Here is a 270,000-nt window from a genome sequence, read left to right on the forward strand (position 1 = left end):
GACAGGTGCTTTTGTGTCTAAATCTCCTATCCTACCCTCCCTCATTTGATTTCAACTTCAGACTCACTTTTTTTGTTGTTGTTAAGAGGATGTAATTTTTAATACAGTGTATACAGTTGCCAATCCCATGGATTGATTTCTGTGTAACCAAAGAAGTCTAATAAAAGAAATAATTGACTCTTAAGGACTCATATTCATCAGAAACTTTGTGGGTAAGACGCGGAGATGATTCAGTCAGTAGAACGTTTGTGCCGCAATGTGAAGACCAGTTTTAGATGTCCACACTCATATGAAAAACTGGGCCTAGTGACGTGTCTGTGTAATCCTGACGCTGAGGAAGTGGAGAAGGGGGGGGCATCTCTGAAGCCTGATGGCCGTCAGTCAAGCAGAATTAGTGAGCTATAGGCTCAATGAGAAACCCTATCTCAAAAAATAAGGCGGACCCAGTAGAGGTGTGCGTGCCTTTAATCCCAATACTCTGGAGGCAGAGGGAGGAAGATCTTTGAGTTTGAGGTCAGCCTGAGGTATAAGGCGAGTTCTAGGCCAGCCAGAGCTGCATATCCCAAACAAAACAAAACAAAAGGGCTGGAGAGACGGCTCTGCCATTAGGAACCCTTGCTCTTGCCGAGGACCCACATTGGATCGCTGACTCACAGTGTAGCTCACTGGCATCCATGGCTTCAGTTCTAGGGGATCCAGCACCCTCTTCTGATCTCCTCAGGCACCAGGCAAACGTGGGGTACATAGACAGCACGTGAGCAGGAAGCTCATACACAGAAAATAAACCAACAAAAGTAAGTTGGAAAGCCATTACAGAAGATTCCCAGTGTTGACCTCTGGCCTTCACGTACACATACGTGCATATACAAACACACATGTGCCAGCATAACACACACACACACACACACACACACACACACACACACACTCCAAAAGACAAAGATGTAAAGCAATTAATATGCTGAGTCGTTTTAGATCAATCCATCAATTTAAATTAATAGAAGATTTATATTTTATTTATTCTGGCTGATATTTAATTATCTAAGGAAAATACCTTTCCCAAGTTGGATGAGATTCGGCAATAGTCACGTTTATTTGGTGCAGAGTCCAGCTCTTTGATGATTCTAATTTGAAGGCTGATCCCAGAAAATGTAGATACCAAGGTTCTGTAGAATTGGGGGAAAGGTGCAGGGAAAACGTTCATGTATTTCCTCTACCCCTCACTGCTCAGCTGTTGGCTACTGAGGAATTCTGGGAGAAGTCATTGAGTTCAGTTGTTCCTCAAGAACGTACCAGGTTCCAATGAGCATCCCAAATAGATGACCCTGGGTACCCTCGGTGGTCACAAAACCAAACGCAAAGTCATGAATGTTAGACCTTGGGAGGGGGTTGCTAGGAATGAGAAGGAGTTAAGGACGTGGGGGTGGGTTGGAGATGAGTAGTCAGAATGTATTATATATTCATGAATGAAGTTGTCACAGAAGAAACAATGTAAAAGTTTGCTTGTGGAACTAGGGCTCTAATAAAACATTGCTTCACACTACAGATTTGTCATAGTGAGTACTTTGAATAGACATTAAATACTCATCGTTAGTGGGTGTAACGTTATCAACACGGCAAGGAAGGAGGTGGGCAGGCTTCTGACATGCTTTTGTAGACCAGCTGATTAAAAGGAGAATCACGCTATTCGTTTAGTGGACGTGAGAAACAGTGAGGTTTTGCGTAACGGTTTTGCGTAAGGTGTTTGTAAAGGAGTCTGTGAGGAAGGGGAGTCTTTACGGCAAGCATAAGAATTCCAGTTTCTTTTAGGCTTGATCCATTTGGTTGCTGCGGGTTGGGGAGAGAACGCACACAGCATGGTAGAGCCTTACAAAGTTTACCTGCCTAGTCCGTTCACCTGCTGCTCTCCTTTCTAAAGATAGCATTTACTTAGAAATCACGGTTTCCTCCGGATGAGTCCTAAGCCTACATCAAAACCCTATTTTAATTATTTAATTTCCTTGTAATTTGGAATCCTATATAGTGTCAACATTTCACTATCAGTAAAATGCCAGCTCCGTGTGGGAAAAGATTTGCATATGTTAGCTTGGGAGTCAATGCCGTGATGCGTGTTTTGAACACAAGCCTTGTTGAAACACAACTGACACGTATTAAGGAAAAACTGGAGCATATGCAATCCTCCCACTTCCTTCTGTGTGATTTATTACACAAGAAAGTGGTGGTGAACGCATTAGGCTGTAACCGGGTGCCCTAAGCTATGGAGGAACACACGAACACACACACACACACACACACACACACACACACACACACACACACTCACACCTCTCATTAGGAACCAGCTACCCCGCCTGCACCACACATTGCCCTCTGACTTCAGGTTCTACTGTCCTTTCACATGCGTGACCTTTCCTATAAGAAAGCATGTTTCTTAACGTGTCCAAACAGTTCAGTTCAAAAGTGCCAACTACCGTTTGCTGAGTCTTCATATTGAAGAGAAGCAATGGGAACCTTTTGGAAGACTCTGGGTGTGTGCAGGGAATGGGAGGAGAGTGTGGCATTGCCTGAGAGGTGCAACATTGGGAGAGCAGTGCACTCTGCCAGTCGTCAGAGCTGTTGAGAGAAAAGGCTGTGTTTGCAATCACACAAGAAAGAGGCTTAAACACAGCTGGAAGGATTGTGGAGGCCTGTGGGTGAGGAGACAATGTATCTATTTACAAACACCTTGAAAGGAGATTGTTGCTTGCTGTAGGGGGAGCTCTTTAAAAGAGCCTTAGCCAACTCGTGGGGCTGCTAAATGCTGTTGGGCTAAACCAAAAAAGTTCCTGGCCAGGATCTAGAAGTCGGTTGAGGGAAAACGGCATGTTGGATCAAAAATGAGTTTCTGATAAGATGGGTGCCTAAGTGTTTAATCTAAATGCATGCTTCCTTGGTCTACATTTTAAAGCCAAAAAAGATGTTCCCAGGACTTGAGAGAGATGGAAGTTTTGCGTTCCTCCCACCTATCCACCTGCTGCAGCCCTCCCCATGCACGCTGTGTGTGTGTGTGTGTGTGTGTGTGTGTGTGTGTGTGTGTGTGTGTGAAGTGTTCTTACTGCTGGGCAGGTTGCAGGCCATTTTAAAGGTCAAAGACATATTGTGTATTTTTGACCACTTTACAATATATAAAATAGTGCTATTATTTTTGTTAAATTCCTATCCCTTTACAAAGGTGAAGGTTTGGGATGTTACATCTCTAATCCACTTTCCTCCCTGTGGGTCAGGTTGCAGTTTTGCACAGCACAATGATGTTTTAGGATCACATATGATGTGCACTGTAGCAGAATTGCCTCTTGATGGCTAAGAGTAGACAAGCAGAGTCCCGCCATTGAATAAGGGTGCCAAGCGTTTCCTGTACTGAAAGAGTCCAGTTTTGGTCAAGACCAAGAATGACATCCTTGACCCAGTTGTGTGATATGCCTTGCTTTCAAGATGCTTTAACAAAGTGATTAATCATATTCCTGACTTAAAGGAGTGCCCCGTGCTTCATAGACATGCATTTTAGATGTCATAAATAATAGTATTACTTTAGTGGAAGGCCTCGTGTAGAGTGACAGTTCTAAAGTCTGCGTGGCTAGCTTTCTGTTGGTGTGTGTGTGTGTGTGTGTGTGTGTGTGTGTGTGTGTGTGTACAAAACCAGAACCTCACAGTCTTAAATCCACACTCATCACGGTTTCTGTGAGTCAGGCGTTCAGGACGCTCAGCTCATGGCCTCACAGATCTTCAGTCAAGCAGTCAAACACATTTCATTTCTCATTTGGAGTTTGCAGTTTTCCAAACTCTCAAGTAACTGGAGGATTTTGGTGACTACAGGACCAAGGTCTTCATCACCTTACAAGCTGTTTTTCTGGCTCAGGTCTTCTTTGATCTCAGAGAGATCACTTGTAGTTCCTTCCCTTAGAGACTCCACAGGCAAACCACAACCTGGATGTTTGCCTTCCTCAGGGTCTATAGGAGCACAGTTCTGACTCACCCTCCCGCCCAGTCCTCTGAGCCCCACATAACCTAACATAATCACAGGAGTAACTGTTTCACCACCATTCCCCATAGACTGCTGTCTAATTAGGGGAACATCTTCTCAACCCACTCAGAGCTTCTTCCGGGAATTAGATAGAGGGATTTGTGTAGTGGGAGCTGTATAGAACATACACACAGAGATGGAGAGAGTGAAATCTGAGGAACGCGTTTGAAGTGTGTGTGAAAGTGTGAGCAAATTCATGGTTCAGATAATCAGAGGTGATTCCAATTAAGACATAGGGATTGGGGGGAATGCAATATTTTCTAAAGGTCTCCATGATTCTCCACACTCTTTAGTAAGTAAGGATGATCAAAGCCACAGACCAGCCTGCAGAATGACAAGACACAAAGAGTCACCTCTGTGCCCTGATATAGCATATAATTAAAAAACAAAACAAAACAAAAAAACAAACAAACAAAACATGCTAAATCCAGCTAGGCACCGGCATTGGCAGTCTCTGTTCCTAGCCCATTGCAACAGCCTGAGACCATAACCTTGTGTTTCTCCTAGCCAACACCTCTCCCCAAATGCCACCTCTGCCTCTCCAGAGCTCTCAGATTGCTCTCCCGCTAGCCCGTGCTCCACTCTGGTTACCTCTTCCCTGGAGCCCAATCCTTTGCCCAATCTTCCCATTCCAAAGCCTGGTTGAAGTCCTAGCTATGTTCTTTCCCTCCTGCCTATCTGAGTCACCAAAAATGGAAAACACCAGACAATCTTAGTTTAAAATCAACAGATGACACAACTGCTGGGCAGAGAATCTATCATCCTAAACTCATCAATTATTCTCTGTTGGAAATCTTCCAGTGGTGGAGGTCACCACTGGCTCTAACAATTCCTGGCCTACATCCTGCCCCTCTCACCCTCTCCACCTTGCAGTTGAAAATGGGCTGTTATTTTCTCCCATGTCCCCTCTTCCTCTCTCAGACCCGGAAAGCCTGCCTCCTCTTCGCCTAGCAATTGGCTTCCTCTTGTCTTTATTAGTCAATCAAATAGTTAGGGGAAAATCCCCTACACCCTGAGATCCATAGCTGCTGTGAACCCTCTGGAACTCAGAAAATGGAATGGAAGGATTAATTCAAGTAATATAATTACTTGGGCAAGCAAAACTCTCCCAGTGTAAAAGAAAAAAAAAATACGTTTCCCTTGGTAAGACAAAGGGATGCCGGGTTGGCTATGTCTGTAGGCAGAAACCAGAAGGTGACATCAATGCCTTAGGTAGCAATTGACTGCCTGTGGTGCATGAATATTGTAGCCAATGTCATTTACGTTTGTGTTAACTCTCTGTTCATGATCTAGGATACTTCTTGCATAATTGTATGTTAGTGCATTATATGCACCATTTGCTTTTGCCTGCATGTATGTCTGTGCACCGTGTGTGTGCAGTGCCCACAGGGGCCAGACGAGGGCATCAGATCACCAGGGACTGCAGGTATAGATGGTTGTGAGCCACCATGTGGTTCTCCAGAAGTGCCCCAGTGCATTTAACAGCTAAGCCATCCCTTCACGCGCGCGCGCGCCACACACACACACACACACACACACACACACACACACACACACACAAACACACACCAAGATTTTTAACTTTCCCAGTGGTGATAGTTTTAAAGTAAGGACAGATGAAAATAGCTTTAATTATCATTTTTTGTTTAACCTACTATCTCCAGAGCACTACCATTTCAAAATGTAACCAGTAAGACTCATGAGCAGCATGCGTTCAGTTCTCTAAGCCTTCAGAACTCCTTGTGATCAGTGCATCTCCCCACATCTGCCACCCTTTGGGGCTCTACTGTGTGTGGCTCATAGATGCTGTTTGCACAGCACAGCTCCTAAACTCCCGATTCTGGTCAAGAACATTCAGAGAACCGAGGTTCAGTACTCAGCACCCACATGGAGACTCACACAGTTCCAGGGGATCTGATGCCCTCTTCTGACCTCCATGGACTTTAGGCATGCCCACAGGGCAAAAAATGTACATGTAGGCCATTCAGTCACACAGATAAGATGAAAAAAATCGAAGACCATAAGAAAAAAAGAAACCTAGTAGCCTAGAAAGTGTCCTCAGTTTACTTACCACACAGATGCACAAGTCTCCAGCCCTTTTAGAATGACTGATGTGGGAGAAAATACCTTGTTTCCTAAGCAAAGGAGAGACATGGAGGCACTTGTGACACTGTTACTTGTGCATGGTGATACTGTGGCATATATCTTATAAAGAGGGAAGGTTTAGTTACAATGTTGGAGGGTGACTGTATAGTCAGGTCAGGTCTAGGTCAGCCAGGACTACAAAATAAAACCCTGTTTTAAAGAAGGAAGAAAAGAAATATCATCTTGTTTTTGTCTGTGATCACATGTCTGTGAGTATGTATTTCTGAGTGTATGAATAAACACATACATATTTGAAAAGGGTCCTGGTGAAAAGTTTTCAAAAAGATCTATTGATCTGGAAATATAGACATTTGCATGCAGCCCAGTAAGGGGTCCAGGATCCAAACTTTAGTCCTGTGGTGGTTTGGATGAGTGACGCCTTAGGCTTTTACATTTGAAACTATGTCTTCAATTGATGGAACTGTTTGGGAAGGATTAGGAGGTGCGGCTTTGTTCAAGGAGATGTAGCATTCCAGGGTAGGCTTTAAGGTTTCCAAAGCTTCCCCAGTTAGCAGTCTCTGCCTCCTGATGTAAGCTCTCACCTACTGCTCCAGCACCATACCTGGCTTCCTGCTGCCATGCTCTCCACCACATTGAGCATGGGCTCTAACCTCTGGACCCCCAAATTAAACATTTTCTTTCATGAGTTGCCTTGACTGTGATGTGTTAACATAGCAATAGAAAAGTGACGTATACAGTCTTAATGATTGAGTAACAAGCACTCTAACTTGGCAGGCATTTTTGGCTGCCAAGGTGATGCTGATAAGATTGGGGAGGACTTTAAGAAGCGCTGGACTAAGGGAGGAAACTGTTGCTGGCTTCCAGAGAGGGGAAAGCAGAGGGGTGGCTAGTTACGGTCCTGTCGGGTGAATGGGAGGTCAGAACACAGATAATAATAATAGCGAAGAATCACCTTGGCAGGACTGCACCAGCTTAGCATTAATAATTAAAGATGGAGAGCAGCCAATGTAACCGTGTGCATCCCTGTCTCCAGTCGTAATCCTCTAGGGAAAGGCGGTGTCTAAAACTTCTCTAATCTCATGGCTTATGTAGTAAAATACAAGCAACAAGTATAATGGTGCTATTTCTATATCATTTTAAGTCATAACATGAGGGGAAACATTTCTTCACTTGAGACACGTGCTGCTATTTATTTGCCATTTAAAACAGTGCATTGACATGTATGTAATGGGTTCTGACGATAATTGCCCCCTCCACCCATTCTTATGCTCCCATTGTGATCCCCCCTTCTTCCCAACAAGCTCCCCTCTTTCTTTATGTGTGCACGCATTGTGGATGTGTGTGTGTCTGTGCGTATGCATGTGTGTCTGTGTGTATGCATGTGCATGTGTGTGCCTGTGTCTCTATAGATGTGTTTTTGTGTGTGTGTCTGTATATGTGTCTGTGTGTATATATATGTGCATGTGTGTGTATGTGTGCATGTGCCTCTGTGTGTATGCGTTTGTACGTGTCTCTGTGTATGTGTATATATATGTGTGTCTCTGTGTCTGTCTGTCTGTGTGTGCTTCTGTGCATCTGTCAGTGTGTGTGCATCTGTCTGTATGGGTGCATGTATATGTTGCTGTGTGTTTCTGTATGTGTGTATGCATGTATATGTTGTGTGTGTGTGTGTGTGTAGGTATTAATTTAAGGGTGGAATCCTTAACCGTTTCTGTTCTAGCCCCAAATAATTGACAAGCTTACTTAAGTTTACTAACAAGCTTTAAGCACTATGGTTGGGCACACATTTATCTATTCTAACCCTCTGAGCTATCTCTTCCCACCCACATAGTCCTTGCCCTCAGTCTGAGCCTCACCCTGACTTGTTCTGCTCCATCTGTGCCCTCACGGCGAATCCCTTGGTGACCTGCTCATTGTGACTCCTCCTGAAGCCTCTCCACAGGGTCTCCTGCCTCACGGCTACTTCTTCCTTGCAGCCCTTCTCTCCCAGCTCTGTCCCTAGGACCCCTGGCTAGGATCAGACGTCTAGCCTTCCTATCTCCTCTGCCCAGTCATAGGCTGGTGAGCTCTTTATTAACCAATCAGAGATAGCTCGGAGCATCCTTTACACAACATTGATCCAGGAGATGGTTCAGTACTCATGACAGTGCTAGTGTCCAGACTGGACCAGATCTCTGGGCTCAGAAATCAGCAACTGAATACACAGCACAGAAGGCCGACCCCTAACATGTCTCTGTGTTTGCTTGTGTGTTTATGTGTATTTCTGTGTGTGTGTGTGTGTGTGTGTGTGTGTGTGTGTGTGATTCTGTGTGTGTGTGTGTGTGTGTGTGTGTGTGCAGGCCTGCATGTGTATGTGAGTGTGTGTGTGTCTGTATGTTCCTGTATGTGTATGTGTATGTCTCTCTGTATGCATGTGTGTCTGTGTGTGCCTCTGTGTGTTGGTGTATGTGTATCTCTGTTTAGGGTTGGTTGTATACGGGTGAAGGGTTGTTTACGGGAGCCTAGGCAACACACTAGCAGCCACGTCACTGACCAAAACGATCAGCTGCCAGTAGCTTCTCAGCTAGGAGTGAGGACTCGAGTCCCCCTCCGTCCATCATGGGACATTAAGGGCCCAATCTTGTGCAGCTGCCCACACATGCGGCCCAAAGATCATTCCAAGCCCAGGAGATGGCATTTTTCCGCACCTCGCCCCCAAGTCCCGCCTTCTCCAGCTCTTCCATTTTCAACTGCCCCCTCTCACATGTTCCACGAGCCTCGGAGGGTACGATGTAGATGTCCCACTTAGGGTGGAGGACCTAACAGTCACTGGTTCTCAGCACTCGGACCAGTTTTAAGCATACACTAACCACCGCCCACTGTGACACAGGCTTCTCTGACCAGGGCTGAGAGCCGCACCGACCTAGGGATATAAACATAGATGTTTAGAAGGCAGCTCGATCATGGGTCTGTTTAGAAAAGCAGCAGTGGCAGGCGCTCTTCTTGGTGTGTGTTTGCGGAAGCTGGAAGAGGGTGGAGCTCGGCTTGGGGGATGGCAGAGCACATGGCAATGGTGGACATAGGGGAGAGGGAGGTGAGGACATGTGTGGACACACATAGTCACACACGCACACAGTTTGAACAACCTACCCTGAATGGGTGGATAATGCTGTTCCTGAAACTGTAGGTGTTTTTTGTTTTTTGTTTTTTGTTTTTTAAGGAATATCATAGAGCTAGGTGTGACAAACCTTTCAAATTGTTGGCCATGGAGACCCTAGAAGCTCCCAAAACAATACGGGCTATTATCACTGCTCTTGGCAATGCACCAGACCTAGATACTAAGACCCTGCTGCTGAAGGTGCATTACTCTGGCTTCAGGACATAGAAAAATTAGGTTGAAATTGAGCTAGCAACTTCCTCCCTGCTGGCTGGCTTTTATGGTGCTGGAAGGGATTATGCAGGATGCTGGGGTAGAGGAGTCGGTCATCAGTTGTCTTACTTAGTTGTGGACCCTTCAAGGTCCAATACTGACCTGCCAAGCAGAATGCCCACAGGCGAAAAAGTGGCCTGATTAGGTCTGAGATCTGTTTAACAGGACAGAGTTCACACCTAATGCTACAAACCTAGTCAAAAGCCCATGGATGAGGGGGCCATAAGAGACCCTGAGTGGGGAACTCATTACTGGTTATTTGTTTGTTAATTGCTTTTTTAAGATAAGGTCCCGCTATGCAGCCCAGACTGGCCTCCAATTCAAGATCATCCTACCTCAGCCACCTGGGATTTCCAGAGTCGCCACCTTACCTGGTCTGGTATCACGTAAAGTAGATAGAATAGGTGGCGTTTCCCTTGCTTTTGTTGGTGAGCAGACTTTTCTAGGCTCACGTAGAGAACAGAAGGCAGAGTTGAGAGCTGTGGTATCAAAGTCCCGGTTACTGTAATGGAAGCAGATTAGTGCAGTAGAGAATTTGTGTCACACCTAAACGGTTTGTCCCTGGACAACATTTTTTACCCTCTCTGAGTTTCAGAATTCTCCTTAGTAAGATTACCTGCCTCGCGGGCCTGTTCGGCGAGATAGTTTTTAAAATCCGCCTAGCACGGAAGTGTTGAATAAATGGACCGTCTCATAGGAAAGCAGGGAAAAAAGAGAACGCAGCATATGGAACACATACTGAACCTGGGATCTGATTCCAATTAATGAGTAGGATATTGGTATTCTGAGCTTGCGGGTTGCTTGGCAACCCACACTAACTCAATAGCGCCCGCCACCATACTAGTTGTCTTTCATTAGAGCAGTAATTAAATGTTCTTAAGAAGCTCCAGGGTTGTGGGAAAAGGATTCACCTTGAATTTGGAGTTGGTTCAGATGTTTTTTGGGGGAAAAGATTCCCCATCTCCCCAGTGTATTTGTGCTGACGTATCTCAGAGCTTGGGCTCTTCCTCTGTACGCTTAGGGCACCGGGAAGGTGTTTCACATCCCACGTTAGGGAGGGATATCTGAGTATACTCAACTAACGTTCATTGAACGCAAAGGGTCAGTCATACAAGACATGCTTCTGACCCTGCTGCCCCTTAGAGTCTCGGAGTCTAGAGGACGAGTCGGTCAACGTTAAATAATACGCCACATGGTTTCACAAGTGGCTCTCCGTGTCTCCAGAAACAGAGCGCTGTGAACAGAGCAGTCCCTTTAGAGCTGCATTGAATTTCCTGGCAAACCCGTACCCCAGCACTTTCATAGTACCTGATTCAAAGGTTGGCCTCCTGGGCCTTGGGAGGCTGGGCCTACAGGCACTTGCACTCCATGCTGCAGGGTGTGACTAACTACCCTTTTACCTGAAGCCAGGGACTTCCCCGGGCTGTGCCCAGCTCCCTCGGGGACTTCCCCAGGCTGTCCTGGCTCCCCTGTCCTTGGCATGATGGTTTCGATTCCACCTCCCTCGGGCAGTGAGATAATAAATGTATTGCTAGGCAGATAAGCACAGCTCTGGGCTAATCTTCACCAGTGCGTGCCTCCAGGGTTATGCCACCTGCCCTTGAGAACCCTTTTATCATCTTATTACTTTATAATTCACATTCTTACAGACGTAAGAGAAAAACCAAATAAGCTGGAAAGAAACGGGCGACTGCGTTAGTTTGCTAGATTGTGTCCCCTCCATTGGTAACTCGGTGGGCAAGGAATCCATTGTGTAGCTCCGGCATTTCAGGGGTTATTCACACACAGAAAGGACGAGGCCTGAGGGTCTGTGGGGCGGGCAGCTGGTGGATGAGTCATTTCGGTCACCAGAACGATGGTGGCGCATGGCAGAGGCCCTTTCCTGCCCATCACCTGCTCCCGTCAGTCCCCTCCTTATTAAGTAGTACATCTGTTGTGGCGACTGGATAAAAACACACCAAGCGGGGCGTGCAGTAATTCAATCAGGGCGAGTCAGCATTCTGCAACGGTACCATGCCCAGGGAGGACAGACAGCCTGGTAGCTGCTTAGGACAACCGAAGTGGGCCAGAAGCACAGTTGCCCCTAGAACCCTCAGGGTCACAATTCTAGAATGTAGAGGCCCCAGCATGCCCCCCAAATCAAGCATTTTAAGGAGCTGGGTCTCTCCCCGCCCCCCATGCTCCTTTCGGAACTGCCAGGAACGTTGTACGTGGCCCTTCTCTTATTAGCACCGTCTTAAAGTTTCGTCGAGAATTATAAATTTTTAAGGAAGTTCAACCCAAAGTTCAGAGACCTACTAGCCGGTCTTTTCATATTGGTTTCCGCGGTTGTGTTGAGTACTCTGAAGAATTGATTGGGCTAAAATGCCCCAGTTTTAAAAGTAAAACCGCAGGGGAGTGACATTTTGCAGGCTGGTATTTACAGTTCCCGCTCCTCCTTGCATTTCTGAGGACGGCTCGTTGCCGTGAGAGTCCGGCAGTGTAGAATTTTGTGCATTGTTTTTCCAAGAGGGGAGACTGGGTATGTTCACAGTGCTGGTCTGCTTGAATCCTGTGTGTCACAGATTGCCTGTAATCAGGGATCTGCACGATGCTCGTAAAAATAACAATGCAGCTCTAGGTTATATATCGAAGCCATTTGTCCCTATGCCCCTGTCCCCTTTCCTCTTTCTCCTCTGCCTTCTCCTCTCTGATTCTCCTCATTCCTTGTGACTTGAGAAAAGGTTCACGAATGAAAGGTGCCAGCAGCTGCAGCACCTTTGTGTCTAGTTCTGTCAGTGATGGCCGGTTCCCTGCCACTCGTAAGACACGTGCACTTCTGCGTGTGGACTTTTATTTTTTTCCTTACGAGACATGGGCTGTGCTACACGATGCCTTAACGGGTGTCCTGGGAGGCAGTAAATACAGCATCCACATTCCTGGCCCTTGCATGGTAGTTGGTGTTCCTTACGACTCAGGCCAAGGGGAGCGTCCCAGTGAAGCCATTAGTGCTGAGGGCAAATGTGGTGAGCGATGCATTGATTCAGAACCTTGTCAGCATGCCTGCTCTCTTCAGACCCAGGTCCCATGTTAGCGTCTTTACATGGTTGGGAGAGTAGAGAATATATGAACAGAGGGACAGAGTCAATGAATAGTATTATTATTGACCAGCTGGCAAATGTTTAAGTAACAGGAATTAAGGAATTAACGTGTTCCTTTATATGGATGCAATATCAGCCTGAACCACAAGTACAGAAAATCATTCTGTACTGTTGTTTTAGGTAGGGTTTTACTGCTGTGAGCAGACACCACGACCAAGGCAAGTCTTATAAAGGACAACACTTAATTGGGGCTGGCTTACAGGTTCAGAGGTTCAGTCCATCCTCATCAAGGTGGGAGCATGGCAGCGTCACAGCATCCAGGCAGGCATGGTGCAGGAGGAGCTGAGAGTTCTACATCTTCATCTGAAGGAAGCTAGGAGAAGACTGGCTTCCAGGCAGCTAGGATGAGGGTTTTAAAGCCCACGTCCAAAGTGACACACCCACTCCAACAAGGCCACACCCACTCCAACAAGGCCACACCTCCAAATAGTGCCACTCCCTGGGCCAAGCCTATACACACCATCACAACTTTACGCATTTTGTTAAAGTCTAACGTATTAAACCTAACGTATTAAACGTTTTCACAGGCCATTATGTATTCTTAAAGATCTTCCTCTGGTCGTGTGTTTCCTATGTTTACTGAGTTATTTGAGCTCCTTATAGTGTCATGTTTAAACCATCTTTCACGGGAGGCCATTTGATTGGAACCAGCACGTGGGCAGTGCCACTGATGTCCTGCCCTGCGCTGATGGCTGTGTAACTTGAAGACATTCATCCCTGGTTCCTCCGAGTCTCAAACACGTTTAAAGACTAACATTTACTACTGTAGCATCCGACAAAATCTGTCGAGAGGGTGGATTTTGGAGGGTCCATGGATTCATCACCGTTACGTAGAGAGCTTGTTCAAAATACACATCCCTGGGAATTACCTTGATTGAATATATGTGGGGGAAGCACGGCTCTCCATTTTGGGTCAAGCGATTCTGACTTACGCTGGGCCACTGCTGTAGATCTGCTGACCCAAGGATCTAGTTATCTGTGTTTTAGTTTTTTGTCTGTTCCGGTGATACAACACTGACTAAAACCAACTTGGGGAGGAAAGGGTTTCTTGCCCCTTACAGATTAGAGTCCATCATTGTAGGGTGTCAGAGCAAGGGGCTCAAAGCGGGAACCCGGTGACTTCCTGAATTTGCTCTCTCATACACCTTAGGACTGCCCGCCTAGGATTGCCACCACCCACAGTGGGCGGGGCCTTTTCACATCAATCATTAACCAAGAAAATACCCCACCATCTTGCCTCGAAAGGCCTGATGGAGGTATTTCCTCAATTGAGGTTCCTTCTCAGGTGACGCCAGCTCCTCAAACGGATAAAAAAACTAACCTGCACATGCCGAGAAATCAATAGCTAGCCAGTTTCTAGTAAATATGTTTCTATTAAACATTTAATTAATGTTTGTGCTCAAAACATCCCGGTTTCACGACAACGGGAAGACACTTTGCATAACTGATGTCGCGGATTCATTAAGAAAAATACCATTCCATTCTTTTTTTTTTTTTTTTCCCGGAGCTGAGGACCCCGAACCCAGGGCCTTTGCGCTTCGAGGCAAGCGCTCTACCGCTGAGCTAAATCCCTAACCCCTACCATTCCATTCTTTTTGCCTAATTAGGGCCTCTGTCCCTTTTCTTTCTTTCACACAGGAAATAGCAAAATCTTTATGGACTTGGTCTGAATCAGGAGTCCAGATGAGCTTAAAGAAACCGGGGCTGAACCCTTAGTTTTTCGTCTCCACGCCCACTGAACCCCTCCATGCCGGCTCCCGGCCTGTGGAGCGATTGCCCCGTTCTGTGATGGGAAAGCGAAGGACTCCGTCGTCGCTGGCCTCAGGGTCATCTAAAGAGAACTGACAGGGAAGCAGTGCAGCCATGGAGAAGAATTCAAGCTTGTGGAAGAGCCTGGTGACGGAGCACCCACTCTGCACCACCTGGAAGCAAGAGGCGGAAGGGGCCATTTTCCACCTCGCCAGTATCTTGTTTGTGGTGGGCTTTATGGGCGGCAGTGGATTCTTTGGGCTCCTTTATGTCTTCAGTTTGCTGGGGCTGGGCTTCCTGTGTTCTGCGGTCTGGGCGTGGGTGGACGTCTGCGCTGCTGACATATTTTCCTGGAACTTTGTGCTGTTTGTCATCTGCTTCATGCAGTTCGTTCACATCGCGTACCAGGTTCACAGCATCACCTTCGCCCGAGAATTCCACGTGCTGTATAGCTCCCTCTTCAAGCCCCTCGGCATCCCTTTGCCCGTCTTCAGAACAATTGCCCTGAGCTCCGAAGTGGTTACTCTGGAAAAGGAGCACTGTTACGCCATGCAGGGGAAGACCTCCATTGATAGACTCTCCGTGCTGGTCTCAGGAAGGTTCGTACCCTCCGTGCAGCACGTCTTACCTCTACGGTGGTTCTGTGTTTCCTTGCTCTGTATTCGATGCTGGTGCAGCATAGTATTGGGTGGGATTTAGCGCCCTGGGACTCGGGGAAATCTTTGAGACATAACGCAGAAGTGGGTATTTAGGGGACATGCTATTGTTTATTTGAATCAGGAAATAATCTCGAGTCTGACTTTCATCTTACCAATAAAATTCACAAGTCCTAGAAGCAAAGCATGAATTCAGTTCTGTGGATATAGTACTTGTAGTGAAAGTCAAGGAGGTTGAGGCAGTTTGAGCTGGTAAATCCATCATCGGCATGCTAAGTAATTTAGGTGGACTCTCCTGGTATTCATATCCATAATGGGGAATCTTTAACTTTGTATTATCAAATTTATTCAGTAAATCCTAGCGTTTGCCCCATTGTGAGAGGTGGGAGCCAAGACTTCGGGAATATATATGTATAGAATCTAGACTTGGAAAAATTTGGGGGGCAAAAAAAAATTGTGTTTTTCATATCATTGAAACTATTAATGGCTGGAGAGATGGCTCTGAGGTCAAGAGCACTGGTTCCTGTTCCAGAGGACCAGGGTTCAATTCCCAGCACCTGCATGTAACTGCCTGTAACTCCAGTTTCATGGGACCCAACACCTTCACACAAACATACATGCAGGCAAAACGCCAATGCACATGAAATAAAATAAATCAACTAATTACGTAGCAGAAAGAAAAGACTAAACCTTTAACTCAAAGAGGAGGTGCCTGCAGAAGATTTCCACTGTGCTCTTAAACTCCCCCCACCCCCATGGAATCAAAAAATCTGAGTGTGCTCCAGTCTTGTGCCGAGGCACAGTACACACGTGGAATGGACTCATCTCGTGCATATACACCTTGATGAGCTGTTGGTGAATTTCAGTCACTGTTTCAGACTCCGAGGTGATGAATAGCATACACAAATATTATAGGGTATTGTGGGAATAGACGTATTTAATATTTAGTTCTTCAAAATATTAAATGCAAAGAAGTAGCGAAAGGCTGGAAGTATACGCCCCCAAGAAATGTCCCCCAGATGTGCACACACGTTCTTCCTACCTCATAACAGATTCTCTTGTGTCCTGCTAGGATCAGAGTGACCGTCGATGGCGAATTTCTGCACTATATTTCCCCCTTTCAGTTCCTGGATTCTCCCGAGTGGGATTCACTAAGACCCACAGAGGAAGGCATTTTTCAGGTAAGAACCAATTATGCCCCAAGGTTCAGGCTCCAACCTTCTGAACAGATGAATATTTGTTGTAAAGTAAGCAAGCACACAAAGAAAACAACATACAACACCACCTTGGTTTAAATTTAACTTTGAATAAGGTTTGCTTCATGCATGATACCTAACTGTGAGTGCTGCTGACAGACGTGAGTCAAGGGGAATGGGAATCCCGGAGACAGGAAGGGTCTGTGGTGAGCGCTCTCTCGGTTTCCCATGTTGAACCTCATGTATGGGAGTTTTTGAAAGTGGAAGGTGAGGATGGACTTCACCTGTTCTATACTTGCTGTCACCTCTACGCCTTCGTGTACTGGTAGTTCTGAAAGACAACCGTTTCAGTCAGTTCCATTTATTATGCTATACTCTTTCCTATAAACCGCCTACACACATGTGCATGCAAATTCAAATTACTGTAAATAGGCAAGAATGGCATTTGTAAATTCCATAGTGAACTAGAGAAACCATGTTGGGGTTAAAAGCCCTCAATCTTCATAGTTGCATATTCCTCTCCTGTTAGCCAGCCTTGCTCCCTCCTTTTTATGTTATGTAGGTCTACAAATTGCAAAACACAGTCAAGAGGGGCACATGTGTACAGCATAGTGATTTGATAAAAAGAAATAAATGATGTATTTAATATTTAATAATTTAATCTTAACAGCATTTTGTGTATCGGTTGAGGCGTTTTTTAACCTAGAAGGACAGTAAGAAATTCATTTACAATTTGGGGCAGAAAAAATGTAATCGAAAGGATTGGAGACATGGTTCAGTGGTTAAGAGCACTGGCTGCTCTTGCAAAGGACATGGGTTCAGTTCCCAGCATCCACATGGGGGCTCACAACAGCCTGTAACTCCAGTTCCAGGGGATCTGATGCCCTCTTCTGGCCTCTGTGGGCACTGCACACATGTGGAGTACATACACACATAGAGGCCAAACACTCATCCACATAAAAATAAACCTTTAATAACCGTGTTTTAATCTGTTGCTTTCTGGTTATGTTTGACATGGGTCTTTGTGTTTTCCAGGTCACCCTCACAGCAGACACTGACTGTCGATACGTGTCCTGGAGGAGAAAAAAATTGTATCTGCTCTTTGCTCAGCATCGATACATCTCCCGCCTGTTTTCTGTTTTAATCGGCAGTGACATTGCAGATAAACTCTATGCCTTGAACGACAGGGTATACATAGGGAAGAAACATCACTATGATATCCGATTACCCAACTACTATCAGCTGTCAAGTCCAGACTTGTCCAGATCACCCCTAACAGAGCAGTTTCGGAATTCCAGACAACATTGTAACAAATGACATCAAAACCTGAAGTTGTTTTGATGGCTGCAAAAAAAAAAAGAAAAGAAAAAGAAAAAGACTTCGTCATTCCCCAGACAAGATAGCACACTATTATTCTATTTTACAACTGAAACTCAGAGTCAAGATGCCATCGCCAGGTGTTTATTAATTCATTTTAACTTCCATGCTGCAAATAAACTTTACAAACGTTCATGTATTCCTTGCTGTTGTAATGGAGGATGAATAATGACGTGACGGGCACTCTGCCCCTTCTCTGCATCAGAACTGAGAGAATAATTTCGTATTCTCTGATATTTCCTCCAACATGCCGTCTGATACTGTTGGCACAGGAGAAGCCCTTAGCAAATGTCAGCAGGAGAGCAGGTTGCTATGGTCCACAGACCCATTTCTAGAATCTGCCTTTTCCTGACAATCTCTGATGAATGTAAGTTACACTGTTGCTGTGGGAAGCAGTTCCTTTTATATGTGAAGTTCTCTGACATGACTTAGAAAGAAGAATAAATGTAAGAAACAGTAACATGCCAATTTGAAGACTACTTTCTTGCTACAGACAAGCTGTGAGCTTACACTTTGCAATTACTATTAAAAGCAGCAGCTCCTAGAAAGCGAGATTGCATACTAACTACTGAGTAAATAGCATTGCCCATAAACAGATAGTCTAAGTGCACACGGCCTTGTGTGTTGCATGCTCAGATACAGGGGCAAGGCTTTGACAGAAGAGGGACAGCTTCGCAGTGAGTTCTCAGTCCAGTAAAGAGAACTTAGGAAAGAGATACTCACATGTGGATCTGGTCCCTGTCTTAGGAAAACGGTTTTTCTGGAACTCATATGCAGTGGACCTCTGTAGACCCATTTGACAAATGGACCAATGCCTTGTCTGTGACTCTGGGTTATAAACTGGGCCCTGATGATAGATAGATAGATCCAGTGACAGACATGATTCATTCTCTCATGGAACTTACATCCTGGGGGCAAGTGAGAAGATAGAAAAGCTTACAGATACAAAGTGATGGGGTCAAGGAGAGAAGGAAATTAAAGGATGTGGAGGGGGATGCTCAAGGGAGCTCTCAGCAAGGTGATGACTTAGAGGAGGAAAAGTGAGTCTGTGCAGGTACTGGGCAAGGGCAGGCTGGGCTAAGGGTTGCACATGCAGGCTCCTGGGCAGAGCGTGGCTGGTCAGGTCAAGGCCAGTGGGAAAGCGAGCATGGATTGGGACAGCCTTGGAGTGGGTGGGGGACTGGGCCTTGGATTCAGCAGCCACTGTGGAATTTTTTTTTTTTTTTTTTTTTTTTTTTGGAGCTGGGGACCCATCCCAGGGCCTTGTGCTTCCTAGGCAAGCACTCTACCACTGAGCTAAATCCCCAGCCCCGCCACTGTGGAATTTAAGATAGAATAGTCATGTGTTCTGCCTGTGATTACTTGACAACCTGCTGAGGATGAGGTGTTGGGGTGGGGGCAATAGTGGATGAGGAAGATCGGGGACAGTTGCCCCTGAAGGCTGAGTACAAGTCTAGACTCTAGAGAAAGATCCAGGCTAGAGATATAGCTGTGAGACACTTAGCGGTCAATGGTGTCTGAACTCATTGGCCTAGAGGAGGTGCCAAGTGAGTGAGGGTAGAACAGAACAAAAACGGCCCCGGACCTTATCTGTGAGGATGTCCTAGTGGCCACGGGATATGGTGGAGTCAGCAAAGGATATGAAGGAGCAGCCAGTGAGGCAGCAAGGACACCCAGGGAGTGTGGTGTTCGAAACCAAGTGAAGAGATTTGTCCACAGACCCATGTCTAGAGTCTGCGTGTGTGTGTGTGTGTGTGAGAGTGTGTGAGTGTGTATGGAGAGAGTGTATGTGTGTGAGTGTGGAGTGTGTGTGTGACGTGTGTGTGTGTGTATGTGTGTGGTGTGTGGTGTGTGTATGTGTGTGAGTGTGTGTGTGAGAGTGTGTGTGTGTGTGAGTGTGTGTGTGTGTGTGTGTGAATGTGTGTGTGAGTGTGTAGTGAGTGGGTGTGTGTGTGTGAGTGTGTGTGTGTGAGAGAGTGTGTGTGTGTGACCCAGTGTGAGTATGTGTGTGTGTGTGTGTGTGTGTGTGTGTGTGTGTGTGTGTGTGTGTGTGTGTGTGACTGTATGTGTGTGTGTGTGTGTGTGTGTGTGAGTGTGTGTGTGTGTGAATGTGTGAGTGTGTGTGTGTGTGTGAGTGTGTGTGTGTGAGTGTGTGTGTGTGTGAGGGAGTGTGTGTATGTGTGTGTGTGTGTGTTTGTGTGAGTGTGTGTGTGTATGTGTGTGAGTGTGTGTGAGTGTGTGTATGTGTGTGAGTATGTGTGAGTGTGTGTGTGTGTGTGTATGTGTGTGAGTGTGTGTGTGAGTGTGTGTGTGTGTATGTGTGTGTGTGTGTGTGTGATGTGTGTGTGTGTATGAGTGTGTGTGTATGTGTGTGAGTGTGTGTGAGTGTGTGTGTGAGTGTATGTGAGTGTATGTGTGGTATGTGTGTGAGTGTGTGTATGTGTGTGAATGTGTGTGAAAAATGTAAGTCCTATTGTTGGTGTAGGAAACAATTCTTTCTTTAAATGTTCTTTGTTCTTTGACATGCCTAAAAGGTAGAATGAATGTAAGAAATGATAACATGCCAATTTGAAGACTACTTTCTTGCTACAAACAAGTTCTGATCTTATGCTTTACGGATCCCATTAAAAGAATCACCTTATAGAAAGCAAAATTGCAGTCCTGCTAACTTCTCACGATGTTAAGTCATCACCTAGTATTAACACATTAAAGATATAAAGACCCAAATTTCTCCAGGAGCCACTGAGAAAGGGACAGTGAAGTGTCTTCAGTATGGCTGAGGGGCCTGGAAGTAACCACTGGGCTGACAGCCATGACAGGGTGACGTGAAAACAGACCAAAGCGGGGATGGGAGGCAAGATACAGTGACAGCGAAGCCAGGTGATTTTTAAACCCTTCTGGTCTGAAGAGAAATGGAAACAGTCAATAGCCTGTATGCGAAGTGGGACTGGGAAAGAAACGGTTATTGCTAATGAAGACCAGAAAAATGGCCCCTAAGAGTGGCACATGGCAAATGGGCATATGCTCCAAGTGGGGGTGGGCTGCCCGAGTGCTGACCTCGAGCATGTTGGGATCCCGTGTCCTTAAACAGGACTGTGGTCATCACAGACAGACAGGAGGCAGAGTAGACCTCCAAAGTAGAGTCAGGAAGGGGCTGGGGAGACGTGTGGGGCTATTATGGCAAGGTCTGTGTCACCATGAGTGAGCTGTTGTATAATTCAAGTCTAGCATGGACTAAGTACCCTAGGGGATGCTTTCCTTTCTGGCCACACATGGCCATCACGGTTCTTAAGGAAACAGATAGACACAATGGTGGCCATCCTCTCGTATAATCAGACCTTTGGGAAGTGCCACAAGCTTTGTGGTGGGCTTCACCATGGCTCTGGGAGAAACTCTGGTCTCTGTCTTTAAGACTTTGTTGCAGTTTAAGCAAGAAATTCCCACCTTCCATTAACACCAGGTGACCAGGTGACACCTTAGATTCCACCAGGTAATTTAGCGGGGATTAATTGGCAGCTAGCTTTCTAACTAGGAAGGGGACTGAGAGCAAAGCCACAGTGAGATATGCTCGGGCCACACCGCAGGAAGGAAATGAGAAAAGCTGGTAGGTGCATTTTCAAGGAGTCTGCTTTTTTAAGATAGGACACACACGCAGGGGGATGACGGTTACTGAGAGGTAAAGAAAGAGGAATACGGGACACGCCCCATCTCCGCTGTCATGAAGGGTTGGCACCAACCCTGCACTACCAGATGGACTGTGTCCCACACATCGGTTTGTTGACAGGTTTTCTAACCTGGTTTAAAAAAAAAAGTAAAATCAGATGACCCTACAGCGACCTCCTTGTAAGGCTGCTGAGTGTCTAGTGGGAAATGTCTAGAAAACTATACTCTATCATCTCAAAATATTCTAATCAGCCCAAACAGACCGCCCGAGTGGGTATTCAAGAAACTAGAGATGCGCCCATGAATTGCCCTCCTGCGGCCCACTCGGAGTTGAATTTCTATTAAAGCTGGGCGTATTTTTATTTGAGTCTAATCACTGTCACTCACTCCTAAATTCTGTGGGTCCCCTCACTGCCAAGAGCACAGTAAGATGAGAAGTACGGGGTATGTCCTTGTGGTAAAAATGCTTTGTAGCCAAAGCTGCGTGTACCTTGCATATTTGCAGATAAGTAAAACATTTCTTCAAAAAAGCACTTAAAAAAATCACAAAAAATTTTTTTCAAAAAAAAAACAAAAAAAACAAAAAAAACAGGTTCAGGGCACTTGCAAGCCAGACACCCCTTGTAATCACCCACGTCACATGCCCAGAGAGCTGGTGCTTGCCAAGTGCCCCGACTTTAAAGACTTAGTGGGAGTGCCTTATGGTTTTTCTGTCCTTACTCGTGTGTTCATCGACTCTGAGGAGAGAAGAGGAGAGATGGAGACACACAGTGAACCCATCATCCCACCTCACTCGCCAGCAGAGTTCCCGAGGCCGCAGAGCCATCTTTCAGGCCTTTACTTCGCCCCAGTTGTGAAGCCTCCCATTCCCTCAAAGTGATTCCCTGGAACTGAGTTGACCGTTTGTGTGGGACTCCACATTCTTAGGAGCTTGTGCTGAAGAATCACTCCACTGTGACGACCAGCAGGAGCTCCTCTGAGTGCTTGTGCATTGGAGCAAGAGCCAAGAGAGAGGTGCTCAAGGGAAGGTCAGGGTTGTGCAGGCTGCCTGACTTTCACTGCAAACAGCCAGAAGGGCAAACCGATTGGACAGAGTACTCAAAAGAAAGCACCCCCCCCAATCTGACCCTCCCTTCCTTTTTATTCATGTCAAATCTTTTCTTGACAGGTGTGGTAACTCATGCACATAATCCCAGCACTTGAGAGGGGACGATGCCTGCATCACGTTGTCCGGACACTGAGAACCGGGCATAGGCCTGCCAGATTTAAGAAGAAACACATACACGGGTCACCCATTTTCAGAGAGTGCCCCCAAGGCTTTACTGAGATCTCCTTATACACCTGAGGCAAAAGCTGTGGAAAAACAACAAGGCAGGTGAAAATCCCCAACCAGGAAAACAGGAGAACAGGAAAAGTCTGTGTGGTAGAAAGTCCCGGGCCCAATCAGGGGAGTAAACAATTTCTTAACAACAACAAGCTGAAAGGCTCGGGCGAGGGAGAAGGGTGCCACGGAAAGTCCTGGGCCCAAATCAGGGCCTAGAGCAGCTGCCAAGGGTGTAAACAACTTCTTGCTATACCAGGCTAAACGTCTCAGTGAGGGGGAAGGGAATCACCCCAAAAATAGGGCCCAACAGAGAGGCTGAGGCAGGAGAAGCCCAAGCTTGAGGCCAGCCTGGGCTACATAGTGAGTTTCATTTTTTTTTTATTCTACTAAAATATAAGCACAAATAAATACAGATTTAACGTGATAGGCCAAAACCATACAGTTATGAAAAGATGCGGCAAGACTGAAACGTTTCGCCATCCTACCATACCACCAGCAGTTTAATGATGGACTGTATATTCGTATATATGTCATCATGGTTTGAGCATGATCCGAAGTTTTATCATTACGCTAACTTTGGCTACCTGTAAAACACACTGTCTACAGTAAAGGTTGACAGAGAATGCCGTCGAAAGCACATGTAATTCCATTGGCTTGGTCCTTGGAAGAGTCCCATCTTATGTGTAGAGGTCAGAGTCTGGGTCACAGCAAATGGAAATACTCAAGCCTAATTCTTCCAGACTCTAGTCCTTGCACATCCCACGGGACTGTTTTCCTGACTTAGAGATCATGAAAGTGCCCCCAATCTGAATTGAAGGAAAAGCCGATGCCAACATGCTAATGACAGAATTGAATTCATTAGTATTGCCAAGGAGCATGGCCAAGGAGGAGCCTTTCCTCTCAGAGGCAACAGCTATCTCCACTTCCAAGTGCCCCGGGAGGAAAACTGTCGTCATGAAGAATGCTATTAAATTGGCTATTAGTTTGCAGCATGAAAGAGCATGGCAAAGTTCTATAGATTTGGGTGGTCGTTTTTGAAGAAACCGCCCTCCTCCCACCCCATCCGCCGTGGGTTCCACCCACCACACTCTTCCCGGAGAGGAATTAACTCAGTGTTTCGTGTGGTTCTCATGATCTCGCCCCTCTCCGAAGCAACCCTTCATGCTCAATAAAACTGTGTAAACTGAAGCTTTTTTCAAAGAGAAGCTGGTGAAGGCTCCGAGATGTGACGGATCCTTTCAGAGTGGTACAAGAGGTCTCCGAGGAACCGGGCGTAGCACGGGATGTCAGCCGATTCCCCTGAGGTATAAATTCCGCCAATGCTCAGACATCACATCTATGCTCCCGAGAAAGGAATTCCCCATAAACTCTTCCCTGAGCCTCTGCGGAGTGCGTCCTGACACAGGACAGCAGCTAAGCCAACGATCCGTCTCCCAGAAGAAACACGACCGTACCTGCTGCTGCGTCAGACCCTTGCCCGATCTGATTGTACGTCCACAGTACGGCTGACGGTTTTATCGCAGGGTTAGATGGAAGGCCGGTGACAGCACCATTTACCCCTCTTGCTCCCGTTGGGAGTGTGAACACTATTCATTCTGGAGGCAGAGCCCGGAAGCGGTTCTTGGGTTCCAAGAGGACCCTGAGTTGAGCACCTGAGTCCTGATTTGTTTAAGAGATGATTTGTGTTGGAAATACTGAAAAAATAAACTCAGGCACATTAAAAGTGGGAAGAGTATTCGAGCGGACAGTATTTCGTGAATGGAGAGAGTGACTAGAGACTCTGGCCAGTCTGAGCATAACAAACACGGCCTTGGCAGGCCGTGCCCCAAACCCCGTTCCCGCTGCCTTTCTATAAACCATTACATTCCTAAAGCTAGGCTAGCACCCGAGGTCTGTTCCCTTACCTATGTCCTCCCCCGTGAGACTGACTGCCAAGGTCCAGCTATCAAAGTATTACCCTTTGTCCTCCGGGGCAAATACTGAGAACTTGGTCTTGGGGTGCCTTCTGCCGGCCACAAGCAGTTCAGTGCTGTCTTCGGGGTGGGGCTGAGAGAGGTAGGGGGGACAAATGGAAAAGATTCAGGCTTTCAGTGGAAAGTCCCTATCAGCAATTAGCTGGCGGCTTCTGGCTGATCACCCTTAGACTCCATCGAATTCATTGGCCTTTAATTTGCCACTAAAGATGCTCGGGACACGGCACACTCTCTGTCTAATGACCTCCCAATTAATGTTTCCAAACAGAGGCAGGCAGTGCATTATTATGCAAATTATCCCATTTTAATGATAATTAAATGGTGTGATTGCTTGTTTTTTTTTTTCTCTAAAAGATGAATAGTTTGGGGGATACGCCTCTAACTTCATAATAAACTAGTTTCTACGTAAGTAAATTTTTCTGACAAAAGCTTACCAGTAATTTAGTTTCTGATAAATGCTCATCAAATTCTTATTTTAAAAACTGAAATGAGAAGACATTAATTCAGCACACGAGGGCAGCCCTTGGAAGGCAGAGGCAGGAAGAATTCTGAGTTCGAGGCCAGCTTGGTCTACAGAATGAGTTTCAGGAAAGTCGGGGCCATGCAGAGAAGCCTTGTCTCTGGGGGGAAAAAGTTTACATTCTAACAACTTGTAATGAATTTGCAGTGAATCCCCGTTTTGTCTCTCCCTTGGTCAAGATTATCTGTCCCTCATCCCCTTTGGATCAGGTCTTTGGTCGCCATGGCTGGAGACCCTGGAGTGTGGAGTGTGGCCCTGCCATTGGCTCAGACAGACACTGGCCTTGGGCGTTTCCGTCCAGATGACCCTCAGGGGGAGTGAATGAATGAATGTATGAATACATGAATGAACTCTGAAGGACGCTCAGGTTAAACGCCCTTATCCCTTCATCGTTCCTTCCACCTTCCACACCTTTCTTTGTTACATTGTTCCTGCTGTGCCATTAATCGCCGAGGACCGGTGGATGGTGAGAGGTAGGAAGAACATTCGGTGGGCAGACGAGCTGTCACTGAGGGTGGGAAAGCGCCATGATTCCTAATGTCATGGAAGGACATTAGGGGCCATTAGTTGTTTACTCCTTGTATTAGAAATGAGTCAAATGGACAAGCATAGAGTGGGAAGTCCACTATCATAAACCATTTCTTTCTTTTTTTTATTGGATATATTTCTTTATTTACATTTCAAATGTTATTCCCTTTCCTGGTTTCCTGTTTATAAGCCCCGTCCCCCCCCCTCCCTTTTCCCCTCCCCATCCACCCCCTTTACCACCACCACTCCCCAACATTCCCCTGCACTGGGGGTCCAACCTTGGCAGGACCAAGGGTTTCTCCTTCCATTGGTACCCAATAAAGCCATCCTCTGCTACATATGCAGCTGGAGCCATGGGTCTGTCCATGTGTACTCTTTGGGTAGTGGTTTAGTCCCTGGAAGCTCCATAAGCCATTTCTACTGACACGTTTTTTTTTCCTATTTGTCTCATTCATAATAATTTAAGTTGTAAAACACAATTTTAAAAACATGTACTATTTCCTCATTGGAAAACTACATACCATTTCTTCTATTGCAAATACACTTATTTTTTTTTTCAACACCCTGACACTGTCCCAATTGTGTATGACTCACAAACTGGGTACACTAGACATGAAAGGCAAGTTAGAGTCCCTGGCCTCCAGTCACTTACAGGACAGAGGAAGGGACCTAAATATGATTCAGTGATGGAGGCCAAGAGAGACCAAGTGTTCTGGGGGAACAAAGCATCTGCAATGCCCCCTTAAAACAGGAGAAAACACATCAGGATGTAGGCATAGGCAAGAACTTTCTGAAAGACTCCAATTGTTTAATAATGCCAAGGACTGACTAATGAGACTTCTTGGATTAAAAGGTTTCTGCTCAGCAGAGTGGAAAGAGAATATGGAATGGGGCAGCAGTGTATGTGTGTGTGTGTGTGTGTGTGTGTGTGTGTGTTTGACATCTACATATCTGATGGGATTCATATCTAGAATCATAAAGAAATCCAAATATTAAACATTAAAAAATACATCAAAAAATGGGAAAGTGAACAGTTCTGAAAGGACCAGACCAAGGGCCAATAAACACTTGGAAAACGTTCAGTTTCCTTAGCCACAAAGGAAGGCACATGAGGACAATGTTGAGGTGTCATGTCACCATTGTCAAATGGCTATGGTCAAGAAAACAATGACGACACGTGCCGATGAAAATGGGGCTCGGAAACAGAACCCTGATACATTGCCGCAGGGGATGTGAACTGTGTGCCCACGGTGGCATCTGCCTTATGATCCTCCTATACCACTCCTGGGATCTGGATGATCATATCACAGAAATACACACACACACACACACACACACACACACACACACACACACACACACACACTGTATATGTTTGATCTGAGATTAAAGAAATAGCTCATTGTAGTGGCCATATATACATGTATGTGTGTGTGTGTGTGTGTGTGTGTGTTCTTTTATACCATCACAAATAACAAGGAAATTATGTCATTTGCAGAGAAATGTGTAGAACTGGAGATTGTTGTTGTTAAGTGGATTAAGCCAGACCCAGAAAGGCAAATATCACATAGTCTCACATATATGGATTTAGATTCAAATACATGCTTATATGAGATGCAGAAGTAGGAAGGAGACATAGAGGGTGTTTCCCTACTGTTGTTATTGCTGTGCAGAGGCACACAAGGCAACACAAGGTTTCAAAGGGTTAGTACATTACCACTCTCATCACGGCAAGGGGGCACGGCCATAGGTGGGCGGGCATGGTGCTGAAGCAGTAGCAGAGTCCTCACATCTGATCTACAAGCAGAGGCAGAAATAGGGGGAGAGAGAGAGAGAGAGAGAGAGAGAGAGAGAGAGAGAGAGAGACAAAGAGAGAGACAGAGAGAGAGACAGAGACACAGAGAGACAGAGACACAGAGTCAGAGAGACAGAGACAGAGACAGAGAGACAGAGAGACAGAGAGAGACTGACTGAGCCTAGCATGGGCTTTTGAAACCTCAAAGCCCAGCCCAGTGACACACTTTTTTTCTGATCCTAATCCTTCCTAAACAATTCCACCAACTGGGAACAAAACATCAAATATACAAACTTATGGAGCTCGTATGATAATTGTCATCCAAGTAACTAAGGAGAGGAAGGGGTATAATCTGAGGACAGGGGAAGGAGAAAATATGACATGGTTTCTCTTATTCATAAATTATATCCAGACACACACACACACACACACACACACACGTAACATGAAAGCAGAAATGAGTCTACTGGGGGGAGGGGATCACCAAGAATGGGGTGGGAAGGCAAAGGAAACTATCGAGAGTAGGAATATTAGCAAGGTACAAATACATGTGTACACACAAACACACACATATATATGGTACATATATACACGAGGTATATATCTATATATGCATACATGTACATTTGTAGTTGTACACATATACACGCATGTGCACAAGGCATATATATACATGATATGCATATATGTATGCCTATATGCATGTGTCTATATAATTAAAATGTCATGATGAAACCCATTTTGTATGCTAACTGAACATTCTAAAAAGTAAGAATATTAAAAAGAAGGAACAGGTGGAAAACGCACACCAACATGCTAAGTCATTAGTAACACAAGAGCTGATGTCGAATGATTAACAGCCATGCTTTCTACTGGGTTTTGCCTCCCGCTCTCCATTTTCTAGGCATCGGAAGTGCTATTTAATCATTAAACCAAGTCATTTGAGAACTTCAAAACATCTGTGGGATTTCCTGGCATATTTAAATGCTCTGTTGATTTCAGATGGCAATTTCTCAGCTCATAATATATTCATACACTTCTTGTGAGATAAAATTGTGTACTCGATATAAAATAAGATAGCTTTTAAAAATTACAGTAGCAGTCAAGGTGCCTGAGGATACTCTGGGAGTGGGTCAGAAACTTTCCCTAGAGCTGTCTTCCCACACTCTAGACAGACCTGGCTGCTCTCAAATCTCCCCTCCGGAGTGCGAACATTTTTATTCTTTTGTGGAAAGCACATGAGGTTCTCCACAGTTTTCAGACGGAATATCATTGGAGCAGCTCTAAATTGGGCCAAATATGTTTGATCTGAGATTAAAGAAATGGTTCATTGTGGCTGCCATTTTTACTGCTAAATGACAAAACTGCTGGCGTGCGGCTCATGCATATTTTATTAGGCCTTATGTGTGCAGTAAGCTTGAGAGGTGTCTTATTTTCATGAATTTATTACAGCAATTTAAGTAGTCATAATAATAAAAATTTGCATTTAAATAATTCATTTCCCCCGGGAATTCCAGCGCTCTGGCACACCGGTCGGTGCCGGATGGCAGCGACATTTCTTCCAGCATCGTTCCAACCTTCCAGTGTGTTGCTTCAGTCGGTTATTATCGGGCTCCCCATTTGCCCCCCAAATCATCTTTTGAGACGATTAATTTGTCAGACGGGAAGACACTGTACCATAGAAGTCACATGTTTGAAAGTCCTGCCTTCAGCAGACTCAGATTAAAGGCAGATGCGGCTTCACTTCCAATTAAATACGGAGCAAACCCATCAAATCAAGAATTGTCACAAAGAATTTCAAAGAACTGTTTTTCTACAATAAGCCACACCCAGCCCTTCCTCTTTCTGCTTGTTTGCTTTTCGAGACAGGCTTTCTCTGGATGGCCCTGGGTGTCCTGATATTGTCTCGTAGACCAGGCTGGCCTCTGCCTCCTGAGTGTTAGGATTAAAGGTGTGTGACAGCACTGCCCGTTCCAACAGCCAAATCCTTCATGTTCCCCATGAACAAGTTGTTATTATGTTGGGAAAGAACAATACCCTTAAAAGTGTCCTTTTTCAGGGATGCAAATCAGGTACTTGGAATTCATCAGATGGCTTAAGGGGTGGGGGTGGGGTGTTTGCGATTCTCTAGGACCCAAAGGGAAAGAAGGCACAGAGGTTGTCACAGGGTTGTCTACGCTTTTGCACCTTTCCTTCTGGGAGGGCGTATAGCCTGAGACTCATGGTAACTTTGTATGACCCATCTCAGTGCCTGGAGTCTTCTCTGGGGATCAGAACAATCCACAGCCGCTTCTCTGATCTTCCTTTTAACACTTAACCTTTAGAAACAGAGGGATTATTGAGTGCCTGATTACTTATAATGAATTCTTTCCTTCTAAAATCACTTGCAGAGGGTTAAGAAGGCCTATTCAGTTGACTTTGCTATTACTAATATTTTAATGGAATAACTTGCAGCTATCACTTCTGTTTTAGCAGGAAGCTATGTGAGGATAGCTGGAGGGAGGAGCTTGACATTTTAGTCACTGTTCTGCCACACACCCACAAGATGGTGATTTGCTGTAACTGCTCTGCCATTGCCCAGGTTCTAAAATCTGTACTTTTGTATATTTTATGAGTTTGTCTTTGAAACCAATGTCTGATCCTTGGCTGATCCAGGGAAATCCCAAACCACTGGGAATTTTAGAATGCACTGAAGTCTTGCAGCTTACAAGAAATCTTGTTTGCTTTTGACCACCAAACTATGTCTCCAGCCTTTATGTCTATTTTTTTATTTTTATTGTGTGCTCATGCATGAGTGTGTGCACACTGGTTTCTGCATACATGTACATGTGTGTGCCAGAGAGGCACCTCATGTGTCATTTCTCAGGAGATATATGTGATTTCTTTCTAGACAAGGTCTCTCCTTGGCCTGGGACTCAAGACCTAGGCTAGGCTGGCGTTCCTCCTCTCTGCTTCCTAGCATTGAAATTTCAATCTATTATGATATTACATAGTAATAGACTGCTATATTACATAGTATCTATTTTGATATTACATAGTATCTATTATATTACATAGTATCTATTATGATATTACATAGTAATATATTACTATATTACATAGTATCTATTACGATATACATAGTAATAGATCACTGTATTACATAGTATCTATTACGATATACATAGTAATAGATTACTGTGTTACATAGTATCTATTACGATATTACAGAGTAATAGATTACTATATTACATAGTATCTATAATAACATGGTATTATGAAAGTACTTTCTTAATCTAGAGTTTTGAAAATAAGTAATGGACAAAATATAACCCAATTAATGTAGCCTCTCTTGTTAAAAATAAAATATTTATATTAAATATGCATAGGTGTATATGTTCTAGATAAGGACTAAGGCCAATATGTAAAAAGTTTGCATGTCTTTATGAGAGATTGAATTTTCTTACTTTTGCTTTTCTGAATTTTCTAAATTCTTCCTCAGACATATCTAACTTATATGATCAAAATAAATTAAAGTTTATGAATATGAAAGCAGTGATTGCTCCCAGGTGCTTAGGACCATGTTTTTCCCTTACTTTCTATAACGAGCAAGTATTGCTTCTATAATTTAAAATACAAATTGTATTTTTTTAAAATAGCAGAGTTAGAATGTACAATGAGAAAGAATATTTGATTCCAGGAGGGGCTTTATCAAGATGATAAAATACATAGCTATTGAAGCACTCTGCAGTCAAAACATTATACCGTAGAAGCAACTTTCACTTCCCCCCAAATAATACAACATCAGCGTTTTTATGGTATTTCCAATAATGGCTGGCCTTGATGGTCTTGTTATCTACATAGACATTTCTTCTTTGGATATGCAAAAGTAACACATAAACTTTGTCAGAGTATACTCACCATCTCTGCCATTGCTGCCAGGAATTGTCGTGTATTATTATTATGGATAAATCTTTCATTATAAAAAGCCAAAAGTTGGGTGTTAATTCAAATACTGTCAATATATCTACCTATATTATACTGTTAATCATACTGATAGAGAATAGATTTTCTACATAGCAAAAGGGAATCTCAAAGCGCTCACTTAATGAGCAAGAGAAATATTTCTAATGGTCATAAAAGTAGAACTCTCAGCTCCTCCTGCCCCATGCCTGCCTGGATGCTGCCGTGCTCCTGCCTTGATGATAATGGACTGAACCTCTGAACCTGTAAGCCAGCCCCAATTAAATGTTGTCCTTATAAGAGTTGCCTTGATCACAGCAATGAAGCCCTAAGACAGGCATAAAGACTAACGAACACAGTACAAAGCTTAGAAGTAAACTCACGTATATAAGGCCAACGATATCTGGTAAGAGCATTGAAAGCAGCCGGAGAGATGGCTCAGTGGTTAAGAGCTCTTAACCACTCTCTTCCAGAGACGCCTGCTCTTCCAGAGGACTCAGGTTTAATACCCGGCACTCACACGGTAGCCCACAACTGCCTGTAACTCCAGTTCCAGGAGATCTGACACCTTCTGTCAGCCTCCATGGGTACCAGGCACGTATGTGGCGCACTGACATACATGTGCGCGCGCGCGCGCGCGCGCGCGCGACACACACACACACACACACACACACACACACAGTAATAATAACGATAAATAACAAAGATGAAAATTACTTTTTAAAAGATATGATGATGACAGACCGTGGTCGAGTACACGTACCTATAGGCCTAGCACTGAGGGGCAGAGGCAGGAGGAGCAGATGTTCCAGGTCATCCTCTGCTGCCTAACGACTCCAAGGCCAACATGGGCTACAAGGGATCGTGTTTAAAAACATAAAAAAAGAGATGTGGGAGCCAAAAATATTACCACGGCCAAGGTTTTATATCTCATGTTCTTACTTTGAATTTTATAGTCAGCATTCATGGATCTTTGGTAAGAAATTGAAATGCAGTAAGATATGATAAATCGTGATTTAAATCCTTAGGTGAGTTATACTGAGGTTTTGTTTTAACCATCTCTCTCTTAAAGCAGAGATTCCTGGAATTCGGGTCAAGCCATCATAGCTCAGAACTCTTCTTCATAAAATATGCAGTCTACATATCAATCGGAACACTGTACGACTCCTATCCGATGGTGGAAGCAAGTGTCTGCTGGCAGGTGGTTCCCCTAGAACTACGAAAGCATTGCGTGTATCTTTAAATCATTTGTAGTTGTGGGGAATTTTGGCAGAAGCAAATGCAGAGTGAGGAGCAGTCAGGAAAAGAGGAGGGTCAAAGGGAGCAGGGAAAAGGAGGGAAGGAGAAAGAAAACTCCCCCTCAGCTCCTGCTCAGAGAAAGGGAAATGTTATCTCCTGGGTGGCCAGACATGAGTCCTGACCGCTGTTGCCCCCTACCTTTCTCTACTCCATATTTTGCATCTTTCTTCAGGAGACAGTGTAGCTGGAAGGAGGGAGTGGTAGAAGTTTGTCCAATTGTACTGGTTCTGGAACCAGACTGCCTGGTTCACGTCCTGGCTCAGCTACTCGCTAAACTATGTGACCCCAAGTAGTTCATTCAGCCTGTTATCGAAATTTCCCAATAGAAAATCATTTACTATAGTGACTGGCCCAACAATCTCTATTGGGAGTCAGTAAACTTGATCTGTGTGTGCCAGTGTCCTGTAGATCCGGGAGGCGTGATTGTGATGTCTGAAATACCTTTCTGTGCATTTTCACGTTTGTGTAGCTATGTGTGCACTTGTGTGGCCTTCTCGGAACAAATGTGGCTCTGCTGGAGGAAGTGTCGGTGCGTGGGTGGGCTTTGACAGCTCTGGTGCTCAGGTTCTGCCCAGTGCAAACTCCTGTTGCTGCCTGTGGATGTAGAACTCTCAGCTCCTCCAGCACCATGGCTGCCTGCACATTGCTATGCTTCCCTCCATGATGATAATGGACTGAACCTCTGAACCTCTGAGCCATCCCCAATTAAATGTTTGCCTTTGTAAGAGTTGCCTTGGTCATGGGGTCTCTTCACAGCAATGGAAACCCTAACTAAGGCACTAGGGGATCTGACGCCCATTAGTCTCTGAGGGCACCTGTATGTGATTTGTATAGACTCAAGCAAACATGTACACATACACAATAAAAATAATAAGTACATCTTTTAAAATCAGAGGGTAAAACCCAGAGGTTCTCCATATGGCTAGTCCCACTGGATCACTTGCTCTGGGGACACCCATCTTTGCCTCCTGACAGTGGAATTAGAGGGGCATCCTCCCAGCCTTTGTCTGGGTTCAGGAGGGATCCGAACTTTGTTCTTCTGGCTTGTACAGCTCTCAGGCATTTTAATGCCAAACCTGCATCACCCCTGTCCTACGAATTAGTTTAATAGCCATCTAGAATAAGAGTCTTCTAAAATGTACTCACTGTTCTGTGGTTACAATATAGGCTGATTCCAGTTCTCATATAATGAGCCATCCTCCAATGGACACACAGACACACAGGGAAATCTTTTGTTTACGGTGACCGACACCCGTACCTCAAATGTATTTAATTGTGGGAACCAAAATGGCAGACGGAACATCTAGAAACTAGCAGACTGAAGAGTTAGCGGTGAAAACCGATTTCAGACAACGTAAAGAAAATTAAACGATACATAGTCATGCACCCAGAATTTGCATTAATACCACTCTAAAACCTTTGCAGGTATGGTGAAATTCAGCCCTCAACACAACCCTAGGGGGCTGGAGACAAGTAAAGTCCTTGCCTCATAGGCATGAAGATAGGAGTTTGACGGGAGTGTGATCCCCCAAATCCATGTTTAAAAGTCGGGTGTGGAGGTTCACTTTGTAATCCCAGCTCTGGCGAGGCTGTGACAGACAGGTTCCTTGAGGCTCGCTGGTCAGCCAGACTAGCCTAGTAGGGGACTTTCAGGCTAATGGAAGCCTGAAAAGACAAGGCTGATGGTTCCTCCACATGCCCTAGACATATACTCGTGAAGAGATGAAGAGGGGGAGAGAGGAGAGCACCACCGGGAGAAAGGAGGGGATGGGCGTGAAGGTGAGATGGGTAGAGGCAGAGATTTGAGAGCAAGCTCAGGTGAAGTGGAGGAAAGAAAGAGGAAAACCTCTCCTGTAGTCTCGCCTTCCACCTTCTTTGAGATGTAGTTTTTCTGCCCTGCCAGGGAAGCTTCCAGGGATTCTCCCCATCCCAGGAGACGCTGGGATAACAGGCTTTAGGCTGCTGCATCCTGCTTTGTGGAACTGAAAACTCAGGCTTCGCGCTGGCAAACACTTTACTACTGAGGCAACTCCTCTTTGAAGGTTCAATAATGCTGGGGCCGAGCCAAGCCATGAACACGGGGGAGGTGGAGGTGGGGGGAGCTCTGGGGAATGCTCCAGAGCCAACCGGAGCAGACGGATTGAAACTTAGTTTGTACTACTTGACTCTGGAACAGCAGGCGTGCTCTCACGAGGGAGAGTGGACCAACGTGCACCTCGGGGTACTCTATGTGCCTCCATACAGCGGGGATCTGTTTTGTTCTTTGAACCCACAGGACTGCGCTCTCTGTCACACAGTGGACACATGGTGGCTAACGGATGCTCATTTAACAGATTCCTATCTGTCCTATATCCTCCATCCCACCGACTTTTCATTACTGTGATCTTTCTTGCATTTCTTACCTAGTCCAGTATACCTTGTCCAGTATAAATACTGATTGGAGCATATGTCCATATTCTCCCCCCCCCCTTTTTTTCCAACTTCTGGTCCCAAATGTAAGCACTTAAGGTCGCTTCTTTGAAATCCAGCCGGGCCGCTTGTAGGTGGGGTCTCTGGGGACCTCGAGTCAGGCTGGGCTGCGTGGTGTCCCGTCGCCGTAGCGCCCTCAGGGCCTCAGGTAGCTCTCCCCGGTCTGTCCCCACTCCCTGCCCTTTCCAGCGGGGGGGGGGGGGCGAGCCGCGTGCGCGCGCCCCCACTCATGCCCAAATAAGGAAGCGCGGGAGCAGGGCGCGCTCACGCGGCGATCCGGGCCGCGGGTCTGCGGGGCGCGGGGCTCCGCCCCCGCGGGGGACGACCTCGGGCGGCGCGTGCGCCGTGCGCCCCAGCCGGCCGCGGCGATGCCTATTTTAGTCAAAGCATCTGCGAGCGGGGAGCTGGCCCGGGCCGCGCCGCCTGGGGACCCGCCGCGAGCCGGTCCAGCCGCCGCCGCTGCTCCCCGCCGCCGCCTTCGCAAACTTTGCGCGCGCCGCCGCCGCCGCTCGGCCCCCGGGACGCGCAAGGTAAGGAAGGAGCCGGAGCGCCCGGCCGCGCGGGAAAGTTGGGCACCGAGCAGCCGAGCAACTTGCGGCGCTCTGTCCTTGCAGCCGCCCTTCGCCCGCCGCGCCCGGGTCCCTCGGCCGGACGGCGCCGGGCCACGGAGCTGTGGGCGCTGACACTGTTTTGAGAGCAGGGCGAGCCGGTCCGCCGGAGGTTCGCGGAGAGTCCGGGGAAATACCAGTGAATTGTGTCTCCTCGAAAGGTTTTTGCTCATCGCTGTTGTTCATCTTCATTTTTTGTTAATTTGGTCAAGGTTTAATGCTAGCTTGCTTCCTCGGTCAGGTATGTAGACCTGCAGACGCCTGTTTGAAAACCAAGAGATGGGCGCGATTTTACTACAGTGAGCAATTTGGGGAGTTAGACGTGGAGGGTCTGATGAGAAAGATGACGTTTTGATTTTGACAGTTTACAGATTCACACAGTAACCTTCTTCGTTAAATCCACCATTCATTCTCCGTATAAGGGCAGTTCAGTGTAGGCCACTTAAACCCATTAAGTGGCGGTGAAGCAGGCCGTTAGATTAAATCATTGAATATCGAAAAGATTTTTTAACTGATATATGACAGGTAAGAAGCATTTCACAGGAATCTATGTATCTATACACCCACAGCTGCATATAAAATTTGCGCATTTTTAATAAGCGTAGCGCATCAAAGTGTGTTTTACAATAACCATGCATTTAAAAGTGGCCATTAGGGCTGGTGAGAACGCTCAGCTAGTAAAGGTTATTAGCCCGCAAGCAACCGGGCTCGCGAAGTGGAAGGGGAGAGCCTCCGGCAAGCTGTCCTCTGACTTGTGCACCCCTGTAGAAATAAGTATACGTAATACATTTTAATGGCCATTAATATTTTCTGGTTTTGAGGCAGCTTACAGTTTTCTTGCCAGTTTCCTTTGACCAGAAATGTAAGCTTTCAATGCCACTTCTGAAAACCTAAAAGTGAACTCTAGAGATTAGAAGGTCACATAGGTGAAATGTGAGGGCGTGTTCGTGTTGATTAATTTAGTACAAAATTCTGCTTTAGAGCATCACAACCAAGACCGAGTAGCTTGGCTGTCTGTAGTCCAAGGGGCGGGGGTGGGGTTGGGGTTGGGGCGCAGATTGAGGATGGAGGCAACATTATCTGGCTTATGTGGCTTCCTGGCGGCTTGTGTTATAGAAGCTGACCCAATGCAGGGAAGTATGAGTGAAAAATGCTTTTTCCATACGTGTTATGTCTCAGTCTTATCTGCTTAGACTCTTTCTCAGGGACATTATCTATAGGGCCTTGGAAGTGTACCGTTCAGTACGGATTATCCCTGCCTCCTACAGGACATTGGGAGGCTATGACAATAGCAGGCAGGCATGACATTCATACCCACTTTTGGGTTCTTGCAACCAGCCCATTGTGATAAGCGTACATTTTTAGTACGATGTTTAGAAAGTAGTTGAATTCTCATTTTTTTCTTTTTGCAGAAAATCAATATTTAAGTCAACTGATTTATTTGTGAACTATTTAGGGTGGATATATGTCTCTGTTTAAAGCCCTGTGTGTGATCAGCACCACAGAACAAATGTCACAAAAGTAAACTTTGCCTCAACTCACTTCATAACTCACTTACGAATGTTTGTCACCCTAAGATATACAGAATTCACCCACATATACTTGTCTAATGTCCTTCCAAGATGTTTGTCCCTTTTGTTATACCACTTAAAGTCTTTATTATGTTAAAATGTGGCTTTCTTTATTTCAAAGATGTATATATTTCTAAATTAAATTTAAAGGTATTTTGGGTCTTCACTTGTCAGTAAAAAATGAAGTAGATTAACTCATGTCTTCTGTAAGCCTATGTCCTTTTGCCCAGGACCAGATTTGTATAATTAATAATGGAGGTTTTTGTGCCTGAAGAGCAGAGACCAAGGATGGAGAATAACAGACAGGGTGGAGTGTTACTTTGTGTTTGGTTTTATATAAATGTGTAACATGTATATCGTTTGAAATGTATTTGCTAAGGAGATGAATATTAAGTAGCCAAGTGTGTATTCATGAACCTTCTGTCCGACATATAAATTGCACATTTGCCACTTTTTAATTTGCCAAGTGCTACCAACTAGAATTATTTGAGGAATAAAAACAGAGGCCTAAGTTGGAGAATAAAAGAAAAGTTAAATGCTATTTAAGTTCTCCACATGCGTGTATACATTGGTGTTGTATATGGTTATGTGCACTAATTATGGTAGGTATGTGGTAAGGATTTAACACTGGCACAAAGCAGAACCCTCTACATGTTTTAACCTTTTTTTTTTTTCTTTTTTTTTGGAGCTGGGGACCGAACCCAGGGCCTTGCGTTTGCTAGGCAAGCGCTCTACCACTGAGCTAAATCCCCAACTCACCCCCCCTTTTTTTTTTACAATATTCTCTTGTAGGCTTAGATTTTTTTTTAAAAGATTTATTCATTTATTATATATAAGTACACCGTAGCTGTCTTCAGATACAGCACACCAGAAGAGGGCATCAGATCCCATTACAGATGGTTATGAGCCACCATGTGGTTGCTGGGATTTGAACTCAGGACCTCTGGAAGAGCAGTCAGTGCTCTTAACCACTGTGCCATCTCTCCAGCCCACGTTTTGACCTTTTAAGTAACGACTATGAGGGTGTTCCTCTCTAAAGGACTCGGGAAACCAGTTTTTTACAGTTTTCCCCCTGTGCTTGGATTGGGTCTTCAGTGTGAATGGTTCGAAGACTCCATTAAACCATGGTGAATGCTGTGACCCACGAGTGTTGGTGATTCTCACTCTCTCCCCACTGGTGTTTCTTTGCTAAATGTGTGTGCATCTGCCGGAATCATCGTGTACTGTCTGAGATGATTCATTTCATCACGAGGCAAATGGGGGACCATATGACAGATAGGGAAAAGGCAGGCTTACTTTGTGACAGGACTGGAATGAACCTATGTACCTGATATGTACCAGAAAACTCTTGTCTACCGAGATGTGATTCATAAAAGTAATTCTGGCATCTTACCTGTCACAGTCGTGAAAGACGAAGTTCCCACTCATGACGGTGTGTGCATTTTGTCTTTATAGGACTTTTCAACATGAATTTTACGGAGCCCAGCCCACTGGCGCAATCAACCGTAGTGGGTTTTCCGCCTGAGTTAGAAAGTCTCACACCCGTGCCTTCCAATGAGACCACTTGTGAAAACTGGCGGGAGGTTCACCATCTGGTGTTTCACGTGGCCAACGTTTGCTTCGCAGTTGGTTTGCTAATTCCCACCACTCTCCACCTCCATATGATACTGCTCAGAGTGATGCTGTCTATAGGTGAGGCATCCCTAGCTTTGGAATAACGCGCGTGCAGTTGGCACCAGATGGGTTTCGAGCATGCAGGAAATGCTAGTCTCTGGGATCTGGTCAGCAGTCTGTCCACTGACTTAGAACGTAGGTGTCCACACAGTCGGCGCCTCCCTTCCGTAGCGTGTGTGGTTTCCTATACTCTTAATACTCAGGTTCCACATGTCAGGAAATCCATTCCTGTGCAAGCATGTAGATGTTGGAGCCAGGGCGTGCGATCCCCGCCCTAATCCTCTGCTTGCCAACTGTGCGACTTGAGCTGATGGCTTTAACTTTCTGTCACTCCGGGTTCCCCTCGCATCAAAGAAGGGTGAACCTAAAATCCACCTTCTCGGGCTGTTGTGAGAATTAAGCAGATGTATATGTTGGGATAGTACCTGGCACAGAGAAAACAGTGTCGCCTCAACCATTGTGATTTGAAAAGACCGCTTGGCAATAAAATCAGTTCCCGTGTGCAGTGATTCAAGTGGGACATTTGTATAAAATGTAAATGATATGAATATTTTGGCTCTATCACATGATTGGAAGCCTTGCTTATTCACGCTAAAATGCTAAACAATAAATCTACTGTTTTATCTAGTGATTATTAACAGTTCTTCATAGGATTTCTCTCCCCAGTTCTCCATTCATTTAGGTGCATTTTTTTTATACTTGTAAAATATCCGGCAAAGACTGAGGAAGCCGGTCTCCTTCCTTGTAAAACCAGACGGCCTGCCACAGTGTAGGGGGTCAGGCGTGCACGGCAGGTCTATACCTAGTAGTGCCCAGAGCAAACAGGGGTGGCAGGCTCCATGGGAATGGAAGGCAAGGTCCTCTGTGGCAGTGCCGCTGGCTTTGGAGAGATGACCAGGGTTTCTCTTAAGTGTGAGCAGCGGGTAAACTGGAGAAGGGCACAGAAGAGATGAGACTTTAGTGCAGTGCCAAGGGAGACTAGGTTTTTATGCTTGAAGTGTATAAAAACTGGCAAGGGACGGAGAGGGCAGCTATGCATCAGCTGTCGGGACTTCTGGCTTCCACGTGTTTAACCATTGCAGGGGGACGTAGTTGACTGGCGGAGAACCCTTAGTCCAAGCTTTAAGTATTAAGACAAGAGTTCTGGAGGCAAAGTGTGCCAGAAAGCGTCTATGTAGCCTGATAACTTTCACCCATAAATAAAGAAACTGAGGCCCAGGAAGTAAAGAGACCAGATTTGTTCAGATCTTCCACTGGTATGAAGTCCAGCTTTGCACATAGCTGACCTTTAATGTGAAAAATTTGCTTCCATGTGAATATGAATCTGTGCGTCTGTGCCTTAGTGGTCACTTTCAACTAGAAGTATAGAGATTAGAAAATAAAGACACTCATACAAAGCAAGAGAACTGATGAGAAAATACAGGAAGAGGCCAGTCGGCGAATGGATCACCAAGTGAAAATCCAGGCCACTTAAAAGTTTAGTGAAACGCCTCCTGCCCTTGGCCTGGGGCTGCCGCTCGTTGGCATAGAACTTACCTATGTTACGTGAACCCCTAGGCATAGTCAGCACCCAAGAGACAGGACCAGAAGTTCAATTATCCCCTCAGCCGCACTGAGGGCTCAAGGTTAGCCTGAGACTCAAGGCGAGCCACATGAGACCTTGTCTCCAAACACCAAAGTAAACGGGATATTTTAGTTCACTAATCATGGAAATACAAAATGAAATATAGTACGTAGCTCCTTATCGAATAATGAGGTTTAAAAAATTAAGAGTGGGATTGAGCCTCACTTTATAGACTGGGCTGGCCTCAAACTCGCAAAAAGACCCCCTGCCTCTGCTTTCCAAGTGCTGGGGTTCAAGGTGTGTGCCACTGTGCCTGGACAGGAGTTTCGAACTTTATAATGCTGACGATGCAATCCTGGTGTTCCCCCCATGAGTTCGGTAAGTTTGTGGAAACCTTGTGGGAAACATTTCATCGGTGTTGCCTGAAGCTGTGATAGTCTTTCCCTTGTTTGCCTTAAGCTTCAGTTAGGTAAGCAATCATAAGTGGAGAAATATTTTTATACAATGCTGCCTTTTTACTTACCCCAAGGTATACTCTCATATAGGTGTAAACCACCATATAGGTGTACAACATCATATAGGTCTACACCATCATATAGGCAGTGCACCAGCATGGCTGTAATCCCATTGAATAAAGAGGCAGAAGCAGAAAGGTTTGGAGTAAGGATAGCCCAGGCTACAAAGGGAGACGCTGTCTCAGAAAACTACAAATTAGAGAGCTAGGAGTGGAACAGGCTGATAGGGTACTGTCTGCAGTCCCTGCACTCCAGGTGAGATCCTGCAGATAAAATACAATGAAATAACAAGAACCAAAGAAACCATGTGTGTGTGCTGTGTGTTGATGCTGAGCTGTGTGTATTTGTGGTATGTGTATGTGTGTATGTATGCTGTGTTTTATATGTATGTTGTATGTGTGATGTATATGTGGGGGACGTATTGCTGCGTTGTATATGTGGTTTGGTGTGCTGTGTTATATATATGTATGCTATGTTGTGTGTATGTACTGTATCTGTATGTGTATGTAGTGTATCTGTATGTGTGTGTGTATGTGGGGTGTTGGGTATGGGATGTATATCTGGGGGATGTGTATATATGTCTGTGCTGCATTTTGTATGTGTGTCTGCTGTGTTGTGTTGTATGTGTGTGTATATGATGTGTTGTGTGTATGTGGTATGTGTGTGTATGTTGGTGTATGTGTGTGTATATGTATGTGTATGTGTGTATGTGTGTGTATGTTGGTGTATGTGTGTGTATATGTATGTGTGTGTATGTGTGTGTGTGTGTGTGTATGGTGTATGTGTGTATGTGTGTATATGTATGTGTGTGGTGTGTGTGTATTTGTGTGTGTGTGTGTGTGCTTGTGTGTATGTATGTGTGTGTGGTGTGTATGTGTGTGTGTATGTGTGTGTGTGTGTGTGTGTGTGTGTGTGTGTGTGTGTGTGTGTGTGTGTGTGTGTGTGTGTGTGTGTGTGTGTGTATGTGTGTGTATGTGTATGTGTGTGTATATGTGTATGTGTATGTATGTGTGTATGTGTGTGTATATGTGTATGTGTGTGCATGTGTGCGTGTATATGTATATGTGTATGTGTGTGTGTATGTGTGTATATGAATATGTGTGTGTGTGTGTGTGTGTGCGTGTGTGTGTTCCAAATCCCAGAGTATTGCCTATCAGGGGGCAGATGGTTGAATGAGTTACATTTATGCCTATCATAGTGATTACAACCCCCTTACAAAGGACTTTGATAAGATGGGAAACTCATTGCCTTCAGTATAAGTTCTAAGTTTGTACCCGTAGTAGGCTTATTTCAGGTGAAGCCATGTGAAAACCTTAAGGCAGTATTAAATCTCAACTGTGGTTTTCTTTAGCTGGTGAATTATGGTGGGTTTTTTTCCACTTTAAAAAAAAATTCTTATCCACATTCCTTTAGTCCCAGCCCTCAGGAGGCTGAGGCAGGTGAATTTCTGTGAGCTCAAAGTCAGCCTGGTCTACAGAGTTGAGTTTCAGGACAGCCAGAAATACATAATGAGACCCTGTCTTAGAAATCAACCAACCAAAAACATTGTTTCTATAGAAATAGCAAAACTTGTAGTTTGGGTCGAGGTGTGTTTCCAGTAATGAACTCAAATGGAGATGTGGTATTCAGCTTAAGTGTTTCTAGAATGTGCTTGATTTCTAGACAGAGGAGGGTTACATTCGTTAAGTTATTTGCAGAGTCTGTTTTGAGTATCTAATACGTTGACTGTTCCTCAACAGGATGTACCCTCTACGTGGTCTGGGCCACTCTCTACCGCTGTGCCTTGGATATGATGATCTGGAACTCGGTGTTCTTGGGTATCAATATTTTGCATCTTTCATATCTTTTGTACAAGAAAAGACCGGTAATTACTAAAAATTTTTAAATAAGAGAGTGACTTTAAATATGAAAGCTTTTTAATAGCACTTCATTCAGACTTGCGTGTGTGCACCTGACAGCCTTGGTCCCCCTCAGATATTCAGAATATTGAGCTTTCTGGGTAAATGCCTGAGAGAAAAACATTTGAAATCTGTGAAATTCATCTAACAAATGAATTTTTCAAAACTTTGACTCGCTGGAGCATGAAAAACATGACTAATTCTGTCTTTTTTTAAAGGCCTATTATGTGACTATTTCCTGGTCTGGTGATACTCAGATATCACTTGGGAATATCTTTGCTTAATTATAAAATTACTGATGGGCATCTTCCATTTCACACTAACGATTAGCAGATGGCCCGTTCTGTTTTCTTAATATAATGCTTATCTTTCTTGAGCCTAAACTACTCACGTGAAGAAATCAGTACCTTTGGTGGCCTTTTACCAGAATATCCATACTTAACTTTTTATGTGGGACCCTGGCTTCTCTTACGGTGTTTTCTCAGTAACAGAGCGCATCTGAGTACAGCGACACACCCAGCATTCCCTGGGGCAGGTGGAGGTCAGCAATCCCAGCATTCCCTTGGGCAGGTGGAAGTCAGTGATCCCAGCATTCCCTGGGGCAGGTGGAGGTCAAGGCCAGCCTAGTGAGTTTGGAGTCAGCTTGGAGCTGTGAGTGACAGGGTCCCGCTTTCAATTTTTTTTAAAAAAAAAAAAAGGAAAGAAAGAAAGACAATGAAAAAAAAAAAAAACCCCAAAAAACTACAACATAACCTCCCCAAAGCATAAACCTAGACACAAAATAGAAAGCAGCTGGGTTTCTAGAAATCGAGACATCCGTGCTCGCGCCGACTGCCCTAAGCACAAGCATTCAGTGACCTAAGACGGTAATGCTCATCCTAGCTCTCTGTTTAGTGTAGCAAACTATTAGAAACACAGATGCTATGTTTCCCCCACTATCCTGTAACCTGTCACACAGCAGCTCAGTTTGGAATGCTTTCCCGAATTGTTCAGTTTTTTGTTTTTTGTTTTCTCTGTGTTAGGCTGTGTAACATGATCTAAAGGTATCCACGATGCAAGGGCTTCTCTCCTCGCCCACCTTATCCGTTGGCTGGCGTCACGGGTTCAATCCCATCATCTTACTCATTTCAGGGTCTCTGCTGAAGCAGCAGACTCTCTGGACTCTGCCTTCTCGTGGCAGAGGGGGAGTGGCAGGTCAAAAAACACCCGCCGTCTCTTAAAACATCTGCTCAAGGAACTAGAAGGTGACTCGGTGGTTAAGAGCACTAGATCTAGGGTTAGTTCCCAGCACCACGTGCGAGCGCCCATTCATCTGTAACTCCGGGTCCAGGAGATGCAGTGCCCTCTTTTGGCCTCTATAGGCACTGCATGTACGTAATGCAGACCAAATACTCATGCATAACATTTAAAAACGAAAGTCCAAAAAGAAAATCTGCTCAGAAGAAATGTATCACTTCTGCTCATATTTCATTGGCCAAAGCCGGTGGCATGCCCAAGCCTGCTAGTGTTGGAGGTAAGGCAGGCTAATTCTCTTTAGGACAGCAAACAATTGAGGGCAATAATGTAGTCTCCCACATAAGCTGTTGTAGCCTCGTGTGCACTGGAGGTGCCCAGAGAAACTTTTGACAAACAAATGCTTCCAAAGAAGAGAACCTGGTCAACCTCAAGAAGAAACTGGGTCTTGATCTGAGGCGTAAGAAGAGCAGGACAACGTATGTTACTAGCCTGTGACAGGCCCTGTGTTCATCACTGGGCCTCAGTCTACCGACATGATTGGAGCACCAGAAACCATGCAGCAGCTGGGTTCTTGGTTTCTTTCCCTCATACTATCACTTCAGTCAATCAACTAATCAATCAACTAACCCACCATCCAATCAGTAGATAAATAAAAGATTCTTCACAGAAATGAAGCAGTGGAACAGAGACCTCAGGTAGAAGCGGCTCCCGTAAGAGAATTTTGTACTCTGCGTCTGTAGGTTTCACCATGTGTCTGTCAGGCCCTTCGCTGGGTCAGAGTTCATCCACAGTGCAGGATGGTTTCCCATGCACCCAATTACTGTGACTTCCAGACACCGCTGTATGCAGACCCGTGGCAGGCCCTGGCCTGAGAGAATTGGCAGAAGATAATTAACACAGTACTGCTGTCTGGAAGCCAGCCTCACTCTTCAGTGGGATCTCGGCTCCGTGTAGTTTAGGCTAGGGTGAACCATAAGCTCTTCACCCTGCCCTTTACTTTGCTTATGCAAGTGTGGAGCCCTGAGTGGTGGCTTTCCTGCCTCGAGGCATTAAATAATGACACAGAGATTTTTAAAAAAAGAATGTTCAATGCATCATTTTGTAAATTTGTTTTTATATCAGTTCTTCCTTCCTCACTCTCATAAGTTAAGGTTATTTTGTCCTTTGAAACAGACATTGTTCTGCTGCTAAGGCAGGAAGGTGTGACCCAACAAGCCCCCAAACCTCCAGCAGTCGCTCCGGAGTCCGTATAAAGAGGTGCGCCTGATCTTAGCCCCCCACCCAACCTCCAGGCACTTCAAATAGACTCTGAGCTTTGAGGTTCCCTTTTAAAGACCCCACTGACACATACATCTAGCCACTGCTGTGTATCATAGCTTCGTTTACGTTTTAAATCCATATTGTGCCTCCAAGAGTCAGTGTCTGGGGGCTGCTTCAGTGCAGGGCCTTGGCTTTGCTGTCTTTCAGGTCAAGATTGAAAAGGACCTGGGTGGTGTCTACCACCGACTGTTCGAACCCCTCCGAGTCCCTCCGGATTTGTTTAGAAGGCTAACTGGACAGTTTTGTGTGATCCAGACCTTGAAAAGGGGCCAGGTTTATGCCACGGAGGACAAAACCTCAGTTGATGACCGTCTTAGCATTCTCCTAAAGGGAAGGTAAGTGTATGTAGAAAAGGGCATTCCTGGGTTTCCTTCGATCGATCTTTCGTGGCCTCTGGGAAGGAAACGTTGCCACTAAAGGAAGAAGCGATGACTTCTGGCGAAGGTCAAATTTGCGACTTAAATTTGGGCCGCTGTGGAGCAGTGTGCCTATAACAATGGGCAGACACCAGGGCCTCAAATCTTACTGATACCAAATTTTTCTACAGGGAATATTTTTTTAACCACATTGACTTTTTGCTTGAAGTTAATGAGTCAAACTTTAAATGTGTTTAAACTGAATTTCGGAAGCTTGCACATGTCGCAGAGGTGACGTGTTTAGTTTTTGAATGCCAAAGTATATATGGATCATCTGAGTGGAGAGTCACCAGTGTTACTGGGCAGAATTATTTCTGTGTTCCTTTGATGGTGGTTTTAGATTGTTGTTGTAAAAATTATTAAAAAAAAAATGCTGTCTTTTACCCCGCGCTAGATCGAGCACCGCAGTGCCCCAAGACATCTGGTAGATATCTTCCTCTCAGTCAGCAAAGCGTCTCACCCGCTCTGCTCTATCCCATATCACACTGCCGATGGCTTCTCTCTGAGCCTGGCAACAATCTCTCTACCCATCTTCAAGCCAGGTTGCCACCATGCCAGAAATATACATCCCAATTCCATGGCAGCCTAGTGTCCTAATGTCTCCATACATTCTCTTGAATTCAATGAAATCGCCACAGGAAAGAACACAAAACACAATAACCTCTGATCTAATTGATACGATATAATTTGCTCACCTAGACACACAAAGCCCTGTATACATCCATCCCTTAAGAATATTCATAACCACCTGTAAGGGTGCAGAGAGGAATCTTAACATCCACCTCCATGTTCTTCTCCTCGCTGCTTCTCTTCCTCCTGTTCCAGTCTCCTCCTCTTCCCTCAGACTTTTCTCCCGCCCATCCTTCCTTCTCGTCCAGTGACAGGCCTCGTTCTATCTTGTACCTGCCCTCCCCTGTATGACATCATCCCACATTAGATGATGTCTCAAACTCCCGGGCTTCAGCCTCCTGAGTGTCTGTATCTATGACTGCATGTTACCAGGCCTGCCTTGAAACATAGTTACTAATAGTATCCCTCTTCCTCTCGAATGTCTGTGGTACACAAATTACATAGTCACTTCAACTATAAGAGAGGCAACAATGTAAACCGTGGTCTGGATTAATAATGGATGCTGGTTCTTTTTTTTTTATGACATTTTAAAAAGTATTTTTGTCTCTGGAAGTGCGTTAAATTGTGTCCATCACCTGTGGAACCTTTAAAACCAGGACAACTCCATTATGACTATAATGTTGTGGGGATGAAAACAATTAGTTTGGTTATTTTTGTGTGAAATTCTATGTGTTACCATTTGACTTCTGTTGCCAGAATGAAGGTCTCCTATCGAGGACATTTTCTGCATAACATTTACCCGTGTGCCTTTATAGATTCTCCCGAATTCAGATCAACGCAGATGCACAAGGGTGAGAAATTCCAGGTATGATTTTGGCTTTGAAGAAGGTTGAAATCATTCAAATCAAGCAAACTTAGGAAAGTGACTATAATTTCTTCTTAGAAGGGATGTAGACGCATTGGTCTATAGTATAACGCCATGAAGGACAATGCTTCTCAACAGTGTTTGTGTGCACTCAGCTGGAGGTGGAGGTCTGAAAAGCAGTGCTCTAACCTAATGGCCATCCTGCTAACACTGTTATTTCTGGGGTGGGAGTTTGCCTACTATTTTGTTTTTCAAAACATTTTAATCATTCTATAATACTTCCATTAAAAAAAAAACATTGTTTTGGGGGTCTGGCTGTGCCGCGCTCCCAGAGGACCTCAGTTCCTTTCCCAGCACCCACCGGGCAGCTCACAACTGGCTGTGACTCTGAGGACTCGATGCCCTCTTCTGGCTTCTGCACTTGAAACACAAACATGCATTCAGGCAAATGAGTTCACATAAAAATACAATCTTTCTTTAAAAAAAAAATCAATTTTTTTATGAGAAAAATTCTATCACTTGTAGATAGTCCATGTTCCTAAACATATTATTGATGGCCTTTCTTAGGGAGAACAGGACACGGGCTTTACTATAGGGAACAAAATAAAACCTCTAATTGCTTCACTTTTTTTTTTAAATAGTTAGTGTTTAAAGGCAAAGAGGAACTTCCTCATAGAATCAGCAGTTCAAATGCTATTCCGTTTAGTCTTCTTTTATTTTTGAAGAATTGCTCTATTGTATCGCAGCTTGTTCCGATTATTTCCAAATGTCCCTGGGCCTCCTGTTTTATTTGTTATTCTCAGGAAAATAGCCAAGAACACAAGTCTCTGGATAAATAGCAGGAAGGAAATATTCTGGTCACAGTGTTGCTTTAGCAGGACATAGAATTGAGGAGAATATCAACAACCTGAGAATCAGGACCCATTCCTGTCCCTTGCTAGGGAAATCTTGTAGGCTCAGTTTGGGATGCCATTCAACTTGTGATGCCGTAGACTGGACAGGAAGGGAAAGTGCAGTTTCATTTGTTTCATTAGAGTTTCAGCCCTGTCTTGGGGCCACTCTGCTTGCATAAATGGCCTGGGCACTTTTGGAATTTGTTACAGATGGGCATATTTACTAGAAGTACTACTTTTAACTCCCTGACTGTGGGGGTTTGAATGAGAATGGCCCCCATAGGCTCATGTGCTTGAATGCTTGGTCCCAGTTAGTGGAACTGTTTGGGAAGGATTAGGAGGCGTGGCCCTGTTGGAAGAGGTATGCCCTTGTTGGAGAAAGTATGTTACTATGAGCAGGCTTTGAGGTTCCTAAAGGCCAGGCCCTATTTGTGTGTGTGTGTGTGTGTGTGTGTGTGTGTGTGTGTCTGTCTGTCTGTCTGTCTGTCTGTCTGTCTGTCTGTCTGCCTATGTCTCTGCTCCCTGTGGATCAGGGTGCAAAGCTCTCAGCTACTGCTCCAGTGCCATGCCTACTCCCCACCACATAATGGACTAAGCCTCTAAAACTGTAAGCAAGCCCCAATTAAATGATTTCCAGTGTAAGAACGGCCTTGGGCATAGTGTCTCCTCACACCAACAGAACAATAACTAAGACTCTGACAAATGCAGTGTTGTTCCCATGCTGGCTGCGCTTGACACATAGGAAGAGAAGGCTGGTGCGGTGTCCTCGCTGCACTGACTTCTCACTGGGGAAGCCATCTGTGTCCTGGGATGCATGCTCCTGTTTGAGCAGTGAGTTTAAGCACCGCCACTAAAGAACCAGGAGAGAGCCAGTTCTCTTACTTCTGACTTCCTGACAGGTGGCCTCGTATAATAACTTAGTCTCTCATTATCCCAAAGAGACCAGGATTCAGTTTGGGATAAAAACTAAACCTTTGATTGAGAAGCAAGGGATTCTGGAAAAGCCGGGTATAGAAATGTGTGGCCCCTTCCCACTGGACACCAAGTTATGTTTATGAGTAAGCTAACAAAAAGTTACTGCCTATAACAACAGTTTTCTTTGTTTGGGGGAACTGGGCTTTAGTAGTTGAGAATTATTCCCAATTAGTGTGAGGATTACAAGAACATGATAAAATCGTGGATTCATCCTCGCTAATCTCCGCCAGCTTCCCTTGGCACCGGGTGTGGCATTTTGTCATTTTGTGGTATTTTGTGATTGCCAGTAGCCGAAAGTGCACTGCCATCAAATCTGTGCCTGGAACAGTTAGAGCCAACTTCATCAGAATGAACCCAGGGAGAGGCCGTTCTCTGACTGTTGACAGAACATTTCTGCAGTCAGATATTCAGTGGGAAATTGCTGTTCCACAGTATTTTATAGTATTGCACACCAGGGCACTGTCGTGCATGTGTATCTTCCTGAGCATGGTCCTGTCCTTCCTGGGAGCACTCTGCTAAGGTCTTATGTCCCCTGGAAGACACGAGACGAGATTTCACATATCTCAGACTGGCCTTGAACTCTGTGTGACCAAGGATCTCCACGAGCTTTGAATCTTCCTGCTTCTGCCTCTTGGGTACTCACTCAGATTGTAGGATGTGCCATTACACTCTCTGTGCAGTAGTGGGCATCAAATCCATGGCTTCGTGCGTGCTAGGCTGAGCTACACCCTCAACTATTGATTGATTGATTGATTGATTGACTGATTGATTGACATGTATTCTCACTGTGTAGCCCAAGCTGGCTTTGAGCTCACTGTATAGTCCAGGTTGTCCTCGAACCAGTGATAGTTCTCTTGCCTCAGCATTCTGAGTGCTAGTACTATAGGCAGGTACCACCACTCTAGGCTGTTTCTGTCAGCTCATTCTGTGGTCAGGTGAACTGTACAATGGGCGAAAGGGAGGAACTGTAAGGCAGCATAGAACGTCCATCCCTTGGTGTATATCTTAGTAATTCTGATGCTGCAGGCAGACTGACCAGGCTAAGAAAATGGGTCCCAAGGTTCATTGTCTTTAGTGCCTGCTGTTGGGGAACTTTCAGACCAGACTCCCATGTACAGAGGTTGACAGGGTCTTTGGTATCAGTATTACAAGATATAGAAGTGGTGTGTGGTGTTTATGTTTTTCTTCTACAGTTGAGTATCGAGTAAGCATTCCTGATAAACATGTTTCTTTTGATTCCATCAGCTGATGTGGCGGTGGTGGCTTGCCCGTGGTCAGTCACATGCCCTGTTGCTGCAAAACCTGAGGATCAGTTAGTTCCGTTGACATTGAGGGAGAGGCCTTAGAAAAGCATTGTGAAATAAATGAACATGAGATTTTAACTGGATTTAAAGAATAGAGCACCTTTGGGCTGGAGAGATGGTGCCGGTGTTAAAAGCACTCTTCTTCTAAAGGACGTCAGTTCGATTCCCAGTTCCCACATGGTAGCGCTCAAGGTCTATAACGCAACTTCCAGAGATCTGATGCGCTCTTTGGCTTCCATGGAACCAGGCACTGTAGCACACAGGTATACATTTAGGCAGAACAGCCATACTCTTAAAACAAGGATCTTGTCTTCTGAAAAAATTTTAACTTATTTTGTTGTGTGTACATGTGTGCAGGTGTGCATCCCTGTGCATTTGCACAGAGGCTCCATGTGGCCTTCTCTGTCACTCTGACTTGTGTCTTTAGGACAGACTCTCTCCTAGGCTAGTGGCCAGCAAAGCCCAGTGATCTCCTGTTTCTGCCCTCTATGGCGCTAGGGGTACCTACCAGTCTGGGGCTACACCCAGATTTTTATGTGGGCACCAGGATTAGAACTCATGCTTACATGGAATACCCACTGAGCCAACCTTCCAGCTCCCTCAGCTCCCTCTTTCAGACACTGCCTTACTATGGGGCTCAGCCTGGCCTGGCACTCACCGTATGGTATACATACAGTTACAGGACTATATGGTATACATACAGTACTGTATGAGCCAGGCTGGCTCCAACCTCCTCATTCTTCTGCATTAGCCTCATGAATGCTAGGATTCCAGGCATAGGATACCATACCTGGTCCTCTTGGATCCTATCCTTTAAAAAGTGCACGTGTGTGCGTGTACACATATACATGTGAGTGCCCATGGAAACCAAAAGAGGACATCAGACATCCCAGAACTGAACTCAGGTCCTTTGGAAGAGCAACAGTTTCCTTCTTTCCTTCCTTCCTTCCTTCCTTCCTTCCTTCCTTCCTTCCTTCCTCCTTCCCTCCCTCCCTCCCTCCTTCCCTCCCTACTTCCCTTCCTGCCCCCCTTCCTCTCTTCCTTCCCTTTTTACTTATTCTGGCATATAATACATCCCTGCTGCAGTTACCCCCATCCACTCCTCTCAGTCCCCCGGTTCCTCTCTTCTTCTCCCTCAGATCCACTCTTCCTCTCTTTCCCCTATGAAAAGAGCAGGCCTCCCAGATATCAGCCAAACCCAGCATAACAAGTTACAAAACAAAACTAGGCACAAACCTTCATATCAAGGCTGGGCTGGACAACCCAGGAGGAAGAAAAGGGTCCCAAGAGCAGGCAAAGAGTCAGAGACATCCACCATCCTACTCCACTGTTAAGAGTCCCACAGAACACCCAGCTACATAACCAGACCTAACTCAGATCCACATAGGATCTGCGATTTTGGCACGGTCTCTGTGAGCCTCTGTGAGTGCTGCTTAGTTGATTCTGTGCGCCATGTTCTTGTGGTATCCTCTACCCTCTGGTTCCTATAATCTGTTCTTCCTGCCTTCTTCTGTGGGTTCCCCAGCCTCTGCCTAATTTTTGGCAGTGAGTCTCTGCATCTGCTCCCATCTGTCGTTGGGTGACACCTCTCTGATGACAAATAGGCCAGACTCTAACCTATGAATATAGCAGAATATCATTAGGTGTCATTTGATTGACTTTTTCTTCTCCAGTCAGGTTTGGTTCTATCCTAGGTCTCTGAGGTATCCAGCCTCTGGTTTCTGGCCATCCAGGCAGAACATGAAGTGTTTTTAACCACTAAGCTTAGCATTTCTTCAGCCCTGGGTCTTGTCTTTTTTATTAACCATTGTAACTGCAGTCCCGAGTGGCCTTTGTCATAATGTACATTGATGAAGTGCGTCACTGGGTGCTTTGTGGAATCTCAAAAGTTACTGATGCGTTTCTTAAATCCAGGTGTGCTTGGTTTTCCTGAAACCCTCTTCTGACATAATAAATGCAGACTATTTTTTTCTGCAAACATTGGCCTGCTAAGCTCCAATTTCAGCCTGTTGATTAACGATCCTGGGAAGCTGGGGTTTTTTCATCTTTATTCTTGGTAGATTTAAATCCTCCTGAAACCCTTAAATCACCCACAAAGAAAGCTCTTTTGGAAATATATGTTCTGAGTCCCAGGTAAGACTTCATGTCAATTTAATAAGCTTTTACCAGTCTCCAGCTGGGACCGACACTGGTTTCGTGCTGAGGATGTGAAATGGATTTCGTTGTCAACAGTGCCTGTGTTCACTCATCTGTCAGCTCTTTTGTGTAAGTGGAGGTAGACCAGTACTCTGCTGAAGCCAGGCATTCAGCCCTGAAGGCACATGAGCATTGGCATACTCAGGAGTCCACACATGTAAGTCAGCAGATGGGTTGGTGGTTAGGGTTTGAATGTCATCATGAGGGGACGGATGGCATACAGAGTGTTGAGGAGCATTTGCATGGTAGGAGAGGCTTCTGGATCCTGAGTCCTGGTAGTATGAAGGAGGAGTTTGTTGGATGATTCTCGGGCTCTCTAGTGCCATGACAGTGCCCACCCCTGCTTTTCCATGTTGTGCTACTTACACGGGAGGGTGTGGTGTCTCAGTTCTGTGCTAGTTTGAGGACCTAATTCTGTAGGCTACCTTGGAGCTAGCCTTGAAACCTGTGGCAGAGGTCACTCACCGTTGTTCTCATCAATAGCTTACCGGGGCCTTTGACTCTTTCTCACTGTGTGTTCATGAGTCATCTGGGTGAAAGGTTTTTTCATACACAATTTACAAGTCTACTCTCAGGTGCTGGTGGTAATGGTAGAGCATTTACTTGACCCTGGGTTTGATTCACAGAGCCAGACACACATGTACACATACACACGTATACACACATACATACACAGACACCTATATACACATATAGACACACACACGTATACACACATACATACACAGACACCTATATACACATATAGACACACACGTGTATACACACATATATACACAGACACCTGTATACACATATAGACACACACACACACACACACACACATACAGACACAGACACCTATATATACACATAGACACACACACGTATACACACATACATACATACAGACACCTATATACACATATAGACACACACACACACACATACATACAGACACAGACACCTATATACACATATAGACACACACACACACATATATACACACACACCTATACACATATAGACACACACATGTATACACACATACATACACAGACACCTATATACACATATAGACACACACACATACACACACACATACAGACACAGACACCTATATACACACATAGACACACACATGTATACACACATACATATACAGACACCTATATACACATATAGACACACACGTATACACACATACAGACACCTATGTACACATATAGACACACATATACACACATACATACACAGACACCTATATACACATATAGACACACACGTACACACATATATACACAGACACCTATACACATATAGACACACACACGTATACACACATACATACACAGACACCTATATACACATATAGACACACACACGTATACACACATACATACACAGACACCTATATATACATATAGACACACACGTATACACACATATATACACAGACACCTGTATACACATATAGACACACACACACATACATACACAGACACCTATATACACATATAGACACACACACGTATACACACATACATATACAGACACCTATATACACATATAGACACAGACACACACACACACGCACCAACTCTCTCCCTCTGTTCCCCCTTTCTCCCTCTCCCCCATCTCTGTGTTCATTAAAGGCCTGTGTCTTAGTTAGGGTTTCCATTGCTGTGAACAGACACCACGACCAAGGCAACATTTAACTGGGGCTGGCTTACAGTTTCAAAGATTCAGTCCATAGTCACCATGGCGGGAAGCATGGCGGTGTCCGGGCAGACCTGGTGCTGGAGGAGCCGAGAGTTCTACGTCTTGTTCTGAAGGCAGCCAGGAGGGTCTCTTTTGCGCTGGGTGGAGTTTAAGCATAGGACCTCACAGCCTACGCCCACAGTGACACACTTCTGCCGACAAGGCCACACCTCCTAATAGTGACACTTCCCATGGACCAAGCATATTCAAACCACCACTGCCTGTCTTTAAACCTCATTGTAAGCAGCAGGTAAAGAAATACTTTCTCATAAAGACCCTATTGCAACAACCACAGCAGTGTATGCCCGATGGCTGTCCTTCTGTCCTGAGACCACGCAAACCAAGCAGTAAAACAGAGAAGTTGCCTGGATTTAGCCTACAGGTTGTTTGTTTTTAAACACAATTTTATGGAGTATAGAAGGTTATAACTAATTTGACAGATGTTTCTTTCTCTTTTCTTTCTTGGATTTTTTTGTATACTGTCCTGAAACTCATTCTGTAGACCAGGCTGGCCTCAAACTCCTGAGGGCTGGGATTAAAGGTGTGCACCGCCACTGCCCAGCTTGACAGACGTTTCCTATGGTAGCGTCTGTTAGCGTCTTTTCTTCCATCAGCTTAACAAACTCATAGCTTATGTATGTAGATGTATGTTGATCTATGTATATATGATAGGTACACGTTTGCTAGTGTGTTTGTTCCCTCAACAGGTCACCATTGTTGCGGACGATAACTGCAGGTTTTTATGCTGGTCGAGAGAAAGACTGACGTACTTTCTGGAGTCAGAGCCTTTTCTGTATGAAATTTTTAGGTACCTTATAGGGAAAGACATCACAAATAAGCTGTACTCACTGAATGACCCCACCTTAAATGATAAAGTAAGTGCTTTTCTGATTCTTTGGGGGGGGGGTTGATAAATGTGTGTATTTTCCTGAATTTTCACTGAGTTTATGACGTATTCACAGGCTTCAGAGGGGGTAGTTGTAATGGAGAGACTCTTTAGCAAGCCCTTTCTTGAAGGCAAGGGATAGTTGGTAATTCCTATCATTGTCAGAGCTTGGCCCAACTGTCATGGACTAACATGTAGGGGATGGGGTACTGTCCTTTCCAAAAGTCTTCAAGCAGTCTCAGGGGAGGCGTGGAGAAGGTGTGGAAAGGCAGTATCCCAGGAAGTAAGACTGATGGTTGACATTTTAGCCTTGGTGTTTTCTGCATGTGTTGAGAAGGAAATGAAAGCAATTACGGATGAGAACTTTTAAAACGTTTTTCCTTTGATATGTGCTACCTACTGGGAGCAATGAATGGGATGGGCCGAGTAGGTTCCCGGGTCCAGGTGCTTCTCGCCTTAAGGCTGGGGTTGTAGCTCAGCAGGAGAGGGCTTGCCTGTTATGTGTGAGGCCTTGAGTTCAGATCCCTAACACCACACGAAAGAAGGGCTTGCTTACTATTTCAGATTAACACATGGAATATTCATATTTATCAGTTTTAGAGTGATGTGTTTAAAGTGATAGCTCGTAGAAAAAGATACAGCATACATTTTAGAACACTCGATCACTCTTTTTTTTGCGGGGGGAGGGGCACTAATACCTGCTGCTTATAGGGAATATAGGACCCAACCGCTGTACCTCTCAGGCATCTCGAAACCTCGCTTTGCAGAAAGTGAAGAAGTTGGAGCCCCAGATGAGCCTCAGCACACAGATCTCCATGCTGGAGATGAGGAACAGCATCACTAGCTCCAGCGACATCGAGGACGGCCTCCACCACTTCCTGCGGGGCTCCTCCAGCACGGCTTCTCTCCGTGAGTTCCCACAGCACTGGCTCTCCCCACCTCTCCGGTAGATGTCACTAGAACAGGCACTGGGAGCATTTTGGTCAGACAGATCACTGTTCAAGTGACTGTTTGGTGGCCTAGAGGACCTACCGGCCCCGTGTTTGACACAGACCAAAGTCCAACTTGGGAGCTGTTTCTGCTTCTGAAACTGGTCACTTCTTTTTCATTCTGGCCACTTGGAATGGTGTGCACGGGTCCTTGCGGTTGGGTGACTGCTTGCCATTGTGGTTCGAGTAGCTCTAGTGAACGATTGTGGCGGTGTGTGAGAGTTTATGGGCAGCTGATGGCTGGCTGCTCATCCCAGTGTGCACGCAAGAGTTAAAAGTGAGCAGGTTTCAGGGTGTTCCCGAAGGTGCTTGCACAGCACCCATGTGAGTAACACCCATACACTCCCAAGAAGCTACCACAGCTCTCCCGTATGCTTCGTACCGTCATAGGTGGCCCAAGCCACACCGACGTTCAGGACTAGTAAAAGGAAAGAAAACGAACTATCTTAAGAATTGATCACTTGAAACTTAAGAATGATTTTGAACGCAGGAGCGCTTCGGCTCGCAATGGGACCCTGCAGAAAAGCAGGCACATTCTTCCCTTGCATAAACCCTCCGTGTGTCCAGGTGTGATCCCAAGCAAAAGAAACCGAAAAATGGGAACCCTCGCTCGGCGCTGTCAGTGTGAACGGTCACGTGTCTGAATGGCCTACATGAGGTGGATAACGTTCTAAGTTTGCACACTGAGAAGGGGCTGGAATTTACAAGGACATATTACTAGCATGTGGGAGAGACAACTTCACCCCTTCCTTTCTAGGGTTTGCTTCTGGCTTTTCTTGAGAATTACCCAAGATAAATTAACAAGACGACTGGAACAAAACCCGCGTACATTAATCATAGAAATTTCAGATGACGTGGAAAAAACTGAAGCAGCAGCTAGGCTCAGATGCTTACCTGCGTCCCTCTAAACAAGACAGGGAGAGCAAGGAAGCAACGGAGTTAGGCCGGAAGAATTGAGGTTTACACAGAATCCTGTCTTCCACAATGTAGGAAGGGTGTCTTTTACCTAAGGCCTCGTCTGCTGGTCAGAATCAAGGGAAAGGACTGAGTGGGCTTTTTCATATACCACGCAGAGTTCCGACTCCTTCAGATACAAACTCCAAACCGAAGTAGAGATAGAAACACACTGCGGACAGAAAGGGGATGACCTCAAGGCCAACACGCTTAGGAACTAGAGAGGGCTGTGCTTTATTCTAGTGCGGCTTAATTTAGGGCGCTACTCGAGGCTTCTGCGAGGCTCTCCAGAACCCGGCCAGAGGGAGCACTTGTAGGGTAGCTACTATGCCTGTGGCAGAGGAAAGACAGTCTAAAGCTCTACCCCAGAGCGGCAGGTGCATGTTCCTGGGGTACCATTGACAGTGGGTAACCATTTAGCCAGCACCACCTCAGTGGGCTGGTGAGAGTGGAGAGTCGGTACCTTGGCAGTGCCCTGTGCTAGCCCAGAGACTATTAACTTTTCAGGTGAGGCTGTTGGTAGCACTTAGTGTTGTCTGAGTACTCAGTAGTCAAAGCTCACCTCAGTCCCTGCTGGGGTACAGATTTAGGGATCTGGTCTGAATGTAAGTTCACTGCTTTCGAGACCGAATTAGTCCTCAGCAAAAGCCGTACTACCCCATGGGCATAGAAGCTAATGTGACAACACGAGCTTTCCGAAAAGATAAAAGGGCTGGGATTTGTCAATGGTCAAGGACACAGGATGCAATCCCAGCTAGCTGAGGGATTTAAGCAACTGGGCTAAGGCAAGATGGAGAGTTCATGATTGTCCCCGTGAGTCTTGGAGGGCTGGATAGTTGGCCCATGGAGGCTGGGCCAGGTAAACCTGTGAATAATGTATAACTTTGAGCAGTTGTTGAATGTGATTCAGGTCCTTGAAGCCTTTTCCTGTCCTCTGGCTCTGCTTCTCACAGGTTGCCATTGTCCTTTTAGATCCGTCCCGACGTCCTGATAAATAGTTTGAATAGTTTTCAGAAACAGGGAAGTTGCCGTTTTCAAACAGGCTCGGTTTCAAAATTATTTGTTTTAAAAGGGGGAAAAGAGGCACGTACCATCTAACTGGTGCTTTGTGATTGGTTGATCTGAACCAGCCAGAGCAGTTACTATGTCAACAGGTAGGAGTGTGTCTTAGTCAGGGTTCTCTAGAGTCACAGAGCTAATGGGTAGTCTCTGTATAGTAAGGGAATTGGTTGATGACTTACAATCTGTAGTCCAACTCCCCAACAATGGTCAGCAGCAGCTGTGAATGCAAGTCCAAGGATCTAGCAGTGGCTCAGTCCCACAAGGCAGGCAGGTGAAGAAGAGAGGATCTTCCTTCTTCCAATGTCCTTATGTAGGTCCCCAGCAGAAAGTGAGTCCCAGATTAAAGGTGTGAACCACCATGCCTACATCTGGCACTTGCTTTGTTCCGGGTGACCTTGAACTCAGAAATCTGCTTGCCTTAGTCTCCTGGGGTTCATAGCCACTTTGCCTCAAGATCTCCATGCCAAGATCCTGGTCAGAAACTTGTATCTTCCAGCCTCAAGATCAGAATCACAGATGAGCCTTCCAATCCTGGATTGTAGCCAAGCTGACAACCAGGAACAGCCACTACAATCCACCTACCCCTTGTCAACTTGACACAAATGAAACTATAACAAGGTCATGAGTATGTCTAACATGATATAACTATTCCTTATACAATCTCAAAAGGCATTTGTAAATTTACAGTGGGGCAGTGTCCCTTGGGAACATTCTTTACTATCTCAACTTAAATATGGATTGATGTTAAAGAAATTGGAAGAAAGCACAAATAACTATACAAATGTGTTCTTGACAAAATAAAACAGAAACGCTCATACTACTTTATAATCCTCGTTTCTGCAACTGGTCACGTGGCCTTAGCTGGTATTTACAACTCCCTTCCTCTACTAGCCATTCTGTGTTTCCTCCACCCACTGCAAGCCCCTCAGCAGGTCTTGGCTCTTTTCCTGGAGGGGTGACCCATACCTTCATTCCTGCTGGGTCTGAGCCCTTTGTCATCCTGCTTGGATTAGGCTGTTGCAGTTTCCCATTGACTTTAATCACAGGACATGGTAGTACCAAGAGACACCCTAAGGGATCTCCTGCACTGCAGACATAATCCTTTTACCTCCATTATGGAGAGGCAATCCAATTTCCCCATGGTAATCTGGATCTATCACCCCTCCTAACACTGCTAGTCCTTTCTTAGCCTGTTGGTATAAGGGCATTAGAAGCCCAAAATGGGGCTGGAGAGATGGCTCAGTGGTTAAGAGCACTGAGTGCTCTTGCAGAGGTCCTGAATTCAATTCCCAGCAACTGCATGGTGGCTCACAACCATCTGTAGTGGAATCTGATATGTGTGTCTGAAGACAGCTGTAGTGTACTCATATAAATAAAAATAAATCTTAAAAAAAAGAAGCAGCGGCTTTCAGTTCAATGGAATGTTTGTTGTGGCACCTGACATTTCCTGATCTTGAGGCTGGAAGATACAAATTTCTGAGCTGGATCTTGGCATAGAGATCTTGAGGCACAGTGGCTATGAATCCCAGGAGACCAAGACAAGGAGATCTCTGCGTTCAAGGTCATCTAGGGCAGAGGTTGTGTGTGTGTGTGTGGTGTGTCTCCGTGTGTCCATCTGTGTCCAGTCTCGTAGTTTAGGGGCTTTCCTGCTTCTTCTCCTTTAAAAATTCTTTGACCTATAAAGCTGGTTTCTTTTTTAATTCTTTCGGGTTATTTGTCTGTCTGGTTAGTTGGTTTTTGTTTTTGATTTTTTGAGACAGGGTCATGGGTAACCCAGACTGGCCTTGAATTCTTTCTCCTGCCTCCACCTTCCAAATTCTGGATTTATAGGTGAGTGCTACCAAACCTGATTTCACGCAGTGCTAGGGATTAAACTCAGGGCTTCGTGAATGTCAGGTGAACCCTTTACCACCTACTTTGCAGTCCAAGAACATTGATTCTTACGCATTCCTGAATTGTGCGATCGCTCCTGATGCAGCCGTCCTGCTTGAGGGTTCACGGTTTAACACACTTCAGGTGATGCCTGTGTGGTTATTCTACCAGCTTCTTTGATGGGGTGGGTGTGGGGGCTCCAGAACTCCCTGTATTCTGGGATTCTGCTAATCAGGTCGTGCAGGGGTGGTAGCAATGGTCTTGTGCATCCACCCAGCAGTAGCTCAAGCCTTGGGACTTGCATGGACCGGCACGGGGACGTTATTTTTAAAGATCTTGGCCAGGATGTGGTATATAGCACAACAAGCATACTTGACAGCATTACACGGCAGAAGTGTGGTGAGGCAGAAATGCAGTTCACAGGGAGGTGAAGAGAGAGTTGAAATGAACCATTTCAATGAAATTACCACCACTCCCACTGCCTAGATTGTGCTGTTTTTCTACACATCCCAAAGCCAGAGTCACAGCAAGATCTGTACCCTATCATACGGATTCCGTGTCCCGCTCCCAACTGTCACTTACTCAAGGGTGCTGGAGGAAAATTCAGTCCTGTTGTTAGTCAGCAGCTCAGAATCCGGTTAACTCTTTCAACTCTCCTTATTGCTTTGTTTGATGTGCTTCAAGTTTGCATGTGTAATTGTGAGGTGGAAGAGAAGGGTCAGACTAGCCAAAGTGTGTAAGTGGACGTAATGCCGTCCTGTGCGTGAGTGTGAACTGGTTCTTCTCCACTGGCTTGGTCAGTGTGCCTCGTTGTAAGGGAAACTCGCCATCTTGCCCTCCCAACTTCAGCTCCCTCCCGTAGTATCTGAGAGTCTCCGTCTTCCTCTTTGTCTCTCACACAGATGAAACATATTGGCAATTACGTTACTAGTAAGTGTGCGCATGCGCAGGCGTTGTCATAGCAACAGGGAGCTTGCTGAATTTCCTGGAAAGTTGCAGAATTCGTTTTAACAAGTTAAATAACAGTTGTTTAGTTTCTGTTATTCAAATCCAGATATTTTGGATAATATCAGTTGGGACTCTTCTTCGAATGAGTTTGTTATTTTAAACCGTTTTTCCCCCCCTGAAATTGAATTTTTATGATGCTGTTAAAGATATTGTGAAATAAGAGATTTCTCACTGAGGAAAGGCCTTTGCTTTGCGTCCGGGAAGTACACCAGGAAGTCTAGCCCAGGAGCGAGCGGTGCAGCCGTGCTTGGTTCTCCTCACGTGGTATTCCAGGCTGCAGACGGTAGAGCTTCTCACGGAGAGCTCATCAATCTATTGCCTAGAATAGATTCCAGAGAAGCCTTCTCAGCTTCAAGGCTGGCTTCGTGAAATCACCTGTTCAACTCAAGCTCATTGCCATGCCCACTCGGAACAACAGCAGACTTATAAACAGGGGCTTTGCAAATTATACAGAGAAACGGCAGGTGCGACAGACAGGAGGCACCTGCAGGAGGAGCTGAAGGGTGGGTGAGCAGCACCCCGTGTTGCTGGTGAGGAAGGAGCAGCTCGGGGAAGTTAAGTCACCTGGCCGTGATCAGGAGACCGAATACGGTATAGGGTCTAGTGCTGCTCCTCATCCTGCGGGCCGTGTTATCAGTTTGAGCCTAAACTTCCCCGAGGGCCTCTAATCTGCTGCATCAGCTGGCGGCGTATCCTGACTTTTTATTTAGTTGAGTCCTCACAGCACGTTTTGAAAAAGTGTTCGTTGTCCCTTTAGGATGGAGACTCGTGATGTTCACCTCTCCTGCTTGATCCCCAGCCGGCAGGGCATGTGGTGTGTCACCATGGCCCCTGTCTCCTCCATCCAGTGGGTGGCCACCATTCCCACATAGTACCTTCTCAATCTGTAGGGCGGCAATAGGAGGACTTCATGTAGCGAGACATGGGTTAATCCTCTTAATGAGAAGGTCCAGAGGCGCGATGGAGAGATGCTTCAGTCGGTGGTGTACGCTGTGCAGGAATGCGGACCTGAGTCTGGACCTCAACCCGCATACCCGTCAGTAACCCCGGAGCTGCGGGGGCGCTAACAGCCAGGTCCTGAGAGTCAGCTTAGCCAACTGGTTCAGTGAGAGAGTCTGTCTCAAAAGACAAGGTGGGTAGACATCAGAACTCCGTAGTGTGTCGGTCTAGAAACCAAAAGCTCCAAAAACACTGCCTCAAAGAAATAGAGTGAAGAGTAGTAGAAGAGGTGCCTGGGGCCTTTTCCTTGGCTCCATGAATTGCGCATGCGCGCACGCGTGCACGTGCGCACGTTGGAAAAGCAGTTTCAAAAAACTAAAAATAATATAACGTGATGGAAAAAGACAGCCAATGGGTTTTTTTTGGGGGGGGGATTTTAAATTTTATTTTATTTTGTGTGTATGGGTATTCTACCTGCAGCTACGTCTGTATACTATGTGTGTGCAGCGCCCTCAGGAGCTAGAAGAGGGTATCTGAGCCCTTGATACTGGGCTTACAGGCAGTTTTTCGGTGCCTGGGTTCTAGGAATTAAACCCAGGTCTGCTGGAAGAGCAGCCATAAGCCGCTTTTAACCAGTAAGCCATATCTCCAGCCCCTTTATTAAGTATCTATTGTTTAAGACTTCGTTTTTAAAGATTTATTTATTTTATTTATATGAGCACACTGTAGCTTTTTTCAAGCACACCTGAAAAAGGCATCGGATCCCGTTACGGATGGGTGTGAGCCACCATGTGGTTGCTGGGAATTGAACTCAGGACCTCTGGAAGAGCAGTCAGTGCTCTTAACCGCTGAGCCGTCTCTCCAGCCCCATAAATATCTATTGTTGTTTTCAATTATAATTGCATCTTTCTCCTCCACTTTCCTCCCTCCAACTTCTGTGCCCAGCCCACTTCCTCGTGAATTCATGTTCTCTTTATATTTAATTATCATTGATATATAAGTATATCACTATACATATCCATTGATATTTACTAATGAGTTATAGATACACCTTCTGAGTTCCTTTGGTGTTGCTTGTACATATATGATTTCAGCACTGACCACTGGGCTTTGGATAACCAATTAGAGGGCTCATTCCTGTGGAAGATTCATTCTTCCTCTCCCGGCATTCTTCATCTCTCTGTCATTCCTTGTCTAGTTGTTGCGTCTGTGAGATTCCCCTCTTCCACATTAGTATATTTATTGATGTCTCCATTCAGGGAGGACACCCAGAGTTTAATCGCTCACCTTCACACGTATGTATTAATGTGCACACACACAAACATGTCTATACACCTAGCAAACAGTACATGCACACAAACGCATACATTTTAAAAGCCTCCTCTCTGACTCCATTTAATTAAATAAAAACATTTAGGGCTGGAGAGATGGCTCAGGGGTTAAGAGCACTGTCTGCTCATCCAGAGGTCCTGATTTCAATTCCCAGCAACTACATGGTGGCTCACAACCATCTGTAAGGAGATACGATGCCCTCTTCTGGTTACATAAAATAAAAAAAATAATTAAAAGAAAAGAAAAGAAAAACATTTAAAGCAACCAGATGTGCGTGCCTGTAACCCCAGAACTCGAGGTAGAGACAGGATAGCAAGGTGGAGGCTAGCCTGAGCTAAGAAAAGGAAATTGGGTTATCATTCAGACATAGATATTATATAGCAGACGAGAGAATCTTAGAATAAAAAGTCCACCTCTCCCAGTCTTACTTTAGCTCTTCTCCCTGGAAACCATTGTTCACCGCGCTCAATAATCTGCTGTTGTCTGTTGGTTTAGTCATTCGCAGCCTCTTCCGACCTAACCTGGCTCACTTCTAACCCCTTGCCCTTGCTGCTCAGCTCGTTAATGCCAATGGATTTTCTTGTTCAGAGTCCACGGTTCTATTGTTTGCAGCATCAAGTAACGCATTTAGACTTCCCTCCCCTTTTCTCTCATATGTCGAGTAACTTGCCGACACTGGCAACCCTATCCCTTGTGGTTCCATACGGAACCCTCTTCCGGAGGTTCCAGGGTCTGAGCATGCGCTTCCCAGCTCTGGCTTGGAAGGTTGTAGAACCCGGGAGAGCCAGAGCCTCACCCGTGAAAGCGCGTCCTTGAGTCTCTGTGGTTTAGCCCCATTTTCCGTCTTCCCTCGGCTTCCTGACTTTGGAAGCGGCCTCTCACTCCGGCCACTGCGCCTTCTGCAGCGCCGTGGACTGTCTCTCCCCAACCAGGAGGCAAAGTCAGCTCTTCTCGCCATAACTTGCCGTTGTGTATTTTTACCAGAACTGTGAAGAAAGTGACTGGCACGGCAAACCTTTCCAGTCCCTCCTTTCAGACGGTTGTGCTGCCCGGCTTTATTCCGAAATTCTCATGGTTGCTGTGTGGTCTCTTTCATAACTACAGCTAAATCTACCCTGCTTGGAAACACTGACATTGTAGTTTGTGCAGAACCAGGCAGTAGGTGATTACCTTTTGAGATCTGTACCTGTACTATCAAGTGTATTATGTTCCTTTTTGTACATAATATAAAATCATCCCATAAACTGTAAAGCATTTGGGTAGTTTGTAGGAGCTTGGGGGTAGTTTGTTTGTTTGTTGAGGCAGGGTCACGTACCCATTCCTGGCCTCAAACCCTCTGTGTAGATAAAGTTCACCTCTTGATCTCTTGCCTCCACCTACTTAGTTCTGGCGTTACAGCTGTGTGTTACCTAAGATTTATTTTTCATTAACATGTCACATCTATCTAGTTTTGTTTTAGATTTATTTATTTATTATATATAAGACACACCAGAAAAGGGCATCAGATCTCCTTACAGATGGATGTGAGCCACCATGTGGTTGCTGGGATTTGAACTCAGGACCTCTGGAAGAGCAGTCATTGCTCTTAAGCACTGAGCCATCTCTCCAGCCCCACATCTGTCTAGTTTTATGGGCAGTGTGCATGCGTACAATGGGATTGGCTTTCACCTTAAGTCAACTGTTTTCAAACCGTGCGTTGTGACCCCCTGAGGGGTCACATACCAGATACCTTGCATATCAGATATTTACATTACGATTCACGACAGTAGCAAACTTAATAGTTACTGAGTATCGACAAAGTAATTTCAGGGTTGGGGGTCGGCACAGCATGAGGGACTGTGTTAGAGGGTCACAGCGTGAGGAAGGGTGAGAGCCACCGATGAGTATTTATCCTGTGTCTGGGTTAAGAGCTTCTGAGTCCTCTCTTCTGGCCACTTCACAGGTTTTGGTACACGGTTAGCTGTAGCTTCTCTACTGTGCAGGGGCACCAGAGGCTCCCCATCCTGCCTCACTTGCCTCACTGCCCCTGCGTGCTACAGCACACTCGGTGTTTTCACTCTCAAGCCGTTGTGCTGCCTTGATTTCCCTTGAGACCATTAACGGGGAGGGGAGAAAGGGGTGGGGTTGCGGGGTGCAGAGGGTGTCAGGGTCAGGGTCTGGGTCCTGGATTCCTGACAAGCTGTGCCCGCTTGGGTCCCTGCCCTCGGTTCACACTGAAAAGCCTAGGCGGGAGGGTTCCTCAGTGCTGTCACATTGGGAAGAGTAGGGAGCAGTCAGTGACACCTCTTAGGTCTCCTTTGCGCCCTGGCCTAGGAGGTTTAGGTTTAAGGAGAGAGCGGGAGGCACGCACAGCCCAGGTCAGAGTGTGGAATGAGCATCTTTGTCTCCTTGGCCCCGGTGTCTCTGTAGGATGGCCTGACAAATTGTCAAATGCATGAACTCCCTTTCCTCTGGCTGGTGGGGCCGCCTCTGGGGAAATTCCAGTGTCTCAGGGTTCGTTGTCTCCGTGGTCTGTTAGCCAAAATGAAGGACACAGGTGTCTCTTGTGAACCACTTCCTCCTGCCAGGAAGGTTATAAGAGAACACATTGTACACCGTCTAGTGTGTCTGCCAGCTTCCCAGTCAGTCTGTCCCTTCAGTTCTTACTGTTTCTTGTGGTCCCTGGGTGGGAGCCGTGCTGTTTTGTGGCAATTTCTGTTGCCATTTTTCCTTATCCCCACCTCTCCCGTTCTGTTATCCCCACTCTCCTCAGCCAAATCCACATCCTTTTTCTCGAGACCTTATCCCAGAGCCAGCCTCCAGCCTCCTCTGGTACAGTCGCTCTCAGAGGTGTGGCAGGGCTGTTGCCCTGGAACCTGGAACCAGTCCTTCCTCAGCCTCACAGGCCAAAGGGGCTATGGGATTCCTGCTGCTCACCCTGGTGCCACGTGGCTGGGGATCTGACCACCCAGCCATCTGGTCAGGGAGTGCCCTGAGAAGGATCGTTTGGACCAGAGGAAGCTTTTCCTGACAGCCACTAGCCTCTTCTGTCCTGGCTGCTCTCCCTAGTCCTTGCCCTGAGTTCCCTGATGTCACGGCTGAATCCTTCAGGGGAAAAATGGGTGTAAAGACCACAGCCACCTTTCAATAGTACTGTGCAGAAAGGCTCAATTCAGACCCCTCAATCAGCAACAACTATGTAGGGCTGAGGCTGTACCTCGTAGAGGACTTGGCTAGCGTCAGACCCTGGGTTTGATCCCCAAGCCAAGGAGGGAGGGAGCAAAGGAAGGGGGAGCAGAAGAGGTAGGAGAAACGTGGAGAGGGGGAAAGAAAGGGATCCGGTGTCTATAAATAAATAGAGGCAGAAAATAAATGATAATTCTTCCCGGGGGGTGGGGGAAAGCCTTAAGTCCTTCCTCATCACCAGTCATCAAAAATCACATAATCTAATTAAAGTCCTAACCCTTGTAAAGTTTTTTAATTGGCTTTCCTCGCTAGAGCAGTTGGCCAGATGGTTAAGCATAATAACACTTGGAAAACAACTAAGAGGATGTCGTGAGAGTTAACAGGGGAAGAGGAACCACCAAGAGCGTCACGTCTGACAGATGACAAGAGCGTCATGCCTTTAGAAAACTGCCTCTCAACCCGAGAGGAGTCTCTAGACAGACTACCTACGGCAGAGTATGACCCCTTTGCAGCTCAGACTTGTGGCCTCTTCCTCATCCCGGGTGGCAGGCGTGACCTTCACTCTGGATCTGAGAACAGCTAATCGTGTTTACTCTCATCCCGGGAAAGGCCCTTGGGCCCTGGTGTAATTATAAGCGCACTGAAATAGAAATGAACTTTAATAGGCACAGAGTTCTGACACATGGAATTTCCCTCGCTGACTTCTCCCTGGCTTTGACTGCCCCAGCTGATCCCTCTGGTCCACGCATTAAAAGTCCTGAGGCTCTACCCAAGGATTTTAGGAAGACAGAAGAGGGTGTGCGGAGGACGGCGCCTGTGTCCACAGCACGGCTCCATTGGCACAGACCCTGTAAGGACACATTGGGACCTCACGGTGTGCTCTGGTCCCCACTGGGAGGCAGCAGCCGCAGTCAGAACAGGTTTGCTGAGAGATGCTGCCCTCGCTCTCTGGTGTCTGGCACAAGTGGAAGTGTCTGCTGTTGGGGTCAGGATGTGTCTGAGCCTCAGGTCCTCCACGTGTGCCATGGTTTTCTTCTGTGCTTAGGACTACAACCCAGATCGACAGTTCTCTCTTCTCACCAAGTCTCTGCAAACCCAGGTCCAGTCACAATCACGGTGCCCCTCTGCCCGTACCTTCTCTGTGAATTGGGTGTTTATAGGAAAGGGTGTGGAATTCTGCTGACAGGGATCTGTTACCACGTGAAGGTAACCTTTCATGTAACTATATGGTTTGATGCCGTCTGGGGCGCATGCAGTCCAGCTGGAGTCTATTTCACATGCTTTTATACTAAACTGCTACCTAGTAGCCACAGTGCAACAGATTAGACGGTAATCGTTACAATTAGACACTAATAGTAAAAAAAATAATTACAATGATCTCTTCCTGGCCATAATTTATAGCTAAGATCCCTTCTCTCCCAACTATGAGTGTAGTTTAAACAAGAAAGTGCAAGAATTTGTTTTCTAGAACTTTTATGCCTGTAGAAGAATCATTCCCCATCCCCCAATTTGGAATAGAAAAGCGTCATAGAGATTGGTATGAACCCCGAGGAATGTCTTTGAAGGATGCAGGTAACAAGAAAAGGCACTTGAGAAAAGATATGTCCCACTGGACCCCTCAGCCTCCATAGCTTTCTCACACATGTAAGGCGGGGGTGGGCCTTCTGGGCAGACGCCTGGGAAGCCTCAGTGCAGACAATTAATGCAGAGCCTGTCAAGCTGGTAGGAAGAATGTATTGAGGCTCAACTTTTAAAATGTAATATAGCTTCCTTGGAGTGTGATAACCCCTCATGGGTTTCTTTTTCCTGATACTCTCAAGTGGTTTTAGATTTAAGGGGCAAGAAAGTAACTTACAACAGTGTGGCATTGGCCAGTGAGTGTTCCCCTAACCTGGAGGTCTCCCTGTGGGTCTGAGAGCCCCTCTAGGCACCAGGTGACCTCCTCCCTCTTCAAAGCTAGCCTTCTTGATTCATAGGCCAGGCCAGGTGACCCTGTCAATGATGACTGTGACAGCCTGGTGAGCCTCAGCGTCAGCCCGGCCGCCGGAAGCCGGGCTGAGGTGGTTGGCAAGAGAGAGCGCGTTCTGTGGCTTTCATTCCTAGCCAGGAGCGGGCAGCTGAGAGGACCTGGGGCAGTAATCAGCTTGTCTCTCTTCAGTGTTTGTCAGCCATGGCAGAGACACAAGGAAGGGGCATTGCCGGAGGACTGAGCCGTGTGACACTCCCAAACTCAGCCACCAAAGTTGGAGGATAAACAAACTATGTAGTCTCAGAGTTCTGTGCGCATGTTGAGCCCTGTCAGGCTGTCAGGGCACCCGGTTTGTCCTTCTAGAATGTCTGTCCAAAGGCTCCCTCCCTGGGGGAGGAACGGAGCCCTTACCCATTCAGATAATCTCAGGTCGTCTTCATTTGTCTGTGAAGATGGTGGAGAGACGCTAGTGTGGTGCTGTCTGTGGGGATGTCACACTGCTCTGAAGACTGGTTTGAGTCCTGAGGATTACATAAATCAGACTGGATCTCCACGTTTAGTTCTCCGTGTGTGTGTGTGTGTGTGTGTGTGTGTGTGTGTGTTTGTGTTTGTGTGTGTGTGTGTGTGTGTGTGTGTGTGTGTGTGTGTGTGTGTGTGTGTGTGTGTGTGTGTGTGTGTGTGTGTGTGTGTGTGTGTGTGTGTGTGTGTGTGTGTGTGTGTGTGTGTGTGTGTGTGTGTGTGTGTGTGTGTGTGTGTGTGTGTGTGTGTGTGTGTCTCTGTGTGTGTCTGTGTGTGTATGTGTCTGTGTGTGTGTCTGTGTGTGTGTATGTATGTCTATGTGTATCAGGGTAGGGAATAGGTGTGTGACTGATCTGATCCTTACCATGTATTCCAGGCTGACCTTGCACTCACAGCTGTCCTGCCTCAGCCGCCTAGGTGCTGGCACTGGGTGCACACTGCCATGCCCAGCGCCTTGTGCTCCAGGATCTAAGCCACAGCTGACACCTTCCAGTCACTCTCTTCTGGCAGAGAGGATGAGAAGGCGTTGGCATTGATGGTCCTGTGAAGCCCTACTTACTGACATTTTCTTTAGAGAGAGAGTTGTTGGTCATGTGCTAAGCAATGACACATTAGTCTTCCAGTACCAGTGAGGGCGGGTCCTAGTGCCCAGCAATGAGAGTGGGGTCCTAGTGTCCAGCAGTAAGGGCGGGGTCCTAGTGTCCAGCAGTGAGGGAAGGTCCTAGTGCCCAGTGGTGAGGGAGGGTCCTAGTGTCCAGCAGTGAGGGAGGGTCCTAGTGTCCAGCAGTGAGGGAGGGTCCTAGTGTCCAGCAGTGAGGGAGGGTCCTAGTGTCCAGCGGTGAGGGAGGGTCCTAGTGTCCAGTGGTGAGGGAGGGTCCTAGTGTCCAGCAGTGAGGGAGGGTCCTAGTGACCAGCAGTGAGGGAAGGTCCTAGTGCCCAGTGGTGAGGGAAGGTTCTAGTACCCAGTGGTGAGGGTGGGTCCTAATGTCCAGCAGTGAGGGAGGGTCCTAGTGACCAGCAGTGAGGGAGTGAGGTCCTAGTGCCCAGTGGTGAGGGAGGGTCCTAGTGTCCAGCAGTGAGGGAGGGTCCTAGTGACCAGCAGTGAGGGTGGGGTCCTAGTGTCCAGCAGTGAGGGAGAGTCCTAGTGTCCAGCCATGAGGGTGGGGTCCTAGTGCCCAGCAGTGAGGGCAGGAGAGGTCCCAAGCACCCAGCCACAAAGTCCATCCTGTTTCCTGCCACCAGCACAGCACAGACCTCATATGTAGTGCTCAAGACCAGAGACTTAAATGTTTGCAGAGCTGAGACCCATGCATGCGGATGTCCTGGCGAGATTTCGCCAGCCCTGGACCTTCCTAATTTGAAGGAAGGCTGGCGGTACCCCACCGCAGGGGTCGGGCTTGACTGGAGTGTGACAACCACAGTCTCAGACTCAGCTTCTGACAGTTCCTGTGGAGTTCTGGATGGGAAGGATTTTCTTAAATCACCTCACATGTAAATAACAATGAGGGGCTCCATCAGGGAGACAGGACATAGTGAATACAGCCTTCAAGGGGCTTGTTTTCCTGTAGGGGAACCCACAGTGTGATGCAGAATTAAGGTGCAGATGATAGAAGGAATTAGGAAGGGCCCAGAGGAACTCTACAAAGAACGGATAGAAACTGGGCAGGTAAGGGGATAGGGAGGGGCCATTCCAGAGAGAAAAGTGGGGAGAGACAGGGAAAGAAAAGCTAGGACACATTTGAAAAGCAGTGAGTTCATGGGGCTTAGGCTTCCTCTGGGCCCCTCTGAGATCCCCGAGTGCTGTCTAACGGCTGTAGACAGCCAGGCCTGACCCTTTAATGTTACCCAGAGAACACGTTACGGAACCAGAGTATAAGAAGCTCCCAGAAGAGCCGGAAGTTCTTGGAGGGTTTCCCTGACCATTTCCAGCTATACCGGAACATCGAAGGCTACATTGCTTTCTCTATGAGAAGATGCCAGAGACCGGGTTGAACGGTGGAGAGACTCATCCCATTCGGGCTGTTCCATGATGTCTCATAGACCGTCATCCCTGGCGTGATAACTGGGCCTGAGAACTACAGCTCAGTTAGCCCCACTTCTGTCAAAGCGAGCTGGGCGTGTTTGCCCGCGCTTCTGCGGCCATGGCTTCGCTGTGTGTTATCGATCGGGTTTGATGCCCCTAAGCATGCTGCCCTAGGGTTTTATGAGAGTGCGGATTTCTCAACGCGAGTTAATATTTCATGAGATTCCATCATAACTAGAGGCCGCGATGGAAGCCATGGCAAAGACACAGTCTCACGGCAGCTGATGCGCCGGAACACAGACCGCTGTGTGAGCACAAACCCCACGCACCTCTGCCGAGGCCGTGATGGATCCTGATAATTATTTCCATTTAGACCGCTGATCTCCAGGGGCTCCATTGATTTGTGTTCTCACAAACATTAACAAGGCAAGCGTTCTATTTCCCCGTACCGATCTAAGAACTTAGAGATCGCATGCGCCTCCTAAGAACATGTCAGTCAGCAGGATCCTAATACTAGCTTATTACACAAAGAAGCGAAGGGTCCTACCCATTCACACCACTAGGGGGCAGCACAGTGGGCAGCGGTTCCTGGGCTTTCCTGGAGTTGACCACAGTTCACGTGGCCTTTATCTCTTAAGGCGCTGCTCATGTGTCATGGCTAAGTACAAAGCATCTTGCGCCCCCAAAGCCCCCCACCCCCGCCAGTACTGCCTTCCTCTCAGGAGCAGCCTGAGACATACCTGGTCCCTGCCTGCTCCTCCTCGGTAGTTGGTCATCCCCGGTGCTGGGCAGGCTTGCTGTCTGTCACTCATTAGCAGCAACCGTGTATAGTTTCACTTTGGCTAGTCCTGCTTCGTCTAAGGTCCTTCTGTACCCCGTTGTTGTCCCCAAGCCTTTGAAGAGTTGAATGTCAGCCACTGTCCTTCCCCAACACAGTTCCACAGTAGCTGACTGACTACCGCCAGCCCTGCGGCTAGGCACAAAGGGGTACGCAGGTGTGGGAGGGTGAGGCAGGCGGAGACTCCTAAAGGACGCATCTTGGCCTTGAAGGCAGCGATGGAAGGAAGGGAATTCGGGCTCGTGTTGTTATGTGAACAGTTTGTCACACATCTTCAAAGTCTACGTCATAAAAACTTGCTTTTCGGGCCACCAAGATGTCTCAGCAGGTGCCCCACAACCCATGTGCTGGAGGGAAAGGACCAACTCACGTAGGTTGTCCCGACTTCCAAATGATGCCGTGGCACAAATGCACACCCACACATACACGGGAAATAGAATCGAAATTCTTACGTCTCTTTAGGTGGTACGATGTCCCCACCAAGCGTGAGTTCCTGGTAGGATGGATGAGAGAGTGAATGAATTGTCTCTTTGGTCAAATGTCATCCGCAAAGACCCTGGGGGTGCGCTTTACCCAGCGCTGTTTCTCCCGCTGGACACTTCCTCCTGATGTCAGTGAAAGTAGTGAAACGTGTGGTGGCAGGAAATGACATCCTAGGCCGTTTTCTGTTAAAGTTGGTAGTTTAGGAGAACAATTGTTCTTTAAGGAACTCTTTGTTAGAACAACTCTCCGAGGCCAATATTAATCAGATGAAGTCAGACGTAAGGTACTACCGTGGAGCAGGTGAGCTGAATCAGACCTTGGAACATTCCCCGGAAATTCTGCCTGTTTATGAGGCTCACGCTACCGAAGCACAGGCTGCAGGTTCTTCTCCGGTGGGTCCCCTCAACTCCCAATTTAGTTGCTCATTAACCACTTGATTGAGACCTGGAGGGCGATGCATTCCCAAAAGGGTCTCCCAGGTGTCGGGCAGGGCGTGACTTGAGCACTTTGCAATCTGTGTTTCTTTATAGCCATGTCCTCCCCGCAGCAGCGGGCCTCGGCCAAGATGAAGCCAATCGAGGAAGGGCTAGAAGATGACGATGAGGTCTTTGTGCCGATGTCTTCAGCTCATCAGTTGCCTTGAGCAGCATCTGGCGACCACGACAGAGGCTGACCTGAGGAGCAGAAGACCCACGCTCTGCTATGACCTTTGGTGGTTTGCTTCAGTCCTGCCAGATGGGAAGTGAGGGGCGGCCGCAGACAGGAGCTGTGTGCTGCCTGTCCCGCCAGCCAGCGCCTTGTGCTAGCCGAGCCTTCTGAGTAGACCTCACTCTATTTTCAGACATGTATTTTTGCAGTAGATATATTAATATTGTTTTAATTGACCTTGAAGCTGTCAACACATCGCCTTTTCGCTTATTTTTCTAAGTTGTGGCCCTTTTCTCACGTGTGCTTCCCCCCCTGTTGTGGGAATTTGGAACGAGTAGTTGTTTTGATCATCTTAGCGATGTAAGCCGAAGTTGAGGCTGACACGACATTAAAAAGTTTACCTTTTGTTCAGTCGACTTTTTCATGACACATTTTAGTAGGTGAACACTTGTCTTGTTTCCCTCCCCAAGAGCAGAAGTGTTTCCCTCACCGGGGCCACCCTCCTGGTTGGGTGCAGATGGCTCGACAGTGACTGCCTTGATCTGAATGTGCTGTGAATGACCTCATCCCCTGCCATTTATCAGAGACTCTGAAACCTGGACCTGGAGTGAGCGTAAGCATTTCTGAGCTCAGTGCCAACTCTCAGCTAAACTTTCTGTCTTGTCATTTGGGGCCATCTCGGCCACAAGCTCAGATACAGGAAAGGCCCCACTTTAGAAGAAACAAAGACAGGCTGGGGGGCACTGAAACAGCTTAGCCCTTCGTCCTGTTTCTGGGATGGCAGAAGCAGAAGGACCAAGCCAGACACTGCGGTCCACACCTGTAATGCTAGCACTTGGGATGCTGAGGTAGGAGCGCTAAGAGTTTGAGGTCCACCTGGGGTCACTTAGCAAGACTTTTGTCTCAGAACAACAGAATGTTTATTTAAGGGCCAGCTGGTTCCAGAACTGTGGTCAAGAGCAAACCCATGGGGCAGAGGTTTCACCTGAGGCCTGAGGCATCCAACCAGAGAACTGCCGGGAAGGCCTTGGTAAGGATCTTTCTTTCCTGCTAGCCATGTTTTTAGGGATGTACGAGGCTTTGTCCAAATCATTAGTTTCAGCTGACAGTGGCACGTAGCCACCCAGCTGAGGCCACTGATTGGCCGCGATAGTCTTGTCATTCACGTTTACTTCATCCGCTCAAACCAACACGCAACACCCACCGCACCCCCCTCCCCAAGTTCCAGAGCTAAGGAAAATTCACTCAACAGCTCTTAATCTTGAAACAATGAAGGAAAAGGGGGGCGGGTAACATAGCCTTGCCTTTAAGGTTGTAGCTGTCAACCAGGGGGACACTTTGTCCATTAACCCACATAAGATGTGATAGGGCGGGTCTCGATTTCCACGAAACTACTTAGCTGGCCCACACATAAGGCTAATTTACAGTCGCTCTGCAAACGACACCCCCTGAGAAGGCAGGAATATCGGATTCCGCTGTCACCAGTCTTCATGTGTGGCGCTTCAGGGGACTCTTCTACCCCAGATAGTAGAAAAGGTTACCTCTGCTGATCTGCCTGACTATCTACCTGAGGTATTTGTAGTGCCGGGGGAATGGAGCTGTTTTAAAGGCATGAAGTTAAAAGCAGGTAATTTAGAGTCATTTGCTCTCCTCTTGGAAACGTTGTGTGTATCAGTGTCGCCGATATCGGAGATCAGAATCTTGTGGCGGGGGATCTTCAGAGAGCCACTTAGTCTAAGTGCGAAACTTGAAACTGTTTTTAAAAGACATACCTCCAAGGAAGACGGCGACTGGAGAACAGGAGCCCAAGCCATTGAATAGCCCTGCCACACAGGCTTGACTGCAAAGGAGCAGAAAAGAGGACAGGGACAGAGCTCCGAGGGTTAGGTCTACGGACAGCTTTAGATTCATTTACACAGACAAGCAAATGTATTTTCGTTCAAAGCATAAATTAATAGATTGAAGGATGTTTGTGCCAGGCTCCTGTAAGATGCTTCCTCTGACTTTAGCATTCGGTTAGCCCCGAGATAATGTTCAGAAAATGCTCTGCAGAAATTATGCTATCTATGTCCCCGACCTTTGTTTAATGTAACATCAAGTCAGTTACAGGACTCTAGAGGATAATATTTATACCAAAATGAGACTGTCACTTAGAATAGAACCCTCAGAACATTTATATTTATAAAGCAGATAGCACAGATAATTATACAGATCCACGGTTATATTTAGCGTACGTTAGTCATAATGGGTTCTGTGTTACCTATTAGTGCTTTCTGAACTCTCTGCCCAGTCACCCCACTATACTTTAACAGGCAGGCACCATTTGTCCTCAGATGCTCGATGTGGGTCAGAGGCAGGATCTGGCTCCGAGCCTGTGTGTCTGAAGATTTTTGTGGGGGTTATTGTCGTTCTTCTTTTGGTTTTGTTTTTTGAGTTTGTTTGTCGGCTTGTTTTAGTCAAAGCCACTAGTTTCCACTGCCTGATCCCACTGAAGCCCTAAACACAGGAGCACACAGAGGCTGGAAAATCTATAGGAAAAGCTGAGGTGACCTGCGTATTTCCTTGTCCCCAGTGCACTCAAGTTGGGGCATTTCCTCCAGGAAATGTCCCAGCTAGAAAAAGGTGGCTCTCGGCTACTCAGTCCTGCCTTTAGGGCTTAGTGCACTTCTCCTACAGACCCCCAGGGCGCCAGCCACCCTTAGGGCTCACTTTTTATTGAAATCCATTTGCTTTGACCCTGCTATGCCTGTTTCCTTTCTCCTTCCCTTCCTTGCTTCCCAACTCCCTTTGCTATCGCCAACTAGAGTGGCTGGAATTCCCACCCACTCAGCTCAGTCTCCAGCGGTGACAGCTCTGTGGAAGCTGGAACACATTCGTGCTTCCGGTCTGTTCCGGTCTGCTACCCACAAGACAACACCCTCGCTGGCCGCAGCCATATTTTGTTTATCACAGCCTCTGGGAACACGCCGGGAATGATGAGACAGTGTACGTATTATCATTTAAAGAAACCTATTGTAAGTGCCATTTATAGGTTTCCTGTTAAACTTGCAGGCTAGTTTTAAGATGTCAAATTTCACAAGTGCTTTATGCAGACACGTTAGAGGAAGCTTTTCAGATGACGTTTACATGGGTAACGTTCACTTTATATCGAAGGCGTATGTCTGAGTATGATGGTTACTGTTGTTCAAATTCACCCCATACATTGTCATTTGGTTAAATAAATTTTTACTTAGAAAAAAAATGTGTGTATTTTCTGTTTCAAGTTTCTTGCACTTAGGGCTTGATTCCCAAAAGCAGGTTTGGGCCAGTTAACCGCAGAAGTTAAGGGATCAGCCCTGAGAGGTGGTGCTATTCTGTTTTGTTTAAATGACCTAGGGTCCGTTGTCTTGATGGCCTTTGGCCAGCATAAGAGGCTGCAAGGCAGTGTCAACTGCTGACCGGTCACGACTTCACAATCTTTGCAGTTTCCCTTCTGGGACAGAACATCGCACCCCAGTATCCCCTCTCATTCTAAAAGGTCCAACAATTCACGGGTGTCTTGAAAGAGTCAGGGTCCCCAACACCTTCCCTGGGACTGTGAGGACATTTTTGTTCTTAGAAACCCAGTTTATTTCAGCGTGTCTCTGAGGTTTTTAAACGTGTCTGCACGTATGTGTATGTCTGGTGCCCACAGAGGACAGAAGAGCATGTTGAACCCCCTGGAACTGACTTACAGTTTTGAGCCCCATGGATACGGGAATCAAACCTGGGTCCTCTCCAAGAACAGCGAGTGCTCTTAACCACTGAGCCATCTCTCCAGCCCCAAGCTTATTTCTAATGAAATGATACGTGCCTTAATTCTCGACTTCCAGCATTTCCTGTATCAGAACAACTCTGGGCTCACAATACACACGGAACAGCAGTGCCGCTCTCCGTGTGAGGAACAGAGCAATTACTGAGGGAAAGCGCACTGCTGGCATTCCCATGTTAAGGACCCCAATACTTCAGGTCTGTGGGAATTTGCAGCCTTTCTCCCGGTCCAAGTTCAAGTGTTTTCAAAGGATTGACCATTGTATATAGGAAATGTCAACCACACAGCTTCCTCCTGGATGACTGTAACAACAGTGTTCCTATAGACACCTCCTGCAGAGACTAAATCTGCTTCCTCCCTGTACAGTAAACCCATCCCATCTGCTCAGATGTGGGTTTCCAGCTTGCTGCTGCCGCTGCGTCTCCATCAGAACATCCAGCCCACCAAACCCCTGCTCCCCTGTACACCTGTCTCTGTGTCTGTCCTTTCTCACCATCCCAGGCAGGCCAGTTGCTGAACCTTGCAGGTCCTAGCATCAAAGTGATTGGAGGATTTGCATGCTGAGATAAAAACTGCTCTGATAGGGCCTGTTTACCTGAAGGAGATGGGGGGTAAAAAGCGAATAGTTTCTTTTTAATTATTTATTTGCGTGTGCTTGTGTGTGTTTGCCCACATGGATGTCCATGTACCATGTGCATTCCTGGTACCTGAAGAGATCAGGAAAGGACGTCAGATTCCCTGGGACTGGAATTACAGACAGTTGTGAGCTGTCATGTAGGTGTTGGGAATTGACCCTGGGACCTCTGGAAAAGAGGTCAGTGCTTTTAACCTTGAGCTATCTTTTCTAGTCACCAAAAGCTGATCTTGTTAACAGAGCCACCAAGTCTCTTCCTATATCCAGTTACTTCTACCCTGTACCTCCGCCAGGGCACATTAGCCACCTGCTGTGATGCCTGCATGGAGAGTGGGGTCCTCAGGAATCTATAGTAGGTCCAGCTGCCAGCTGCCATGTTGTATCCCCTGTGACGTCCAATGTCCTCTTGCTTGCCACCGTTTGCTGACAAGGGTTCACATACACTGTGACTGGTTATAGTTGTATGTAGTTCCATGTCTAGGAGACCAGCTGATCTTGAATCAAATATATTTGAGTCTGGCTATAATGCTATGCACCTTTTAATCCTGATAAGAGGAGGCAGAGGCAGGCGGAACTCTATGTCAGTCTGGTTTACATGGTAAGTTCCTAGACCTAACAGAGCTACATAGTGAGACCCTGTTTCAATTTCCCTAAAGTGGAGGAAACTATGTCTCTATGGAGCAGCGGAAAGCTTTTCCACATTACACCAGACCCTAAGACACAGCGTAACAGCCTTTGATACAGCATTTGCTTTGTGTTGGCCATTGTAATAAGTGCTGATTCAAGTCCGTGGGTTCCTTTGTTTTCTTGTGTTTAACATCTGCTGGGGGTACTAAAACCAAGCCTTGCCAGATGACAACTAGGAAATTTCATAGATAGGTTTATTAGTAATATGAAATACTTAGGTGTTCAAATTGTAGTCGAGGTGATATATTTAAAGAATCACTTTGGAGAGTGTGGGTAGTGCCCCCTCTGCTGGTACTGCTGCAGTACAGCATGGCCTCCAGCCATAAACAGCAACTCCAGACAGCGCTCATTCCTTCCTCCCTCTCCCTTGCCTCTCCCTTCCTCACCACTCCCCATCCCCCTGACCCCCGACTCTGAGACCAGATTTGCTAGTCATCCCAGGTGGGCTTCCAACTCATGATCCTCCTGCCTCAGCTTCCTGAGTTCTTGGATTGAAGGCACACGACACCACACATAGCCTTTTCTACAGTTCCTTAAAAGTCAATACTTTTTAATTAAAAGAAATGATTTTAAGATGTATTTTTATTTGTGCAATGTGTTACACGTACACATGGTGTGATGTTTAAATTAATCATGACTCCTCAAGCGCTCATCACTTAACTGAAACCATCAGAAGAGAGTTAGTATCTTTAATTTTTATAACTCTTTATTTTGTGTGCTAGGAGTGCAGCTGCCCACATGTGGAAGCCAGAGGACAACTTGTGTCCGCTCTTTTTCCACCATGGGAAGCCGGAGGGCATGGAACTCTGGTCATCGAGTTTGGCATCGGGCATCTTCATCTCACTGGCCTGAAACATACAGCATAAAATCGTTGCTTCTAGTCACTCTTCTGTTCGGTAGTGGGTAAAGGTGCCTGCGGCCAACCCTGGTGCCCCGAGTTTGACTCTCAGGCCCTACATGTTAGGGGAGAAAAAACTCCTGCAAGTTGTCCTGTCACACTCTCTCCCTACATAAATGCAGAAAAGATTCTCTATGAAAATCTTTGGGAGCCGCCTTCCCTTAGAAGCCTCCTTCTGACATTTTTCCTTCAAATGTGCTCATCTGGCAGCCCTGACCTCCTTTTTCCACTGTTCAGAATAGAACTCCCGGTTGGAGATTTAGCTCAGTGGTAGAGCGCTTGCCTACCAAGTGCAAGGCCCTGGGTTCGGTCCCCAGCTCCGAAAAAAAAAAAGAAAAAAAAAGAAAAAAAAAAAGATCCAAACAGAATACAACCCCCCCCTTTGGTCCTCCCTGGGGAAGCACCCTCAGGGAGTGAATGAAGGGGTGCTGGGTCAGTAGACTTCCTCAGGCCCCTGGTCACATCAGCTGCCCTCCATACAGCCATGCAGAGTGCAGTCAGTCTTCTCTTCCGCTACCCACAGGGGCACTGCTCACCTGGGTTTGGTCTTCTCATGCTAGCTCTTCTGTCTGGGATTTCCCTCCTTCACATGAGCCTGGCTGTGCTCAGCCTTCAAACTGAACGTGCACTCATGAAGTGATATTTCTGAACATTTGTTTAAACTCCAGGTCCAGGGAATCCAGGGCCCTCTCTGGTCCTCTGAGGGTGCCTGGCACAAACAATACCTACTACAAAGGAAATACTCATACACATAAAGAAAAGCATATAATGAAACACCAGATGGTTAAGAGCCTCCATACGAGTGAATGCTGGGAATCCAATCCACGTCCTGTGTTCTCCACAGTTGAGCCACCCACCCACCTCTCTAGTACCCTGAACTGTGTTTATCTACACAACAAAACACTGTATGACAAGAACAGCTCCAAACCATACCTAACAGCAAGTGAATGTCAAGTACAGCCCCAAAGTCAATCTAATGAGGGTCCCATGTGTGTATTCACACACATCTCCAGAGTCAATCTAATGTGGGTCCCATGTGTGTATTCACGCACATCTCCAGAGTCAATCTAATGTGGGTCCCATGTATACACACACATCTATCTGACGATGAGAAAATCAACAAAACCCATTATTTCTAGATCGTAAGACTACACTTTCAAGTTTTATATATCTTAAAGTATTGCCAGTTATCTGTAAGAAGTTATATTTCCTTACATATTTTCTTTAGTCTTTATCTTTATTTACATATGAGTGTCTTGCCTTAGTGTGTGTATGTGTACCTCCCTTATACCTGGCACCCACGAGGACCGAGGAAGACATTGGATCCCCTGGAACTGAAGTTCTAGATGTTTGTAAGCCACCACATGGGTGATGCGCCCTCAACCCAGTTCCTCTACAGGAGTGACCTCTTAATCGCTCCATTCCCCATGTTCTTTTGTTTTGAAAAACCATTTTTCATATTTCCTGAAGGACATCAGTACACTTCACAACACAGTCTTTATTATCTTTTGTAACAAGAAGCTCTTCATAGCCTAAGCAAAGTGAATCTACCCATTGCTTTTATGCCCACACGTGTGGCTTCAAACTGTAAAAGCAGTCACTTAAAATGGCTACGGTTCCATTTGAAAAAGCAAAACAAAGACCCCATGGGCTGGGGAGAAGGTTCGCACCATGTCAGAAGGCTCACACCCCGGGGATCTGATGCTGCCTCTGGCCTCCAAGGACCCTGGCACTCAGCACGCATATCCACAATTTAAAAAGTGTTTTCAACTCTCAAGAATTATAAATGATGTGTGGGTCACAGGACACCAAATAATAAAGCCAGCCATCCCGGACTAGAGCAGAGAGCGTTTAACTGGATGGGGCAGGTGTCACGTTTAATAGCTCATCGATCTATTTTGATAGTGCATCACTACTGTGCAGTCTGACCAAGTTATGCTAATGTTTTAAGTTTCTGGTGATGCTGTCTCCTAATTTGTTCTTTCCAAAGCCTCGTGATTACTACGGGAAACCTGTTAAAAAGGTTCCAAGATGACTTCTCCAGAGGTTTTTATAAGCTCCATGACATTGTTTCTGCTACACAAGGGGCAGGTCTCTATTGCCAAGTCTGTATGATTCCTGATGACAACACTGGACAACCCAGATGAAGACAAGCCACTCTGTCCTCTCCCCCCTGGAAACCCTTCCCGGTTTACCACCACTGCCACACCACGCTGAAACCTTTAACTCAGACTCACAATGGCGAAAATACCTCTGAAGGGCCCTTTTTCAATCACAGGAACCACACACAAAGTTTCTCCAGACCCGTCTTAAACACCAACATTGCATCTTTTATTTTCTATCATGTCATTTTAAACTTCAGAACATCAATAGCCAACAGAGTAAGACGTTTGGTACGAAAAGACAACACCAGGCCCATGTCTGCAGAGGAACAAATAGTCCACCGAGGTGACGGAATGCAGTGTGCCAGTGTAGTAACAACTCCTCTTCTGTTCTTTCCAACGCAAGTTCAAGGGTATTTTTAAAAAGTTGTCACTTGTAAACATGAATCAAAATGGAGTGAGGGAAGCTAAACACTACATAAGATAACTTTCAAACACCAGATAAAACACTGTATTAAAGACATATAGAAACCAGGTTCACTTTGGTCTTTATATGGATAGAGTCGTTACCACCACAAAAACAGCACACACTGATTAAAGCCAGTCTGGTGCTAGGTGCTGTGGGTGATAGTCAGAGTGATTAAGGAGGTAGTCAACGCCATCATTTTCAAGCAGGGACCATCAAGGGGTAAGCCACAGGGGTTGCATATCCGGATACTTTCTCACAGTACAGGACTTCACCATAATGCTGCCGTAATTCAGTTCCAAGTGTAAGATCAACAATGAGTATCGTAGGTCACCGTCTCGTTTTAAATGAACAGTAGGTCACAGATCACACAGGCACATCTTGAAGAGGTGTTGACAGTCTGTATGTAAGACAGAACTGGATGTTTTCAATAAGCTGTTCTTTTTCTAAAACAAATACGTCTCATTAAGACATCTAGAAAATTAAAGTCGGCACAACTCCACTTGCATGCACTTCCCTAGATTTTATACCAAAATGGGAAATGACATATATATTTTATGATAAACATTTCTTAGAGAAAACAGATAAATTAATTTAAATTAACTTTAAGACTTGATGAGATTCCCCACGTCCTGTATAATTCATCTTACAGTGAATGTTACAAGGTCTACTAACACTTACGGACTTCTATTCACAAACTACGTGCACCAGCGCAAGTTAGGCCCGCACTGGAGCAAAGTAAATCTCAGTCCGAATACAAAAATAACTGGTAATAAAGCACCCTCTGTTTGGGAGGCGGACTGAGGCCAACAATGTACGCCTTCAACTTTTTCTCTAGATTGCACACTAAAATTTCCAAGTTATAAGTAGATAAAAATCTCCCTAAATCTTTCATTTGTAAAAATACATCCGAAGACTAGTAATGCAAGTATAAAAACGTCTCCACTGTGACCTGTTGTGTAGAGAATGAATAGTTCACAGGCTAAAGGCTGGTAGTGAATCATTTTTAGGAATTATATTTGTGTTGATACGAGGGGGAGGTCAAAAGGTGGCTTGACCCACGGGCCATATGCCCACTATTAGGAACCCCTGCAAAGTGGTGCTCCTTTCCCCTGGCTCAAAGCAGCACTGCACTTTACGTGCCCCCTTGGCAAGCTGTGCTGGTCATGTGCCTGCGGCGTGGCCTGCTGCAGTGCGTTCACGCTCTGCACACGGTACAGTAGAGGCACGTGAAGCGGGTAGGAATCTTTTATAACACTTGTCAGCAAAATACAAACACCAAGTTTGCTTTTGTTACCTCTCCTGCCCCTCGCCTCTAGGTAACAGAGCTATTCTCAAGATTGTTTCTGTGTTCCGTTTTGCTTAGGATGAAGAGTGCCCATTCTTCCTTAAATTCAATACATGATAACTTTAAGGAAATGCTTGGAGACTTTGCTACCTAACATGGGAAGTCCATGAGAGAAACAGGCATTTTTCAGAAACACGTGGTTGCAAATGCCTCTCTGTGCTACAGATTAAAGGTGTCTGTACCAGAGGATTATCAGCGACCCGTAAGGCTGCAGCAGCATCGAGCTGTGCTATGTAGTAGCTAGGAGGTAGCTGTTTGCTGTAAACAGAGTGTCTCACTTGTGTGAATTCACATCTGCAGGGAGTGGCAGTTTGCTTTACAAGACTTTGACATGAAACAAAAAAAAGACCAATATCTGATATTCAGAATTATGACAATGTCACTCAGAGGTAGTTACTAACAAGCACATGTACCTACATAAAGACTTAAGCTATTTGGCTTGTTCTGAGAAAGCAGGATTATAGACTAATCTGTAAAAAAAAAAAAAAAAAAAAAAAAAAAAAAAACATCAAAACCCAATAAAACATTATATGGTATGTTCCCTGAGCAAAGTTCTTTGTCCTGAGCATGTAATAGTGACAATATTTTCATATAAAAATAAACCCCAACTTTTAACCGTAAGAGGTTTGGTATGTGCTTTTAGTAATTCAGTCTGGTCAGATGCTGAAAAAGAAGTCAACCACACCCATAAGTTCTATAGTTCAAGTGTTTCTGAATTTTCTACTTTCATTTTTAAAATGGCCTCAGTTCTGAGTTTTATATGTAAACAGGATGTCTAATTTTCAAGTCCACTATTTCCTAGTTTTATAGTCAAGCAACTTTGGTTTGAACGCTCAAAGTGGCCTATCATATTTTACTTGTACAACCGTTACCTTGTTCATTGTACTTGGGTGACACTCTGATTCATCTACATAACTTAAACAAGCTTGAAGTCCTCACATAAGGCAAGGCAGCACTTCTCTATGGCTACATCACATTCAATATCGTCAAAGATAAGCACTGTATTACAGCACACCGATACTTCAGTAAAACACTATGGGAATTCTCATAAATACTGTCAAGAAATTCAAGCTACTCTGGAAAGGACTGGCAAGGTAGTCACAGACAGTTTCCTCCTCTAGTGGCTTGATGGAACCTTAGCGTCACCCACCTCCCACAACAAGACACACCGGAGGAAGGGACTCCTCCGTAGAATGTGTCTCCTATGAGTCACAATGCTTTCTTGTTTGATTATCTGAGCTTATACCAACAGACCCATGGAGCTACAGCCAAAACTATGCACTGCAGTTCCTTGGTACCTTCTTGAAGATGCTTCAGAAGTTTGCTCATCACATTTAGAACCAGCTGATTCCATTAAAAAACAAAACAAAACATGATGGAAAACAGCCAATACCATGGTCAGTCCCTAGCAGTCTGGGGCCTCAGCAAACTGAGAATCTGTCAGAGAAGATTTTGGTGACTAGCCTGGGTGCTCGTCCTGAGCCTGTCACATAGGCTACCTCAGCCTCTGTACTCAACGAGCTGCACGGCATCAGTGCTAACACCTACAGGATTTCTAGCCACATAACACTGGGCCCATCACTCCGTCTGCCTGCCACCACACTATCCTTTTGGGTATCAGTCCTGGGCTCCATCTATGGGGCAACTTCATTTTCACTTTATGCCCCACCATTTTATTTCTATGCTGCGTTTGTTTGTTTCAGAAACAGGTCTGAGGACTCTCGATGGGAAATAAAAACAGCTACTAAAATATACCCAAATAATAAAGTTTTTCTCTAAGGCTTCAGTAGTAAGTAAGAGACCTTCTTGTTCTAAGTGATGGTTCAAAAGCTACGCAGTCAAAGGGAGCTTCTGTTGCCACAGTCCCTTAAAGACCTCAGAGCACTTGTAAAGACCTAGTATGGAAACACCACTGAACAGGATCACATTACTATACACATTACCCTCCCCTCCACTTTTCTTAATAGGCATGTAATTTACAATCAAAACAGAACAGAGGACACTGGAATCTCAGCACAGAGACGTCACATTCACTGTCCTATTCAGCAATTAAAGGGTATGGCAGTCAGAGGCATCTAGAGTTAAGTTACTACCTTAACAGGAGCAGACAAAACGGCACAGACACTCCGTCTGCGTCATGGGAGTTGTGAATACTCACTTGGGAGGCATCAAGTATCCCAAAAGCCGTGAGTGCCATCTAACTGGCAGCTCTGAGATCTGAAGTAAGCTTTGGTTCACATGAAAGGTAACAGTCACGTGGTTTGTTTGTTTGTTTACATAATATAAAAGAAGTAGTATTTAGGAAAAATTCCAAGGATTAACTCTGAAGCCATCTCAAATGTTTCACATGGATTTTCAATGCTTGGAGATGCCCAACTATCTGAGAAAGAGTACGTGCTTCTACACACACACACACACACACACACACACACACACACACAGATTCGGGTTTCCCCGCTCACTCATGCACATACTATATGTAGCATCTCAATTCTACAAAACATGACACCCTGCTTAAATGAGATTTGCTTAAGAGTGATTTGTCTAATTAAGAACATCAGAGTTCCTCAGCAGTAGTTAAAACCCCCGGTCGGCTGCTCTCTGTGGAACACTATTCCCCTGTGCTTGCATGAGGTAGACTCCCCAGCCGGGTGAAGAGAACACTGACAATACTAAGTCTTTTTCCGTTTCTGAATCAAAGGCCCCTTTTTGTTTTGCTCTCCTATTGCTGCAAATGCTTTTGTGGCAGAAACTTCTTGGGGTGATCTGTCTGACTGCTCCGCCATTTCTGACTTCACCTCCTGAGGAAACGGCGCTGTGCAGCCGTGCCCCCCTCCCACGTCTCTGGGGGAAGTGCATGGCTGGCACTCCGCCTCTGGCCTTCCCTGAGCCGAGGCGGGCAGCTGCGCGACAAGCTTGTGCGGGCAGTTGGCCACCATGTGCATGATGCTCTGGCAGTAATGGCACTTCTTTGGCTGAGGAGGTAGACCGCATTCTTTAGCATGATGGTCGAGACCACCGCAGTTGTAGCATCTGCAAAGAAAAGCGAAAAAGAAATCTTAAAGGTAGGTACTGTGTATCAGTAATATTTAGAAAAGTGGTAATTATTGAAATAAATTATGTAATAAAATTTTAAATTACCAAAGATCAAAAACTATCAATGAGATCGGCTTATTTTAATGTGACTTCTTAAAGTATATACTATTTATATTGTCTATACTAATTGCTTCAAGGATTCTCATCACCAAAACATTCCAGCAACTTTATAGAAATGAGTGGTGTTAAACACAACAGCCAGTGAAAACACGAAAAGGACAGCGTGATAATTAGTGCTCCCATACAGAAGCTAGGGCTCACATTTCACAGGCAATCATGAAGGAATACTTTAAACCACTAGATGGCAGCCAACAATAAACCCAGAATCACCATGAGGTGATGTGAGGAGAGGAAGGCAATCACTGGGAGTAGAGGAAGGGAGGGACCTGTGTGGGAGAGGGGATAGGGAGGGAAAAAGGGAAACATGACTAGTACAGGGGGAAGGGGGGAAGAGGAGTGAAGCCCTGAGGGCCAGCAGAAAGAATGGAAACAGGCAACCTTGAGAGGTAGGAGGTGGGGGACCCTCTAGAATGGACCAGAATCCCGGGAGGTGAGAGACTCTCAGGACTCAAAGGAAGAGGCCTTAGATGAAAGGCCCAAAGTGGGGAGAGGGAGCTTGTTCTGCTCACTTCCAGAAGAAAGACAGGACATCAAGTGAGGGATGGGATTGCCATCCCACAGTCAAAAACTCTGTCCCAGAATTGTTGCTGTCTAAAAGAACTGCAGGGACAAAAATGGAGGAGACTGAGGGAAAGGAGGTCCAGTGATAGGCCAACTTGGGATCCAGCTCAAGGGGAGGCTCCAAGGCCTGACATTGTTTCTGAGGCTATGGTGTGCTTACAGACAAGAGCTTAGCATGGCTGTCCTCCAAGTGGTCAGCCCAGACACTTACCCCCAACCAATGGACAAAAATTGGGGACCCCTGTGGTTTACTTAGGGAAAGGCTGGAAGAAGCTGAGGAGGAGGGCAACCCCAAGAAAGACCAGCAGTCTCAACTAACTGGACCCCTGAGATCTCTGACACTGAGCCACCAGCCAGGCAGCATACACTAGTTGATATAAGACCCTGACACATATACAGCAGAGGACTGCCTGGTCTGTTCCCAGTGAGAGAAGAAGAACCTAACTGTGGAGAGACCTGAGGCCCCAGGAAGTAGGAAGGTCTGTGGGGGGTGGGGACATCCTGTTAGAGAGAGGAGAAAAGGGATGAGAAACTGTCAGTACCAGGAGGGGGATAACAACTGTATTACACATACAGATTCACACACACACACACACACACACACACACACACACACACACACACACGCATACACCACACACACACGTTTGTTTGCCACACTAGGAATTAACTTACTCAGCATTCAGAAAAATTACAAACTAAGTTGAGTTTTATGAGTTAAAGACTTCAGTATCTAACAGAACTGAAATAATCTTTGCCTTTGTATAAAATTTACAAGGAAATGTGATACCTAAGCTGTCTACTTAAAAGGAGGAGGAGGAAGAGGAGGAAGAGGAGGAGAAGGTGGGGGAGGAGGAGGAGGAGCAGAATTAGCCAGTGTGAGGCAAACACTGAGTGTTTAAACCAGAGCCCTGCTGTGAAGGAGTCTCCTGAGGGCTAAGGAGTCACCCAAGGACTGAGGCTCAATCACTGTGGTCTGGTGCTACTTTGGTGACTAGAAAAGTTGACTTTCTTTCTATAGAAAGTTGGAGTAAATTTCCCTAATCTGAAGTGAGTGTGAGCATTGTTCTGATTGGTCATTTAAATCTGAAAGCACTCTGGGGACAAGGACAGGTTCTACTCTAGATGCTAGAAAATCTAACTTCTAAAAACTGAGCAAAGAAATGTATTTGCTCAGTCTCAATCATAATTGCCTTTTCATTTTTCAAAACAGTTTAAAAAATGGAGACACTAAGAAGCACTCTTGGGCCGGAGAGGTGGCTCAGTGGTTAAGAGCACTGACTGCTCTTCCAAAGGTCCTGAGTTCAATTCCCAGCAACCACATGGTGGCTCACAACCATCTGTAATGGGATCTGATGCCCTCTTCTGGTGTGTCTGCAGAGAGCTATAATGTACACATATAAATAAAATAAATAAATCTCAAAAGAAGGAGCGCTCTTATTTTGCCTTACCCTCACCCTGGCCGGAGGCCGGTGTCTATCCCAGGGTTGGTTAGGTAGGCTGTGTACCTAACCAACCCTGGGATGGAGTATGTCATGATAAAAAATATACAAAAATATAGTCTACAATGTAGTCTATAGACTACAAAAATATAATCATACTTTGTTATAAATTCCAACAGCTTGGCCTAAAAATTAAAACGTTCTGTATGCCTGGCATGCAGGCCCTGGAAGGGATCTCACCAGGGTTTTAAAACAATTAAACCAAACAAGTCACCTATGGTTCGTACGTTATAAATGGCAAGCCAATGGCACCATGTAGAGTTTCTTCCAATTTAAGCACAAAGATTACCAAAAGTGACCACTTTAATTTTAGAACATTACTAAGTTCTTAGTGGAATCATTGATACTTTAATTCCAATGAGCTGGCATATATTCTATAAGCATTATTTATTATATTTTTGAAGATTTTAAAGATGGAAGATTAAATAACAGGCAATATAGTCAACTTTTTAAGACCACAAAATTAAGATAAAATTTCTAATGGGAAGAATTGTATCAGTAGAAGAAGAGAAGACGTAAGATGGCAAAAATAAACAAAAAGACTCACAACTCTCTTAAGCCTTTACAACTACTCATGGGGCTGACGAGATGGGTCAGAGGATCCCAGGTCAGTCCCCCGGTCCATGTTGAGGGGTCACTACTTCTGGAGTCTGGCTCCAGGGAGATTTGTCTCTACTAGCAGCTGAACTCACTTGCACAGACCCATACATACACACATAACTAAACGCACATCTTCAAAAAGATGCTTTTACTTATGTGCGCATGTACCTGTATGCGCTTCTGTGTACGTGTGTGCAGGTGACCACAGGCCAGAGACGTCAGACCACTGGAGCCACAGTTGCAGGCACCGTGGACCACTTGATAACGGGTGCTGGGAACTGAACTCCAGTCATCCAGAAGGGGGGCAAGTGCTTTTAACCACTGAGCCATCTCTCCAGCCCAATAAATTGTCCTTCCAAATGATATCAGGCACAATATAATGGTTAGAACTGAGATAAAATCTGAGGGTTTACTAAATTGTTATTTTGTAACTAATACCTCAACACCTAAAAAGGCTTCATCAGTTGTGTGTTCCCCTTGTCTCCAAAAGTGACTTCTTTTTTTTTTTTTAAATCAGGGAGCAGTCATACTGTAGACAGTCAGGTGGCTGTCTAAAATACTACGGAGAAACACAAGTTAGAGTGTTTCTCAGTGTTAGGAAAAAGTAAGAACATACACAGAAACTCGAAGCCTTGTCCGTGCATGGTATCAGAGAGCTCAGGCAGAGTTCAGTCGGAAGGCAAGCTTTGGAGAGAAAGATGTGTAGGAAAGGCATAGAAAACCCCCCTAGAACAGGAAGGTGAGAAGGATCAAGACCGTTTCCAAATGAGAGACCATGAGTTCTTAAAAGAAGCAGACTGCTTCAGGTCTCTCTGTTCTGAGACCACAATGCAATTGTTTCAGTGAGTAACAGATTCATCTGTGCCTACTTGTATCATCAAAAAGGATGAGGACTAACACTCCTCACTCAACTGCTACTCCCTCCCGACCCCCAGCCCCAACTTCATGGTTACAAGTTAACACTTCCTGACCTTATTAAAAGAATTCCTTTTGGTTTATGGTTCTGGAGGGAGAGTCTACTTGGTGAGGGGAGCGTGATGGTGGGAAGCTTCCTCAGGAAACGGAAACCTGCTAGTGACATACTTCCTCTAGCAAGGCTGCGTCTCATGAGTCCATGCCTTCCCAAACAGTGCCACCAGCTGCAGGTCAATGTCTAACCTCTGAGCCTGTGGAGGTCACTGACTCTCACACTACTGTAGCTTAGAAACAGCCTTTCGAGTTTTGTTGATTTTGATTAAAGTCTACTTTCCATGCTGTCTATAAAAATGGCGTTCTCTTAACACTTAAGCTGTAAGCTCCCTACAACCATACCCTTAAGTCACAGCAGCCTACTCTTTGTCTTCTTGGGCTTCTCAGATTAGATCTCAGCTTTAATGCCCAGTAAAAGTAGGTGTTTGGATGACTCTGTCCTAGTTCTGGGTGGTAAGGACACAAAATGGAATTTGAAACTAAAATTTGTGGCAGCAGAAATGAATTCTCTATCGTTTAAGCCCAGTTTCCGACCATTTAAACGGAGGTGGGTTCAGAGGGGAGTCTCTTACACGTCACCTACTCTACTCGCCTCTTATTAGTTGGTTAATGAGGACTACCTCTACCCCTTACTGATTAGTGGGATCAAATATTTAGAAAATCCATTCAATCCTTGTCCTACAAGGAAACACGTACTCAAAATATACACTATGTGCAAAACTCTGTATCAGACTCCAATGACAGGTGTGGCGATAATTAGCTAGACGATAAAATGTACATGTTTATGTTGTCACCTTATTCGATGCCGTCTTTGTTTTTGAACTGCTTCGAGTTTATTAGCTTTTTGGCTCTGATTAATGATGTGGTCTGGCTTGTAACATCAACTAAGAATGTACCGAGGTAACCTTGGAAACCAAGTAAAACACTGAGAGCTCTTCTTGCAATCTCTAGTCATCTTATAAAAACAACAAAATGGAAAATGAGGGACATAAATGAATGAATAAATAAGAAAAACTGTAGTGTGGGTCGCTGAGAAGTGGAGATGGAAAGTGGAGAAGTGGGTTTACAAAAGAAGAGACCACAGAGGGAAGAGAAACTATCAGAGGCCTGTGGGGAAGGGGTGGTGCCAAAGGGAGCTTTTCAGGTTAGTACAATTCACTCAGGAATGTATAAACCAGGTATTTTGAGGTTTATTTAATTACATTTAAAAACACTTGGGAAATTCTGCAGCACCTGGATGAAACAATAACCATTTGTTTAAAGTGATCTACTTTAGATAACAACTCGAAGATCAAAATAATGAATTCTAGGTTTTAAGTTAAACCTTTAATTGAAATAAATATCTCTCTTTTGGGTGACAAGCAACATCCCAGCAGGTAATCTGTTCTGGCTAATGGAAGAGGCTGGTATAGCTGTTAATTTTTTTTTAGGGAAAGATGTATTCAAAAGCAGATAACTTAATGCTTTCCAATTTTTGGGGAGTAAAAGCAGCTTGTTAGAAATAGGGTCGCATCCCACCCTCGGCCAGTACCAGACAATGAAGGAGGAGTGTCAGGTCAGAAGCGACTTCTCTCTGCACTCACGTGAGCCAAAGGCCTCTCTGCAGTAGCGGCAGCACGGCTGCAGAATGGCGTCCTAGCTGAGAGCTTCTAGCTGTTCTCTTACTCTTTGGCCACACGTCTTTAGGAATAAATAGTTTACACACAGAAAGAACATATACTTAATTTACCTTAGGATGACTAAGACGGGAGGGAGCTACTTGGATGAGGAATCTGAGAGGAATGTATAATTTCTGGCAATGTTTGCTCACTTATTTATTTGGTAGCATGGCTGGAAATATAAGTCTAGATGTGTCTCTCATGGGAGCGCCAAATTCTCTAGTGTCAGAGATGTGACGAGGCATTGCTGAAAGGGACACATTTCCACCAGAACTATGTCAACTTTTACAACTGTTATTCTTGATTTCTTTTAAGCTTTAGTGTAATTACACTAAAATTTTCCCCTAAGAAATGAAATTTGTTTTAATATTAAACCCTGAACTGGATGCCAATCATGAGGGCACATAGCTGTGATCTTGGGACTTGGGGGGCAGAGGCAGGAGTTCAGGGCTACTCTGGTCCAAACAGTGAGTCCCAGGTCAGCCAGGAAACAGTGAGAACTGATTTCAAATTACACAATAAATAAATAAAATACTAGACTGGAGCACAAGAAAATTTAAAGAGTTTGATCATTACTTGATAAAGGAATAATTTATAATCTCCCAAGTAGATATAAGCATTAAATAATGTATGAAAGATCTTAAATAGCATACTACCCTAAAACCTTAGGTATATAAAACAAGGATTTCAAAAGCTCTCTCTCTCTCTCTCTCCCTCCCTCTCTCCCTACCCCTCTCTCTTACACAGGTCTCTGCTTCTCTGCAAGTCAATGTCCATAGCAGGAAAATTAAAAGGCGTTATTCTGGTTTAGCCAATAGCCTATCTGCTGTGTTAAGCAGAACTCTGGCATTAAGTGACAGTGACCTTTGATGCAAATAATGCTGCTAGGATCTGAGCTTTTATGAAGAAGACAGGTTAAAGTACTCCTTTCTGTACTGTTACATTTTATATAAGTGACATTTACAGAGGGTTCGCCTTGGAGCGCTGGCTCAATAGGATTCTCTAAACTGTGTCCTTTAAAGAAACGTGTACCAAACCATATCCTGTCTTAATAACCATATGGGAGTCAGAAAGAGCTAAAACCTTGGTCTAGCGAGATGGCTCAGAGGCTAAGATTTTTTCCAGGGTTCCTGAGTTTGGTCGTAAGCACCCAAACCTGGCAGCCCTCAACTGGCCTGTTTACTCCAGCTCTGAGGAGCCAACGTCTGACCTCTAGAAGGTCTAGAGGATCTTCTGACCTCTGCTGGCACCCACACTCACATGGGCAAACACTTGCCTCAGTACACATGAATAAGAACTAAACTCTGAAAAAGAGCAAAGACAGAATTAAGACCGTTTTGCTTAAATCACTAAGGATAGGCTTCTAATGCTCGCTGAGTTTAACCTTTCATTGCAGCCCGGTCACTGCTGAGGAAAATGACAAGACAACCAGGAGAAGGAAATGAGCCGTCCTACTTCCCTGGTCAAATTGGTTCTCTTGTGAAAGCCTACACATTACCCTTTGCCAAGAAGGAGCATTCTAAAATTGCTCACCACGTAGAAGGGTGAAAATTGAGGGTTCAATTGCTACAATGTTCAGATAACTTCTGTCAAATGAGGTATTTTTCCTTCTATGTAGGTCTCATCTTGAAAATTAAGAAATGAGGGTGAGGTCATGAACATTTTCTTTGCCCTTAGGACTTCTTGCAGGGATGCTTTATGCCAGGAAGGTACACATGGGACTAAGCTTGATGAAGCTAAACATCCCTGGATCTTTTCCCTGATCACTGATCACTTAAAGAGGTGGGTCTCAGGTTGGAACAACGGCTCAGCAGGTAAGAGCACCTGCAGAGGACCTGGGTTCAATTCTCAGTCCCTACACCAAGTGGCTCATCAATACCTGTAATTCCAGCTACAGTGACTCTGCCATCTTTTTATGGCCTCTGAGGGCCATATGATACACATACATACATGCAAGCACATATAAATAAATAAATAAATAAATAAATAAATAAATCAATCAATCCTTAAAGCATTATGCGACACTGAAATCTCTTGGGTGTGTCAGATTGTTAAGTCCAAAACCCCTTAATAATTGCTAATAATTAATAGGCTAACACACTGATTTGTATATATTCCCAAATCAAAGGAAAAATGGCTTTTAATGAGGACAATTCTCCAGGGAAAAAATAATTTCTTTTCTTCCAATCATTTTATGGATTTGGCTGATGGAAATTTACATGAAGAAATAAAGCCACTATATATATATATATATTTTTGTTAATGAAATCTTATAGTTGTAATAAAAGAAAATAAAATTCCTGATACAATAAAAGTGATATTTATTTCTGCTCCCGCCACCACGCCTGCTGCATGCTGTCATGATTCCCCACCTTTATAGACTTCATCCCTCTAGAACTGTGAGGCCCAGTAAACTCTTCCTTCTACAAACTGTCTTGGTCATGGTGTCTTATCACTCGTAATCAGGTGTTTTGATGTCCATGCACCCCAGAACTCGAGAAGTTGAGACAAGAGAATGTTAATTAAAGATTTATTTTTAATACTACTGGAAATTATTTCTAACATGCTAAAAGGAAATTATAAAAATATGATTATATTAGGATTATGTTTATAACACAATTAGCATTATGTTTATAATACTAATAAACCAAATGAGTAAAGTTCTAAAAATATAATTAAAACATTAATAATGTAAGACGATACCAGGGAAAGGAGATGGAAATAAGACAGGATGACATATCACCCAGAAAGAAGGTATCCTGGGTGCAAATCATCAAGTTTCATTTTCATTTCTTACTCACGTCTTGAGGCACTCTCTGATCTTCCTACGAATGTGTGAAAGGTGGAATGTTTAACCTTCCACTAACATACTTAAGAACCCCAAATCCTTCATGTTTTGTTCCTACAAGTAGGGTTCACTAAAGATGTTCACAATTGTTAGATGAGTAAAAGCAAAGACAAAAAAGACTGGCACGTCACAGTAGACGCAGGGTGACTACTCAGGAGAAAAACGTATACCTTTACGTAAGAAAATACCCATAAGAAATCCTCTCAGGAATCAATAAAAAACCCCACACATTTCTAGAGACAAAAGGAAAATTTACATTCTAGTTAATAATTCTAGAGAAAGTGTTATTATGCAATACATTTAGACAAAAACTTCGCAAAGGGACATGACAGTGTTTGTTCATTTCTTATATTTGTGTAAGGAAATCTGTGTGGCATAGCTCACAGGTAAACAAATGCTTGAGACAATAAAAAGAGGGCGGAGCCAGTTTCCAATGCCCGTTCATCCATGCAGTCCTGTTTAACTCATCAGTATCCTTGTGAGAAAGTGTCACCTTGACGGGGATATGAAAAGACAGAAGGTTCTGCAGACGTGGGGGGGAGAACGAAGGTGGCAGAGGCAGGAGGATCTCTGACATTCAGGATCAGCCTGGTTTACATAGCAAGTTCCAGGCCAGCCAGAGACAGAGATTCTGTTTCAGCAAAAGTAAGAAAAGAAAAAGAAGGAAAGGCTGAAAGGTAAAGCGAACAGGGAGGACAAACAAATCCATGGAACTGGTGACTCTGATGAATGTCAAAGATGCGAATGTTTTATAAAGACCAACAAAAGCAGTTACCCCACTACCGCGTCTGAGGGCATGAGAGGGTACCCAGAAGCAAGGAACAGGAGCCTCTCCTCTTAGACTGGGCCCAGTGTTTACAAGACTGCACTATGTCAGCACCGCTCCATAGCAATGTGCAATAGCAAGCTGGGTTTGCGCCATTTACATTTTTATTAATTTTCAATAATTTTTTTTTTATAATTTTCAATACGGTATCATTTTGTTTATAAGTATTTGTAATCTCACTTTGAGATATCTTTTAAGAGTCTTCTGGCTTGGCATTGTGATATATTTCTGTCATTCCTGCTATTCAGAAAGCTGAAGTGGGGGGACAAGTTTGAAGAGAACTCAAGAAGACCCTAACCCCCCAACACACACACACACACACACCACACACACCACACACACACCACACACATACAACACACACACATCACACACACAACACACACATCACACCCACTGGCTAACACCACACACATCACACACACACATCCCACCCACATCACACACACACACACACCCCAGTGGGTGGACACACACACATCACACACACACACACACACACACACACGAGGAGTAAGGGGGAGAGAAACTAAATACCTTCTTGATAATTCTATTCGTATTTTACAGATACTCTACAAGTAATTATATTTTCCATTTCTTGCACACTGTGATTTTCTTTGCCTTCTTCTTAGTTAGGGCTATTAGTGTCGTGATGAAGCACCATGATCAAAAGTGATTTAGGGAAGAAGGGTTTATTTGGCTTGCATACCCTAAATCACAGAGGAAGCTATCAAAGGGAAAACTGTGAAGAATCTTGGAGGCAGGAGGAGCTGACGCAAAGGTCCTGGAGAGGCGCTGCTTACTGGCTTCCTCCCCTTGCTTCTTTTAGTACACCCCCAAACAGAGCAGGTGTGTCCCCACAATAGGCTGGTCATTCCCTTATTGCTCCCTAATTAAGGAAAAGGCCTACAGACTAGCCAGATACACCCCGATCTCCAGGAAGCATTTCCTCAGCTGAAGGTCTTCTTCTCAGATGACTACAGCCTGAGTCAGTTGGCATAAACCAGTCAGCACCCCTAATAGGGGAGGGCGGTTACTTAGGGTGAAAACTGAGCCCCTGTATGCAATAAGCACTTACCTACCCCCATGGTATACTTCTGGTCCCTACACTTGCATTTTGATGAGATATCAGAAAATTAATCTGCTTTGTTACAGATGCAACCTGTCTTTCCACACAGTTCATTGTTCAACGTTCATTTCTTTGATATTTTTCTGATTTATACCTTGGAATAACTAAAAATCAACTGAAGGATAACACAGACCGTATGCATTCTTCCAAAGAACTGCCGAGGTGAAGAAGGATATAAAGAATAACTTGAGCCCTATTTTCGGCACACGCCCCACAATTTTAGCACCAGAGGTAGGCAGGGGGATGGCTGAAAGTTCCAGGACAGCATGGGCTTTAGTGACATAGACACAAAGACCCAGAGGAGGAGTGGCAAGATGAGGTGTCTGCTGCCAAGCCTGATGACCCGAGTCTAATCCCCAGAACCGTCATGGCGAAAAGAGAGAACAAATTCCCACAAGTTGACTTCTAATGTCCACACATGTATGTTGCAAATAAATGGTTAAATAAACGTTTTCTCTTTTTAGTGGTGGGAGGATAAAAGAAAAGGGAAGTGTCTACAGTTCAGTTTTAAAGGCGAGGGTCTGCTCCCCTGCATTGCAGAGGCAGTCTCTGCAATGTACTTTTACATTACAGTGCTTTATTGTACTGGCTTGCTCTTCATCCCACTGACAGTCTCTTTTCCCAACAGAACACTCATGGTCACGAGGATGGGCCAGTGCATAGTGATCTTTGAGCAAGCACGGAGTTTGGACCTCAGCATCCTGGTTAGAGGGAGATGCTGTGTTTATGAAAGGTAAAGAGAGAAGGAATGTGTTTGGTGGATGTGTAAGGAAGGGCGTGCACAGTACAGTATAGAGGAGAGTTTATTTAGGGCATGGAGAGGGGACTGAGAGGGTAGTAGAAAGGCAGAGGGAGGGAGGGGAGGAGTAGAGGCCAGCTCGCCATGAGCACTCGGAGGTGGGGAGGGGTGAGAGGACAGAACAAGAGCAAGGAAGTCAGAGAGGTGAGCAGCCCCTTTTACAGTGTCAGGCACACCTGGCTGTTGCCAGGTAACTGTGGGGTGGAGCTTAGACAAAATGCTAACAGAACTAAGAAATTAAAATTGAACCATACTGACAGTATAAAAATTAATCTCCAGAATTCAATAGAAAAACAGAGACTAGGGTTGAGGAGACAGCTCAGTCATTAAAGTGCTCACCATCAAGTGCAGCACCTAGGTTCAATCTCCAGAAGTTATATCAAAATGGTGGGTGAAGTGGTGCGTGCTTACAACCAACATTGGGAAGGTAGAGGCAGGTAGATCCCTAGGGTTCATGTCAGGCCAGCCAGCTCAGCCTATGAGGGAAATTCTAGGTCACTGAGAAAACCTGACTCAAACAGCAAGGTAGAAGGGCTTGAGGGAATGGCTCCTGAGGGAAGCCTCTCATTTTCACAATCGTGAAGAAACACATGCTCTCTAAACACACACACACGCACACGCACGCACGCACGCACGCACGCACGCACGCACGCACGCACTGGTGTGTAGCAATTTCCTTTGCACTGAAACATTCTGTTCTGGAGAGAGGAAGGAGGCCCTTCCCCAAAGCTACATAAGCTGTAAACAATGGGTGAAAGCTGCCTACAAGCTGAGCAGAAAACCTGGGGATACAGCTTCCCCAGGTTGTCAGCCATATTGCCGTGAGCTTTTCAGGGATGCAGCTACTTCTGAGTCAACCATGCTCCTGCAAATAACTCAACCAAGTTCCTAGGCATCAACCTAATAAGTTAAACTTGGGTGGGAAGTACCCTTGGTCTGCCACTGGGGTTCAGTCAGGGATGACTAGATATTTATCCACAAAGGATACAGACAGACATCACCTCAGGATTCCTATAGAATTCATGAACTAGGTTTCTGGGGACAAGGGCTATATGCAAAGGCATCTCCCTAAAGCACAAATACATCTGATTAAGAGCTCTGCAAAACACAGCAAGAAAGGCTTTATTATTTGAAGAGAGATAAACAGAGATACTCGAGATCAGACAATGGTAGGAAATACTGACTAGCCAGATTGTATAGAAACCACACTGGAATTTAAATACAGAAACAGAAAGTTGCTTAATCACAGTAACCCTTTGCCTTATGGAAAAAGAACCACACTTTAAAGAAAGGAAAGGCTGTTCTCCAGGACCCAGCAACAAAACCAAAATAAATTTCCTAAACCACAACAAAAGTAAAGCCAGAGTAAAACTGCAGTAGGACTACAGCATACAGAACAAAACTCAATGTCCTGTGAAGTTAAAATAACCCATGCAGTCTACAACCTATCAGTCAAACAGTTTGCCTAGAACAGCAAGTTACTAGACATAAAAAGCAGGAAAACTAACCCATATTCAAGAGGGAGAAATAATCAAGATTCTCAAATTTTCTAAACAGGAAGGAAAGGATGCAAGCAAGCTATCAAACAAACAAAACATCCCAAGACAGCTACTATATATACATTCAATGACTTAGAAGAAAATGAAAAATTATGACAGCAAAGTTACAGGTACTTTAGACTTGAAAGTTACAATGTTTAAAATGAACAAATTTACTAATAGAGTAAAAATATCTACAAAAACTGAAGAAGTAGTAACCTTGGGCTGCCAAGATGGGTCAGCCGATCAAAGTATTTGCCACTAAGCCTGACAACGTGCCTTTGATTTACAGAAGGAGAGAACTGACTTCTGAAAACAGTCCTCTGACCTCCACACATATGCCAGAGCACTCCTGTGTAAACACACAAACAAAATAAATAAATGCGGGATTTTATAAGTCAGCAAACTTAAGGACTGGTGACAAAAGCAATGATAGAAACTGGATTACAAAGAAAATTAAGATTCTAAAAAACAAATAGAGGTCAACTATGTGTGGTAGGTGGCCCCATGCCTAGGAGTATATGGACGGTACAAATTAGACTCAACTTATTATTAAAAAAACAAATAAAAAGGGTAACAACCCTTATAGGAGGGGAGGGGGGAGGAATTGGGGGGGGGAATGGACAGGAAACCGGGAAAGGGAATAACATTTGAAATGTAAATAAACAAATATCCAATAAAAGAAAAATTAAAAAAGGACATATAGTTTAGCCATGCAGGAGTCAGGTAGAGAAATGAGGAGTGAGTATGATCAAAACACAATGTATAAAATTCTCAAAGAACTAATTAAAATTAAGAATCAAGTGAAACCAAACAGGATCTCTGTAATATAGGGGACAATCATAAAATAGCCTGAATGTGTAATTAGCAACTGGGAGGTGACAGGAGAGTAGGACAGAGAGGGTGATGGGAAGCTGAGCATGATCCACACACCTGTAAGGCAAGCGGGGAGGGGAAAGCAGGAGGGACTGTAGTCTGAGGGCTAAGCAGCAAACCCTGTTTCAAAGTAACAACAAAGTAACAACAAAGTAACAACAATGCCATGAAGACATACGAGAGCACCTGAAGAAATAATGGTCAAAATCTCCCAAGTCTTTGGAAGAATCTTAGCTCAGCAAACTAACAAAACTCAATAAAATTCAAATGATGATGATGGATTCGAAGAAAGCCACAATTTGCTGTGTTCTAATTAAAATAATTAAAACCAAAATAAAGGAACAAACCGGAGAAAAAAGACCCAATTCCTTTTATGAAACAGAAAAAAAAAAAATGTGTAGGAGTCAAGACTCAATATGGTGGCAGCTGCCAGCACCAAGAAACCCAGAGACGCTTGGAGGCTCGGAGGGGAGATGCAGTAGCAGAGGTGACCCTGCAGAATGCACACTATCTCCAGAACAACTGAAAAAGGCAGGTCTTATGGAAAGATGCTTTTAAAAAGTGCTCTCACGAAACTGGAAAAAAGAAAAAGATAGTAAGAGCCCAGGTGGAACCAGAGATGGAGTGGAATAGCTGTGAGATCTTGGCTGCAGCAAAGGAGAATGGCTTTGCCCAGAAGGCCGACAGGGTGGTTCCTTTTCCAGATTAAGCCTCCTGGAAAGCCCTCCATGGTCTGTGCTGCCACTGCAGGCCATGCTGGTGTCTGTGATCGTGCTGCTTATAGAAACCATGTTGCTGTCTTTGATGACTGTGCTTCACATTGCTACTGGGGCCGCTTGATGACTATGTCAGGGCTGCTGCAGGAGACCAGATGGATGTCCACCAGCGCTCCATGCTACCGTCAGAAACCATACAGAAGTCAGTGATCTATGCTGCCAGTGGCTGTTAGGGGCAAGGAAGCTTCTTTTGCAGTTCTATCAGTGACTGCAGAGTCATAACTGAGAATGAGACACTGAAGGCTTCGGTGACAATCTCTTTCCCCTCAAAAATCAACAAAAAGAAACAGTCCAGACAGGAAACTATTGAAGAAAGTCCTTATAATTGTAACTAGAATGAATCTCTTCACAGATAATGGCTTCTGGAGTACAAGGGGTGGGGCACTTGGGAAGGACTAAGTTACCTTTAACAGGTTAGCCGCTGGGAGTATGACCAGGCTCCAAACAGTATATGGGCTACACAAGTTGGACTTGGTGTCTTTTTTTTTTATTTGGGGATAGGGCACAGGAATGGGAAGGTGGCCTCGGAGGAACGGAAGTGAGTGTGAAGAGCTGCACTGTATGAATCTCCACAGGATAAATTACTATGTGGAGGGGAAACAGAATATAAGAGCTGGAAGATGGGAAGTGTCTTGGTTAGGATGTCACTGCTGTGAGGAGACACCATGACCAAGGGAACTCTTAGAGAGGAAAACATTTAATTGGAGCTGGCCCACAGTTCCAGAGATTTAATCCATTATCATCATGACAGAAGCATGGCAGGATCCAGGCAGACCTGGTGCTGGAGAAGGAGCTGAGAGCTCTCCATCTTGATGCACAGACAGCAGGAGACACTGAGGCACAGAGTGTAGCTTGAGCACAGCAGTCTTCAGTGCCCGCCCCAACAGGGACACACATCCTCCAACAAGGCCACGCCTACGCAAACAAGGCCACAACTCCTAACCCTGTCACTCCCTATGGCCAAACACCCAAGCACATGAGCTTATGGGGACCATACCTACCATACATGTGTGTATCCCAGCACAGGAGGGAGCTGGGAAATGCTGTCACCACGGGCGTGATACGGCTGTAATCACAGCACAAGATCAAGTCAGCCAAAATTCCAGCACGGCTAGCAGAAGAGACGCTGAGGCACTGTCCCCATCTAAGAACCATTAGCGCTTGATGGCTGATGGGAGGAGAGTAGTTGCCCATGTCTCAGTAGATGGGAGCATTAGTAACTGAACTCTTTGGTTTGTTTGAAAGAGGACATGATGTTGAAGCGAGATGTGCTGTTGGTAGAGTGCAATGGGAAGTAGGAGGGAGTAGGGGGAAGGTTAACTATAAGCAAGAAATACATATGAGCCTTTCAAACAACAGAATAAGAAAAGCTATGTGTATTATTGTTCTCAGAGGCAATGGAAGCAAGACAGTAACGACTGCACGGGGTAAGTAAGTGGTAGGATCTTATAAGCTACACTAGCAGCTTTAGGTCAACATAACACCAGCTGGGTTCACCTGGGAAGATGGGACCTCGACTGGGACGGGCAAACCTGTGGTGTATCGCTTAAGTGATGATTGCTGTTAGAGGGCCAGCTCACCATGGGTGCTGCCACCCTTGGGTAAGGTCCTGGGTGCTGTAAGAAAGCAGGCTGTGGGGGCTGAAGAAGTGGCTCAGAGGTTAGAGCACTGGGTGCTCTCCTAGAGGTCCTGAGTTCAACTCACAGCAACCACATGGTGGCTCATAGCCATCTGTAATGGGATCTGATTCCCTCCTCTGGTGCATGAACACAGAGAACTCATATATATTAAACAAACAAACAAACAAACAAACAAACAAAAAAGCAGGCTGAAGAAGCCAGGGAGAAGAGACAAGTAAACAGTACTCCTTCATAGCCTCTGCTTCAGGTCCATGAAACAAAGGTGAAACTTTTTTTTGAGGGCGGGATGATGTAGGGACTTGGTTGTCTGTTATGTCACTGGAAAGAAAATCCAGGGAGAGCCTCATACATGGTAAACAAAGCAAATTCTAAATTTATTAAAATATCTTTTAAAATAAGTATAAAATATCTGAATGAATTTAGCAAAAAACAAACAAACAAACAAACAAACAAACAAAAAAAAACAAAAACCAAATGTGTATACTTACAAGGGAGGGAGATGGCTCAAGTTGTAAAGTGCCTGCCATCAAGCCAGAGCCCCTTGGATACCTGAGTCCAAGCCTCAGGCACCCACATGCTAGAAGCAAAGAACCAACTCTCATAAGCGGGCTTCTGGTCGCCTATGCATATCAACCCCCCTCAACATAAACAATAAATGAGTGAATGCAATTATTAAAAGATCTATGTGTAAAATACTGATTTAACGCATCAAGGCAAAGCTCTACAGCTGTGTGCCTCAACACAGTAAGACAGAGAAGCACAATGTAACATCTGCAGTGCCTGTGTCATAACACAGTAAGACAGAGAAGCACAATGTAACATCTGCAGTGTCTGTGTCATAACAGTAAGACAGAGAAGCACAATGTAACATCTGCAGTGTCTGTGTCATAACAGTAAGACAGAGAAGCACAATGTAACATCTGCAGTGCCTGTGTCATAACACAGTAAGACAGAGAAGCACAATGTAACATCTGCAGTGCCTGTGTCATAACACAGTAAGACAGAGAAGCACAATGTAACATCTGCAGTGTCTGTGTCATAACACAGTAAGACAGAGAAGCACAATGTAACATCTGCAGTGTCTGTGTCATAACAGAAAGACAGAGAAACACAATGTAACATCTGCAGTGCCTGTGTCATAACACAGTAAGACAGAGAAGCACAATGTAACATCTGCAGTGTCTGTGTCATAACACAGTAAGACAGAGAAGCACAATGTAACATCTGCAGTGTCTGTGTCATAACACAGTAAGACAGAGAAGCACAATGTAACATCTGCAGTGTCTGTGTCATAACACAGTAAGACAGAGAAGCACAATGTAACATCTGCAGTGTCTGTGCCTCAACACAGTAAGACAGAGAAGCACAATGTAACATCTACAGTGTCTGTGCCTTAACAGTAAGACATGGAAGCACAATATAACATGGGTGAGTAGAACTATTTTATGTACAGTTCTCAAATGGAATGATATTAACCAAAAGAAGCAGAGAAAACAAATAATAAAGAAACAAAAAGGCAGAGAAATAAAACAATCAGTAAAATGGCAGGCTGAATCTAACAGCATCAGTAACTAAATATGGATGGTCTGTCTCTGTACACATCCCACTGAAACGGCCAGGTTTGTTGAAGTAGAATTCTTGAAGCATTAGTAAAAACTAACTTTTAAATGTTGGAAAATATTAAAGAATACTTCAAAGCAAAATTAATTACCAGGGCATGGGAGAAGGAGTTTGGCTTAGAAATGTCCAAGTGATACTGGGTACATGTAAGAAAGTGTCAAAGAATACATTAAAATGTACTTAAAAGAGATTACAAGAGAAACAGAACATTTCATAAATGTAAAGACCCATCTATCAAGAAGACATAAAACTCCCAAATATGTAATGAAATTTACTTGCAGTTGATGGAAAGTCCAAACACATCTAACAGACACTCTTAACTCAAAGGAAAGCAGAGAAAACAGCTATCAGTAGAAAATTAACATCCCCTTTTCCATGTGATAAAAAAAGGAGACATTACACAGTAAGATAAAAATTTGGACTGCACTAACGAACCTTACTCTCTAACACAATAAAATAATGCACAAATATTTGCTGAATATTCTTTTCAAATATACACAGAACACTGCCCAGGGAAGAGCATATCTAGAAGGTGTCGCGTTGGTGAGGAGATGGTTAATTTTGACGTCAACCTGATGTGGTACAAGTCTGTAAATATGCCTGTGGATGTCTGGGTCTTCGATGCCACTCCATGATCAACATGGCTGCTGTAACTAACAGGCCATGTTGTTTTTATTGCCACAGCTCTACAGTAGAGCTTACGATCGGCAAAGGGTGCTGGTCAAACGGATGCCTGCCTGTGAGTGAATATAAATAGATCCTAGCACCCCACACAAAACTGAACTCCGAATAGATGAAGAACCTCAAGATGTGACCATACTCCCTGAGCAGAACAAAAGAGAACATAGTAGTAGGTGTGAACTCATCGACACAGGGAAGAGCTGTCTGAACAGCACATGACAGCACAGGCATTCAGACTGAATTAACAGATGGGACCCATGTGGCTCACAACCATCTGTAATGGGATCCGATGCCCTCTTCTGGTGGGTCTGAAGGACAGCTACAGTGCACTCATATAATAAATAAATCTAAAAAAACAAAAAACAAAAAACAAAAAAACAGATGGGATCCATGAAGCTAGACAGCTTCTTTACAGCAAAAGACACCATCATTCCCGCAACAGCTGACAGATGGGAAAAGACCTTAACAATTATACATGTGATAGAGAGTTAGTATCAAGATATATAAAGAATAAGAAACAAGAACAAAAGCAAAAACCCTGAATATCAGGAAAGCTAATAACCAGATTTGAAAATGGGGTATAAGACTAAAGATGAACACAAACAGCTAGGAAAGACTTAAAAAACATTCAAATTCCTTAGCCATCAGGAAATAGCGAATTAAAACTACTTCAGAATTTTCTTACAGTAGTCTGAATGGCCAGAGTAATAAAAAACATGACCGCACATGCTGGTGAGGACGCAAGGGAAGGGGAGTGCCTGGGGAGTGCACACAGTAGAGGCACTACAGAAGTCAGTAGGGGAGCTGCAAATTGGTGGAGCACAAGACCCTTCTACACCCCTGGTATAGATAGATATTAGATTCCAACGGAACCTATTCTTACTACAGAGATATCTGTACATACACGTTCACTGATGCTCTGCATATTATAGCCGGAAATCTAAAACAGCCTAGATGTACACCAGTCAGTACACATCAGCAGATGACAATGTACACCAGTACACATCAGCGGATGACAATGTACACCAGTACACATCAGCAGATGACAATGTACATCAGTCAGTACACATCAGCAGATGACAATGTACAGTCAGTACACATCAGCAGATGACAATGTACATCAGTACACATCAGCAGATGACAAAGTACATCAGTACACATCAGCGGATGACAATGTACAGTCAGTACACATCAGCAGATGACAATGAAAATATGGAACATTTACACAGTGGAACATTATTCAACTATTAAGAAAAGAGAAATTATGAAATTGATAGGTAAATGGATAGACACTGAAGGAATCATCCTAAGTGAGGTAACCCATATCCAAAAAGGACAAATATTATTTGGTATCTCATAGATGAATATCAGCTTTTTAAGCTTTAGATATATGGGCTTTAATCAGAATAACCACAAATGTTAGACAGCTAGTCAGGGACCCAGGGGAGCAGGGACTCTTCCAAGGAAGGGGAAGTAGAATATAGTCTTACAGAGTAGGAGAATTGAGTGGGGAGATGAGAGGCAGGGTAAAGGAGGAAATAAGGGGAGGGACAAATAACACTAACGGCCTTTTCAAGTGTGATATGGAAACCTACTATTGTAGCAGCTTCCTAAAATTCATGAAAAAATTAAGTGTAACCACCATATAATGGGGGTGACAATGCCAACGGGGTGTCTGATGCCACCTACTGAAACGTCCAGGGCCAGAAATGGGTTTGATCATGCTGAGTCATTGGCCAAAGGGATTCCACAGACAACCCAGTTCCCAAGTATCACAGGCTACTGTCAAAGCCATTGGTTACTCTCAAAAGCTGACGGTAATTTGGGGTACAACTAACTTATGCCATTAATTTGAATGCCAGCCTGCCAGACAGACAGACAGAGAAGTTGAGCTGATGTCAAACTAGAAAATTCAACCCTACGACATGGTTCTTTGCATGCTGCTGGAACAGAAAAATAATCAATTTCACCCAGCTACAGCAAAGTCTTTCACCTATAACAGAGACCGTCTGCAACATATACTGGGATACAATGGCGGCACAAATGGAAGTAACCAGTTACTTTTTGATTAACTTTAAGGCCCACTTCATGAGATGGAACTCCTAAAATTCACAGCAGGCCAACAACCTGAGACCAGATGGATATAGACCTGCTGTTACTAGTCTGCTAAAGGAATAGCAATAAAAATCACTAGAAATTATATATTGTCAAACTCAAAGAACAGAGCATTGTTCGGCCCTCAATAGAGAAGCTTTTTCTAGCAGCAGATAGTGATTAACCCAGAGATCCATAACGGGAAATAAGGAGAGAGTTTGGAACACTTATCTCTAAATGTGATGATGTGTTTATTAAACCCCCCTCTTAAAGGCTCAGGGAACTGAGGAGGAAGGGGGGGAGAAGGAGTAGTCATGGATGTACACATCATATCATGGATGTATACACCAAGTCATGAATGTATACACCAAGTCATGGATGTACACACCAAGTTATGGACATACAGTTTCCACAAACTGTGAGAAAAACAAATGTCTGATGTAAAACAAACATTATGGTTTCTATTGGTATCTGCAGTTAACTTACTGCAGAATGAGTTTAGAATAAGAAGATATCCTCTGAAGCTAAAAACATGATTTTAAGATGCCAAACTGTATGGAAAAAACAATGATAAAAGACAGTCACAGGCTGGAGAGATGGCTCAGAGGTTAAGAGCACTGTCTGCTCTTCCAGAGGTCCTGAGTTCAATTCCCAGCAACCCACATGGTGGCTCACAACCATCTGTAATGGGATCTGATGCCCTCTTCTGGTGTGTCTGAAGACAGGACAGTGTACTCACATATAAAGTAAATAAATCTTAAAAAAAAAAAAAAGAAAGACAACCACAACAGAGATCTCAGCCAATATTCATTTGCTATTCAAAAGAAATAAAGCAAAAAGCAAGAGAGATTATGGAAATACTAAGAACAGGGTCAAGAATAAGGACTCATTCAGGAGCACAAGTGACTCAGTGAGTGAAGGGGTAAAGATGAAGACTAAAGCATGGACACAGAACCACGAGGCAGTGCACTGCACACTGAAGTAAGCACAGAGCCGACCACAGGACGCAGTGGGACGAGGCAGTGCACTGCACACTGAAGTAAGCACAGAGAGCGGACGACAGGACGCAGGAGAGTGTGGGACGAGGCAGTGCACTGCACACTGAAGTAAGCACAGAGCCGACCACAGGACGCAGGAGAGTGTGGGACGAGGCAGTGCACTGCACACTGAAGTAAGCACAGAGCCGACCACAGGACACAGGAGAGTGTGGGACGAGGCAGTGGTGCGCTGACAAGCCCCAGGATGGCTCCCTGCCTGGTGCAACCTGCCGCAGGGTTCTGAGAAGGCTGCTGATGTGTGTGACGAGAAAGTCCTCTCATTAAATCCTCATCACAGAATGATGCATGCCCACTTGAGAGCCACACCCCACTTAGTCTCTGCTGCTTATGTCTGCATGAGGCTGATGTGACTCCCAGCATGAGGAAGGGCAAGTGCCTCATATTTAACAGACCAGAGGATGTCACAGTATTCCAGATCAATAGAATCAATCCTGGGCTTCAATCACAATTGCTGGGAATTAAATCCCTCTTGATACTGTGACTGAGCACTTACATCCCTTTGTGCTTAGGACCAGTTTTTATTTGACTTAAAAAGCTTCATCCTATATCCTTAAATGAAGGGGGTTCAATGTCTGTCTATCAAAATTATGTGGAAGATTTGCTGGAAAATACCACGGAACCCCGTGGAACACTAGAGCTTGACTACACAAGCACCATGTCCACAGCCCTGGATACCAACCATTTTTATGCACGCCAGCCCCATCATCGAGGGGCTTTCTCTCCTAGACGCAAGGGAGATGTCTGATTTGTTTCCTTGCTAACTCAGTTTAAAGTAACCTGCACTTCACCCGGCAGCAGTATGCATGCCTTTAACCGCAGCACTGGGGAGGTGGATCCGAGTTCCATGTCAAACCGGTCTACACATGGAGTTCCAGGACAGCCCCTGCTGCTACACAGAGAAACCCTGTCTCAACCCCCGCCCCCCAAAAGAAACAAAACCATACAAACAACACCGAATATTGACTTCCTTGACTTTTTTTCAAGATTTAATACTTGTTCTCTGCTTATTTAGCTGTACCAACAATTCACTGTATACCTGTATGCATGTGTAAGTGTGTGTGAAGATAAAAATGTGTGTTGGGGCCCGCGGACAAGCTCGGCCATCACTCTTTAGGCACCTCGCTTGTTCTCTTTGTATGCAGGTGCACGTCTACCCAGCTCTTGTGTGAGGGTCAGAGGACACACTGCAGGATTGGGTTTCCTCCTTCCATGCTGTTGAGTCAGGGTCCCTCTTGCTTCTGTGACTACGCTGTGTGCTCCAGGATAACCCGTTCTGTTGTTCTTCTACTCTGCCTCCAAAGTGCTAATATCACGGATGCACACCACGCATCTGACTTTCTATTTGAGTTCAAGAGACCAAACTCAAGTCACAAGGTCTGCATGGCAAGTGCTTTCCCCCGCTGACCCAGCTCTGCGGCCCCCTACCCTGTTCTGAGCCATCTCACTGGCCTAGAGCTCCTCGAGTAGGCAGGGCCACGGGTGGCTAGTGAGTCACAGGGATTTATCTGTCTGTCCGTAACATCATGGAATTATGAACATACAGCTATACCTGATTCTGTAGGTTGGTTCTGGGAATCAACCTCAAGTCCTCAGGTTACAAGGTAAGTATTTTACTCACTGGGCTTTCTGTCTAGCCCCAAAACCTTAAAGATCTTATATGTGAAACTGTATGTCGTTTAAAAGGACATTATATGGAAGTTTGCTGTAAATCTGACAAAACAGTGGTCTGTTTTACAGAATTACTGCTTCCAAGAAGAACATGAAATTTTGTTACATGCTATAACTCATTAATATAAAATTATCTTATTCTAATAACAAATCACATTGACAGTAGTTCATATTCTTAATTTATTGAACCAAACTGAAACTGTTAAATTCCAGTACAAATGTAGAAGAATATTTGATAGTTCTTTAGCCTCACGAGAACGGAATTAGCTTTGCCTCTCATTAAGGAAGCTTCGGCTAGTCCCCTGTGTTTCTTGAAATTGAAATATAAGACTACCATTTCAGTGGAGAGATTTAAAAGTATACATATGGAAATTTTGGTTGATTAATATTCAATTTGACCATACATTATTCTATTCTCAGAAAAAACTGAATACCACAGCTATGAGATATGATATATAAGAATCTATGATTCAATTTCAAATATTTACACAATTGTGATGATGTAAACAATGCTGTCATGCTTGTTTGAAAGCACGCCTAAGCACAGTCCAGTGGCAGCAGGCGACCCCTGTTAGTACTGGAGCTCCCTATATTCCCTCCCTTTTGTGCAGTGATGTCATAGTCTAAATCACCCACCTCTCACTGGAGCTCTGCACTGTAACAGTGCAGTGCATGCTGTTCTTGCAATGCTACTGGAGCTGCTTCCGTTTGTGTTTTCCCAGAGACATTACTACATTTATCACACTTGAACATATGATGATCAGAAAATCAACCTAAAATTCTGCTTGCTTGCCACTTGGCGTCTGGGGAGACCTCTGCAACGGCAGGAGGAAGCTCAGCCCCACACAGTGTCTGGCTGAGGGTGATGAGAACGAACGGCACATTGTCTGCCTGGTCTGAACAGAGGTCACAGCAGGGAGAGCATCTGCTAAGAGAATGTGAATGGAGGAAATGATGGTAATTGCCTCATTAAAGATCGCTGGCCAAATAGGCCCAGGAAAGGACAGGAAAACCACCTAAAAATTAGCTCTATAATACAGAAATTTGGGATTGGAATTTTAAAAAGTGCAAAAAAAAAAAAAAAAAGCAAAAAAAGAAAACAAAAAACTGAAGAGACTTGGGTATGCTATTGGTTTTATTAGCGTTCGTAGGTGCTCCATAATTTAACAAAACCATGGGAGCAACACCAGTTATCCAGGGTAGCCCTTAGCAGTTGCTCAGAGTACAGATGCAAATTCACAGCTATCCAGGGTACAAATGGGAAGGAAATGAAGGGCTGTGTGAAATTTCTAACAAAGGACCGACACAAGCATTCTGAAATGACTATATGAAAAGCATATAATTAGATAGCCTAAGAAATACTTTTTAAGAGGCAGGATGCAAAGCTTTAAACAGCACACTCAGAAGACAAAGCAGGAGAAAAGGCCCGATTGTCTCCACCTGATCAATGCTGTTCCTTCGATTTTCTACAACCAACTTAAAAAAAAAAAGAAAACAGTTGGCTTTCCTTGCAATTCAGCAGTAAATACCCAGAGCTACAGCTCAGGAACTTCAGATTCTGAGACAGTAGAAGTACATATTTATCTAACGTTATTAATAAGTATTTTAGAGCAAATATTTTAAAATGGTTTTTTCCAAACAAATATCCAAACTGGCCATAGATTAAATATACAGCCATCGAGACAGACTGTTTTGCATTCCCTGATATTTTGGAGTTAAGTTGTATGAACTCCATCTATGTCACAGCTAAAATGTATTATGATATAAAATGCCCTGAAGTTAATTGTTCTTTCTGAATCCAACAAGCATGGTAAAACCAGCTTGTTACACCCATACGCCAGGTTTAGAGTAAGCGAGCTGTTTGACGACTTTGATGGTTTGCACCCAAAATGTGCTGGCTAATTTCTCCATTCCATTTACCATTCCAGTCTTTAAAGTGCCTTAATCTCCTGCCCTCAGATGTTGATCTTGTAAGAATAGGGGTCACAGGTCACCGCAGACAGACCTCAAAGGATCTGGCCTATCAATTCATGCCTGAAAGACTTCTCTGCCACAATAGGAACCCACTAAACAGCAAATTCCTAAATCTAATCACAGAAGTATCAGGGTGAAACAGTTATTTATTGGAATTCGTTGATTTATTTATTTTTTTCAAACACCTCTAGCATCTGAATAGCATTTTACTTTTCTTTCGGTTTATTTTAATTTGAGGTTCTGGGACACAGTAAACGTGAAGAAACACCACTGAAGGACTCACTTCTTAGAGTAAACAACCGTCTAAGCATCCATCGGCTGATTATTTTCAGGAATGCTATTAAGATTTCAAAAGCCATAGCACTAGGTTTCCCACGTAAGTAACTAGAAACCTCCAAATTATCCCGTGGAGATAATGGACGGGAGCAGTTCTAACAGCCCAGAAGTGAACTGAGGGAAGAGCTAGCACCACCCAATTCATAGCTCTCCTGTTCTGAGGGAGGGAGGGAGGGAGGGGCCCTGCAAACACTTTCCACGTGAAAAGCAAAACGCACAGCTCTCCATTAGGCAGCATCTGCTGAACGCCCTGACTCCAAACCTCTTCCAAAACCTTCTTACAAATTTAAAACAATTTGAGTCCAATTGGAGTTACACAAGATTCTGTAAAATTAACTAACATACATCTCCATGTAAAAAACCAGGGCTGTGTGCATGTGTGTGTTTAACTGTTCTGAGTTAAAATTAATTATCATATACTTAGATTCTACTTATACTCAACCTGGTCTTTTTGGCCATAAAGACAGCATAACACAATGTGTCATTTCAATATTGGACTACCAAGAATGCCAAATTCTGAATTAAGCATAAATAAAAACCATCTTGAACTAAGGACTCTTAAATAGTAAGAAACAAAGGGATTTTCTGCTTTTCCACTCAAAAAACCTTAGCAATTAATAGTCTTTAGAAACAAAATACTACTTTAAGTTATATAGAAGATGGAAAAAAGTACTCATATGCTAATACAGTTTAAAAATTAAATATTACATCAAATTAATTGGAAGCACTCGAATATTCTTATTTTTAAAAAATAAATTACTTTTTAAAAAAATCTGAGTCACCACCACTGAAAAAGGCTTCCCAATGTCATCAGGGGTGGCTGGTTCAGAAGATGTGGAAGTTTAAGGAGAACAAAGACAACAGTCACTGTGGCAGGGACAGGACAGAATTACAAGAGTGAAGAAGCGAAATCGTAAGCAGACAAGTCCCAGAACCAGAGGTCCACACCCAGACACAACTTCCAAACGTGAAGTCCCTACAAGTGTTCTTAAGTCGCGTGTACCATTTGCTAATTATCAAGTCACTCCATCTGCACAGAGATTTCTAGGCCAATTTTCTCACTGCTGTACATTGGTTTAGTCATTACACGTATCTCTAAGTATAAAGTAAGATTTGATGATGAAATAGTTAATTCCACAATGTAGTTTGACAGAATAGTGCCGTGTAAATACAAAGGCCGACAAGATAATCAGTTTACTAGTCTACCCCAAATCTGTTAAAATTGACTTCTTCTTTCATAGTAAACTGTGTTCTTTAGAAAAGACCAGGCTAGTTTAAGAACACAGCATAGGGTCTCTAATTCTTCATCAGTCACCTCCAGCTTACAATGAAGAAAGCGACATGGACTTTCTTCTCCTTACTCTTCTGAGGAGGAAGAGAAAATAAACTAAGCAGTATCTGACACTGCATGAATCTTTTCTAACATGGAAGATTACATGACTAACTCTGAGTACTGGCGTTCTAGGCAGGCCACCACGGACACACAGCTTTTAGGTGGGACCAGGGGACAAGCTCTGCCTGTGAAGCCCTTTAGATACTCGGCCGTCCTCCTGTCCATACTCGGCCATCCTCCTGTCCCAAGCTCTACCTCTTGTACCATCCTCCTACCCCAAGCTCTACTCCTTGTAACATGCGCCATCCTCCTGTCCCAAGCTCTACCTCTTGTACCGATGCTGCTAAACCTGCTCTCACTCAGGGACCCCGTGCTTGCCGTGCTTGCTTATCTGAGTAGTCTGTTGGAGGCCTCCTCATAGCGTTGTTTTGACTGAGACTGAGGCAGGGTCTCACTGTGTAGCCCTGGCTGGCCTGAAACTTCGTGTGTAGCTCACACTGGCCTCAAATTCCAGTGCTTTCAGATGCTGGGGTTATAGCACCTTGTTTGGACTGTTTCTCTAATATTTTATAAAAAGTGACAAGTGGAAAACTAGAGTTGCTGAATCTGGTAACGAGGATTACGGAGCCTTGAACAGAACAGAGGAGTAGGAAGTCATCAAACATCAACTGTGTCAGTGTTAGCTAACAGATGTCAGCAGCTAGAACAGTAGCCATGAAGTGTGTGCTGGGGAGAGGACACACAATGACAGGCTAAGTTCATGTCTACTGATCTAGTGAGTCTCCAGTCCAGCCTTGAAATCTTTTTTCCCTCATAGCGTGAGTACCTTCTTTCTTGGTAAGTCTGTCTGCACCAAGCGAGCAGTACAAAATGGAGCAACAGGCCGTCTACTTCCACGTTCACGGCTACTTACCTGTGTGGAGGTCACAGCAGACTCAGAGCCAAGCCTAACATTCCGTCTTCACAACCACTCAGAAGCCCTTGGGGCCACCATCTTGCTCTTTCCTGCATGCTGGATCTTTCCTTTCTATTAAACCATTCCCCGTCAACATTTGCATGTTCTGTAATTTCTTAACGTTTAGAAGAGGCACCCCCTCCCCAGGACTGTATTTGTTGCTTCTGCTTCCTCTCCTCTCACTGTTCAACGAGACCACAGGTTGCCTTGCTCCCAGGCCGCAGAGCTGTTCTTGTCATGGACATCGGTGACCTCTGTGTTGCTAAGTGGTTGGAGGCTCAGTGACCGTCTTGATCACTGTGCCATCAGCATCTCCACACAGCCTTGATTCTCACCTCCTTGACGTCTCTTTCCCAGTATTCCAAAACAAAACCCGCTCTAGGAGACACTCCTGTTGTCACTGCTTTTTCAGTCTCTGTCACTGCTCCTTCCCAGGGCTCCAATGACCCAGGGATACTCCGCTTTCCTTGCATGATGGGTACAAACATGACTTCAGCAGCTACTGCTGAGATGTCATTTGCAGCCATACCCTGTACCTGCCCACTACATTTGCAGGCCCCATGAAGACTCATCATGCCCAAGCCCACCTGTGCACGTCTCGCTCCTGCAGTCTCCCCATCTGGGAACCACTCCCTCCATCTTTCTTGTTGCCCAGGCAAACAAACCTTGGAATCATCCTGGACTCCTCTTCTCTCACAGTCCACATCTGATCCATCAGTAAATCCTGCCGTCTCCACCTTCAAAACACACAGGAATTTCGCTCACCACTTCTATGTCTACCACCCCAATCCAAATCACCACCATAGCTTTCTGGTACACGGGGAAAGCATGCGTTACTGAGCTCTCATCTGCCAACCTTGCTTCTGCTGCTTCTGCAAACTGCACTAAAGGAACAGCGAGCAGGAGGTATGATACGTGTGCCATCAGCATCTCCACACGATACGAATCTAAGTGTTTCAGAGAAGCTCCTGCTAAAGGCTTGGTCCCAGTGCAACAGTGTTCGTAAGTAGGGACTATGGAAGGGACGTTAGTGGATTAACCCACCATAGCTTGATGCGTAATTGGAACCTTAAGGAGCTGGAGGTAGGGCCTAGTTGGCAAAAACAGATCAATGAGGATAACTTCTGGGACTCTGCCACTCTCTCCTTTCCATCAGTCATGAAGTGAGCAAAATACAACTTTTCCTCTTGTAAGTTAATTTTTATCAAGTATTTTGTCAGCAACAGAAAGCCAACTAGTATAAAGAAGTAAATTAGATTATCAGATTATGTTGCTTTTTAAAATAAGTCTAATGATTTTCCATTTTTTGTATAATCAAAACTCATATTTGCAGCAGTCAAATGTTATAAAACAAAAATAAACAGTGAGGTCCATAGTTACATAATTAAAAAAGACGAAGAGTCAGTAAGCTGTCTCGCTGTTATTAGCTGTATTTTTTGTTCTAATTGGTTTTGGACAGCAGCTTGGAACCAGGTACCAAAAGCTTCCATACATAATCTCTGGTTCAGATTTTCAGTAGTAAATACTTATTCAAAGGATGTAATCAGAAAACATTTCAAAACTGTATACATAAGAATTGCTACAGCGGTGCTGACTTCAAAGCACAGGAAATGGCCAGGACAGCACTGCGTATAAATGTTGGCAGACTCAGAGAGTGGGAAGATACGCAGGTGTTAATGGATGGCATGCAAGAGTCAGGTTAAAAAAATCTCATAAATTTCAAAACAGAATAAAATTTATGACTTCTGTCTACAGTTGGGATTTCACGTGACTTTCCCCCTAACTTCAGTTTTTTGTTTTTTTTTTTTGATGTTTGGATTTTAATGTGTGAGTTTATCACTTTAAAACTCTCTTTGGAAAAAGCAGGTGGAGACTGAAAAACTCTCCAAAGAGAGGCATTTCCTCTGTGGGAATCTGAGCTCCGCCGTCTTCCCGGTCTGGGGAACGGTGGTCAAGCACTGCCCCACACTGCACTCTAACTGTAGCTCAGTACTGTGAAGGCCGTCCGTCCAAACTGCAGGACAAGACTCTTCCTGACAGTCTGTGCTGCTACACACGGATGACATTTTCTTTCGGCTAGTCTCTATGAAATCCAAAAGCAGAAGAATAGGAAAGTTTAAATATTTCCCAGACACAATGCACTCACAAGTCAGCCAAGCACCATTACCTATCTGCCTTTGGTTTTCTCTTCTGCAGTGTCTTCCCTTTAGGTCTTCGTTCACTTCCTAAGCAGGGGCTCCCACCTGGGCCTGTTACCCGTATTGACTCAAGGCCTTTGGGGGATTTTTTAAATGTAAATTCCACTGGCTCTCCTTCTTTCAAGCTTCTAAATCCTTCCATGAATAGTTTGCTCTGTAAAGAGTAGGAAAGAGAGAGAGATCAAGATTATCACTGCTTTATAAACCATCTGTATAATTTAAGATTATCAAAGCAAGACATTGTTATCCATTACAAAAATATAGTTTTTGCTTTATTTCATTGAGGTTGATAGAACATACGATGCTGGCAGATGAAATCCTATACACTTGTAAAAACCAGTTTAGCGACACAAAAATGTAAATGTTACATTCTTTGTGCCATCGATTCTACACAGAGGTTCTAGTAAAAAGCAGGGGGATGATCGGTGGGTAAAGCACTTGACGCCACACTAACAGCCTGAGTTCAACTCTCAGGCCCGACCGACGTGGTAAACGGAGAGCTCACTTGTCCTGACTTCCACGTGTGCACACACATACATACAATATTCACATTCACACGCACAATAAGTAAAAAAGAAAAAGGAATGCCATTTGAAAAGGGAGCTTCTATGATACATAAACTAACAGAAATTCATTTTTTAAGCAACTACAGCACTGTCTGGTAAAAAAATTACCTCTGCCTTAATAACGTTTTAATCCGCTGATTAAACAAATTGTACTTGAGCTATGTAATAATTATCAAGATTATCATTATTAAGATTAGTAATTAGCTTTGGGCGGGTGGTTCCTCTGTTACTACCCTACCCACTGCTCTCTTTGTATAATAAATAACTTCTCCTTTTTGCCTTGGAAGAGAAAGATATTTAGTATTACATGTACTGATAAAGATAAATATGTGATATTGTTAAGTCTAAAATAAATAAGGAATGTATGGCTACCACAATGCCACCAACACGTTACTTTTACCTTTGAGATTATAGTTCATATTTCCCCTTCCATTTCCTCCCTGCAAACCCTCTCGCACACCCTCCTTGCTGTTTCAAATTCATCTCCTCTTTCTTCACTCACACATTAGGAGAACCAGTCGCTCGTGTGTGTGTGTGTGTTTTCAGTGATAACCACTTGGTATTGGGTCAGACATACACTTTTTAAAGACATTTAATTATTTTTGTAGAGATGGAGCATAGCGCAAGGCACTACATCAGAGTCCCTCTCTCTGCTCTGTTCTAATGCACAGAGGTCTATACGATTCCTAACTGTGTTTTGGAGCATTTTACATTGAGGCAATTGACTTTGATAATTTAGAGTTATATTATTTTAATTTTTTCTCAATTACAAAATCATAAGTTGAATTTCAAACACCCCTTCATGCTTCTAATAAATTTTTTTCATCAATGTGATTGTGCTGATCAAAAGTTCTAAAATAATTAAATTATTAGTTTTTGTATTTACCTACCTGAATTCCTTTTTATGTATTTTGAAAAATCCAATTTGGAAGACTATGCCATTTGTAAGGACTTTTCTAATCTAATGTGAAAGACTATATGCAGTTTGTAAGGACTTCTGAATTTGTTTGGCAAAAGAAAGAAGCAGTTATTGTCTCTTCTGCTGATGCATAAAATCTTAAGCAGTTTGATTTCTCCATAATGGTGGACCTGAAAAAGAGACTGTAAAGGCAGGGTTTGGGCTCCAGTGAATGTGCGAAAGGCTGTTTCTCAGTCAAACAGCCACCTTAGCATATCAGTAACAGAACTGGCCTCCCCTTCCCAACTATCTCCAGGGTAAAACTTGCAGTACTACTTAATGCGCTAACATGGTTGGTCAGAGGCCAGAGAATCGCTACTCAAGCCTACAATCCTACAGCATCTGCTTGGGCTCAGATGTGCTTTGTTCCATGCTGGCTCTCAAGAATTCATAGCCTAAAGTTGGGAAATAGTGGGAGGCTTGTGGGGGTTCCTATTCGAAGGTTCATAGGTCAGCTGGACTCCGCTTTCCAAAGAGCTTTCAGACTTCAGTCTGACTTCCTGTTTTGTAATGTAATCTCTTGCTTTCCCCCCCGCCATGATGCTATCTAGCCACTGGACCTTTTCTGCGGCAGAAACACTGCCCCAACACCTGACCTTGTACTCTGAGCCTCCAGAACTGTGAACTCCATAACCTAAGCCGTTTGTAAAGTCTGTCTCCATTACAGTGCCAATAAATGCAGTAACTGCTAGATACAGCAGTCCTCTTTACCCCGTTTACTGCTTCTCACGGTTCCATTACCTAACAGAAGTCAGAACATACTAAATGAAAACGTTCAGAAATTATTTATAAGCTTAAGATGCAAACCAATTTGAGTACCATGATGAAATTTCCGGCACCCCATGCCACCCCACCACGACTGAATCATCCATTCAGTACCTGTGTATCTACTTCCTACCTGAGCCATCATGGTTGTCAGATCAGCCTGAGGTGCTGCACTGCTTCTGTTTGAGCCACCCTAATTTAACTTAAAAATGACCCAAGGGAAAACAGCCAGTGTTGACAAGGCGGCTATGCTGGGATGAGCTATAATGCAAGTCCTCGAAGTTAAAAGGCAATGGCTTACTGAGGGAAGAAAAGAATGCTCACATGCCAAGGTTACAGAAATCAACAACAACAACAAATCTGTCTAGGAAAGGCCTGAAAGGAAAGCGAGATGCACCTTCCATCTCACACTGTAGGAGTGAGGGCCACAGCAAGTGCTTAGCAAGGACGAGAGGGCACTGAATTTGTAAACTTGCATAAGTAGAGAAACACAGTATATACAGAGTTTGGTATGGTTTTTTGCCTGAGTCCTATTCCAGCATCCAATGGAAATCTTAGAATGTGTATGCTGTATGGAATAGGAGACTATTCTAATTATAATAACCCAAGTAATTACATAGGATGCATAATGATATTACTTTAAAACTGAATGCAAAAGGAGACTATTCATTGTGAAAATAATGTAGTATAAGAAAAGGAAGGAAACCTGTTTCTGATGAAATTTTTCAGTATGAAGTCTAATCTGACAGACCTTTTCTGTTGTCTGATGGACAGCGTAGGAGGGAAAGGGCCACCGTGACTGTCACAAAACATCTCTGTGAAAGTCATTTGAACAGTTCTTTCTTTAAAGTAAGTCAATGAGCTTACTGGGCTTACAGAATTATGGGTGAGTAACTGCAGGGGTTGCAGGTGATTGACAGACAACTATATTCACTAAAATATTCGCACAGCAAAGACGAGGCCCTCTCAAGAGTTGCCTAGACAGAGCCTTCTTGTTGGCGTGGCTTTCCTTTACACACCCCACCTCCTGAGTCCACCTGAAGCTGGGGAAGGGTCAGAGCAGCTGGAAGAGAACTAGGAAGGAGGAAGCTGCTTCATCTTAGGTAAGAAGATCGATCATCTGAGAGGAAAAGGAGACGACAGCCATCTACAGGCCAGAGAGCTGAGACAGAGCTCTCCTCAGCTCACAGATAGAACCCACCCTGATGATGCTCTGATCTCAGATTTGGAGTCTATGGGGCTCAATATAGCCAATTCAACAAATACAACAAACTATATCAACAGAATGGGAGGGAAAAAACCCAGTCATCTCAATAAAATGCAGAAAAAGCAACTTCCTAAATTCAACAGGATAGAAATGCTGAAAAAGCTGCAGAAGACCAGAGTCAAACACAACAAACGCAGTTTTAAATAAGATAACAGCTAACATTACAGCAAGCTGGGAAGAGGGAAAGAAAGACCCTTGCTACGATACAGATCAAGACAAGGACGTCTACCTTCATCACTTGTACTCAATACTGAGATCCTAGGCAGAACACTAAGACAGGAGAGAAAGATCAAGGGCGGAAGAAAAAGTCAAAGCACCACTTTTTGAAAATGATGATCTTACCTAGAGAAAATTCCAAAGATTCTATGACAAAACATTGTGAGAACTACTAAATGAATCTAGCGAAATTGTAAGACATAAAGTCAACATGAAGGTCAGTGCTGCTAGATGCCAACAGCGAAGTGTTTAAAGTGGGGACAAACAAAGCTCAAACAGAAACATACAGGAATAGAGAGATGGAAGAGGAGCTTTGAGCCCGCACCCCTCCACAGCAAGCTTTTGTCTTGAGCATGTGCAGGTCTTATGAGTCAGGTCCTGAACTTTGGACAGAAATAAAGAAAAGAAAAAAACCCTAAGTGGTCAACCCGACTTAATCAAAAGCAACAGAATAGACACCATCCTACCTGACTATAATACAAAGTTCCAATAACCAAACTGACAGGAACAGGCATAAACCAAAACTGGAACTGAAAAGAGATCATAGAAAGAAACCCACACATGTATAGCTAATCCTTTTTCCCCCCCAAATATAAAGAATGTATACTGGAACAGAAGTCTTTCTTTCTCTTAGATTTATTTTATGTGTATGAATGTTTCATGTAATTGCTTGTATGTATGTGTACCATGTGCACACAGGAGTCACTACAAGGTGTTGGCTTCCCAATGGGAGTTAGGACGGCTGTGTCCCACCGTGTGGGTGCAGCAGACTGAGCTCAAGCCTTGGTCTTTTCAAGTAGCCCTATTACCTAGTAATGACGCCTCATTCAAAAGTAGAGGATGTGTCACCTCACTTATTTCAAGTTCTAAAAGCGGAAAAACCAACTTATGGTGTAAAAATGAAGAAGGTAAAAAAGCAAGCCAGGCATGGGAGTCCATGTCTCTAAAACCAAAAGCAGAGAGGTAAGTGGATCTCTGTGAGTTTGGGGCCAGCCTGATCTACACAGTAAATTCTAGAACAACCAGGGCTACATAGAGAGACTGTCTCACTACAGGGAGGGAGGGAGGCAGGCAGGGAGGGAGGGAGGGAGGGAGGAAAGAAAAACGAAGGAAAGAAGGAAGGAAAAAAGAATAGTTGAGTAAGAGAAAAAAAAATGTTTCCCATAGTTGAGTTAATCGAGTGGACAGGCTGACTTCAAGAGGAACTTGAAAATCTTTCTAGAGTGACAGTGACGTTATGTCTTCAGAAAAATGAATTCTAAAAGTAGAGGTATTTGTCAAAGTTATTGACTTTATGAATTTTATTATATATTAAGTAGCTCAGAAAAGATTCTGAAGCTGGGACAAGTATGTGTCTGCTAAGAAATTTAGGGGACAATGTATCATATTTGGAACTTCCAGGGTATTGGTTGTGGGTTGGGGGAAGCAGGGTTGGTCCTATGTTGCCATGGCTAACCGTGGACGTCTGGGCTCTAGTGATCTTCCTGACTAAACCTCCATCTTTGGCTCTGCTTTCACAACCATCGACTGGGACTCAATTCCCAGCACACACACGGTGGCTCAGGGCTCTAACTCCAATTCCAAGGGATCTGACACCCACTCTGGCCTCTTTGGACACCAGGAAGGCAGACAGCACACAGACATACACACAATGAAATACTGTACATATAAAATAATTTTTAAAAAAAGAAAGAAAAGGGTTAAACTGACCCACTGACCCACATTAAGGAAACAAGTATTGAATCTGATGACGATGACAGGAGGAGCTGGAGAGAGAGCTCAACAGGCACTTGCTGCCCTTGCCTTGGACCTGGCTTTGGTCAGCATCCATGTGGCACTTACCAAAGGGCCAGAGCTCCAGTGTCAGAGACCCTAACGCCCTCCTGTGGCTGCATGCACATGGTGCCCAGACACCCATATTGACAAAAACACATATAATATACATTATAGATATAGATAGATAGAGTTGGTATAAATTATATATACTGGAAAACATATCTGATACAAAGATAGTTTATAGGTAAAAAGTTATCTCTACATATTTTAATTTAGACTAGAAAAAGGAGTTAGGTTGAGGAGGAAACTGCTATTATCTTTTCAGAGTATTTAGTAAGAGTGAAATACAGCAAAAAACTAAAACTGTGCCCCGGTGTTTCACATAAATCATCGTTTTATAGCCAGCAGGTAGCATGGCCTTTATCTGCTGTTCAGATGTCCCAGCAAGAGCACAGAAACTACATAACCATACATGTTTGAAATGATGACAGTAAAATACAACGTTACTTCGCAGAATGAAAACAAGGGAAAGATGTTCAGAGTAACTGAACAACCCACTGGCTTGGAAAACAAGATTCCATCTTTAAAATAACCTAATACGTTGAATGTGAAGGACAAAACAGACATGGACAGAGGACAAGCGAACAGCGATGTGATCAGGCTACAAAGATGGATGCCTGCAAAACTGTGAAGAACAAAGTGAAATGAATCTGGCTGACATTACTGAGTTATCTGAAAAGCAGAATGGCTTACTATAAAATGCAATACATATATTTTCAAAAGTAAAATGAATATATTCCCAAACAGTAAAAACCATTTAAATTGGGGGCAGAATTTGATCTCTCGCATGATACCAGGCAAGACCTTTAGTCCCAGGATGTAGGAGAAAGAAGCAGCAGGTATGAGTTCACAGCCAGCTTGGTCTACTTAGTGAGGTCCTGTCTTGATGACGACGACGACGATAATAAACATTAATTTGTACAATTATTATGTGTTAGCCAAAACACTTTAAAAACATTTGTAAGAATCTTGCTATGTAACGCAGCCTGGCCATGAGATTCACACCCCTCTAACTTAGCCTCTCTAATGGTGGGGTTATAGACATGACCCACCATATTCAGCATGTTTTTTTCCTAAATAAAAATATAAAAAATAAAAAGTAAAATCTCCATATTAGGCATTTATAATTCAAAGATGTAAACGGTTGTTAAACATTGCTAGTGAGTCAACACAAAACGAAAAATGTTCTACAACTCTTTCAGCTTCTTAGCCTCTCTCAATGAGGAGTATAATTTTTAAGTGTCACTTTAAGAAGATGGCTCACATCTTTTATGGAATTTTAATGTTTGTATTGCACTTACTGAACTCATTAACTTTCAAAACATTGAAGAATTTGAAGCTAAACGGAATCTCGGGGAATTCAAGATAGAGACTCCATTCATTAGTCTCTGTCCTAAGGACTATGAGAAGGCCCTGCAGCCTAACAGACTGTTAGTGTGTAAAAAAGAAAGTTCCCACTGGGCTAGGTTTTTAAAAATGAGAGATTCAATAATCCCAAAACAAACAGCAACTGGGGACACCGTGAGGAATGCTCATACCCTCCCCCCCCCAAAAAAAACCCAAAAAACAAACAAACAAACAAACAAAAAACCAACAACAACAACAAAAAAAAAACCTAAAATTTTAGACATTATCTTAGGGTCAGTTTTCGGGAGCCAATGAAAATTATACTGGATAGAGATCCACACTGTATCTAAAAGCACTTTGCAAAATTACCACATAACAAAACGCAGACCACAGGTGAGACCTATGTGCAAGGCTAATGTGACGATGCACACCTGGTAAGGAAGAGGCCCTGGATTTAGCCCTCAGCACGAAGAGAAAAAGGAACGGCTAAGAATCTCAAAGGAGACACGTCAGGATGAGAGAAGACACAGGGATCGCCAAACACAAAGACACATCAGAAGTCAAAGGAAGACTGCACTCAACACATCTGAGATTAATAAGAGATCGTTCGAAAAACTCTGAACTGAACGAGAATATGCTAAAAAAAAGATACTGGAAGCTAGTGCTCTCAAGTGCTAAGCTGTCTCTCCAGTCTGGGTTAGGATTTCTTTTTTCTTTTTCCAAATGACCTTAGAATGGAGACCTCAACAAAAGCCACACTTCAAACTTTGAAACTCTATCTCTTCTGGAGGTCAACCGCGTCTCCCACGGCTGAGACACTATACTACTGAGAGCCACAGCTCCCAGCTAGTCACCATTCATGTGGCATGGCTGCAGAGGGGACAGTGTGACAGGGTTCCTTCCTGCCCCTGGAGCTGAGCCAGCAAGGTGTGGGTCTCTTCCAGTGCTGATGGCTGCCATAGGGGTAAGGCTTGTCTGCATATTTTGCTTTATGGTCCTCCTTCACGGTCCTCCTTCAAGGTTAATGACTCCATGATAATCAGAAACACCATGATTACAGGCAGCAAGCCTGTGCCTCTGTAATGCTGAATCTTTCAGACTGTGGGAAAGAACTCTGAAAACCTGAGTTCAAGAAATACGAAAGTCAGGATATTAGGGTGCACTGTGACTTGTATGAGGGGCTTTAAGAATCTGAAAGAACAGAGACAGTTGTACTGAGTCAGGTTTGTCAGAAAAATAATAAGGAAGCCAGGTGTGGTGGCTCATGCCTTTAATCCCAGTATACTTGGGAGGCAGAGACAGGCAGATTCAAGCCAGTCTGGTCTAAGCAACCAAGAGAGAGAGAAGTGATGGCTTATTAATAAATCCTATTTTCTTGGATTGCTTAATAATAAACCTTGGAGTTGTTGGAAAAAAGAAAAAGAAAAAATCGAAAGATTAAAAGACTATATTGAGGTAGCTAAGAATTGTAAAGATGAGTTTCAATGCAAAAAGTATTATATTTAAAGCTTACTTTCTCACATAGACCTTCTCTATGTGTAGATCTGGCAACCACAAGCAGTACGCTCAACCGTGGACCAGTCAAAAGGGAACCTGGGGTAAACAATTAAACTGATCAATTTCTAAGGAAGTAGCTTATGTAAAAAAGTCTGGGCTTTGGTCTGCTGGAGAGAGCTATCTCAGCAGATTACACAGCTGTCTGCTTGCATCCATCGCTGACCCTGAGTCACTCTTCCACCATCCCACTCACCCCTTCCTCAGGACCCTCTCTCAAGCTGAGCAGGACCTCGGCAACTATGATTATGGGTAGGGTAGGAATATTAAACATGTATCTTCCTTAAAACATTTTTAATTCACACACTTTCTGGGATAAAACCTTATCGTAAGTTGAAGGACACCCAAAATATAGAAAATTAAGGCATGGTGGTACACACACACGTACAATCCCAGTCCTCAAATGCAGCCTTTCTCCCCCCACCCCCAGAGCCAAAACGAAACTCCCCAGTAAACAAAGCACAAAGCAAGCATCACTGTATGATTCGGAAGACCCAGTTGTTTTGTTGAGGATAGAGGCTGTCTTAGGGCTTCTATTGCTGCGATAGAAGGACAGGACCAAGTGACTTGGGGAGGAAAGCGTTTATTGCACTTGCACTTCCACAGAAATGTGACAGGAATTCAAACAGGACGGAATCGAGGAGGCAGCTGATGAAGAGGCCTTGGAGGAGTGCTGACTCCTGGATTACTCCTCGTGGCTTGCTCAGCTTATAGCACTCAGGTCTAGGGTCACAGTGGGATAGGCCCTGGCACATCCACCACTAATGAACACTACACATTGCACCACGGGTTAATATTATGGACAATACAGGGGGTCAGAACCAAGGCTACAAACGTGTCAGTGTTGTAACCACGATTCATAGTCACTCCTAAATGCTATTTTAAAAGAAAATCAGCCATGGCATATTATAATTATGCTATGAAGCGTATCTGTATAGCTGCCAGAAGTAAATATGAAATGATTATTTTTAAAAGATACCCATAATTATTCACTATTTTAATTTTCTGAAGGTATCCACAGAAACCAGATGCATGAGGCACCCCTCTAACAGGTGGTTGGGAATAGCCCAATATGGATGTAAAGGACCCGAACTCAAGTCTTCTACAAGAACAGTGATACTCTCAACCACTGAGCCATCTCTCCAGTCTCTTAAATGTTTACTTAATTAAAAGTGCTGCTGTCTGTGCTTGCTTGGATGACTTTCGGGAGAGAAGGTATGAAACAGTTAGAGCCTGGACTTTTGCAGTAGGAAGCCTGCTGACCATATGGAGGATAGAGAGGAGCAGGACGAGAGCAAATTCCAAAGGCAGCACCTATATAATTTACGCTTGGGAAGGCAGCACAGCTGAGAAGCTAAGGGTAGAAAATTGCTTTTCCTTGGTGGTAGTTGGTCTGCTTCTGAGATTTTATGAGTGCTTTGCCTGCATGTATATATGCATACCTGTGCATGCTTGGAACCCAAGGAGGTCAGAGGGTATTAGATCCCTGGAGCTGGCTTAGAGGCAAGGTTTAGAGGGTTTGAACCTCCACACGGGTGCTGGAAACCAGAGGACCTCTGCAAGTGCTGCACGTGTTCCTAATCCCAGAGCCAGCCCCCAGCCCCTTTTCCTTGTTTCTGTTCACGCTCTGAGGTTTGTCCATGTTTCCATATGGCACACGTCTTTATTCTCGCACTTGGGAGGCAACTCTGTAAGGCATTTTCTTTTTCATTATTTTCAATACATTTTTAAATTAAAACGTAATTACATCATCTCCTTCTCCCATTCCTCCCTCCAATCCATCCCATGTACCTCATATTGTTCCCTCTTGAAACCATGACCTCTTTTCTTAACTTTATAAACTTTGTTATAAAATAAAGAACTCTGGAAATAAAAACATTAAACACAGCAAAATTAACCAGACTCAAAATCTATGCTACTCAATTAACTTCTATATAGTCAAAACAGGCTTGTGGGTTTTTGTTTCTCATCTTGCTTTGTTTTGTTTTGTTTTGTGTTGAGACAGATAGCGTGGCAGGCCTAGACCTCACTTGTAGAACATCTGGCTTTGTACTCCGAGCTCCACCTGCCTTGGCCTCCCAAGTGCTGGGATTACAGATGTGCCCCACTACGTCCAACCAGAATACACATATAGAGCAGAAGCTGTGAAGCTTCCCACTAAATTGTATACTTTCAGTATCAAATATATTTAATGCACTTAACCACCACCAAAACCAAAACAATCCACAGAATTAGAATAGAAAACAATTATATTCTTACATTCTCTCTCTCATAACTCATGCCCAATGCCTGCATTCAGTCTTTACCTATCTCCTTAATTAGAAAACTTCATTTTCCTACAAAATTTTAACTTCATTTTTCTTTCAGATGAGTGTTGAATTTTTATACATATCAAATTAATGTAGTGTCTATCAAAATTGCTGTTGTATTTCACAGGTTTAGGAGGAAATAGCACAAGATTTCTTGTAGAACCACGGAAACCCACGAACCACCAAAGCAAACCTGAGGAGAATGGAGAGCGCTAGACACCCAAGCTCAGCCTGTACTACAGCCCGAGCGACAGCCTCGGCCTGGCCAGCCTGGTGCAGCACAAAGGCCGACAAGAAGAGCAGTGGGACAGAAGCTAAGACCCAAAATAAAATAGCGAGGCTGTGTCCGCTTAATTTTGGAAACAAAATAGTATATTCAACAAATGGTGCAAAACTAGATTTCTATCTGCAGAAGAATGAAATTATATTCTTTTTTTTTCTTTATTAACTTGAGTATTTCTTATATTCTTACCTTTTTACCTTGTACAAAAATAAATTATTGGCTCAAAGACCTCAATTTACAAACTGAAACTTCTAGAAGAAAACACAGAGCATATCCTTCAAGATGCTGGAGTAGGCAAGAGGTTTTAAATACAACAGCCACAGCACGGAAGGCAACTCCAGTATCAACAGTCAGACCCACATGGAAGTAAGAAGTCCCTTACAGCAAAGCACACAACGAGCAGACAGACAGACAGCCCATAGACTGGGAGGAGGCTTCACTAGCTACACTCTGGCAAAGGGCTAACATTAAATTTACAAAGAAATAAAATGTGTAAGACTCCAAGGAGTAAATTCACTATAAAAATGTTTGGGGTAAAATATTTTATTAAATATCCCACCAACACTTCCGTAAACAAGTCATCTAAAGTGAGGCGGCTTTAAATGGTTAGGGACACGAGCTTCTAGGAGGAAATGAACGCGTATAGCATTATAAACACTGCTGTAACATGGCACGCCAGGCATGAAAAACAAATCAATCAATTTGCAACTGGTGATCGTCAACAAACTTTAAATTATTGTTATTTTATGTATATGTGTAGTTGTTTTGCCAGTATGTATGTCTGTATACCATGTATGTGCCTGTGCCCTTGGAGGTCAGAAGGGGGCACTGAATCCCCCTGGGACTGGCTCATACAGCCAGTTATGAGCCACCATGTGGATGTCATGAATCAAGCCCAGGTCTTCTGTAAAGAGTAGCCACTGCTGCTGAGCCATGTCCTGTCCTCAGGTCAGAAAAACTTAAAAACAAGTAATTAGGATCACTAACAAGGGACTGGAGAGATGACTCAGCGGTTAAGAGCACTGACTGCTCTTCCAGAGGTCCTGAGTTCAATTCCCAGCAACCACATGGTGGCTCACAACCATCTATAATGGGATCCGATGTCCTCTTCTGGTGTGTCTGAAGACAGCTACCGTGTACTCATATATAATAAACGAATAAATAAATCTTTTTTTAAAAAGAGCTGTCAATTGCTTTATGGGCTTGGCTCTGTTTGTTTGCTTTGCTTTCGGTTTTCTGAGGCAAGGCTGGCCTCAGATTCACAGAGCTCTGCCTGTGTCTGCCACCAAGAGCTGCGGAGAGGCTCAGCAGCTAGGAGCACTGCTGCTTTGCAGAGAACTTTTAGTTCAGCTCTAGCACCTGCCCAGGACCAGCCTCAGCCTGGAGAGGGTGTGTGTGAGAGGGGTGTGTGAGAGGGGGTGTGTGAGAGGGGTGTGTGAGAGGGGTGTGTGAGAGGGGGTGTGTGAGAGGGTGTGTGTGAGAGCAGCAAACCAGATGTCTCCATGTTAAATTGTGGCTTCGAGCCCGCGGCCTATGCTCTGCTCAAGATGGCCCCCCCCAAACATCTCTCTGTAGATGGCTCTGGGCTCTGTAGTCTGCTTGAGACAGCCTCTAGACTATTCTTTCTCTGTTTTGTTCTATTCTTGAAAACTTTTTTCTTGCTATTCTAAAAAGTTCTCTGGTTGAGACAGCTTTCTCTGCTAGAAAAATTCTAAAAGCTCTCTGGATTGCCCATGGGTTTTTTGACCAAGTCAGAAAAGCTGCTATTAAAAATTCTTGGATCTCCCAACCAAGTCAGAAATCCTGTTAGAAAAGTTCTAAGAATAATTCCTGGGTTTTTGATCAAAATCAGAAAGCTGTCTTTGCTCTTCTGAGAGCCATCTCTAAATAGGTGCTAGAAAGCATTCTAATAGAGCTGTGTCAGCTCTCTAAATCCTGTTAGAAAAAGTTCTTGAAGAGCTGTGTTTGACTTCCAGAGACCTCCAGATAAGTCAGCTCTCCCTAGAGGAAAGGTTCAGGACCCCATCCCTTTCCTCTAGTTCATCTCATGCAGACCCAAGTCCAGCTTCTTATTTACCTATCAGTTCAGTTACCCATTCCAGGTTCCACCTTGACCACCCACCAAGTGCAGTTCACGACCTTAGACGCTGACTCTTAGGAAGAGACAGCAAGCACAGGCACAGACAGTAAGAGAGCTGAGTGGGACCCCGAACCGAAATTATCCTTTCCGCCACACCAGAGTCGAAGGCCGACCTCGAACTCAGGAATCCACCTGCCTTTGTATCTTTTTGATAACCAGATATCTTTGTTCCTTTATATTCATGAAGCCCCTCATATAATTAATATTCCATCATTTTTGCATAGTTGAGAAATTATATACCTTCAAACTCATGCTTTTAGAGTTCTTTTCCATATCCTTAAGGGCTGTCCTGAAGGTCCCAATGTCTACCGTGTTGCTAATAACACAGACACACCCTCACCTCTTGGACTCCTGCTGTTTCTAATTGTCACGGTGTCATAACATTAGCAGAGAGGACATTCCTCAGAGGAATGTGAAGATATGTACACCATTACACAAACAAGCCTTAAGCCCACAGCAGCCATGGACACCTGTGGTGGCACACACCTGCTGGCCCTGTCATTCCACCCCTACCAAGGCCATGCCAGACCCAGCAGCACCCATGCTCACAAACACAAACAACTCTAGCTCCAAGAGTCTGAAAACCTCTTCTGACCAACAAATGGCACCTGCATTCATGCAGGCATAGCCACACACAGGCATAATTTACACCAAAATTAAATCCTAAACAGGAAGGAAGGAAGGAGGGAAGGAAGGAAGGAAGGAGGGAGGGAGGAAGGAAGGAAGGAAGGAAGGAGGGAGGGAGGGCGGGCGGGCGGGCGGGCGAACTGACCAAAGGCTAATGACAACTTAGCAGGTAGACTCGGTAAAGCTGATGACACAAGTTCAGCTCCTGGAACCCACACCGACCCACACCCACAGTAGAAGAGTTCAAATGACTCAGAGAGCTATTCTCTGACAGTTAAGACAAGGGCTGCTCTTCTCCAGCCTGAGGCTCGAGACTCAGCTCCACATGGAGACCCACAACCATCTGTTGCAGAGGATGTGACAACCTCATCTGGCACCACAGCACCCGCACACAAGTGATGCCCACACATAAAATAAAAACTGAAAACTACTAAGGAATGGAGTACTTCAAAATAAAGTGCTAGCTGAACAAAAACACCAATCGTTATATATTACTTAGCTATAAACATAGTTTAAAGGCATATCAACACAAGATAGAATTGAAAAGGAATAGTAAATAGATCAATTGTCTGTGGGTATTTAAACTTCTTAGTAAGGGATTGTTTTTAAGCAAACAAAAATATAGAAGGATACAAATTTGAAATGTGTGAGTGATCCAGCTTTCACCGGAACACTATACCCTTTTCAAGTACACAGACCACATCCTAAGGCATGTACCAGGGTCGACAAGTCGAAGAGATTAAAATTGATCCAAATGCAGGGGATATCGCTTCTGATCACTGCAGAATTACATGTAAATCAACTATAGAACCATTATCTAAAATATTCTTAAGTATTTGCAAATTTAGCAACATATGTCTAAAACTTCATGAGTGAAAGAAAAAAATCACAATGAAGATTAGAATGTCGCTGGAGCTGAATGGCAGTGCAACCGCGGTACAGCAAAGCCAACGGTACGTGGTCAATGGAGCTGTAGGGGAAGGCTGGATCTTTAATGCACTTCTAACAGTCCAAAACTCATTCTAAGACCATGTTTCAGTATAAAGCCGAGAAATAACAAATCTAACAATCAAAACGTAAAGGAATAAGAACAGAAATGAGTGGGTGAGCAAGAGGCCAACACACTCAAGGGTAAGAGTATAAACTTCTCAGAAGGCTTAGTAACAGGAAGGAGATGCCAGGCCCATAGCTAAGCAGTAGACGGAGGCATAGCTTGCACATGCTGTCTTGCAGTGCTGTGAAGGATGCAGTGTGTGCTGGTGTGAACAGGAATGGACCCCACAGACTCACGTGTCTGAATGCTTGCCCCAGTATTAGAAGTGTGTCCTGTGGGGGCAGGCGTTGAGGTCTACTGTACTCAAGGTCCGCCCAGTGTGGAATCTTAGAAAAGAGACAGAAAAGGAGGAGGAGGGAGAAAGGGAAGGTGTAGATTTGAACGAGAATGGCCCCCATGGGCTCATGTTTGACTACTTGGCCCCACATTGTTAGAGTTGTGTGGGAAGGATTAGAGGTGTGTCCTTGATGGACGAGATGTGTACTTGGTGTGGGCTTTGAGGCTGTGAAAGCCTCCTGAAGTTGTGCTGTTTCCTATTTTGTGGATCACAATGTTGGCTGTCAGCTGCTCCTCCACTGCCATTCCTGCTGGCTGCTGGCACTCCCCAGCATGACGGATGGACGCCTGTCCCTCTGGAGCTGTACGCTGCAAGTAAACCCTTCCTTCTATGAATTGACATGATGTGATGCTTCATCACAGAAACCAAAGTAACTGAAACCGGAGAGGACAGAGGATCAGGGAGCCCTTGGGAGGAGAAAGAAAAACAACAGCAGCAACAACAACAACCACCCCCAGGAATTCCCAATATTAAACATGAAAGCACCACATGAGACATCAGTGAGAAAATAAGTAGGCCATTATGTATTTTAGGCACTACTTACTACTGAAAATTAAATTAATAACTGAAAGTTATTAATGCCCAACAGGTAAATTCCTGAGAAATGAAACTTTGAAATAAACAGAAAATCTATATAATGCTGTTATCTAGTTTAAAAGTTGAACCACTAATTAAAATCCTTCCTACAGAGAAACCTCACTTGGGTAGTGATGGTGTACATCTTTAGTCCCAGAACTCAAGAAGCAGAGGCCAGTACATTTCTGAGTTCAAGGCCAGGCTGGGTCTATAGAGTGTCTTCTAAGGCAGTCAGTGCTACAAGGAGAAACCTTAGCTCAAAGAAAAGAGATGGGGGTGAGGGCAGGGACGGACAGTAACAGCCCATGCAGCTTGTGAGTTCTTCCAACCTAAGGATCGGGTTGGATACCCTTTCAAAGATTCCTCCAAGAAACAAAAAAGGCATCCAATGAGTTCAGGCTTTGAATTGGAAGGGACACTACAAAGAAAGAAGTAATACAGCATGTGTTACAGACCCAAGTACAAAAATTCTAAACTGAACTTGGTGAGTTAGTTGCAGTTATATGTAACCATATGCAATTAACCAGTGAAAGAAAGTTATATATCCAGAAAGCAATCCGATTTATTAGTGTACTAAGAGATATCTTGTAATCTCTGTAAATACAGAAAGGCATTTTAAAGCATTTGCTCAGAAAAAATACTGGCAACCTATGGATAAAAAGGAAATGCCATAATTTGATATCTATCAAAAACCTATAGCTAATATCTGATCAATTAGACATTTTACCCCAGAGTTGGGAACCAGATTAAAAATAAAAAGGACACAATAAAGCATTTTTACTCAGTTTGGGGGTTTGTTTGGTTTTGCGTGGTTTGGATTGCTTTTGTTTGGGAGGGGGTTGTTTTTGTTTTATTCTGTGTGGGGATCTTAGTTAGGGTTTCTATTGCTACAATGAAGCACTATGACCAAAAGCAAATCCCAGAAGGGTGGGTTTATTCGGCTTACACTTCCTGATCATAACCATCACTGAAACAAGTCAAGGAAGGAATCCAAACAGGGCTGGAACCCAGAGGCAGGAGCTGATGCAAAGTGGTGATGCTTACTGGTTTGTTCCTCATAGCTTGTTCAGCCTTCTTTTTTCTTATAGAACCCTTCTTTCCTAGCCCAGGGATGGCCCCACCCACAAGGGGCTGGGCCTTCTCAATCAATCACTAAGAAAATGTCCTACAGGTGTGTGCCTACAGTCCAATGTAACGTCGGCATTTTCTTAATTGAGGTTCCCTCCTCTCCGATGACTTTAGCAAGTTGGCATAAAACTACCCCGCACATAGGAGTTTATTTGTTTTGTTTGTGTGTTGCTTTTGTTTCTGAAACAAGATCTAACCATATGGCTTTGGCTACCCTAGAACTCACTATGGAGACTTGGCTGGCCTCAAACACACCAGACATCCACCTGCCTCTGCCCCTGCCCCTGCCCGTGCCCCTGCCCCTGCCTGCCCCTGCCCCTGCCCCTGCCCCTGCAGAGCTGGGAATAAAAGTGTGCCAGCACACTTGGCTTTTAGTTGATGTCTTAATGAGCAGCAACAACAAACCAGAGCCAAGAATATAGCTGAGTGGTCAAATGCTTACCAAACATGCACAGTGCAGTGGAGAAGTGGGGTGAGGTGGTTAGCAGGGAAAGGCAGAGCAGATAGGAGGGAAAGTCAAGGAGAGAAAAACAAGAGAAAGGCAGGGAGAGATGGGAAGGGAAAAAGGAAGGAAAATAAAGATACTCAGATGGAAAAGTAAAACCATTATTTTCTGAAGATGGCACAACCATACATGTAATTTTTAAATCTACAAATGATTAGAAAATAGTTAAGAAAATTGTCAAACTTAAGAACAATATTTTAAAATTTGTATTTTTCCATGTAGTAAATAGGATGCAAGATATTAAAGTATTACTTTACCAAAAAGGTTAAATACATAGATATTACATAAAGGTGTCTGAAAATAGTGATAACAGAAATAGTTTGCATAGGAAAAAGTGAGTTAATCTGAATGCCCTTCACCTCAGTGCAGACAGTGGATGTTGGCCAATACCCCACAGCACGTTTCATAAGCAAGGACCTCTGAGGTTATTATTAATCACGCTCTTAAAAAAGAAGCATTTCTAGTTTAATAAATGTGGGAAATTCTTGGTTGTGCAAAGATACCCACATTTCATCTCATACATAACTTCCCACACCTTATAATACATTCTGCTAATAGTCTCTAAATTATCTGCTAATAGTGTCTAAATTATCGACACAGCAGGCACTTTTCAAATTTACTGACATTAGTTTCTTGCCACTTTACAAACCATCTCATGGAACCTTATTCTCTGGGGTAAAACACTGGGTAATTTCTAGCTGACAACCAATAATTACTTATTTATCAACACCTTCACTATTTATTTAGCACATAGTTAAACCAGTAACTTAAAGACTAAGGGGATTTAAAACACTTTCTAAATATTTTTAATGATTTATTTTCCTTTATAAAACCAGAGACATATAATGTCAAGGCATCCAAAAGAGCTAGATGATTCCGGTGATGGTAGACTGGAAAGCTTCCACCAGTCTGTGAGCACCCTGGAAGGAATAAGAATAACTCAGGTTTGGTGCACTGTGTACGTGTGGTTGAGCTGAAATTTGGCCAGAGCAGGTGAGCAAACACAAACAGTGAGACACTAAGGGAAGTAATTCACTTCGTTAGTGACTTCTGGGAATGGCCTATAGGCACTGCCAGCTTGAAGGCACTTATCCCAGTTACTTATAACCAGGACGGAACTGCCTATACACACTCGCAGGGCAAATCTGTATTCTGAAGCAGTGACCCTAAGTGTCTCTCTATCCTTCCTTCCTTCCTTCTTCCCTCCTTCCAAAGTGTCTATCCTTCCTTCCTTTCTTCTCTCCTTCCTTTCTTCTTCTCTCCCTCCCTCCTTCCTTCCTTTCTTCTCTCCTTCCTTTCTTCCTTCTTCTCTCCCTCCCTCCTTCCCTTTCTCGTCTACCCACTATTACTCTGTATTATTCTCAGTTTACTGATCAGCACTGCACCAAATAATACCACAGTGCGACTGTATTGGGCTATCACTTAATCTGTTCAACTTGTAAGCAGAAAATGTCCCCAACTAATGAATTTGTTATCTACTTTTTATACTACTATTAAAGAAACTTGTGGTTTAAAATATAAACACTTGTATATGAATAAATGCCAACTTAGTTACTTGTGATTAAATTTTCAAAGGTGTGCAGAGAACAAAAGAATGCAGACTCTTCGGCTCCTAATCAGGATCTTTGCAGAAGGGTGGAAGGGCTGTAAGAACCAGAGGCAGTAGATAACTTCACAAACCTCTGATTCCCAGACATAGCAGACACAAGTAGCTATGAACTTACAGTAACTGTGACAGCACACACAAGACCTGTGCAAGCTCCAGCCAGACAAAACTCCTTGTAGAGGTTAAAGTCAGTATGTGATCCCACCATTATCTGAGGGGCTATTAGAATTTGGATAGCTGTTGGGACAAGGAGACCAGTTTTGTTTTGTTTCTTAATGATGTAATCTATTAGGCTCATGACACATGACCACTCCCCAGTACCCGCCCCCACGAGAAACAAGACACATGGAGGTCAAAAGACATTGGTGTACATACATCTTCTACCTGTGTGTGAGCTCCAGGATCAAACGAGACTACCGTGTTTGCATGGCAAGTCCCTCTTCCCACTAGGCCATCTCTCTGCCCTTTGACTTCAGGGTTTGAGACAGGGTCTCACCTCACAGCCCAAACTGGCCTTGAACACTGCACTCATGCAGCCTCACCTCCCAAGTATAGAAATTACAGACACAACCTAACATCCACCTTCCAGGAGCCATCTCGGTAAGTTTCCCATCTTCTGAGTATCCACGGGAATCTCACAACCTTCGGAGGGATTGCCTTTTCAACTTGTTAGTGGCAATGAAGGAGGGTTTAAGTTTTGAGAATGTACAATTTGTCATATTTCCCCGTTGCAGTTAGTATGATATTTGGTATCTACTGAAGATGGGTTTGTATATCCAAAGGCTCTGACATTCTCCGTTAATAGGGTAAGCTTCACATTTACGTATACAACCCATACCAATAATATTCAAATGTATTCTATTCCATTTTCTACAGTCTCATTTTATATAGTGTGATCAGTACTTATAACTTTATTTTCTGCTTAACTTGGCAGCTCAAACTTGCCCTTGAACTAAAAAAAAAAATTCTTTGTTTTAAAATTAATTGTTTTAAAACAATTTTCTAAATGAAACAACATACTCCTGTTTTTCTGGAGATCTTTGTACTATTTCTTTGTCAGCATAATTCTCTTCCGAGCACGTTGGAATTGCTTTCTCTTGGCTTTACCTGGAGAGTCAATAAGAATTAAAACAAACAAACAAAAAAACCCTATGCTCATGTTGACTGTGCTGGTGTTTATGTGAGTAGGTAAGGGCTTTATAAGCTGGATTATGCAAGTATTCAAATGAGCCAGCGTTTGAATTCAGTGAGCATGAATCACAAGGAAGCAGCGCATCCTCTACTACTCGGGATGAACTGGAAGCCAAAACTAAGCTTCTTAACACAAGGTTCAAGTACTGTAGCCAGAAGAGCAGGAGACGCAAGCCAAGCAGCACTGGAAATGACAGAAACGTCGGGTTAGAAACGTCGGGTTAGCAATCTTTTGTTAAAGGAAGCTTCTCCACAGAAGAAAAATTGATTACTCAGAGAAACGGACAAGGATCACAGGAGCCTTGTCAGTTCCTCTTAGCAGGCAGCACCAGTGTTAAAGGACTTGGAAGCAGAAAGACACCGATTATCAATTTCCTACAGAAGCCTTCTGCACCAGGAAGAGGGAAGAGCGGTAGCGGCGTGGAGTGTGGGGGTGGGGTGGGAGGGAGGGGGATGCCTAAGGAGCAAACTGAAAGGAAGAAATCTTAAAGGGCTGAGCTTCATTCAGAAGGGAATGGGAAATGGCAGCACAAAGGAGACAATGGCTGGGCGAGGCTGACAACGTGGACATCTATATCCTCCTAGCAAAGAAATAGCCCAGGGCCTGCTGTCCCTTCTAGCCAGCCTCAAATCTATCCAGCATTATGTCAGGAACGGGCCAAATCCACAGGAAAGGAAGGATACATCGTGAAACATACAGCAAAAACAGATAGATTTTGGCATGTTGTAAGAACATATTGTAAGAACAAAATTAATAACGATAGGTTATAGAAAGATTGTTCATAATGGCTGTTGAGAAAATACACATCTAAATGGACAGCATTATGAAAAGATGAATCCAGTCTGTGTGCAGACAGGGAAATATCAATGGGTAGTAGAGAAGATACACGTCCATCAAGTAATGAGTGCATGTGGATAGGCTAAACATGAACCAATCGCTCTGCTGAAAGGAACATTTAAAAACAGTATAAAGATGGTATCCTATAATACTAAGGAATCTATTCTTTCAACAGATTTTGAAATTCTAGATTGCAGGGCATAATATAAAATATACTTGCACCTTACATTCAGGCCAGCACAGAACCTTCCAGCCATGGAAAAGATTATACACATGTATGCCACTGAAATCAATTTAGGAATATGAAGTTGACAGTGGCTTCTGGAAATTCCCCCATGTCATATAATGTCTTCAAGATCAAATCTGTTTCTAGCTCACAATGCTTGCATCATTTCCCCACTTGTTCTATGCTCACATAAATCGTCTTCCTTCTTCAAATAAAACTTCTCTCAATACAAATGCCAACAGCAAGATACTTGAGTTGTCTTGGTTACATTCACTGATAGGTCAAGTCATTGAAGCCTATTAATAACTATTCACAACATTTTATAGAGCCCTAAACAACTATATTATAGAGACTGAAACATCTTCCTAGTTAAAGTAATTGCTAAACATAGCTGAGTTCAGCCAGGGAGAGGTAGTGCACACCTTTAATCCCAGCACTCAGGAGGCAGAGGCGAAAGCAGAGGCAGGAGGATGAATCTCTGAGTTCGAGGCCGGCCTGATAAACAGAGTGAGTTCCAGGACAGCCAGGACTATATAAATAGACTCTGTCTCGAAAACAAAACAAAACAAAACAAAAGGTAAAAAACATAAAAAAAATAAAAAAGATGGCAGACTTCAATTTTTATTACCTAGGAGAAAATACTAACTTGCCAGTAAAACTTACAAGCTAGCTACAGATCTAATAATGGCCTTAACACCTAAAAGAAACACACCAAAAAATATTCATGGGAAAATAAAACAAAACACCAGTGGGTGGGGATAGGTCACAAGTCTTCCTGAAGCACAGAAGGAGGGAAGGACAGAGGAGGACATTAGCATATCTGTTGCTATTCTTCTCTGCGCAGATGATTATTACCCAGGGACTTAAATTCACCAAGATAACATACCACTCATATGTTTCAGAGTAGTGAAATTGAAAAAAAAAAAGTACATTAAGAATATTTGAAGAACATGAAGTAAGAAATGATGTTAGGCTCACTCTTAAAGAAAGCATACTTCATATGCTTTAGAGTCTGAGGTGGAAACGCACAGGTTTTTCCACCTCATTTCATTTTTCAACTTCCAAATTAACTTATACACTTTTCTCCTATCGGATTGACTGATTTAACTCCTCTAATTTATAACTGACAATAATCTGACTAAGAAAATTCAAAGTTATTTTCTCCATTTGTGTTAAAAATATGTAAGCAACTGACTTGAGAAAAAGCATTTATTTTCAAAGTTATGAAGAGGAGAAAAGGAGTAAGGAAAACATGGAATGGTAAACAGGAGATATTCCTGGGTACACAAAAGACTGAGTTTTTTTTAAACTGCTTTATCAATTACAACAATATCATGTATATCTTAAAAATTAAAATATTAAAAATTAAAAATTTAAGAATTAAGTCCATGCATACTGTTACTTACATCGTTTCCTAAAAAATATTTATGTATATGTCCAAGCAAGGATATGCCATGGAGAGGAGTCAGTGCCCACAGAGGCCAGAGGAGGGTCCTAGATGCCCTGAGATGAGGTTACAGTGATTATGAGGGCGCTGGGAACTGAACTCAGGCTCTCTGCAAGCGCAAGTGCTCATGACGCTGAGCCATCGCCCCAAGCCCTATTGCTGACATCTTAAATAACTTCATGGTAATTCTTATCCTAAATGTTTAGACCGCCCAAAAACATTTTTACTATATTTATATCTAATATCTTTATAGTTAAAGATATTAACTAGAAAACCTCAAACATTTTATAAAAGATTTACCCCAAATCAACAAGTCGGAGGTTCCTCTGTGGAGGTGACTGTGTCATGCTGGAGATGTGTGCTGCCAGCATCAGGAAGTAGCTTAAAGGTACAAGACAGCCCCTCACAACACAATTATCTGGTCCAAAAGGTCTAGTAAGACCCAATGTGCCAATTCTGCTTCTGATCGTTAGCCTGGTTTTCTCTGATGAAAAGTGACACTTTATATACCTTAACTACAATGTTTAGAATGCATTAGAATTCCTATTCTTCCACAGAATTATATTCCTTTAAAACATATTCTTCACGGGCATAGTGGAAGACAGGGCATGGTAGAGCATGCTTTTGATCTCAGCACTTGGAGATGTAGGCAGAGCTCTGTGAGGTGAAGGTCAGCCTGGTCTACACAATGAGTTCCAGGGTAGCCAGGGCTTGAGAGCTTGAGAGACCCTGTCTCAAAAGAACTAACATAAATAAAATAAAATAAAATAAAATAAAATAAAATAAAATAAAAGCTTCATATTCTAATACTGCTGAGACCGGGCTATAGAATTTAAATGTTAGGTTTTCAGGCTTTGAGTTTGAGTTTTTCTTTTTAAGATGCTTTATACAATTTCCTACTTGGTCTATTTTCCTATTTCCATTAAATACCAGACACACAAGAAGTAAGAGGTGGAGGTTGCATAAAAACATATATTCCATTCATCCTGTTCTGCTCACACACGTGCACACTGCTCAGTGGTTACTTGTTGAGGAGACTGGGGAGGCTAAGTCTGAAGAAGGCCTCGCCCTTTAGAAACTCATCTACCTACCAGCTCACCTTCATACCAAGTTCTACCTATGCCCTCTTTAATACCAGTGCTTCTTTCTGAGTTGCCTAAGCCTAAGGTCCCAGTTTGCCATGTGCGGACGCTAAAGCTGACGTCACAGCTCTGCTGTTTATCACTAAGGTTTCAGGTATGCATGACGCGTTAGGAGGTATTCTGAGATTTAAAGAATATAATCTGGCTACTGATTCTCTGCAAATCATGCATGCATGGAGCTCTCGTATCTGAAAAACCAGACGTTTGGGAAAGGCTGAGACTGGAAGGGTGAGGTACAGGCAGGCCCTTCAGATCGGTAATCAATACACACACAAGAAATCATTATCAGCAGGCATGGAACAAAGCAGATACAATTAAGAATCACAAAAGTGAATGGACCACTGTTCAGTAAATTTAATTTTGTAGGTGCAGTTAAACTCTATGTATCTGCTCTTAAGTCTTGGTTCTGGCCTTCCTTTACTACACATGTCTCTGTTACATTAATTGTAGCATATACACACTTTTTTAAATTACAAGATAGGATGTCTTTTACTTCCCTTTCAAGGCATTGCCTGAAAGACGTTTGCTCTGATGACTCATAACCCTATTAATGAATATTGCTATGTAATTTCCACAGACAGAAGAGCTGTGGTAAAATCAGCAACAGTAAGCACGCAGCCCGAGTGCAAGCCCCGGACCTCACAGTCTGTGATCCCGACATTTCTACATCTCACCCACCTCAGTGCTCTCTGCACTCACAAGGAGTATTCAGAAGAGGGAAGAGGTTCAAGATAGGTTCTTGCCAGGACAGTGGCCTTTAATCCTGTAACTCAGGAGGCAGAGGCAGAGGCAGAGGCAGGCGTGAATCTGAGGCCAGCCTGGTCTACAGTGACACTGAGGGAGACCCGAGGCCAGCATGTACTTTGGGGTACTAATGTGCACCACAGACAGTCAGTTGTACCTTCTGACAGTGATAAAGAAATGACTCTTTGGATAGAGGGGAACTAGCACCAGAATGTGGAGGGAGTGGAATTCCCTTTGGACCTGACAAGCATACACAGCAAAAGACTGATCAGACCATCGACAGCTTGTATGTCTAAGTCTAGATGATGCTTTTGGAACAATGAATCCTTTAAACCCACCCACGGCAAATATTCAGTGTGAAGGACCAGAGGAAAGGTGCCTGCTCATAAGCCAGTCTTCACTGCTACAGCATCATTTCCCAGCACCCTCCACTCTCATGCCATGCCCACCTGCATAAGTTGCCCTGGACACACTGGCCCGCCCTCTTAAGAGATCTCGAATCCTTACAGCACGCACACCAACAGTGTGGAATGCTCTCCCAGGACACAGCCTTACAGCACGCACACCAACAGTATGCAATGCTCTCCCAGGACACAGCCTTACAGCACGCACACCAACAGTGTGGAATGCTCCTCCAGGACAGCCTTACAGCACGCACACCAACAGTGTGCAATGCTCCTCCAGGACACAGCCTAGCGCTTTCCTCTTCCCCACAGAACTGCCTTCACTGCTACTGGGAACACAATCATGACCACAGTGTTCCTAGCCTGATCCTCCGTCTGCTGTAGTGACCGCTACCAACTTACAGAAACCAATACAGATGTTGGATAACATTCCAACTTCCTCCTGCCATGAGCCTCTACTCACAATTCTTCCTTCCTTGTTTCCCCTTTTTCTTCATCCCTCACACAAATATTCTGCCCCCAAAACGCTTTACTGCTGAGCACGGTGTCACATCCTTTTAATCCCAGTCCTCTGGGGTGAGTCCAAGGCCAGTCTGATTTCCTCAGTGAGTTCAGGCCAGCCAGTTACCCAGTGAGACCCTTGCTAAAATAATAAACAAAATAAATAAATAAATAGTCTTCTTTAGCCGTAGACTGACTTATGTCCCTCACTATCCTAGTCTCAGATAGTGACTTGTTGTCAAACCAGGGCACTGTTGGTATTACTTTCATTGTGGTGGAGTTATCAGCCTTGGAGAGTTCTTCAGATCTGTAAGAAACCTGAGAAGGCAGGGAAGGGGGAGGAGAGCAGAGATAAAGACAGAGGCAGAGAGGAGAAGTGGGGGGGAGGAAGAAGGAGAAAGAATAGGAGGAGGAAGAAGAGGAAGAGGAGGAAGAAGAAGAGGAAGAGGAGGAAGTGGAAGAGGAAGGTAGGAGAGGAGGAGGAAGTGGAAGAGGAAGAGGAAGGTAGGAGAGGAGGAGGAGGAAGTGGAAGAGGAAAAGGTCAAGAAGCTGATGACAACAGTCGACATCAGCCATGGCGACGTTGAGTATCTTCCTCAATGGCTCTCTACACTGTATTTTGAAAGTCATTAAATGTGGAACTGAAGGCAGTTAGAATGGCGGGCTGGTGAGCTCCTGAGGTCTGCTTCTTCCCCTGTACTGACATTACCAGGGCATGCGGCTGCAGCTGACCTGTTTTGTTGTTGGTGGTAGTGATAGTGGTGGTGGTGGTGGTGGTGGTGGTGGTGGTGGTGGTGGTGGTGGTGGTGGTGGTGGTGGTGGTGGTGGTGGTGGTGGTGGTGGTGGTGGTGGTGGTGGTGGTGGTGGTGGTGGTGGTGGTGGTGGTTTTTCAAGTCAGGGTTTCTTTGTGTAACCCTGACTGTCCATGAGCAAGCAGACCAGGATGGCCTCAAACTCAGAGATGTCCCCACTCCCTGACCCTCGCACGAGCGCTGGGATGGAAGGTGTGTGCCACAGCCTCCCTCCTGGCTCCCAGGTGGCCGTGCTTTTGGATGCTAGAGATCCAAATTCAGATCCCCATGCACAGCAGACATTTTCCTTCCTGAGCCATCTTCCTCAGTCCCCTCCCTGCTTGGTGTTCACAAATATCAAAACCTGGCACAAAAGGAGCACATTAACATAAAATTAAAACTTAAATATGATGGGAATTCAGAGATGTAAGAGCTGTATTCTGAAATCCTATTACTGACCTAACTGTGTGAAATCAGGCAATTAGCAATTCTATAATTTCTTTATTGGCAAAAATGAACAATAATTACAGATATCTTTCAGTGTTGAAAAAACCTGGATAACCAGAAAAAGCATATATAAGCACTATGTAAGTCACGTGACATCATGATTGTATCGTTCATCACTGACATGACTCTAGTATGTGCTGGCTGCAGCTTGGGTGTCTAACTGGCAGGACAGACGCCACATCAGCAAGTCACACTTGGTACAGAGTAACTTGGGGTGGGCAGGTAGTCAGAAGGACTGCAGTCTGCCTTTCTGAAAATGCTTTTATTGACGATTCTATTAGAAGATTACTCACAACGAGAATCTGTGCATTACCTTACATCTGCCTGGCAGTTTGTTAATTTTATTTGCCTATAAGCTGTGCTTTTTTTTCATGTCTTAGCAGTCGTATAGACTGTTCAGGATGCAGTCCTTCCTCAGATCAGCTCAAGGTCCGCTCTCCTGCTTCCCTTTTTAGAAAAGTAAACATCAGTTTTATCACTCCTATGGTCCTGGGTGGAGACAAGGCGTTCTGATCAGCTAGGTCCAAAGATTAGACAGTAAGAGGCCTACTATGGAATCCTCCTAAACATTACTCCAGCGGGGCCTGTCGATCACCTAGTTGGAAGTCCATACCCCACAGGAAATGCGATTGACCTAAAACCTTGCCAAGGAGAGGGGAGGAATAATTATCCCCTTGATGAGATGGAGTACTTGCCCTTCCTATAAATCCCTCTTCCATGTAGCCATTTGCAAAGCTCCCCCAAGCACTCTGGAGGCTGCTCACCCCCTGACTCAGAGGAGTCCAGCTTTTTTTTCTTCTTTGCAGTCTGGCTTTCCCTGATGCCTTGGACTTTCTCACTCTTTCTCTGAAGCTTCTCCTCACCTTCCACCACGTGGCTGCTTGCCGATCTCCATTACTGAGCTTGCCTCCTTTCTAGGACTGTGAAATAGAAGGCGTAGCTTGCTTTCTCCCTGTGACCCACCTCCCTTCTCCTGCGGCTGTCAGCATTTACAGCTTACCTGCCCTGCTTTTCTCTCAATTCTAATAAAATTGTCTTCAAGTTTACAAGGCAGTTTTTAAATTCTTTTACTAACAACAAAGAAAGAAAAATTCCAATGTCCTTGCTAACAAAACCCATGTACTCACCTTATCTTTTAGATATAAATTACAACATCCAAAATCCAGTTTCAGCTAACTGTAGGATTACAAAACCATACTGTTTAAGTTCTTCAAACTGCTGTCAACAAGATTAACAGACCTAACTAAGTGCTATGGATGTGTGAGGAAGAAAGGCTTGGCTGAAATACCTGTAGCACAACAGAAGGGACTCGGACCTTTCAGAAGGTTACGACATAGTCCTCATTTGTACCTTATGCCACCGACCACAGACTTCAGAAGAGAAATAGTTTAGCTAAACCTAACAGGGAAGAAGAAGGGGCCAGATTTGAATGCGCAGGGTTTAACCATACAACAAAGGTTTTTTTTTCCTAATAGCAACTAGAATTTGTGTCAAAATAAATTGTAAGTGAGTTTTGATCAAGATCTCTTGTGTGCTGCTAACCCCTTGTCTAAGGAACAGCGGCACGTGTGCCCAGGACAGGCCTGTGCTTCTGAGTGGACCCAGTTGGACTAGGGCTTCCTTCTCAGAGTGCACTGGGAGTAGGGAGAGAAAAGAGTTAAGAACCACGTCACTCAGCTAGTGACTGGTGGCAGGTCAGATCAGAATGAGGTAGTGAGAAACAACTGGGAGTCAGCAAAGTGAATTCATAATTTAAATAATTCCTTTACCTTTACCTTAGAATTTTAAACCGAAAATATAAATTAAAATAATCAATTGTTCTGTATCAGACCTACTCTGAGCTCGAGAGGACCCAACTCCAGCTTTCAGCATCCACATCAGATAGCTCACAACCGCCTATAATTCCAGTTCTGAGACCTGAGGTCTCTGGTTTCTGACAGCTTCTTCAAGCAAGTAGGACATGTAAATCCATGCAGGTACACAGACATACGACGCACGGCTTTATTCTACAGCGCTAGGATCTACTCTGAAAGCACTATTCCATCTGGAGTTTGAGCACCTACTTAACATTGAGCATCTAAACTCTGAATTGCTTGTAGGAGCACAGTGGCATGGCAGCGACCAGAGGAAGACAGGATGGAGTGCAGTCAGCACCTAACAAACCTCCCACGCACCCTGTTCCAAGTCAGGAATTCCCCATCTTAACACCGGGTCTGACCTCGGAGCACTCTCCGCTTGGTGGAAGACAGGAAAGCAAGACACTGTTTCCCAGATTCTCCTGGATGTCTCTCTCCGCTGGACTCTGGAGTGCAGCCCTTCCCGAGGCAGCTGGTGTGATTAAGGACAGCTCTGCGGCTGTCCCCAGAAACAGTGGCCTCACACACTCTTTATATCCACGTTCATGCTCTCCCCCATACCCTTTGCTCCACTAAAACCTTTTCAGCAGCCAGCACTTAATGGAAAGCGCTAGCTTCCTTTTAAGACTGATTTCATTTTGTGTGTGCACCTCATGTGTGCAAGTACCCACAGACGCCAGAAGAGGTCACCGCACCCACAGACGGGAAGAGGTCACCGCACCCCAGAGCTGGAGTTGTTAGGTGGCGGTGAGCCACCCAACATGTGTATTAGGGCCCGAACTATGAGATTCTTAAATTTAGAATTTTTTTTTAAATATTCAATCCGGGGGCTGGGGATTTAGCTCAGCGGTAGTGTGCTTGCCTAGCAAGCGCAAGGTCCTGGGTTCGGTCCTCAGCTCCAGAAAAAAAAAAAATGCAAAAGAAAAAAAAAGATCTAAAAAAATAAATAAATATTCAATCCAAGTTGCTGAAAAGATGGCTCAGAGATTAAGAGCATTTGCTGCTTTTTAAGAGAACCGGAGCTGGGTTTCCAGCACAGTATGGAAGTTCACAGTCATCTCTAAGTCCAGTTCCAAAGGATCTGACACCCTTTCCTGTCCTCCACGGGGACTGCATGCACATGGCGCAAACACATGCAGGCAAAACACCTCTGCGCACTAAATAAACGTAAGTGAACCTAAGAACAACAACAAAAGCCCAAGCCTAGGAACATAATTACATGAAGAAATGATTCACAGAAACTAGTACACTGTTAGAGGATACAAAAATCACACCAAGCTTGTGATGTCAATGTGGATGACGTCACTGACTGACTGTGCATCAGTTGCAAACTTTATCCCAGATCCGAGTCTAAAAAAGAAACAACCAAAAAATCCGATCATCCATTTATTAACAGATGCTTATGTAACCTTTTTGCATAATGATCTACCATTTAATTTTTAAGGTGTTTTTATCTAATATCATAAAACACATTCCTAAAAATAGGATATTTTTCATTCCTATTTATCCTAATAGCAACACACACATACACACAAAATCAAATATTTAAAAATCTGGTTAATCTGGTCAACAAAATCACTCAATCAAATATCATTTATTGTCTTTTAACAACTATAAGTCTATAGAACTACTAGGAAATTTTTTATGTAACAGTCTATAATGTTTTATTGTGATAAAATACTTTAAACAAAAATGTAATTCAATTTTAAAATCTTATCATTCTTGGAAGTTTTTAAAAGGACCCACTTACATAGAAATATCAAAGAGCAATACATTTTAAAAATCAATCATAGGCACTCTTAAGAAATCACTGTTTCCTGGATGCCTTCGTGGCGGTGCCTTTAAGCTTAGCACTGGGGAGGCAGAGGCAGGTGAATCCCTAAGTTCCAGCTTGGTCTACAGAGAGTTTGAGGATAGCCAGGGCTACATAGAGAAACCCTATTTCTAACAATCAAATTATAGTTTCATTCATTATTTGGTTATATAAATACCAAAGTTTACAAGTCGGGTTGTATCTGAACTGTAAATAGAAACCAACGGCCTCAAGGTCTAAATAGTTAACGGTTCACAGTAAACTCCGTATCATGACTGAGTCGCCACCTTAGAACTGGCAGTTACTCTCTTTTAACTGATGTGGAAAAAGATAGCATTTTCTCAAACACCTGGCTACAACATATAGCTAATACATTTATTTTTACATTTGTATCAAGTTGTCATTTTTTCCCATTTATCTTCTTACATTTGAAGTTCTGAGAAATAAGCTGCAATTCAGAAACTTCAAATGATGCCAAAAGATAAATGACCAGAAAATGGATGTGCAGGCCATTGCCACACAAGCCTGGCTTCCTGAGTGTGAGCCCAGGAACCCACATGGGTGTGGGAGGAGAGCAGACTCTAGACATTTATTCTCTGACCTCCGTGCACACTGCCTCTCTTTCTCACACAAGTGCGCACGCACACACGCACACACACACACTTTAAGTGTTGTTTTAGAAATCTATTTTACTAAATAAGTATTTTGGCCTCCTAAAAATATAGTTACTCGGGGTTGGGGATTTAGCTCAGTGGTAGAGCGCTTGCCTAGCAAGCGCAAGGCCCTGGGTTCAGTCCCCAGCTCCGAAAAAAAGAAAAAAGAAAAAAAAAATATAGTTACTCAAAAGTAAACTAAGAGGCATATTTCAATAAACATTTCCTATAAACTCTGGCATCTCTCTCGTTCATTCTGAAATTCACTTCAGGGTAATCAGTGACCAACTAAAAAAAAAGTCATTAAATTTAAGTAATCAAAATGGAAGAAAAGGGTTTTTCTCTCTCTTTTTTTTTTTTTTTTTCTTTTTCTTTTCTTCGGGGAGAAACAAAAGCTTGGTAATGATTCTCGGGGCCAATGGATGAGGCGTCCAAGATAAAAGTTGTGAGGGTTGAGGTTACAGGAGGTCGCGGTAAGTCTCTGGAAGCGATGGAAAATGAACACAGCAAGCACTAACATGAAATAACAAGCACTTACTATAGATTACATTTCCCGGCAACAGAGTTGTGCAGTGTACACGCAGAGCTGACGCCTCTGCTGCCTGGGGGTGCTGCACAGACACACACCCATCCCCCACTGCGCACAGCCACCTCACACACCTCTCGACTAAATGGGAGTATCCAATATCCAGGGTAACGAACGGGTGGTCCTGAGCTGGGAGCAGAGCTGTATACTTTTAGGGGATGCTGAGATAAGAACAAAGTGTCTGTGTGTGTTTAAACCTGAGTCTAGATGGGAAGTCTTTCACTGTTCCTGGCACCAACCATAAACTCACTGATGGGGTAAAGGGAAGGCTCAGGGTGAATGCTAGAGATTAAGTACTTCACAATAAAATATTTTGGGCCTTTTTATAATCCAAATTAACTAACTTAATTTTTTTAAAAGTTGTCACTACATTTCAAGGGTGCACATATCTTACTTACGACATGCTTTATTGCCAAAAGAAGTTATTTAAATAAGACTATATACATCAAATCAACTGCAACTCGATAAAACAAGACAGTGAAATTAATTCAGTGGACTTACAACCAAGCCCCAACCACTGGATCCAATAGAAAAAGCCTGTTTTACTTTTCTTTCCTACAACAGAAGGCAGGATTTACAAGTAGCCCCAAGAAAAGATCAGCAAAGAATGGTCTTGACCCAGGCTTCCCTGACTCAATCGAGTGGCCTGTAACCTAAGCCAAAGGGCACACATTCCTGGACATTCAAAACCTCCAGTGGTGTGAGGGAGGAAACAGCTAAAAGGAGAAATGTGCAAATTCCTAGATTTAGTAACCAGGAAAATTTGTGTCAAAGATCTAAAAAGCAAGTAAGTCGCCACTAGGAATGAATTTTTGCTACAGCTTAATCTAATTCTGAAAAAGGAATCTTCTCATTTTCCAATGAAAAGGACATTTTTGATTACAGTGACCGAGCTCTGCCAGGTATGTGTCAGTTAAGATTCACTCTGAGGGAACTGTGAAAAGCATGACTCCCTCACCCGCTCTAAGCACCAGTGTCCCTAGCTGCATTGAAAGCACACTTGAGAATGCACACATAAACACTGCATTACCGACCTAGGTGTTTAAAGTGACAGGCACAACCCATGCTGGCACATGTCTGTTATTGGCTGACCTAACAAAAGTCCACTTATGTACGCTAAGAGGAAAAAATTTAGGCATAACAGCATCTATAAACATCTCAGTCATTATTGTTAATAACTGAAGGAATTCACTGCTAAGTGGGGGAAAGAAAAGGTCATGAACAAGTCTAGCCCAAGTAAAAGTAATTTGAAATTTACATGAAATTTTTATGTCCTGTAAGACAAACTACAAATATAAATACACATCTCAGTCAGGGTGATCAGCAAATTAATGATATTTCAAATACAGCTCAACTTAACAAGTCACAATTTAAGGTGAATTTGATATTTAGAAGTGAAATGTCATAACAAAAGACGCAGGGAAAAAGTATATTGGTATATACACTGGCAATAATTGGGCAAAAACAAGTTTCCCTGCGAAATCTAAAAACTATACTTTAAAAGACTACTAAAAACAGTGTATTTAACACGATTTGTGCGTGCGTGCATGCGTGCGTGCGTGCATTTGGTTTCAAGTGCCTAGAGTCTGTATCTCTGACTTCCTGAAACCACTGTTATAAGAAGTTGTGAGCTACCATGTGAATGCTGAGTCCTCTGGGATGAAAGCAACCAGTGCTTCTCGCCAGTGAGCCATCAACTCTCCAGCCCCTGTAGATACCTTTAAAAGATTTTTTTTTTTTTTAACATTTACTGTTTCGTTTTGTTTGTTTTGAGGCAGTGTTTTACTGTCTAACTACTGTTGGACTATCCTAGAACTCACATGTGTCATCTCAGAATGGCCTGAAGTTCATTGTGTATCCAAGGCAGGTCTGGAATTGGTGACCCATGGAAGATCATTATAGCCATGAACTATTATGTCTATCCTAAGATTTATTTTCTATCAGTTATTCCCAAATAAAATTAGTAGAGCCTTATAATTTGATTCTGCAAATAGCAAAATGCATAGTAAAGAGGGAAAAAGTAAACCTTTTGTCATTTATGAGTAACAATAATTTAAAAAAAATCTTTTTATTGAAAAGTGTGCCAAGTGTGTGCATGTGCATGTATGGGGGAGACTGTAGTGGCTATGTGTTGAGTATATGTGAACATGCAGAGCTCAGAAAAGAATCTGAGGTATCCTATGTCAATATCCCCCTTAAGCCTCAGCTTGATACACGTCCCACGCTCAGGTGCACACAGCCATGGCTGGCTTTAAAGTATGTGCTGGAATCAGATCTCAGGCTCGCTCATGTTTGCACAGCAAGCACCCTGTTCTACTAGCTCACCTCTCTAGTCCCAAAATGTGCCAAAATGTGAGGGAGGGGAGGGGATGCAGAAAGCAGAATCCTTCAATCTCTCACCCAACAGTGAGTGCTTTACACTTAGTGATTAGTAAAGACTACGGAATAGAAAAATTAAAGAACCACGGGTTATTTGAGTGTCCTAGTCACCGTTCTACTGCTATGAATTGACATCATGAGCACAGCAACTCTCATAAGAACAAAGCATTTAAATACAGGCTCGCTTGCTTACAGCTCAGAGATTTAGTCCATCATCACTATAGCAGGCAGCAGGCAGCACACATGGTGGTACTGGAGTGGAGGAGTAGCTAAGAAATAAGTCCTGTTCCTCAGACCAAGGGACAGACACTGGACTTGGCATGGGCTTTTGAGACCTCAGAGCCCCCCCCCCCCCGTGACACACTTCCTCCAAAAAGCCACACCGCCTAATCCTTCTAATCCTTTCATATCATACCAATCCCTGGCGACTAAGCATTCAACTATCTTATCTTAGCCTACAGGGCCATTGCTATTCAAATTACCAGAGTGCTTACTTTCTAAAAAGGAAACACATTATCTGTAACAAGGACAGAGCACTCTTCTTAATTCAGTATGAATAAGCGTAATAATATTGTTATTGAAGTTATGATGTTAATGAATTGAGCCACAAGTTTATGTTGTACAGAAAAAGACCATCAGTCAGTTAAGAGGAAGATCAGTAAAATACAACTGACTTCTCCTTTTCCAAGGACCAAAGCTTCTCATATGATGGCGCTTGGTGCGCTCGCTCTCTCTCTCTCTCTCTCTCTCTCTCTCTCTCTCTCTCTCTCTCATCCAAGTGTGTATGTGTTATTATATATAAGTATATATAATAGTGAATGTATAAATTGCAGATCAAAAACAATAATGAAACAACAAATAAAATTCATGACATGAGCTTTTGAAAAATAGTCTTCAAATAAAATCAAAACTGTCATCTGGCATTGTTCACAAGCTTTAGATTATTTTTATAGATACAATGTCAACTTCAATGGACTTAACCTGACCTCTCTAAAATAGGAGACTGCACCAACCACATTTTAATTGTGTGAATACTGATGCTACCAGAATAGCAGCAAAAGACTGAAGCCCGCCAAGTGACCCAAGACCCCAAACCCAGTGACTTTCCCTTACTACGCCACACAGAAAACAACATATGCTGGGTCCTTTTCATGTGTCAAACTATGGAGTATTTCATACGTGGAAGCATTGAGTCTGCACAATACTGCCATGCGGAGGACTACGTTGGTGTCCCTACTCATTGCAGTTACAAATAACTTCCCCCCAAAAGATTAATCCATTTACGTAACTAGAGTCTATACCATTCTATTAGTCTATGTTCTTCTCACACACAAAATTAAACAATTATTAACAGCGTTATCAAAATATATTCATTAAAACAGTGTCTTTCCTTAGTTTACACTAAAGAATAAACATTATATACACCTGAAAAACAGTTAAACCCCACACAGAGCAACAAATTATTAAAACAAAAATATCTACATGCCAAGTTATTCCCAAACCTCGGTTTATACCTTGATACTTCCGACAGTTTATATATATTTAGATAAGGTTCCATTATGTGGCCTAGGCTAGGCCTGAACTTGTAAGTCCAAGCAACCTTCCTTCCTCTGCCTCTTGAACAGCTAGGACTATAGTTATGTTATACACTAAACAATATTATTTATTATAAAACTATAATGAAAAGTTCTAGAGTTCACTGCAATAAAAATTAAGTATTATACAACATATTTTATCAAATGTTAAAAATACTCAGTTTTAAAAAGACTAACCTGGGAGCTAGAGAGATGGCTCTTCATGTCTTTGTCCCCAAGTGCAGGGCAACAGACATGAACCACAGTGCTCTGTAAAACATTTTATTTTTAGCCTACTATATTGAATACGTGTTATTAAACGTGTTAAATTTTCATGAAATCAAAAGCTCATAGGTAAGTGAAAGGTGTTTTGGACACTACTGGATGAAGTCGGTCGTCATCGACCTATTTTAAAATACTGTCTTCATTTGTTCTGAACTGTGGTTTGAAAAGGTGAATAAAACATAACCAAGAGTACACTGAGCACCAAGCCTCACTCACGCCACTTCCTCCTGTCTGCTGTGAGCCTAAAATTGCTCTTGCAGACAGGGACCCTCGAACACAGTGAGTGTGGGTCAGGGCTTGCAGACAGGGACCCTCGAACACAGTGAGTGGGTCAGGGCGTGGACTCCCACTTGGCACACACACGCTCATTAAAAAAGATGGGAGACGGGAAGTGGGAGCAGGCAGTGAACCTGGGAAGGGAAACAGGAAAACAACTAAGAAATGCAGAAGCCTGGTCTAAATAGGAACTTAATAGACTTCTAAATTTAAAATAAGAATGAAAACCAGCCTCTTTTTAAAAATGTTAAGACTATTTCAAAATCAGAAAGGAAATACTCAGTATCTTGCACATTACATGTAAAACTTGCCAAATGTTGGTTTAAATGCCTTTAAATTGATTTTATGACTATACAGCTCTAAAACAATTGGAGCTTACCCCAATTTTCTGAATTGCTAAATTAAGAAAAATCATCTTAAAATTTTGGTAAATTAGACTTTTTTTTTTTTTTTTTTTTTTTGAGACTAGCCAGGCTAGCCTCAAGCTTAAGATCACCCTGTGTCAGTCAGATCTGGGATCACAAGCCAATGAGCTGGTTTTAAAACTGGTATTTGGGGCTGGAAACTTAACTCTGTGGTAGAGTTTGCCTGGTGTGCCCAAAGGTCAGAATTTGCATATGAAAAATGTAATCATGCTAATATATGCCTGATAAAAGTTAAATTAGACTAGCAGTCTAATAGTAGGAATGTGCCCTGGAATTCAAATACACTGAAGTAAATGTCTTCACATTATTAATTTCAACTGAGACAGGGTCTTACTGTGCAGTACTGGCTAGAGGCAAATTCAGAGACCCTCCTGCTTCTGGGACAGAAAGTGTACATCATCACACCAAGCTTAAGTATTAAGTTATTCAGTTTTTTTTACGTCTTTGTGTTTTTTATTTTTATTGGTGCGCGCGCGCGCACACACACACACACACACACACACACACACACACACACACACACACACACACACACACAGGGGCCAGAAGTGCGGAAGAAACTGTCTGACTCCCTGATGCTGGATTAAAAGATGGTTGTAAGTTGCCTCTGTGCGCACACTGATAACTGAACCTGTGTCCTTCTCAAAAGCAGCAAGTTCTTTTAACACAAGCACTCTCTCCAACAATTTACTATTGAAGTATTGTAGAAACTGAGGATATATAGAAATAAAATGTTGACTAGCCTGGCACAGTACTAAAATGTTTCGTTCACTTATGTAATACTTACTAACACTTTAAATTTAGACTGTAACTTTCTGTTTGTTTCAGACAGGATATAGCTCACGCCAGCTGGTATCAAACTCCTGATGCTCCTAGAAATGGAGCTTCAGGTGTGCGTCATGTACCCGGCCATAATAACTTTCAATTTAATTTCCATTACTCTTTGAGATGGGTTCTAAGATAAGCAATAAGAAGAAACATGGACTATATAAAAGCTTTATAATTCAGACATTTGTATTCTTTGTCAAAACAAAAATACAAAGTCTAAAAGGAAAATACCAGTAACTGCAAAGGCCTCAGGACCTCTGGCACAGAGCTCTTCACTGCTGAGCCATCTGCAGCCCGGAGTTTTGCTTGTTTGGTTGGCTGGCTGGTTGGTTTTATTTTGTACATGTCTGCAAGGTATCAGATCCTTCTGGGACTAGAATCACAGGCAATTTTTGAGCTGCCAGATATAGGTGCTGGTAACAGAACCCAGGTTCTCTGAACAAACAAACAAACAAACCAGCAAGCAAACAACCCCCCAGCCATGCCCCCAGTTAACAAACAAACAAAAAGTTCATATTAAAAAGTTCATATTCTACATCATATTCAATGGCCAAGAACCCCAAACGTACAAAGACACAAAGTGAAGCACAGAGGTCAGCGAGAGCTATCATATCCAATATCTTGTTTTCTTTTTTAAAGATTTATTTATTTTATGCGAGTACACTGTAGCTGTCTTCAGGCACACCAGAAGAGAGAATTGAATCCATTACAGAGGGTTGTGAGCCACCATGTGGTTGCTGGGAATTGAACTCAGGACCTCTGGAAGAGCAGTTGGTGCTCTTAACCACTGAGCCATCCCTCCAGCCCCAAAATCTTGTTTTCTTAAGTGAGATAAAGACTCAGGAAATCAGTATCAAAATCTACACAAAAATGTACATATCCAATATCAAATTATTTAAATAGCATGCAATTTTTCTAAAAATAGTCCATTGTATTTAACTCTTATTAAAAACCTGTTATTTCAATAAAAAGAAAGCCATTGACCCTCAACTAAACACGTTTCTACCTACAATCTGATTGTAGCTGCAACTGTTCTAAGTTACTAATATAAAGAAGCTGATAGGAAAATTAGTTATTAACACGTACAAAATAATTGTATTCTATATAAATTTTTTGGCGAGATCCTTGACCAGAAATACTTGCACTTAAATTGGAACAAATCTTTGTGCATCGCATTGGATACTTGAGCAATTTCTATGAGATGCGGTCATACAGAGTTCAGTAACAAAATGCTTGCCTAGCATGCATAAGCTAAAAGAAATAAAATAAATATGACTAGGCTGGAGAGATGGTTCAGCAGTTAAGAGCACTGACTGCTCTTCCAGAGGTCCTGAGTTCAATTCCCAGCAACCACATGGTGGCTCACAACCATCTGTAATGAGATCTGATGCCCTCTTCTGGTGTGCCTGACAGCTACCGTGTACTCGAATACAGAAAATAAATAAATATTTAAAAAAAGAAATGAAATAGGACAAAATTCATAAATGTAATAGTTCTTTATAAAATGTGTATTACTGAACATCGAGTCATTATTAAGATGAGTTAGAATACATGTTGATTTTCTGACCATAAAAACATGATCACAGGGGTTGGGGATTTAGCTCAGTGGTAGAGCACTTGCCTAGGAAGCGCAAGGTCCTGGGTTCGGTCCCCAGCTCCGAAAAAAAGAACCAAAAAAAACAAAAAAACAAAAAAAAAAACCATGATCACTTAAATCACATTAACAGTAGAAATCGCATAAGGGCTCATTTTAAGCCACCAATCGTCAGTATTTCCAACAGTTGAATCTCATCTCTTTTACCTGTGTTATCTAAACACAGGAGAAGCACATGTCCAACTTGAGGATGTCACAAGAACTACAACAAACTTTACATTAATGCCAACAAATTCTAAATATACTCATACAACCAGTATGCAGAGCTATATATAAGACTTACTGCAAAGAACTGCCTATCAAAACCTCAATTGCTATGAAATAAAGAGAATATGCAGTTCTTTGTAGGAAATACCCATAAGAAAGAAAAAAATGTGTGGGTCCCTTGGTATACATTTTAAATATTAAACACCTTGAAAATAATATATTTGGGGGCTGCAGAGATGGCTCAGCAGTTAGGAGCACTGAATGCTCTTCCAGAGAACATGGATTCCCAGCCCCCACGCAGCGGCTCACAACTGTCTACACCTCCAAGATCTGACATCTTCACACAGACATACGTCCAGGCAAAAGGCATCAATGCATGTAAAATAAAAATAAATTTGTTTTAAATCATTAATTTTGATTTCTCAAATACATAACATTACAATGTGCTCGGAGGGCTGGAGAGGTGGCTCAGCGGTTAAGAGCACTGCTCTTCCAGAGGTCCTGAGTTCAAATCCCAGCAACCACATGGTGGCTCACAACCATCTGTAATGGGATGCCCTCTTCTGGTGTGTCTGAAGACAGCTACAGCGTACTTGAATTCATAAATAAATAATTCTTAGGAAAACCCATGTGCTCAGAGCGGGTGGTGGTGGAAGCATACAGCTTTAAGCCCAACACTGGGGAGGTAGAGGCACACAGGTCTCTGTGACTTCCAGGACAGCTAGTTCTACACGGAAAAACCCTCGGAAAACCCAAGCAAACCAAACAAATGAAAACCCAAATGCTTGGGATACTACGGCACATGTACTTCAGGATACAAACACGACCATCAGGGTGGTGTAACGGGGGGAAGCACTGGTCCCTGAAGCCGAGGATCGCGAGTTCAGCACCTACGAGATGGAGCTAGAACCACTCCACAGAGTGGGCCTCAGCGCACGCAACCACACGCATCACCACTGATCCGCAAAGTAGCACGTTAGGTTAAAGAGCCAGCCTGACGGTATGTACCTCACAAAGGCTCGTGCAGCTGGACATCCAAGTTCCTAACTATGACTTATACAGACCAGTATAAAATTATGATGAAGGAAATTTAAGATATAAATAATAGCTAGGTTAACCACAGCTGATTTACAGAGATGTTCACAGTCCCCTAAGTACCTCGCTCACAACCGCCTAACTTTTACTTGGACTAAAATCATCAGGAACTCTTCTCCCTTCAGTGTAATAATTCACATAATGCATAATTTATTTGTCAATCTCAAATTTAAAAGCAAAGAGTCTTCATTTTATGACCGTCCTTGTCCATGTGCAGAGATGTGGATACTATAGAAATCACAATGGTTATGACATTTACCAGCAATATAGCTTTAATTCAGTGTTCATGGGACTCCTATTAAACAGTTTAAAGTGGGTGCTTCAGAAGCCTAAATACTAACCCTGGTTGGTGAAATAGCTAGTATTTCAATATATTTCTATCTTTCTAAAATATATTTTTAAAACCCAAATACAACAAAATTATAACAAGGTGCTATCAAACAAAGAAAAGTTCTATTTTTTCATTTATCATCTATAAAACAAATTTATGACATCGTAAAGAACAATTTAACAACCTAAAAAACAACCTTCAAGGGGGAAGCAAGAGCCGGGGCAGATAGATTTCTCTTAGTCATTCAATCTAAGAAATTTTAAAAGAGAAAAAGCAATGATAACTTCGCAGGCTTTCCCCGCGTACCTGTTCACTCTACACTGTTTCACCTCGCAGATGCCTACCTTCCTAGGTGAGCTGCCAAGCACAGCAGTCAGACAGGGAGCGAGCACAGAGCACAGCAGAGGAAGGCAGAGCGTCCCGTGTCTCCTGGCTGCAGAGGTAATTTACACTGACCTTCCTTAGGGAACGGGGTGTAAGCATTACCAAGAACAAGTGGGACGCAACTGTTCAGCAGAGAAACTCCAGGCTGCAGACGTGGACCCAGGCCAACATGCAACACAAAACCCACTCAGTTGTATTTCACTTAGTAAACCAAAACAACGCCTTCCTCAGGAGCCTCTTCCTGTCTACCAACTCATGAGAAAATTTTTATTTCCTTTACTTGCAAGATTGTAAACTCTTCTGAACCCTGAAGCAATTAGTTACTAGAAAGGGATTTACGAGAAAAGGTATTTATTGTTTCCTGGGGACTTTTTTTTTTTTAATGGAAAACAATGACTGTCCATTTGGTATTTAAGAAATTTTAGATTTTAAGATATTTTAGATAGTGTAACCAACTATCAGGTTTTAAACAGCGATTATGGCTGCATTTCTTTCTTTCTTTCTTTTTTTAATTTTGGTCTCTTAAAGAGACAGTATCCCTGAGTCAATGACCTAAGAGAAATAGTTCTTAAGGGTCTGTTACTTAGCCTCCTCTCTGGCACTACTTCAAACCCACTCTCCATTCTATGTCATTTTACTATCAAACCAAGTTATTCTGACGAAAGCCTGCAAACGACTAAAGAACAGAGGATGATAAACCAGTACAGGTGGTACTGTCATCAGAAGTATCCTAAACACAGGCAGGGTGCCTCCGCTTTCTTACAACAACAAATTGCTCAACTGGGCGAAACTTTCAAGGATCCCCAGTGTTTCCTCCTGCACTTCCCATTCATTCACTGAGCACAGGCAATGTCAGCCAATGGTAAGGGGCGCTTCTAGAATGCAGTTTCATTGTCGAATGAAGGGAAGGTTTACTAAGTAACCAGTCAGTGAAGTAAGGACCGGACTCACTTTCTATTTAGAAAAATAGACGCTGGAAGGGACACATCTGAACACTGGACAATCCCGATTTTCTCGAATATTTCCTTATTTCAATACACTTACGAGCACATTTGTCTACGTCCATCAACATAACCACACAGCAGCTCCCACACACGGGACGGTAACGAGGGATTAAAGGTCTGGCTTACTTGGTGTACAAATACATCGACTGGAATATCCAAGGGGTTTCCCTCCCGACTTATCATGGAGATGAAGCCGAATCCCATGCGCACGTTGAACCATTTACAGTGGCCAGTTCCACGCAGGACCTGGGACTCGTCCTCCGCCAGCTCAGGCAGTTTCTCCGGCTCTTCACCTTTGCCTGCCCCGCCTGACATGGAAGAGGACAAAAGTCAGTTAGCCTGGTTTCTACCTCGTGCTCATCTAAACACAAATGTTTGCTTGTGAAGGGAAGCAATGAAGATTGAAAACAAAAGGCTGGCAAACGTTTTCCTTCTTAACAAAAAAGGGAAGAAACCAAAAGGGTTAAAAGCAAAGGCAGGGAGGGGAAGCCACATTGCTGCACCGCCCGCTAGCTAGCTCGCTCGCTGGCTCGCACCAGCTTCCACGTTTCTGTACATCCGCATACTTTCTCATCTGGCTCCTTTCCTCGGGAGCATTCTATAGTTACGGCTGTGACACTGCACTCACAGACTGCTGACCTAATCCTAGGCCAATTTACAAAGAGTAATTTTTTCAGCGAGACTGGTTTTCCTGGCAAGCAGAAAGAAAAAAAGAGAAACCCTAAGGATGGCTGGCTACTGGTTAATGCACATGCGGCAGACGGGAATCCCGGGTTATTTGCAATGTGCATTCCCCTCCCCCTAACTTTCAATTAAAGTTAGGATAGAATGGGGGAGGGGGCAGGTGTATAAAAGTTTTCTTGGACTCACTAACTGAAACTACGAGTAATCACACACATACACACACACACAATTCAAACAATAGCCCTCTGAAAGCTTTGCAAGTTGTGAATCAGTGTGGGCGGTACAAAACATTTTGGAGATCTGTAACAATAGGTTTTGCCGAACGGCACTCCAAGGGGGTGGGGAGATAATGCCCAGTATTAGGGTAAAGGGGGACAGGGGAGAAGGGGTGAGAAACTGCGTGGTGGGGAGAAGCAGGGGAGAAAAGAAGAGAGGAATCACAGTAAAACAATAGAAAAGAAAATTAACCTTCGGCCATGTTGCCCCACCGGCCCTCAGCTTCAAACTCCAGAGATGAAAACTTTCCCTTTGGAGCGGAGTGATCTTCAGCATCAGTCTAACATCTTGATTTTGTGTGATCACAAATTTAGTTCGCATGGTCTAATGTGCTTTCCTTCTTTTGATTTTTTTCCTCTTCTCTCTCCGGTTTCTGGCCCCTGAGCACACGTGACTCTGTCAATTACATGCTTTCTTGCTACTAATTCACCTCGGATCCTTAAGGGGCTGGCAAGAGGGAGAGATAACCAATCGCCACTTCATCTGTGCTGACATCAAAATAATTTATGAATGAGCACGGAAAACTCTTACGGACAGTGTGGGACGCTGCTTTCTGATTAACCCGAATGCTGGTTTTGTACTGTTTAAACGAAGGGCCATGGTGAATCGCTGGTTTAGAAAGGCGACAGACAGTGTGTGTGCACGCGCCTGCTCTGCACACAAGCGTCTCTAATCTCATAGGGGGAGCCATTTAAATAAAGCAACTGATGTTATGATTCCCCACATACGTCCCACAGGGATGCTGCTATTCCACAGCACCAAACCTACCTCAGGGACGGTAATATTTAATTTGTAGAGGAAAATACGCAATTCCGAAGTCCAAATTTAATTTAATTAAATAACAATTAACTTCAGATATTGGTAACATAAACCGAAAGGCAAAAACACATCTAATTTCAACCTGATTTTTTTTTATTTGAAATAAAATCCTACTGGAAAAAAAATCGCTACTAATTTCCTATCAAATAGTGTTGCTCATATCAGAGCGTTTTTGAGAGGTATAGTAAGAAATTGTGCTTCACAGGTTTCTCCGCCATCTCTTTCCGGGGGAGAAGATGTGATTAATGACTTCCTAAATTACAGCCCAGTTTTCCAGCCTAACGTAGAGTGAACCTCAATCAGTGGTGATTGTTCCCCAAGAGCAGGAGACTCAGCGCTGGGGGGAGGGGAGCGGCGCTAGGAGGTGAAGAGGGATGCAGGAGAGGCGACCGTAGAAGAAAAAAGCCTCCGCTGCTGGGGTCGGGAGAGAGGGCACGTAGGGGAAAGGTAAATCCGCGGAACATTAACTGGACCCTGACATCTTAGAAGTCTACAGCCAGCAGTAAGGTCGCTCAAATACACGAAACTGTAATATCGCAGTGGGCTCCTCCTGTCCCTTCCTGTTGGCCCTCTGCATCGAAACACTTCTGGCTTTTCAAATTGTTTTTGTTGTGTTTGTAACGGTACTAACCACCTCATCGAATATTTCAAAAAGCATTATATATTAACTAGAAGTGCTTTGTTTCTTTAAAATAAATGACCTGTTTTGAAACATTATAAGGCTTCCACCAGTCTTTCACTACCCCATCCCCCCATTTTCTTAAGCAAGCAGTTTACAGAAAAACTGTAGATACCACTTCCCTTCTTCAAAGCTACCAGCTGACCCTCCCCCACCGTGCCCGCACACCCCCACCCCATCTCTCCAGCCAGCCCACACAGTGCCTCACACAAACTAAAATGTTGGGATTACGAAAAGTCCACACAGTGCACCTATTAACACTCCTTCTCCTGCCGAAAAACCTAAAAATAATAGGCTCAGATCTGAAAATAATTGAGGCATACAGAAATAAATAATTTTCAGCTGTTTGTGATAAAGGGTGTCAATCAAAACTGATCAATTTGGAAAGATTTTTCATCTGTTTCTTTCTTTTGTTGTTCTCAGGAAGGAGGCAAGCTTTTATTTATTTTGAGAAGGATAACAATGTGCCAGCTGGTGGAGAGAAAAAAACGTTAAAATCCAAGGGTTTTCCAGTGTAACAAGTCCCACATTCTAACGCAGTTGTTTCTAACCAAGCATTCACTAAACATCTTAACAGTAGAGAAGGATTATTACCACACTTGTTACATTACATACATTATAAACAATAAGAAATTCTAAATGTTATTTTTTGTAACTCAAAAAAGATTACCTTTTAAAAATCTAAAAGGAACATGGAAAAGTATCCATGTAAACTGGGATAGTTTATGGGAATAGTTATGCAAAAGTCTCAAAAAATTGGCAGGCCTCTAAATTTGGCTTATGGTGAATTTCTTCTTATCTACAAGATTGTTTTATTTATAAAAGTTTACTAGTGAGAATCAAACACACAGTAAATGGATTCTGAGTCCTTGCCTTCTTTCTGATACACTCCAGTATGTGTAAAGTAGGAACACTACTGCTGAACCCCACTGGATGGTACAGTCATGGGACTCACAGTTGTACCTGATTAGGGGCCTCTGGTATTCAAAGTATTAAGGTAGGGTTCACCAGGCTGGTCACTGGTGTCAGAGGTTATCAATTCATTCATTTCCTGAAAGGGACATCAGCCTTTCAAGTTATACATAAGGCTTTTTCCAATTGGGAACCCTGAGAAAAATCTCTAAAACTCATTGACCAAGAATTTAAGGCACAAGCATTTACATAGCTTAGGGGTTGGGGCGGGGAAGGGGTGGGGGGAGAAGAGAGGGAAATAGAGGTAAAGGAAGGCTAGAAAGAAACAGGAAGGAAATGGGGAAGGGGGAGAGTTGGAGACACAATCTCATCAACTCAAGGATATGGTACTGTCTTTAAATAGCTTCTGCCCCCTCCCCACATCTTTTGAGCCTTTTTATAAACTGACCATAAGCTCTTAAGGCTCAGAGCGCTTCTATCACATAAAATGGCTCTTAGGAGTCTCCTACAATGCTTTCCAATTTGTCACCTTCTGAAGTCTTCTGGTTTTAATTTTTTTCTCATTTCCTACTTGGTTTTAGTGCCAGAAAGACCCGCGTTTGACTAAAATGCATGTTTTAAACCTTCAAAAGCCAAATGTTTCATAGCTTGATTTATCATAGCTCTTCCAAAACGTCTTTAAAATTAGCCCAAGTCCTACCCTGACTCAACTCAATACTGGAGCCCCAATCTATTCCTTTGGATCTGAGCCTTGGGCTTCCCAGGTTTTAAAAGGTGGTCATGTTTTCTCAACTGAATGGCTCCGCAACCCCGTTCTGCAAGAACCTCCGACCTTGCTCACCGTTGGAAGCTGTGTGTAATTCTATTAAAGCAGAAACTGTGTTTTGGTTCTTGTGAAGCCTATGAGGAGCTGTGGCACTGCTGAGACCCGACCCATCTCGTTCACTCAGCAAGTAAGCAGAGGTCAGCAGCTCCAGCTCTCTCTCGGCAGCTAGCACTCCCCGGTGCAGCTTCTGCACCAGTCCCCAAGGCTCCAGGGCCCCAAGTCCTCCAGGGTCGAATTCTGGGGTTTGCATACCTGCCCCTTCCTTTCTTTCCGGTCCGGCAAATTCCTCACCTTTCTGTCTTCTACCCCCTTACCCTTTACCCCTTATTCCACAATCTTCCCTCTAGAAATTCGGTCGTTCCACAGAAGGCTGTGTCTTACTAAGGGGCTTTTAAACATTTGTCATCTTGCTCTTCAAAACAAACAAAAGAAGCCCTATCTTCACCACTAGGACAAAACATTAGTCTGGATCTAGACCTTTCTTACTGAATCTAAGCATGTCTCCTTTATAATTTGATCTCTTTACCTCTGAGATTCCAGAAGGTTCTAAATCTAAGCAAGGAGACTCCAGAGAAAGTGACTGCCCCCGCCCCCACCCGCCATGCTTAAAATTAGCAAGCTGCGGAGCCTGCAGTCGGGAGCCTGGCAAACAGCTAACACATCAGCAGCGCCTTTCTCGGAAGGATCTAGAAAGCGGAGACTGTGGATTTGGGGACCCCGTCCGTTCCTGCGCGATCTTGGGCCACGGCTATCGACCGGCGTCGGGGAACTGATCCGATTCCAGCCACTCCCTGTGTTTCAGGAAAGTGGATGAAAACAGGGAGTCATAGGAAATGAGACCCCGACTGAGTGTGTTAGCAAAGGTACCAAGAAAATGAAGGAGTTTTTGTTTTTGTTTCCAAAACCAAAATTCCGGTCCCGTTCAATTTAAAAACAAAAAAGCAAAACAAAACAAAAAAAACAAAAAAGAAAAAACTGGGAGACAAAAAAATGCTCTGACTTCAAGCAATTTTTCTTCTTAGAGTTAGTTATTCAGTTGTCAAAAACCTCTTTAAAACATTTTTTAGATGCCTTCTGAATTCTACTGTTTGGAGACTAGTGTGGAAACGGAGGAACTTATCATAAATCTGAAGTTTTTCATTTAAATTACTTTTACATTTCAAAAACAAGCTATTTGTAACTGGCTTTTGGTCAGGTACTTTAGCAGTAAAACAAAACTTGGAAGAACAGAATTCATAAATGAGGCATACATTATTTTAAAGTCACTATTTATAAAATGTTATTTTGAAAATCTAGCAAAATTCCGCTATAATAGCATTTCTCTTGCAATAAAAAGAAATAAAAAATGAGTATTACTTTTCTCACATATTTTCTAAGCTATGTTAAACCAATGCTTTTATAAATTATTTTAGTTAAAATGGTAACTTTGTAAACAATCACCTAGTAATAAATAAGCTTTATATAACTACTCAGACTAGCACAAAAGAACTTAAACTTGAAAACTAACAGACACTATTTTCCACTTGTTACTTGCACTTGCATGCTTCATAACTCAAGGATTATTTTACAGTAAGTGGAAATGTCTGAATCTACAGAATGAAAAACTCAATGTACACATATTTATTCTCCTTCCCCTAAAATCATTTACAGATTAATTATTTAAAAGTTCATCTCATAAAAACAAATAATCAGATGGAAAGATTATTTAAGATTATTGTTATTTAGGATTATTTCAATATTTACTCTGAAGAGGTTACTGACCACAGCAGAGATAGGAAGCTGGGAAAAGGTAGGGAGTAGAAGCTGAGAGGCCTGGAAACAGTAGGAAGCAAACTCTGGAAAAAATCATCTAGCTCAAAGCTATAGGCTGGGCCTCCAGCCCCACCTCCAACCTGGCTGGAAGGCTCTAGTTCCTAACTGAGTGGCTGGGGCTTCAGTGTCCCCAACAAGGGTTCCACTGATAGAGCTTTTCTGTTTAAAGCTCAGCCTGCAGGAACAACCTCCTTTGGTAAAAATGGTACCTCTCTTCTCCAACTTCCCTTTCATCAAGGAGAAACAGAAAAGCAACTTTATTGCAGCCATTTAACACATTGGTGTTAACATCTTTTCTAAACCAAAAAAATGCCTAAAAAAATGCCAAATTTACTTGCAGAAAAGCTCCACAGTCAACAGTAAGAAGAAAGAAAGTGATAGGTAAATACTTGTAGAAACAGTGAAACTCACTAGAGCATCATCAACATGTTAAGTTTGACTCCACAAAAATAGTGCTTGCCAAAAGGCAGCATTGACTATGACTTCTCCATTAAAATATCTGACCCTTACTCTGGTTATAAAATCCTTATTAGCAAATTTAATATTAAGATGCCATTTCATCATAAACCATTATGTCTGTGGCTCGCAGCTCCTGTGGAGTGCTTTCAAAGGTCCACAAGTCTAGGACCCAGCCAGCGCCAACTGTGGAGGCTCACACTCAACCCCAGAACTCACAGCACAGCCAGGCACACTTCTGTGAGTCCCAGGTCAGCTTGGTTTACAGGCCAGGCAGGGCCGCATGAAAACAAACCAACTAACCTCAGACAGGTTTTTAACTCATTAGGGCAAATGCCAGAGAAACGTAATACTATCAGTAGGAGTACTACTGAAAAAAATCAATAATATAAATAATAAAATTCCATGTCTACAGTCTAGGTTTAACGTCAAACAGCTCTGTTCCACATTAGGATAATGAGCAGATCTCAGTCACTACAGAAGGCAATATAAATAACAAGCCTGAACTAGTGAGGTGAAACTTCCCCAAAGCCCACTCACATACAGTGAGTTACTTGAAAACACTGCTTTATCTGTAAAACAGTGTTAAAACACTGTTTTAACTCAACAGACACTTGTTAGTGCCTACTGGGAATCACAGAGATGAATGAGGAGCGGATAGTCTTAGTGAGTGTCTGAGTATGCTATCTGTCTTGGAAAAGTTATAAAGGAAAATCACAGAACCAAGCACTACCAGTCAGAAGGTTGGGATAAGCAGAACATGCCACCCACACAACTGTGGTGGGAATACCGGTTTTAAAGATGGGATACTTCTGGATGCAGTACACTAGGACGCAGTGCCAATCTTGCCCTTGTGGAAAAATCAAATGGACAAATCCTTGGGGACAGTCAAGTCCTCTCATATGGTTGAGTAAAACATTTGATTTAAAAAAACAGACTAACCTGGGGCTGATGAACCCTGGTTGAGTGACCTCATCATCTTCTGAAGAACCTAAAATCAGAGAGTTCAGGTCAGTGCTACGGCAGCCTCCTCTGTAAAGTCTGCTTCTGCAACTGAACGGCGCACTAGAAACAACACACGTCCATATGTAAACAATGTGAAGTCACCTGCAAGCTGGTCTTTAAAAAGTCACCTCCGCGAGCTGATAACCGTATGCCACAAACTTATCTGTTACTTCTATCAAGAGACATTAGCTTAAAACAATAAGACACGAGCACTCGGATGTAATAATCACCACTTTATGATGCAGCTTTAAGTATTTTGTTTGTATTGGTCCTTTGCAGACAAGGTTTCTGTGTGTATTAAATAGCCCTGACCACTCTGAACCTGTCCTTGTACAGCAGGGTGGCTTCTAACCCACAGAGACCACATGCTTGGTAGTAAAGTGTGAGCCACACCTGGCTAAATTTTAATCTTGAATATTATACTTTAATTCAAGGATCTCAATTTTTTTCACTTAAAAATCTAGCTAACCTACAACACCATGCTTCTTGATAAAATTGACTATCTAGCCAGATATATTTTAGAAGAAATTAATCATGTTCCTGAGAAACTAACTAAAACCCTATACCACTGACTAATAGATCTGTTACAGTCAAACACTCTGTTTTTTCTAATTTTTTGAGACAGAGTCTCAACTATATAGCCCAGGCTAGCCTCAAACAGAGAGCAATCCTTTTGCCTCAGTCTCTCAAGTCATAGAATTACAGGCAAATCTTGGGACTACAGGTGTGATTCACTGTGCTTGTCTTCAAATACTTTTGGGTGAGGGCAGAAAGGGCTCACTACGCAGCACTGGCTGGCCTAGAACTCACTATGTACAACAGCTGAGCTTGCACTCAGAAATCTGCCTGCCTCTGGAGTACTGGGTGCCACAAATACGCAACTTCAAATACTTTTTAAAGATAAAATTATTCAAATAGTAATATATTTAACTAATTAAAAATTAGGGATATTTAAAGACATCAAATTCCTATTAATTCAAATTTTAAAAGAAAAACTTTTCATCTTAAAAAGCTAAATATTATATCGGATGTGGTGGCACACACTTTTAATCCCAGTACTTGGAAAGCAGAGGCAGGCAGATCTGAATTTGAGGTCATCCTGGTCTACAGAACAAGTTCCAAGACAGCCAGGGCTACACAGAGAAACCCTGTCTTGAAAAAAAAGTTTGTCTTTCCTTACCTAAGTTTTAAACTCTGTATCTCCTATATAAATTCACACACACACACACACACACACACACACACACACACACACACACACACACAAATGTGGGGGAACACAAATGAACAAAAGAAAGAGAAAAGAAAAAACCCAATTAGGTGCAAATGCTTGAGTTGCAACCTAATGTCCTCTGGAAAGGAAATGGAGACTTTCCCAGGTACTCAGTTCTACTGTACTATATTGACTCCACTTTTTTTTTTTTTTTACACAATAAAAGACCATAACCAAGGTACAGGAACTTCTGCACTTTAAAGATGAGCTGTTCTGTTTGTAACAAAAGCAAACAAGATAACAACAGGTCGTAACTTTAACAAACAGTGAATATTATTCAAATTAGCTCTTTTACATAAAGTGTATCTCAGGTCTTCTTTCTCAACTGATTTATGTGTGTGTGTTATAAATTATTATCTCAGTAGCGCCTTGGCTTACAATGATAACTAGATATAATGTTCTGTCTTAACCCCAGCACTCAGGTGGTTGTGGTGGGGATAGGATAGTGAGTGTGCTCTCATGCACAGACACGAACCTTGATTTCAAGGGTAGCCTTGAACAAGACTCCATTTTATTTTCTATTTATGTGTGTCTACATGTCGGTGTGCACTCCTGCACATGGTATCTTGCAGAGTCAGGCTCCCCTGGAGGTGGAGTTGTAAACTGCCAGGCATCCTAAACCCTACCAGAGAGACAGAGACAGAGACATACAGAGAGAGCTCAAGCCTCTGTAAGCTCAAGACCGGACTGGTCTACACAGCCAGCTCCAGGCCAGTCAAGGCTACATAAGAAGACTCAGTCTCAAAAACAAACAAATAAAATTCTTAATTATGAAGAGAAGAACCAGAGTCCAAAGTAACTAAGAAGGAAAAAGAAGCCAAGCGACTTGAATAATACTTGAATTTCTCATTATGCAAACTCATATAAGAAATTTTGGATTATAAAGTTCATATATTAGTATTCTTTCAACAGGAAATGAGATTACATAAAATTTATATATTTGACAAATGCTTGGGTCTTGTTTGTTTTGCTGTACTAGACTAGAACTTTGCACAAGGCACTACCTCAAAGCTACATAGAAGGTAAGTATGACTTGGACTTTTCTTTCCTTTTGTTTTTGAAGGAACTTTCTAACTTCTTGACTCAGTCTGCCGGAATTACAAATGCATCATAAGATTCTTTCCAGATTAAGAGTTGGTAAACAGAATGAAGTTTAAAAATGAATTACAATCAATCCATATACTATTTGCTGAGGACTACAGTTGGGATTTGATAGGTAAAAGTTGCACGCAATTAATTAAAAATTAAATGTTCAAACTTTTTACATTTTCAAATTTTACTTAAATGCATAGTACAAAAGTAGTACAAAATATAGTCACTCATATTTCACATATGAGTGTTTTTATTTAATATCTGACTTTTCTAAAATACGTTAGGAAGTATTTCCTAAAATACTTGAGGGGTTTAACAGCTCTTTAACTTTTATTAAAGTTGAACTAAAGTCTTCAAATCCATTTCTCTGCCATGTCACTAGACTACTCCCCTTTAAGCTCTTCTCTGTACTTCTGAGTGTGATGCTCTACCACAGAGTGCTGGTTTGTAACTTCCTGGAGTAGCCTCATGAAAAGATGCTCTTTCTCCCGACAACCCTGGGCTCTGTGGCAGCCGAGACTAAGATGCTTAGCTCATTACGACTCATCCTGTGGTCTTTAGTGTTTTAATTTGTTTTCGTTGTTTTTGATTGGTTGGTGTTTGTTTGTTTGTTCATTTGAGATGGGGTTTCTAGCTGTTCTGGAACTTTTCCTATAGACCAGGGTAGCCTCAAGTGTCTCCCAAGTGCTAAGGTTAAAGGCATGTACCACCACTACTTGGTCTTGAGATGTAGATTGAAAAAAATGATTCCTAGAGTAGTGTCTAGGGTGGCTTTTATGACAGGAAAAAAAAAAAAAAAAGACCACCAAAAAGAAAAAAAATGTTCATAAGAAAGTGAGTTGAGTATTGAACCTATAAAATTCATATATAATTTCAACCTTAGTTTGTTTTAAATACACAGGGGCTAAGAATATAGCTTAGATGAAAGACTTTGCCTAGCATGCATGAGTTCAATACACAGCACTACATGCAGGCACAGACAAACATACAGACACATACATGTATAAACACATACATCGATTCTGCTTTAAAACTGCCTTATTTACAATCATTCTGTATTACAAACATTCCTAAACTTTGTTTCTCATTAAAATACATAAAATATTGTTATATGTTAAAATCCACTACACTAACTAACTAACTGCACAGGAAAACAATTCTTACTTTGAATTAAGTCATTTATTCAAATTCTGACAAACTGTTAAGCCTACAAAACTTGAGTAATGAATATAAAAATACAAATATAAACTAAACACATTAGTGTGGACCTTGTTTCTTGTTAACTTTTATTCCCAATCTGAAGGGAAGCTAACTTTATGTCAGCAACAAGTGACTTAGCAATCAAGAGTAATATTTACCATAGAAGGGTTATTCCACAATTCCTCAATCTTTTAAGAGATATTAGATATGTTTAATTATTGGTGCTGACTAAACTGATAGAGATATTAACAGTAAATATTCAACCTACAGATGACAGCAAAAATTAGTCTACTGTATCGAACAGATTTCTACAAAGGAAAAAAGGTAACAATGATTTTTCTTAAAACAGCTCAGAAAACATTTTTAAACAAGACTGGTAGAAATCATATAGCAAGTATGTAACACCAGAGGAAAGTCTAAAGCACAATACTTACTGACAATAACTTAAAATACAACATACACATAAAAAATATTAGGTGTAAAATTGAAGAATTTTATCAAAATGTACTCCTCTCGACTTAGGCGATACTCTTAAAAATGTTTAACAGTAGTTAAAAATCATACTTTAGTAATTTCTCACAAATTTAAGTTAACAGACTAAATTCAAGTCCTACCTAACTCAGAATAAATTACCTTGTAATTCAACTAAATACCCCCCCTCGAACGCTAGCAGTAACTGAACACATCGTTTATGCTATACTTCAATCATACGAGGGCAAAGACGTCAACATTCTAAAAATGAAGCACAAAGATATGCAGTTTCACAGTTTAAAAAAAATCTTAGGTAACTGGAATTTTAGGACAAGAAAACATTATGAAACATTTAAAAATTAAGCTGAGTAGAGAATTTTGTTACCTTTGGGGGAAAAAAAATCAGTTACATTATTTTCCATATGTGCAAAGTATCCAAGTTAACTTATGAGAGCAATACTTATAATACTGCTGAGTCAGAAAGATGAACTTAACTTTTCAGTTATTTCACAACCTGAAACTTTTCTGGCTTCATGCCTGCCACCTCTTCAAATGCTATAAATAAATCATTCGATCTAGAAGTTAAAAACTTCCGTCAGCCAGCGCACTGTCGAGCCTATGTGAAGGTAAAGACCATGTTACAAATGCTAGTGGCTAAACAACTGTAACTGAGACGTAAACAATACAGTTGCGTCAGGACACAAATGGGACAGAGCAGGATGGCTTTTCTAATGCAAATGCATGTACTTTCTAAGACATGAAATAATAGTTTTATATAACAACTCAAAAGCTGCATTAAAAGAAGAAAAGATAGCAAAATTTGTTTGAGATCAAAGAGAAATTAAAACAGTGACAAACTTTCTATCTTCGTATAACGGATCACAGGATTTTGAAGGCCCAGATTGACTTTAAAATAGCTTCTTATGGAGTAAACAAAGTGAGTCCAAGTAAAAATGAATGACTTTATGTAATTGCAATGTTAACAACATTTTATTTGACTTATTTTTAGTTTTAATACATTATTAATGCTTACGCTTTTATATTGCCAGAGGCAGATTAAATACTAGAACTTTTAGCATCTTCTAAATAGCTTGATTATGAAAAACATTTCTAGTTTAATTAAAAACATGCCTGTGGTTATATCACTGACAAAGAGCTAATGTTGTAATAATGCCATATTATATAAAAAGACATATAAAAATCAATAGCATTTTAGTTAACAGAGGTGAAACCAGGACTATTTTTTTCCTTGACAGATTTCTAAAACTTTTAGTCTGCCAAAACATTCTTAACTCTCATATGTAGTTCAGAATAACTATAATTGAAATTGTTCTTGAAAAATTTGACCACTGCTGCATGGAGAGATTATCTGAAAAACAAAAAGAGTGGCACTGTAGCTCTGACATTCGTACATATGCAAAGAAACACTGATTGGAAATATCTGAACAATTTGAAACATGCCCTTCCATCACTGCAACTAGTCATTCAACACCAGGTCTATATAATTGAGCTTTTGTTCAAACATGGAAAGAAAAGGAAAAAAAAGACCTAGAGCCGAATGCTTGAAAATGAACCACATGTCCTTTGTCCTAGTCTGTCACCTTTGACCCTTAATTGGATGATCTTCCATATCCATCCATTCTATTTTTAGAAAATAATGTCAAAGCTCTATGCTTAAAATAGCACTTTTCTTGCTGCAGTGGTGAATGTGTTCATTATGCAGTCCTCTTCAGGTAATTTTGACAGTTTCCCATCCATGCTCCTGTCTCACCAGGTACAACTCAGAGTATCAATCGCTGTGAGCACTTAAACCCCGACGTCTGTCTTGCTTCTAACGGCATAAATCCCCCCAAAAGTGAGAGGTCAGGACGATCTCGAAACTTATACTCTTTTGGAAAGTGTTCATGTTATTATTTCCAAATAGACTTTATTTCACATGTCGCTTATAACTTGGCATTTGATAACCACACATTTTTGATACTGATTTTAGTGATGTCAAAATATCAACCTCAATCAAAACGCGCAGATAAGAATTGACATACAGTCTTGCATTACCATCAATCAACCAAAAATCTCAGTTTCGGGGTTAATTCATTGGTTGACTGAACTAGTTCTAAAATCCTGTCACCAGGAAGTGACAGCTTTCAAAAAAATGAGAACATCCTTAGCACTGATCCTATTGGTTTTATACTATTATTCAAAATCAATGCAGAACAGTAAGTTAATACACTTTGCGGACAAGTTTTCTTTAGCATATCTTCTCAATGATTTACAGTACAACTGGGTAAAAATCAATTACATGAAAATATGTATGAAGCACCCCTTGAACCTCCACACAGTATCTGTGTACAGTTTTCAGGTGGATTGACTAGGGACCAATATGGCTGTCTTGGTTCAGCACTGTGGTCAGCGACTTCATAGACTGTACTGTCAGAGGCTCAGCATAATACATGCCTGGTAAGTTTTCAAACCAACATGATCCTATAAATCATATTTCTAGGTATGTATGAGTAAATCAGTTTTATGTATCTGGATATAAAGAATTCCCATTGTTCTGCTTGGCAAGCAAGAAATTCTTGCTTACCTTGTAATTCATCAAAGACAGTGGTTGTTTATGAAGAAATTACATTACCTTTAGAGGGCAAGAGAAGCATGTACTGTCTCTAAAGTGTTTAAATTCAACCTCTTCAACCGTTTGGCAATTTTAAAAACAAGAGAAAATTCTGAAATAGACCAAATAACCCTTTACCTACTGGAATGCTTTAATGTTCCCTTTGTGATAAGGAGCTTTAATTACTTCCAAGCTGACTCAGCTTCGTATCCATAATTTTTTATCTTAATTATGAACTGAGATGTATACAGATCATCTCCTGATCAGAGCTTGGGAAAATGTGGCGTTACTTCAACTATAGAATGCCCTGTATCTACCATTTATTTAGGAGTGTGCTTTCTCTTCCATTAGTGAGTTGTAATATATTATACTAATCTGTTATGGGATCAAAAAGTGACAAGACCAGATACCAGTCAATATTAAGGTTTCAAACAGATAAGACCCACCTAGCTCTTCTTTCACTAGAGCCAATACAAACCCAAAACCTTCTATGCCCTGCTTCACTCAAACTTTGGTGGGTTTGGAAAGTTACTCGTGCAACACCCTTTAAAATAGGTCATCCTGAAAGCTAAGCATGAGTGTTTCAAATCCCAGTGTGCTTTATCTACAGAGACCCCCACACCCAGTATATTTTGTATTTACCTTAGGTCTAATTTCACAACACATTTTTTTATTCTTTTTCTAAGAAGTTTGGTCACAGAACATATACAAAACTATACCCTTATTATTTGAAATGGGTAAGAGGTAATATAATCACCAGATCACTAGTCCCAAACCTATTGCAAAGTATACATAAACGGTCCATTCATCTTAGCAATCTGCACTAAATATATTAAATTCCTTAGACAGTTAAGGTATTTTATTATCAAGAAACCAATCAGCTGATCCTACTTGTAAACTAGGGAAGTCTAAAATCCCTCATTCATGGGAATCTTCCTTCTCCTGTTAAAAGCCTGAGGCAGTTTAACTCCTCAAGGTCTTTAAGAAACCATGCACATTAGACTTCAGTAATTCATACACATAAAGAGATATTAATATTTAATAAAAATAAATGTTTCTCTCAGAATTTTCAAGATGAACATATGACTAAGAACCGATTGTTACATTCTTTTGAAATGAATTAACTTACAGACTAATTCTGTTCTGTCAAATCTTCTCAAACACTCAGGAGGAAGATGTCATCTCAGGAATTTACATTTATTAAAATCACAAAGTTGACACATTTCCAAGGACTCGATTTTAATTGCTAAAGGTTTCCTTTAAAGATCTGATAAGATAGTGACATTTTATAATTTACTGTTAAGACTTTAGAATTTGTTTTAAAAGGCCAGTTTTCATTAGTGTTCAGCTAAATGTTAAACACAAAAAAAACATAATTTCCTGACAAGTGAGAAAAAATTATTTTAAGTTTTTCAGCAACACTGTGAAATGTTTTAAACCATTGTAATACTAGATAGAAGTCAATGTCACCTCACTACTACAATATTTCTGACAAAAAGTAAATCCCTACAATAATAGAAGAATGCGTTGTATTTTCTCTTGCTTTTACAATTCTAAGCATAAAAATCTTTACGGGAGAAATTACGTCTGTGAACAGTAATGGTACACGACAGCCTTAAAAACTGAATATAAAAACAAATCCATAGAAAGGACCTCAAGGAAACACTGGCACGTAAAGGTTTCATCCTGTTACGTGAAACAATCCAAAATGGCGGATTTACTATTACTTACATTTAAGGTATTTGCCAATAAGGGAACTAAATACATATTACAAGAGGTTGCTCGGAAACTCTTAATATTTAATCAACGTTCAATTTAAAAAAAAAAAAAGTTTTCGGAGCACAAATCCTCATCAAGAACCCGCATCCAATCCTCGCAGTTAACGTCGCTGCATTTCTTCCCCGGGTTTTATCTTTTCCAACACCACCGACATCTGTTTTCCCCCCGTATCTCTTCACATCCTGAATTCCGATTCACAAACTGATGCCACCCAGACAGCTCGAGTTCTGGGAAGGCTCCCCGACGCCCGCGGGTACAAAGCGGCTGGGTGTGCGGCGAGCGCGGAGGGCAGGTGCGCTCGCCCCCTGGCGGGAGCCCGCAGCCTGGGCGCTCGCACCGCGGGCGAGCCTCCCAGACCGCCCCCCCGCGCCCGCCGCCCGCCGCCCGCCGCCTGCCGCCCGCCGCCCGCCCACCCACCGAGCCTGACCGAGCCGCGCACCGCGAGCCCGGGCGGCCGCGCTGACTGCACCGCGCCCACCCGCGAGCCGAGCGGGGCGGGATGGGGAACCCTAAAGGTGTGAACCCGGAAGTACAAGCGCGGCCCGCGCGTGGGGCGAGAGCGCGGGAGGACCGGGAAGCGCTGCGGCGCTCCGTCCCGCACGGCAACTTGCCGCGGGACCTGTCACGCCCGCCGCGCCGCCCGTCCGCCCTCTTCCCTCTTTCCCTCCCTCCCTCCTTCCCCAAGCTGGCTCCTCAGCGCCCTGCTCCACTCGACGTTGCTCACGTGCGACACCCGCACCCGCGCGCACCCCGGCCCGCGCCCGCGCGGCCGGCTGCTTACCTCCGCGGCCTCATGGTCGTGCGGCCCCGAGCGCCGGCGGCGGTGAGAGAGAGGGCGGAGGCGCCCGCGAGCCTGTCACTTCCTGACGGAGCCGGGCCGCGAGGGCCGGCACATCGCGAGCCGGAGGGCCGTGCACGCGGAGTGCCAGGGGGTACCCGGGCGGCGTGGGGGGCCCGAGCGGCTCGACCCGAGCCCTGCGTCAGGCGGAGGCTCGCGCACACCACACCTGCCCGCCGCCGCTCCGAGCCGCGTCATTGGCTGCCCGCGCCGAGCGCGCGAGATTGAACCTTCCATTCATTCCTGGGGGCCGGGCGTGCGCGCGCCGCCGCCCCGGGACTCCCGCCCCGCGCGCGCCCGGGGCCGCGGTCACGCGCACTTCGCCCCCAACCCGGTCCCGCTCAGGCGCGTCCCCGAGGGCCTGGGGCGCACACGGCTCCGCAGTTCTTCCGGAGGCTCCCAGGGCCGCGGCCTTTCTCTCCCAAGTCCCGTCGCGCGCCCCGTGGGTCCCACGGAGCAAGCGCGATGGCGGCGGCACGCGCGCTCGCCTGCTCAGCCCGGCACTTGGTGCACGGGAAATAAGGATGCGCGTTGGCCGTAGCCCGGCGCCTCGGGTCGGCTGCGCAGGGGCGGCGGCGAGCATGTCTTAACTGTGCAGTTTCGGGGCAGTCAGGAGAAAAGTGCATCTGAATCCGGTGAGCTGCATCCACCGCGTCAGAATTTCGAAGAACCTGGCATCCGCTGTGCCTAGTAAAATGTATATTCGACCCCAAATTCGGTTAGACTTATTATCCCATAGCGAGCCGTGACGTCGGCAGCCAAAAAAGAGGCTGCGTGTGTAGTCCCACATTACTGCTGTCGCCTCTGTTTTTATTTCTGGTGTTTCGTAGTTCTCTCTTGTCAACAAGTCCTCATTCCGCTCTCACAATGATGGTCAGAGGGCTGCAAAAACCATACACAGATATTTAGCCTTGTTGAATTGACGATTGCTTGGAATTTAAAAAAAGGGGATTAACTATTTCACAAAGCCAGTTTGGCTCACAACTAAAATTACAGGGTATAAAAAGCAAACTAAAATTGTCAAACTTTGAAAACGACATCAAAGTCTAACTAGCTGCACGATACTCTCACTTGAGTCACCAAGCCCTTGCTATATAAAGACGACTATAGTCTTTGAGTGTCTGGATTAGGATTCAGAACTCAGTTCAACCATTTGCAGCATTTCTGGCTTAATGGGTGAGATAAATCAGAAAGCCTACTGTGATTCCTCTAAGAATTATCTAACCAGTTGGCTCCCTGAACTCATACCCAAGATGGCTGTCCACTTCTCCCTTGAGTCAGTGGGGGAGGTGATTTACGTTAAAAGAAACTTCTTCACTGGCAAATACATGAGGTATTTCTTACTTAACTTACTGAGGGAAACAGAGGGTTTTTTTTTCCTTAAACAGTGTCCGTGCGTGTGCTTATGCGCGCACAAGGGTCCGTTCTTGCCTTACACCACGTGGGTGAAGGGAATTGAACTCAGATGGTAAACGTTGACCACAGGCACTATCACCCTCAGAGCCATCTCACCTGCCTGAAAGATTCTTTTAGCTGCAATACTTAAAGTCATTGTACCAATTAATTGTAGATGCTCTGTTATAATGCTACCTATCTTGCGTTATGATTTTTAATATAGAGGAAGAAATGCAAACATTGATTGTTAAAAATGAAAAACAAAGCTATTAATTTTTGTATTTCCATATGAAATGTGGCGTGCTAACCTACCACCATTACAGTAATTTTATTTATGTGTGGTGTCTACAAATGACATACAGTAGAATGAACCTCGTTTGTAAATAACTTTTAAAGTACAACACTTTCGGTATAATTTAGGTGTGTTACATGTGTATGTGATAGCCATTTAGTCCTAAGAGGAGCCTGACATAAACCAAAAAACATTAAAATGTAACCCAGAGTTGATATTTTAAGTAACCAACAAGTGATGGGTTTGTTGATTGTTTGTGTTTTATCTCAAGGCGTGGCATTGTGCTGCTGTCACAGAAGTGAAAACTGAAATTAAAATTTTAGTGTATTATGTCATGTTGGGTATGAGGAAAAGATGATAGACTTGAGTAAAAAAAAACCTTCTAAGGAATAAATATTTCAACAAGACCAAAGCAGATTAAAAAGTCAGAAGGCAGGACTCTGGAGAATTCTTTCTAAAAATGAATATTTTGAATCGGAGTCGTAGTGATAATTTGCTTCGCTCATAGAATGACATCTAATAATTATTCCCAGAGATTATTGACAGGGTCCCTCTTGGCCTTTATATTGCCTACCTATGAGTTTATATTTATATGAGTGCAAAAGAAGTAGATATGTTTACATTGACAAATTCACTTGGATTACATTTTTAAAAAATCAGTCAGGCATTTTAAGAACTAGGAAACAGGGTCTGTTGTATCTCTCCAGCCCTTTATTTTCTGTGATTGGCAGATAGAAAAGAAAATCCCAGATACCATGTCATTTTACTAATAAATGACAAGTGTTGCTTTAATGTTGAAAAACGACTGTAAATTGGTTGTACAATGAGGCTTTACGAATAGTATTCTGTTGGCCGAGAGTGCTAGGACAACAAGAATGTGTTGTCCCACAGTCTTGCAAGCCAGCTGTCAGGATACAGATGCGCCCAGGCCAGTTCCCCACAGGGCTGTAGGGGAGACTCCTTTCCCAACCTCTCCTAGCTTACAGCAGACGTTGCTTGGCTTGCGAATAGCTTTCCCCCTGTCACCACATCACATATCGTCTTTTCTCTGTACATGTCTGTCTCTGCTCTCCGCATTTCTCCTTCAGTATGGATGCTGTCATCTTAGATTATGTCCCAATTTAATGATCCCAACTTTGGTTCTATAACCAAACGATGTAGCATACAGTTACTAGGGTTAAGACTACAACATATTTTGATGCAACAAAATACAATTTACAATAGCATCATTCTTATAACTGGCTGGTTTTGCTTCTTAGTTTAAAAGTGAGCATATTTTCTACAAAGAACTGATTATATTTGTACAGGTTTTTTTTTCCTGCTTATTACAGTAAAGGAGGAACTAAAATCACTGAAGCTTATTTTCATCCGTGTCACCATCACTACTGAAAATTACCCTTTTCTCAAACTTAAAATGTAAAAGTGACCCAAACGGTAAGGCTTTTTCAGAATATATTTTCTCATGTATATATTTCTCATATATACATTTGAAAAATACATAGTATATATATATATATATGAGTAAATATGCACATATTTTCATAGGTACATATATAACAAAAACAGTCATAAAAACTATTATAAACTTGTGTTTACCTCTGGGACTACAAAATCCTAAAGCAATTGTACATTGACTTGGTGCACATAAAACCCCCTTTGTCCTTGTCAAAAGAACTAGAGAATATTTAAGTATAAGAGGCCGAATGCCAAACACAATCCTGCTCCTTTTGTAGGAGGAGGGACAATGAGAATATGCTATGTTTACATTTTTATATAAAAACATTCCGAAGGACACATAAGAAACTGAAGGCTGTGCATTGGGGATGAGAGAGGAAGTCAGCATAGACAGCACTAGGAGCTATGTATATTTGTTATGTATTTTGGTTAATTTTAAACAATCCATTTTTTTGTAAAAATAGCAAAGTACGATCAATACTTAATGCTGTGCCTATGGAAAACAGTTTGCATATGTTTGCTAGTTGCTTTGCTATTGCAGTGATAAAAATACAGTGACCAGAGGCTTACTTGGGCTGGCCGTCTAGAGGGATGAGAGTCCACTGCAGCAGGAAGCAAGCGGTCACAAACTGAGGGCTCACATCTTAATCAGAAAGCACTAGCAGGGAGTAAAACTGGGAGTGACGCCTCCTGCGAGGACACACCTCCCGAAGCTACGGAGAGCCGCCAACCGGGGACCAAGTCTTCAAACATCTGAGCCTATAGGGAAGATTAATATTTATGCAACCACAGTATGTGTATGTGGTATGTGTGCTTGCATATATTCGTGTCCACAAGTGTATTTATGCAGCTGTATACACACGTGTGTGTTCACGAGTGTGGAGCCCTGCAGTTGAGGTTGAACGTCTTCTTCAACCCCTGACAGGAGCATCTCTTGATAAACCTGGTGCTCACTGAGGCAAGCTACTGCAGTCATCCAGCTTGCTCCAGGGATCTCATCTCTGCTTCTTGGGCTCTGGGGTTACAAACAGTCTGGTTAGCCCACTCAGCTTTTTAATGTAGGCTTTGGGGGATCCTGATTCTTGTCATCAACACATGTGTAACAAGCACATGATCCACTGAGCCATCTTCCCTGGTCATGTTTTCCATATTCTCTGAGGACATGTTTATCAAATCCGATTTTTTAAAAACTCGTTACCTGTTTTGTCGCTTTGCTTCAGTTTGTTTTGTAGACAGGGCCTCACTCTGTAGCCCAGGTTGGCCCTAAACTCACTATGTAGACCTGGATGGCCTTGATTTTGTGTCAGTCTTTCTCCCTCTATCTTCCCAGTATGGGACAAAAGCCTGGGGAAACAAGCAGATGCGAGGCTCTAGCCAGCCATATCAGTCTATATGAAGCACCCAGGCAGGTAAGACCATATCTAAATGGAGACAATGTAGACGGTGTGCCTGAGAAATGACCTGCTCTAGTTCACTTGGGGAGAAAAGAGCTCATTTGGCTAACATCATCAAGAGAAGCCAAATCAGATGCTCAAGACAGGAACCCGGAAGCAGGAACTAAAGCACAGACCCTGAAAGAATTCTGTTTATTGGCTTGATCCCTTGTTTGCCTGACTACTTCTCTACCAGGCCCACCTGCCTGTGGATGGTACCGCCCACAGTGGGCTAGGCCCTCCCGTATCAATCAGCAATCCAGGAAATGCCCCACAAGCCAATCTGAGGAGGGCGATTCTCAACCCACTTTTCCTCTTCCCAGGCATGTCTAGGTTTGTGTCCAGTTGACAAAAACCTACCAGCACAACACCCAACGTTGTCCTCTGGGTTTCACACATGGGTATATACCTGCATGCACAAATGCACTAGACACACATGAATGCCCAACATATGCACAATTCTTAAAAAATTATGTATGTCTGCCAGGTATAGTGAGTGCATGCGTGTGAACCCAGCACTCAGGAGGCTGAGGCAGGGCAATCAAGAGCTTGAGGCCAGCCCAAGGTATCGCTCAACAAAATAATCTCAAAACAAAGTCATACAAAGTGTGGCTCACAGCACTGTATGGAGATTAGCAGGAAATAGTCTCTTTTGAGCAATTAGTCTAGTCAGGTAAGCTAAACAGGAAAAAGAGAATGTTTAATAGGAAGGATATTATTGTAGCTCATAGCATTATATAGTCCTACAGCCCCAACGTAAAAATCAAGGTTCTCTGTTTTAGGAAGACTGCTTGAAGATCTCTTCTCCCTCTGTTTGCTCAGATCCAATGCCCTAGTCTCATTCCCAGCTCGGCAACAGAATACCTGCGGCAGGCAGCCTTCCCTACTCCTTGTTCCCATCTCCCATGGATCCCACAGAACATGCCTTTTAACCTCCCTCCCTGGACTTACTGCTTTATCCATGCCCCCAACCCCAGCAGGCACCCCCTGCTAACCCAAGATCCATGCCTACCAGGGCAATACGTAGACCCACACCTCTGTTCCTCCAGGTCCAAGCCTCCAGTACCAGACCCACCTCTGAAACATGCTGTGGTCTTTCTTTTCTGATACCATCCCCAACCAATCACAAAGATCTTCTCCTGCACCCTTCCTCCCCCCAATGCCAGTATCCCAGCCTCCAACACCAGCAAGCATTCCCTATGAACACACCAGCTGATCAGGCCAGGGAAACAGGTAAGCCAACTGAAGACCTTCACCACTTCCTGCGCTTCTGAATCCACATTCCCAGTCACGTCCCTACCTCTGCAACAGAACAGTTGTCCTTTCCCCCGTCCACATCTCTTGATGCCTCAAAACCCCTCCTAACCTCCCTATTCCCCCCTAGTTGCTTTATCCTAGACCCCAACTCCAACAGGCAATCTCAGCTGACCCACAGACCACTTCTGCAGGGAAGCAGGCAGGCTACCTGCAGGCCTTGCCCTCTGCTTCTGTTCCTCTGGATCAAACTCAGTGCTGTAGCACTGTGGTGACCTCTCTTCTCTGTCTCCCCTCATTCCAAAGAGTCAGAATGAGCTGATCCTGGTTGAAAACTTTCCTCTCCTCCCTCCTGTGATCCGCTTCAGACCCCTGGCATATCCTCATTCCCAGCTGTCAGCTCCCAATACCCAGACACATTTTATTTGGAACCCACAGTGACCACAACTATCAAGTGCAAAGAAAAGTTGCTTCCAGGCAGCACACAGCCATCACACTCCAAAAATTCAAAGAGGAAACATGAACCAAGACACAAAACACCCACCCAACATAGACAAATCCAGAAATGTTCACCTAGACCTATAGTCCTTCAAAACCCAGATGCCTAAATGCCAGCATAAAACCACAACCAATAGCAGCTAAGATACTGTGTCTCTACTAGAGCCTGGCTATCCTCCTACAGCAGGTCTGAAATATTCCAACACAGCTGAAGCACAAAAACCAAAGGCCTTAAACCAACTAGATGAAGATGATAGAGGTCTTTAAAGGAGAAATTAATAAAGCCCTTAAAGAAACCCAGAAAAAAACACCAACTAACCACTGAATAGATCCCTTCAAGAACACACAAGCAGCAGTGGAAGAAAACTGATCAAGACCTGAAAATGGAAATAGAAACAATAAAGAAAAGACAAAATAAGGGAATTGGGGAATGAAAAATTTACAAACTCAAACAGGAGCTACCTAGGCAGCCCTCACCAACAGGAAGGGAAGAGAGAATCTCAGGCATTGTAGGTAGGAGAGAAGACATGGATACATCGATCAAAAGAATAGTAACTCTAAAAGATTCCTGACACAAAACATCCAGGAAGTCTGGGGTGCTGTCAAAAGAACAAACCTAAGAAGAGTGGGAATCGAGATAGGAGAAGATTCCCAGCTAGAAGGCCCAGAAAATGTTTTCAAAGAAATCATAGGAGAAAATTTAAGTAGCTGGATACAAAATTAACTCACAAAAATCAGCAGCCTTCCTGTATACAAATGATAAATGGACTGAGAAAGAAATCAGGGAAACAGCACCTTTCACAGTAGCCTCAGATAGCATAAAATGTCTTGGGGTGACTCTAACCAAGCAAATGATATGACCTGTATGATAAAAACTTCGAGTCCATGAAGAGAGAAATTGAAGAAGATATCAGAAGATGGAAACTCTCCCATGCTCATGGATTGGTAGAATTCATGCAGTAAAAACGATCATTCTAGCTCTTACTCTTACTCTCTTACCCTCTTACTCTCTTACCCTCTTACCCTCTTACTCTCTTCCTTCTCTGTCCCTTCTCTCCCCATTTCCCTCCCCCATCTCTCTCCACATGTTCATGGCCAGCCTCTTCTCTTCTCTTCTCTTCTCTCCTCTCCTCTCCTCTCCTCTCTTCTCTTCTCTCTTCTCTTCCCTCCCTCCCTCCCTACCTCCCTCCCTACCTCCCTTCCTCTCTCCCTCTCTCCCCCTCTCTCTCAACTCTATTCCATACTAAAAAAAAAAAAAAAAAAAAAGGCCGTCCTACCAAAAGTTCAATGAAATTCCCATCAAAATTACAACACATTTTTTTTTCCCACTTGAGACAAGTATTTCTCTGTGAAGGCTTGGCTGTTCTGGAACTCACTCTGTAGCCCAGGCTGGCCTCAAATGGAGATCTGCCTGCCTCTGCCTCCCAAGTGCTGGCATTAAAGGCATGGGCCACCAGTGCCTAGCTCGAACATAGGTTTTTATAGACCTTGAAAGGACAATTTTCAACTGCATATAAAAAAAAATCCCAGAATAGCTAAGATAATCCTGAACAACAGAAGAAATACTGGAGTTATTTATCACTGTCTTTTATTCTAGGTAAAAGCTAGGATAATGAAAAGAATGTGGTATTGGAACACAGACACATTGATCAATGCAAGTGAATTGGAGACCCAAACACAATCCATACATACAGACAACTGATTTTTTTTTAAATAAAGAAGCTAGAAATACACACTGGGAAAAAAGGAGCATCTTCAGTGAACTGTACTTGTCAAACTGTATGTCCACTTTTGCAAAATACAGATTCCTATCTATCACCTTGCACAAAACTCAAAATGAAAACAGATGCAGTGAACCTGATAGAACAGAAAGTGGGGAATGGTCTCGAACATCCTGGCACAGGAGACAACTCCTGAACAGAATCCCAATAGCTCAGGCGCTAAGATCAATCAGCAAATGGGACCTCGTGAAACTGCAAAGCTCCTGAAAGGCTAAGGACAGCATCAACTGGACAAAGCAGCAGCCTACAGATTGAGAACATATTTTTCCAACTCCCGATGGAAGTCTAATATCCAAAATATATAAATAACTCAAGAAACCAGATACCAGAAAACAAATAATAAAAAAAGGGGGGAAGGGTTACAAATATAAACAGAATTCTCAGTAGAGGAATATCAAATGGCTGAGAAACAAGAAATGTTCAGCCAGTTGTGGTGGTGCACACTAGTAGGATTTGCTGAAGGAGGCAGAGGCAGGAGGATCATGAGTTCGAGGCCAGCCTGGGCTACACATTTGGGCCAGAGAGATGGCTCAGCAGCTAAAAGCACTGACTGCTCTTCCAGAGGTCCTGAGTTCAGTTCCCAGCAACCACATGGTGGCTCACAACCATCTGTAATGGGATCCGATGCCCTCTTCTGGTGTGTCTTAAGACAGTTACATTGTACTCATATAAATAAATAAAAATAAATCTTTTTATTAAAAAAAGAAATGTACAATAGCCTTGGCATCAGAGAAATACAAGTCAAAATTACTTTGATATTACATCTTTTTCAGTTTCCGTGAAGAACTGAGTTGGAATTTTGATGGGGATCGCATTGAATCTGTAGATTGCTTCAGGTATGATGGCCATTTTTACTATCTTAAATCTACAAATCCACAAGCATAGGAGATCTTTCCATCTTCTGTGGTCTTCTTCAATTTCTGTCTTCCGAGACTTGAAGTTCTTGTCATACAGATTTTCACTTGCTTGGTTAGCATTACACCAAGATATTTTATACTATTTGTGATTATTGTGAAGAATGTTGCTTCCCTAATTTCTTTCCCAGCCCGTTTATCTTTTGTGTAGAGGAAGGCAACTGATTTGAGTTAATTTAATATCTAGCCACTTTGTCGAAGTGGGTGTAGGAGTTATCTGATAGAATTTTTGGGGTCACTTATGTATATTATCATATCATCTTCAAATAGTGACACCTTGACTTCTTCCTATCCAATTTGGAGCTCTTTAACCTCCTTTTATTGTCTAGTTGCTCTAGCTAGAACTTTGAGGACTATATTGAATAAATAGGGAGAGAGTGGGGAGCCTTGTCTTGTCCTTGATTTTAGTGAGATTGCTTCAGGTTTCTCTATATTTAATTTGATGTGGGCTGTTAGTTTGCTGTATATTGCTTTTATTATGTTTAGGTATGGGCCTTGAATTCCGGATCTTTCCAAGACTTTAGACATGAAGGGGTGTCGTATTTTGTCAAAGGCTCTTAACAGCATTTAATGAGATAATTGTGTGATTTTTTTTCTTTTGAGTTTGTTTATATAGTGGATTATGTTGAAGGATTATTGTATATTGAACAATCCCTGCATCCCTGGGATGAAGCTTATTTAATTGTGATGAATGATGGTTTTAATGTGTTCTTGGATTCGATTTGTGAGAATTTTATTATTTTTGTATTGATAATCATAAACGAGATTGGTTTGAAGTTCTCTTCCTTTGTTGGGTCTTTGTGTAGTTTTAGGTATCAGAGTAACTGTGGCTTCATAGGATGAATTTGATAGTGTTTCTTCTGTTTCTATTTTATGGAACAGTTTGAGAAGTATTGGTGTTAGCTCTTCTTTGAATGTCTGATAGAATTCTGCACTAAAATCATCTGGCCTTGGGCTTTTTTTTTTTTTTTGTTGTTGTGATATTTTAATGACTGCTTCTATTTCTTTATGGTACTGTTTAGATAGTTTATCTGATCCTGGTTTAACTTTTGTTCCTGGTATTTGTCTAGAAAAACCTTCCATTTCATCTAGATTTTCTAGATTTGTGGAATATAGACATTTTTAGTAGGATCTGAATTTTTTGAGTTTCCTCAGTTTCTGTTGTTATGTCTCCCTTTTCATTTCTGATTTTGTTAATGTGGATACTGTCTCTGTGCCCTGTAGTTGGTTTGGCTAGGGCTTTATCTATCTTGTTGATTTGGTTTTGATGATTCTTTGAATAGTTTTCTTTTTTCTAGTTGGTTGATTACAGCTCTGAGTTTGATTATTTCCTGCTGTCTACTCCTCTTGGGTGTATTTGCTTCCTATTATTCCAGAGCTTTCAGAAGTGCTGTTAAGTTGCTAATGTAGGATCTCTCCAATTTCTTTACAATGGTACTCAGTGCTATGAATTTTCTTCTTATTGTGTCCCATAAGTTTTGGTATGTTGTGCCTTCATTTTCATTAAATTCTGGAAAGTCTTTAATTTTTTTCTTTATTTCTTCCCTGACCACATTATCATCGAGTAGAGAGTTATTCAGTTTCCATGAGTACACAGGCTTTCTGTCAGTTTTGTTGTTATTGAAGACCATCCTTAGTCCATGGTGATCTGATAAGATGCATAGGATTATTTCAATCTTCTTGTATCTTTTGAGGCTTGTTTTGTGTCCAATTACATGGTCAGTTTTGGAGAAGGTACCATGAGGTGCTGAGACGAAGGTATATTCTTTTGTTTTAAAATGAAATGTTCTACAGATATCTGTTAAATCCATTTAGTTCAGAGCTTCTGTTAGTTTCACTGTGTCTCTGTTTTGTTTCTGTTTCCATGGTCTGTTCATTTGTGAGAGTGGGGTGTTGAAGTCTCCCACTATTATTGTATGAGGATCAATGTGTGCTTTAAGCTTTAGTAATGTTTCTTTTACGAAGGTGGGTGTCCTTGCATTTGGGGCATAGATGTTTAGAATTGAGAGTTCCACTTGGTGGATTTTTCCTTTGATGAGTATGAGGTGTCCATCCCCATCTTTTTTGATAACTTTTGGTTTAAAGTCTGTTTTATTGGATATTAGGATGGCTATTCCAGCTTGTTTCTTGGGACCATTTTCTTGGAAAATTTTTTCCACACTTTTATTCTGAAGTAGTGTTTGTCACTGTTATATGTTTCTTGTATGCAACAAAATCTGGGTCCTGTTTATGTATCAAATCTGTTGGTCTATGTCTTTTTATTGGGGAATTGAGTCTACTGATGTTGGGAAATATTAAAGATCAATGATTGTTGCTTTCTGTTATTTTTGTTGTTAGTGGTGGTAGTATGTTTGTTTGTCTCTCTCCCTTTAGGATTGTCATGAGATAATTAATTTCTTGGGTGTAGTTTTGGTCCTTGTGTTGGAGTTTTCCTTCTATTTCCTCTGTACGGTTAGATTAGTAGGAAGATATTGTTTAAATTTGGTTTTGTTATGGAATATCTTGGTTTCTCCATCTATGATGATTGAGAATTTTGCTGGGTATAGTAACCTGGGCTGGCATTTGTATTCTCTTAGGGTCTTCAAGACATCTATCTAAGATCTTCTGGCTTTTAGAGTCTCTGCTGAGAAGTCAGATATAATGCTGGTACATCTGCATTTATATGTTACTTGGCCTTTTCCCCTTACTGCTTTTAGTATTCTTTCTTTGTCCTGTGTATTTAGTGTTTAGATTATTATGTGGCTGGAGGAATTTCTTTTCTGGTCCAATCTATTTGGTGTTCTGTAGGCTTCTTGTATGTTTATGACCATTTCTTTCTTTAGGTTGGGGAAGTTTTCTTCTATGATTTTGTTGAAGATGTTTCCAGGCTTTTTGCATGGGGCATCTTCTCCCTCTTCTATTCCTATTCTATTGTTTCTTTCTTTCTTTTGTAATTTATCAGTCAGATTTGTATTAGTAAATTCTCAACCCACAAAATGCCTGCACAACAAACTCGAAACTCAATTGATATAAACACAAGCTACACATCTAGATAGGACAAATGCACCCTACTTCTTATTTAATCATTTATCTAAGAAATCTCCAATACTTATGGCATGGTTCTGGCTCCTCTTCCTCTCCTTTAGGTTCCATTTTGCCTCCTCCTCTCTATCTCCTCCTCAACCTATTATTCTTAGAATAGTCTTTTCATCATGTCCTGAATTTCCTGGAGGATTTGTTTTAGGAGCTTTTTTGTACTTTGTATTTTCTTTGACTGTTGTGTCAGTACCTTCTATGGTGTCTCCCATGCCTGAGATTCTCTCTTCTCTTATATTCTGTTGGTGATGCTCCTGACTTCTTTCCTAGGTTTTCCATCTCCAGGGTTGCCTCCCTTTGTGATTTATTTATTATTTGTATCTATACTTTTAGATCCTGGATGGTTTTGTTCAGTTGCTTCAGCTGTTTGCCTGTGTTTTCCTGTATTTCTTTACGGGAGTAATTTTTGTCCTCCTTAAGGTCCTCTATCATCTTCATGAGATGGGATTTTAGGTCAGCATCTTGCTTTTCAGGTGTCTTAGGGTATCCAGGGTTGCAGTGGTGGGAGAACTGGGTTCTGATGATGCCAAGTGGCATTGGTTTCTGTTGCTTATGTTCATGGGCTTGTCTCTCGCTGTCTGTTTATCTCAGGCGTTAACGGGCCTTACTGTCTCTGGCTGGATCCTGTGAGACTGGCTATGATGGACCTCCTTGAGTCAAGCTGTCTCTGGTTGTGGATGGGGTCTGGAGCACCATCTCTGTCCCAGGCCAACTTGTGGGCCAGAAGGCAGGGCAGGGCAAGGCAGGGAAGGGCAAGGCAGGGCAGGGCAGGGCAGGGCAAGGCAGGGCAGGGCAGATTGAGCCCACCTTTAGAAAGTCTATTTTTAATAGAAGAAAAAAGTGATTAAAAACAAAGGCGTAGATGAGGAAAATGTTTTAGATTTATTTATAAATATTTTGCATGTATGTATGTATGTATGTACGTATGTGCACCACATGCATGCTTGCTGTCCACAAAGTTCAAAAGACAGTGTTTATATCTTGAGTTACAGGTGTGAACTCCCAAGTGAGTACTGGGAACTGATCTCAGGTCCTCTGCAAGAGCAACAAGCTCTTACTCACGGAGTCACCTTTTCATCCTCAAATTTCTTCATCTGCCTCCGACTCCTACAAGAATTATGGTTCACGTCTAACTTTAGTGTGTGTGTGTGTGTGTGTGTGTGTTTGAAAGAGTGAAAGTGTGTGTCTGAGAAAGAGAGAGGGGGGAGAGAGAGAGAGAGAGAGGGAGGGAGAAAGAGAGAGAGAGAGAGGAGAGAGAGAGGAGAGAGAGAGGAAATATTAGTGACTCTATGGGTTCAAACCCAGGGCTTTTGTGCCTACTAAGCATGTATTCCTACTGTGCTCATTCCAGCTCCTTTCACTGTGCTACAATTTTAAGAACCTTGGCCTAAACAAAGTTACATTGCCTAAATATCAGTAGAAACCATTTCCTTTTGATCTCTTTAGGTATATGTGTCAAGGCCCTGTAATTAGACAAGATCAATGACAAACCAACATAGAAAGGTGATACAAGGAGATGGTTCCATGGGTAATATCAATTCTGTGTTTTCTCTTCCTCCTTGGGATGGCTTCTTTGCTCATTTCAACTATGTGGGAGACTACTGTCATTGGAGATGCGTGGGCGGTGGATAGTCCCTCTATTCCTTAAGGGCACAACAAAACAGAAGTTTTGATTGACCAAAAAATTCCCCCACATCTGAAAAACTGAGATCTAAGACTTAACGGTGGTGTCATTTACATGTGTTACAATAATTTATCGCTCTGACGACAGGTGTTTTCCTTGTTGATGTAGACTTTGTATATAATAAACAATTGAATAAATGAACAATTGCACCATTTTGGTTTTTGCTTTCCTTTTCCTTTTCTTTTCTTCCTTTTCTTTTCGAGACAGGTTCTCTCTTAGTAGCTGTCCTAGAACATTCTACGTAGACAAGGTTGACTCTAACTCTAATAGAGTTCACCACTATCTCCTGAGTGCCGGGATTGAAGCATGCACTACACAGCTGGCAGCCCAATTTTAGAATCTTTTTTTTTTTCACTGTTCAAAATGTACTTGGTGTTTTCCTTGGCATGACACTTGAGTGGTTGGTTCCATCATCCATATCCAGATTTTACATTTCACGTAATATTGCAATGTACACTACAGACACATATAATACAGAAAATATCCTGTAGAACATTTATGCACAAGATATGCACGATGGACTTACACACTGGAGCCAGGTTATGACTGACTGGGAACTCACTGGCCTAGGCATGTTTGGTGAGGATGTGCAGCAGGCTCCCAGGGTAATCAAAGTCTGCACGCAGTTGGCAGTGTGTCTTGGAGAGAATGGGACTGTCACACTAACCAGATTACCACTACACCACTTAGCAGCAGGGTAGAGCTGTGGGAACTGAGACTTTCCCCCGACCACCTCAACACAACTGTACTAACCACGGCTCAGATGAGAAGTGTGTGGTCTCCATAGAAACCCTGCTGCAGCCTGGCCAGTGAAGTGCTAGGACACTGGCAAGACTTTAGAACTGCAGCTCCTTCTGGATTCCCCAGAGGGTAGCTGCACTCTTTTTCATGCCGGCCTCCTCCTCAGGAGTCAGTGTCGCTTTCACAATATCTGAGATTCCATTTTGTCTCAGGATACACGGGACGCTGAGGAAGACGTCATCATTGAGTCCGTAGAGACCCTTCATCATGGTGGAAATGGGATGCACCCGCCTAAGGTTCTTCATGTGCTCTTGGCCAAGTCTGCTACAGAGAGGCCAGTGGCTCAGGATGTGTAACCTTTCAGCTTGATCACTTCATGTGCACTGTCAACCACCTGCTTGTGAGCTTCCTTCCACTGCTCCTTGTCTGCATTGGTGCCTAGTTCCGGGTTCAGAGACTTCCGGGAGACGCCGGCAACGTTCACACCACTCCACACAGGCACACTGGGGTCGCCATGCTCTCCCAGGACCTACCCGTGACAGCTCAGCGGGTGAACTCCCAACCTTTCTCCCATGAGTTAATGGAACCAAGCTGAATCCGGATTGCAACCACTTCCAATAACTCTGCTTTTGGGAAAGCCACTGATTGTCCAAGCCACGTAGGTCAGGATATCCACTGGCTTTGAGACGATGAGCAGCTTGCACTGTGGACTGTGCTTCACAATGTTCGGAATGATGAGCTTGAAGATGTTCACGTTTCGCTAGACCAAATCGAGCCGGATCTCTCTCTCTCTCTCTTGCTGATTCCCGCCCCCCGTCCCCTGCCCCTCGTGTGATAATGACCAGCTTGGAGTTTGCATTCGCTCTACAGTCTTCGCTGGAGACAGTTTTTGGTGTCTTAGGAAAGGCTGCTATGCTGGAGATCCATCATCTCTCCTTTAACTTGTCTTCCATGACATCAACAAGGGCAAGCTCATCGGCCAAGAAGGTACTGATGGCGCAAGCCATGCCAACATCACCAACCCCAACAACTGTAATCTTGTTCTGGGGGACCCGTTCTTCCTTAAGAAGATTCACAACCAGCTGGTCCTTGAAGGTTGCCATCTTGAACTTTGAGTCTTTTGAGACCACTAGTGCAGGATGGAGGACGACGGTTGAGCAGCTGCATGGCCTGAGCTCAGTAACAGTGTCTCCACCACCCCAATTTTAAAATCTTGACGGGAGTTTGCTGATGAAACTTTCCTCTAACGACCTACCTAAATCATTTCCTCATCATTCGACACTGTTTAATAGAATTAAGTTACATCCGTCTCTTTTTAAATGCCCTTATTTTTATTTGTGTGAGCCACACGTGTGTGGGTGCCCATGGAGGCTGAAGACGGCATCAGAACTCCTGCAACTAGAATTACAGGCAGTCTGAGTCACCTTAGGTGGGTGCGAGGAACCGCATTTGATCTTCTGCAGGAGCAACAAGATCTTAAGTCTAATCGGACAGATTTTCAGATGTGGGGAAATTTTCCTGTCAATTGAAACAAGAGATGCCCAGATGACATATGGCAAGTTATAACTAGGTTATTGATGGGAATGAAAACTTTAATAGCTTAGAGGGTAGATCTCTGCCAAGCTCTCTGGTGCATTAAAGGCTTATTAGAAATATGAAAGTTGTATATCTTTTTTCTGAGAACTGAATGATCAAAGGCAAGATAAAACCCCCCGATTAAAATTATTACAACAAGGGGTATTATTATATATAAGAACATGACTGGGAAAGTATGTGTGTATGTTCGTGTGTGTGTGTGCGCGCGTGCGTATGTGCCCATACATGTGCATATGTGTGCATGTGCGTGTGTGTTTGCATGTGTGTATCGTCACTATTTCTATGAAATTAGTATCTAAATAAAATTAACTTTAGTTCTATAGGAAGGCTGCTCTAGAAAGAACAAATGTACAAGCAGTATGTATGTATCTCTGGGAACTGCTCTTAATTTCTGTCCTTTCTCCCACTACTAAGGAATAGGTATACAGATAAAGTAACATAATAACAGCTTCCTTACCCTGTCCATTTTGCTTAAGAATTCACCTTCCTGGGCTGGAGAGATGGCTCAGTGGTTAAGAGTACTGATGACTCTTCCAGAGGTCCTGAGTTCAAATCCCAGCAACCACATGGTGGCTCACAACCATCTGTAATGGGATCTGATGCCCTCTTCTGGTGTGTCTGAGGACAGCAACAGTGTACTCATATAAATAAAATAAATACATCTTTAAAAAGAAAAGAATTCACCTTCCTGAAGAGAGTCACTATATCACATAGGATCACAGTCAATTGTATGAATTAACTCTGGAGAACTAGTCGGTGGGAAATAATAATATGGTTCCAGAAGTTTACGGTGACTAGTCAGAATGCAGATGTCCAGGCTATACTGCCAATCCTCTTTGACTTTCTCCATTGGGATCTTCAAAACACAAGAGCTCAGGGATAACTTTGAAACTTCCTATTCCACTTGGCGGCCTCAGATTAAAGAACTTAGGGGTTTTCCTCGAGAGTATTGTAGCTGGGGGTTTTGTTTAGTTTTTCTCCTTTTATTGCTTGAGAATCTCATACATACACGAAATGTGTTTTGACTACATCCATCCGCATTTCCTCTGAGGCTGCACCTGCTCCCCTATCCCTTCCAACACGTTTACCTCCCAATTTCATGTGGTCTATTATTTCAAACAAAGCAAATTCATTTAGTACTCTCTGTTATGTGCACAGGTTTAGGACCTAAGTATCCCTTCCAGTATCCTCTGGAGAGCTGTCTTAGTGGTCATAAATTCCTTAAATCTGTCTTCACTGTGGAAGTTTCCTTTCTTCTGCAGTAATGGCTGGTAGTTTTGTTGAGTTTACAGTCTGTGGGTCTTTCAGAACTTGTAGGACATCTGTCACGCCCTCAGCATTGGTGCCTGAATGGTCCTAGCTCGGTTGAGGCTGGGTGCAGCTTTTGAGCCAGGGAGCAACCCTTCTGTAGAGTTAGTCACTGCCCATCCTCAGAAACCCATGGAAGGCTCACCAGGCTTTCCAGCTACTCCTTGGGTAGCACGGCGCTCAGGGCAATGCAGGCTTGGGTGGTACTACCTGGAGATGGATATATCCTACTATGTATATCCTTAGGCAGGATATATTGGTGGCAAGAGTGGAGGCATCTATCTGGAGCCCAGTGTGAGATATCACATGGTCTTCGGGTGTGTGTCAGGGGTTGGAGTTGGCTGGGGTGTGGGTGGTATGAATTGCAACTGGAGTCAAGGGTTCTCTGTCTCTGTCTCTGTCTCTGTCTCTGTCTCTGTCTCCCCCCCCCCACCTCTGTCTTGGCTCACTCTTGGCCTCTTTGCTGTCTTGGCTCTCTTTCTCCTCCTCCTCCTCCTCTTCCCTTCCTCCTCTTCCTCCCTCTCCTCCTCTTCCCCTCCTCCTCCTCCTTCCTTCCTCTTCCTCCTCCTCCCCCCCCTCTCCTCCTCCTCCTCTTCTCCCTCCTCCTCCTCCTCCCTCCCCCTCCTCCTCCCCCTCCCCCTCCCCCTTCCCTCCCTCTCCTCCTCCTCCTCCTCCTCTTCCTCTTCCTCCTCCTCCTCTCCTCCTCTTCCTATCCTCCCTCTTCCTCCTCCTTCCCTCCCCTTCTCCTCCTCCCTTCCCTCCTCCTCCTTCCCTCTTCCTCCCCTCCCTCCCTCTTCCTCCTCCTCCTCTTCCCTCCTCCTCTTCCTCCTTTCCCCTCTTCCTCCTCCTCCTCCCTCCCTCCCTCCCTCTCATGGGTCTAGTTCTGTCCACGCCCATGTTCAGTCCACCACTTTCTCTCCCTGCTCTGGACTCTTCCAGGTGCCGCTGGCTGTGCTCTCCTTCTTCGCTACAATAAAAACCTTCTCACCTGTACCTTGGGATTGCCGTGCCCTCTTTTTCTTTTTTTTCCAAGAATCTCCACAGCTATGAAACAGAACCAGCCAGCTTCAGTCCCCTAAAATGATACACAAAGGTTAACAAGATTATTCTGTCCATGCAGAATTTAATAGGTAAGAGAGATGAAAATAACCTATCTTTAAAGCATGAGTAACAGTGACAACTACCAATATTTACTGAACACCGAAGTTGCTTCTTACCATAGAATCATAATGTGGGCATTAATATAATTCTTATAAATGGAGAAATTCAGACTTAGGTGTGTGAAAGATGGGTGTTAAATAATTTGTTCATGAACACGGAGAAAATTGATATGTTCTTAAGCTAGAATTTATACTCAGAAAAACATTCAAAATGTTAGACTCAGCTGAGGATTTGATTAAATGTGGCAAGTGCTAGTTACCTTTCTTCAAGGGTTGTGCCTTGCCTAATGTTTGGTTGTGTGTGTTTGTGTGTGGCATAGTCGTGGTGAGCTCAGGAGTCCACAGGGAGGAAGTGGTAACCATGGCATTTTATGTTGCAAGGTCCCTTCTGTTATTGTCCTATCTAAAGAGAGGAGTCTTAGCAGCCAAATTACAAAACAGGGAAGCAATGTCTGCCAAGAGAGAGACCTGCCAAAAATCCAGGTCTTAGAGATTAGTGTGGATCCAGGCATAGCCGGCTAGGGCAATTAGAATATGCAAGTTAATTAGCTCAAGCTAATTAGTTAACAGCCAACTTCTAGTCTAAACACTGGAAGTCTAAAGTTACAAATCAGTTGAAGCAGCTAAGCTAAGATTTTAGGTATCAGAATCGTTCCCAGAGTACAGTGTACACATTAAAACCATAAAACGTACTTGTGAACTGGTCTAAGACAGGTGCAGGCGATTTCTACTTTTCCTACAGTTATTGTGAAGTGCTCTAATTAACTCTGACAGGAATGTGACTTGGGCTTTTAAAATGATGGTTTTTTTTTTTAAAAGATCATTACAAAAATGTTTTCCATTTTGTATGAATTTCAGTAAACTATTGTATTAAGAAATTACATACAGTAAAACTTTCCCTCAAACCTGACAGAGTATCAGAAGCTCAAAGAGTCGTCATGAATGCTGTGAGGAATCCACCGGAGAAGATTACTTGGACATAGGTTTAAACTGCCCGGAAACTATACTTGGTGTTTAGAATCCCAGTGTACCTTCAGTCTTTTCTCAAGGTGAGTGTTTAAACACAAAAACCATATCCTGGGTTGGTGTTCTTCAGTTAACAAGAGCAGGGAGCCAGAAGCAGAACTACAAAACCCCAAAAAGCAAAGTGAGTATATTTAGAGACCTTCAGAACTGTGCACTTAGATGGATTAGGTCTCTTTTCCCATTTTGGCAGGTAGTGTTGCCACACCATGAGTTTTACGGCCTGGATGGTACTTCTGTCACGGAGTCAGTTGTGGGAAAGTCTGGGGTTCTGTTACAGTGCACAGATTCCAGTTTGGAGGCTGTACTCTGGGTCCTGATAAACCAGTAACACTAGCTTATACGAGGAATCACAAGAAATACCAAGTGACCCGGTAGGCATGGGGGTACGCCTGTAATCCTACCACTGACGAAGTGGAAGTAGGAGGACTGCTGCAAATATGAGGCCAGCTTGGTCTACATTAAAAATTTCAGACAATCCAGGGCTACATGGTAAGACCCTCTCATGAAAAAACAAAACACACAAACACATACAAGCAAGAAACTAATGTGTCTGCATGTAGAGAATGGTCTTGGCTTTTTTAAAAATTTATTTTATGTATAGAAATACATAAAGGGCATCAGATCCCATTACGGATGGTTGAGAGCCACCATGTGGTTGCTGGGACTTGAACTCAGGACCTCTGGAAGAGCAGTCAGTGCTCTTAAATGCTGAGCCACCTCTCCGGTTCATGGTTGTGGTTTTTAAAATACCTAATGAAGAGCTTAAAGTGTGTGGAACCCCAATGGAGTGATAGAAACACACACACCCACAAAACTTTCAACCCAAAATTTATCCTGTCTACAAGAAATGCAGGGATGGGGGATGAAACAGAGACTGAGGGAATGGCCAACCAATAACCAACTTGAGACTCATCCCATGGGCAAGCACCAATCCCTGACACTATTAATAATAATACTCTCTTATGCTTGCAGAGAGGAGTCTAGCATGGCTGTCCTCTGAGAGGCTCCACCCCTCAGCTGACTCTGACAGTCACAGACAAAGAGTAGGTGGATGTTGGAAACTTTTCTGGAAGAATAGGAGGAAGGATTGCAGCCCTTAATGCGATAGGAACTCCACAGGAAGACCAAGAGAATCAACTAACCTGGACCCTTGAGGCTTTCAGAGACTAAGCCACCAACCAAAGAGCATACACAGGCTGGAGCTAGGCCTCTCCAATACATATAGCAGATGTACAGCTTGGTCTTCATGTGAGTCCCGAACTACTGGAGCAGGGGCTATCCCAAAAGCTGTTACCTGTCCGTGGGATGTTCTTCTAGCTGGGCGACCTTGTCTGACCTCAGTGAGAGAGAATGCACCTAGCCTCATAGGGATTTGATGTACCAGGGTGGGGGCATATGGAGTAGGGCATCCACACACTCAGAAGAGGAGAAGGGGATGGGGGATGGGGGGTGGGGGATGGGGGATGGGGGATGGGGGATGGGGGATGGGGGAAGGATTGTAGGAGGGGTGACCAGAAGAGGGGCAGTGAGGGGGATGTAAAGTGAATAAGTAAAAGTAAAAATGAGGGAGAAGGAGAGGTAAAAGGGAGAGGAGGAGGAGGAAGAGGAGGAGGAGGAGAAGGAAGAGGAAGAAGAAGAAGAAGAAGAAGAAGAAGAAGAAGAAGAAGAAGAAGAAGAAGAAGAAGAAGAAGAAGAAAGAAGAAGAAGAAAGAAGAAGAAGAAGAAGAAGAAGAAGAAGAAGAAGAAGAAGAAGAAGAAGAAGAAGAAGAAGAAGAAGAAGAAGAAACAACAACAACAACTCAGGACGAATGGCTAACTGAGGTGCCTACTAACATATCAAAGCAGGCACTGGCCTCCAGACTCTCGCAGCATTGCAATACCCACTACAGAGCCCAGGCACCTCTCAGCACCTCTCAACCCCAGCCCCTAAACTCCTGCAGCTCCTGAGCTTCCTTTCCCTCATCTAGCTTCTCTTTCCTATATAACATGGCCATGTGCTCTCCTGATTACCCCCCCCCCCGTCTCTGCCTCTCTCTGTCTCACCGTCTCTTTCTCTTTTGACTCTTCTCCTTCTCCTGGTCCCTTCTCTTGCCTTCTCTCTTGTCTACTCTTGCTCTCCCTTCTCCCCTCTCTCCTCTCCTGGCCACGTTCAGTCTACCACATTCTCCCTCTCATCTCTGGACTGTCTCAGATGCCTCTGGCTGTTTTCTCCCTCATATCTACAATCCAAACCTCCTCAGCCATACCTAGGGCTGGTCAGGCCCTCATTTTCATTTACAATGTTATATCAAATTATAACAAAGGGAAAACACCACCCGACCTCTGTAGAAGGTGGAGATGAGATTTAATGTATCAGAGAAGGAGTTTACAGTATGGTAAGAGTTCTTACTTGTCAGCAAGGAAATGGGTTATTTTCTGTAGTTGTTCAAGAGACATAACCTGTATCTTGTCTGTCTTCAACATGAATTCTTCTGCCTACTGATCTCCGCTCTGGTTGAATTAATCCAGTGAGGTATTTGCTGTGGTGTTGTTTGTTTTGGTCTTGTTTAATTTGGTCTAGGCTGGTTACTATATTTTCTGTCTTTATGTTGATTTCTTTCTCCCTTCTTCCCTCCTATTCTTCCCCTTTCCTCCCTCCCTCCCTTTCCTCTATCTATGTATCCATCCATCATCTATGTATCTATCTATGTATCTATCTATCTATCTATCTATCTATCCATCCATCTATCTATCTATCTATCTATGTATCCATCCATTATCTATCTATCTATCCATCTATCTATCTATCTATCTATCTATCCATCCATCCATCCATCCATCCATCCATCCATCCATCCATCCATCTATCTATCTATCTATCTATCTATCTATCTATCTATCTATCTATCTATCTATCAAGAGTCTCACTTTGTAGCTATTGGTGGCCACAAATCATTATGCTGATCAGGCTGGACTCTAACTCACAGAGAACTGCCTACCTGTGCCTATGCATGCTGGGATTACGCTTGTAAGCCACCATCCATTGGTTTTTAAACTTCTATTTCTTTTCTTCTCTTTTTTAAAAGATTTATTTGAATACTCTATCACTTTCTTCAGATATGCTGAAGCCATCTCTCCAGCCCTAAATGGTTCTATTTCTTTTCTTGCTTTTTTTTTAACTCAGGGCCTCTTTGAATACTCTATCTTTTTTTTTTTTTTTTTTTAAAAGATTTATTTAATGTATCAGAAGAGCTGCATCAGATTCCATTACAGATGGTTGTGAGCCACAGTGTGGTTGCTGGGAATTGAACTCAGGATCTCTGGAAGAGCAGTCAGTGCTTTTAACCACTGAGCCATCTCTCCAGCCCTCTACTTCTTTTTCTTTTCATGTCTTTTTTTTTTTTTTTTTCTTTTTTTCTTTCTTTCCCTCTTCCTCTTCCTCCTCCTCCTCCTCCTCCCTCCTCCTCCTCCTCCTCCTCCTCCTCCTCCTCCTCCTCCTCCTCCTTCTCTTCTTTTTTTTGAGTCAAGAGATTCTCTGTGTAGTTCTGGCTGTCCCGGAAGTCTTTCTGCTGACCACGCTGGCCTTGAACTCACAGAAATCTGCCTGCCTCTGCCACCAGAGGAATCAGAGATGTGCACCACTGCTGCCCAGCTGAAACTTCTATTTCTTTTGCTATTTTTTTCCTGTGTCTTTGCATTAATTTCAAGTAAATTCATAACTTCTTGTTGACATATTTTTATCATATTTATTTTAGTATTGATGTCATTTAATTGCTTGGTTTATCTAAGTTTCTGTTTTCCTGACACTTACTTTTAAATTTAAAAAAATCCTGAAAATAAATTGTGTGTGTAGATGTTTTGCTTCTGTGTGTAGATGTTTTTCTCTCTCTCTCTCTGTGTGTGTGTGTGTGTGTGTGTGTGTGTGTGTGTGTGTGTGTGTGTGTGTACCTTATGTGTACCTGGTACCTGTGGAGGACAGAGGAGGGCATCAGATCCCCTAGAGTTATAGATCATTGCTGGCTGCCCTGTCAATGTTGGGAATCGAACCTGAGACCTCAGGCGAGCAGCTAGTGCTCTGAACCACAGTCAGCTCTCCAGCTCTTTCCTGTAATTTGTGACAGGAAGCTTCCCCTCCCTTGCCTGGGCTTACCCCTTTCCTCCCCTGTCCTCTGGGTTAGACACAGGGCCTCATGTGGCGCTTCTGCTGGGTTACAGCCACAGCCTGTGGAAAGAATTATATATTCCAGCTAGCCCAAATAAATGATGTACAACCCAGGTATTTTATTCACAAGCTGTAAACCCAGATTAGACAGGTTTTGGAGCTTTGCTAACTTACATCCCAGCCATGCGTCCCTTGTTACCTGCTGTTTCTCCTGGCCACGTGCTCGTGATTCTTCTCCTCTCATGGTTGCCTTCTCCTCTCTCCCTGTCCTTTTTTCTTCTCCTTTTCTTCCATCTTGAGACCCCCACACTCAATCCTCAAGTCTTGCCTTTCTCTCTCTATTGCCCAATAAAAGACTCTAGCCTTTTATTATCCAATTAGCTTTAAATTGGGGAGCAAGATTCACACAACAAAAGCTGGTGTATGTGGGGATTCAATCCTCTCGGGGCAACCAGATCTTGGGGTACAGGATTTAGCATTTGAATACATAGCAGCACCAGACCAACCTCTAACAGCAGCCCATGAAATGTTCTGTTGTCTGCTGTACTTTTAAGCTATGGGGTCCTTTTTAATTTTCTATTTTAGCAGGCAACTGGTCTTTTTGGGTTTCACACGCAGATCCAGGTCTGCTTATAAATTCCCAAAACCAATTTAATCCCCAGGCCTTCGATGCGCCGTTTTGTGTTCTTGGTTGTTACAACCGCCTCACGTAGGTGTCTGTCAGGTACAGGCCTCTTGTGCCTGTAAGAAGGGAAAGCTACATCCAGGGCTCAGACAGAGGTGAGGCGTGGTTCTGGGCGTCCACCCGCTGTCAGAGGAGCTGTGGCCTTCCTGGTGCCTTTGTTGGCAGAACTGCATTTAGTCTGAGGAGAAACAAACCAATGCAGGGCATTTCCTAGTAGATAAAGGTTCAGGAGAGACGGGAAGCGAGCAGCCATCTTAGGATGCCTGACCACTGTGCCTCCCTTCCCTATCTCTCCATGGTTTGCCTCTCCCACTTTATCTTCAGGGTCTCGAGGGTTTACAGTCGTGCCTCGAAGAAGCAAGGGGAGATGAAACCGTGCCATTTTGTTTGGGGGAGGAACCAGACTAAACAAGTGTGGAGATTCTCTGGAAGCCCTTGAGGGATCTGAAATAACGGTCGTATATATGTTATTGAAGAAAACTCATGTAACGATAGCTGGGCGCGGGCGCTTCTCGAATTCCAGCCCTTGGAAAGCTGAGGCGGGTTGGAGGACAGCAGGACCTCATCTCAAAACAACACAAATGTCCTCAAGTGATCCACCTCATGTGTTTTTAGAAAATTATTGGAAAATTTCATACATGTATGTGTGGGATGATGTCACAGGTGAGGCAGGCACAAGATAGAAGGAGGCCTGTCATTGGACGAGAAGGAAGGATGGGCGGGAGAAAAGTTTGAAGGAAGAGGAGGAGACAGGAGGGAGAGAGAGAGAGAAGCCGTGGCAGGACAATATGGCAGGTGACGTTAAGATTCCACGCTGTACCTTTACAGGTTTTATTAATGTTCTTTTTTTTTTTTTTTTTTTTTTTTCGAGCTGGGGACCAACCCATATGTAATGAACTTAAGGGATGGCTGTACTGGGCTTTGTGTGTTTTAGGTGGGCAATTATATCTTTTTTGGGCCAAAGGTTATTGTGTTGTGTGTTCTTTCATTTGTAGATTTAAGTGTAATGGAGTGTGGGGCGGCTGGTCTGGGCTGCCACGGAGTTGGGATGTGTGTTCTAGCATTGAAACCTGCCTTGGGAACTGGATAGGTAGAGAGATTGCTGGCGGCTCAGAGAGAGGCCTTCGGCAGTGTGATAGGGGATGGAGCAGAGCGGGTGAGAGGCTTTGCTGACCGAGACTTAAGATTTCCAGCAGATATCTGGGGCACTGCAGTGTTGGGCCTAGTGGGGAATAAAAGACGACCATACTTTATCCTTTTTATATTTTTGCAACAACACATATGTAATGAACTTTGATCAGTCTCACTTATATCTTTTCCGAGAGAAGAAAATACATGAAACCTTTGAGGACCTTTTTCTTCGTCAAGGAGTCAGAAGATAGAATTGAATCCTACAGGACCAGATCAGTAGTAAGCAGTGGATGTGTTTAAGCAGCATTTAACTCTTATAAGGATGGCGAGGAAGCAGAATATAAATGTTGTAACTACTGAAGGAGAATCTTGATGCTAATGATAACCATGCAAACTGAGAGTCAAAAAAAAAAAGTCTCAGAACATTCAAACAGAAGTTGAGGGAGCTAAAAATGCAGAGGGCAAGGGAAAGAAATATTAGTGCTTCCTTGGTGCACAGATAGTACAACTCCATGGCATAATTTTACAGTTGTTTTTTTTTTTTAATTAAAAATCTGAATAAAAGTCATTTTCTTATTCTAAACCCATGTTCAGGGGTTGGGGATTTAGCTCAGTGGTAGAGCGCTTGCCTAGGAAACGAAAGGACCTGGGTACGGAACCCAGAACAGAAAAAAAAAGAACCAAAAAAAAAAAAAAAAGATGGAAACCCATGTTCAAGTATTAGAAGAAACTGAAGCTTTTTAGCCTCAGGATATTACAGCCCCTCAGATATGGACAACATGGCTGCCTATGAGAGTTACTAGTGGCTCAACGAATTACATTACGTCTTTTGACATGGCGAAGAAAATGGCGCCAGTCATCTGAGCCCAAGTGTACATTCCTCCTGCAACCCAGACAGTGTCCTAATGACTCATTAAGTAGCTAATTAGACTCACGTTCCTCTCAGCCCCGTGCTCACAATCCCACCCAGTAGAAGTACCTTCAGCGTAATTACTGCTTTCCGTAGATATTAGAGGGATATTCGTGTTTGATAAAGAAGGTTATAATTTAGGCAGGCCGTCGCTGATTTTTATTTGTTTTGCTGAGAGTGTCTCGATGTAAAGTAGTGTAGAATCTAGTAACTCCACAGCTTAAATCTGGAAGGAAAGCCTGCCTGTCTACATCCCGGGATGCCTGAGCAACCGATCAAGGGTTTGCTTGAGCCCAGCCTAGCCAGCAGAGCAAGTCTGGTCTCCAGAAATAGAAAATAACAAGAGCTGGGAAATGTAGCTGTTGGTGTCTCCCCTCTCCCCCTAGCATAGCTGTAGACATTTTACTCCAGGCCCGCCAGCTATTTCATAGTGTTCCTAGGATGTGCCAGCCGGTCACTGACACAGAAAAGTAACTTGACTCAAAGTGGTGCCCTTGTAACTGTGTGCTCTGTTACGTTCTGTATAGTATAAGCTTTGTTGATCTTAAGAGATCCCACAACCATCAAATCGAAGGGCAATGTGATCTGTTATGTCTAAAATGGCTTCAGTCGGGGCCAACCACTGGGCAGCACTTCCAGCACCCGAGTGTGAACTCGTTGTGTGTGTGTGTTTTTGTTTGTGTGTGTGTGTTTTTTTTGCAGTTTCAGCCTTTATAAACAGGCCCTGAGAAATGGACAGGGTACAGCTTTGAGCTCTCGAGCCTGAGCTGTAGTCCTGGTTGGTCAGCATTTAGGTGCGCGTTCGATAAACCGTTCCTGACTGGCTGAGACCAGCATTTACGTAGTTTGTGGGGCAACTCCTAGACCCCGACAGTAGTTAGTGGTGAAGCTCGCTTGTGTGCGGTGTGTGTAACATCCCTGATCCAATGCACAACACTGAAAAGACACTTATTTAAGGGCAGAGACTCCAACACAGTGATCTATAAGAGGACAGACATATAGAGAGCTCACACGTGGTTCTTTTGAGATTTAAAAAAAAAAAAACAAATTTTTCTTGCTAAAATGAAATCTTGATTATTCTTTGTTTCATTTTTCACATTTGTTCACTCTAGGGACTTGTGTGGATGTGTGGGTGAAGGGCCACACGTAAGGGGGTGAGGTGTCAACCTGTATGAGTTGGTTCTCTACATCATATTAGTTCCGGAAATGAGACTCAAGTGGTCAGGCTAGTGTCTCTACCTGCTAAGCCATGTTGCTAGCCCAAGACCTTTATCCGTGTTACAGAGGTTGTGGCCAAGTGTGGTGGCACATATCTTTATTTATTATTCTTATCTCTTATTTTTGTCATTATCATTATCATTTCATTTTTTTTTCCAGTACTGGATTTCTCTCTGTAACCTTGGTGGACCCTGTGTAATCAAACAAACAAAACAACAACAACAACAACAAATTGTCATTGAATTGCATTTACTCTGTTGCTGTCTAAATATTTCATCTATTTCAAGTCATATTTGCTCTCTGGTCTTTTAGAAATCATAAACCATAATCTTGATCTAAACCTTGATGAAAGATTAAAGCAACACGAGCATATGGTTGAAATTATAATTCCTAAATGCTGACATCTAGTGGCTGCTGTTAGCTGTTGATTCAGATAGTCTTCATTCGGCTGCACCACTATATGTGGATTAAAAAATTCTCAGGTAACCAAGCAAGAAGCGGAGGCACATGGCTTTAATCCCTGCAGAGGCTGGTTGATCTCAGGATCTTAAGGCAAGCTTCTACTACATAGTGAGTACCAGGCTAGCCAGGGCTACATAGTCAGACACTGTCAACAACAACAAACTTATATTAGTGTGTGTGTGTGTGTGTGTGTGTGTGTGTGTGTGTGTGTGTTCATTAACAGCCAGATAATACTTCATTTGTGCACCGCATTCTCTTTAACCTTTCTTCTATTGAGGAACATTTAGATTGTTTCTGGTCTCTAGTTTCTGGCTATTATGAATAAAGTCAATGAACATGGTTGAACAAAGTGTCCTTGTGTTAGGATGGAGTGTCCTTTAGGTCTATGCCTAAAAGTGGTGTAGCTCAGCCTTGAGGAAGTTTGGTTCGCAGCTTTGTGAGGAACTACCATATTGATTTCCATAGTGACTGTATAAGTTTACACTCCCCTCAGAGTGAAGGAGTGCTCCCCTTGCTCTACATCTTTGCCACCCTGAGCTGTCACTTATGTCATTGTTCTTAGCCATTCTGATAGGGATAAGATGTAATCTCAAAGTAGTTTTGACTTGCATTTATTTCCCTGATGACTAAGGATGTTGAACATTTCTCTGAGTGTTTCTCGGCCACTTGAGATTCTTCTATTGAGAATTCTTTGTTTAGATCTGTACCCCATTTTTAACTGGATTATTTCTTTTTTATATCTAGTTCCTTGAGTTCTTTATATATTTTGGATATTAAATCTCTATCAGGTAGGAGTTGATGAAGCTGTTTTTCACCCTGTAGGTTGCTGCTTCATCAGCTTGACAATGCCTTACAGAAGCTTTTCATTTTCTTGGAGTCTCATTTATTAACTGTTGGTCTTGCTGCCTGAGCTGTTGGTGTTCTGTTCAGAAAGTACTCTCCTGTGACAAAGCTTTTTTTCTATTACGTTTAGTGTATGTGGTTTTATGTTGAGGTGTGAGGACCTGAGTTTTGTGCAGGGTGATAAGTATGGATCCATTTGCATTCTGCTACACGCAGACGACGAGTTTGCCAGCATCATTTGTTGAGGATGCTGCCTCTTCTTGCAGTGTGCACTTCTGGCATCTTTACCCAAGACCACGTGTCTACATGTGTTGGAACTTACGTGTGCATCTTCAACTCAATTCCAATGATTGACGCATATGTTTTTATGCCAATACCATGTGTTTTTTATTACTACAGCTCTGCAGTACAGCTTGAACTCAGGGATGGTGTTAACTCTAGCAGTTCTTTCCATGTTCAGGATTATTTTTGACTGGTTTTGTGTGTTGCTTTTCCATATAAAGTCTTTCAAGGTCTGTGAAGAATTCTGCTGGAATTTTTACGATGACTGCCTTGGATCTGTAGATTGCTTTCTGTAAGATGGCCATTTTTACTATGCAATCCTCCCAATCCATGAGCATGGGAGATCTTTCCATCTTCCGATATCTTCTTCCATTTTTTTCTCCAAAGACTTGAAGGGTTTTTTGTTTTTTGTTTGTGTTTTGTTGTTGTTGACTTTTTTTTTTCTAGACAGGGTTTCCTTGTGTAGCCCTGTCTGTCCTGGAACTCGCTCTGTAGATCAGACTGGCCTCAAACTCAGAGATTCACCCGCCTCTGCCTCCAGAGTTCTAGGATTAAATTCATGTGCCACTGCGTTCAAGCCTCGCTAGACTGGAGGTTTTTAATCATAAGAATCTTTTACTTGCTTGGCTAGTGTTACCCCAAGATATTTTATATTATTCAAGGCTATTGTGACAGCTCTGTTTTTCTGATTTCTTTTTTTTTTTTAAGATTTATTTTATGTATGTGAGTACACTGTAGCTGTCTTCAGACACACCAGAAGAGGGCATCGGATCCCATTACAGATGGTTGTGAGCCACCATGTGGTTGCTGGGAATTGAACTCAGGACCTCTGGAAGAGCAGTCAGTGCTCTTGACCACTGAGCCAGCTCTCCAGCCCTTGTTATTTGTTTACAGGAGGACTGTAGGAGTTTCCTGGTGAAATGTTTTGGGTCACTTAGGTATGCTCTCATACCATCTGCAGATTATAATACTCTGACTTCTTTCTTTCCAATGTGTGACCTCTTGAGTTCCTTCAGTCATCTTATTGCTCGATTTAAAATGTCGGGTACTATGTTGAATAAGCATAAAGAAAGTGGACAACCTTGTCTTGTTCCTGATTTTAGTGAGATTGCTTGGAGGGTTTTCTCCATTTAACTAGATGTAGGCTATGGGCTTGCATGCACTATGTGGAGGTTTGCCCCTTGTATCCCTAGTCTCTCCAGGACTTTTGTCATGAAGGTGTGCTGGACTTTGTCAAAAGCCTTGTCTGCATCCAATAAGATGATCCTGCAGTTTTTCCCTTTTAGTTCATTTACATGGTGAATACCGTGAACTGATTTTTGTATATTGAAACTTCCTTGCATCTCTGGGATGAAGCCTATGTGATCGTGGTGGATGAACTTTTTGATGTGTTCTTGGATTGGTTTCCAAGCATTTTATTGAGTTTGTTTACATCTATGTCCGTAAGTGAAATTGGTCTGTAATTCTTTTTCTTTGTTGAGTCTTTATGTGGTACGGGTAAAAGGCTAACTTTAGCCTCATAAAGTGAATTGGTCAATGTTCCTTCTGTTTCTTATAGAATAATTTGAGGAGTATTGACCTTAACTCTTCTTTGAAAGTCTGGTAGAATTCTGCACTAAAACCGTCTGACCCTGGGCTCTTTTTGAGAGACTTTTAATGCTCTTATTTCTCTAGGGGTTATTTATATATCCTTTACATTTTATCTGATCTTGATTTAACTTCAGTAAGTGATACGTGTCCAGAAAGTTATCCATCCATTCCTTTTAGATTTTGCAATTTGGCAGAGTACAGGATTTTGTTTTGTTTTTTGTTTTTGCTTTTGTTTTTTCAAACGGGATCTTTCCGTGTAGCTTTGGCTGTCTGGGATCTCCCTCTGTAGAGGAGGCTGGCTTTGAACTCACAGGGATCTATGTGCCTCTGTCTCCTGAGTGCTGGGATTGAAGGATTAAAACCTGGCAGGAGCACAGGTTTTAAATTGCAACCTTATGATTCTCTGAATTTCCTTGGTGTCTGTTGTTCCCCACCACACGCAGAAATTTTCATTTCTGATTTATTAATGTGGATATTCTGTCTCCATCTTTTAGTTTGGATAAGGGTTTGTCTATGCTGTTGGTTTTCTCAAAGAACCTGCCCTTTGTTTCACTGAGTCTTTGTATTGTTCTCTGTGTTTCTATTTTATTGATTTCAGCCCTCAGTTTGATTATTTCTTGCCATCTACTTCTGTAGGGTTTCTTACTTCCTTTTGCCCTAGAGCTTTCAGGTGTTTCTCTCTCTCTCTCTCTCTCTCTCTCTCTCTCTCTCTCTCTCTCTCTCTCTCTCTCTGTGTGTGTGTATGTGTATGTGTACGTGTATGTATGTAGAGGTAAGAGGTGAGGGTGGGGGGTAACAAAGTAAAGTAGAAGAAACAAAGCAAATTAAAAGTAGATTTGCACATCTTTAAACGCATATTTGGATAGAAGCACCATTCTATTTAAACACGTAGACATTATGGTGGTTTAAATGTGCTTGGCCTAGGGAGTGGCACTAGGTTAGAGTAGGTGTGACCTTGTTGGAGGAAATGTGTCACTGTGGGGTGAGATTTGAGATACTCCTCCTAGATGCCTGGGAGTCAGTCTTCTCCTGTTTGCCTTTGGAACAAGATGTAGAACTCTAAACTTCTCCAGCACCATGACTTTCTGGAAGCTGCCATGTTTCCCACCGTGATGATAATGGGTTGAACCTCTGAACCTGTAAGCTAGCCCCAATGAAATATTGTCCTGTATCCTTTATAAGAGTTGCCTTGGTCATGGTGTCTCTTTACAGCAATGCAAACCCTAATTAAGGATGCCCTTCTAGTTTTCCTAATGTGATTGAAATGAATCTAGTTTAATCTTTCTCTGACATATTCATTATAAGATGAGATGTCTTTGGTTACCTTAGAAAATTAAAACAAGTGTTAAACCAGCCATTTCTAGGATGACCCAAAACAGTACTCTTAGCTCATTAGAGTAGCATGCCCACATGTACATGTGACCTCTGTTATGCCCAACTCCTAGAATCTTTCTATCTGGGAAAAAGAAAAACTGCTAGAGTAGGAAACACAGAGTGTGGGAAATAACTCTCAGAAATAGTCAGGACAGTAAGCTCAGCATTCAACAGACAAGGCAATAGCTGCTCCACAGGGAACTCAACCTGTCTGTCCTCTGCACCTTGTTCTCCAGAATAATAGCCCACTTCCTCTTGCTTCCCTGGGCTCTCTTTATGCTGGTATGATCCCATAATCCAATATAGATGTCCATCCAGTGATGGCAGTGATGGGCCCTTTTTCTTCCCTTGGGACCTGCTCCTGGAATGAATTTGCACATGGGAGACCATCTACGAATGATGCCTGTCCCACCAAAGGTGGAGCCTCAAACCTATCTCAGGATAATGTCCATGCTACCATAGTCTTTTATACAGTGAAGAATAGCAGAGAGATATCTTTACATATTTTGAGAAAGGCTCGTGTAGCACTTGGCTCCTGGGCAGTGGTATTGGGAGGTGGTAGGAACCACTAAGAACTGGATTATAATTAGAACCCTGGGGATACTACCTACAGAAGGGATAAATGCAGTTCCATGTGATCTGGCTTAGTTCCCTCAAGAGTGGCTTTTTCTTTCAGACAGGGTCTAGTATGCCAGCTTAACATTGAATGCCTGTTCCTTCTTGCCCCATTTCCCACATCATGGATTCTAGGCATGTGCCACCACACTTGGCTAAGAAAGGAAGTTCCTAAAACGGAATAAACTTGGTCCCTAAGTCTCCCTGGCTCATGTAGCTCAGGCTGATTGTAAACTTGCTATATAGCCCAGGTTGAGCCTCCTACCTCCACCTCCTGAGTGATAGGATTGCAGGATTGTACCACAATGGCCAGTGTTGTCTTTGTTTCATGCTCTGTCCTGACTACTTAGCCTACCCTCATGCTTTCTGACCTAGTTATGAAGTTCAATCTCTTGGTAGGTATATGGAGGAACACTATTTGTTGTTGCCAGCTAGTAATAATAACTTCAAACCATGTAATTTGAAGATTTTAATGTTGACAGGCTTTCTACAATAGTTGTTAGGGATATCATGAAAACTTTACCTTAAAGGGCAGTTTAAATAGTCTCTTGAGAAATTATAAACCTCTAGAAATGCAGTTCTCTGAGATTCATATCTCATATCTTGCAATTCTTTAGAGGCAGAAGATTTGAAAATACATGAACATTTAGAACTCTAAAAGTTTAAATATTGTTGAAATTCTTTAAAGCTTCAGAAATAATTGAATTATTTCATCTAGGCAGGGTTTTCTTTTAAATAGGGCTCAATTCTAATATTAGACAAATCAGTTCACTCATCTCTAGCTGACCTATTTGTTCATCCACCCAAGTCATTACCATAATCTCTTTGTAGCTTCTGTGTTATGTGAGATAATTGGTGTTCATGGAATCCACTTGTAGCTGGCAGTGCTCCCTGCTTGACAATAAGTTTAATTAACCTGAATGTATGCGTGTATGAAGAACCTTCTCTGAGAGGATTGAGTGATTGATTAAATGAGAATGAGTACTCTATATCTTGGTGATGGCAGTCAGGCAAATGCCGAACCCCTTCACTCCAGACTGGACCAACACTAAGACCCCTGACTATATTACTGAGTGTTCTCAGTACCTTATGGAGGTGTTTCCAGATGCCGGGTGTGACCAGACCCACTCACCCATTAGGTAATGCCACACTTTCACTTCCTTTAAAATTTAAAATTATTTACTGTCCTTTCATCTAAGTTTTCTGTAATTTCCATGCATCTTCAGCCATCAGTCTCTCTTCAGAAGTTCGCTACCCACCAGTGGAGACAAAACTGTGTCCTTGCGTTTGCCTCAGTTTCCTTCAAGCTGTCCACTTTGGTAACGTAGATGCTCTGCGTGTCCATCTTGGGCAGCCGGTTATTCACTTCCGTGCCTCCCACGTGGCCTTGGTTCCCACGTCTGTGGCAGGAGGGACAGGGATGTTGTAGTTGCCCTGGGTGGCCCGTTTGTAGAAGTTGCACGCCATCGATTTCTTCTTATCACTTACAGACTCCTTCAGCTGCTCGAGTGAAATGAGGACCACTTCCAACTCCATGCCATTCATTGCTGCCCCAGAGGTTGGGCCCCTCTATTGTGTCTTACCTGGGGCAGGGTCTCCTGATCGTAAGGTAGAGCTGCTGATACCCTCTCTCCCAGAACTCAGACTTTTCAGACTGTTTTGATTTGACCATGTGCATAACACTGGGACACAGTAGAGCCCTTCCATGTTTTCTCTAAATATGTGAAAACATTGCCCCACAAAAGTAGGACCTGAGGCTGGAGAGGTGGCTCATGAGTTAAGAACATTTCTTACTCTTGCCGAAGGGCCTGGGTTTGATTCCCAGCATTCTCTTGGTGGCCTGTAATCACATGTAAGTTCAGTTCTATAGACCCTGATATCCTTGTCTAACTGCCTAAGGTTCTGTACACACATGGCGTGCATACATACATGCAGGCAGAACACTCATTAACATAAAATAAATAAGCATATTGCAGAAGTAGAGCCTGTGGATAGAGGGACTATTGAACATATATTTAATACATGTCTTACATATTCATCTTTCTATACGAAAGCCTATTTCCTATACATAAGTGCATAAGCACATACATATTTCCCCCCACATAGTGTGGAAGGAAAGATTTAGTCTCTGGAACTGCTGCTTAACAAGTCCAACGAGTGGGGAAAGCCTCAGTTTGAGGTTTTTCTGTTCACTTCCGTGCATTCTGCACACGGAATAAACAAATCACGTGCTTTCCCAAAGGACAAACGGACTTTATTGTCCATCCAAATACATTTTGTAAGACCACACAGTTCCTTCAAGGGAAAGGTGTACTGTGCCTTTAAGAAGCCTGCTGTAGCTGCTGGATCCAGTGATAAGCTCTCATCCCAACACTTCTTTGGGTCAAACAATTCTAATTTTCATCCAAACCTTTTCCTTGCAGAAGCTGGCAAACTCGGTCTCATGGTCTAATTTTTAGCTCATGTCTCTAAACCAAGAGGCCAGGCTGGCCTTGCACGTGTGAGCCTCCTGACTTAGTTTCCCGAGTGTTAGATTTGTAGGTTTGCACCACACGTGGCTTCCTTATTTTGTCTTTATCTCCTCTGGAATAGCGCAAAACGGTTTATAGTGAATTAAGATACCTGCTTCTCTATGTCAAGACCAAAGGGATCCCGAGGGCGGAGGCCACAGGCGTTCTCAGTAGCACCTGTCCAATCCAGTTCACACGTGGAATCCCGGCAAATGTGCCAGTGTGTATTTGCTTGCAAAGAGTCACAGTCTTAGACCTCGGTCTCATTACCATGGCAATCGTTGTGTGCTTGGGGATTTAAATTAATTTACATTGAATTCAGTCGCAGGGGAGGGGAGCCTTACCGCCTGTGTGCTGTGTGAGGACCTGCTTGCCTGCTCCTTCACCTCATCCTCAGCCCTGGAGTCCCTCCCCGACCCCTCTGCATTAGCCAGACTTGGCTTATAATGTCACGTCATTATTCATTTCGTCCTCAGATTTAACTTGCCCTTTCCCTCACAGCCTGAGGGAACATTCTTCTACCCGAGTTCTGTGTGTGCCGCATTGGTCTCCACAGTTGACTTCCGAACTGTACCATGCTTTGGTTCCAGTCACTGCTACACACATCGCGGATGCCTTCACCACCACCTTACCGCCCAGTGGTTCAGGAGCTGTGCACCTGCACGCGTTCTCTCTGTCCGTGGTCCTGAAGCAGCATTGCCCTCATCCTGAGTTCTGGTAGCAGCTTTTTCTCTGAATCGTGTACATTTCTTTCCTCTTGTTCCCCAGTCCAGTTCATGGCCAAGGCCTTCCATCGCTGCCGTGCCACACATGGACCATGAACACTGTTTTAAATCTAGAACAGAAGGATCTACGTGGGGGTATTGACAGAGCAGTCAACTCAGTCTGCTGCCGCCGCCTGAGTTTAACCACAGCTTGAAAGAAAATATTGAATGCAGATATAACTTTGAGTTCATTTTCCTCAAACGTTTCTTTTTCAGTTCTTTTTGTTTATTAAAAATGTTGGATCTATTATTTACTTTCTTATGTATGGGTGGCTTACCTACACGTATGTCTGTTGGTGCACCATGTCTGTGCCTACAGAGGCCAGAAGAAGGCACAGATGGAGCTAGAGTTAGAAATAGACATGAGCTTCCCATGGATGCTGGAACTGAAACTTGAGTATTTTTATATACAAGAATTCCCTTTCCTGGTTCCGAGCAAACCCCTCCCCCTCTCCTTCTTTATAGGTGTTCCCTCCCCATCCTTTTGCCGCCCTCCCCCCAACAATCTAGTTCACTGGGGGTTCAGTCTTAGCAGGACCCAGGGCTTCCCCTACCACTGGTGCTCTTACTATGAACCTGGGTCTTTTACAAGAATAATAACCAGTTTTCTTAACCAAGGAGCCATCTTGCCAGCCCCAAGTTAGCAAAATCTACGTACTAAAAATTCCCACCGAGGTCAGAACAGGGTGTCCAGTCCTCTAGAACTGGAGTTTCAACCAAACCTTTGCCACTGTGTGGGTGTTGGAAACGGAACCCAGGTCCTTTGTTGGAGGAGTCAGTGCTCTTAACTACTGAGCCATCTTTCCAGCTTTGCAGGGAATTTTTTTAAAACGATGTAATTATTTTTAAAAGTATGTTTAGGTGTATGTATGTGCTCATGTGGGTGTGTGGGCAACAATCAGCCAGAATCGGGTTGTTAGCTGCCATGTGGGTGTTGGAAACCAAATCTGTGTCCTCTGCTACAGCAACAATTGATCTCAACCACTGAACACTCTCTCTCTTCTTGCACAGAATTTTATAGTTATTCAGACAAGGATCTTAAAGTAACAAAAGTGTATTTACTCTTTGTTCTGTCTCTGTCTCTGTCTCTGTCTCTGTCTCTCTCTCTCTCTCTCTCTCTCTTTCTCTTTTTCTCTGATAACATCCTGGCTATTTTATCCAGATACTACTCAAACTTCTATACTCAAATGATCCTCCTGCCTCAGGAAGATCCTAGGTGGGCCTGAACCACCATGCTCAGCTGTATTTTAAATAAAAAGGTTTTTGAGAATAGTAGGTAGATCTGAATCTGTGCACACAATATCTTATCCATCTAGAAGAAAATTGATAAAAAGAGAAAGTATATGAGGGGAGAAAATAGTTTTCATTTTAGGCCAACAAGTCTGTATGGTCACAGAATAAGAGAGCCAGCAGGGTGTGAGTCCCACTGAAGCATGGGTTATAGATATTTTCATGTTCCTCCTTTGAGATTCTTGTTAACATGCCAAGTCCTGAGTCTGGAGGTGAGAATAATACTTCAGCAAATGATGATGTAGAAGGAGGGATATATAATTTCAACACAAAATCCCACCCCATTAATGAGCCAGCTTTTCAGAAATATATTAAGGAAAAGAAGAGATTTGGATTCTAAAGTTAGCAGGGTGAGTCCAGGTCATGAGGACAGGATCCCAGCCAACTGGTTGGTTTACAAAGGCAGGCAGATGGGGGCTTTCTTTTGTAAATAATAATCCAAAGGAACCTGGATTGATTTTCATGTGGCTCTGCTTTGGGAATCCTCTCCTTGTTAACATTAATGACTCCATGATAATCAGAAACAGCATGAGTCTGGATACTGGAGGTGAGAATGTGTATGAGAATCTTGAGGCCAATACTGTGGCTAAAATCCTGATTCAAGGTCATCTGGGACCTTCAACCCTAGAGGTCCTGTGGGAAAGAACATTGAAAAAACATGAGTTCAAGGATATATAATTGGTCAACTACAACAAAATATAAGGATGCAAGAGAACCTAAGAATTATAATGAGGAGTTTTTCTTACATAGACATAAAAGAACAGAGACAGGTGCATTAATGAGCCAGCTTTTCAGAAATATATTAAGGAAAGAGATAAAGAGATTTAGGGAATGCCAGATTCTATCCAGCTAGAGACTTTTATTGCCTGTTCTCCTTTACAAATGGCAGGCAGATCTTCAGTTCTAAAGTCATCCTGGGACAGAAACAAACAAGTGAGTTTAGGTTCACTTTTTAGTCGTTCTTAGGTATGGTAGGAATGGTTTCAATCTTAGGACAGGATCCCACAAACGCATACCAGCTAAACTTGTTTTTGTGCTTACAAAGGCAGCCTTGCAGTCTCTCTGAGTTCATTGCTACTTGCCCTTTCCCCAAATTTTCTAAGAATCAAGGCATGCATTCAAAAATGCTCAGGCCATTTTGTGGGTATAATCCAAAGCCTGGGAAACCGTAATCATATTGGGGTAATGATTGAATTGATATGTGTGAAACAAAAGATTGGGCTTTGGTCTGTAAGAGCTTCCAAAACCATTGCTGTTCAAGCTCTTACACCCCACTTCTTCTTTTTGGGGTAGTTAGGCTGCTCTGAGGTTCATCCCATTGAGCTCTTAGTTGTCCCTGGGACCACAACACAGAGCTGTCTGCTTGTACACAAATAAAAGTTGAACTTCAACCAACTTTTTAACCATCCTGATTTTTTTACTTTTCCCAAACAATTCTGTGGTAGTTCTGAACTGGCTATTTGCTGTCTGTTGTCAACTTGACTGTATCTGAGTGAACTATCAATCCAGAATTGAAGGAACTCAACTTTGATCCTGATCCCAAGAAGGGTGAAGCTGGGAGATACAATTCTTGATAGACCTGGATCTTGGTCCCAGCTCTTGAGGCACAAAGTGGCTATGGATCCCAGGAGCCTAAAGCAAGGAGATCTCTGAGTTCAAGGTCATCTGGAACAAAGCAAATCTCAGATCCAAGCATAGTGATGCACACTTTTAATCTGGGACACACCTCCTGCCGGAGACCTACATAAGGACATTGGAAGAAGGAAAAGTCTCTTTTTCACCTGCCTGCCTTGTGGGACTGAGCCACCACTAGATCCTTGGACTTCCATTCACAGCTGCTGCTGATCATTGGTGGGGAGTTGGACTACAAACTGTAATCATCAACAAATTCTCTTACCATATAGAGACTACCCATAAGCTCTGTGACTCTAGAGAACCCTGATTAAGACACATCCCTTCCTCAGGAACCCCTCTCTAAGCTGAGGCTGGTCCTTGGCACTGTTACAGATTCCCTCTACTTTTGTGTATACGGCTCAAGGGTTAAGAGCACTGGCTGCTCTTCCAGAGGTCCTGAGTTCAATTCTCAGCAACTACATGGTGGCTCACAGCCATCTGTAATGGGATCTGATGCCCTCTCCTGGTGTGTCTGCAGACAGCTAGAGTGCACTCATATAAATAAAAATAAATCTTTAAAAAAAGTTTTAAGTCATGATGATACATGTCTATAATTCCATCACTTAGGAGACTGAGACAAGAGGACCACCCGGAATCCGAGGTCATCTTGGTCTACAAAGTGAGCTCTAGGCCAGCCAACATCATTTAGAGAGACCTTCTTTAAAAAACAAGAAGCAGCCGGTGCACTCCTTTAATTTGTCACCCAGGATGAGGAGCAAGTGGATCTCCATGTGTTTGAGGCCAGCTTGATCTACAAATCAAGTTCTAGGAGAGCCAGGGCTACACAGTGAGACCCAGTCTTGAAACAAAACAGCAAAACAAAACAGTTGGTGTGGTGTTGGGGGAGAAGGCTCAACAGTTAAAACACTTGCCGTTCTTACAAAGGACCTGGGTTTGGGTCTTAGAAACCACATGGTGGATCGAAACAATTTGTAAATCCAGTTCCAGGGGACCTAACACCATCCTCTGACCTCTGCTGGCACCAGAGGCATGCATAGTGCACAAACATACCTGCAGGCAAAATACCATACACATATAATTTAAGGTTTTTTTGTTTGCTTTTGAAACAGGGTTTTTCTCCACAGCCTTGGCTGTCCTGTAACTTTCTCTGTAGACCAGACTGGCCTTGAACTTATAGAGACCCATCAGCTTCTGCCTACAAAGTGCTGGGATTAAAGGCGTGTATCATTTTAAATTGATTAAAAAATAACAAACAAGAAAACAAAGATGTTTTGGTTTGATTTCTAATGGTATGATAAAACACTGACGGAAAACAACTTGAGGAGGGAAAGGTTTGTTTGGCTCACATGTCCTGCTCACAGTGAATCATCAAAGGCAGGCACTGAATCAGAGACTGTGGAGGGACATTGCCTAATGTTTGTTCTGTGTGCCGGCTGGTTTCATGTCAACTTGACACCAGCTAAAGTCCTCTGAGAGGAGGGAGCCTCAATTGAGAAAATGTCTCCATAGCATTGGGCAGTAGCCAAGCCTGAGAGCGTTTTCTTAATTAGTAACTGATGTGGGAGGGCCAGTCCACCGTGGGTGCGGCCATCTGTTGTGGTGTTTGAAAACCACTGTTCTGTTGCAAGGTAAAAATTTATTTCATGGTTGGGTCAAATTTGCAGTCTGCTCTGAAGGAGGAGAGAGGGGCAGACAAGACTAAAAGCACAGGAGCCTTTTTATAGTCGAGCTCAAGCTTGAGGTTCATAGCAAGTGATCACAAAGTGGAGTTCACCTAGTTATTTCTATGATCACGGGGAAAGTACATGTTGTGGGTCTGTGGTCATGGTGTCTCTTGACAGTAATAGAACACTGACAAGAACAAACAGTATGAACTTGGACATATATAACCCCAGCATCTGAACTCCCATACAGCCATACACATAGACAACCCAGAACCACGTGCACAGATGTGGCACCACCCACGGCGGGCTGGGCTTTCCCACGTCAATCATTAATCAGGAAAAAATGCCCCCACAGACTTGGCTGCAGTTAATCTGATGGAGACATTGTCTCAGCTGAGGTTTCCTTCACAAATGACTCTAGTTTGTGGCTTGTGCCAAGGTGACCAAAAAAACAACCTCTGATGGCTTTGTTCATGCTGGGTAAAATCCTCTGCCACCAAGCTACCCAGAGTCTTATATTTTCAAGATGAAGATCATTCTGTGTAGTGGGGGATCTAGAGACAGATTGTGGTGGCAGTGGCAAAACTGCGAAGGCATTCAATAGAGTTACTGTTTGGTGTTTCTTTTGAGTGCTTGAAATAATGCGACGTTTACAAGATAAGGCTCCAGCCATAAGGTAGTTCCTATGTGAGCCAAGCCTAAGGTGGCACTTTAGAGGTGACCCCAGACAGGCACCCAGGTTGGCCTAGAACTCTTGATTATCCTGAGTCAGCCTCAACGTGCTGGAGTTTCTCATTTCTGTGCTCTCTCGCTATATGCCTTAGTAGGGGTTCTTAACTGCTTCAACCTCCCTTCTAGATCACCACCCACCAGAGGTAGTGGAAAAGAAATGTGAATAAGAAACAGCCCCCCCGTGGACCTGTTCAGAAAAAGTTGGGGTGATTCCAGTCTCCATTATCAGCAGTCCAGTCCACTAGCAAAACGCCAACATGAATCAGCAGCGGCAGTCAGGTCTACCTGGCAATCACCACTCACGAGTCAACAATAGCAGTTTGGTCTGGAAGAGACCTCAAGCCTCCACCAATCAGCAAGAGTCAGCTGGAGGGGCAAGAAGCAGCCAGGACAGCACTGGAAATTTCTTGGTGTGTTTCTCTCTACAAAGTCACAACACTCGAAGATCAGCAAAGCAAGTGAGGCAAACCAATGCAAAAGCATTGCTGGTGAAGACCAGAGTCAGCAAAGCCCAAGGAAGACTGGCAAGGTGAACCAATGCCAGAGCATCATCCACTGTCTGTTGGATTATATGTACACTCTTTCCGAACATCACGTGTTCGTTCAGGTGTCTCCTCCGGCAAAACATCACATGCCCTTTCACCAGACAGCTTCCAGAAAACCACCACATATCTGTTCTCAGCAAAACATCCTCTCAGAAGACGGCTTCCAGAGAAACATCACATGACACAACTGATTTGCCAATGAAACCAGAAATCCCCACTTCACTTAACTAGTGTCTTGATAGGTTAACAGTTTTTGAGAATGCCCAGATATGTTCTACTTGGCCCATTTCTGTTTCAGTGGTTCCACCGTCTTACCCCGTTGTTCTGGGATCCTCCTTTCTTGCTCTTACCCTAGGTATTCTGATGTCTGTAAGTCCCTAAAAAGCAGCACTCTATGCAGTCCTGGACCTGTCCATTTCTGTTTTCAGTCTCGTGATGTCGTCAATCTTTGGTTGCTTGTTCTTATATGCTAGATCTTTCTGAAACACTGATTGGTATTAATTATTTTTCTATTTCTGTGACAAAACACCATGACCAAGGGAAAATCTATCTATCTATCTATCTATCTATCTATCTATCTATCTATCTGTCATCTATCTATGTACCTAGTGTGTATGTCCATCCATCCATCCATCCATCCATCCATCCATGTATCTGTGTGTGTATGTATGTATGTATCCATCCATCCATGTATCTGTGTATGTATGTATGTATGTATGTATCTATCTATCTATCTATTTATCTATCTATCTATCATCTATGTACCTAGTGTGTGTGTATCCATCCATTCATCCATCCATCCATCCATCCATCCATCCATCCATGTATCTGTGTGTGTGTGTATGTATGTATGTATCCATCCATCCATGTATCTGTGTATGTATGTATGTATCTATCTATCTATCTATTTATCTATCTATCATCTATGTACCTAGTGTATATGTATCCATCCATCCATCCATCCATCCATCCATCTGTGTATGTATGTATCCATCCATCCATCCATCCATCCATCCATCCATCCATCGATCGATTCATGTCTGTGTATATATGTATCCATCCATCCATCGATCTATGTCTGTGTATGTATGTATATATCCATCCATCCATCCATCCATCCATCCATCCATCCATCCATCCATCCATTATTCTGAGACAGGGTCTCTCTATGAAGCTTTGTCTTGCTTGGGACTCACAGAGATCCACCTTTACCTCTGTTTGCTGAAATTAAAGGCATGGGCCACTAATGTTTGGTCTTAGGGTTCCAGGGGATTAGAGTCCATGATGGTGAAGTAAAGACTAGGCAGTAGAAACAGGAAGCTGAGAGTTTGAATCTTGAACCTAAAGCAGGAAGCAGAGAGATCAAACTGGGAATGACATGTGGCTTGGAAACCTGAAAGCCTGCCTGTAGTCACGTATTTCCTCCTATGTCTCCTGAAACAGCGCCACCTACTGGGGACCAAGTATGAAAACATCTAATTCTGTGGGGGACATTCTCATTCAAACCACCACAGTGGTCAAAAAGGATTTAATTGGATTAAATCTACACCAATGTGAGTGTGGAAAAGGAGTACTCAGAAACCAGGTGTACTCATTTGACGAGTACAGAATAGTTCTCCCAGGCTATTAACTAAGGCTCTTCGAGTACATGCTTATGAGCAGTCAGACACATGGTAGCTAGCTTATACATTCACTGGTGAGTCCAGGGTTTCTAGGAATGGCAGAATCAAAGATTTGTAGCACTAAATTGGAACAACTCAGACTCGGCTCTATGAGAAAGGAATGACTCAAATTTAAAGTAAATGTCTTTCCTAATGAACATTAGTTACAAAAACTTTTTGCTGTGGCTAGAGAGCTTGGTGAGAGGACCCTCATGTAGCATGTGAGACATTCTATTCTATCATAGAAGAAAAGTGAGAGAATTAAACCTGTGTGTGTGTGTGAGAGAGAGAGAGAGAGAGAGAGAGAGAGAGAGAGAGAGAGAGAGAGAGGGGAGGGAGGGAGGAGGGAGGGAGAGAGAGAATCATATTATGTAGTTATGTAGTGCAGGTTGACTTTCAATATAAATCTTTCTGTTTCAACCTCTCACATGTTAGGTTTATAGGTGCAGACCCCTCCCCAGCTTTTAAACAATTTTGAGCTAGCTCTTCTTAAAAGGCCCATCCCACTCTCAACTTCTGACTTCCAAGCCATCATTAACACTTACCCTATTAGCCCTATCATTATCCTAGAAATCCACCCTGCCTTTCTTCCTCGCTCCCATCTGAACACACTGCCTTTTTTTCACTCAGCCGGATGATTATATGAGCCTCTCAACTCCCAGCGGTGAGCCGTACCTCTGTCACTTCCCATGATCTGTAGAATAGCTTCAACTTCTACATATGTCAGTTAAGGCTAACGGAAATCTGGCTAACATGTTAACCCCAATTCCCCAATTCCCAGTAAGCCTCCGCTAAACCTGCTGCTAATGCTCAGCCGGCATTACTTGGTAAGCCGATCATCCTGATCATTTCAGGACTCCTGTGTAAGCGTGACCTCCTTGGAGCATCTCCACGACTCCATTTCCCTCCCTATTCTCAAGCAGTGATTGCTCCCTGACACCACCCGGCTTTTGTCAAGCCTGGATGAGTTCTCTGCAGTTTATTACATATGTCCCTTGAAAGTAAGGAAAACATCTTTTTTCATTTTTACTTTACTATATTATTTATTATACTTGTATTAAGTACTCATAATAATTAATGTTTTATTCTTATTGTACTCCACTGTTCAAGTAAGTACACGAACGTATGTACCGAGTTTGGGATTAAGTTATCAGCGATGAAATGAATTCACCAGCATCTTTCATCTGACCAAAAGAATGTTAAAAGGGCATCACTGGATTGGGACACTGTCTGTTGGCTAAAGTGTGTGGTGTGTAAGTGTGAGGCCCTGAATTTTGATTCTCAGCACCCACTCAAACATCCAAGTACGATGACACGTCTGTAACCCAGTATTGGGGTGGGGGTCAGAGTACAGGTGGGAGTGTGGAGATAATCAAATCCCTGCTCTACCCAACTGGGGAGCTCCAGGCTCAGTGGAGACTCAAAAAGTGTTAAGACAGAGGAAGACACTTACTGTGGGACCTGCTTGGCACACACACACACACACACACACACACACACACACACACACACACACACACACAGAGAGAGAGAGAGAGAGAGAGAGAGAGAGAGAGAGAGAGAGAGAGACCATGGATTTGAAAGAGAGCAAGGTATAGGTTTGGAAGGAGGAAAGGGAAGGGTGGATGATGTAGTTATAATCTCAAAAAATAAGTAATTTAGGAAAGATCAGACGATGTGATTGGATGAGCAAACACAGTGTCATATGCTTGCATTCCCAGAATGTCAGAAGCAGAAGTAGAAAGTTCACTGAAGGGGTTGGGGATTTAGCTCAGTGGTAGAGCACTTGCCTAGCAAGCGCAAGGCCCTGGGTTCGGTCCCCAGCTCCGAAAAAAAGAAAAAAGAAAAAAAAGAGAGAGAAAAAAAAAGAAAGTTCACTGAAGGTTTGAGGCTAGCCTGCTCTACATAGTGGGCTCCATGTCAGTCAGAGCTTCATAGCCAGAGCCTACTTCAAACAAGCATCACCAAGATCTCCGAGTGAGCAACTTCCTCACTATGTAGATTACCACTCAGTAATTTTCCTACCTCTCTTCCTCCTGCCCTCGGCCTGCTTCAGCACCGTGCTGCCCTTGTCTCACACATCTCTGTGTTTTGTAGCAGGACCCTTCTGACCTTGATCCCTCTGACCTTAAACTCAAGGCTACCCTCCTGCCTGAGTGCAGGTATTACAAGTGTGCTTCAGTGCCTCTTGATAGCCGTGATGGCTGCCTGATGCTTTTGAGTCAATTTCTCTGAGGTGTCTCAGCGTTCTATGACGTTATTTTCTCCTCCAAACCTGGTTCTATTTAGTTGTTTTCCATAGTACATCTTAAAATATTGTTGACTTCACTACAAAATGTTTCTCAATCTATCCAGTCTTCGCTACTTTCAGAATCATCAAACTATCTAATTATCTATCTATCTATCTATCTATCTATCTATCTATCTATCTATCTATCTATCTATCTATCTATCTATCCATCCATCTCTCTATCCATCCATCCATCCATCCATCCACCCACCCACCTACCCACCTACCTACCTACCTACCTACATATCCGTTTTCTGTAGACAGACATAGACAGGATCTTTCTATGTTCCCTAGCTGGTCTCAAATCCTTGGCTCAAGAGATTCTCTAGTGTCAGCCTCTTTGAGTGGCTGGAATACAGTGCCACCATGGCCGCCTTTAAGATAATTACTTCTTATGTCAACCATGTAATAATCCTCTAACTAGTCTTTATCTACTTAACTGTCGATCCAACCATTCTTCATATGTTAGTAGGAATGAACCATTTGCTGACCAAAATTCTCAATGCCTTTTGCGCTGCTGTTACACCAGCAGACTGGCCCGGACCCTTCTGACGTCATTGAGAAGTACACTTCCTTTTATCCCTTTGCTTTTGCACTCATGACCCAGAGACGGCTACAGTTCAGGTTTCTTGACCATTCCAAGTACACCACGAGATCATTACAGTTCCATCCTTTCCACCCAAACGCCCTTCATCTTCATCCTGTTACACATTTAGACATTATCTTGGATTACTTTACTGAGTACACTGCAAGGAGGAAGAGGTGCAGGGAGTTACTAGATTAGCGCTCACCTCATCTTTTGCTGAATGTTGGGAAAGGTTTTTCCTTATATTCTCTGTCATTCACAGAATGTTTTTCTATCACTGGGCATCCATTTTTAGCTTTAATAGTATGAGTGTAATAGTTTGGAAAACGTTTAAGAAACTTTCGCTTGTTGGGGGTGTTGTTACATACATGCAACCCCATGATCCCTGTCCTGTGGAGGCAAAGACAGAGGAGTTACATAGGGAGTTCAGGTCAGCACTGACTGCAAAGCAAGGCCTGTGTCAAAAACTAAAAACATCTGAGGCTGGAGGAACGGCCAAATGGTTAAGAGTACTTCCAGAGGGCCCAGGCTCGATTCCCAGCATCCACGTGACAGCTCACTCGCAATCTCCTCTAAGTCCAGTCCTGGGGGATCTAGTACCCTCTTCTGTCCTCCGAGGGCACTGCACACATGTACAGACAGACGCGCAGAGAAAACACTCATCAGCATGAAGTAGCAATAAAGGTTAAAAAGACACTAAAAATATCTAGAGGAAAGACAGAAATAGATAGACATTGTCTTTCAGGATCTCTGAGTTGAGTGCCCAGACAGGAAATGAAAGGGATTTTCTAGTGATTTTTTAAATAGATCTGTGGACCAGGCAGGTTGCTTAGTTTGTAGAATGTTTGCCTAACATGCACAAAGCTCTGGGTTCAGCTCCTGCAACTAAATAAACTGTGCCTGGTGGCAGTAGCCTATAATCTTAGCGCTCAAGTCTCAGAGCAGGGGTATCAGAAGTTCACGGTTATTTGGAAGTCTTGGTGAGTTTGAGCCCAGCCTCCGCTATAAAGGACCCCGTCACAAACAAACAGATGAAGAATAGTGATTGGTGATTGAAACTGGACCTTGAGGAATATGGTAATGAACCGATGATACCTAAGGAAATGCTTAGGTAATTTTAATGATGATTTTGAAACTACCCATTTTGATGATTTTTTTCCCCTCTTGGTCCTCCTGTTCCAGAACTATTACTGCTACCATTGTGCTGGACGTTTAACCACCACCCCTGAGCATTTTAAGCCTGTTCCGTGCCTCTCAACTATACCTCCCCGTCTTTGTTATAGTTCTTTAACCTGACTCAAGTTCCTACACAGAGAGGGAGCCTGTTACAGCTGTACGGACAGCACAGACAGATCGCACACATCCGCTTAGTAGATGGGATACCAGCAATCTCATATTTTATCATAGTGACTTTGAGATTAAAAGCAGCACCCCAAAGTACAAGCAAAGAATCCTGAACTCTGCTGCTCAGGGAAAGCTTGACCACGGAGTTGAGTGAGAGCTCTGGCTGCCTCTCTTGTCTCAGGGTTTCTCCTGGTTGCAGTGGGCCTTGCCTTTCTTGCAGTTTACAAGCCCACAAGACGCCTCGGTTTCCCTTGATAGCTGCCTTTGTGCAGTCCACTCCTTTGGGTCTCTCCTAACCGAATCTGGCTTTGGTCACTGTCATCAACTGCGTTCTCACTGAAGAGAACTGTGATTCTGTGCATTCCTATAAACAGAAGACACATCCCCTTTGTTAGGTGAATTTGGTGTGCACACATACCCTTAGATGAGGTCCGCCGTTGACTAGTTTGAATGTTGTCTTTTACTGCTAGGTTTGTTAGTTTCAGATCCAAAAGTGTTAGAAATCCTCCCTGGTGGTGGTAACATTTCTTCCTGTGATTTGCCTAGTGAAGTTTTATTTTTCGTCTATGTTGTTAGTTACAGGTTCGTATTATCAACTTCCTAGTGGTTCTCTAATAAATTTTTATTTTTGCTTTAAAGTTTAATTTGCTCATACTGATATGGTTTGTGATAGTTAATTTTGTGTGTCAACTAGGTTTTTTGTTTTTTTGAGGGGGTGGTTTTTTTGCAAGTGATTAACATTTAAACATTTGTTCTTATATTTATTTTGTGTGTATGTGCACACGTGCATACATGGGTGGATACATTCATGCCACAACACATTTATAAAGGTCAAAGCACAATTTGTGGGAGGGAATTTCCTCTTCCACCACATGGGCCTTGGAGGTCAAATTCAGGCTTTAGGATGGGTGGGAAGTGCTCTATCTTGCTGACCCAAAGTTAGTATTTAAATTTCTGAAACTTTGGCAGAATGTTTGTGAGACACAATGTTGAACTTGTCTAGGCAGTTGAAGACCCGAGTAAAACTACAAGACCAGAGCAAGAAGATATTCTCCAGTGGCCTACTTCCAACTTGATCTGCAGCACTGGTTGTTTTGGGCACTCCAATTTTTGATTAGGAACTACACTATTCCAGTTTCCAGTTTCAAGTCATCTGGCTGGCACCGTAGACATTGGATTCATAAGCTTCCATAATCATGTGGGCCAATTTCTTTTAATAAATCTTCTAAGAAATAAACATGTACACATGTATTGTATTGGTTGTCACTCTGGATGTATTGCTATAATATGTGGCTTTCTTTGTTAAATTTCTCAGGCATGGAAAGACTCTTAGAAACAATTCATTGAGACAGGGTAGGCTGACCCCATGACAGGCTTCAAACTGGCAGCTAAATTTCTGTTGCAAAGAACTGGGCAATCCTGGCAAGTTAGTTATTCAAAAAATCCCCACGCTTTAGACAGCTGGTCAGATAGCCCTGTCTTCAGAAGCTGCCCTGCCCCCTAGCCTGAGGCAAGGGCAATGGGTCAGCAACAGTCTCTAGACTTCCTCAGCAACAGTTTTCAGACTTCCCTAGCAACAATTTCCAGCCCCCCCCCAACCCCAGTAATGGTTCTGGAATGTTCCTTGAGATAAAGCCAACAGATTAAGATGGAGGTCACCTACCCCTCACCCCTGGAATTCCCCTAATGTACCTTAAATTGGGCCTGTGAGCTCACTTGGGGGTCTCCATCTTGGTAATGGGAGACCCCAGTATGTCAGACTTGTGCAGAATAAAATACTCTGTGCTTTCGCATACTATTTGAGTTCGGGGTCTCCTTCTTCAGCAAACCATGGACCCTTACACTTAGCTGTTTTATTTTTTAAATTTTTGTACATAAAATCGAATTAACTTTTATTATTTGCAGAGTACAGTCCTGGTCCAGGAGACCTTGAGCCTTTACGCAGGGCATCTCTCGCTGAGTTACAGAAAGGTATGAAGAAATCTATCTATCTATCTATCTATCTATCTATCTATCTATCTATCTGTCTATCTGTCTGTATCATCTATCTATGTATCTATGTATCTATCTATCTATGTATCTATGCTCTATTATCTATCTATCTATCTATCTATCTATCTATCTATCTATCTATCTATCTATCTATGTATCTACCTATGTATCTATCTATGTATCTATTTATCTATCTATTATCTATCTATCTATCTATCTATCTATCTCCTTTTTTCTGTGATGGGCAGTTATTTAAGCCTATGTTTCTGTAGCCAATTGGTTTAATTTCATTCATGAGAACATAAAGCTGAAGGAAGCAGGTAGGCTCAGTGCAGATCTCCACCTTTTCCTCCTCTCTTCAAGAACTAATCCCTCAGTTTTATCCCCAGCTCTGTGGCAGCCTCCCTTCCCTCATCCTGCCCTCATCTCTAGTCAGTCACACAGATCTACCATTCTAAACTTATTTCCCTCACTCACTGTTTTACCCCAGCCACCCTGCAGACGCTCACTCTGCCCAGATTCTCACAGGACTAAGAGATCCTGGTGGAACACCCTGCTTTCCTCCCTTCTGTGTAGCCCTCACCCTCTTCTCCTAGCTCATCCCCATTCTTAGGGGTCAGACCTCGATGCCTAGAAACACATTTTTCCTGGAAACATCTACTCCCTGGCCACAGCTGCCAGGATCCCAGAGGAATTTCCTACCATTTCCTGGTGGTCAAGATCCTCTTGTGGGGTGTGTCATGGTCATGTGTTCCAGGACAGGAACCAGGCTGAGAGCAGATGAAACTCCTACCATTCTCAGATATGAGAAAGACCAGGGTTTCTGAATCCACCCAACCTTCCCGGTTTTTGTGCGGTTACACAGTTCCACTTGCCCCTCATAAGGTTAGGGCAGAAACTAACACAACCCCTTAATAAATGGGACCTCATAAAACTGAGAAGCTCCTGAGCAAAGGACTCCATTATTCAGACAGAGAGGCAGACTACAGAATAAGGGAAGATTTTTTTTTTAAGCACCCACCCATCTGAAAGAGGGCTAATATCCGAAATATATAAACAACTCAAAAAACTGGATGTCAAGAAAACAAATGATCTAATTAGAATGTGGAGTATAGATGAAAAAGGAGAATTCTCAAGGGAGGAAACTCAAGTGGCTGAGAAGACTTAGATTGCTGAAGATAACACTGATATCATAAAGAGGTTGAGCTGATAACCTACAACGAGCCTCCAACCCTGCGTTCTAGAGTCTTTGGTATAAGAAGGTGATTAGACTTGGGGATGATTCAAAGTGGGTGCTGGAAACAGGGTCTTCTGCAACAAGTGATTTCTCAACCAGTAGCCCCTCTGTGGCCCCTGTGGCCCTCGGTTTGTTTTTTCTGAGGTACGCTCTTTCTAGGTAGCTGGCTGGAACTTCGTTATATGATCCAGATGAAACTCAAATCCATAATCTTCTTGATAGAAGCCTTTGCCTCCTGGAGACTGGACATCTATGTGTGATCCGCTCCTCTAAGATAGAACCTGGGCTCAATTATTTTTATCATACAATATATTTCGATCATATTTCCCACCTCCAATTCCTCCCAGATCCTCCCCACCCACTTTTCCAAAACCCAGCTTCATGTTCTTCCTCTACAAAACAAAACAAAAACAAAGAACAAAAGACAAACAAAAAAAAACAACAACAACAACAACAACAATAACAACCCCCCACCCCCCAAAAAAGCCCACATAAAAGTCTGCCTTTTGGTGCTCCATTTTCCTTCCAGTCCACACCTCTACCTGCAATCTCGGACCTGCACTTCATACTCCAGGTCACGGCTCTACCTGCCTTTTGGGAGGCCCGCTGCAACCCTAGAAAATCAGTCCCATGGGCTTGCTACTCCCAGGGACTACCAGGCCAGCCAACACCAGAGATAACCAGATGGCTCAAGGCAAGTGCAAGAAGACCATCAACAAACATCATTGTGATATGGCACCATCGGAACCCAGCTCTCCTACTACGGCAAGCCATGGATATCCTAACACCGAAAGAGCAAGACTATGACCTTAAATCTCACCTTATGACTGTGATAGAGCCCTTTAAAGAGGCAATGGATAAATCCCTTAAAGAAATACAGGAAAATATAATCAAACATGTAAAGGAAATGAATAACAGTATTCAAGCCCTGAAAGTGGAAACAGAAGCAACAAGGAGAACGTGAACAGAGGCGACCCTGGAGGTGGAAAACCTAGGAAAGAGACAGGAAGTACAGACATGAGCATCACCAACAGAATACAACAGATGGAAGACAGAATCTCAAGTGTAGAAGACATAATAGAAGAAGTCGGTCAAAGAAGAGGCCAAATCTAAAAGGTTTCTATTGTACCACATCCAACAAACTTGGGACACCGTGAAAGGACCGAATTAAGAATAATAGCCATAGAAGAGGGTGAAGATCCACAGTTCAAGGGGTCGGAAATAGCTTCAATAAATGTACAAGGAGCTTACAGAAGCCCAAATCCCACAGTGGAAAAAAGAAAGCATCTTCAACAAATGGTGCTGGTCTAAATGGATGTCTGCATGTAGAGGACTGCAAATAAATTTGTATTTAATCATACTGCACAAAAATCAAGTCCAAGTGGACCAAGGACCTCAACATAAAACTGGACACACTGAATCTCATAAAAGAGAAAAGTGGGAAATAGTCATGAATGAATTGGTATGGGAGACAATTTCCTGAGCAAAACACCAATGGTTCAGACTCAACATTATCACTTGTGAGTGTTAATAGCAGTAAAATGCAAGATCAACAATTGATAAATGGAACCTTCTGAAACCGAAAGGCTTGTGTAAGGCAAAGAACACTATCAACAGGACAAAATTGCAGCCGGCAGATGGGAAAAGATCTTCCCCAACCCTACATCTGACAGAGGGCTAATATTCAAAATTTATAAAGAACTCAAAAAGTTAGACAAGAGCAACCCAAATAACCCAATTTAAAATGGGGTACAGAGCTAAACAAATGTCTAAAAAGCACTTAAAGACATGCTCAGTGTCTTTAGTCATTAGGGAAACGCAAATCAAAACAACTCTGAGGTTCCATCTCCTATCATCAGAGTGGTTAAGATCTAAAACTCAAAACAACAGCACATGTTGGAGAGGATGTGGAGAAAGGGGAACACCTCTCCATTGCTGGTGGGAGTGCAAACTTGTACAAACACTCTGGAAATCAATCTGGCAAGAAAACCCACCAATCCCTGAGCAGGAAAACCCACCAATCCCTGCACAAGAAAACCTACCAGTCCCTGATCAGGAAAACCCACTAATCCCTGAGCTCACCCAAGATCAGATTGGAAAGCTCCACCATCACCCCCATAAATCCTATATAAGATAAATCCTATGTAAGCCCTGTCTTCTGCTCAGTTCCCACTGCTCCTCATCAGAGGAGAGGCAGCCACTCTCTAGGGTTTTGCCCTCCCAACAAACCTCTAGTGTGAGGTTTTGTGTGTGGTGTGACTTTGTAACACTTTCACTGGAGCATCCACCCCCCCCTCCAACAGTGTTATACTTCTACTGGGAAAAACGTGCCTCTCCTTCTGTAGCTGGGAGCAGAGCTGCAACATTTCTGTAGGGGAAGCCTTTCTCTTCAGAGCTGCAATACAGATCCTAGCACTTGGGAGGGAGAGGCAAAGAACGTAGCACTTTTAGCTACACAACAAAATCAAAGCTAGCCTGGGCTACATGTAGTAGGCTCAAAGCACATACCTCTGCCATCTCAAAACAGGGCTCCATCATGTGCACTGGCTAACCTCAAAGTCAGGACCCACCTGCCTCTGCTTCTTAGTGCTGGGATTACCTGTATGAATTACCGTGCTCAACTTGGGACACTTCTGTTTTTCAATGCTTGGTATATTCACGAAGTCAAAGTCTTTGTATTGCCCATTGGGGCTCATCATGAGAACTGAGATCGTATTTTACCAGATAAACATTTTTTCCCTTTTTTGTCACTTAAATCTTCCTCAAAGTTTGGAGTTGGTGTCATGTTCTGTGGTAAGTACAGGGATAATATAACAGGGCATAGGGTAGAGTTGTGTCCGTTCTTAGAAATGTACTCAGCAAGAGAAACAAAAACAAACAAAAAACCCCAACAACAGGGGTAGGGGATTTAGCTCAGTGGTAGAGCTTGCCTAGCAAGTGCAAGGCCCTGTCAGGTCCCAGCTCCAAAAAAAAAAAAAAAAAAACCCCAACAACAAACAAACAAAAAAACAAAAAAATTGAGGCATTGTTAAGCCGCGATAAAGAAGAAAATACATATTTTGCTTTCGAACTTTGAGTTTAATTACTTTTCAAATTCTACATATGTAAGCAGGTTAGTTAAGGGATTTGTTTATAATAAGTGCCTCTATTTTAGCTTGGTGGTGATGAATTCAGGAATAACTGAAATTCTCTAATCTGTTTTACTGGGGTGTATTAGAATCGAGGGAGGATGCTCTTGTGCAACTTGGAGGGAAGAACGAGACAGCGTGTGAAAGCCCAGAAAGTATTTCCACAAATTCCTCAGCCTTACCCACAGATCACAGCTCCGAGGCCATAGAGGCGGGGCTCAGTCCCGGAGTGCGGCCCAGCCAGCTCGGAACTACAGTTCCCAGAAGGCTTCGCGAGCCCAGGAGGGAAGCGGGGCCGCGGCAGGAAAGGCGCGAGCGAGCGGAGGCGGCGGCTGGTGCCCACCCCGGCGCGGTCTGGCTGGCAGCCGTCGGTGCCGCGGATGGCTTAGCATCCTAGCGTTCCCGAGCGCCGGCCGCGGCGAGCTCGCTCCTTCGCCCGCGGGCTCGGCCTGTGCCGGGATGTAGGGCGCCGGTCGCGGAGGCCGCGGGCACGGCGGGGGCTTCGCGGAGGCCGCGCCGAGGATGGAGAGAGCGATGGAGCAGCTCAACCGTCTGACGCGCTCGCTGCGCCGCGCGCGCACCGTGGAGCTGCCCGAGGGTGAGGCGCCGGGAGAACGCGCGCTGCACTTTTCAGAGGCTGGCAGGCTTGGGGAATCCGCAGGAGGCGCGGGGGCGCGGCGGGCGCGGGCGGGGACGGGCTGCCCTTTGGGGTTCGGTCCGAGCGGAAATGCCTGCGGGGTCTGGCCCCGCACGGGGAAAGGGTGCGGTGGCTCTTCGCACGGGCGCGGGCTGGGGACGCGCAGGGTTTGCTTAAGCTGCAGAGTGGGGTAGTATTTATTTTAAATACGGGGCGCCGCTCGGTTTTGGCCATAGACAAAGGTTGTCAGCCACCAGACAGGTATTTGTGAAGCTCTGTTGGTGTAGCGAGCATTTCTTCCGGAGGCTTGCCTGCTTTCATGTCGTCCTGCAGACTTGTGTTGAGTGGGCTGGGTGAGAACTGGGGGGTGACTTCACACAGGAATAAAAGCTGTGTTCTGAACTTTTGCTTTGGAAAACTCCAAATGGAGGAGATGGGGCGGGGGTGGGGGCGTTGTTTGGTGCCTTGTGAAGTCAGACTAATTTTAGTGGCAGTGAGACATGGTAGCAAAACCCGGGTTGGCTGCAAACTTGAGAGCCTCCTGCCTCAGCCTTCCAAGAATTTGGATTCTAGGCATTAGGCTACCTTGCCCTGCTTAGTTCGCTCTATTCCACTCCCCACCCGACCCCACACTTCGTTTTAGTTAGCTAAGCAGAGGGATGAAAAGAAATGTGCAGTTTGTGAGTTTGGGGATACTTTTTTTTTTTTTCTTTTTTTGGAAAAGTTTTATTCTTTATGATTCTGAGTAGAGAAAATGTGGCAACTGTTTTCTCAAAAATATTTTTTGTTACGTTGCTAGAATGAAGCAACATACTTAGATAAAGTTAATTTAGAACAATCCTGGTTTCAGGAGGTAAACATCAGCTTCAACTTTTCCCTCTGTTTCCATCTGTGAATCTTTCACTGGGGACTGCTCTCATGTGTTTTCTGATGTCATGCTATCTGTTGATAACAGCTGATGAAGGCTGTGTGTGTAGGTTGACACTGCTAATTGTATTGCTAACGTGTATCCGGCATTTTGCATAAATATGGTATAACTGGCTTTGATAATATTTCCTGGCTTTAAATATTCTTATATTTTAATTGTAGAAAAAATTGATAATAAAAATAAAGAAAAACCTGTCATTCCATCCTCAATAGTCAACAGTGTTAGCATTTTTTAAAATTTTTTTAAATTTTTTTTTCAGTGTTAGCATTTTTACCTAACATATTTCCTACAGTGTCTTGTTTTGTGTTTAGAAAACATCACGGATGTGTATCCATAAATATATCTAATAATTTGGCAGAGCTCGGTAGGATGAATGAAACTTGCTTTTTTAAATTTTAATTTTTTTTACTGATCTTCTGAGGAGCAGCTTTGTCCTTAAGACTTAGTCTTTTGCTTCCTTTGGGTTTGTTTCTGGAAGATGAGCAGGATTTAATTATACAACCAACACCGAAAAGACTTTAATTGCCCGTTTCTTAACCTGTTCTTTGGGAAGTTCTGGTCAGCAGTCTGAGTGTTGCAGACTTGAATATTACAATCACAAATAAAGTGTTTCCTCTTGTTGCTAGGCAAAAATGGCATATGCCTACATCTCGTTGATTACAAATCCTCATTTGACTACAGTGGATTTGTTCATTTTGTTCTTTGAATTTATCTTTGTTTTGACGAATCTTTTTGAGTCATGTTCAGTCAATTGTAAAAATACAAATTATTGTGTTTGCATTTTACGGCTGAACAGGGGCTGGTGAGATGGGCCACTGTGTGAAGGGACTTGCCCCCTCCCTAGACCTGGCTACCTGGCTTTGATCCCTAGACCTCATGTAGAGACAGAAGGAGAGAACTGTCTCCACAGAGTAGTTCTCTGGCCTCCATGAGTGGTCTTTGGAACACACTGGTAATAATAAAAAAGACTGAACAGAAGCGATAAGATCTTTCTAAAATGAAGAAATCAATTTTTTTTGCTTTGTTAGAATTTAGCAGTCAATAAACATCTAATTATAATCAGAATAAATTGTTACAGTATGTTTGTAATCAGCTTTCACCCTAAAATTAACTTGGCTGTCCAGCACGAACGTGTAGGTACTTGGTATACCGACTGGGGTACTGAGAGGTGCCCTTGTATTACTACCGAGTGATGGGGAGTCTGTGGTTGAGTCATCCCATGCAGGGAGGACAAAGTGTGAAGGAAGAGGAGGGAAGGCCAAGAACTCACGTCGGAGATACGGCTTCTCTGAGCTTTGGAAGGCTCGCTTGTGTTGTGCACTATGTGGAGAAAGCTAAACTTAGATTTACATTGAGGGTAGTTTGTTTAATAGGATAGAATTTGAGTGCATTTTAGCATATATATTTGAATCATGGTCAGAATAATTGTCAGCTTTTAAAACAACAACAACAACAACAACAGCAGCAGCAGCAGCAGCAGCAACCACAACAAGAACAGCACATCTTTCCCCTTTGGTGGTCACTGCTGGAGCGGCAATTGCAGTTGAATTGAAGTTCATCCTGACTTCTGACCAAAGCAGGAACAGTAAAAGGCATCTCAGTGTCCTTTTCACACGTGGAGGAAGATAGGTCTTTCCCACTTTTCAGAGAGCCGAGACAGAAGTCTGGTGTCCTGTCTGTGCCCATTTGAAAGGATGGCGAAGGTCAGTTTGTCTGACGACGTTACAGAGGCCAGCAGATTGGTAGACGTAATCTAGGTCTACAGAAGGAAGATGTCATCTACGTGGTGCTGTGAGGAAAGGCTAATGGCTCAGCTGCCTGTGGTCACTCACCCCAGCAAGGTGGAATCACCAGGTTCAGGTTGGACAAATGCTGCTGAAAACTCCGTGCACATAAAGGCAAATCCTGTCAGGGAGTAAAAGAGAAGGACAAATACAAGGAAGGAGTGAGAGCGGAGGATTCCATTAGACGGCTTCCATTCAAGACTGCCTAAGAGAAAAATATCCTAAGTTTGAAGAGGACATAAAGGTCTAGTGAATGGAGCACTCTGGTCAGTTTTCTGTTGAGTAATTAAGTCCTAAAACCATGGTAATAAACGTGGCCAACCTATCTGATTTTCTCATCCCTTAGAAAGCGTTCTGTTCCTACTTTTCAAGGTATCCTATGGATGTGGAGAGGGAAGCATCTGAGAACAAGCATTCTTAGTCTCTTAAAAATTTTTAATTAAAAGTTGCTTTATGTACATTGGTGTTTTTGCCTAAATGTATGTATGTTCTACACTTTCCTGATGGTGGAGGGCAGAAGAGGGTGTCAGGTCCCTTGGGTCTGGAGTGAGAGACAGTGTGACCCACCATGTGGGTGCTAGGAATTGAACCTGCATACCCTGAAGGAGCAGCCCTTTATAGTCTTACTTTAACATTACAGTTGTTATTTTATTATCCTTACATTTAATGTTTGTGATCTATCATCTGTCTGTCCATCCTTCTGTCTATCCTTATCTATCTTGTTTTGAGAGACATAGGGTCACCAAATGTAGACCAGGCTGGCCTGGAGCTCAACATATCTACCTGCTTCTGCCTCCTTAGTGCTGGATAGGAGTAAAGGTGTGAGATAGATACCAGGCCTGGCTGTGATCTGTATCTTTATTGTAACTTAAAAACATAAGGTCCGTGTCACTAAAAGCTTTATAAATATAATTAATGCAAACTTTCGATGTTCACTACTGCTCACTTAAGCTGTGTGCTTTAATTTGTTTTGTTTTCTTGGGGCAGCCATCGTGTGGCCTCAGGTAGCCTGGTACTTAGGGGTTGGTCTCAAACTCATCGCAAATGTGAAGATTGTAGGTGTGTGCTGTCTGTCGAGCTAGGCTTGTACTGTCATGATTAAAACATTCAGGCTCACAGGAACAGGTATTACCTGTTTCTGACAGTTTGTTAGGAGGTTACATGACTGGGATTGTCATGGGTTAGAAGCTCCAAGTGGTAATGTGAGAGAGTGCCAGGACATCAGCAGAAACTTGGGGCAGTATTTTCAGCCCTCATGATGACTGGATGGTAGGTGGTGACAACAGTTTGCTGGGCTGCCATTAGCATTTTAAAGAAGTGGATAAAATAATTATAGTGCATATATTAAGATAATTGTATTGTAGACCTTTTGGAATTGTGCAGAGAGGACACTGGCTGTTATGTAACGTACGGTTGCGGTTCTGGAATCAGTCACTTAAGTGCCAACATTATACAGCTGGCCTTTTAGGGCAAGATAGGGATCATGGTGTCTATTTTATAAGGCAGATGTGATATAAAAGATCTCTTATATGTGGTGTTTAAGGTGATGCCTTTGGTGGAGGCAGGAGGCTAGCTTTGGTTATACAGAAAGAATTCAAGGCCAACCTGTTGCGATCCAATCTCACCCACATCTTCCAAAAGAAAGATATAGTATGTTTTGTTTATTAAATTATTATTTTTGTAGTTGAATTATATCCATGTACTGAAGTTGGGAATGTTGATTAACAATTGGTTTTCATGTTTATACTCAACAAATACTAAAATTATGAAATGGTAATAAATTTCTCTATTACCTATATGTGACTCAGCCCTCTATTTCTTAATGCATACCTTTAAACATAATGATTATGCCATTATCAGCATCAATACAGTTAGCACTCTCTCTTTTTTAATTGTTCTTGACCAGCGCGTGCTTATTTTTCTCCTTTCAAAAGTGTGTGTTAGAGCTGGGATCAAAGCCAGGGTCACAGGACTTCTCATGCTATGGGAGCAGTCCACCATGGCGAGCATCTCGGCTGTCCAGGGTCACAGGGCTTCTCGTGCTATGGAAGCAGTCCACCATGGCGAGCATCTCGGCTGTCCAGGCTGCTTTGCTGCAGTCAGTACTCATGGTCAGCATATTGTGTTTATCTGATCCATCTCTCAATTAATGTCTTATGTCTGCTGCCGTGGTGCATGCCTTTAGTCCCAGCACTGGGAGGTAGACACAGGCAGATCTCTGAATTCATAGCCAGCCTGGTCTACACAGAGAGTTCCAGGAGAGCCAGAGCTGTTAGACAGAGAAACCCTTTCACAAACAAACAAACAAACAAACAAACAAAACAAAACAAAAAACAAGCTGAAAGACTTAATATCTCTAAAAACTTCTAGAAAGTGTGAACTCCGTTGCACAACCATGTGAATATTGTTACTAGTAGTGGTTTACTCGAAAGTGTCTAATGTTGTGGTTGTTTCTCTCACAGTGAGAAAACTGTGTTTGTAAACAAGTCGTGTTAGCTGTTTAGTTAAGTCGTGTTAGCTGTTTAGTTGTAGAGACCCAGCCTTGCTTCCATCAGCTCGCACTACCGTAGCGCAGTCGTCAAATCTAAGCCACGACCTGCACAGTGCCACTGTGAGCTCCACTGCAGCCTGGATTAGAGGTCAGTCTTCCACTGCTGTCCGCTCGAGCATGTACTCCAGGACCCTCCACCACATCTGTTGGCTCTCGAGTCTCCCGGGCCCCATCATTTCCTAGTGCAGCTCCTGACCTCTGTAAGGAGGACTGCTCATGCGTTTTGCAGCACTGCCTGGCTTTGTCAGGTGTCTTCTGATAATCCGAGAGGGGGAGAGTGCCTTCTCTGTGGATTGTAGGAGTTATTCTAATGACATCATTTATTATCAGTCCATTGAAGTGCTAGGTACTGGGGTATTTACTGTAAATTTATTCTTTTTCCATTGTAACTTTTGGGAGAGACTTTGGGATAAGCCTCAGTGTTTTAAAGGCTAAGTAAAATCTCTAAAATAATATGATACTGTTAGTAATGCAAGAGAAAAAGTTCAAAACACTGGCTGAAAAGCAATATAAATGCAATGTGGCACCTCAGATGCTGTGTGTGTGTGTGTGTGTGTGTGTGTGTGTGTGTGTGTGTGTGTGTCCATCGGACCTGGAGGCTAGGCTGGATGGGTAGACTTTAAGCCTCAGCAACTGTCTGTATGTCTGGCAGGGCTGAGGTTCGGGGTGCACTTTTATATGGGTGTCGGGTTCAGAGCTCAGATCCTCATGCCTGTGCGTCAGCTGCTTTCACACAGGAGACACCTTTCCAGCCTGGTAGAGGTTGATAGCTTTCGAGGCACAGTGTTTGTCCTTTTATCTAGAAACGTATGAATGTAAGTCTTAAGAATGTAAGCAGTAAGTATATAGTTAAGGTCTCTTTCTTAGTAAAGATATTCACCTGTCTGTCTGTCTGTCTGTGCCCGTGTGGGTGTGATTGTATACCTGTTTGAGTGTCCGTGCGGGTCGGAAGAGGAGGTCAGATCACTTGGAGCTAGTGTCACTGTGAGTTACCTGACATGGATCCAGGCGCTGGTTCTTCCCTAGAGCTTCAGGCAGTCTTTACCCTGAGACGTCTTGCCATTCGTTTAGGTTTTATTTTTCCATTTTCACACATCCTTGTTTTGCCCCCATCCTTCCCCTATCTCCCTGCTGTTTATACCCGCTAAGCCTATCCTTCCCTAGTGTTCCTCCTTTCGTTTTCATATCGTATTTGTTCTTCTACTGTCTACTCCCGTCTCTTTATTTGGGGGGTGGTTGTGGGTGTGGGAAGGAGAAAAGGTGTTGCACAGGCTGGCCTGGAACAGTGTGTAGCAGGCCTTCTGCCTCCCCTCTGGAGTTCTGTGATTCTGGTAGAGCCACCAAGCCTGGCATATAGTTAAGATTTTAGAATTATTTCAGAATTATTATTTAGAATTATTATACATATCTTTTAATGCCCTGATATTTAAAATTGGCATGTTAAAATTTCCTAAGTTTCTTAAAAATTTCTCTAATTATGCTTACACAATAAAATATGTCTAAAAACCTCATCTTTTTGGAAATAAAATGTCACGTGTTAAAGTTAGAGGAGATACTAGTTCTCCAGTTTTGTCTTATACCACAAGCTAAGCTTTTCTGTGGCAGCATAGGAGGCGTAAACAGCCAAGGAGCTGAGAGACTCTGCTGTCATTTGCAGTGTGTTTGATGTTCTGCCGTGGTGGACTTCTATGTGCAGCTGGAGAAACTGTAACTGTTTACATCATCTGTTGTAAAAGCAGGAGATACTTGAATCCTCTTCCTGTTTGTTTTTTCACCCAGATAACGAGACTGCTGTTTACACATTAATGCCAATGGTGATGGCGGATCAGCACAGGTGAGGAGGCGCTGGCTTCTTACGTCTGTGCCACCATGCTGTCTTTCCTTTGTTGGCTTTCGGACAGTGTTGTATTGATGGTTGGTCTTCAGATAGAGAGCCGTTGGGATCAATAACTATTGTTAAAGAGCTCTTGCCTTGATTTACTGTTTAAAAATGTTTTCATTATTTATGTATCATCAGTTCTTTTTATTTTTTGGGGGGTATAGGTCTGTTTCTGAACTCCTATCAAATTCAAAATTTGATGTCAATTATGCATTTGGACGTGTGAAGAGAAGCTTGCTTCACATTGCAGCAAAGTAAGCCTGAAATGTTTGACATTGAACTGGTCTAGAGTAAGGGTGGAAGCTTTGGATCAGTTGCCTTACAGCAGCTGTGGGGAACGATGAGAGTTGGCAGCTGAGGGGGCTGTGTCCTCTTTAGCCCTTGATGTGCCGTGCTCTTCAGACATTGTTGGCCTTGGTATGGAATTCGTGTCTCATTTAATGAGCTTGTAGCTTGCTTTAGGTGAGGTGTAGGGATTGTCTGGATATGTGTAGAGTGTGGGATATGTGTAGAGTGTGGGATATGTGTAGAGTGTGGGATATGTGGGAGTGTGGGATATGTGTAGAGTGTGGGATATGTGTAGAGTGTGGGATGTGTGTAGAGTGTGGGATATGTGGGAGTGTGGGATATGTAAGAGTATGGGATATGTGAGAGTATGGGATATGTGTAGAGTGTGGGATATGTATAGAGTGTGGGATATGTATAGAGTGTGGGATATGTATAGAGTGTGGGATATGTGAGCATGTGGGATATGTATAGTGTGTGGGATATGTGAGAGTGTGGAATATGTATAGAGTGTGGGATATGTGAGCGTGTGGGATATGTGTAGAGTGTGGGATATGTTTAGAGCGTGGGATATGTGTAGAGTGTGGGTTATCTGTAGAGTGTGGGATATGTGTAAAGCGTGGGATATGTGTAGAGTGTGGGATATGTGTAGAGTGTGGGTTATGTGTAGAGTGTGGGATATGTGTAGAACGTGGGATATGTGTAGAGTGTGGGTTATCTGTAGAGTGTGGGATATGTGTAGAGCGTGGGATATGTGTAGAGTGTGGGATATGTGGGAGTGTGAGATATGTGTAGGGTGTGGGATATGTGAGAGTGTGGGATGTGTGTAGAGAGTGTATTCACCAGCATTTCTTTTACCTTACTACTATAATGGATAAAGGGGCATGGTGGATGCATGTGCACTCAGTGAATTATACTACTTAGCTAGGAGGGAGTATCTTCTTACCCACATCTGACACCAACTGATTGATACCAGTTTTCCTTTCAGGATTAGGTGGCAATGTTGCAACTAATTGTTCATGATTAACTAGCTCCAGGAAAGCCAGAAAGTCAAGAATATTGTTTCATTTCTTTCAGAAACAAATTGTTCATTTTACTTTATTTGAACTTGCGCTCATAATAGAATGTAATATTTAGAAGGTGGAGGGTAATTCATTTCTGTTATGAGTTAAATGGTAGGTAAATTGGGACCTTAAAAGACAGTGTTTGACGGGCTCTTTGAATGTATCTGATTGTCTTTTATATTGTTTTAGCTGTGGATCTGTGGAGTGCTTGGTTCTTCTGTTAAAGAAAGGAGCAAACCCCAACTACCAAGACATTTCAGGCTGTACGCCCCTTCATCTGGCTGCTAGGAACGGGTGAGCTCGTCTCTATAAGCACGCATGCCCAGGCAGGCCTGGGAGTTCGCAGGGTACTCAGTCTAGATTGGTTTTCGTCCCAGCATTTATCTTGAGAAAAATTACAAAGATGATGTGTGTATTTTTATAACTGTTTTTAGTCTTTTAAGGATTTTCTCCTTAAAATTAGTCTCATTTTATTGAATTTGCAAATGATGATCATACTTAATAATTTACTGAATTTTTCTGATAGTTTTCCTTTTGGAGATTTATCATTATTTGGATATAGTGACAGTCTATTTTATGTTTTCTTGTTGCCCTTGTACTCTGACAAAAACAATTTAAGGGAGAAAGGGCCTATTTTATTCATGCTGGGGTGTTCAGTTTATCATGGTGTGAAAATGAGGGTGCTGGGAGCTGGGAGAAGCTGATGACATCACATTCATGGGCAGGAAGCAGAGCAACGGGTGCTGCTGTGCCGCTCAGCTCACTGCCTCTACTCGGGATGGCCAGGATTACAATCGGGGGCTGGCGTTGGGCAGAGGCTTCTCAGGTGACTTTAGATCTCATAATCACAACTGTGTGAAAAGCTTCCTAAGTCAGTGTGTTTAACCAAACAACCAAACCCACGCAATACTAGTATTTCCAAAATGTGAAAACCTAGAGATGGCGTATTAGGTATATGTGTTTGCCTTTTCCTGATAATTCTGGTCATTGACCAATCTCACTGTTATTGTATGCTATTTTAAGCCCTTCGATGCTGCTGGCGCTGTTTCCTGTCTTTTTCTGCCATTTCCAATGTTCCATCTCTTTGTCCGTATCCTGTGCTCGTTAGATCTTTGTGACCTTGGCCCAGCTAAGTCATCTGGAGAGAGCGTCACTGGAGAAATGCTTCGGTCACGTTGGCACGTAGGCAGCTCTGCGTCACATCTTCCTGATCAGTGATTGTAATGATTGTTGTAGTAGGTCCATCCTGCTATTGGTAGTGCCACCCCCAGAGCAGACTGACATGGAAACTTACCAGTTCTTTGGGGACTCCGTTGTGTTGGGTGGCGTTTTGCTGGGGGAAACAAGTGAAGGAGTGTTTTCCTGGAGCAGACACAGGTGAACGGCTGAGGCAGAGTCGTGAAGAAACTGCTGAAGCAGACACAGGAGAGAGGATGTTCTGCTAACGCCGGCACGCGAAAGGACAAAAGGACACTGGTGAGGGACTCGTCACTAATGACGTGCATGTATCTGTCCATCTTACATCGCGTAGTTGAGCTCCATTTGCCAGGACTCCGTAGAGAGAAATGCACCAAGAGACTGCTGGAGGCAAGACCCGTGGAGGATACATGATGTTTGGAGGGAGTACAAAAAGGACTTGAAGGACAGTAATGGAGGCTGAGGCCGAGCTTGGCTTGCTGTCAGAGCTAGCTGTACACTGCTTATTGGTGTCGAGTCTTCACTGATCTTCTCTGAGAGAGCACAGCCAGAGAACCTCTCCCGGCATTCCTGTTGGCCCTGGTCGCTCCTGCTCAGTAGTGTTGAGTCTGAGGCCTGGCTGTCTCTGCTGGGCAGTGCCACTGCTGCAGACTCCTGTTTGCTATCCTGACTACCGAACAGGACTGCCGGTGTATCTGTGAGGTGTTTATGAGTGGATCGAGCTGCCGCTGATGGCCTGTGAACTGAACTCCTGATTTCTAGACAACAGATGGGATCTGCTCCAAAGAACCTTTCTAAACAGGTCCACTTCCCCCATCCCCCATCCTTTCTTTTCCACTTCCTCTGGCCGGTGGGCTAGAAGGGAAGTTAAGTGTTTAAGAACCATCATTAAAAATAAGGTTTGAAAAAAGTTAAGTTACAGCAGATGGTCCTGGGTTGTGTAAGATATGATACTAAAATAAACCATCATTTTGGTAGCATCCCCAATCCAGCAGGACTTTAATAAGCACATATCATTGCTTATTAGGAAATAAAAAAAAAATCATTTCAAATAAAATTTAAAATGATAACCAGTTTTTGATCTAGGATTTGAGGAATTTAGATTCATAAATCTTTTTCAAAGATTGTAAGTTTCCTCTTCAGTCTACTTCCTTGCTATGAGTCTTTTAATTAATCTTGCAGATGTTTTTATTTTCTGAGCAGGTACTGTGTGTGATTGAGGTGGTCGCATACATGAAATGGCTATGGAGATGAAACCGTCCATTCCGTTGGCCTGAGGCCAGTGCTTTGGCACAGGTGTGCATGCATTGAACCAAGACGCTAATGAGCCATGGTTCTGCCTTGCCGGGTAGGGAAAGCTGTAGTGTCCGTGCTGAGGTCTCTCTGACTGTCCACTTAATGAGTGAGTGAGGCAGGTTAACTGCGCACTAATTGGTAAATAACGAAGGACCAAGTAAGCAAGTATTTGAACATCAGGTATGTTGTGTGTCATATCTGAAAACAGTCGTTAGTCACTTAGTAGGTGCACGGATGATATCGGCAGGATAATGACAGGGCTGTCTTGAGTGGTTACATATCTTACTATGCTTTTGGACAGCCACAGAGGTTTGGACAGCTTGGTGCAGGGGAGGGGTTAAAAAGCTCTTTTAAACACAGTATGTGAGGACTGAGGTGTCAGACTCAAAAGACAGGATGGCCTTGTTCTTCTGGAAACACTGTTCAAGTACAGTGCTTGTGAAATAAAGGCCCTTAAGGAGAACATACAAAGCACTTTGGTCATTACTGTCGACGGTAATGGAAAAGACATTAGCATTTTTGAGATACAGAAGTAGGGCAGGTAATGCATAATTCCCTTAGATACCAGCAAGAGGAAAAGGTGCAGACAATGTATTCTCGTCTTAGATGCCTTTCTTATGTCTACCAAGAGTACTTGTGACATTCAGCTCTTAAACATTTTATCTTTTACTGCATACTGAGTGTTGCCTTGTACAATATGGAGGTCCTTACTAGGTGTTTGCTAAGTGACTCAGGATTTCAATACTTCTGGAGTGTTGACATTCTCAAAACTAGCTTTTCATGGGGCCTGCAAAGTGGCTTTCCCGGTAAAGGTGCCAATGATCAAGCCAGACCTAAGTTCCCACCCGGTGGAAAGACAGAAGGGACTCCTGCAAGTACTCCTCCTGACTTTCAGAGACAGACCGTGGACACATGCATGGTAAATAAAAAGGTAATAAAAGAAATTAGGCCTCGAAGGAGGTTTTCTCCTTTATTAGCCAGGCAGTAGTGTTGCAAACCTTTAATTCTAGCACTTGGGAGGTGGAGGGAGGCAGATCTCTGAGTTTTAGGCTAGCCTGGTCTACAAAGTGAATTTCAAGATAGCAAGGGGTATACAGAGAAGCCTCATATCCATCAAAACAAAACAAAACGAAAACTATTAAAAATTATTTTCTTTAAATGTAATTGAAGTATGAAATCAAATTTGTTTACACTGAAGTGTAAATAATGAGAATTTTGTCCTTTTGCTTGGTTTAGTTTGGTTTCTTTTGCTTTCCTCAACTGTCCCTATGAGGTGGACAGTGTGTATCTGCTGGTCTGCTCTGTCAGGTGGACAGTGTGTATCTGCTGGTCTGCTCTGTCAGGTGGACAGTGTGTATCTGCTGGCCTGCTCTGTAGGGTGGACAGTGTGTATCTGCTGGCCTGCTCTGTAGGGTGGACAGAGTGTATCTGTTTGCCTGCTCTGTCAGTTGGACAGTGTGTATCTGCTGGCCTGCTCTGTCAGGTGGACAGTGTGTGTGGCCTGCTGGCCTGCTCTGTCTGCTCAGTCAGGTGGACAGTGTGTATCTGCTGGCCTGCTCTGTCAGGGTGGACAGTGTGTATCTGCTGGCCTGCTCTGTCAGGTGGACAGTGTGTATCTGCTGGCCTGCTCTGTAGGGTGGACAGTGTGTATCTGCTGGCCTGCTGGCCTGCTCTGTAGGGTGGACAGTGTGTATCTGCTGGTCTGCTGTCAGGTGGACAGTGTGTATCTGTTGGTCTGCTCTGTCAGGTGGATAGTGTGTATCTGCTGGCCTGCTCTGTAGGGTGGACAGTGTGTATCTGCTGGTCTGCTCTGTCAGGTGGACAGTGTGTATCTGCTGGCCTGCTCTGTAGGGTGGACAGTGTGTATCTGCTGGTCCTGCTCTGTCAGGTGGACAGTGTGTATCTGCTGGCCTGCTCTGTCCTGCTCTGTCAGGTGGACAGTGTGTATCTGTTGGTCTGCTCTGTCAGGTGGACAGTGTGTATCTGTTGGTCTGCTCTGTCAGGTGGACAGTGTGTATCTGCTGGTCTGCTCTGTCAGGTGGACAGTGTGTATCTGCTGGCCTGCTCTGTCAGGTGGACAGTGTGTATCTGTCGGCCTGCTCTGTCAGGTGGACAGTGTGTATCTGTTGGTCTGCTCTGGGTGGACAGTGTGTATCTGTCAGGGTGGACAGTGTGTATCTGCTGGCCTGCTCTGTAGGGTGGACAGTGTGTATCTGCTGGTCTGCTCTGTCAGGTGGACAGTGTGTATCTGTCGGTCTGCTCAGTCAGGTGGACAGTGTGTATCTGCTGGCCTGCTCTGTAGGGTGGACAGTGTGTATCTGTTGGTCTGCTCTGTAGGGTGGACAGTGTGTATCTGTTGGCCTGCTCTGTAGGGTGGACAGTGTGTATCTGTTGGTCTGCTCTGTCAGGTGGACAGTGTGTATCTGTTGGCCTGCTCTGTAGGGTGGACAGTGTGTATCTGCTGGCCTGCTCTGTAGGGTGGACAGTGTGTATCTGCTGGCCTGCTCTGTCAGGTGGACAGTGTGTATCTGCTGGCCTGCTCTGTAGGGTGGACAGTGTGTATCTGCTGGTCTGCTCTGTCAGGTGGACAGTGTGTATCTGTTGGCCTGCTCTGTAGGGTGGACAGTGTGTATCTGTTGGCCTGCTCTGTCGGGTGGACAGTGTGTATCTGTTGGTCTGCTCAGTCAGGTGGACAGTGTGTATCTGTTGGTCTGCTCAGTCAGGTGGACAGTGGCCTGTTTTGTTTTTTTTTTCCCTAAAAAAATAAAAGACGTTCTTTCAGCTTCATGATCAGACTTTTACATTTAGCAATCAACAGCATGGGTGAAAAGGTCTACAGTAAAACCCTTCGTTGGAATGCTTTACACTCTCCACAGAACAGAAACTAAAACAACCTGTTCTATAATTAGTCACAGATACAGTCCTGGAGGTTTTGCCCACACACATGAGTACTGTCTAAAACATGTCTTCCTTGTAGCAGCTAGGCCTGCCACCACTGTGCTTGGCTGAGTTCACAAATCTGCTGTAACCTGTAGCTTCCCTGTCACTTCTCTGGCTCTCCTCTCCTGCTAAGCTTTGTTTCCTGGCTGTAATTAGAACCTCCTGTCACTGCCTTAGCTACTGCTGCTGCTGGAACCTCCATAGCCACCTTGGTTTTGTGGTTTAGCAGAGTGCTGGCCTCGGCCACCATGAGGGCCAGAGCTCCTGCCTCCGAAGTTTCCTCCTTTCATTGATCCAAAGTTTGAAGACTGGTTGTTGTAATTGCCAAAGTCATTGTAGCTTCCACCAACTCCAAAATCCTGCTGTCATTGTCAAATCCATTATAGCCATCCCCACTGCCACCATATCCACCCCCACAGCTGCCACCAAAGCCACCACGACCACTGAAGTTCCCTCCTCAACCAAAGTTGTCACTGCCACCAAACCCGCCTCCGTGACCACCACCAAGGTTTCCGGAACCACCCCGACCTCTCAGGCTGGATGAAGCACTAGCCACTAGGAAGCTCTCGTTTCCACAGAGCCTTTCTTACGTCACAGCTGTGGTCATTCACAGTGTGCGATTTCTGAATAACAATCTTATCCACAGAGTCATGGTCATCAAATGTTACAAAAGCAAAGCCCCTCTTTTCCACTGCCCCTCTCAGTCATAATTTCAATCACTTCAGTTTTCCCTTTCTGCTCAAGATAATCTCGTAGGTGACGTTCTTCAGTGCCTTCTTTAGCACCACAGCTAAGTGGGCGCCTGGGCTCTGAGAATCTTCCATGACGCAGCTCTCCTAGGTGCCACCGCTCTTCCCTCCACCTGTGTGGCCTTGCATCCATGGCAGCATCCGCTTCCTCCACAGCGTACGTGACAAGCACAAAGCCCCTGGATCTCTTGGTGTTTGGATCTCTCGTTACCACACAGTGAGTGTCCTCACTGCTCAGAAGGCTCCTCGGACTCTGTCAGTTGTTTCGAAGCTCAGCCCTCATGAAGCGCTTCCGCAGCTGTTCCAGCTCCTTGGGGGACTCTGACGTAGACATGGCGGCAGGGTGATGAGAGCCTTCAGCCATGCTTCCTCAGCAGTGTCAAAGAGCAGAAAGGAATAAGATAACAGTTGCCCAAGATTCAGGGATTTTTAAAAACTGGAGCATGTGTATTATGTGGCCGTGTCTTGCTCTCACTTGGTTATGAGACTAAACCAATGCTCACTGCTCTACCATGCTGAAGAAGCCATCTGAGGGAGGGAGACGGACGCCCAGCTGTCACATCAAAGGAAGCCGCGTTACTCCAGCAGCGTCCATTCTTGTCTAACCCTTCCACTGTTAGAGATATGCTTTATGCTCATAACTGATGTGGCTGGAGAGTTGGTATGGAATTATAGCATCAGCAGAACAGAAAATGGGATGTATTTCTGCATGTCAATAAAGGAATGACCTGTTCTTGTTCTACAGAACAAGGAAATTGGAAGTCAGACATCCTTTGTATTCTAAAATAGGGTCTCAAAACATTTTGTAATTTTCGTTTAAATTGTTAGGCGGCTTGGAGCTATTAGCTAATCTATCTTCCAGTGCTGTTTAATATAGCACTGAGTAAATGATGCGAATTGCCAGTGGATGAGCTCCCAACTGATAGCTCTTCTAGTAATTGATTTATTTTTCTTCAATAAAGTTGCATAAATCAAAAGGATTATAAATTGCCATTTTTCAGTAGGTTACAGATTGGTCAAGTTTGAAACATGAGTTTAAAAATATTTGGAGGGTAAATTACGAGTTCATAAAGAGCAAAACTGGCCTTAATATTTTATCAGGAAATCCCAGCAACATTGCTGCTCAGTTGTTGAGTTTCTACTGAGCTCGTGGAAAGTGGAGGTGTGGACTAAGTAAGGAGGTAGGATAGGCTTCTCCCCTGGCTTGCCCGTACCTTTTGCTGCTGTTTTTGGAAGGGAGGGCCTTACATGGGTACGTTTCTTCAACCAGCTGACCTTAAAGCTCCTCCAGCCTGTTTCCCTGCCCCAGTCCCACCTGACCGCTTATCTTGGAGCTAGGCCAGTGATCTGCGTTGGACTCCGAATAGCCTTACAATTCCATCTCTATGGGCACAGTCACAGGCCCACATTTGGAACAGTACGTTTTTAAAGAATTTAATAATTTTATTGTTTTGAGAATTTCCTATCTGAGCACTGTACTTCATCATTCCCACCCCTTCCCTTCCCCTCCAACTCTTTCCAGTCCTCTCACCAAGTCCATGAGCTTTTAATTATTGTTACATGTATATATTATATATGTATAATACATATATCCATACATGTGTGTAATGGTATCCAGGGCTGGATCAGCCTAAAGGGAAGTCTGTGAGCAGACCCAGGCTATTGCGTGCATTTTGCTTTGCTGTGTGTCTGTGCAGTGCTGACCACGTGTGATCCGTGTGAGCTGTGTGTCTGTGCGGTGCTGACCACGTGTGATCCGTGTGAGCTGTGTGTCTGTGCAGTGCTGACCACCTGTGATCCGTGTGAGCTGTGTGTCTGTGCAGTGCTGACCACCTGTGATCCAGTGCTGACCACCTGTGATCCGTGTGAGCTGTGTGTCTGTGCAGTGCTGACCACGTGTGATCCGTGTGAGCTGTGTGTCTGTGCAGTGCTGACCACGTGTGATCCGTGTGAGCTCATCTCTTTAGGAGACTGATTCTCTCTCAGAGGCATTGACCACCTGAAGCTCTTCATCTAAGGTGAGGCTGTTTGGAATCCCTGTCCCATCGTCATGTCAACTGGTGTTGGCACTATGCTGTTCCTCTTTAGTTAGGCAACCATATTGTTGAGATTCATAGATGTGTCTTTCTTGTTGTATGTGGAAGACACTGTCACACAGCAAATATCCTGGTTTTAAGGCTTGCCTGGTTTTTCTGCCTGGGTTGTATGGCTTTCCCTAACTCTGAGATATATGCGTTTTTGCATATGCATCTGTTGGAGTTGGGTATTAGTCGCTTACTGGAGCTGTCAGATGCATTTCTTACAATTATGTTTATTATGAATTTCTACAATCTTCATTACTGTTAAAGAAACTTTGTAAATATGGGAACGTCAGCATTTATTCTCAGCTTTGTGTTCCATTTCTTTGAGTGTAATTAACATTTTTAAATGAGATTCAATCTTATTTCAAGTGCAGAAATCAAAATGAGAAAAGCAGTTGTTTTGTAGTGCTAAGTATTTATCATAAGTTGAACGCTTATTAATGATCAGTTGATAACGTTTTACATAGAATTCCTGTGCAACTGCCTGTGTTTGTTACTCACTTGATTAAACAGGTCTATAATCCATGACACACAACATTGTTGAGCTAGTTGATGAAATATATGTTATGTACTCTGTGTACCAAGTACTGTGTTAGGTATATATTACATAGTATATGCACGATATACATGATTACTTTATTATGCTTTAGCCAATGAGATTATTAGTAACTTCATGTCAGAGGTTGCATCACAGCTCCTCAGTTCAGTACTGAACATTTATCGGTAACCTCTCTGTCTGTCTCATAATTCGATTGTCATGAGGGAGGGATACCAGTAGAGAATGAATCTTTATTAAGCTTGTGGTTCCGTACTTTCAGGAATCTTGGACAGGTATTATTAATGAAGATGAATTTTAGATAAATACTGGAGAGTAGGTAGAACTGGATCAAGTTGGAAGGGCGTTTTAGGAGCAAAATGAAGTGGGTAGGTAGTTCTGAAATACACAGAAGACTTATTTGAATAGACAGCCCAGTATCAGGAGTTAGAAAATGTCACAAGCTACCAGCTCTGCTAGAAAATAATGACTGTCAGAAACCACAAACACAAAATAAGACATGGCTACGATGTGGAGAAATTGGAACACATGGAGACGGCACTGTAAAGTGGTCAAGCCGCTGTGAGGAACAGTGTGTGAGCGCCTCAGACAGTGCGTCCTGACTTAGCCTTTTCCCCTCTGCATACACTCAGAAGAGTCAAGAGCAAGGTTCAAAAGATACTTGTTGATACATAGATATCAACATTGTGTATAATGGTGAGATGTGGAAGTAGCCAGACCCATCAACTGATGTGTGCATGGGGAGAATTTGGTGTATACAAATAATAGAATAGTTTTCAATCCTACGAGGAAAGAATTTCTGATGTGCCAAAGCATACATATGTCTTGAAGCCTTTATGAGAAGTAAAATACCATATAGATCTATACACTTAAAAGTGGTTAAGGTGAGCATGCCTTTATTTAGTCTCTACCTCAGAGGCAGAAGCAGGAGATCTCCACGAGTTTGAGGCCAACCTGGTCTACATAGTGAATTCCAGGCCAGCCAGCCAGCCCAGGCTGTGTATTGAGACCCTATCTCAGAGAATCAATCAGTCCACCAAACAAAAATGGTTTAAGATGATAAATTTTGTGTTAGATATATTTTACCACATAATGTAATTTAAAAAGAATGTGGGTGGAGAGGGGTACATATGTGTGCAGTTTACCAATCCTCTGATTACAGGTTTTACTCTTACTGGAGAGTGAGTGCAGGGTCTCAAAGCTTGCTAAGCAGTGCTTTGTCACCATGGTATTCTCCCGACCTTGTTTGTGGCACAACAAAGTAGAGATACAACACTGTGGTGTTTGCTGTGTCTACTGCTTATCCATTAGATGTATGTTTTAAATTTCAAATGAAGATTGCTGTTCCATTTGGTTAGCCAAAGCTAGAAATTTCTACTAATTTGATTTACTTAGTAAAGACTGAAATTCCCCAGCCGTCTGAATGATAAATTTGTCCCATTGAAATGGATTGGGTCATAAAAATAGTTTGGCATTTTACTTCAAAATAATATGTATATACTGGAGCTAGTTTGAAGTTTTAGAGAGTGCTATTATCTAATATTGATATTTGTAGTTCAGTGTGGTTCTGTCTAGAATTTCAGTGAAATAGTTGCCATTGTACATATGCTATCATAGTTACCTGTTGCTGTCTTTTTTCTTTCAGACAGAAGAAATGCATGAGTAAATTACTGGAGTACAGTGCGGACGTCAACATTTGCAATAATGAAGGCCTTACCGCAGTATGTGCTGTCCATTTTATTTGAGATTAAAAAGATACTCTAGGAAGAGTGGTGACATGCTGCAGATGCAAATTACAAAACCCCGGGTTTTCTCGAGTCTGTACAGCGTGTGGGGCATACAGTGGTTTAATAAGAAAAGGGATGTCCACGCTCCTCTCCGCTCTTCTTTAGGTTCTTAGCTTCCGTTTATTAAAGCCTTAGGCTTCGTGTTTTTGTCAGGGATTTTCAAGGGAGTCTTCCTGTGACGTGCCTGACCACGGCATGTGCCTTTAATCCCAGCACTTGGGGGCTGGGGCTGGAGCCTTTCAGGGTCGTTTTATTGTATTTAAAATAGTAGTTTTTAAAATCCATTTTGCTCTTACCATTTTCCATGCAGAAATAAGTTAGTATACTTTTGATTTACTTATTGGGAAATACTAATGGATGCCGCTGAAGGGCTTGTTAAAAAAAAACTCAAAATTTTAATCAAATAATTATAATTTATTTGCCGAGTATTTATTTTTGAAGCAGAGATAAAATAGAGTAATGCGATTACCGAGCGGCTGTTTTGAAGACCTAATAGACGGTGTTAAGCACAAGCATAGCAGACGTTATTGTTAAATTGAATTTAACTTCCCCTGGTAACACTTGCAGGTTCTTAAAACAGAACCTGCCATCTCATTATGTAGCCTTAGCTCGTCTAGAACTTTCTGTAGAGTTTAAATCTTATGTCTGTGAATAAAGAAGAGTACTGAATGTCTACTTACCAACCTGGTTTTCAAGACATTTTTATTTAAAATTTCTTTTGATTTTTGAAATAAGACCTTGTGTAGTCCAGGCCGGCATTGAACTACGACAGTTCCCTTGCCTCAGCTCCCGAGGGTTGCTGGGATGGCAAGTGTGAAGTGTGTCTCACCATGCCTGGCTCTTAGGACGTGTGGTTTGTTTGTTTGTTTGTTTGTTTGTTTTTTGATAAGGGGCATAAGAGAAAGTTTCCCTCAGTTTTCAAGTGCTCTCTTAGTGTCTTAGTATAGGGCAGGCGCAATCAGATTGTGTACATATTAGCAGTATGGCAGTATCTACTCTTAGGGTAATCTGCATTCGGAATACAGTGGGTAGAGATGCGGCAGGTCCAAGAGTTAGGAAGACCTTGGAACTGACACAGATCTTTCTTTAATAACATGTTCGCTGCTATCATTGTAATTGAAGAATTTTGTATCTGCCAATGCTTCTTCATTCCCGAGCTTCAAGGAAGATAGAGTAGAAAATATTTTAGTGTCTTTTTATGAAAAAAAAAAAATAGTGATTTTGCAAGGCCTCTGTGTAGGCTCTTGGCCTTCTTCCCTTAAGTTTGCCCACGTCAAGCCTCTGGTCTTTTAGGAAATGCCTTCAGTTTCCATAGACCTGGAACTTATGTGCCGCTGTGTCACACATTGCAGGGTCCATGCCGCTGTGTCACCGCTGTGTCACACATTGCAGGGTCGATGCCACTGTGTCACACATTGCAGGGTCGATGCCACTGTGTCACACATTGCATGGCCGTGACCGTTTTGGTCTGAATGTGACCACACTAAGTGTTGGAGCTGAATCCACTCCTTCTTTACTGTCTTTCCAGTCATCTCATCACGGATCAGCACGCTTCGCATGTCTGTCCAGTCCAGTCATCATGATTTTAGTTAACTTTTCAGGATCTAGTTTTGACTGAGTATGACTCTCATCTATCCCAAGGATTTGCTGTAGTTGCTAATTTTCTTCACACAGCGTCTTGTTCTATGGTTGATAATTTCCTATAAATACTGAGGTAACTGTAGACTACAGACTTGCAGTAGACAGTATGCAGTCCTTTGCACATTTTCACCAGTCTCCTGAGCGTTCTATAAAACAGGACAGTTCATCTTACTGAGACTGCTCCAGTTTGCCACACCTGGTAATGGTGCCACTCTCCATGGGCCTGTGGGAATCACAGTGATATTAATCATTTCCAAGTACCACAGTATTCTTTGTCCATTTTCTAATTTTTAAATATTAATGATCACGATGCTTTATTGGTTTGTTTATTTTAAATTTATTCTTATTATTTTATATGTATGGTATTTTGCTTGCTTGTATGTATGAATACCATGCACAGTCAAGTCCCACCGAGGTCAGAAGAGGGCACTGGAGTTAGAGACAGCTGTAGCTGCCATGTGGATTCCGGGAGTCAAGCCTGGGGCCTCTGGAAGAGCAGCCAGTGGTGCTCTAAAGCACTGAGCCGTCTCTCCAGCCCCAAGGAGGGCTTTATACATACTTCACTGCAAGCACTTTCTCCAAATCTTTGTCTTTCCAAACACTCAGTAGGGCCTTCTTTTAGAGACAGTCTCATTGTGTAGTCTAGGCTGCCCCCAAACTCAAAATATTCCTGCCTCAGCCTCCCAGGTGCTGAGACGGCAGGTCTGTGACATCAGGCTGGGCTACCAGGGTGATTTGAAGAGTAACACGTTTAGATTTTGACATGTTTTCCAATTTATACGTCATGCTTTCCTCTTAGGAGCTCATTGCCTAGCCCTAAGTATTGGAGGTTTTCTTTTATTCCCTCTGACGGTAGTAATAGTTTGGTTTCTGTAATCTCCAGTTAGTGTTTTTATGAGTCCTGATGCTTAGGTTGCCGCTCACTCTCCCTGCCTGTGATCGAGGGAGTGTCCAGTTCCGCTGAGGCGTCTGTGGAAGGGTATACTCTGCTCTCCTAGGCTCCATACCCATTCTGCTGTTGTGAGCTGTGCTCCATTCCCTGGACCACTTGGGCTTGGCTGTTGGAGTGGGTCTGTAGTACATCGCGGTGTTAGAAGAGCAGTTCCTCCCACCTTAGGTTGTCTTCATGCAGACTGCATTCCTATTCTCCTTCGTGTCTGGAGAAGTGCTGCCGGGATACTGATTGGATTACACTCAGCCTCAGCCACTGCGCTCACTCATGCAGCCTGTGATTTCCTGCATCAGCGTTTCATGCTGCTCAGCACAGCGACTTCTCGTACCCTGCCAAGCATTTAACATCCCATTTCCTTCAGGGCAGCTCAGAGTGCTGCTGCTTCTGTTCCTCTTCCTCCTCCTCTTCTTCCTCCTCCTCTTCTTCTTCTTTACTTTGGATTTGGGCAGAAATTCAAAAAAATAGTGTGTGTGTGCACACATAGATCTGAACTGTGTGTGTAGGAGTATAGGCATACATGTACTGTGACATGTATGTATGTCAGAGAATGATTTTGGGGAATTGGTTTGCTCTCCACTTCTGAGGCAGTGCCTTTCTTGTTTCTGCTGTGTTGCTGCAGCACTGAGGTAGCAGCTTGTGAGCCTCCAGATTTGTTGTCTCTGCCTCCCCCTGTCCTAGGCGTGCTAGGTTATAAATGTACCACCCATTGGTCTCTCTGTGGACCATCCTAGGCGTGCTAGGTTATAAATGTGCACCACCTATTGGTCTCTCTGTGGACCATCCTAGGAGTGCTAGGTTATAAATGTGCACCACCCATTGGTCTCTCTGTGGACCATCCTAGGAGTGCTAGGTTATAAATGTGCTCCACCCATTGGTCTCTGTGGACCATCCTAGGAGTGCTAGGTTATAAATGTACCACCCATTGGTCTCTGTGGACCATGCTAGGAGTGCTAGGTTATAAATGTGCACCACCCATTGGTCTCTGTGGACCATCCTAGGAGTGCTAGGTTATAAATGTGCACCACCCATTGGTCTCTCTGTGGACCATCCTAGGAGTGCTAGGTTATAAATGTACCACCCATTGGTCTCTGTGGACCATCCTAGGAGTGCTAGGTTATAAATGTACCACCCATTGGTCTCTCTGTGGACCATCCTAGGAGTGCTAGGTTATAAATGTGCACCACCCATTGGTCTCTGTGGACCATCCTAGGCGTGCTAGGTTATACATGTGCACCACCCATTGGTCTCTCTGTGGACCATGCTAGGAGTGCTAGGTTATAAATGTGCACCACCCATTGGTCTCTCTGTGGACCATCCTAGGAGTGCTAGGTTATAAATGTGCACCACCTATTGGTCTCTCTGTGGACCATCCTAGGAGTGCTAGGTTATAAATGTGCACCACCCATTGGTCTCTGTGGACCATGCTAGGAGTGCTAGGTTATACATGTGCTCCACCCATTGGTCTCTCTGTGGACCATCCTAGGAGTGCTAGGTTATAAATGTACCACCCATTGGTCTCTGTGGACCATCCTAGGCTAGGTTATACTGTGGTTATAAGGTTATAAATGTGCACCACCATTGGTCTCTCTGTGGACCATCCTAGGCGTGCTAGGTTATAAATGTGCACCACCCATTGGTCTCTCTGTGGACCATCCTAGGAGTGCTAGGTTATAAATGTGCACCACCCATTGGTCTCTCTGTGGACCATCCTAGGCGTGCTAGGTTATAAATGTGCACCATCCATTGGTCTCTCTGTGGACCATCCTAGGCGTGCTAGGTTATAAATGTGCACCACCCATTGGTCTCTCTGTGGACCACTCACGGTCTTGAGCAGTGGCAGTAAGAATTTTCACTCTTTAACTTCTTGGCTTGAACCTTGACTTCTGTAAATGTGTGTGTGTGTGTGTGTGTGTGTGTGTGTTATATCCTACAATATTGCTGAGCTCTTAATAGTTTTTTTCTTATGAATTCAGTGACATTTTCTACACAGATATAACCTGTAAGTACAGATAATGTTATTTTCAAATCTCAAATTTAATTTAATTTTTTGACATCTTTTACCATTTTTATGCAGTTTGTTAGGACTAGCTGGCCTTTGCTACTTTGTGGGTTCCCCTTTTTCCTACCCTTTATCCCCCAGTTTTACCCCCCCAATTTATTCATCCATGTATTTGCATATTTACTTATTTTTGAGGCTGTCTCTCTGTAGACAGACTTTGGCTACTATGGGTTCTGTTTCCTTCCATCTTTCCCCACTTCCTTTCCTTTTCCTTTCACCCCCCCACCCCCAGTGGTGAGGGAAAAGAAGGATAGAGGGCAGAGAAAGAAACTCATGAATAAAGTCAGGGGAGGAAAGGGGACAAGTTTGCTCTCTGCCATCAGGATAGCTAATTTCTTCTCTCTCTGTACATGGCTACTCGACAGACTACAACCAAGAGTAACCAACTGCATCAACCATCACCTGGCAGCCAGCCCCACTGTAGGGGTCAACATTTGTATATCAGCCAGCCCCACTGTAGGGGTCCAGCATTTGTATATCCAGCCCCCACTGTTGGGTCCAGCCAGCCACCCCACTGTAGGGGTCCAGCATTTGTAACGAACTATAGAAATGATCCCTGAAAGTATAGTCTTGGGGTCCAGCATTTGTATATCCAGCCAGCCCACTGTTGGGTCCAGCATTTGTATCAGCCAGCCCACTGTCGGGGTCCAGCATTTATATATCCTCTGAAAGTCTTTAGAACCCCAAATGTCACACCCTTGCAAAACTCTCTGCATCTGGTACACTTACGCTGTTAGAACACTAGGCATATTATCAATATAGTCCCTGAGCAGTGTGCTCAAGGCTGACCCTCCTTCCTGTCCCAGCCTGCAGCCATAAGATGCACTACACTACAGGAGCTGTCAAATGCCAGCATCTGTAAAACACCCTTCCTCCATCTGCTGCTGTCAGGAGGAGCAGAGGATGTTACCTCCTCTCCATCCTCCCTGAGTAGTTCCACAGCCATGATGCCGTTAGTCAGAGCTGCCTGTGGCCAGAAAGGACTTCTATCCCTAGCCCATGTTTTGATGCAGGAAAGAGATGAAAAAAAAAAAAAAAAAACCACCAATCCCCAGGTTTTTTTTTTTTTTAAAAAAAATACCATCAATTTCTGAGCCTGAAAACTCACCAATCCCTGAATAAGAAACCATACCAGTTCAGTCCTGTATAAGCCCTGCCCTTTGTTCAGTACCTTGCTGTCTGTCTCAGGGGGACACTCAGGGATGTGTCCCTCCACACCATGGACCCTCAATAAATCTTTTATGAGATTTGCCTGGTGAAAACAAAGAAGCAGTGAAGAGGAGAAGAGAGGGACTGAGGGCTGAGGGAGCAGCGGGGCTGAGGGGCGGGAGCAGCGGGGCTGAGGAGCGGGAGCAGGGGGGGAGGAGCGGGAGCAGGAGAGGGAGCAGGGGGGCGGAGGAGCGGGAGCAGGGGGGGGGAGGAGCGAGAGCAGGGGGGGTGAGGAGCGGGAGCAGGAGAGGGAGCAGCGGGGCTGAGGAGAGGGAGCAGCGGGGCTGAGGAGCGGGAGCAGGAGAGGGAGCAGCAGGGCTGAGGAGAGGGAGCAGGAGGGGGAGCAGGGCGGGGCTGAGGCAGCAGGGCTGGGGCTGAGAGGGAGCAGCAGGGCTGAGGCAGGAGCAGGAGAGAACAGCGGGCTGAGGAGCAGGGAGCAGGAGAGGGGAGCAGCCTGAGGCCCAGGGACAGCAGGGCTGAGGCAAGACATGGGAGGGCTGAGGCCAGGGGAGCAAGCAGGGGCTGAGGAGGGGGTGCAGCCAGGGCTGAGGAGGCCAGGGGAGGGAGAGGGAGCAGCAGGGCTGAGGCGCCAGGGAACCTGGGAGAGGGGGAGCAGGAGAGGGAGCAGCGGGGCTGAGGAGCACAGCAGGGCTGAGGAGAGGGAGCAGGAGAGGGAGCAGCAGGGCTGAGGCCAGGACAGGGCTGAGGAGAGGGAGCAGCAGGGGCTGAGGAGCAGGAGCAGGAGAGGAGCAGCGGGGCTGAGGCGCCCCAGGGAGCAGGAGAGAGGGAGCGGGGCTGAGGAGGCGGGATGAGGAGGGAGGAGCAGCAGGGGCTGAGGAGCGGGGCAACATGGGCTGAGGGAGGCAGGAGCAGCCCAGGGCTGAGGCAGGAGCAGGAGGAGGGCAGCAGGGCTGAGGGAGGGAGCAGGAGGAGGGCAGCAGGGGCTGAGGGCAGGGAGCAAGGGCTGAGGAGAGGGAGCAGCAGGGGCTGAGGGCAGGAGCAGGAGAGGGAGCAGCCGGGGCTGAGGAGCAGGAGCAGGGGCTGAGGCAGGGAATGGGGCTGAGGCAGGAGCAGCAGGGCTGAGGCAGGGGAGCAGGAGAGAGCAGCGGGGCTGAGGAGCCGGAGGGGCTGAGGAGCAGGGAGGGCTGAGGAGGAGGAGCAGGAGGGGAGCTGAGGCCCAGGGAGCAGGAGGGCAGGAGCAGGAGGGGAGCAGCAGGGCTGAGGAGAGGGAGCAGGAGAGGGAGCAGCAGGGCTGAGGAGCAGGAGCAGGAGGGGCAGCAGGGGGCTGAGGAGCAGGAGCAGCAGGGGCTGAGGGAGCCCAGGGAGCAGCGGGCTGAGGAGAGGGAGCAGCAGGGGCTGAGGAGGAGGAGCAGCGGGGCTGAGGAGAGAGGCAGGGCTGAGGAGAGGGGAGCAGCAGGGGCTGAGGAGAGGGAGCAGCAGGGCTGAGGAGCAGGAGCAGCAGGGCTGAGGAGAGGGAGCAGGAGAGGGGAGCAGCAGGGCTGAGGGAGGCAGGAGCAGGAGAGGGAGCAGCAGGGGCTGAGGAGCCCAGGGAGCAGCAGGGGCTGAGGGCAGGAGCAGGAGGGGAGCAGCGGGGCTGAGGGCAGGAGCAGGAGGGAGCAGCAGGGCTGAGGAGAGGGAGCAGGAGAGGGAGCAGCGGGCTGAGGGCAGGGAGGAGGAGGGAGCAGGGGGGAGGGAGCAGGAGCAGCAGGGCTGAGGAGCAGGAGCAGGGGGCTGAGGGAGCAGGGAGCAGCAGGGCTGAGGAGAGGGAGCAGGAGAGGGAGCAGGGGCTGAGGAGGAGCAGCGGGCTGAGGAGCAGGAGCAGGAGGGAGCAGCAGGGCTGAGGAGCAGGGAGCAGGAGAGGGAGCAGCAGGGCTGAGGAGAGGGAGCAGGAGAGGGAGCAGCGGGGCGGAGGAGCGGGAGCAGGAGAGGGAGCAGCGGGGCTGAGGAGCGGGAGCAGCGGGGCTGAGGAGCGGGAGCAGCGGGGCGGGGCTGAGGAGCGGGAGCAGCGGGGCTGAGGAGAGGGAGCAGGAGAGGGAGCAGCGGGGCTGACGAGCAGGAGCAGCGGGGCTGAGGAGCAGGAGCACCGGGGCTGAGGCTCCTGAGTTCCTCGGCTCAGCTGGGGATCCCCTCCCGGGGAGCTGCAGTGCCTCTGCTCAGGAGGCTTCCTCTCAGAGCTGTGTGGTTCCTGGGCTTCCTAGTTCCAGGACACCCTTCCATCCGAGCAGAACACTTACAATAGTAAAGTACCTGCTGTAAAGTACCCATAAAACAAAAGCATAATTCCTAAAACATTCTGTTTTTAAATTGGGTACCATTTTGTTTCTTGACTCTTTATATGAAACCTGTTTTTGTTTGTTGTTTGTCTTTTTCCTAAAAATGTATGTAGTCTACTTTGTCCTGGGCATTCTGAAATGTCACGGTTTGTCTTGTTTGGATGTTTTATCCGTTTGCTTCGTAACAGGCAGACACTGCTAATGTAGAGACCCGTGGAATGGGAACTCAGGACAACATTACAATAATTTTGACTTTGATGTTTTCTTCATCCCTGTTTGTAACTCTTACTGTTTGGATACTAAACCTCTCAGATGGGTCACTTTTAGTAAAGTACCACTTTCTTTTCTGTAGTTTCTCCACTTTCTGTGTGTTTTTGGGAGACTTCTTCAACATACTCTTCTGAATTTCCTTTCATTTTTCAGGTCCCTGTCACACTATTGATTTCTGAATTTTTTTGCACTTTCCTTTGCAAAAATTAGTGTAACATTCTTTTTTAAAGGGTACATTCAGTATTTTTCTGAGTATTAAAATATTAAATATTAAATAGTTTAATATTCATAACTACATTTTCCTTTTACTTTTAGGTTTTATTTTTGCTTGCGTTATATGTTGTCTTTCAAATTAAATGCATAAGAAAGCAGTTTAAAAGCCCTGCCTGCATTCGTTTCTATTTACTAGAGCTTCAGAGCAGCGTGGTCTGTTTGGCTGTTTCTCTGTGGAGCCTTCCCTTGGTGCTGCCTTCCTTAGGTTGTTAGCTTTTGAGGCAGTCCCATTCCTTAGAGAAACTGCGAGGAAGGTGTTAGCACTCTAGGCGCTGGCTGGAGAACACCAAGAGTCTCAGTTTGTAGGGTGTGAACTTGTATTCAATCCATGTCATGTGCTCTGGACTCCCATGTGCTTAGTATCTGTAATCTGCAGATCTCTTAGTTTTCAACTCTCTTATTAATACTTTGTCATCCCTGTCTTTGTAAAGTTGGTAAGTGATGGGAATCTAAGAGTCTCAAGTCGTATTAAACATTTTCTACTGATGGGTTTTTAGTCCATCTTTTAATTCAAGAGCCCCACACTAACTGCCAGTTCTGGAGCCTGTGAGGGGTTCTGTTGTCTACATCAAATGCTTTCTCCTTTTACATTTATTTGTTTTTGTACTGTATCTAGTCTATGTTTTACCTGCATGTGTCCATGCACCGTATGTGTGCCTGGTCCCATTGGAGGCCAGAAGATGAATTGGATTCCCTGGAACTGGGGCTGGAGATGGCTCTGAGCCACTCGTGGCTGAGTCCAGAGCCTCTGCAGGAGCAGGACGCTGTCAGCCCGCGCCACCTCTCGCCCGCTCACACGCCGCCTCTTAGCTTTGCTCTGGCTTGCCCAGGATTCTGACTTTTGTTCTGACGTGACAACACATATTATCTGGCAGGATAACGAGTAACACCTGCCTCCTAGCATCCCAAGCTTCCCCTCCTCCCTTGTGATGGGCGGGTTCTTTCAGAGCTGCTCTTTAACGGTTACTTTATGGGATTTCCCTTAAGCTGATAGATACACGTAATCAGTCTGATTACACGTTTAAGACAGGAAATTGTATCTTAATATTTGTAATGGAAAAAAAAATCAAGTGAAAAACACGTATAACAGTCTGAAATTGTTTGCTCCTCACCCCATTTTTTACAACATTTTTTATTGGTTCTTTGTCCCGCCCCTCTTACCAGTCCTCCACCCTTGCAACCTCCTTCCCAGCAGAAGAAAGAACATCTCATTGTGGAAGCTCTGGTGTGTCACAGTGTGCCCTCAGTATGTACACTCTTTTGTTCACACTGTTTTGCTGGCAAATGTTCATTGTAAGAGTCCCTGGTCTGATAGGAGAGACCTCTGGCTTCTGTTACTCTGTCAGTACTGGGACCGCACTGGGACTCCTCTCAGATGCTGTGTGTCATGGAGCTCCTGCAGCTTTGGATCTGTAGAACCAGCCCCTTCATGCACTCCAGCAGCTCCTCAGTGGGGTAGGTGCTGGGCGGGCCAGCTCAGCCCCGGATGTGGGCCCAAGAGGAATCTGAGCTGCTCAGCCTGCCAGCTCTCCTGCCCTTCTGCCTCCTGTAGGTGGCAAGGGTGAGGATGGAAGAAGGGCCCCCCCCCCTCTCTCTCTCTCTCTCTCTCTCTGTGTGTGTGTGTGTGTGTGTGTGTGTGTGTGTCTCCCCCGACCCCCTTGCTGCCACACAGCAGACAAGTTGCAGGGCCAGCTCTCCCATACTTCCACCCTGAGAGCTGGCTTACCTGAACCAGGGTCTGTTCTTTGCTGCCCAGGTGAGAGGGGCGGGGCCTGTCCTCCCAAGTGCAGCAGCAGGTGAGGGGTAGGGCTAGCTTTCCTGCTCATATGACCCCATTGGGGCCATCTCTCCCTCCTACCTGCTGTTGGTGATGAGGGAAACGGGGAGGAGATCTCTCCCTCAATGCCACCACTCAGCAGACAAGCAAGGCTGATGCCCGGGCTCATACCCTCCGGGCAGCTCACTTGCAGCCCCCACATCCAGGCACAGCTCCACTGTGTTGTCCAGGTGAGGCACAGGGCCCAGTCTCCCGGGTGCTGTAGTAGGTGAGGGACAGGGCCCAGTCTCCCGGGTGCTGTAGTAGGTGAGGGACAGGGCCCAGTCTCCCGGGTGCTGTAGTAGGTGAGGGACAGGGTCCAGTCTCCCGGGTGCTGTAGTAGGTGAGAGACAGGGTCCAGTCTCCCGGGTGCTGTAGGTAGAGGGCAGGGCCCAGTGTCCCGGGTGCTGTAGTAGGTGATGGGCAGGGGCCCAGTCTCCCGGTGCTGTAGTAGGTGAGGGCAGGGCCCAGTCTCCCGGGTGCTGTAGTAGGTGAGGGACAGGGCCCAGTCTCCCGGGTGCTGTAGTAGGTGAGGGACAGGGCCCAGTCTCCCGGGTGCTGTAGTAGCCGAGGGGCAGGGCTCCTCACCCCAGCTTTTAGTGCTGAGGCTTGAACTTGGAGCCTTCAGTGTGCTAAGCATGTGAGCCATACAGTGGTTCCCCACCTGTGGGTCATGACCTCTTGGGAGGGCTGCATACCAGGTGTGCTGCCCATCAGATAGTGACATTGTGACTCATAACCATAGCAACATTACAGTTATGAAGAAGTAACAAATCTCTGCTACTATGACCCAATCAGGCAGCCCTCTTGGAGCCACTCTGGCACCTACATGGTGGCTAAGCTCTCTGACCCACACCTTCTCAGATGCACTGTCTCCTCCCCTCCACCTTCTCCCAGCATGGCGGCTCTTCTCCCTTCCTCCTCCTTCCTCAGTTCCTTGCCTGGGAATCCTAAGTCTTGCCGCTGTCTGCCCTGCCCTATCATTGGCTGTGGCATCTTCACCATTTTTACCAACCAAAATCAACTGGGGACAGACAGGGTCCCTCAGTGTCTTGGGGACATGTGGATTTTCCTGCAATTTTGGGGACCCAAATTAACATAAGCAACATTAGCCCAACCCCCCCCACACATACACATATATACATGCAGGAACAACACATGCACATACACATATGCACACATGCACTAAACCTGTTCAGCCCACTTACTGTTACTTGTGTGTATGTTTTCAGGGCTGACCATTTGGCACTGGACTACCTGTATTGGTGTGCTCTTCTGCGGGGAGACTGCCTCTATTGCTTCTCTCCTTACTCTGTTGCCTGTATTTCTTTGTGTGTGGTTAAGGGACAGAATTTTGCGTTTTGTTTTTTTTTTTTTTTTTTTTTTTTCGTTTTTTTTTTTGTTTGTTTTTGTTTTTTGTTTTGGATTGGTGATTAATTTGGAGGAAGCAGCCCATTGCAGATGGTACCATCCCTGGCTAGGTAGGCCTGGGCTGTATATAAAAGGTAGGTGAGTAAGCCAGGGAAAGCAGGCCAGAAAGCAATATCCTTTGCTGGTCTGTGCTTGAGTTCCTACTTCCAGGTTTCTGCCTGGGCACCTGTCCTGACCTCCTTTAGTGTGATGGACTGTGACGTGAACTGCAGGCCAAAGGCCAAATAAAGCTTTCCACTTGAGGTTGATTTAGGTAGGTGTTTTATTACAGCGACAGAGAAGCATTTTGAGACATGCTTTGTCTGGATAGCCTTGGCTGTGCTTTATCTTGTTCTGTAGGCCAGGCTGGCCTCTGCCTATGCCATTCCAGTGCTGGATGTAGGGTGTGTTCTTGACACCGGGATTCTTGTCATCAAGGCTAGACTCACGTGTACTGTGTAGCTAAGGTTGGTCTTGAATTCCTGATCTGTCTGTTCCTACTTACCAGGCGCTAGGGTTACAGTTTGTTCCACCCAGCTTCCTCTGTTGTTCCTAGTCGGAAATTTCCAGAGTTATCTCTTAGTGGTGTGTGTGTGTGTGTGTGTGTGTATTTGTTATTTTGTTATTAGTGTAGGATATAGTTGTTATTTATAACTACAAGAACTGTGTTGTTTTATTTATACACACATTTGCTTCTGGGAAAGGAAGAATACTAACCTATTTTCTCTAGCAATAAGCTGTTAGAGGCCAGTGCCATCTAAGAAGCAGAGTATCTGGTGACCTAAGCCTAGGACACTTATGGTACTGAGTCCTTTAATAAAACTCTTGATTTTGTAATATAGGTGGTATAGCCAACATCTTGATGCATGTGTTTTTCTCACTTAAAAGCAGGGAAAAGCTATTGCAGTATCTGTAGTTTGAATGTTGTGCTCAGTAGAGAAATAGCACTCTTTTTTTTTTTTTTTTTTTTTTTTTTTTTTTTTTCGGGGGTGGGGAAATAGCACTCTTTATATACTGATTTTTAGTGAAACTCTTGTACAAATGCTAATAAAAAAACGGCTTTGCAGATCCACTGGCTGGCTGTGAATGGGAGGACAGAGCTACTCCATGACCTGGTGCAGCACGTCACGGATGTGGATGTGGAGGATGCAATGGGGCAGACAGCATTACACGTGGCCTGCCAGAACGGGCACAAAACGGTAAATTCCTCCATGAAGATGTATCTGAAGGGAGTGCATGTGTTTTAAAAGTGTTTGGATTCATGAGGTTTTCATTTTGCGTATTTGGGAACGTGCTGCATCATAGCAAAATGCTGTTTTCCATCTGGTGTGGACTTCTGATTAACGTTCTATCAGGGCAGAGGGATAAAACAGTGCTTTTACCTTTGTTCACAGTAGTTACAATTCTGATGTTATTTCTGATTTTATTTTAAATAAATGACTACTAAATTTTTAAATTAGTGTGTCTTTACATGTATTTTAAGCAATTATCTTTAATCTCAGTTTTAACAAGTACCAGACCATTTTTTATTAAGCATCAATTATGCATTTACTGTGTAAGGTGAATATTGATGCTGCTTTTTAAAATTTTCAGTTGCATTATCATAGTTGTTCTCTCCTCACGATGGAAGTAACTTTCTGTTGGCACACATTCCTCTCCCTCACTTCCGACCCTTAGTCCACCCTAATCCTAACCCCACACACTAGGTAGGGGAGAAAGAAGGTTAGAGGAAGAGGGGTACAGATCTCTGTCGGCCACAAAATGGACTACTTCCTGCTGATTAGGAGAGGTGGGTTCCTTGAGGCAAGTTCAGTCTCTGTCCTCAGGATGTCCCCAGCTTCCTTCTTCTGTGAAACTGCAACAGCAGCGCCCAGGAGCTGCCAGGCATCATCCTCCATAGGCTCTCCCGGGCTCTCTAATTTATACTCTCCGGAGTCCCCAGCATTTAACTGTCCGCAGCTGGCAAAAGTCAACCCCTGCTAGTGACCTGGTGCGTGAGGCAAATCATATTCACCTGCGTGAAGCAGCCTTTTCCCTCACACTTGAGGCTAAACAAAATCGTATTCATACAGCATTACTGGGTCTGTAACCCTGCATTTGTCCTGTGGTGCTACTTTTCTGGCACTGTCATGTAGACAGAGACTGCTGCTTTGTGTGAAGATGGGGGCAGAAGGTTTTAGGTTGCCTTTCTGACCTACTGTTTCCTGTTCTGTTTTCTCTCGCATTCAACCTTGAAGATAGAATGAAATCTCTTCATTGGCTAACTAACCGTGACAACAACAACTGAGCCGAGAACAAGTCTTTACCAGTACAGAAAGGGTTCATTTGTACGTCTGCATTTAGGTGCATACTTTTATTTATTTTATTTTTTGAGACAGGGACTCACTATGTGATCCCGACTGATAGGGAGCTCCCTCTGTAGATGGGGCTGATCTTGAATTTACAGTAATTTTCTTTGTCACTTGAGTGGTGGAATTACAGGTGTGATCACATGTTCAGTTCACACATTTATTTGTTTTATACTAACTTTCAGTCTTATTTCTTTAGTTGGAAAAGTATATTGGGATTTAGATTCTGTGTGTGTGTGTGTGTGTGTGTGTGTGTGTGTGTGTGTGTGTGTGTCCGCGTGCCTGCCTGCCTGCCTGCCTGCAGTTGGGATTAGGTAGTCTTCCTTGATCAGCCTACCATTCTGTTTGTGAGGCAGGGTCTTTTGCTGAGTCTGGACCTGCCCATGATGCCAGTCGAGCTTGTCTGCCGAGCCACTTTGCCTTGGGAGCCCATGTCGAGCTGCCGATTGCTGGGATTCACTTTGTCTGGGTTTTCGGGGATTCCAACTCCATCCTTACACTTGCTCAGCAAGAACTTCATCCACTGTGCCCTCTGTCCAGTCTCTAGCAGGGTTTGCTAAATTCTTCTTACAACCTCTTTTCAAAAGCCTGAGAAAGTCTTATATGACCTCTGGCATATCATTACATAAAATAGAGAGATAAAGTATTTCTGATAATAAATTGTAAATAAAATTTAAAAACAATTCACTTATATAAATATAATTTTACTGTCAGGGATAAAGGCACATTTTACCTTACAAAGAGATGGATTTATTAATATTGGCTGATTTAGTACAGTAGGGGATACAGCATCTCCAACAGTGTTTCAGAATTGATCAGTATTTTGTGTTATAACCAATGTTGAGAATGTTGCTGTCTTAGTCAGGTTTCTATTCCTGCACAGACATCACGACCGAGAAGCAAGTTGGGGAGGAAAGGGTTTATTCAGCTTACAATTCCACATTGCTGTTCATCTCCAAAGGAAGTCAGGGCTGGAACTCAAGCAGGTCAGGAAGCAGGAGCTGATGCAGAGGCCATGGAGGGATGTCACTTACTGGCTTGGTCCCCCTGGCTTGCTCAGCTTGCTCTCTTATAGAACCCAGGACCACCAGCCCAGGGACAGCACCACCCACAATGGGCTGGGTCCTCCCCCCTTGATCACTAATTGAGAAAATGCCTTACAGCTGGGTGTCATGGAGTCATTTCCTCAACTGAGGCTCCTTTCTCTGTGATAACTTCAGCTTGTGTCAAGTTGACACAGATCCAGCCAGGACAGCTGCTTTGCATAAATAAATAGTACACATGGCAGACATATGTTTGGACGACTTCAGAACTTACTCCAAGTCAAAATTAATTTAACTTTTGAAAATTAAGCCTCTGAAAAGACATCCCTTTTTCTAATTCTAATTTGTATGTGTGTGGTGTTTTGTCTGCATGCATGTTTGTATACACATGTGTGCCTAGTCCCTGAGAAATCGGAAGAGAGTGCTGATGTCCTGTTTGTAGACAGTTGTAAACTGCTACTTGGGTGCAGGGAATCAAACTCGGGACCTCTGGAAGAGCAGCTAGTGATCTCCGTCATAGAGCCATCTCTCCAGCTCATTCGTACCATTGTTTGTAAAGAGTAGGAAATTCTGTATGTTCAGTAAACACACTTGAGGAGTTCATAACAGGATTGTCTTGAATCTGAGCCACGGTGACTGAGACAGAAGTGCGGTGTTAGGTGGTGCGATGGCCTTGCAGTGCATGGCGTGTGCTCAGAACCAAGGCCGCCAAGGTGTGTGATGCAAGTGCCCGTGCCTCTAGGAGCAGCTCAGAGTCGTTACACACTTGGCTTTGGATTAATATTCAGCCAGTGCACATTCAGAAACCTTTTATTGATACCGAAGTTTTCATAATCTCCTAAAGTCAAGGAATGTGCTGTAAGCAAGAGTTTGATTGTGTAACACGGAGTTTAAATGGGTGGCATTTGTCCACGGTGTCCCCTGCACTGTGAGTGCTGGCCATTTGCTCCCTTGGTGTCTTTAAGTGCAGTGCACATATGGGTAGCTCTAGTTCTACAAGTAATTAAATCTGATTTATTTGTCTGCTTAAAGTCTTTTGGTTTGAGAATACTTAGCACTTCAAAAAATCGAATCAGAAAATCATCTTTATTAATTATGTTCTGCTATACTGTTATGACTGAAAATCCTTAAGTTGTATTGCTTCAGGACCTTTGATGTATTGATTAATTAAGAGGATGTGCCCTCCCACCCGGGTGTCATCCTTGATGTGCACATTAGCACCTTTACATAGTTGGAAACATTGTTAATTTCAGTCTTTCTAAGAGTTCATACCATCTTGACACTTGTGTTGGAAAGGCCGGGCAGCCAATCCTTCAATGAGATTTTAAGTAAGTTTATTTCCCATGATTTTTCCCTTCTAGATCATGAGAGTCCTTTTCTTTTTCTTTTTCTTTTTCTCTTTTTTAAAGCAAGAAAACAGTTTGTTGTTGCAAGTAGGTCTTCTGCTTTCCTGCTGACCCGTTTTATTGCTGCTTTGGGTGTCCGGGAACGCCTTGGCCTTGTGTATTGAGGGCATGGCAAGGGCTTGAAGAAGGCTGGCTTCCTGTCAGGGCTGCACAGGAACTGCCAGGACTGGAAGGTGATGGGAGCTGAGTGCTGCCTCTCTTGTCACCAGCACTCCTTCCTCCCCTTCAGAGCTGTGCCTGGACACTTACAGGAACGCTGTGATGACAGTTGTCCGTCCTTTCTGTCAGCAGTTGAATGAGTTTGAGTTTTGCCCCTCATTTCCCTTCCCGTTTAGAGCTTTCATAAAAGGAGATCTGCGTGCAATTAAAAAAATTCAGTGGTTGATAACTCCCCCCTCCCCCGCCCCCAATCCCCCAGGGTTTCTCTTTGTAGTCCAGGTTGTTCTGGAACTTGCTCTGTAGACCAGGTTGGCCTTAAACGCACAGATCCACCTGGCTCTGCCTCCCCGTACTAGGAATAAAGGCAGGCACTTTTCAGTCACTTTAATGCAATTTAATGCAGTTACAAAAGGGATATTTTACATTCAGATTCTTCGCTCTACAGTTTCCACTCCCATGAGAGCAGGTAGTTCCCCTGTTCTTCTGCAGGCAGCAGTCACCTAAAATACCACAGTAGATGCACAGAGTGAGGATGTGCATGGAAATGGAAGGTCACGGTGCAAGCTGCCTGGTGTGTGTGCTACGGAGTGCACGTGGAGGAGCAGCAAACGTTCTTAGCCACGGAGCCACCTGTCCAGTCTGTCCTGAGGATTTTAACTGGGGTAATTTTGTTAAGACAGGAAAAAGTACCTACCTGAATGGAAAAGAGATGCTAGAATCAGCCACTGCCTTTCCCTTAGTCAAGCGTGTTTCCTCAGTGTCTGTTAGGTGGAAAGCATATGACTAATGTCTGCAAGATACATGAGGATGTGACAGGAACATTGATAATTCATGACAATGTAGGCCGTTCTTTTTTGCTGTGATTTCCTTGGAATTAGTCTGACCACTTTGTTGAAAATAGTAAAGGGATATTTAGTCTATGGTTAAATTAGTTTTATCCTGATATCTCTACAGTATTACTGAAAGTACAGAAGCACTGTAAAAAGTGGAGTGGCTTTCAAAATGGCACTGTTTAAAAACCAAACAAACAACTGTTTAGGCCCGAGTCGACTGCTTTATAGATTGTGGTAAGGATTAGGGCGTCAGTGCGTTCTCTTTAATAAGACATCCTGATGAAAAGCGCGGGAAGGGAGCACGTGCTTCACCCAGCTTACAAGTCCAGGTTATACTCGTGCCCCAGGGAGTCCATAGCAGCAGGAGCCAGAGTGGGAGCTTGTCAGCCAGCCAGGGCCCGGCCCATGAGCTGTCAGGGCCAGGGTGAGTCATCTGCCTCATTAGACTGCATCCGTCACACACATGTCCACAGAAGAGTCCCCTCCCCCTCACTCTCATCCTCCTGCCTCAGTAGACCATGCATCCGTCACAGACGTGTCCACAGAAGAGTCTCTTCCCCTCACTCTCATCCTCCTGCCTCAGTAGACTGTGCATCCGTCACAGACATGTCCACAGAAGAGTCCCCCCGCCCCAGTGTGGCAAGCTGACATTTAAAGTGAATAGAATATTCTACAGTTAATGTAGTTTATGAGGATAGAACTACGGAGTAACGTGAAGTCACAAAAACGGGAATTTCTCCTTTGTGGAGAAGAGACTTATTTTGATCACGGGCTTAGGTTTTTAATATCTGTTTTTTGTGTGCTGGAGTATAAATTACTTGACCTTTTGGGAATTCAATATCCTGCTTATAGAAGTGGAGACATTAAATGAATTGATAGGTGCTTATCAGCACAGTATCTGGGTACATGGTAAGGCTATTCATATTACTATACCATCATGCAGTTTTAACTATTATATATATAATAACAATATTATATCATATATATTATATCATATATATTATATCATATATTATATATATACTAGTAGTAAATTTTGATACTTTAGCTTTTATGTGGTTTATGAACTGCATACGAAACTTTTCTTTCTGAATGGGATTTTGCCTGCATGAACACCTGTGTATCTAGCACATGCCTGGGATTTCACCTGCATGTACACCTGTGTACTGAGTGCATGCCTGGGATTTCACCTGCATATGTACACCTGTGTACCGAGTGCATGCCTGGGATTTCACCTGCATATACACCTGTGTACCTGTGCATGCCTGGGATTTCACCTGCATGTACACCTGTGTACCGAGTGCATGCCTGGTGCACCTGGTTGTCCCTGGGCTGGGTTTAGAAATGTCTGAGCCACCGTGTAGGTGCTTCGAGTGGAATCTGGGTCCTCTGGAAAAGCAGCCAGTGCTCTTAACCACTGAGCCGTGTCTCTGGCCCCTGGAAATGTGTTTTCAGTGCCCGTGCTTTTACCACGCCTGAGTCTCCTGGGAGATGAAGTTCACGTCTATAAGTTTTGTAATCGCAGTGGACACTGATTACGTCTGTCTTAATCCTGCCTTGCGATCACATGCAGCTAACTTCTGGGGGCAGGAATCTGAACGGTGAAGCCAGGGTCAAAATGCCCGTGGAAGCCTTTTCTTAAGAACAGGGACCCAAATGCTCACTCTTCGGCGTGCTCCTCCATCATGTGGGGGCCAGAGGAGGACGCTGCGCAGTCCCTTCCTTCCCCTCACTTCTGTGAGGCAGCGTGAGGCCTTTCATTGAGCTTGATGCTCATCAGCTCAGCTAGGCTGGCCGGCCACTTACTTCATCACAGGGCTGCTCCCTGCGTGTGTTGCCATGCCTGCTTTTATGTGAGTACTGGGGATTTGAACTCATGTCTTCTTGCTTTCACAGCAAGCACTTTTACCACTGAGCCAGTCCCTGCTGCTGCTTGCCTAGAAGGAAGGCGATTGGATGGGAGACACCAGAGTTTTCTAGTCTTGCTTTTGCTGCTGGGGATTGAACCTAGGCCTTTCTACACTAAGCCACACCTAAAGCTACAAACAAGGCGGAGCCCACCCCACCCCAGCGGTGGCCATCGGGCACTGTTTCTAAGTCTCCCTTAATCTGTGTTTGCTCGCTTTGAAAAGCTACAGCTGAGCTACACTGTGGTGATTTTAATATTCCTGTTGAGACACGAGAAATTGAGGCAGCAATGTATGACCACTGCATGCTAAGTCTTCTCTTAGTCTTTTGGTAAGACGAGACAGTCCGTTACCTTCTTTCTCTTAAACCAAGGCCACCCGACGTGATGCTGTTCAAGTGTAGGCTTTTCTCTGCTGTCTGCCTTCTAACAGTAAGTCGCTATGGCTGCTTTCAGTCTTTGGCACTTATATACTGTCCCTTTATGGACTTAAACACTTTATTTAGGCAATACTTATATATAGTTAGGTATATTTTTTCACTGATGAGTCAAGTTGTAAACATCTTTAAAGACTATATTCTTTATTGGAAAATGTTTTTCATAGTTTCCCCTTCCCCGGCCCCTCCCATTCCTTCCCACGTCTCCATATTCTTTCTTTTTAGAAAACAAACAGGCAAAGCTGAATAAAAAATCTAAAATCAACAAAAACAGAAGAAACACCCAAAATCCATGAAAACAGAATTAGAAACTGTCATGTAGATGCAAAAGCCCAGTGAGACAAAACACAACAGAAAATACCCACACACAACAGTGTGAGAGTAAAAGTCTACAGAATTACCAGGCGTTCATTCCGTGTTGGCCGCCATCGGCTGACGTGGGGCTCGGCCTCAGGTGCCTTAGTGTCCTCAGTGAGAGTCTGCAGGGAACTAATGTTTTTTTGCACGCGGTTGTCAGTGGAAGGTAGCTTCCGGGTTAGGGGAGGAAGCTTGTGTCCACTTTCCCACCTTAGTGCTGGGACCCCATCTGCCTTGAGCCCTGCAGACCCATGCCGTGTTGCCGTAACCTCGTGAGTTTATCTGTGTGTGCGTCAGTCCTGTTGTGTGAAGATGCTGTTGTCCCGTCTTCATCGCCTCCGACTCATTGGCTTGGGGAGCGAGCACTCTTAAAATTAGTAATTGACTTCCTCTTGGTCTCTTTATTTTTGGCTTTTGGGGTTTGTGTGTTGTGCTGTGCGATGTGTTATGCGTGTACGTGTGGAAGCCAGAAGAGAAGTTGTGGAGGCTTTTGTCTCCGGTACCACGTAGGCCCTGGCGTTGAGCTTGGGCTGTGAGGGCTGAACCCCTTGGTGAGCTCAGGCTTTCAGTTGTGCTCGTGTGGATCAGCAGTTTCCTCACGCGTCCCCATAACATCACGGCGCTCTCGGCTACAAAGGCAAGTTTGTTAGGCAGTCTGCCAATTCTG

General features: G+C 43.9%; 4 protein-coding genes and 2 pseudogenes across 6 annotated transcripts in view; 3 read left to right on the plus strand and 3 right to left on the minus strand.

The window, feature by feature from the left end:
- Nucleotides 1–18,153, plus strand: part of Popdc3 (popeye domain containing 3) — a 28,089-nt gene extending 9,936 nt beyond the window's left edge. The window contains exons 2-5 of one of the 2 annotated variants that reach the window (XM_032896901.1): nt 14,354–14,692; nt 14,852–15,063; nt 16,193–16,301; nt 17,352–18,153. In XM_032896901.1, coding sequence (XP_032752792.1) covers nt 14,579–14,692; nt 14,852–15,063; nt 16,193–16,301; nt 17,352–17,633 — 717 coding nt within the window. In that variant the 5' untranslated portion in view covers nt 14,354–14,578 and the 3' untranslated portion in view covers nt 17,634–18,153. Of the gene's footprint in view, nt 1–14,353; nt 15,064–16,192; nt 16,302–17,351 lie in introns of those variants that run through there. The other variant, XM_032896900.1, reaches the window with a different exon arrangement.
- A 20,693-nt stretch (nt 18,154–38,846) lies between these two features.
- Nucleotides 38,847–73,647, plus strand: Bves (blood vessel epicardial substance). Its single transcript, XM_032896902.1, has 7 exons — nt 38,847–39,077; nt 42,878–43,002; nt 45,740–45,927; nt 47,335–47,443; nt 55,259–55,426; nt 56,205–56,346; nt 73,121–73,647. The coding sequence occupies exons 1-7, from the start codon at nt 38,852–38,854 to the stop codon at nt 73,231–73,233; spliced, it is 1,071 nt and encodes a 356-aa protein (XP_032752793.1). The 5' UTR covers nt 38,847–38,851; the 3' UTR covers nt 73,234–73,647.
- An 11,661-nt stretch (nt 73,648–85,308) lies between these two features.
- Lin28b (lin-28 homolog B) lies at nt 85,309–159,395 on the minus strand. Of its 2 annotated transcripts, XM_032899104.1 has the most exons (5): nt 159,386–159,395; nt 158,360–158,541; nt 115,988–116,172; nt 114,486–114,557; nt 85,309–86,196 (listed from the first exon to the last, which is right to left on the minus strand). In XM_032899104.1, exons 1-5 carry the CDS (start codon nt 159,393–159,395, stop codon nt 85,836–85,838), a joined length of 810 nt encoding a protein of 269 aa, XP_032754995.1. In that variant the 3' UTR covers nt 85,309–85,835. The 2 variants fall into 2 exon arrangements, with proteins under 2 accessions (XP_032754995.1, XP_032754996.1); XM_032899105.1 differs by lacking the exon at nt 114,486–114,557.
- Nucleotides 159,396–189,583: 30,188 nt separating this feature from the next.
- On the minus strand, nt 189,584–190,609 carry LOC116895716 (annotated as a pseudogene).
- Nucleotides 190,610–229,495: 38,886 nt separating this feature from the next.
- Hace1 (HECT domain and ankyrin repeat containing E3 ubiquitin protein ligase 1) overlaps nt 229,496–270,000 on the plus strand; it is a 107,828-nt gene continuing 67,323 nt past the window's right edge. Inside the window, exons 1-6 of the mRNA XM_032899106.1 lie at nt 229,496–229,805; nt 236,887–236,941; nt 237,151–237,240; nt 238,525–238,629; nt 248,800–248,875; nt 261,912–262,043. Coding sequence (XP_032754997.1) covers nt 229,730–229,805; nt 236,887–236,941; nt 237,151–237,240; nt 238,525–238,629; nt 248,800–248,875; nt 261,912–262,043 — 534 coding nt within the window. The 5' untranslated portion in view covers nt 229,496–229,729. The remainder of the gene's footprint in view (nt 229,806–236,886; nt 236,942–237,150; nt 237,241–238,524; nt 238,630–248,799; nt 248,876–261,911; nt 262,044–270,000) is intronic.
- Nucleotides 254,079–254,165, minus strand: LOC116897654 (annotated as a pseudogene).

This window comes from Rattus rattus, chromosome 3 (genome assembly GCF_011064425.1).
Source record: "Rattus rattus isolate New Zealand chromosome 3, Rrattus_CSIRO_v1, whole genome shotgun sequence".
Lineage (NCBI taxonomy): Eukaryota > Metazoa > Chordata > Mammalia > Rodentia > Muridae > Rattus > Rattus rattus.

Bases quoted from the DNA above. Each gene is read 5' to 3' on its own strand.
- Bves (XM_032896902.1), top strand. From the start codon at position 38,852: ATGAATTTTACGGAGCCCAGCCCACTGGCGCAATCAACCGTAGTGGGT. The intron at 39,078-42,877 runs GTGAGGCATCCC...GTTCCTCAACAG, and splicing joins CAGAGTGATGCTGTCTATAG to GATGTACCCTCTACGTGGTC. The intron at 47,444-55,258 runs GTATGATTTTGG...TTCCCTCAACAG, and splicing joins ACAAGGGTGAGAAATTCCAG to GTCACCATTGTTGCGGACGA.
- Lin28b (XM_032899104.1), bottom strand. The intron at 116,173-158,359 runs GTAAGCCAGACC...TACTCTTTACAG, and splicing joins TCGATGTATTTGTACACCAA to AGCAAACTATTCATGGAAGG. The intron at 86,197-114,485 runs GTTTGTTTGCCT...TTTTCTTTGCAG, and splicing joins GAGTCCAGGATGATTCCAAG to ATGCTACAACTGCGGTGGTC.